At 40.1% G+C, this 279,818-nt stretch overlaps 11 protein-coding genes and 2 long non-coding RNA genes across 26 annotated transcripts; 7 read left to right on the plus strand and 6 right to left on the minus strand.

Moving 5' to 3' along the window:
• Positions 1-504: 504 nt before the first annotated feature.
• cita (citron rho-interacting serine/threonine kinase a) lies at positions 505-56,133 on the minus strand. 4 transcript variants are annotated; one of them, XM_037776747.1, is made up of 50 exons: positions 55,987-56,133; positions 54,651-54,776; positions 54,372-54,513; positions 52,771-52,946; positions 51,005-51,106; positions 47,340-47,482; positions 46,118-46,211; positions 45,829-46,032; positions 45,026-45,179; positions 43,542-43,731; positions 37,571-37,676; positions 36,871-37,014; positions 36,581-36,700; positions 33,827-33,997; positions 32,163-32,216; positions 32,014-32,067; positions 31,034-31,174; positions 30,781-30,906; positions 29,903-29,998; positions 29,042-29,158; positions 27,276-27,385; positions 25,852-26,026; positions 22,965-23,162; positions 22,690-22,743; positions 21,851-22,048; positions 20,186-20,379; positions 19,946-20,081; positions 19,390-19,494; positions 16,593-16,733; positions 16,258-16,365; positions 15,963-16,155; positions 14,494-14,655; positions 13,678-13,701; positions 13,016-13,153; positions 11,490-11,670; positions 11,301-11,392; positions 11,060-11,164; positions 10,668-10,837; positions 10,278-10,322; positions 8,255-8,335; positions 7,517-7,652; positions 6,542-6,681; positions 6,286-6,378; positions 6,049-6,157; positions 5,774-5,902; positions 5,470-5,550; positions 5,297-5,375; positions 4,877-5,059; positions 1,952-2,339; positions 505-1,532 (listed from the first exon to the last, which is right to left on the minus strand). In XM_037776747.1, the coding sequence occupies exons 2-50, from the start codon at positions 54,753-54,755 to the stop codon at positions 1,509-1,511; spliced, it is 6,411 nt and encodes a 2,136-aa protein (XP_037632675.1). In that variant the 5' UTR covers positions 54,756-54,776; positions 55,987-56,133; the 3' UTR covers positions 505-1,508. The 4 variants fall into 4 exon arrangements, with proteins under 4 accessions (XP_037632675.1, XP_037632685.1, XP_037632703.1 ...); XM_037776757.1 differs by lacking the exon at positions 13,678-13,701 and having other exon boundaries at positions 30,781-30,909; XM_037776775.1 differs by lacking the exons at positions 10,278-10,322; positions 13,678-13,701.
• Positions 56,134-58,633: 2,500 nt separating this feature from the next.
• On the minus strand, positions 58,634-60,957 carry LOC119490052 (beta-crystallin B3-like). Its single transcript, XM_037773239.1, has 6 exons — positions 60,650-60,957; positions 60,201-60,282; positions 59,661-59,776; positions 59,420-59,552; positions 59,194-59,336; positions 58,634-59,097 (listed from the first exon to the last, which is right to left on the minus strand). The coding sequence occupies exons 1-6, from the start codon at positions 60,940-60,942 to the stop codon at positions 58,809-58,811; spliced, it is 1,056 nt and encodes a 351-aa protein (XP_037629167.1). The 5' UTR covers positions 60,943-60,957; the 3' UTR covers positions 58,634-58,808.
• Positions 60,958-63,368: 2,411 nt separating this feature from the next.
• Positions 63,369-88,149, minus strand: tnks1bp1 (tankyrase 1 binding protein 1). Of its 3 annotated transcripts, none has more exons than XM_037773221.1 (10): positions 87,977-88,148; positions 83,514-84,539; positions 76,524-79,554; positions 67,813-67,919; positions 67,067-67,163; positions 66,178-66,328; positions 65,629-65,741; positions 65,332-65,519; positions 65,130-65,215; positions 63,369-63,789 (listed from the first exon to the last, which is right to left on the minus strand). In XM_037773221.1, the coding sequence occupies exons 2-9, from the start codon at positions 84,527-84,529 to the stop codon at positions 65,140-65,142; spliced, it is 4,779 nt and encodes a 1,592-aa protein (XP_037629149.1). In that variant the 5' UTR covers positions 84,530-84,539; positions 87,977-88,148; the 3' UTR covers positions 63,369-63,789; positions 65,130-65,139. The 3 variants fall into 3 exon arrangements, 2 of the variants coding, with proteins under 2 accessions (XP_037629149.1, XP_037629139.1); XM_037773211.1 differs by having other exon boundaries at positions 63,369-63,792; XR_005207316.1 differs by lacking the exons at positions 63,369-63,789; positions 65,130-65,215; positions 65,332-65,519 and having other exon boundaries at positions 66,178-66,353; positions 87,977-88,149.
• Positions 88,150-94,136: 5,987 nt separating this feature from the next.
• LOC119487904 (protein unc-119 homolog B-like) lies at positions 94,137-100,887 on the plus strand. Of its 4 annotated transcripts, none has more exons than XM_037768986.1 (5): positions 94,137-94,537; positions 97,065-97,178; positions 97,385-97,484; positions 97,667-97,839; positions 100,125-100,887. In XM_037768986.1, exons 1-5 carry the CDS (start codon positions 94,309-94,311, stop codon positions 100,235-100,237), a joined length of 729 nt encoding a protein of 242 aa, XP_037624914.1. In that variant the 5' UTR covers positions 94,137-94,308; the 3' UTR covers positions 100,238-100,887. The 4 variants fall into 4 exon arrangements, with proteins under 4 accessions (XP_037624914.1, XP_037624924.1, XP_037624934.1 ...); XM_037768996.1 differs by having other exon boundaries at positions 97,388-97,484; XM_037769006.1 differs by having other exon boundaries at positions 94,137-94,531.
• On the minus strand, positions 98,324-107,639 carry LOC119487928. Its single transcript, XR_005206825.1, has 3 exons — positions 107,370-107,639; positions 105,176-105,416; positions 98,324-98,844 (listed from the first exon to the last, which is right to left on the minus strand). It is a non-coding gene; the product is annotated as an uncharacterized LOC119487928 (long non-coding RNA).
• Positions 107,640-111,985: 4,346 nt separating this feature from the next.
• On the plus strand, positions 111,986-145,010 carry LOC119487890 (RNA-binding protein Musashi homolog 1-like). Of its 3 annotated transcripts, none has more exons than XM_037768962.1 (14): positions 111,986-112,345; positions 112,940-112,980; positions 114,085-114,166; positions 114,258-114,342; positions 127,594-127,635; positions 128,108-128,200; positions 135,700-135,748; positions 136,922-137,004; positions 137,247-137,364; positions 139,767-139,847; positions 140,860-140,916; positions 142,201-142,260; positions 142,411-142,565; positions 142,646-145,010. In XM_037768962.1, the coding sequence occupies exons 1-14, from the start codon at positions 112,053-112,055 to the stop codon at positions 142,718-142,720; spliced, it is 1,314 nt and encodes a 437-aa protein (XP_037624890.1). In that variant the 5' UTR covers positions 111,986-112,052; the 3' UTR covers positions 142,721-145,010. The 3 variants fall into 3 exon arrangements, with proteins under 3 accessions (XP_037624890.1, XP_037624901.1, XP_037624885.1); XM_037768973.1 differs by having other exon boundaries at positions 142,679-145,010; XM_037768957.1 differs by lacking the exons at positions 111,986-112,345; positions 112,940-112,980 and adding an exon at positions 113,314-113,654 and having other exon boundaries at positions 142,679-145,010.
• A 1,486-nt stretch (positions 145,011-146,496) lies between these two features.
• On the plus strand, positions 146,497-152,537 carry LOC119491802 (transmembrane protein 233-like). 2 transcript variants are annotated; one of them, XM_037776025.1, is made up of 4 exons: positions 146,497-146,950; positions 148,284-148,418; positions 149,002-151,824; positions 152,214-152,537. In XM_037776025.1, exons 1-3 carry the CDS (start codon positions 146,765-146,767, stop codon positions 149,011-149,013), a joined length of 333 nt encoding a protein of 110 aa, XP_037631953.1. In that variant the 5' UTR covers positions 146,497-146,764; the 3' UTR covers positions 149,014-151,824; positions 152,214-152,537. The 2 variants fall into 2 exon arrangements, with proteins under 2 accessions (XP_037631953.1, XP_037631960.1); XM_037776032.1 differs by having other exon boundaries at positions 149,002-149,227.
• An 18,993-nt stretch (positions 152,538-171,530) lies between these two features.
• Positions 171,531-200,239, minus strand: dnai1.2 (dynein, axonemal, intermediate chain 1, paralog 2). Its single transcript, XM_037776015.1, has 19 exons — positions 200,008-200,239; positions 199,781-199,888; positions 198,270-198,350; positions 197,007-197,133; positions 196,689-196,744; positions 196,390-196,545; positions 196,146-196,205; positions 195,894-196,022; positions 195,090-195,174; positions 194,872-194,989; positions 194,626-194,669; positions 194,203-194,450; positions 193,352-193,441; positions 193,062-193,149; positions 192,776-192,855; positions 187,825-187,973; positions 183,840-183,939; positions 179,143-179,328; positions 171,531-171,680 (listed from the first exon to the last, which is right to left on the minus strand). Exons 1-19 carry the CDS (start codon positions 200,038-200,040, stop codon positions 171,579-171,581), a joined length of 2,040 nt encoding a protein of 679 aa, XP_037631943.1. The 5' UTR covers positions 200,041-200,239; the 3' UTR covers positions 171,531-171,578.
• Positions 200,240-202,968: 2,729 nt separating this feature from the next.
• Positions 202,969-218,804, plus strand: fam219aa (family with sequence similarity 219 member Aa). 3 transcript variants are annotated; one of them, XM_037778911.1, is made up of 6 exons: positions 202,969-203,246; positions 211,512-211,608; positions 213,207-213,300; positions 213,904-213,984; positions 215,450-215,525; positions 215,953-218,804. In XM_037778911.1, exons 1-6 carry the CDS (start codon positions 203,178-203,180, stop codon positions 216,109-216,111), a joined length of 576 nt encoding a protein of 191 aa, XP_037634839.1. In that variant the 5' UTR covers positions 202,969-203,177; the 3' UTR covers positions 216,112-218,804. The 3 variants fall into 3 exon arrangements, with proteins under 3 accessions (XP_037634839.1, XP_037634847.1, XP_037634854.1); XM_037778919.1 differs by having other exon boundaries at positions 202,972-203,246; positions 215,450-215,504; XM_037778926.1 differs by lacking the exon at positions 202,969-203,246 and adding an exon at positions 203,662-203,746.
• A 903-nt stretch (positions 218,805-219,707) lies between these two features.
• zgc:109965 (uncharacterized protein LOC619266 homolog) lies at positions 219,708-234,631 on the plus strand. The gene is made up of 16 exons (XM_037789343.1): positions 219,708-219,994; positions 226,848-227,036; positions 228,324-228,514; positions 228,743-228,887; positions 228,965-229,062; positions 229,146-229,223; positions 229,315-229,418; positions 230,075-230,163; positions 231,122-231,261; positions 231,350-231,528; positions 231,621-231,708; positions 231,821-231,859; positions 232,935-233,107; positions 233,195-233,248; positions 233,337-233,415; positions 234,320-234,631. Exons 1-16 carry the CDS (start codon positions 219,970-219,972, stop codon positions 234,374-234,376), a joined length of 1,728 nt encoding a protein of 575 aa, XP_037645271.1. The 5' UTR covers positions 219,708-219,969; the 3' UTR covers positions 234,377-234,631.
• A 917-nt stretch (positions 234,632-235,548) lies between these two features.
• On the plus strand, positions 235,549-238,450 carry LOC119493848. Its single transcript, XM_037779340.1, has 5 exons — positions 235,549-235,711; positions 236,744-237,033; positions 237,117-237,164; positions 237,868-237,978; positions 238,066-238,450. The coding sequence occupies exons 1-5, from the start codon at positions 235,592-235,594 to the stop codon at positions 238,154-238,156; spliced, it is 660 nt and encodes a 219-aa protein (XP_037635268.1). The 5' UTR covers positions 235,549-235,591; the 3' UTR covers positions 238,157-238,450.
• A 931-nt stretch (positions 238,451-239,381) lies between these two features.
• Positions 239,382-247,268, plus strand: myorg (myogenesis regulating glycosidase (putative)). The gene is made up of 3 exons (XM_037779771.1): positions 239,382-239,542; positions 243,354-243,724; positions 244,805-247,268. Exons 2-3 carry the CDS (start codon positions 243,462-243,464, stop codon positions 246,597-246,599), a joined length of 2,058 nt encoding a protein of 685 aa, XP_037635699.1. The 5' UTR covers positions 239,382-239,542; positions 243,354-243,461; the 3' UTR covers positions 246,600-247,268.
• Positions 247,269-254,033: 6,765 nt separating this feature from the next.
• Positions 254,034-261,796, minus strand: LOC119497604. The gene is made up of 3 exons (XR_005208945.1): positions 261,702-261,796; positions 254,168-254,171; positions 254,034-254,045 (listed from the first exon to the last, which is right to left on the minus strand). It is a non-coding gene; the product is annotated as an uncharacterized LOC119497604 (long non-coding RNA).
• Between the last annotated feature and the right edge of the window lie 18,022 nt (positions 261,797-279,818).

The following is a 279,818-nucleotide window of genomic DNA, read 5'->3' on the forward strand; positions in this document are numbered from 1 at the left end:
CGGACTGGCTCTTTAACTTGCCAAGAGTGCCTTAATAAAAGAGGAGAAGAAGAGATTTAATTATACTTCGATGAATTTACTGTGCAAATAGGTAATAGTTAAAAGAAAGGAGATGTTATTCACGTGCTTCGTTGTTAAATCGTGGAATAAAAATATAACCCAAATGAGGCAGAAGCAGAAGACAACACTCCGTTTCATTTCAGATATACATATCCATGCCATTTACGAATCAGGAAAGAAAACATATTATTTTCATCTTCACCTTGAACAATTTTGGGGTTATATATACAATATAAGGGACATTGTACAAAAAGAAATGCTCAAGTACTATGTTGTAAGCTTCAAACATGATCTTTTTTCCCCCCCTCCTGTCATTTAGTTCAGCACTGAGGTTTTGCCTTTTGACAGATGGAAGTGCATACACGAGTTGGATCCAGATACAATCACTCACTTGATAAAGGATGTTTGGACATATTAAAAGAATACTCATCGGACATTCAAGAGGACACGTAATCACTTTTTTCTTTAACAAAAATAGACATGGCTTATCCAGCCTTGGAATTCCTTCTCAATATATATAAAATTATGTCTTGTCTATTTACAGTCAGATAGCGTTCTGAAGAGATTAGAAAGTCCTGCTGGGGATTGTGGGTAGTGCAGTTTTTTTTTTTTAGAGTCGACCTATCCGAGGGCGGATAATCATGTGGTGTGTGGATCTACAGGGCAGGGAGGGCTCAGGTACTTATTGAGATTTGTTTGTGCTCCAGCCGAGTCCCGTCACCGCTAACCAACCTAAGTTTTTTGATTGTAATTAGCTGATAATGATTGTGTGTTGACGTGTCAGCGCAGCGCTGGAGCCAGAAATGCTATCAGATGTTCGGTACTCTCCTGCCCTGATCTGTGGCTACTGTGGACAGAGCTGGAAAGGAGACAAGTTGTTTTAATACTATTCAGAGTGAACCTCTGCCATTTTCACTAGTGACCGACTTTGTAAATATTCAGGCATTGACTTGAGAGATCAAGTTGCTACGGCTGTGCTTATCTATTCACTACTGTCTGGAGTTAACTAGCAAAACCCACGAGTCAGGTCTAAAGTTGAGAGCTCATATATCCCAGATTTTGTTTTTGAAGAAGAAATCTAATCGTGTTATTAATCCCTTCTCGGAGTATAGAGGGTGCATACTCAAATACATCGCAAAAAAACCTGCTCAAAAAGTTGTTAAATATGGCATTTTGTTGACCTTTATCGACTCGGGTCAGCTCATTGAGAAAAATAACCTGATTCTGTTTGACATCTATTTATTTCTCTCGTTCTCTTTCTCTGTTTCTGATGGCTACATGTGTTTTTCTCTGTGGGTTTGTCAGCTTAGATGTCAGGCAAAACTGATGTGTGGCAGTGTTTCATCATGAATTGGTGACACTCTCACTGGTTCTCACTGTTCCCTCCGTTGTTCCCTTTCCAAAGATGCATTTCTCTGTCCGTGCTGGGTGTGAGGCTTTGCTGTCTCTCAAACAGATGATTGGTCCCATACCTGTAGGATAATGCAAAAATATAAAGTCAGGTTAATACATACACATGCATGGACTCCCACTTAGATTGTTATAATAATTTGAAATATGTTAAATTAAAATCTGAACCAAAACATACAATCATATAAAATACCAAAAGTCTACAGCCACGCTAACGTGTCTTTGACTAACATGCTGATGTTAAAGGTACAGTGTGTAGGGTTTAGTGGCATCTAGTGGTGTGTTTGCAGATTGCAACCAACTGAGTACCCCTCCGCTCACTCTCTTTTCCACGACTGCATTGGTGTTAAAGTCCAGGTCGAATTTCAAGTCTTTTTTAATTTTGTCAAGTCTAAAGTCATCAAATTTGTTACTTGAGAACCAAGTCATGTCACTTGAGTCCAAACCTCTGGTAAAAAATCAACAGAAATGATTGACAAACCTTGTTAACAGGGTTTATGGGCGTGCGACCAGAGCCGGTATGAAGCCTTTGGCGCTCTTCGAATCGTCCGGGGGACCTTTCCCTACGAACGTCCATCATCCGGCCGGGAGAGCGATCCATTCGAGGGTCTGCCATGGCCCTGCCCGGGGAGCGTTCTAGCCGGGGGTCGGCCATGGCCCTGCCCGGAGACCCGGCGATTCGACTCTCCAGCATCCTGCCGGGAGACTTCTCTCTCTCCAGTGGACGGCTGGGGGACTTGTCCCGGCGAAACTCTGTGCGAGCCTCTCTGTAGCGGTGAGGTGTGCCGGGGTCTCCGTGAACTAGGGGGTTGGCTGCCAGCCTTTTAGAGATGTGCTCATTGTAGGAAGGAGGCCCGCGCTTGTTAGGGCTGTTAGGGAGGAATGGCGGCACAAAGACGGGTAGGGGGGGTGTTGGTCAAAGGTATTTTGTTTCTCGGGTCATGGGCTTCGCTTGGCACAGGTTGCTCCACAGATGTGGTGAGGATGGTGGACTCACAATCAAGCTCATTTGAAAAGCTGTAGCTCGTTGCTATTCATGGTTTGAAAAGACTGAACCCTTCTACATGATTTCATTTTCTAAATGGAAATAGAGTCACAGGCTGACAACAACAACTAGAGAGCAAAACCAGTTTTCTAAATCAGCACAGTGAGTAATAATAAAGGCTCAGCGAGATTTAAATTGTAATAGACCAGTGTCAGTCAGAAGTCAGCCTTTATTCAACAATTTTCTTTCTACATTTGGCAGGAGGCATTTTAAAAAGCAATTTCAATTTAAAAAGACATGTCTCAGGATTTGTTACAGATAAAAAATGAACTCCTCCTCCTGTAAAGAGCAAAATGAAAGTATTACGCTCCTGTTTCAAAACCAGATTAAACATAAAAGGCCACAATTTCACCACCACCACCTGTGGATGCCAACCTGTGCCCAGCAGTGCCAGCTAGTCCCATTGATCCTTCAACAACACCAGTGTGCATGGAATAAAGGAGTGCTCCTACTCTATAGTCTCTGCATAGCGAGGACCAAACCACACCAAAAAATAAATAATGAATGAATACTGTAGGTAAGATGCTCAAGTTAAAACTGAGAAATAATTAATTAAACAAATAAAACACACATCTTATCTTTTACTTTTAACAAAAGATTTATTTTCCATCTGCAGGATTTATTTATTGTTCCTCCAGAACTCATTGGTGGTCACCTGTTGTATTTCCCTTCAATAGACAAATGAAAGCACGACATAATTTATTCATCAATATGTAAATAACGCAGGTGTCAATCAAACCTTTATGGGATGTCCCTGATTGGCCAATTAAATACAGAGTGAATACAGAGTTATGGGGTTGCATCTTATTTTTGCATTCTGTTAATTTATTAATATATTTATTTTATATTAATGTGTATTTGAGTATTAAATGCATTTATTTGCCACATTAGATTGGTACTCCACGTACAGTACCATTATATAAACTACAAAGTCGAAGGTATTTCGATACTAGTGTTAATATAATAAAGTTTTGGTGCAAATACCCAAATTATATTTTTTTCTTTAACTCTGAGAACAAAAAAAAATAATCTTGAAGCATTTTTTTTTCTTAACAAAAAACCCCCCAAAGTTCTCAAATGTGAACTAAACAGTCACACAAGAACTTAAAATAAGATAATAAGATAATAAATAAGAACTAAAATAAACTAAAACTGTCAATGTATTGATTTAGGTACCTATTGGTCGTGTCCAGAAGGTAACCCACGAGTTGGGAAACTCTCGAGAGCTGGTTATGGTTAGGCATTGCCCTTGAATAGATAAGGTTAGGATACTGTAGGTCGTCGGGCAGCGAGTCTCCTGAGAGTTTTTGCAAGAATTTGCAGGTTACCTTCAAGACACGACCAATACATATCTAATAAAAAAAATAAGATTATCAATGTGACCACACATTTGATGTCAAATGTAAAACACTAAGTTCTACAGGCACATTTCGGTCAGTACAAAAACAATTATTGAGGGTCGATACCTCTGATCATGAGACCCAGTAACTAATAATTGTACTGCAGGCATCTTATTTAAAAAATGTGTTACAGCTCAAAATGTGTTGTGACTTTATAAAGACAGGAAAGAGAAAGATTGTTGTGGATAAAAAAAAAAACTGTCACCAAACTAATACCCCAAAACAGAGATTAGTGTAATTAGTTAATGAACAGACAGTTAAAGGGGAACTACGCCCATTTGCTAAATTCATACCTGTTATTCCTACGGTCTAAGACAGTCCAAAAATATTTGTAACATGAACAACTCTCTCCCAAATGATTTTATCAACTGCTCTATAGACAAAGATGTTATAGATAACGCTGGTGATGATCACATAAGGTTGGCACGGGTTACCATGGTTACACATCTCCAACCGGCCAGGAGGCCCCGAGGAAGTGACGACCTAAATTACAGCTCGGTGCGTCCAAAAAGATACATGCTGCTATTTATTCACACAGAAGTATGTTGAACGATTTTACACATATTGGGTATGTAGTGCATAGTATGCAAATTTGGACACAGCTTGAGAGCACCCAGGGGAATGTTCGGAGTATATGGGAACACTCTCTGTTTCACAACTGAGAGCACTACAACAGAATAAAACTCATTTGAGTATAAAAAAAGAAAACAAACATTATGTGACTCCATAAAATCAGTCTCCTGTTCATTGTCTATGGAGCAGCTCCAGACTTTATACCCTATGACATCTCAAGTTTGAGACTCTCTGGTTTCTGGCTTAGAGAGAGAGAGCAGCTCATGTTCACAAATATTGATTGAACTTTCCTAGGCCGTGGAAATAACATATTAGAACTGTTAATTTAGGTGGTGTTCCCCTTTAAGTGTGACCTGAAGCAGGTTTAATTAATAAATAGCGTCCTCACCTGCGTCCGGAGCCGTTTCGCTGCAGGTCATCTACGCCTTCATGGCTCTGGACCAGGTTGCCCTTGCAGCAAATGACCCGCAGTTTGTTCTGGTAGGAAGAGGCCAGGTAGATGGCTCCAGAGGAGATGGCTGGGCCAAGGTAGCGTGGGTTTGGGATATCCAGGTGTGCATATGAGTGGGGCCTGGAAAGAGATAAGAACATCAGACACTCAAGGTAGTGACTGAAATGGATGATTCTTGTCGAGGTGTTTACTGAGCCCTGGCAGTAATGGGGAAATTAACAATTCAGTCACTACAATATGCAATAACACTCAGTAAAGACCCACAAAATGATGATGATGATGCAACTGGGAGAAACTAATTAGGGTAAACCCTAACTGATGAACTGGTACTGACAACAGAGCAGAAGGCGATCTTACCCCAGAGCAGCGTGTCCCTGAATTTCAATAACGTCCAGAGAGTTGAAGTAGGTCACAAACAGGTAGGGTTCTCTATAGGCTGAAGAAACAAAACATCCACTTAAAATCACATCGCAAAACATACATTGACCATTAAAGGAAAAAAGACGAAGTTAAGTGAAATTCGGACTAACCAAACGAGAGAGGCAGACGGCTCCATTTGATATCTTCACTTCTACTCCTGCGACCATACGCATCCACAAACACACCAAACTCTGCAAGAAAAAAAAATCCAGGTATCACACAAAACTGCCTATTTGTAAATGTTAACATATCATAACATCATAAGAAAAAGAATCTCCTATTAGAATAAATGCAGATTGTCACACATAAACTTAAATTTTTGGCTCCATTACTTGTTTATGTGTTAACATGCTCGACTGCATACACAACTTGCTGTACATGTGTGCCAACACGGGCGGAAAATAAGTGTCTAACCATGGAAACAGAGCAGGTATTCGTCTTTCTGTGGAGCCGTGGTGACCTGGATGATGGAGATGGGGAAGCTGTGGGAGGACGCGGCGAAGACAGCCGAAGCTAGCGTCACGTCGTTTTGATCCAGGAACTCTGTAGAGAGAAATCAGTCCGCTCGTTCAGGTGTGAATGTTGAAATCTCAAAATGATAAAAATCCAAAATTGTTAGAACACCATCTGGTTGACAGAAAATATTATTTTCGCCTACCATGAATAAATCACAGCGGTGGGTGACCTACCTTCCAGCACATACTGCTTCATCTCAATCTCGTAGAACTTGTTGGTGCCGATAATGATACTGTAGCCAGTGAAGTGGATGCAGCTGCAGGGCTCTGATGTCTCAATCTCCTGCAAATATAAACACAAGTTCAACACCTTCTCAAACTCCCTCGAGCAAAACATCTACTTTGCTACAGAACACTGCCTTTCCTTCATGATATTATCATTTCCCTCTCCGTCTTCCGAGGCCCACTCACCTTTCTGATGCAGAACTTGTTCAGGCTTTCATTATGTCGCAGAATTGTAATCTTATTGGGCATAGCAGCGCAGATACAGGTCCCATTATCAATCTGTAAAGAAAGAGCAACACTGCAATCAGGGCGGCGGTAAATATCTGCAATCAGACAGCACACTGCTTTGCTATTGATGTTCAGCTCATTAACTCTGACTAAATAAGAGTCTAACTAGGAGGATTTTTTGCTCTGTGAAAGTGACAACAACAATGTAACCCACCTTTCCAGAGGAGAAGAGGTGGCATCCCTTCACTGTCTCAAAGATGAAGGGGTTGAGGTCGGGCTGAGCCGGGAGATGGGACTGCGACAAAGACTGTTTCACCTTCTTGATCTCCACCAGACACAAGGCCCTCTCCTCTCCTGGATAACACCACATGATCCGATATGTTACAGTACATTTACATGTAAGGATTATCTGACTTATTAGGGAGGCAGTAAAAACTTGATTTACCCTCTAGGTCCCATTTTATTTAGTTGTGTGTCTATAATCTACACTGCAGGTGTTTGTAATAAATGATCGGTTATATATTAAAGTAAACTAAAATGAAAATAAGCAGTAAAAAACATTGTTAGTAAGCTGGAACTAAATAAAAACTATAAACTTTAAGAAAATCTAAAACTAAACTGAAACTATATTGCTGATTAAAAACTATACAAATTAAACGAAAAAGAAAGGAAATTTATTTCAGTTTTTTAGTTTTAATATATCACAACCGAATAAAAGGAGACATGAATTTCCATCAACTCTCGTGACATTAAACCACAGAAATTGAACGGACCTTCCAGGAGATGAAGTTATGCTGCAATTGCTTCAATAAAGTAGCGCCAAGATTGAACATTAAACATAATAGCCACTCCTATACAGTTCTCCAACCATGCATTTTGTATGTATATGTAGCTTCATACTTCTGAGACATAAACTAAACTAAAACAAAATATATAAAAATAAAACTAAACATTTCTGAAAAACTGTAACTAAACTAAAGCTAGCACTCTGAAAACGAACTAAAATTAAACTAAAATGAAATAAAAAAGTCAAAAATAAAATAAAATAAAAACTACTTGAAAATTAAAAATTATTATAACCGTATAACATTTATTTAACTCTTTATTGCATAGTTAAATAAATGATCTGGTAATATAACGAGGATAATATATTGAGTATAATAGCCTCCATTTATTGTCATGTACTGACCAGTGATCATCAGCAGCTTATCGAGCTCCTTCAGGATCTGGATCTGGAAGACGGAGGTCAGCCCGGGGATGTGGGTCAAAGAGTTCTTTATGACGTTTAGAGCATACAAACCCTCCTCAGAGCCGACCAACACGATCTGAGGGAAAGGATGAGGTAGATCATGAGAGCTTAACAAGTGAAACATGCAGCAGAACTGTGTAGCAGTCAGAAAGACTGTCTAACTGGAAGGACACTGATTTTAAGTTACTCTGGATGAGAGTGTTAACTAAACGCCAATCACAGCAAAAACATAAGCTTCATTATGTTCCTGTTGACTCTTCAAATTTATTTTTTCATACTTATTTTAACATACTTTGGCTTTTATAGAGCATTTTGCCTAAACACTCAAATTAACTGCTTTGACTTAATCTGTCAAATCAGTGTATACTCAAAATGTGTTTATTGGCGGATCGCAAACCAACTTTAAAGGTGCATAACGCCACCTACTGTATTGGAGTGTGTATATGCTGCACTTGTTAAAGGAACAGTGTGTCGCACTTAAAGGAATTTATTGGCAGAGCAGAGGAGTTTTCAGTTGGTTGCAATCTGCATCCTCATCACTAGATGCCACTAAATCCTACACACTGTTCATTTAAGTCAATAAAAGCAATTTGGCTTCATTTCATTAACGAAATAATACATAATATAAATTCCCGGCCTGATATATATCGTGCATCCGTAGGTTTTTTGTCCTCGTACCTGGTCAGTGAGAGGCAGAGTGCAGTTGATGTCCAAACGGTCGTCACCCTCCAGCTTCAGCAGAGAATTGCCCAGAAGTTTCTACAAAGACAAGAAGCAGAAGAAGAAGAAGCAGAAGAAGAAGAAGAGAGAGAGACATGGAGCAGAGGGAGAGCGCAGGTTAGGCAGATCTTCTAAAAAATAAATTGCTTTAGAGCAAGAAAAGTTGACCCAGCAAGGATGACAGCCACAGAGCCCTCACCAACTCCAACACAGAGATTTGTGTTATCTGAATTAGCAAATCCATCATTTGCTATTAATTCATTAAATCACACGTAAACTGAGGATGTTTGCACCCACCAGTTAACTGACATATTTTCTCCAACGACAACACAAAATTTTTTTTAATTTGGGAGAGGTATTGTCAGATATTTACTACAATACCCGAGTTTCAATGCCAACATGATTCTATTTCAGTATTTTTCAAGGTATAACATTTATTTCATGTTTGGGCGAATACTATTTACCTAAATAGGTAAAATGTAAAAATAACTTTGACTAGAAGAAAAAACATTATCTAAATTATAATGACCAATCAAAGAGTCGGTAAACAACACTAGGAATTGACCAAACATTTGATGGAAACTTTTTACTACTTGGCAGTTTTTTACAAAATATAAAGGTTTTCTGGGTGGCCATAGAAATAACCACGTAGCAACAACAGCAGTCACGAAAAGTAGTTAAATTCATTAAAACACATGGTTGAAAACTGGCAGTACCTTTCTTTAATTATCATCAGCGTTCAAAGCTTAATGGATGCTGTTTACCTCAGGCTACACAGCATGGATGACCATTTTATGCTTGACAGCTAATTATGAGAAGTCACAAGTGCTGCAGTGTGAAATTGACTAATTGGGCTGAAAAAGGGTGGAACTTTATGCATACACTATTTGGCCAAAAGCAGACTCTAATATCCACATATTGTTGTGTACTTGTGTGTAGTCTTGGGGGGCTGTTTTTCTTGGTTTGGGCCCAACAATCCAAGTTAAGGGAAACATTAAACCTGCAGTAGGCAGAATATTTTTTGCATCATTGGGCAAAAATTCCATAATAACCTTTCAGCATATTGTAATTCAAGTGTTCTGAGAGAAAACTAAACTTCTGCACCTCGTGGCTCTGTTTTCAGGCTTTAAAAAGAGAGCCAATCACAGGTCATTTTAGAGAGAGCGTTCCTATTGGCTGTGCTCCAGCTTTCTCATTTTACAACTAAACTGTGCGCTACAAGATGATTCTGACAACATTTGAGGAGAGAAATAGGCATTACAGTAACAGAATATTGATTCGTATTTGATCAGCGCTGCCTAGTTTGACCGTTTGATCGGAGTTCACGAGTGATTGACAGCCGGCTCTCATAGACGGAAGCTGAATTTGATGTTCAGCAATCACATGCTGTATGGGTGTAATGTTCAGGTGGGTGTCCGTTTACTTTAGGCCATGTAGTGTATTGTGCCGTAAGGCAAAAAAAAAATGCATATTTGAACAGGTGACAATTAACAAGGCAGGGTTAACACTTTTTGGAAACGCTGACATACAGTTTAGAGAAAATGTAACATTATTTCCAAGGGTCGTTTATCACAGGGTGAAAGAGGGATGGGAAAGTTCTCCTGAAACAGCAATAAACACACACAACAGCAACAGCAGAAGCCTGCAGACTGAAGGAGTGTGTATATGTGTCTGTCATGTTTCAGTGAAGGGGGCTACTGCAGTGCATGGCTTTTGCAGAAGCATGCATGACATAGCATATGGCACCAAGCCAGAGATGCAGTGCCTATTCACATCCATGCACTATGTATGTTTATGAGTGTTTGGTATAATAATGTGTGAGTGTGTTTTTCACTTCTGTGGAACATATTCAGTAACTCAGCTCCGGGGCTGTGTTGACCTGCTCTGAACAGTGTTGCATATGCGTAGATGTGTGCAGCTACTGCATGCTCAGTCGGTCGGTCGACTGAAGCCCAAGCGTTCGTGCAGCTACTTACTGTACCTGAACCAGAGGGGATAGGTTCTTCTGTCTTTTAGAACCACCTGCCTATAATATGATCCACACAACCGAGTTGAATGGAGATACACACGCACAGTATAATCACATCAACAAAGACGAATGACAACAACACACAAATAGAAAGACGTGGATGTTGAGAACATGCAGAAAGAGAAAGAAAGGGGAAGGGAGAGAAAACGGAGTGAAGGCACTGGCTGATGTTTAATGGGGCCATTCAATATATTTGACCTAATTTTCACACCAAACAATACAGCCACCCGCGGATAAAGTTATTATTTGAAATGTGCATAATAAGTGTTTGTCTAGTATAAAGGAGAATCCAATCAGGCCTGACACAATCAGAAAACACACACAAACACACACACTACTTACAGCATCCGAATCCACTTTGTCTTTCGATCCGCGGCTACCAGCCACCACAGACTCCAGTACAGCCACCCAGCGCTGCTTATCAGGGAAGCTGGGAGCCATGAAGTAGATGGACTGGCCTGGCCAGCAGGTGGTGTGGGGATGTGACTCCAGCTTCAACACATACGGGATGTCTGCGTATGCACACACACACACAGAAAGACGGACTGGTTGGCTATCTGGCAAACAGCTTAATTTCACAGCTGAGCAGAACTGTCAACATTTTGTTGTATTTTGAGATTTAAAAGTATAGATTAGATACATGGATCCAATTTAAAATTTGGGGGAAAGGATGATACACTTCAAATTCTACAATAGGCTGAAGGCAGCAGGATTAGGTGGTATTGATCCAGTACCTGACTTGGCGGTGTTGATGAGCTCAGAGGCTCCAACAGCCCCATGAACGGTCACCTCTCCATCAGGCAGACAGAGCTCAAACTCCTCCTCAATCTTTATGTAGTCTAGAAGAAAAACAACACATGATTTTCTATTGGATACTGCTCTATTGATCTATAAGGTAATGATTACAAACTGTCTCATTAAGGAATGGGTCAGCGATGTTTTGTCAAGTTTAATATCTATCCTAAAAGTACTGACCTTCTCTGGGCTCAGTATCATAGATGGATACTTTGGTTCCATCAAGCACCACATATTTCCTCTCCCAGCCCTGCTGTCCACGCTTGCCATTTCTGCATGAGCAAACACACAAAACACACTACTGTCAAAGCTGTGAAAAAAAAAAACATACGGTCAGTATGGTAGTAAAGTACCGAGGTCTGAGGTTACCTCGGCTGCTTCATCCATCCCTCCAAGCGAACATGCCCACTGGCCTCTTTGACCTGCAGTGCAGGAGAGTTTGCCTTTTCTCGGCACAGAGCCTCTGAAAAGTGAGTGGCGTACTCGGCTGGCAGACCGCAGGTGGCCGGAAGACAAGGTGAGCATTTAGGGTGACACAGGGTGTGACACTCTGTAATACAACAAAGAGAGAGGGGTAATATGGGGTTAAAGTGCAGTCTTATCAAAAAATAAGGGAGTTCATATCAGAATGTTAAAGGGAAACTTGGGTATTTTTCAACACGGATCCTAACGCCGAATTCACACCAGAGCAGTGGTGAAGTGCAGCCTGCGGCGAGCTGCCATGCAATGTCTATGAAAAGCTGCTGCGGCTGCTCCCGAGCTCAGCGAGCTGTGGTCATTTGATTCAGCAGCAGCTTCAACAGATCCTGTGACAAGTTGACCTACAGTATGTTACAAAGAATTTCTTCCCGCCTGAAACACATGAATACCTCTCCCGGCCGCAGAAAAACGTAATTATTGTAGAGAGACGCACTTCGCCGCTGCCTGGTGTAAATTTGGCGTAATGGGGACAAGAAAAAAGTGGTCCAGTGTTGAGCGGGCTGCAATGTAATTCTTCAGTGCAATTAAGCAGGGTCAATGTACGTTTGTTTCAGAATCAGAATGATCTTTATTATTACAATGAAAGTCGCGTGGCTTCTCTCGAGTAGTTAAAGTATAACAAATAAAAAATAAAATAAAAAAAGCAGTACCAGAAAACAGCAGTGGTAGCAACGTTATGTTTGAAAAGTGACGCTAGTACAAGTACAATTTAAAAAGAGATAAATAAAGACATTAGTTAAGTTAAATTTACACATTTACAGGTTGAATGTAATGAATATTAATAAATATGAATATCATAATATGAATTATTCTGTATTAACATTGCCACTAACATTGGCTCTGATTGTTATTATAAGTGTCTGACAACATTATGGAAAGGACCCTACAGAGAAATAAAACATTTTTTTTTACCATTCACTCAAGGAGAAGTCTTCTGAAATCTCGCGATAGGTGACATGTTGCCAGAAGACAACGGTGGAAACGTGAGTGAGAGTTGGAGGGAGGAGTGCCGGTGTTGTCAGAGTTTGTTGTGTTGGAGCACAGAAAACGTAGCTTAGTGTTATCTAAAAGATTTTACGATGACATGGCTGAATATTTAGCTTTTTTCAGAGTTTGCTTTCAGTTTGTTTCCATAATGATTTCAGATACTTATAAAAACAATCAGATCCTGTCAGTGGCAAAAACAAGCATTTTAATTGGACGTACATTGATGGTATGTAATTGCACCGAAGGACTACATTCCAGCCTGTTTTGCAGCTGCAGGTTACAGCGTTCTCACTCAATACTGGACCAATTTTAAAAAGTGTTATCCCCTTTAGTCACTTAGACACAAAAACATGGGAAAATGGGGTAATTTGTCCTCTGAAATATCTTCACATTCAGTTTTTTTACCAGCTACAGTGCAGGATACAAACCTAGACAAGTGGCAGCCTGTCGTCCAAAATGCACAGTGTCCAGGCAGACGGCACACTTGGCAGCTCTCATGTTGAGGCCCACCGTGAAGCGATGAGGGATGTTGTGATGCATTCTCTCTTTCACGCGACGACCAAACTCTGCAATGCAAAAAGGGAAGAAGACGTTGGCGGGGATAGGAGTTACTGAGAGAGAAATATGACACCAGAATATTTTGTTTCAGGCTTAAAATCACTTCAGAAGTCAGCAACAAGTCCATGAGGTTCAGTTTTGTTTCAAGCAGCATGGGGCAATTTGAATAATGAATGAATTATTTCTAATTTAAGATATTAGGTATGTCAATGCTCAAGTATACTAATATAGTCAGTCAGAATCAGATTATGCATGCCAATGACCATGGGATGCATTAAAATGTTTCTGGGTGAAAAGCTGCCGATCCAACCATATGCTATCTAAATCATGACTCCAGGAATGATGCTTGGGGAAAAACATCACGTCAAACTTGACCTTTAAGAACAAAGTCTTCGATCAAGTTACAGTTAGCTTGACAACGGGACAATAAGACAGAATGATATGAGCTTGTAGGTGTTTAATGTGCAGTTTAACATGCATGGAGATGAGCTCATGCATGTGAGGGGACACACTGTGGTGACTGCTAACTTACTTTCAAAGGTGACCCTCCTCTTTTCTGTGAGGAGCAAGAGGAAAGAGACAGAAAGGAGAGAGCAGTCTAACAATATCTATGTGAACGCAAAGGACCACGGACAGGAAGGAACCTGAGTCACGAAGCAAGTTCAACTTAGCCAGGCTACTGTTATCCAAACATGTGTGTCTGATAAAATTCACATACAGGGCTATTTTATGGTAGTATAATTTCTGATGCTGTGGTATTTAGAGATGTTGTTGTTTTTCCATTTTTTAGGAGATGGGTTGTTCACACATTTTGATATGATCTACTGAACCTGCCACGCTGTTATGATATATGCAGCAACGGTTCAGTTTCCATGGTGATCATCCCCATAAAAAAGAGGTAATTTAGCTTTGTGATAGTGGGAAGCTTGGATCAAAACAACTGCTACCTGGCTAATCCACTATTCTTACTTTGTGAGACAGGCTAAAGCAGGGTTACAATGTCAGCTGGATAAATGCACAGTGAATAAAACCGAAAGTGTTTTTTTTACTTCAGTCCATGTCCCTGGTTTGGAGCAGGTTTAACATGCACTGAGTACAGTTATCCAACTTCATAATCCTGCTTTGTGAGACAGGCCATAGAAAGAACACACACATAAACACACCACATGTACAAACAAAATAAGGGAACATAGAGTCCATTTGTACTGATAGCATAAGGGTGAACACTCCTACGGGGGACACTGTACAGCTTCAGAACAGCAAATCCTTCAAGTTCGGGCTGATTGGCTGGGGGCAGCATTGAGTTTACCTGTGTGTTTGTTTATTAGTCTGTGTGTGTGTGGCTAACCTTCAGGTGTGGAGGTCTCCTTGCATCGGGTGGAGGGGTTGAGCAGGCTGCTGGGGTTGGGTTGATGTTCGGGGGATTTGACAATGGCTGACATGAGGATTTGATGTCGAGCCTGGGCCGGCGTGGAAGTACCCACATGTTCTTGGGCTTTGAAATGAGCCGCTGTGTTAACATAAACAAATAAAACAACCTTATATTAGATCATAAATAGCTATTAAAAGGGATAGTTTGGGTGTTTTGAAGTGTGGTTGTATGAAGGTACTTATCCATAGTCAGTGTTACCACACGGAACCAAAGCAATGTACTGCTGAAGACGAGGCCGGCAGCAAAACGTATTTTAGACACCTAAAAGAAAGGCTCAACTAAAAAAATCAATATCACTTTAAGTGTACGCTATATTTAGAATAGTTTCACTGCTTTACCTCGCCGTAAGACAGCCCTCTCCGACAAGAAACTGAAACCATTGTATCCATCTATGCTCTCGCTAAATCCACCACACGCCATTGAAAAAAACTGTTATTATACCTCGCAGAACACAGGAGTTGCTGGTCTACCGCTGCCTCGATCAGTTAGTTTGTTTGTGTTATTGTGTGACTTTGGTCAATCCAAACTAACCATTTAAAGCTCCAGAGTCACACAATGATACAAACAAAAACCAACAGATCGAGGCAGCAGTAAACTAGCAACTCGTGTTCTGCAATGTAAAATTACTGTTTTTTTTCCAATGGATCTGGTTGCTTGGGCGAGAGCATAGTTTACTGCTTCAATTCACTTTTGGAAACAGACTGTATAGCCGTCTCACGGCAAGGTAAACCGGTGAAAATATTCTAAATATAGTGTACACTTAAACTGATTTTTTTTAGGAGGGCCTTTCTTTTAAGTGTTTATAATACGTTTTGCTGCCGGCCCCGTCCACAACAGTATATCGCTTTGCTCTCGTGCAGTAACTCCTGTCTGTTTCTCCAAACTGGGGGCGTGCCGACCGTCATCTACTGTAGGTAATACACTGACTATGGATAAGTACTTACCACTTTAAAACACCCTAAATATCCCTTTAAGCTGGAAATGTCTGGCACCATTATCAAAAAACGAATAGATTCGGATATAAATCTCATAGGAGCTGGCAGATGTCGGTAATGGAGCAAGATGCTGCCATGGCAACTCTGTTAAAAGATGTCCGGGAACAGATAAGGGAGGAGGCACAATACAGGATTTCCTGAGCTGCTGTCATTTCTCATCTCCAATGACAAACCTAACTTTATGGTGGTATAAGTTTTCATGAAAAAACATGATTACTGGAGTTAAATCATCACCTCTCTGACTCTGTGTTAACAACAATTAAAGATTTAAAAAAGCCAAGGTCAAGCTACAGAGTATCATCTCATTCCTTGCTGCTGAGGGATGCCATAAGACATAAAGCCTGTCTGATATCTGGTGCAGTCACTGTGCTGCCCAACACTGGGACCTACCCTCTTCTCTCAGGGATCGTAGCTCTATCCTCATCTTCTGCAGAGCCTCTTCCAGATCAGCGCATCTTGAGCGCTCCTTTTCAAAAGCCATTTTCATGTCACCGTACTGCATGGGAACTGCTGGCTGGGCCTGTGGAGCCAGCGCCCCGTTAGTTGTGGTGCCTACATCCTCCCGCCGCCGCCCGAATATACCCTATTCAGAGAGGGAACGTGTTACTAATATTATGCAAAACATACATCATTTTAGATAGAGGCTACTTATCAATCTAATATGGCTTAAAATGTTTTCCCAGACCTTCTTTTTCTTGGTGGGCTGGTCCATTTTGGCCTGGAGGAAATCAATGAGTTTGGTCTGCTGGGAGATTGTCCCCTCCATCTTCACCTTCTCATGGGAGTATACAGCCTGCAGGAAGGAAAACAGATCATCAGAGAAGGAAATACCTTTGAAGACAACATTAAAAGAATTCCCTTTGAGAACACATGAATTAGGATTTCCTATATCCTCTCGATCCCCCTGAGATACCTCGTTACTTGCCAACATCCGTCACACTTCTAATATCTAACTAGGACTCTGTTTCTCCCTGGAGACCGCTGTATTTCATCAGATTGCAAAGGTATAGCATTGAGCACCTGTATATTCTCCAGCTGGTACTCCAGATCGGTCCTCTCAGTCTTGAGCATGTCGGTCTGGTCCAGGGCGTCCTGCAGGCCTTGGGTCAGACGGAATATGTGGCTCTTCTGGAGGTCCATCTGCTGCTGCAGCTTCCCTTGCTGTGGGGACACGCAGATATTTAAAGTAGGAAATCAGATTCAAAAGCAGACACATTTCAGAATTGTGGCAAATATAATTAACTCGGTTAAGAGGAGATGTGTCTCAAACAGATGTCCCAATCGGAAGACCATTTTTAGCCAACTGTTTAAAACCCTCTGAGGCCCACAGTTGCAAAATTGCAACATATATTCTAAACTGTCTATTAGTACCTACTCCTGACTGGATGTAGACAAACACTACATATCCCAACACCCTAGACTCTGAATTGTATCATAGCAATGTGGTGGGCAGGAGAATAGTAATACTGTAAGTTCCCCAGCTCTCTTTTGGACTAATTTAAACAATTTTCAACGAGTAAGCATTTGACCTGTAGTAGTTTTTCTTTCATTCTAAAGATGTATAGTGATAGAAAACTTTGATAAGCGTTCATAAGGTCCAAAGCATATCCTGCTTTATGGTCTATTTTACTCAAAATGGGACCATAATTTACTAAATGAACATCATGCTGTATTGAAGAAGACTTGAAACTAGCGACTGAGACCATAAACTCATGTTTACTGAGGTAATAAATTAAGTGAGAAGTAGGCTCATTTTCTCATAGACTTCTGTACAATCAGACTTCTTTTTGCAACCAGAGAAGTCGCCCCCTGCTGGCTATTAGAGAGAATGCAAGTTTAATGCACTTCCGCATGGACTTCACTTCTCAGAACCGGAGGTTGCCCACTGGTTTCAATAGGCGTCACTTATTCATACAAAAGGCCCCATCATTGAGTCATGAGTAAATTCATTCATTGTACCATCTATGGCAATATACAGTGTATACATACTCTATGTGTATATATAGGTTACACGGTTAACCCTATATATATATACTGGAAAAACAAAGTTCGGAAACTTGTGTTTGGTCGATTATTTCTCTGTTGTTACAATGCTAATTGGCATTGTATTTTACATCGTTGGAAAGCCTGTTTATTTACCTTCGCAATGATGTCCAACTTGTAAAGATCATGCATTTGTGGGATGAGCAGCACAGCTGATTATGTGGGTAGCGCCCAAGAAAAATTTGCCAAAATGCTCTGCCAATGGTAAACAGTGTATTCTCATAAGGCTACCAGGAAGCCTGCAATGACTGCCCTTCACCGTCAGGCCCGTTTGCGCTGGTGTCGACAACACAGACAATGGAACCTGAACATGTGGGGGAATGTCATGTTCAGTGATGAGTCCAGGTTCTGTCTGCGAAAGTTGGATGGCAGGGTCAAAGTATGGAGACGATGCGGAGAACGCTATGCTGACCGTTGCACCGATGGAGTAACAGCTTTTGGTGGGGGCAGTGTCATGGTGTGGGGCGGCATCTCCCTCACTGGCAAAACAAGGCTTGTCATCATTGAAGGCTATCTCAATGCAGTGAGATATCGGATGAGATTCTGCAGCCAGTGGCAATCCCATATCTCCACAATCTGGCACCTAACTTCATCCTCCAAGATGACAACGCTCGCCCCCACAGAGCCAGGGTTATCACAGACTACCTCCACAATGTGGGAGTAGAGAGAATGGAACGGCCTGCCAAGAGTCCACACCTCAACCCAATTCAACACTTGTGGGATCAGCTTGGGCGTGCTGTACGTGTTAGAGTGACCAACACAACCACGTTGGCTGACCTGCAACGAATCCTGGTTGAGGAATGGAACGCCATCCCACAGCAACATGTGACCAGGTTGGTGACCAGCATGAGGAGGAGGTGCCAGGCTGTTGTGGCTGCGTATGGATCTTCCACCGCTACTGAGGCTCCTGACGGTGTATTAAATGAATAAAGTGTAAAATAGCCAATATGTCTTGTTTGTTCCTTGTTACTGATAGAGAGTTCAATCATCCAATCCACCAAACAACTCAAAACAAGAGTCAACACCAACAGGAGAATACACTGTTTACCATTGGCAGAGCATTTTGGCAAATTTTTCTTGGGCGCTACCCACATAATCAGCTGTGCTGCTCATCCCACAAATGCATGATCCTTACAAGTTGGGCATCATTGCGAAGGTAAATAAACAGGCTTTCCAATGATGTAAAATACAATGCCAATTAGCATTGTAACAACAGAGAAATAATTGACCAAACACAAGTTTCCGAACTTTGTTTTTCCAGTTTATATATATATATACACTGTATAGGATTACACCTCTTCAACTGCTCGTTAACACAAACATCTAATCAGCCCATCGCATGGCAACAACTCAATGCATTAAGGCATGTAGACATGGTCGAGACGATCTGCTGAAGTTCAAAACAAGCATCACAGTGAGGAAAAAAAGGTGATTGAAGTGTCTTTGAACGTGGCACGGTTGTTGGTGCCAGATGGGCTGGTTTGAGTATTTCTACTGAGATTTTACCAGTCAAATTCATTTGCAATAAAATATTGTGCTGTTTCAAACAGATTCATGTCAATAAAATTAATTTGGAAGATACATATTTTGATATTATTTAATCACCAATGCCTAAAAATCTATGGACTTTGTTCAAATTAAATTGATGATATTTGTAAGCGCTAAGACCTCACAATAAAAAAAAAAGAAAAAGATTATTTTCTTGATGTATGTAATGTAATTTAAATTTAATAAAAACAGGTGTGTGTTTATGTGGTTGCATTTCACTTTCTACCTCTTCCATCAGCCTCTGTTTCAGCTCTCTCTCTGTCTCCAGTTTCTGTTGTAAGCTGCGGGCGTTCATCTCCAGCATGGCGTGCTTCTTCTCCAGATCATTGAGCTGTAAGAACATGTGAGTACATGTTAAAGTGTTATAACTGAAGGTTGAATTCACCTCCACAAACACAGAGTGGATCTTCTCGCTCAGAATTAAAATGAGTTTTTTTCACTTAGCGGACTGAAGATGGGGTTAAAGGTCTATCGATAACATTTTTATGTAGACGAATAATCTTTTTAGAGTAATTCATCCGCAGAGCTTTTAGAAAGGTGCCGAAAAAAATGTATTTTCCTAAAAAAAAGAAAAGATGATTGTGAATTAATCATTTAAAAAATGTTGGCGGGTCTAAAATGAATGTGTTGTTTATCTCTGTAGAAGATATCGGACGTTTGATTCACACTTCTAACAAGGCTTCTTACAAGGTGTGACATCTAGTGGCTGAATGTTATCAATGTTATCAATAGCACCTTTAAAGTTAGATCATAAGTACGACACAAAAACACTTGTGACTCACAGTATCAGACAGACTTTCAGCCTTCAGTCTCTGCTCCTTCAAGGCCTGCTGTAAGGCCATTATCTCAGCCTTGTGCTCTTTGACTGCCAGCTCCACGGCCTGGCGAGATTCAGAGCTGCGCTGGTCTGCACGCAGCCTGTGAACGGCACAATAACAAGCCTTACAATAGATATACATTATAATGTATATATGGTCATTCTCATTCATAATAACACAGTGTGAGTAATGTTTGTATGTTACCTGTTCTGCTTCTCATTGTCCAACAGTCTCTGCAGGTCTCTGGTGCGTCTCTCGGCTTGGCTTTTTTCATCCTCCAGGGCTCCTCTCCAAGCCTCCCACTGCCTCTCCTTCTCCAGCAACTCGTCATTCAGGGACTCCAGCTCGACCACCTGCTCTTCCAGCATGCTGCATGTGGTCTTCAGTGTCTCAATGTTCTGGGAGGATAAACAAGCAAAACTGAAGAGAGAACATCTTTCACAGCTTTTGGGCGAAACCACATGATTGTTGTCTCGCCTGCATTTTAAGTGACAGCACACAGTCTCAGTATTATTAGGCTTAATGATATGATGCATCACATCTTTGGTCTGGAACATCAGGATGAATACGGTTAAAAACACAACTTGACTTGATACAATATCAACATGTTCTCATCCCAACTCGGCACATACCGCTGCTTTGGCTTCACTTTATTTTCAGCATCAAAACCAATATTGTTAAGTTTAGGAAAGAACTACATGGTTGGGCTTAAAACAAATACATTTGTAGAGCGAAAATGACACTGAACTACCGTTAAAATAACAGTGAGTGTGGGCGTCCATGTATCAAGGCTTGGTCCTGACTGCGGCGGCCCGGGTTCGAATCCGGCCTGTGGCCCTTTCCGCATCCACTCTCTCTCTCTCCCCCCTTTCCAAGACTCTATCCACTGTCCTCCCAATAAAAATGGAAAATGTCCCCAAAAAAATAACTTAAAAAAAATAAAAATAACAGTGAGTGTTGAGAACATTGGACACAAACCGGCGCACTTTCTCGGAGCGTTTACTGTTGCCGCGGATGGGTTTACATTATAGTCAATGGAACGCTCGCTGTGTTTCAAACCGGCGCTAAAGGGGCGGTACCAAACGCAGATGGCCGTGCCAAAGCCTTGGTATTAAACGCCCTGGGAATCAGAACAGGCTGAATATCTTTAACTTTATACAGTTTAGTTTATAAGGACGCTATGACGTCTGCCTGTCTTCCTGGGGTCCGACACAGAAATTACAAACAATGATGCACATTCAAACATCACATTACATACCAAAAATCCCTGTCCTCACATTACCTTACGTAAAAATTATGCCAGTACATTCCATGCAGCGAGGTATGCATATTTAAAACCTTTAGACACCACAAACAAAAAAACATCAGCATCATGCCAGAAGAATAATTTTCTGTTTGTTCACGCAGTTAATTGCATTAAATTTGCTTTTAATGCTTTCTTGAAAGTGGCTCTGGTATTTGTTATAGTAACATGATTTGGTAAAGAGTTCCATCCTGTAAATTACAGTAGATTTGAGTCTGTCTAGGTGGTAACAGATATCCTAAACTGGCCTGTCTTGTTAGATACTTATGTTCTCTACTGATGAACATTTGGTCAGTAAAATCCTGTGATTTCTTGTCTTTTTAAGACACTCCTGAAGAAGATCAGAAGACTGGATTGTAATCTATTCTCTACAGGAAGCCATGAGAGATTACTGTGCATTTGAATCTGTGGGCATTGTATAATGGAGAGCTAATCTGGCGGCTCTGTTTTGGACAATTTGGAGTTTTTCTTTTAGATCTTTCTGAGCTGCAGGTGACCAAATGACTCAACAGTACCCATATAGTTAATTATGTTCAAGAGCTTTCAAGCATTTGTGTTTGTGTTACCTGTTTCTGGTTGTTGAGGTGCATCTCGCGGTCAGCCACCTCCCTCCTCAGCCTGTCCACTTCCTGGCTGAGCTGCAGCTGGTCCTCCCTCTCATCTGACGCTTCGTCAAGCTGTTTGGACAGGTAGAAGTTCTGGCGGTTCAACTCGGCATTCTCCTGACTCAGCTGCGTCAGCTGCTCCTCCAGGTCAGTGATCACCTGAGGCGACACAAACAGGTAGAAGTTGTAGCCTTGCTTATGGAGGTGAACAGATATTTTTAAGAAATATGCTAAATAAAGTCTGCAAAAATAGTGACTTTTATAAAGTAATTCGAGATAAACTGGAGGAGAAGGGATTCGTGCGTACAGTGGATCAGTGCCGAGTCAAAGTGAAAAAACTTTGACAGCAATATTTCGAAGTCTGTGATTCCCTGCGTAGAAGTGGCAGCTCTTGGGACAAAAAAGATTTTCCAGACTTAATTAAAAGCAAACCAAAAGAATAAATTTCGCTCTGATTCGGACTAGATAAACGGACAATGTCTTGTGAAAGAGCCCTTAAATATTTTTATTTGAAATTTGAAGGAGGTGATTTGTTGAAGGTTTTGTATTCATGTCATCTTTTTATTTACAGTAAATATGTTTGTGTAAAAAATATGTATGTATGTATTGTATGAACTCAAGTGTTGGGCAAAGTTGGAGAATGCCCTATGAATGCAAGCCGTGCTTCCTTGCCAAAGACTTGATTCAGTGGAACACAATGTTTTAAGTTGCACATGAATCACCATATATTCAAATGTCTTGTGGAGATTGTTCTGCTGCTGCTGCTGAAAGCAAAGACAAAAGGCTGCGATAGCACTTACTGAGCAGCTGTCTCTCAAGGCATCAAACTTGCGCTGAATTTCATCTCTGTGATTCTGTGAGAAGGACGAGAAAACGAATTAAAAAATACAACCACGTCTAACTGATGAAATTATGAAGAATGATGTATTGCATATTTAAATTAGACTGAAAACATAACCTGGCCTTTCTTTCAGACTGCGTGCACAATACAGATTGCCTACATCTGAATATTTTTGTTCTAAATGTATGTGCACCTGAGCGACTAATTGCACACACACATATGTGTTTGTTTTACCCTGAGGGCGTCGATCTCCTCCTCAGCCTCGGCGGTGGTCTCCTCCAGCTCAGTCTTTGCCTGCTGCAGCTGGCTCTCCAGGGCAAGACGTGCAGCCTGCAGGCTGCTAATCTGGGACTCGCGCTCCTGCAGGGAGAGGGTCAACTCTGACACCTGTCTCTTGATCTCCATCTTCTCTTCTTCATGTTCTAGGCCCATCTACAAGGAAACAGGACTAGGGTGAATGCTGTGTATATCACAGTGTACATCAGACCTGGAATAGATTGCATTTGCATATAATTCTCAGCATTTTTTAACCTGTTCAGTGTAGTAGGACATCAGGGCGATTCAGAAATTGGATGGAATCTAAAAAACTGGTTAAAATCAGCATACAGGACTGCTTGAAACCATATGATCTATCTGTTGTGCTGACATTTTCTGGCATTGCTGATATGAATTTGGAACATGTAGTTACTTATATAACTACATATAGGCTACCTTAGATTCCAATAGGTTACAGCCCATTTCAAGACTGTTAAGGAACTTTTTTTAATGCTATTATACATTGAAGACCAATTAAAAGAACAAAGTAATAAAACAAAGGTGAAAAAGTATCCAGTTTTTTCAAATAATCAGACATTAAACAAGCTGCATGGGCAGCACAGGAAAAAGGACAGAAGGAGAATAATTAGAGGATGTCAGGGGGACACTAGTTCAACTAGCAGATATAGAACTGCAGATGCAAACTCTCCGATTAAGAACAAAAATTGGACAGCACAAGAGAAACCTTAAAGTGCATGATGAAATATAAGACCTCTGGTAATTGGATTTAAACTGTCATACTTGTTAAGACCTAAAAATGGAATAATGTAAGACCTTTTCAAGCTTTTCAAAGAACACATGCACACACTGCGCTGGCAAGGAGTCCTAAAACAAAATAAAGTTGAGACACACAAGGGTGCATTTATCTTCTCTACATGTTTCTGGCTATTACAGAGATGCAACGGCGGCTCTCATCTGAAAGTAAATATTTGTGTGTGAGAGAGAGGACAGTGTGTGTGTGTGTGTCTGTGTGTTTGTATGTGGGAGTGCAAACAGGCCAGCAATTAGTGCCAATCTGTGTATCACGTCTCAGTGGGGAAGAGTTTGTGGAGGTAGAGATATGACATCCAGTCAGCAGGTTGTCCGCCGGTAACATCGGCAGACAGCACACCGGGGGGTGAGAGCTTTCAAACAGGAGAAAGGGGCATTGTGGCTCTCAATTTACGTCAAAACTTCTTTTTATAGAACAGGATGCACACACAGCTAATGGATTTGGTGCATTTCTCAGAGCGGTGGAGACACATTATGTACTTTTAAAACTCCTACCTCTAGTTTAATGCATTATTAGAAATTTACAGGTGAATGTCAAACATCTGAAATGGGCAAAAAAACATCCACTTTTGTTCTTTTTCTTGAATTAACTAGCATTAACTTTAATGCATAAATGTTAGACTTCATTGAGTCTTGTAGAGAAAAAGTTATAAAGCTTTCACAGGGAGGTCAGACTGCAGACCAGAGCTGAAAGACAAATAGCATCTTCCTCAAGGATACGTCTGCAGGGTGGATGCTCGACAACATGGGGGCTTTAAAGCTGCATTTGGTAACTTTGAGCAAATATGATAAAAATGTATTTTTTATAAAACTGACACTACATCCTGACAGTAGTGCATGAGACAGATAATCTGTTAAGAAGACTCGGTCAAAACCGAGTATTTAGCTGGACAGTGTATGGTCAGTCTGCAAATTTGTGGCTAAATTGTTACACAAATAGTGAGTGGTTGTGTCTATAATGTTAAATCCAGCACTACATGTCCACCAGGTCACTCAACTGACCGTTCAAGCAGTGACGTACCGTATCGTTGAATGCACCTGATTGGTCCCTGGTTTTCTGCTTGCTACTACTTCTACTACTACAAATCTACTTCTGAAAACATTTTAAGCGAGAAATCGGCTATCAGCCTATCTTGCCTAGTTTGACAGCTTGGTACAAGTTTCGTGAGCTGGACACGCCGCGCTGTATGGGCTCATTTGCATAAATGTTGAATTTTTTTAAAGAGCAATGGCCACTGAGGAAACTTCAATACTCGGCCAACTGATCGTGTAACTTCATCACTCAGTCACTCGCTCAGTGACAGACTTTTGCGTTTGTAGAGCTGGCCGTATGCGGTCCAGCCAATAAAAAAGAGAAATAGGCATTACAGTAACAGAATATTGATTCATATTTGATCAACGCCGCCTAGTTTGACCATTTGATCGGCGCTCACAAGTTTTGTGAGCAGTGATTGACTCCTCGGCTCTGATTGGTTGTTTTCCTCTGGTCTGTGAAATTTTGCAAATGCCATTAGGAGCACCGGAGGACACAGAGGAAAATGTTTCAGATTACCTGTCTCATGTACTTCTGTCAGGAAATAATGACAGTTTTATAAAAATAAATTTTTTTAATCATATTTGCTCAAAGTTACCGTCTGCAGTTTTATCCTCTGTCTTCCATTTTAAGGGTAAACTATTCACTGGCTAATTAAACAATGGCCTGCTTTATTTTCATATGGTTAAACATATTCTCACCTGTTGCAATGCAGCTACATTCTTTCAGAGATAACAGATGAAGGCTGTTGGCTCCACTGGACCGGCAGATACAGCTCGCCTACAGGCCCAATGGCAATTTTGTAGAGGTGCCATTAAAGACCTACAGTATTTAATTAGCCGCTTATCTGAGGGGGGGATCTGAGCTCGCTAGCTGATCAGCTGCCTTAATCCCTTTTGTGGATTGTGATGATGTAAGACTACACTGAGTGCTAGTTAAAGTGAATTACTTAATCTCGAGCTCACGGATTTTGCCTCGTATCTCTGCTTCCTGTTGCCTCACCTCCCGCAGTCTGCTCTCCAGCTCCAGCAGCCGGGTCCTCTTGGTCTGCTCCTGCTGACTCATCTTCTCAAGGTGCTCCTCCAGTTTGGCGTTCTGGGCCTCCAGCTTGCCTGCCTGAGACTCCAAATAGAACTTTTGCTGCCGAAGCTCTGAGATCATCTCCTCCTGGGCTTTCCTGACAAAAATATACACAAACAGATGCCTATTACATTGCCTGTTTAGAAGCAGACATTTTTCAAAAAGGAGTTTCATAGCATCTATTTAACATTTAAAAACTTTTAGATTAGAGGTTTTAGTAGAATACAAATTACTAATCTGAGCCAAAAGAAAAATAATTTGATGTACTGTAGCAAATTCAGTAAACAAAATGTTTGAATTCAGGTGACGACATTTACATTATACTCACAAAAGAAAAAAATAAATGTTAATATTCTTTAAAGTTAAGATTAGTCGAAGCTACATATTCTGTATTCTGCTCAGCGGGCAAAGAGAGATACAGCAGGGGAAATTAACGCGCAGAGTCGACATATTTTCCCATCTTAATCCGTGAAGTAAGGGTTTATTTCGACCAAACCAGAGTTGGTGATTGTTGGAAAGACTAACCAGATGGTTTTGGTGAGTGGTATTTGTTTCTGTCGAGTTTGAATGAAGTGTGTTTTATGATGCTATGCTGCTAGAACAGCTGATCGCCCAGCTGAAACTACAGCAGCGAGGGAGCGCTGTGGACGCACACACAAATATATCGTCAATCGCCGGTTGTTGGGCTGACGATGGCTGGTTGGAAAATGTTATCCCCCAACTCTATGAAGGAGTAACAGTATCATTCATTTGGAGTCATGTTTCTGGTCACCTTATGATTATAAGTCTTAAAGACTCACTCTCTTTCCAACTCCTGGGGGAAATATCTGACTTTTAGCTGCTAAAAGCTCCTCTATGTTCACCAGCTTGTCGCTAACTGTGTCTGTCTGTTGTTTGATGCTGAGCAGGCATCGTGCAGTTGGTTTTTAAAGCTTTTTGACGCTGAAAACAGCTGCCTGCTGTGCCTAGAAACAATGCTATCAGAGTGAACCAAAAACAGTAAAGGTGTGGCTGAACAGCTAAACAATGATCTAAAACTCATTGTAAAGCTCCGTAAAGCCAAAGGGAGCTGCAGATTCAGGTGATAATTCTCTGTAGGTCCATCACTACGAGTGACGCCTCTCACATTGTCACAGTGTTCATATCATCATTTTTAAAATGTTGATTATACCCTCTTTGACCTAAGAAATGATTCACCGTTTACACATATGGGAGACAGATCAGCCATGGTGCACAAAGATGTAAGAGCGCACTAATGAAGCAATTGGAGGCCGGAGGAGACAGAATCAGTGTGTGTGAAGGCTCTCATGAAAGCACAGTGTGGGCAGAAGGTCTAGTTAACTCACATATTCTTCTGGGTGTAGATGCTGCTGTTAGCGGCCAGCTTGTTAGCTTCTGACAGCTCAGAGATGCGCTGCTCCAGGTTCTTCATCTTGGAATCCATAGCATTAATAGTCTGCAGGAAGAGGGAGACACAATAATATGGTCACATAGGGCTCTATAAAATGTCAGAAAATTGTGAAAAATGTCGATCAGTGTTTCCTAGAGCCCGAGATGACGTCCTCAAATGTATTGTTTTCTCCATAACTCAAAGATATTCAGTTTACTGTCATAGAGGAGTAAAGAAACCAGAAAATATTCACATTTAAGAAGCTGGAATCAGAGAATTCTGACTTAATTAATTATCAAAATAGGTGGAGATTAATTTAATAGTTGACAACCAATCAATTAATGTTGCAGCTCTAGTCACATCCCAACAAAGCGGCTCAAATGCAACAATATATTCCCTTTTGAATGACAGTCAAATCCTACTAAGAATCATGGTACGCACATATTTCAGCAGCACTTTATCTTTTATAGGAAACAGAATTTTGTACTGCAGTAAAATCCTATTAGAGTCCATTAAGGTGTTGCCTGAATCTTCTATTGTCAACGTCAGATTTCTGCCTCTAAAAGCTTCTTAACTGCCTCAATTCTACCACATTAACCAGATTAGGACTTGAGCCCAGGCTTTATAGTGCAACATGATGTATACTGCAATTTAATCCAACTGTGCATTCCAATACATTTAAACCACTATAACAAATTACTGTGTAAAGAAACAAAACACATTGATGGAGTTTTCGAATTCTCAGAACAAATTCAGTGGGGAATGAAAACGTGTCATATGTACAAGCAACGTTAACGTACTGACTTACACAGTACATTGGACTTAAATAATATGACAGAGGGAACATTGCTGCTGTTTCTACAAAAGGAATCACTAAAATAAACTACGGTATTAGACAGTGACAATATGCCACACTTTAAGTCCCTTAGTTTTTTAAATCCCACCTCAGTATGGGGATACATGGACCCGCTAAACATGGAACGGCCGGCCTGCCTGTTAAAAGACTTTGATAAGAGCCTGGAGGAGCATTGGTACTCTGTCCCCAATTCCCTTGTCTTATCTTTGTCTTCCATCACTTTATTTTTATTGTGTATTCTTTCGCTTTGAGTGGTCTGTAGTGACACCCTCACTTACTCTCCGACCACCTTCTATATCTGCAATATATACCCACCTGAGAAGGGTTGTATAATAGGGCGGCAGCTGATGATTGTTTTTATGATTGATTGATCGATCTATCTGCCAATTATTTTCTAAATTAATAGTAAAAAAATTGTCCATCCCAGGCCCACAAAGAGCAAGATGATGTCTTTAAATGTCTTGTTTTGTCAGTCCAAACCCCAGAGATATTCAGTTGTGATATGAAAAGAGAGAAAAGCAGGATATCTACATATTTGAGAAGCTGAAAACAGCATTTTCTACCATTTCTGCATGGAAAAAATTACTAACAATTGGTTCACTGTCAGGAGAGTTGCCATTTTTGTCTGTCCATCATTGCAGCTCTATTGTATAAATGTGCAGCCTGAGAAAAAAAATTTAAACAGTTGATTGTGCGGGCGCTTAGGGTGTCGCCCTTGCATCCCCTTCCCCCCTTCCTGTACTATCTGTGTGTCTGTTTCTATGTATTGTTTTTTGAATGTCTCTGTCGAATGTCTGTGTTGTATAATGTATTAAAAAAAATCCCTGAGTGCATATCATTTTTAAAAGCCTGTTGTGTTTCCTTACTGCTTTCTGTTCACTGATAAGTTTGCAGTTCTCCCTCGACTCCTCCTCCTGCTGGGCCCGTGTGGCCTCGAGGCTCTCCTTGTCAGCAATGTCCTCCTTCATCTGGGCCTCCAGAACCTTAATCAGACAGAACCAGCGAACGTTACAAACATGTCAATGTTGATCTGACAAATTCACATTTAGGTTGAAGTCTGTAATTTGCTACGTGATAAAGCAATCATTAAAAAAAAAAAAAAAAAAAAATATATATATATATATATATATATATATGTCACATACTGACGTGGTGGCAAATGTACAACCTGGAGTGGAAGCAGTAATTAGTGTGGTGTCAAACCTCACTGTAAAACATGTGACAGCTCTGACTTATATGACACCACAACAGTGATTTAAAAATGGCAGGACTGACAAGGAATTACTGCACTTACAGTTAGGGCTGGGCAATATGGAGAAAATTAATTATCACAATATTTTTGAACAAATACCTCGATGTTGATATTGTGATGAGATTGTAGGGTTGACTATTGGTACTTTTACAGAATATTTATACAATGAGATTTTTGTATCAGTAATGTGGATATTATGACTAAGTGGGTAAAGGCAAAAAATAAAACAGCTAGAACAGTCTGATAAGTTCAGAAAATTACATCACTTAAATGTAAAGCAGCCTTTAAAACCAGGAAAAGACAACACTTATGAGACTAGATATCTTATGTCTTAGATTTTGGATATCGTAATGTGGGATATCACGATATCTATATAATATTGATATATTGCCCAGCCCTACAAACAGTATATATATGTGAACATTGTCAGATATATACAGCGTTCAACAGCCTGGATAATTTGAGGCGTGCCCACCTTGATCTTGTCTTCATAAAGCCTCTCCTTTTGAACCAGTTGGGTTTCCATCCTCTGGGCTGTCGACTGGGCATCCCGCAGGTTCTCCTCCAGTTCCTGGAGGGAGTAGCAATGAAACACTTAAATGTATTGTAAAATGTGCCTATCTGCCATGTGGACTAATTTTCTTCATCTATTTTTAGCGTTATTCTATTATGACTTATTTATTTCATATTGTTTTAAAAAAACAAAAAATACAATTGCATAATCAGTCCAACATAGCCAAAAACAGCTCCTTTGCTTGTACATGCCTGTCTGTGCATATGCCTGTTTTAACTTGCCCAAAATTGCCTTCATGGATTAATAAAGTTGTATTGAATTGAATTGAATTACAAATATAACTGGACACATCTTAAAGACGATAACCATCAATCTAAAATACACATTTCTCACATTAATGTTAATAATGCAGTATAGGATTCATTTTTAGCATACAAACACACAAACAATGTTGATTAATGTAGCCTAACACCCAAGAAGACATGACAGCTACTGAAAACAGAGTGAAAGCTATTCTAATAATTCTACAGTAACATCAAATACAATAAAATCAAAAGAAATGGAAAAAACTTGCATTGAAAAGCTCCATAAGTCGGCTGGAGCGGTGCCTGCTCATGCTGACACCGGTAAAATCGTCTGTATATTAAAATCTATAATGACACCAGTAGACGAGTAGCCACTCGTAAGGGGCTCAGCTAGCAAAGAGCTCTTCAAACAGAAATGAGTGTAGTGCGTACACATATAACTGATGAGGAATAGACTGGGAGATCAATGGGAGGGGTGGAATTAGGGTTTGAATGGGTCAGAGTATTAGTAAGCCTTATCTGTAGTTCTCTCACCAGGATCTTTTCAGCCATCTGCTGGATCTGCTGGGATTTGGTCTGAATGTCATCTTTCAGCTTATTCTCCCGCCGTTCCACCATTTCCAGCCTCTTTACCTGGTTCTCCAGGGTCTTCCTGCCCTCCTGCTTACACACCAAAAACAATAGCACACTGTGATTTGTGTGGTGGTGAACCACAGGAGACAGTATTCAAAACACAGTATTATATAACAAATGTGTATGATTCAGGATTGTGGGTTTCCTCTGGTACCTCTGTCTCTCTCAGGCGGCGTTTTAATGTGTCACTAGAGTCGGTTTTGCCTTTCAGGCGCTCCAGGTCTCGCTCCAGCCGCTCTTTGGCCTGCCGAACATTCTGCAGCAGCTCAGTGGCTTCTGTGCTCGCTTTCACCGCCTGGGGGAGGTCAGGAGGTCAAAGGCTGTTAGTGGATCCCAAGACAAACCTCTTGATATGCTTGAGCAATTCCTACCCACTGAGACAGTGAAAAAAAAGCTCCTCTAGGGAATAAACGGAGAACTACAGCAGGCTGGAAAAGCTGCTAAATTCTGTCTACATGTACGCTGTATTGATCTGCTTTTCAGAGGATAAGGAGAGACGACAAACTAAAAGGATTTATTCACTTTGTTTAAAGATTTACATTTAAATAAATGTCTGTTAAGTCACTATCTATCACTGAAGGAGGTAACACATTGGTCATTGAGCCCACTGATGAAAGTATTGCAATATGTATATATTTAGAGCATTACAAATTGGGTGTCTGTGTCAACATTCCCAGGACAAAAATGCTGCATTACAGTTTTTCTCCGTTGTATTCACACAAAAACTGAAACTATGAACACAATTCTGAAAAGTTAAAGGTCACGGTTGCATACAAAATTCCATACTAACATGCTATATAGTACGCAAAAAAATATGTGAGATTGTTTTAGCATGTCCAAAACCTTAGTATGAAACCAGTAGAATGTGAATTGCATACTATTTCTGGTGAAATATTACAATGCTGGACACCACGGCGGCATAAATATCCCACAATGCAATGTGCTAGTGACAACAATGTTCATAATAGACGTTGACGGACAGCTCTGTAACATCAACAATGCTTCAATTTAAGTGTAAGTATAAGATCTCACTTTGCTAGGTGTAATATATCTTTTAAATTAATTGAGAATGATTCTCACAAATAATTTTTTCTTATTACATAATGATAGTAACCAAGACAACAATTAATTTACCTTGGACAGTTTGTCCTGGAGCTCCTGGATTTTCACCTGCTGCTCAGCATTGGTCTGAAAAAACAAAGCACAGTGAACTCAGTCAAGACACTTTAATGTTAACTGCAGCTCTAAGCATGTAGATCCATCTGGCAAGCCTGATTTGTTACCTTCTCTAGTTTGGACAGAAGCTCCTCCACATCGGCTTTGCCCTGCTCTTTAGCCTGAAAAATAATTGGCATATAGTGGAGACTGATCAATAAATTACAATCCATTCGCTTTCTAGTGGTTGCAGTGGCAAAAAGGGCAAGCACAGCAGCCCAGGCAGCAGTTTCCACATAAACTTCCTCTAGTTCCTCCTGAAGGATCCCCAAGAGCTTCCAGGTCAAGAGGGAGATGTAATCACTCCAGCAGCGTGCCCTGGGTCTGCTCTGGGGTCCAAGTCAGGAGTACCCACAACACCTCAAAAGGGGGGCATCCAAACCATGTGATCCAACCATTTCAACTGAGGTCATTTGGGCCTTTATCCACACTAGTGGTGCAATGGTTCAACAAGCCCGCGGTTCGGTTTGTATTGCATTTTTTGGGTGATAGTTTTGGTTTTGGTTTGCACCTGGAGAAAAACAACAATTTCCAATGTGTTTGAACTCTAAAATATATGAATAGATTGATTGATAGTAATGAATGATATTTCTATATTATATGAAGCCATAACACTGATTTTATACATGAAATAAGGCAGACTACTTAATGGTCGAGTAGGCCTATGTTCAGATAATTGCCTCTTATATGTCTCTGGTACCTCATCAAATAATTATCAGGCCTGTATTCAATAGGGGTGCGAGGTTTCAACAAGCCCACGGTTCGGTTTGTACGTCATTGAACACTTCGGACTTGCATCCCTAATTCACATCACTATCAAATGCTAACTGACACCTTGCTCTATTGTGAATGCAACTCACACTTAATTTGTGTACACAATGACTTCAAACTGCATTGTTCACAAATATCTTGAGATTTTACTTTGACTATTACTCACTGTTGAGTGTTGAGAATCTGTAAATCAATGGCTTTGATGAATTGTACATAAAGAGAGGAGAGTTTTTACTTTTAGTCTGAATATTTAAGAGTTACTGTGAGGCATCAACAAGCACAGTAGTAGAATAGCCTCAACATGGGATGTCTTATACAAAAGAATATTTGGTATTTAAGTCCATTAGTCTGTCAGACTAAGTGGACTGCAGCTTTATATTCAATAATGCTGGATTGATGGCATCAAGTTAAATCAGCCACTACGAAACAAACCAAAGAGGAAAGGACAGTTTATGATATAGGCATTGCAGATTGTGTGCTCGGCTCCTGAGCTATGAGCCGAGACAGTGAGCTGACACACTTGGCATGTTTAAAATTCACGGTAAGTGACAGTTTAAAAAAACTTTTATTACATATTTTCCTAATTTGTAGTGTAATATAATGCCCAGTTGTTAAAGTTTCGTATAAAATACATTGCCATGTTATCGAGCTGGTTTTGGATTGTTTGTGGATAACACATAAACACAGATGTTACAGCTGTTCCAAGCATACAGTAAAGTCTGAGAAACAAACAATAATGTGTACTTTAGATGTGTTTCACAATGATTGAGCTATATTTATGAACCGTTGTCTTCAGCACCTGGAATACTGACAGGTGTTATCATATATTCTGGGAATATTTTGCCAGGATCACTGATGAGACAACCAGCAATACTATGTTTCAAGTGTCCTCCGCCTGTTATTAATACTTGACGCATGTTTTTACATGACTTATAAGCATCTCTTGTGCAAAGCAACATACCTTCTGGATTCTCTGCTGGTATTCCACAGCTTTCTTCTTGAGCTCCTCACTGGTTTGCCTGGAGTCTCTGAGTTCAGATTCGTAGAGGTCGCTGCGGCGGCGGGCAGCGGACAGGTCCTCCTCCAGCTGCCTGATGGTAACCTGCATCTCCTCGAGCTGGGCATGGTACTCCTGAGTCCATAGACAGCACACACTGGTCATTAATGTGGAAAAAAAACTGCCCTCCAGACACTTGACTGTATATTCATGAACATGTTTCAAGTTTAGTCATCAGGTTTAGTCAAGTTAGCTTATATATCACTTTATTTTATTATTTTGTGTACTTTATTCAAGTGTCATTGAATTTTTTTTTCTTTTTTAGAGTATATCTGGCCACATCCTAACATTTAGATTAGTCCAGAGCAACATAACTTGAGTCCATCTTTGTAGAAAAATGTCCATCTTCCTTTGCAATTTTGCTGCCATATGTTCCATTGTGTAGACTTGTTTCAGAGTATATAACAATTTATAACCCTTATGTAACACAATGTTATGTATTGAACTGAACTGCTGATTGCATTATGAAACGCCTATAATTAATACTCTGAATCCTGCTGCCCAAGGATGTCAGGCTGTGATCACACTCATTATGTGCAAGCTGTAGACAAGTCACTGTTGTCATCTAAGTGAGAAGATTTTTATTTTTTTTTAAAATTGGAAAACAACGACGAGAACGTAGGGAAACAAGATTGTACAACTCTTCAAGTAGAGCCATGACATTTTCAAATATTCACTGTGCTACAAAATGATTTGACTCAGCAGTGTTTCAACATATACCAACTTTCAAGAAGCTGGTTTATGAAATGTTTTTTTCTAAAAATAAATGTACGGTTTTATTTATCTTTTCCGGGGAAAATAAAACAAACAGCCAGCAGGCTTTTTATGTGTAAGTTTTGACAAGAGGTAGCAGGCGTTTGTTTGGAACAGCCTGAACGGAGGAACCAAGCTCTTAGCAATTGCTGCAATGCTATACAGACACATATATACTTCACAGATCTGCTGACACTGGTTCATTGTGCAGTGATCTATAGAAACTGCAGTGCACTACAGCAATGAGCGTTTATCACCAAAAGCGTCAAAATCAAAGATAACAACTCAAGTGTTACCACTTTAAAGCTGTAGTTGGCAACTTTGCACTATAGAGACTACAAGTGAGAGGAAAAATAACTGCTTAAGTCTATAAAAATCTTTTGACGTGGTGTTGGTAAACTCTTCATTCTTTGATTTGTCACTTGTGCATCAAGATTTTCAACCAATGAACAAATAGAAATAAATCTGCAGTCACATCAGGCTACTCGATTGGGTCTCGATCAATTGATGACAATCATGTCTTGTCTGTTACAACCCAGATTAATTTATGCTGGTGAGTGTTTTTGTGCTTTAGAACAAAGTAAAAATGTATTTTACGACATTTTGTGTGTTGTTCTTGCGTTGATTTAATGATATTTTTTCACTTTACTAAATGCAAACAATGACCAGTGGTCATTCTTAGTCAGTCCTCAGTCAAAAACTCAAAATTTATTGAAAAAAGATAGATGAAATAATTCCCAAAATTCACAACATGTTTTTACTGTATCTAACGGAATATGCTGCTTCAATCCATATTTGTTGTCCTTTAGCCTTTAAAAAGCAACATGCGGTCAAAAAACAGTTTTCTCTCCCACTCGCCACCCACAAAGAACGCACCTGTATAAACGGAGCGGTCCAGCAGCAATCAAACGAAACGGATGATTCATATTTATTAAAGTTGATTTAATGAAAAAAAATAAGTCTCATTTAATTCAATGACTCATACTGAGAATTTAGTTCGAGGATCATTTTCTTGGGGGGTCAAAACAAGACGACAGACATTCAAAGCTTCATCCAAAAACCTCAAAGAAGCTTTGAATGAAATAAAAAAAGACATTTGGTAGCCTACAGCCCTAATTAAATTACAACTGCTTGTTTAATCCAATGCATTATAAAGAAATATATTGTATTACAACTGTGGGAATTATAATACATTATGATCCTTGCAAAAAAAAAGTCAGTGAGTGAGCAGTAATTATTAAGTATTAGGATATTTGAACTTAGAAGTCATTATAAAATGCTTTATGATGCATTATGATTATTGTTCTAAAAAGCATCATGAATATTTAGTGCTTATAACTATAACTATACAGTGCTCTAAGAAGATTATAATGTATTATAAGTATGTTTATAATGCATTATAGAAATGGGCGTCATAGAAAGTGTTAGCTTCAACTTTAATTTGGGATTTGAATCATAACGTTGATTAGAAAAATTTAAATACTGTGTGTCCCCCTGGGAAAAGGGTGGACACTGGGCAATGATCAAAGTCTGCCCGCACTCTTGTACCTTGCTGGGCTGCCATCTGCAGGGATGACCTTTATGAGTGTTGAGGACATGGGAGTCCTCAGAGGGGAAGCCCTGCCTGTGTAACAGGGACACACTGAGAAGAGTATACACTCACTGTTGCTTCAGTTACTCCTTTACCAGCTGTGATTATAAAGACGACACTGTGGAAAGCAGAAGAATCTCCTCAAATAAGACGACGGCTTTGTGGATGAAGTCTGAAGGAATTTTCCCCTTTCACACATTTTTTTTGTATAAATACCTTGAAGTGTCAATAAAAAAAATCTCCAAATGCACCACATCATTATCGTGATGAGAGGGAGGAGACGGAGGACCGTTTGAAGGAGAAGATTTACATACTTGCTCTTTAATTTCCTGCAGCTTGTTGCTCTGTTCGCGGATGTCGTGCAGCAGCTGCATGGCCTTGTCATCCTCTCTGGAGACCTCCACACGGGCCTCCTCCAAGCTTCGCTTTAGGCTCTGCAAACACACATATGTGCGCACAAACTCATGGCTGCTGTTTGTTCAAATCGATGCGGTGTTGAGGACAGCGACGCACAACTTGTGTAGGTTTAAACATTTCTTTCAATTCCACACACACACATACACACACACACGCACACATGGACAAAGATGTTATTATGACTCACGCTGCACTCAGTAATGTAGGTGGCGAGGTCTTGCTCCAGAATGTTCCTTTGAGTCTCGGATGCCTTCAGCTCCACATCCTTCTGGTGGAGGACTGACTCCAGGTCAGTCATTTTACGCTGGAACCTGGAGATCTCCTGCTCCATCTGAATCCACCAGAGAACAGCACAATTACCAGTTTCATTGCAACTGTACTGAAGGTCGACAGCTTACAGTGTTTTTTTAAAGGTTATTTGTTTGTGTTGCATTTGATTCCTTAAATGCGGCAGAAATGTAAAGCAACATCAAGTGGTGATTTACATATAAATCAGCGAGAATCAGCCATAGATTCTGATGACAGCTGTTATATATATCACCTATCACCTAACCCTGAATGCTTTAAAAGATGTAGTTGTGAATGTTGTACACACAACATGATTAACTTGGCTTATTACAGCAGCACCAGAAGCCTGTTGATCTGTGTTAAGCCAGTCAGCCAGAGTAAACACAGAACGTCTGGTAATAAAACCCACGATCAAATAATTTTTTTGGCTCATAAACAAAGTTATACAATATGAAAATACAAAAATACAATTTCACATTTTCCAGTCAGCCAACAGTGGTCTTACTCTAGTCATCTCTGTCTTGCTTGATGGAAATGCTTAATTTAAAGGTTTGTGATGAAATACTGAAACATGAACAAAAGCAAAGGTACACCCTCACCTTGTGACATTTGTCTTGAGTATCTTGTAATTCTCTGCTTTTAAGATGCAGCTTCTTTTCCATAGAGTTGGTCTTAGCAGGAGAGTTGAGGCCTGCAGACACTGACCTGAGAACAACAACATATATATAGATGTTCTTTAGTACTAATTAAGCCAAACACAAATACTACTACTGCCTCATCTGCATACTGTAGCACTTAAAACATGACAAACATCAACATAAACACGGTGCACATGTTGTGTGTATCACCAGCGTGACACTTATTTCTTTAAGACTGTCTGGAGAAGTCATTCACCAAAGTCGCGCAAATAAAGATTATGCAAGCAATATGCATTTTTTTCAAAAATAGTTTTCTATTGTGTAAGAACGAAGAGAATATTCAAAATATCACAAATTGTCAATCAGTGCCGCAACTAACGATTATCTTCATTGACAATTAATCTGTCGATTATTTTCTGGATTAATCGATTAGTTGTTTTGTCTGTAAAAATGTCAGAATATGTGTGCAACCATAGCCAACGTTTGGTTAAAAATGGAGTCCATTAACGCCAACAAACATTCAGCCCCCACCACAACTCAGACTCCAACACAAACTCCACGGAAGCACAAAAAAAAAATCAAAGTTATATCTAGTGATGCTCGTCTGTGAAACAGGCATGTGAAATATACAGTGATATTGTGGTTTAAGCTGTGAATCACGTTCAGTCTCGCGTGCGTCGCCTCGTCGTCGTTTTGACCGATGCTCGCTTGCGCCTACGTAGTGCGAGAACAAGCGCGAGCAACAGGACGCTGACTGTCGTTGATTTAACGGCCACAGGTGTCACTGTTAACAAGCAATTTCTGATTTTTACATACAGCCCCTTTAAAAAATTACTCAAATCGATCATCAAAATAGTTGGCGATTAATTTAATAGTTGACAACTAATTGATTAATCGTTGCAGCTCTATCCTCAAATCATATAATCAGCTAACCAAAAATAATATGACTGAAAGTCTCATATCATGACATAGAGCCACGTCATGTAAAAGTGAACCTTGACAGTAGCTTAACTAAGTTGTCTGAAATGCAGACAACAGACACTGAGAGCATAAACATGCACTGTCTGCATTCACTACACTTTCCTTTGTAAGAAAAGTCTCTGAAAAATATCTAGTCATAACAATAAGGCTACTGACAACAAGTAAAGATAACATTCAACAGAGCATTTCTGAAGTGAGAAAAAGCTGAGTATATTCCATTCATCGTGGTTCATTCAGGACAAAACAGCCGTGTAGACCTGGGAATATTTGCTGTTTGCCTGACAAAATAATGTGGCAGGAGAATTTGGGCTATGCTTATGCTTGGGTTGGTCAACACACAGAGCTCTGTAGTGAGTCCAATGCACCCATTTTTCTTGTTTATGTAAGGCGATGTCCTATTTTGTTTCCATTCTTTGGGATTTAATTTAGAGTCATTTTTTTTCCCACCCTTCTCTTGACCAGAGAAAAGAGAAAATTCTACTCTGAATAAAAGTCTTCTTAATAAATGAATGGGTTTGTTTGAATGAGTTCACAAATACAGCAGAGGGATCTTTAATAAAGTTGACTCAGACTGAGTCACCGTGTTAAAAATAATCACAAGAGCAAGCACTGCTCCCTTCGCCTCTCTGCATCGCAAAACATCCCCCTGAAACACACACACATATACAGTACATACAGTATATATAGTGTATATTATATATATAGAGAGTGTACAGAAACACACACACATTTGACTCACATCTCTAACAAAAACAGCAACACCCCAACCAGCCTTTTTCACAGGAATCCAGATTAAATGAGGAGGCGCTCCAGCAAACTGAATCTGTTGCCAATTAAAAATTGATGTTAGACATCAAAATTCATAAAGTTCTCCAGTGCTTAGATGAATCGTTTTGGGGGGCTACTGTACGGATAATGCGACAATTTAAACGTCCTCAGCTGGGGGTTTTCAGCATCGAGTTGCATGTTTTTTTTTTCCTTTTATCTGATTTCTCTTAAAACTGTCATGGCATGATGAATTTTAACTGTACGTGAGGATGGATGGATTTCTTCTCTGCCTTCAACTGTTTTCTCCCAGAATTTACTGTTCTAAAAATCAGGCAAAATAGGAAGTACATGTTTTTACAAGAGAGAAAATGCCAGACCGCTCTTTTCTTGGCTGAGGAATATGGTAGTTGTCATGTCTCATGTACTGTGGAGGGAAAATAAATGAGTAGCCAGTGCAGACTGCATTATTGAAGAGAATCAAAGGGAGACAGAGACTCAGGGAAAAGTATGCAAGTTAAAGGCTTTTGCAGCACTGATGGGTAAACAAAAAATAATATAAAACATCCATGCACACACCGATGGAAGTGCAAACAAACGCCCATAATCCTACACAAGCAGGGTTGCAGAGGGAGGGGATTCATCAGGGAACCTTCAGTCATTTTTTGTAGAAAGTGGAAAAATACCACCGACTATGATTTTCTAATTTAAATCTTGAGCTTCAACTAAACTAATAAAAACACAAAATCAATGTTGAAGAAACCAATAACCAAATAAACACCTCCAGTCATACTATAGATGCACGCAAAAATGTGGACCACAATAGATCAAATGCAGTTAATTAGCAAACTTAAAGGGAAAATTTGCCACGTTTTATGTGGATGTTCAATCAGTGTTGATGGTAAATGTAGTCGATTGAAGCAATAAATTACTCAGTGCGTGCTATACTGACAGAGAAAGCAGAGTTTGAAGCTGCAAAATCTGTCGTTCTTCCTGCATCTGCACATGCTTTAGATGATGCTCAAAAACAGAACTTCCTTGTTCTCTTCGCTTGTATTGCAAACTAGTTACGTTTCCAACAGCGAAAATGACATCCTAAAGTATGATTGCAGAGGATGTTATGGACGAGGATACATTTTATAGTGTTTTGGCTGACTCTGATATTCAGCCATATTTATTCGAGCCAGAGTTTATGGCCAAAGAAATGTGGCGGAGAGAGGGCGAGGCTGCTGCAGCGCGCAAGAGGATATGGCCGGTGGGGGACCAGAAGCTTGCGCACATCCTGGTATACATTATGGCAATGGCACATTTCTACCAAGCAGTCCAGTCCAGGTCAGTTTGTTACACATTAGAACGGTTATTTTTGCATTTCCATCAGCAGCAGTTGTGGATGGTACCAACAGAACCACTCCATTTTTGGTACCACCTCAGTCGGGGTTCGAAGCGAGCTGAACCGATACTAGAAGGTGAAGTTAAAACACTGCAGACCACTGAGAAAATCGTCACTAGCGCAACATGGGACATCCTGCACAAACCTGCGATTTTTAAATAGCCAAGCTGCTGTCAAGTAAAATGCCACTTCAGGCTACAAAATCTAGCAACACATGGTAAAAAGGAATCTCCAGAGCCGATGATAGAAGTAGCTAAGGAGTGAGCCATCTCGCTTCTTTGCTATGGCGTTGGAGGATGTAGGTGAAATTCCAGATTAATTTACGTAAATAAAGATTAAACATGATAATTAACTTTTTGTCTTTGTTGCTATTTGATAACCGCTAATAAATAAAACAATTTGTATAGGGGCAAGTAAAAATTGACGGGCAGTTAACAATGAACCCTGAACACACATGGGCAAGTTTTTTCTATTTTTTAGTCTTACCAGTGGTGGGGCTAAAGATTTAAAGTTTTTCCTGTGGCTGGCGCTGGAGGAAAGGCTGTGGGACATCATATAACAAAAAGGGTTTATCTGCTGTAGAGCACAAATGGGCTCAGTAATTTTCACAACAATTTCCCATTTAGATTTTTTTTAATGTGTCCAAGAAGTGTATATCTCAGCCTGATGGGGGCACTAGAGGACGGGTCAGAGGGTCATTAAAAAACATAAGGAATCATCCTGCAAAGACCTTTAATGTCCTCAGCAGATTTCTTTAAAATTGGACCGTTATATTCTAGTGGTGTAAGAAAATATCGAAAATATTGAAAATACTGCGATATGTTTTGTGACACTGATTCTCAAAAACCCTGTATTAATTCTTAATTAATAGTTACATGCAAAGATTAACTCAGTTAATACTTTATTTAATTTGCAAAGAGATGCGCCCTCTCCGTGTATGTACCCTCTCAAAATAGTGCTACAATGTTGGATCTTAGAGGGACTGTGATAAATGCAAATGCAGATCCCACTTTTCTGATTGCATGAAAAAGTAAACTTGTTTGTTTGTTTTTTGTACTATGACAGTTTTCCTAAAATTAGACTTCAAAATATATATATCACAATGCTTACAGTATCGTAATATATCGAACCACAACCCCTACATCATGATGTGTATCGTCGTATCGCCAGATTCTTGCCAATACACAGCCCTATTAGATTCTGAGATACCACGACTTGGGGAAATTCTGACCAGATGATGGCACTAATGAAAAGTCAGTCGCCTGGATCATCCTCTGGGGACTATGAACATCCACACCACAGCCATCTGGCAGTAACCATGCATGGCGATCTGGTCAGTAGTTGTCAAGATGTCCTGATCTTGACCAAAGTGTTAGATGACTGACCATCCGACACAAATATAATCACAACTTGTGAAATATATTGTGTACAATTTATCAAAACACTTCGATATTGTCCTATATTATCTAAAAAAGGCAGCTTTTTGAAGAGTTTATTCAAGCCACCTTTCAAAAAGATGGTTTTCTGACACTAAACCACAGATACCTTCTCATAAATTTGAGGCAAGCTGTTAAGGGGATTTTGTTGTTGAGTTTTACTAATGAGGAGTCAGACAGACAAGTTCACACAGAATGAAAAAACAAAAACCAGAATAACAGGAACCCCTAAAACGCATGATTAGCATTTCATTATGCCTGGCTCTGGGTTCATTTCTATTTCCTTTTTGGCATTGTAATGGGGAATTTGTGTACAGGCATATGCATGCACCCACACACAAATTTGACACATTCTATGAGCTCCTCTTAATCAAATACAGCACAGAAAGCGACTGGCTTCAGTTAAAAACCATGAACAGATGACTGATGGTGTAACAGCAAGGGACAGAGACATTAGAAGAGGGAGAAAATAAGAGGAGGAGATGAGACGGGTAAAGATGGGGGTGGGGACTGGGAAAAAAAAACATCACGGTAGTAACCATAGAAATAGATTCTCTCCCCCAATCTGAGCTCTCATCCTTTTCCCTGTCTAATCTGCTAACGCTTTTTCTTCCCTTTCTGTTGCTGCTGCTTGTCATGATCCGCAGTCTCCAGGACCATTAACCTGCTAGAGCACTGCCACAGGGCTACAGAAATGAAACCCATCCTCTTGCATTATTATCAGAGGTTAAAAAGCCAAACACCATTAGGGATAATTACAGTCCCAAAACCCATGCTGTAAAAGTCAGGAGCCCATTATGCTGCACGGTAACAGAGAAAGCACAATAACAGCAGCGAGGGGTGGGAGTGTGCCTGTGTCTGGGGTTCCACCTCTCAGCAAACCTCATTGACACACTCAGCCGCATACCAATCAGCACTGATGGCAAGATAACGCCAGCTCGCATCCTCCGGTCCATTCATTTGATCTATCTATGCATCAGATCAACTACATGTCACCCCAAAGCACAAAAACAGGAATCAGAAGAAGAGAACACCGGAGAACAGGGGGATCCCTCCCCTCCCTCGTTCCTTGTCTGACACAGCATATGGCCAAACCCATTTTGGCCCCAACAGGCACAACGCTAATGACAGGGACACAACACCAACTGCCCAGGGCACCACACTAGGTCACCTGAAACAAGGCTACCTGGATTTTGTTGCCTTGGTAATGAGGAGTCCAACGGCAGCCAAAGGTACCATGCATGGGGTCTTTAACCAACAAAGGTGTGTTAGAGAGGTGTATGCAGGGGGACTACAGGAAGAAAGAGGGGTCGTCTATGAAAAAAAGCCAAACAATGCCTAGTAAACAGGTAGCACTTACTCAGTTTTGGCCAATGTTGTCAACGCTCTGCTGAAGAACCAGCCTAGAAAGGGCAGATCCTGGCCCTGGAAGCCCACTGGCAGAGCTCCTCGCTGGGCTGCTGAGGCTGGCCGGGGGGCTGCCTGCTCCGGCTCCTCAAAATTAGAGGTGTCATCTTCAGCGTGCAACGCAGGAACGAAAGGCGGGAGAACTGCAGGAGGAAAGGATGGTGTGAGAGAGGGCTAGAAAAAAAAAAAAAAAGAGGAAGCAGCAACGAACTAAGTAGTAAAATATAAATGTAAAAAATAAAAAGGAGAAAGGGGAGAGAAAGGAAGGGAGGAGGAACGGAGCAGAGCTGTGGGAGCCTAGAGTGCGGTAAGTCGCGCGTTGATGCACATGCTGCCTCTCTGTCCCTCCCTCCCTCCTTCTCTCTCTCTCTCATACACACTCGCTCACTCGCTCTCCCTCACTGCAGCAGAGCAAGCTAATCAGCTGGAGCCAAAGCTGAAGCATAAAGCTCTATCTGTGTCCAATTATCAATAAACCAAGTCTATATTTTAATCCAAACATTTATGCATGTGATTCTCTTTTTTATCTTTATTACTCAAAGACAATAAATTAATATAATTAAGAAAAAAAAAAAATCAATAAATCTTCTCTTTAACACACACACACACACACACACACACACACACACACACACACAGAGGCACAAACAGCCTCCTGCATCCCAAACACTGTATCCTAGTCTGCCGATAACCATGAGGATTTCGAACAAACAACTAGATTCGTTAATATTCAGTGTTAATAGGAATATTATAATACATAGCAATGTTTGATAATCGCTTCAGAATCACAAAAAGGAGGGTTGATCTTCGTCTGAAGACACGCGGTGTTCTGCACAGCAAAATAAACACTCATCACCCATGCAGCTACACGTGTGTGAATTACAGAACCTCTCTTTAACGTGACGATGCTTCACTGATAATGTGAATGTTATGGGTGTGTTTTCCCACAGCTGGTTAGGTGAAAATGACAAACTCTTTGTCATTCTGTGCAGTCTCTGATTTGATGGCAACAAGGACGTCCAACACATGCATTTCCGCCACAGAGCGTGTCTGCTGTCGCTACTAGCGTAAAAGATTTGTGCTGCTGCGTCTGTTGAGAAGCAGATGAGTTGCAGATCTTTACTCTGTCTGCCTCGCTTCTTGTCTCTGCCTCCCTCCCATTCTCCTCAGGAAAGAGCTGGCCTACTGCCAACGGCACACAGAATCTCATTATTTTACTACACCACTGGCAGCGCAATTGCCGTTTGTTGTCTATGTGCAACCACACGCACACAGTACACTTATGTATATCATAAACAACATTAATATTTGACAACTAGTCGTATATCATCTGTGCAGTAACGTGATTACAGCCACACACCGTCGTTTCAAGCTAAATTGAACATTTCCACTGGGAAGACAGAAGAACAGAGTCTCCAGGGAGAGGAGTCTCCTCACCTTGTCTTAAGTGGTTCCAGTCTACACTGGAGAAGAAAGAGTGACAGCGGAGTCCCTGGAAATCCAGTCGCTCTTTGGCTCCACAAAGCAAGCTCTGCAGCAGGTCTACAAACTGCTTACTGGCCCGCGGCTCCTCCGGAAACTTAAGGAAGCGCTGTGGGCAAAAACATAGACAAGGAATTATTAAATGATGCATAGACTTATAAGGTATTACTTCAGGTAAATCATGTTTTCATTGAGTATACTGGGAATGGTAACTAGGCAGCAGACAACAGACTAGGGCTGACCCAAATTCGTCGAAACTTCGACTACTGCATTGGTAATTGACCTCTTAATCAGTATTCGATCAGTATGCTTCCTTTTTGTTTGTTTATGTATGTAATAATAATGTATCAATCCCAAAGTAGCACATAAAATAAGGAATAATCCCAAAACATTATTCACTATTGATATTCAACATTAATTATTATTAGTTATTCTTAGACGGATATCGCTGTTTGTTGAGTGTAGAGGTGCGTGTCTGTGTACAGTAGTGCGGCAGCAGCACAGTCTCGGGCACTGAAACGAGGGAGATGGAGACGGACAGACAGAAGAACATGTCAGCCTGTTGCGCCGTGAAGCTTTGAATACCTTCAAATATTTCTCATCGAAGCTTCGAAGCCCAAAAAATGGTATTCGGGACAGACCTAGTATTAGTTCAGGTAAATCTGACTATCCACTGGAATGATAAATAGGCAGCAGACAATTACAGATCAGATACAATTAGTGACCAATGTCAGCACCTGAGCTGACAGTCTATGTACCTGAAAGTTGAGGATGTTGTGGACTGTCTTGGTGGAAGTACCACCAGAAAAAGGTAACCTGGTGTAGATCATCTCATACGCTATGACCCCAAGGGACCACCAGTCACACTCAACCCCGTAGGTGCTGTGAGACCCATTTATGGCTGCCAGGACCTCGGGGGAGAGGAAGTCCTGGGTCCCACCAGACACTGCGGGAGATGCAACCTGGAAGCACATTAATAAAACACAATGATGTCCCTGTCAAGCACGCTGAAGTCAATACGTCGAGCAAACTCTGTAATCTACTTACTGTTTTGTTAGCAGTCAGCCTGGCAGCTGATCCAAAGTCTGCCAGCTTAATGTGACCAGTCCGATCGATGAGAACGTTCTCTGGTCTGACGTCTCTGCAAGTGGATAGTTAAGAAGGGATTTGATACTGCTTTTACAGAGCTGTTTGTTGCCCGAGTACTGTAATATGTCCACCGCTCTGATGTTAATGGAACACATTTGTAAACTCCAGCAATGTTTTTGTATTACATAATATCACACAGAGTGCTCCAGGTTAAATTACAATGCTGCATTTTTCATGTCTAGTTAATGTTTTCCTGAATTATGTGCATTCAAGTGAAAACAAAAGGCAAAGAATGACATTTAGTGAGGATCTCTGACCTACTTCCTTAACCCTCTGAGACCCGCGTGAGAGTGAAGGTACAGATATCATATAAAACTAGAAAAACTAAGGAATCCATTGGTTCCAACCATGTCATGTTAGCTTGTCCAGAAGGAGGCTGCAAAGCTGGGCTAAATTTGGGCAAGGAAAAACTGGTAGAGTATGGCCATTTTCAAAGGGGTCCCTTGACCTCTGACCTCAAGATATGTCACTGACATTGGGTTCTATGGGTACCGACGAGTCTCCCCTTTCAGGCCCACTTTATGATAATCACATGCAGTTTGGGGCAAAAACCTTGCAGTTTTTTGCATGCAGCATAAATGTGTTATTTTCACCTATTCTAAAATGGTGTATTTGAATATTCCTGCATACTGGGGTCCCTGAAACAGTCTTGGAATTACATCAATTGGGTATCACTGTAAAGCTGAGAGTCTTGTGGATCCAATGAGCCCAACTGTATTCACGTGGGATGATGTTAGTCCCCAAAGTATCCATTTTATTGTATTGAGTCCATTTTTTGTAATTTGACCACATTGTATAAAATGACCTGTGGTGACCTCTAGGATAATCACAGCCTCATGAAACTTTACAGCCACAAACTGGAAACCTAGAGCATTCAGAGGATGGATGGCTTTCCTAGGTACATCATCTCCAAATGTCAAAAGTTTTTGATACCAAATCACAGCATGGCCTTTTCTACTGTTGACCTGCTATCTCCCCCTAAAGACCCCCTGGCCTGTACCCCCTTAAAAAAGACAAGGACAGGTCTAATGTGGGTCTCAGAGGGTTATATTGCTCCTCAAAGCCTTGAAACATCAGGCCTTCATCATTGAGAGGTTGGATTCAGTGGCTGGACTCTTACCTGTGAACATAGCCCAGCTGGTGGACAGCATGAATGGCCTCGACCAGCTCAGCCAAATAGAACTGAGCCATGGACTCATCAAACTGATCCTCGTATCGGTTTAGCAGGGACATCAAGTCTCCGCCTGGCAAGTACTCCATCGCCTGAAGACACATTTGTATGCAGTCAGAAACAGTCAGCATAAAACTACGCAATTTGAATGAATTAATGTGATTAAAATTAACAGGTATCACGCGCTGTTGAAACATTTATGAATGCCTAATGAATAGGCCTATATTTAGAAAGAAAAACAAAGCAACAAGTGTAGGACTACATGTGTTTGAGCTCACATCAAAGCTCTATTCAGCTTTAAGCTTATAGGGTTGCTTCCTCATTATAGATTCAGTTATGTAACACTGAATACTATTGCAGATTTATCTGTGATACTGCAGTCAAAGGAATGGTCTGCGATAGCTAAAAATACCCCGACTATAACTGCAACCTCTTTGTGTATCTGTGATCACGGTCTAAAGCAAGATGTGTTTACAGTCAAAGCAACATGCCGCCACATCAACAACAACAACAACAACAAAAGATATCTCATTAAGCATATTTAAAGTTTTTAAATCAACAAATCAACCGCGGTTGACTCAAGTTCTCTTTTCTGCATGCTGAGCCGAAAGGCATCGGTCAGGCTGATTTGAGCTATATGGTGGCAGCCATACAGCCACAACAGGCGAGAGCCTCTGGTGCATGAATGGTCGGCGAGTCTGAATGAACGGGAGCATTCTCCAGTGTTACCTAGCAACAGGGAGACTGGGTGCCTCTCTGACACACGGATAAAGATGGATGCTTTGTATTTTCCTCCATGCTCAGTTAGGGAGCACGGGGAGACTGAGGGGGAGTGAGGAGAGAGGAAGAGAAAGAATGGAGACATGCAGGGGGCATGAAGGAAGGTATGAGGAGAGGGGGAGTGGAAGAAAAACAAAGGGCGGTATACAGTATGAGGCTTGGCCAGGCAGGAAAGGCTGTTTTCCTGCACCTTAAGCCAGTCATCAGGTCATCAGAGAAAATATAGATTCTCTGTGAGGTTAACAGCCTTAACGATGTTTACACTGGACGCTGACACTGTGCTTCACGGCTGAAGATTAGACTGTTAGAGGGACACTAACATTTTGGAAAATATGCCTGGTTACCTCCTTAGCCAGAGTCAAGGGAGGAAGATCATCCATTAATTCAACCCGCTCCCTATGTAGATATAAACGGCTCATTCTCAGGTAACGAAAACACAACGATTCCTATTTTCAGGTGATTATACACTAAAGGAAACATACTGATTAATATTATATTCCATTTCTGCCAATAGATCCCCCTAATTATTACACACTGGTCCTTTAATTACAAAGATCCAGGGGTTGTTTTACTTATAAGTGAAACACAGGATGCTTGGGGAAACAGTTAGCTCAGCTTTATTGTCATATTTTTCTCACTTTTTTTTGCAGTTGTAGTTTCTGGAATGTGAAATTGAGATTATAATTGTAATTTGGGCTGCAACTATTGATTATTTTCATTATCAATTAATCTGCCATTTATTTCTTCTTGATTAATCAATTCATTGTTTGGTTTATAAAATGTCAGAAAATATTGAAAAATGTCCATCCCAGTTTCTCAAAGTCCAAGGCGATGTCTATAAATGTCTTGTTTTGTCAGTCCAAAACCCAAAAATATTCACTTTAATATGATATAAAACGAGTAAAGCAGGTAATCTCAATATTTGAGAGGCTAAAAACAGCATTTAATGACATTTTTGCATGAAGAATTACTTTAACGATCAATCGATTATCAAAATAGTTGGCGATTATTTTTCTGTAGATCGACTAACCGATTAATCGTTGCAGCTCTAATTGTAATTAGCTACTAAATCACAATTTGAGCAACAACAGCTAGGCCGAAAGACTGCAGCACCTCAGAGGTCCTGTCCAGCGGAGTTGCCAGCATTGAATAATGTCGTTAATCTGAACAAAACCCTGGTGACTCTTAGCTATACTGGTGGCTACTAGTCTGCAGGCCAACATGATAATACAACAAAACTGAAAGCTGCTGGAAGGTGATTTTGTTTTCCACTTTTGAACGAGGCTATCAATATTACCCCCCCTGCTTCAAAGCATTTCTTCTAAGTACAAGTTGTTCCTTTCAGTGCTCACGTCAGATCCCTTCCTGTACTGTAGCAGCTCATGCACTATTCTGACTGATCTTAACTGTTTTAATAGTCACGTTCTGGAAACCACAGCAGTGAAAGAAAAGGAAAGAATGACGTTCCAATATAGTTTTTCCTGTACACAGCTTTCTATGAAAATAAGCTATGTTATACTCTGTACATGTATAGGAATAAAAACCAAGACATTGCGGTTGGAGAAGCAGGTAACTTATATACACTGGAGCTATTTTTGAACAACAAAGGTCAGGCCCAGTGGGCAGTTTTGGAGTTGGTGGAAGGTTGATTTTTTTCACTATTGAAGGAGATCGACTCTTTCGCCTGCTTCTACTTTTTGAGTTCAGCAAGGTAAACACATCCTGACTATTCTTCTTTTCTCATCTAACTGTGGTTTTTATGGCAAACAAGGAGGTTTCCCAAAATGCTAGAAGACAAGACAGCATTAAGGAGTATAATTTTAACACAAGTAACTAACTATCAACCGATATTAAGGACATACCAAATAATATTTATTTAACAGTCACCAACAGAAGCCTCAGTGGGTCGTTCTATGCCACTGCTACTATAGAGGCTTCGTCTCACTCAAATAAATGTGATTAAAGATTTTGAGTGAATATGCCAACAACTCATACAGTTGCAAACAACTGCTTTTATAATATGTTACTCTCTGTGTAAGGAGACCACACCTAGAAAATAAGATCATGGAATATCAATTGAATCTTTGACTACTAACACTTTTAAACCATAGCATGGTCGGTGCTATTGTGTGCAAATTGAATGACTCCAGATCTTTTTTTTCAAATGGGGACCATTGCACCCCCATCTGGTTCAGTTCACTGACAGGAGTTCATTCAGAAAACACAAACATCTGCAGTTAAAGCAGCCTCTCTTGTTAACAATGGTTGAGCTAGGGGGGTTTTATACTTCCGTTAATAACTGAAGTACCTTCAGACTTACACTACAACATAAAGGTCTGTAATGACTAGGGGTGTAAATCACAAGTTTCATCACCATACGATATTATATAGATTCTTTGGACAACGATAAGGTATTTGCTGATATTACAAAGTCTGTAAAATATGATTTGACAATTTTATTACTGAGCTCTTCCAGACATTTAAAATACAAAAACAATCTATTCTTTTTAATAAAAATAATAAATATGGAGTGGGAGTTTAAAAATAAAGACGTATCTTAAATATAATTATATGTATCGATATTTTCACTTAGCATCGATATATTGGATCGTTGATCATTGAATCAATTACACCCCTAGTAATGATCCTGGATATTGAAATGTATAATACACCCACCAAGTACTAGACAGCGTGTGCTATTTACTTGGTATGTTTATTACACAATTACTCTCGTTTCGCCTGTGGCAGTTTCAGTAAAGAGCCTCTGACAAGGAGAAATTTATGTAAGATAGTCATTTCAGTCTTCAAGATCAGAAAAAAAAATGCCATCTCACCAGGTAGACATGATCTTTATCCTGGAAGGCGTGGAGAAGCTGCGGGATCCAGGGACTGCTGTTCTGAGCCAAGATCCTCCGCTCCTCCTCATGAAAAACCACCTGAGAAGAATTAAAAAGGCCATCAGCATATATGCATTAAATAAATGCAACAGCAGTGTGCCACAAATAGTTATTGTGAGTAGTGTATCAACCACATAACTCATCTGTCTAAAACACTGAGAAGGGGTTTACATTTGTTTTTGTTTTTAAATAAACCGTCTAAACCGAGACCTTAATGCACATATCAAACTTTGAAATACTAAGAATTCATGCCTTCCTTTCATAGCTTCAGTTCATGTTGCTAGTTTTATAAATGGGATGACATTTTGTCAAATTATGCAAAGTAGTCACAGGTGGCTTGAGCCAAACATTTCTTGTTCATGCAAGTTGTTCATTGTATTGCTCACTTCAGATCCCTTCCTGTCGCCGCTCATGTACAATTCTGACTAAGATCTGTTCTATTAGTCACATGCCAGAGAGCACAGCTGTCAGATAATGTACCCACATTTTGTCATGTAGTATTCAACCCCACAGCACCCTCCAGTGGGCTGTTTTCAGACTGACACTTTGGAACAACAAATGCACAGTAAAATGATTGCATGGGAGATGAAGATGCAAAAATGACAAACACTTTTGCTTAAAACTTTTTGAGTCCAACAGATACAGCTTTGTATACACTTTTCTTCTCAATTTATCTTCTTCCTATGTTTATTTGGTGATAAACAACATAATGTTGTAGTCAGAATTAGTCAGCGGCGATGTTATTCTTAAAAATCTTTAGGTCACTTTGTATTCGCAACTTTTGTTAGTGTTGAGTGGATCTCAACTAGGGGTCAACTAGTTGATGATCACTATTTAATTCACTATAGAAGTGAGCAATGTGAGTAAGAGTCCTAAAAGTGACTGCTGATCATAGGTTCACTTTCTCCACTGTTATCTCCCCAACTGTAGTTGACAACTACAGAATTCTGGTCTTAATTATCTAACAACGAATATCTTTTAAGGTGGGGGTTCCTGAAGCGAAATCTTATCAAACTGGGGTCCATTACATAATGTGTACCAATTCAGGGCTCCTTGACATGAAAAAGGTTGAGAACCATGTTTTCATCCCTTGGTTATTATCATCTTTTATTTATTCTTTATTGTCGCAAACAGGAATATGTTGATTACCATATATTACTGATACTGTGTACTGAAAACAAAATAAATAAATTGGGAGGAAAAATATATTTAATTTATTTGAATGCCCATGTCATGGTTATATGAAATGTGTCTAAAGTCATTAATGAACCTTTAGAATCCCTAAATCATAACTCTCACAGCAACTGAGCTTGGCTTTAGCCGTTGATACTGGTTGAAAGAAATGCTTGGACAAAATGTCATGGTCTTAAAACACCTTCTGTGCTTTTCAGAGCAGGAAAAGCACAGATGTTAACAACATTAACAATGACTACATGTCCCCGTAAGTCAGGACAGTGTGACAGTGAGTCAGCATGCACAATACCAGGAACCTGAAACTGAAGTAGCTAAATGGAATTCAGTAATCATTAGTTTTATTATTTCTGTGCTTTTCTGTGCTTTTCCTACTTTGACATATTAAATGTCATTGGTATAAAAGGCCTTTTATGTGGCAAAGCCAAATGATAAATGTAAAAAAAAAAAGAAAAACAACTTTCTAAAAAGTATTTTCTATATTTGACTACTCTGTAAGAGTAGTTACTTACATTTTCTTGAGTACGTAAAACTGCCTTGTCCATGACTTTCAGTGCACAAACATCCCCAGTGGCCTTCTCCCGGACTACTTGGACTTCAGCGAAGCGACCACGACCCACCACTGCACGCAGTTCAAAGTCATGAAGAGCAGGCTGCATGTCCCGAAGCTCTGAGACCACTTCAGAAACTGTTTCACAAACACACACAAACACACAAAGGTTTTTCATTGTTGAAATGAAGTCAAACAACTTTTACGATGTAAAATTGTAAAGATACCACAAATACAAAACATAATTCTATTGAGATACGAAGTTACATATACATACAATTGGTGTTGGTATTAAATAAATTCTATCTGCCTGATAGTAGCAATATTGCATTTATGGTCTATTATTGCTAGTTGTGAAATCTGAATTTTTAGTGATCTCTTTTTAGGATGTCACTGTATAGTAGGGCTGCACAATTAATCAAAATTTTATCAAAATTGCAATATGGCCAATAGCAATTTTCAAAGCGCAGGAATTGCAAAATTTGTTAAAGGTGAAATGTGTGTCAAAATAGCATTTTAAATTAAATAGTAGAGATGTCATGGCCCACACATAACGTTCTACAGACTTAAGAAAACATCTTTGTTTGGTACAGATCCCCGCAAAAATCACTAAATAATCATTTTTATATGTTTTTCAGTGAAAAAGAGAATAATGATGTAAAAATGTCATTCCCTCTAATATTGTAAATTAGGGCTGTGTATTGGCAAGAATCTGGCGATGTGATTATTAACATGATACAGGGTTTATGATTCAATATATCGCAATATATTACGATACTGTAAGCAAGGTGATATATTGGGATTTTTTTTATCAATGAACCAATGAAATAAAGTATTGACTGAGTTAATCTTTGCATGTAAACTATTAATTAAAAATCAATACAGTATCACAAAACATAATATTGTGATATTCGATTTTTTCAATATTTTCTTACACATCCCAACATCTCATGCTGGACATGAAACAGACATTTCAGGTCTACTATTTACACTGTCACTTCTATTTATCTATTTTTTAGGTATTTATATAAGGATAATTACTGCAGAGTCATTGGGTTTTTATAAATAGTACTTTTAAAGACCTGATTGCTTGTACTCTGTTAATCATTCTGTCATCCACTTTTTATTCTGCTGCGTTATTGCACTTTGTTCACTGTGTTATGTTCTGTTTGAGACTGTTTTTGTATGTCTGTGTTTGCACCTTGGTCCGCGAGCAACACATTTCGTTTTAGCTGTGTACTTTGTATGTGGAAAAATAACAATAAAGTTGAACTTGACTTGACTTGAAATCATATCGCAATTATAATATCAGTCAAAATAATCACAATAAGATATTTTCTCAAAATTGTGCAGCCCTACTGCATAGTGTAAAAAATGTGAAATAGAAACAGAATAAAAGTATTATGGTCTTCAAAAACAACAAGAACAGCAAAACAACAGCTAAATATGTATGTCTTAAAAGCTGAAACAGCTACATCACTGATACAGACTGTATCAACAAATGTGATTGGAAAATACTGGATTGGACTGAAACAAACAAACATGTGTTAAATGTATGCTTACACTTATTGACGAAGTTTGCCACATGTTGTATCTTCATAAGTTCTGGGGAGATGCACTCTTGGTACAGCAGCAGCAGAGCCTCCAGAAACTCTTCCCGACCTAGAGTGCATCCTCCCTGCTGCCCACACAGGCTGACTCGGCCCTGGGGACAATACAGAAACACAGGAAAAGGAAGTCAGCTACTGACAGTTACTACTGCGGCTGGTTTTAAACTGTACAAAGTGTTTGCATATGCACAGTTAATGGCATCAGGACAATTAGACATATACATAACCTTACCTGAAACACTTGGTTGAGTCTGGAGCTGCGGCTGGTGATGGGGTCCGCAGAGGACGGCAGCAGCGTTTTCAGGCATCCCTGACTCTGGTATTTGAACTTCAACATAGCTTCTTAACAACAGATAACCTGAGAGAAATGACACACAGTAGGACGAATTAAGTGAAAGGAAATATAAATATATAACACGCTAATAACTGATTAATGGTATATCTACGACGACGATAGAAGATGGTTAAAGAACAACGGAAGACTGAAGAAAAAATCTGTGTCAACAAATGTCAACAATGTGTCCCAATGTGTCAGGACACAACCTGAGGCACCACAGGCCAGAGAGCATCTCCACTCACAGAGCACCTTCTGCTTTCACAACAGCTTCTTCCACAGCTACAATAACACTGGTGGCAAAGGATGTTAAAGAGGGACACAAATACCCCACATCTCACCTCCATAGGACAAACAGTACACCTGAACTGAATGGACTGTAATGCTGTGCAATATGTTGCCTTCCACTGTGTAATTGTCTGAAATATATTAATACATTTTTTATTTTATTTTATTTTTATTTTTTTATTTTATTTTTAAAAATAATCTGGGGGTATCTTTCCTATACAGATGGTAGTTTAGTTTATTTATTGACTACACTGAAGGCGTTTTATATTTTAATTATTTATTTATTTATTGTGTTGAGTTGAATGTGCTACTTATTTTGTACTGTACTTTGTGCCTTTTCTACCTTTTCCTTTCTTAAAGCTGACTCGGTGTAAACTGCTCAGAATTACAATGTATTTATATTAGGTGCAAATACAACTCTTGAATCTTGAATCTTGAACATGACAACACTCTTTCTTTGCATTGTACTGCACATCATATCTGACCCCATACTCGGAGCACATATTCAGCAGCTGTTGAAACCCAGCACTGCTAGGAGAGACAACAGCCAGATCGTCAGCATACATACAATATAACACGCTAATAACTGATTAATGGTATCTAGGACGGTAGAAGAAGGTTACACCGGAGGACGGAAGGAAAAAGCTGTGTCAACAAATGTCAACAATGTGTCCAGTTAGCATGCTAGCTAAGCTACCGTTAGCACGTTAGCTAATTTACCGTTAGTTAACGTTAGCCAAGTTGCCGTTAGCATGCTAGCTAAGCTACCGTTAGCACGTTAGCTAATTTACCGTTAGTTAACGTTAGCTAAGTTACCGTTAGCATGCTAGCTAAGTTACCGTTAGCTAACTTAGCTAACAAACAAAACCGTTGACGCGACACGAACAAGTGTCGAACAGTTATATTTACAGAGACTAACTAAACCGTGCGTTATGAGTCTACTCACCAGACTGCCATGCAGGTAATTATAATCTAGTTATTTATTATTATACACAGAAGCAGTGACATGCTAACTGTTTTCCTCTCTAAACTATCAACGTTGTTTCCGGTCAGACTTTCAAATTTTGCGCGTTCTCCGCTCGAGCCGTTGATTTCAACCAATGAGATGTTTCAGCCTGTTCTGTTATTCAACCAGAGAGACAGTTCATCTCTGGTTCAACACAACAAAGACTCATGAATCATGATTTTGTTATTGATAAGCACATAAAAATGTATGATCATAATATAATATTAGAATTGGAGAATGATAATAAAGTTGAAGAAGATTTATCATTTGACAGATATGTTACTGTAGATCTGAAATACCATAAGATAAGATAAGATATTCCTTTATTAGTCTTAGTTTTAGTAAATAATTTTATAAATAAAATAAATATTATTTTAGCATCATCAGTGTGCAGTGAAGTGTCTTGATTTGTCAGATATTTAATTAATGTACTATATCAACATATTAAATAACATATAGATTGTGATGGAGTATTTTATCCATATTGCCCACTCCTAACTCCCATTTAATTCAGGTTGCATATCAATAAAGTTGTATTATGTTAGTGCTGAGAGAGGCCTTGCTAACTGTGGACAGCTGGAACACATCTCCTATTAAACTTCATACAGCAGCTACAAGGACAAAAATACCATTAGGGTTGGCCAATATGATGATATCTACTTTAAGATTATATAAATTTGTCAGCTGCCAGATATTTTTTTACACCTTTTATACCTAGTTTTTACTTTAATATCTCTGGGTGGATTAGGTAAAGTTAGAAATCAATAACTGCTTTATGGCAATACTGGATTTTTATAATATTTTAGCATCATCAGTGTGCAGTGAAGTGCCTTGATTTGTCAGGTATTTAATTAAGATAAGATAAGATAAGATATTCCTTTATTAGTCCCGCAGTGGGGAAATTTGCAGTGTACAGCAGCAAAGGGGATAATGCAAAAAAACAAGAAGCATCAGCTAACACAGTAAAAAAAAAAAAAAAAAAGAGCAAAACAAAGTGTAACAAAATATGAACCATTTAAATAAAAGATAAAAACAGGAGCAGTAGATACAGTATTAATAATAATAATAAATTGGATTTATATAGCGCCTTTCAGAAGCCCAAGGACACTTTACAAAGGGGTCACACAAAATCTAGCTAAGTAATTAAAAGAGTGATGTGTAGGAAGAGTCAGCTGAGATCATAGGCCTTGATGCACATGTGGTGCTTGAGGTGTTTTTTGAAAGTGTCCATGGATGAAGCATTTCTTATTTCAGGAGGGAGAGAGTTCCAGAGGGCAGGGGCCGCGTATTGTAAGTATTGACAATAAACAGACTATTAAAAAAATTGCACAGGTGGAAAATGATATTGCACAGTGAGAATTAAATTAAATTCCACCTGAAAATGTATAATTAGTTTTATATTGTAGCCAGTGTTGCCAATTAAGATTGACAGTTTCCAGACCAATCAAAACCCACCCAATTCATTAAAAAACAGCCCAAATCATAGCCTGGCCAGAAACCTGTGTAAAACCATAAAACCATTACGCCCATAGAAAAAACACATCCTAAGCATACAAAGCTTCATATCTACATTAAATAACCAAAGATAAAATGTTAGATAAATAGGCTATCACAACCCATGCACAATGTCAATGATGATGACATTAAGGTAAGTAGGTCCTCCTTTATCCCTAACAGCGATTGAACTCATGTCAATCAAATATTTCTCAAATTAAATGAGTCAATAAACATAAGTGAGTTGACACAATGAAGTTTACTGAATTTTGTATCTGTGTTTTTGACCATAAAAAAACTGTTTGTTTGGTAATATTGTTTTCACAATATTTTCAAAACCCTGCCAAATGTTGACAAACATTTTATTTTTCCCTGCCCAACCACAAGTAGCCCTTTTGGGCGTAAACCAGTCCAATCTGGCAACACTGATGGGCCTATTTTGTTGGGACACATTTTACTAATTTTAAAGGGGCACTCCAGTCATTTACTGTCAATATTAACCTATTTGCCTATTTATAATTAAGACCCGCATGCATCACATGCCCATTGCTTTCATACCACATCAATATAAAACTATTTCACTTTTGCTAACGCTCAATGAATTTTAACAGACTTGTAGAAATCAAAAAAGCAAGAGATAAAAAAATGATACAGATCTGCCTATCTGCCTGAAGGCTTCTGGAACAGGAAGCCACATTGGACTGAAAACTTCACTGATATAAAATCAAGTTGTGTTAAAGGTTGAAGACTATCATTAGATTGGCCCACAGTTTATAGTCTGTACAGGTGGATCTTTTACAACACTCTGCCCGTCAAGCTCATTGTCCATCGTGCTGCTGATTCTGCGACAACCTTTGATTCGTCTTCAACACGCCTGGCCACACGACTTGGCATCAATCATTTTCATACTGTCCCTAAACTGACCTTTAAGATTAAAATCGGTGGAAGTGCTCCTTTAATCATACTTTAATTAACACAATTTCTTGAATGCTGTTTCCCAGTGTAAATGATTACTATTAGCCTCACAGACATGCAGTCATTGCAATACTCTGAATAAAACACATCCTTATGCATAATAAATAACACGCAATAATTTGCAGAAAACCAAAATCAGGGCCAAAACCTTTATTTCCAACAGATTTACATGTTTGATTATAATCAGTTACATTTTTCCAAAATTGCATGATCAGATATTCTAGACTAACAGGGGGCGAAGTGGAGAGACTGGGGACTTTAGCCTGTCCCAGTTGGTGTAGGAGGTGCTGGTGTTAAGGTTGGGGTTGGGTTTGGGATTTGGGGTTGGGAGCAGGGTTAGGATTGGGGTTGGGAGTTGGGATGGGGGCAGGGCTGGGGTTCGGAGCGGGATTGGGATTGGGATTGGGAGGTGTAGGGGCAGGGACAATATAGCACCCTCTCTTGTGCCACTGCATGTCCCGCACACGTCGGACGGACTGGATCTGAGGTGCAGTGGCTCCCCAATCGTTCCAGTGTTTGAAATCTCCAAACTCAAACACATACTGGCGCCCTCTGTAGCCTGGGTACATGTATCCCACCCACCTTCAGAGGGAGGAGAAAGAGTAGTGACATATCTTTAAAAACAAAAACATCTACTATACTTAAATAACATTTAGCACCGGGAGGGTTTCAGCTTACGTTCCATTGATAGCCTTAGCGCTGGCCACACGATCCTGGAAACCATGAGCCCACAGACTGGGGACGTCGTCGTCAACGATCTCCATCTTTCTACCTTCAAAGCCTGCGTTCTCAAACAGGTGCAGCTTATGATCTGCACTGTCCTGGAGAGGAAAAACAACAGGTTTGATCTTGTTTGACAGGAAAGTTACATGTGCTCATATATACACTGATAATACTAACTGACCACTTTCAGAGGCCTGAATGAGCTCAGGTTGTAGCTACTCAGGCAGTTGGTCCAGGTGCTCCAGCGAGGATACTCTCCTTTCTCCAGCACAAACTGCTCTCCTGCAAAACCTGGACGCTCAAACCCCACCCATCTGACGACATGGAGAAAATGCATTACATATTATAAATGCACCTAAACAAGGGACACAACTACAAAACAGGATGTAGATGCAGTAAAAAATGATGAAGGGATTACTCACGGTCCCGACTCCACAATGACCGAGCCAATCCTCTCCGTCTTCTCCATCACATCTTTACATTCACCAGACAACTCCACCTTCTTCCCACGGAAGTTCTCGTACTCAAAAACTGCCAACTGCAAGACAGTTGGAGAGTTGGATTTAAATATAAATCCAATTTTATTTGTCACACATTTTCCATAGCACAGCACACAGTGAAATTTAGCTACTGCATATAAATTCAGCAGTGGGCAGCTATTATACGGTGCCCAGGGAGCAGTTTTAGAGAGCCGCTGCATTCCTCAAGGGCACAGGGGGAAAACTGGCATCTCTCAGCTACCAGTCCACATTCCATACTTGGTCCGTGCGGGGACCTGAACCGACGACCCTTCGGATCCCAAGCCAAGTCCCCAGAAACTGAGCTACTGCTCCCCATACGTGATATCCACCTTCAGCAAAGTCCTAATCCATGGTATTTCTGACTTATCTTAATTTCAACACATACAGTATTTTGTAGATAATGTGTGAAATCACCAGCAAAGGTTTTAATCAGTTAGGTACCTTATATGTGGCTCCAGCCCCTCCTTGGCCCTTCTCTGCAGGCAGCTGGTCTGGGGTCCCCTGCTGGTCTGTCATTTTGCCTCTATAAAGCACAGAAATAACATTGTTTAGTGCTATAAGTGCAGACATTAGAACGATTTTTACTCTTAAATTGTTGAATTTATAGGAGGAAAATAGTGTTTACTGCATTATTAAACTTTAAAACATGGTCACAGGTAGGACTATGATGTTGTTGTTCACAAATCTAATACATCAGTGAGACATTTGCACACTTTAACTTGTTTATTTCACTCAAATCCTAGTTGTGTCCATTAGAATAAGACATCAATAATGCACACACAAAATGCTACTTAAGAAGCAAGCATGTGGATGCAGATAGCAGAGAGGACAGGGAGGGAGGAAAAGAGAAAGGCCAGTCGGAGAGAGGGATGAACTTCATTGTTGTTTACCTGGATGGCTTGTGCTTCACTGCACCACGTACAAGCCACGCTCTCTGTTTTTCCTCTTTCTTTTCTCTCTTTCCTGTCTGTCTCAGTGTGAGGGTGTGTGTGGGTGTGGAGGCCTGGCGAGCGGTCGGTAGAGGCCGGCGGGGGTATTTATGGTTTATTTCTGGCCACAGCAGCAAAAAGCCTGTTGATGCAGCAAGTCTGTCGCGCCCATTGTGTCCATCACACTGCTTCTCAATAGGCTTGCCCCTCTGGCCCTGGCACACTGGCAAACGCTGCCCGGCTCTGCCCGTCATGCTGCCATCCTGACCATGATCCTATAGTGGCCAAACGCACTGACTGCCAGCCAAGAGAATGAACAGAGATCAGTCTCACTCAGCAGTATTGGCCCCACCCAGATATCTTGCACACCAGTTTCCTGTCTTCTATCTGTTTCTTTACCTTTCTCTTAATCCAACATCCAAAAAGCTGCAGCCACTATGCTAAATTTTTGGCAAGGAAAAACTGGCATGGCCATTTTCACAGGTACCCCTTGACCTCTGAACTCAAGATAGGTGAATGAAAATGGGTTCTATGGGTACCCACGAGTCTCCCCTTTACAGGCATGCACACTTTATGATAATCACATGCAGTTTTGTGCAAAAAGCATGCAGTTCTTAACATGCAGTATTGTGCATGTACAATAATTGTGTTATTTTATTATTCTATTCTAAAAAAGGATGTGTTTGAATTTCTGCAAATTGGGGTCCCTAAACAGTCTTGAATTACATAAATTGGGTATCACTGTAAAGTTGAGACTATTGTGGATCAAATGAGCCCAATTGTTTTCATGTGTGATGATGTTAGTCCCCATAGTAGGCATTTCATATAGTGAGACCATTTTTTGAAACTAGACCTCACTGTATAAAATGACCTGTGGTGACCTCTAGGATAATCACAGCCTCAGGAAACTTCATAGCCACAAATTATAAACCTAGAGCATTCAGAGGATGGGTGGCTTCCCTAGGTAGATTGACAATAAGGGGATTTCTGAGCAGTTTCCAGAACAGAAGTGCTCGCCATCCCATCTCCGAAAAATGCAATTCTTGCAGAAATCTCAAAATGTACCAAATCACAGCATGGCTTTTTCTATGGTGTTCCTCAAGGTCTTGGTGTTTTAATGTGGTATTTTGGAGGGATTATTGATCATTTTTATCAATTCTCGAGGGTAAAAAATGGTTAAATTTAGCACCAAATCTGTGTAACAAATGGTATCAACTAAAAAATTGCTGCAACAATGTATGAAACATAATAGGGCATGGAAATGGCCATCATACAATTTGATCGTTATGTTCTGAACCCTGATTAATTGTTAATTCATTCATGTTTATTTCTGATTTATGACTAGAACAACTTGACACACAGTGCTGCATCTCAAATCAATCTTCAGGTTCCCAGCTTTCAGATGATGTACACCACTTCTATGTGGCATCTACTGCTGACTTTTTATCTACTCCTGAACATCCCTTGTTCAGGGTTAAGGCTGCTTACAATACATGAATGAGACTATGTTGTAAATATTTGTAAATTGTTTCTTAAAACTGACCAGCAGGTAATGTGCGTCTTCATGCGCCACTGCTGCCTAAACCTTTTGCACTACGGTGTGCAATTTTCCCATCAAAAACACACACTCAAATGCATTTCATAAAAAAGATTTAATAAAATTCCCTCAATTTCCTCTTATCATACAATATGTTGATCATAAATGATTACAGCATTAAGTCACTCTTTAACATTAAAAAGGCACATAAAAGCATCTAAAGCAGATGATTGCATTTTTATGGATTTAAGATTTTAAAAAACACTCTTCCTGATTCTGTTATAGCTCAAAATGTCCTCCCAGCTCATTGTTGATGTTTTGACTAGCTAATAGAGTGCTGCAGGGATGACGTATTTTTGTATGCCAACCAGGAAGTCAGCATCTCCATGGTTCCCTCCACAAAAAGACAATGGGATTTTTCCATTTGGTTTTGGATTATTGCAGAAAATAAACTCTGTGATGAACACACATTTATGATACTTACAAAGTTTTGTTCAGCAAGATAATCTCCACAAATGAACACCACTTTTATGATTTTTGAAGTGTGACTGCAGTTGCGAGAAGTAAAAAGCTAACGTTAGGCTATAAACTAACTACACCACAGTTGTATGACTTCACATCACCACCACTCAGCTAAGGGCGGACGAGTCGGTGTGATGACGTTTAGTAGTCTCATTTAGCCGCTTGTTACCAACCGCCTTTTTTTCATGAGTGGGATATTTACTGACATATTTTATATCGCAGAACAAAAAGTAACAATCTCTAAAGCTTGTGTTAACCACAGACCTTATTCCAGGTATCTAACTAAAAACCCATTAAAAAAAAACCATTGACTTTGAGACGAGTGAACCGGAAGTGCTAAAATGCTAACTCATTTCCAGGTTTTAGGACTCATTCCTGCAGCACTCTATTGTGGACCTGAAGACGAGAAGACAGACATTCATGGTGTAACAAATAGGAAAATTCCCATGACCATGTTACTACAGTTAGGTACTTGATGATTCTATTGCTTAGATGTTCTGTATGGACGGTAATTTATTATATTATTTTCTTAAAGTGCATAAAGGTTTACTTGCGACGAGCTGTGATTGGAAAGATAATGTAAAAGGCATTTTGTACAATTTAAACTAAACACACACAAGGTGCAATCCATTATTTATATTCAGTATTTTCTGTACATACGTGTGAAGGTAGGTACCCTGCTGAAGGCCTAGTGTCATCAGTCCCCTGGACTAACACATTCAAACAATAAGACAGTCCATGGCTTTGCTCTAAATTCCATTGAGCCTCTGTACAGCAGTAGATAAAAACATGTACTTTGCATTAAAACATCACAGTCTTGGCACATAGCCTTGGCACCATATTTAATTTACAAGCCGGAAAAGTTCCTGATGGCCTCTACGTTCAGCAAAAGCCTGAATTCCCCTCCTGCATATCTCAGTAAAGGTCCAAAATAAGGCACTCAAAGTGGAAAATGGAGCAATCGTGGCGAGGTGTCTGTCAGCAGCAGCAGCAGCAGCAACTGAGATGGATTTATTCTTGCTGAACAGCAAAGGCACGGTGTCTACTGAAGGGAACGAGAGGAAGAAAAGTTAAAATCACAGATTTTATGTAATATATTTTATCACATTTGTTGGATGGGTTTATCTGTAAGTACTCCACACTGCCATGAGTGCATTCATTTTCAGCATGGGTGGCCCAAGTGGCACTCAAATCCACAACCCTGTTACATCGAAATGTCCTGTACTGTAGCTGTACGTAAAGGTAAGAGCAAAATATAGCAGCAATTACAAAAAGAGCATCAAGCAGAGAAAACTGCATTCAGCCACAATGAGGATGTCTCTACCCACTGTGCAGATTAAATCATGATAGGAGAAAGCTTGGCCCACTTCCTGTTTTTGTCTTTGCTGTCAGTTTATTATACAGACGCATTAAATAACACGAGCGTTCCTGACAGCATTGCCGGAGAGTTCAAACCATTCGCTTTCTATTATCGCAAACCTATTCAGCTGTCCTGCATTATGACTCACAAGCACATTAGTCCTTTTAAATAATGCCTTCACTCCTACAGTAATTCAGGGTATAAGTAAGCCAGATGTCAAAAAAATGTCAAAATGTCCGTGCTCAACGCTTCTCTATGGCTGATCCTGTTAAGTCCTGTATAATGCTCGACATATCACAAGCAATTCACGGGTTATGAAAGCTTTAATGTCCTTGTTGTTGAAGCCAGTATCAGAATTCTGTTGCTAAATAGGAGAGTCATCCAAAAGATGCTTTTTAATCATATATAGTGACCACTGGATTATCTTATATGTGCATCCAACACGCTCTTATCCCGACTCGTCACGTAGTGACGCTTTGTCAGATCCCTTGGCGTCACTTTTTCCGTCGCACTAAACACGTGCTTAACGGCCCCTCGGCGTCACTTTTCGGCCGCAGTAAACACGTTGGTAATGTTGTGAATTAAACTTAGCTTAAAATGACTACGTTTATACAGTGAAAATGTGACTTGACGTTGTGAACACGGGACATGAATGATAGTAAAGTGAAAGTGAAACGTAACGCACAGGACACGAACAGTCTCCTCGATGAAAGACTTGCGTTTGTTGGATCACAATTATCACGATTAACTATGGACAATCATGCGATTAATTGCGATTAAATATTTTAATTGATTGATAGCCCTAGTTACAAAAATGTAAAAAATGTCAGAGGAACATTTGACTTGTGTTGTACTGACTCTAAAATACCCAATAATGATAACGATGCTCCCAAGTCGATCGCAGGGAAACAGCAGAACTCTTCTTTTCTTTTAAATAAACTTTCTTTTTAAAATAATATTCTATTATGTAGCAAAGAATGTGTCTTTGGTATTTCAATTATCACCTCATTCATATTACTCACCTGCGTCTGGCTAAGCCTCGCCGTCATACTGACTCAGGCGCTTCTTAGACTTCAGTTCTTTCAGCCAAGCGGGAGAGGAGCCGCCACTGAGTGACACAGAGTCACAGGTCAGAGTAGTGTCATGATTAAAACACATTCCAAATAATCATTTTCTCATAATTTCTAGGATTTTTTTTGTGCGCTGTCACGCTCATTTTCTCACCCTCCGTCCGTGGGTCCGCCAATGGGTGGCAGCACTCGTGCAGCCCCCGCGAGATGAGCGGCAGAGCGAGGAGAGCGGGACAGTTGTGAGGGAGATGGTGCTGCTTCCTCATTTTCATTTTCCTTCTCTTCTTCGGCTTCCTCTCCTCCTCCACTTCCTCGTCCACCTGTTTTCTTTTTTAACTGAGCCTGGGGGGAGAAAGTTAAGGACACTTTACTCAATTCAAATTTGTTATGTATTATGAAAACTGGAATACATAGTATACTTAAGTTCTCTTCGAACTCTAAGAGAACTTACAATTAAGGCTGCAGGGCTCAAACCAGGGAACATGGGGACTCTATGAGAGGTGGGAGGTTTAGGCTTCTCCTCAGAGTCCGCCTCCCTGTGCTTAGAAGATGAGTCATTTTCATCTAAGAACATAGACATAATATAACAGATCAGTCAGAACATGCAGTAAATCAACATTTCCATTATTGCTTTTCGCCTGAAGCGGATGTGTTCGCTTGTTTATTTTGAAATGTAAAAAGAATACTAGCTGAAGTTCTAGCTCTTCATGTAGACTTCATGACATTATGGATGGTGTTATAACATTATGGATGCAGTAGTAACATTATGGATGCAGTAGTAACATTATGGATGCTGTAATAACATCATGGATGCTGTAGTAACATTATGGATGCTGTAATAACATCATGGATGCTGTAATAACAGCATGGATGCTGTAGTAACATTATGGCTGCTGTAGTAACCTTATGGATGCTGCGGTAACATTATGGATGCTGTAATATCATGGATGCTATAATAACATCATGGATGCAGTAATAACATTATGGATTCAGTAGTAACCTGTAGAGTCGGAGCTCCTCCAGTCCATGCCGTCCACCGGAGACAAAATTCCACGGAGCGAGCGTGACGGACGCGAGCGAGTTCGACTTCGACTCTTACCCAGAGTGGCTTTCGACCTCTGTGCGCTGGTGTCGAGGAGCGGAGTGGAGTTCTGTGCACAGACACACACACAGAATCTAGCAAGCAATGAATAGAACACACTGTATTCACCGGTGTGTATTAACGGACCATCACACTACAGCGGTGCAGATGTAAGAGTGCGCATTTTCCCAGGGAGGTTTGCAAATTAACAACCAAACCATATGTTAAAGGGATAGTTCGGGTGTTTTGAAGTGGGGTTGTATGAGGTACTTATCTATAGTCGGTGTATTACCTACAGTAGATAACGGTCAGCAGACAGAAGTTACTGCACAAAACCAAAGCATTATACTGCTGTGGATGGGGCCGGCAGCAAAATGTATTTTAGCCACCTAAAAGAATCTATATCCGTTTAAGTATATGCTATATTTAGAATATTTTCACTGGTATATCTTGCTGTAAGACAACCCTTTCCGACCGGGAACTGGACTGAAAGTGAAACTTATCTATGCTCTCTTCAAAGCAGCTAGGTGAGCCTTTCTTTTAGATGGCTAAAATACGTTTTGCTTGCCAGTCCTGTCCACAGCATTACATTGCTGTTCTCCCGTGCCGATACTCTGTCTGTTTCTCCAAACTTGGGGTGTGCCGACCATCATCTACTGTAGGTAAGACAATGACTATGAATAAGTACCTCATAAAACCCCACTTCAAAAACACCTGAACTATCCCTTTAATGTTCGTAGCGGATGCCGGAGACATCAGCTGTCACCATTCATGAAGAGGGGAGGTTTAGAAGTAAAGAATCACCAACCTCAGGGAATGGAGGCAGCTCAGGCTCTTTGTGAAAATCAGTGGTGTCAACATTTTCAGGGGAGACTTCAGGAACCTCGTCAGGGACAGGCTTTGGACTGAAGAAGAAGAAGAAAGCTATTTAAAATCATGTGTGAAGGAAACAGGAATTTTTTAGATGCTTTAAGTTCACGTTAAGGCGTTTTTTAGTCCAATTTCTGAGTTTCTGTGTTGTGCTCTATTAGCCACAAGGGGGCACAGAGAGCTCAACTCTTGACAATACTTGATAGCACATTTCAGCATGCAGCTACACTTGGTTATGCTGTCACAGGATTTATGTTTAATAAACAGAAATTGCATGTCTCATTATGCTGAATATTTAAGTTTTGTCATTGCAAAGTCCAAATCGCAGATGGATTTAAAGCCAAACAAACAAACACAAATTGGATACACTACATGCTCCACTAAAGAGCTAAACTCGGCACTCCAAACTGCACCTTCGGGCTGCCTACTATAAGACTTCACTGTCCGACAGCTACAGTATAGAGCTTCTATTTGCAGGTGTGCTCAGTTTGAATCAAATCACCTCAATGTGAAACCACACCTTCTGCACAAGACATGAGGAATGACACCTAAACCTGTCTAGTCCTGTCCGTCTCCCATCATGGTAGATGAAGGACACAAAACCCCGGAAAGGCACAGTCAGTTCACAGTGTGTGTGTTTGTGTGGGGGTCGTGTATTGTGTTATAGTGCAACCTTCTTCCTACCTGTCAATTTCAGATGTCTTTTCGTAGGCCTCATTCTGCTGGTCTGGCTCGGTGTCTATCAAAGCATCAGTGTCTTCACTGTTTGTGCTAAAACTATTAACTGGTGCCTGAGAGACAGAAAGACAGACATTCAATTCAATTTGAAAATAAACAAGAAAACATACAACAGAACCAGAGAAAACATAACAAAAGCATTTGACATTGTGGGATATATTTTGTCAAACTCAACTCCACTTTCATGTTGAGCATGTGCGGATATCTACAAGTAGGATCGACTGCTCGATCACACAAAATCAAATGACGTAAATGTTCTTTTGTTCTGTAAATCTGCATATTAGAACGTCACATTGTGGAGCTGAGGCAGGGAGAAAACGGACTGTGTGCTGAGCCAAGATCAGTAACTACAGAGGGAGAGAGGACTGAGGACCAGCCAAGCATGCATCTTTTAATGAGCCGGTCACAGAGGCTGGGCTGTCCTCAACAAACACCATGAGCACAGGCATACACACCTATATGCCTACACACACACAGACACACCAAACACACTCATGCTGTCACGCCCACATGCTGGAATGCATGGGTGCGCGCATACACACATACACACACGTACACACACACACACACACACACACGTCCCAAACAAAAGCAACTACTGTGCACTTCCTCGCAAACATTCCTTTAAGCTCACTTCACATTATGTCAAGGGGCACATCCCAACGTTGTGCCGTCTGATATTGTCACCTGGATACAAAACAACACTCGGGTAAACACCCATGCCCTCCTTCTGATTTCACACACATCTCATCTCCTTCATAAGTCCATTTATTACTCATGGCTCACAGCAGCTTCATTTGCACAATGCCTGTTATCTGGCAACATCACGGCATGAATGAATAGGCTTCTAGTGATTTTCCTATAACCACAGACTGTGTTTAGGTGCAGGGAAAAAACAACGTCTGTTCTAACACAGACACAGTCTACAGCAGTGCGATTCCACCACCATTATTCTGAATCTCTCCCACCTTCATTACAGAAGCAGCCACTGCAGCTCACAAAGTTTTTAATGTTGGTAATTTAGATAATTTTGCAGTACATCACGTGACTCTAATACCTCCCTTTCATACTGTTCCAAAAAACTTCTTGTGAATTCAAAGAGAAACTTGATTCATTTTCTAAATGTTTCCTCTTTGGCAGCACAACAAATATGCAACAATGAGACAATGAGCAAGTGTACCTCAGTGGGATCTGTGGCACCGATACCGATACCGGATTGGATATCGGGCCCATACTGTCTCAAATAGCTGGATCGGGCAAAGAACGTATGTTGCCAAAAAGTGAAAGTCAATTGTTCGCTCCATTGCAACGTCGGGGCCAAGCGGCAGGGCTACGCCTCCGCCTTTTTTGAACTGAAAGCGACTACCAGGCGCCAGTAAAACGTTCGCCTACAAAGTGCCGTACAAAGATAAAACCAAATTATTTCTATTCGATTGTCATAATTTTAAATTCTCTGCCGAAATGGCCTTTGTTGAACAATAAAAACATTATAAATATGCATACTATTCTAAATATTTACTGACTTAAACTTTTTTGCCTGGCCGCTTCCCAGAGGAGCATAAATTGAATGATGGACATAAATGGAAGTGGTGGCAGCGCTACCGCAGCGCCATCTAGCGGCTATTGTCAAAAAAGCACCAGAGTTCCGACTCTTTGCTTCTATAGTCTTTGGATTGGGTATCGTTGACAATGGGGCCAATGTATTCATTTCAGTTCTATGTTTATATACTATATACATTATAGACTGGATATTTAATTCATGTTTAAGTTTTGACCAATTTCTTGCATTAAAAAGGTTTGCAATTGAAAAGGGTGGAGCTAAGTACAACTGAACACTGAATAAGACATTTTTAGGCGACCAAAATGTTAACATTAACTTTCATGAACTGAAAACATACTGTGAAAGGGTTAAAGTTGTAAGACGAAAACACGGGACAACTCCCAGACCAGACAACACCGTGGTAGTGACCTGTCAATCACAAGGTAGCCACGGCCTAAAGCATACCCTGCTTTATGGTCTATTTGACTGTAAATGGGACCATAATTTACTAAATGAACATCATGCTGTATTGAAGAAGACTTGAAACTAGCAATTGAGACCATAAACTCATAAATAAGTAATAAATCAAGTGAGAAGTAGGGTCATTTTCTCATAGACTTTTATACAATCAGACTTCTTTTTGCAACCAGAGGAGTCGCCCCCTGCTGGCTAATAGAAAGAATGCAAGTTTAAGGCACTTCTGCATTGGCTTCACTTTTCAGACCCGGAAGTAACCCACTGGGTTTATCAGAGCTAGATCAGAGCTCAAGTATTGTAAAACCATCAACACAACAACAACCTCTAAGTGCAGACATAAGAAACAGATGCTTTAAAAACTTCGCCATAAAAGAAACTACATCTCTAAACTGCAGCCCAACTACTGTGTGAATGTGCCAGTACAATATGCTCGGGAGGGCGGAGGATGTGCAAGTCAAGACAGAGTGGGCCTTATTATAGTTTACCTCCAAAACATTTTTGTTACGGTCACTGGAATGTGTAAGCTTGTTTGTGGTGTAGCGGGGAAGATAACATCTAAAGAAGCCACACGTACAACTAACCGAGACTCTAATCCAGAACAATGGATGAAGACTGTCAACAAAACATAACCTCTAATAAAGAGAAGTGACGGATCATCAAATTAAAAGTGGATATAGCCTGCAGGTTATTTTCACCTTTTGATCTTTGTGGCTCCTCTGCACGTACACCCTCATATATAAACACACACAAACACACACGTTCACACTCACATTGCAGTCAGCAGCCTCAGTAAACAATATGAAAATACCAAGACAGATTTCAGCCTGTATATGTCTCAAAAAGCTACCTCCTGTATTGCAAAAGATACATTCATTTTATCTCCAAAGCAGATGATGATAAGATGTACAGCAAGGGATTAGTATAAAGAAAATCAGATGCATGTACCCTACTATTATGCTGTTTTGGCAGCATATTTCCTGTAGACCTATTAGACAAAGTGTTACATTGAAGGTAGGGGTGGGAATCACCAGAGGCTTCACGATACGATATCATCGCGATACTTAAGTCACGAGACAATATTATTGCAATTTTAAATATTTTGCGAGTATTGTGATAAAATATATTGCGATTTATTACCTTTTTTCAACTGCAAATTATGCAGTTTGTGAACATCTGTTTAACTTATAAGATACAGTTTTCACTCTGTTCATCTCAGAGTTTTAATTCACATATCTTGAGGTCAGAGGTCAAGGGACCCCTTTGAAAATTGCCATGCCATATTTTTCCTCGCCAAAATTTAGCGCAAGTTTGGAGCGTTATGTCGCGTTCTTCTCAACAAGCTAAGCTGACATGGTCGGTATCAGTCCATTCCTTATGTTTTCTAGTTTCATATGATAGTACCAGTAGTGTGGAGTAGTGTTCATACGTATCCTATTAATTACAAGGAATATATTACAATGTAAAAACATAATAAACTTTGTCTTGCGCACAATTTTCAGTAAGATGTAAGTAAAACATAATTATAATCTAATGCAACGGGCTATAATGTAATGATATATAGAAGGCAAAATGGCAATTTCAACTGTGAAAAGGCTGTAAAATGGCAACAGCCAAACGTAATCAGCTTGAACTAAAAGCAGACACAGATGCAGAGGGCGCTGACATGGTCAGGCATACTTAGATAAACTTTGTCTAACTGTGTCACACTTTGTTTTAGTCCTCTGTTTTATCTCTGACACACACCAGCGACACAGAGAGGAAAGGGCATGCATGCACACTGATAAAACACTGCATTTGGACAACTTCATCAGATAACTGTGTCCTGAAACGGACTGCCAGTGCCTACTGCCTACTGCCTTTTCACATTTGCATGGTTATCAGTTAACACATGGGTGGGGAAATATTAGACTATGAGGATACATGGAGCTTTGGTGGAAACTATAAAAACACCTCAACCCTTTGATGAACCCAGGCCATAAAAGCTGCTATGTTCATTAATCATTGATCACCAAATGTCAACTGAAATGAGCCAGCCAAACCTGATTGTCATTAACAATTCTATTCATTAGACGTGACCTGGATTTGATAATAACAGAACATTTCAGAGGCTTCTGGGTTACTACATCAGGTCTTACAGAGCAGGTTTCAGTTGCTCTCCTCTGCAGACTCTGCCGACTTCTGACGGAGAAGCGACGCAAGGATCTCCTGCTACGTCTGGCGAAGCTACGAAGCGGTGACATAGCTCTCTGAAACCTTCCTCCTCCATCTCCACTTTCTTCTTCTTCCTCCTCTTTATCCTCTTCTTCCTCCTCCTCCTGCTGCTTCTCTTCTGCAGCACCCCACACCAGCTCCAGTGCCCCTTGCAAGGAGCGCCGCACGCCGCCCACCCAGCCCGCCACATGCAGCTGGGCGGCCGACAGCTTCCCTCCAAAGTACTGCATGGTTGAGAAGCTCACGCAGCTGGTCGTCCGGGCACTAGGGTCACCATGGGAACTGGGTCACCACAAAAATTAAGGTTCAGCTTTGTTAGAGATGAAGGGATTGAGTCAGGAAGCTGCGTCTGTGATCTGCCTTTCAGTTGTCATTTTCAGCAAGCAGAAGAGCACAAATTGTATTTTGTGAAAAAGGTTTCTGACATCATACAAGACGAGATATAGTCCATCTTTCATTTGAGCGGGATGCATTCTCTCTCTGCATATTGTTATGGTTCAGGTCGCACAAAATGAATGGAACGGTCTATTATTTGCTGTCAGCGGAGAAGTAAATAGTCTGACCAGCCATGTGTTTGCACTGTGACAACACTATTCCACTGCAGCTTTCACTATGATGGATGTGACATCCTGAACGGCAGTGTCCCGAAGAAAGACTTTCCCATCATCACATTACGATCCATTTGAAAAGACACTGACAGAACTCTCCATCAAAGATTTCACTTTGTAAGTAAAAAAAATAGCATGAAAGCTTTTAGTCCAGCAGCTTTAAAGATTACCTCTTTTCATGTGAACCTCTTTCTCTCTTTTACTGAGACTTCTTCTGCCACAGTCAAGCCTGTTTGCTTGACGTCCCAGTTCACTCCATTCAGGAAAAAAAAAAAGGAAAAGCAGCGTGGGAAATATCTGCCACTCCAGACATCCAGAGCCAGGTACAGAGAGGTAGATCACCCTCTTTATCTCCTCCACACCTGAGTGAGTTCACAAAACGTCAAAACAAAGCGGAGGTCTGTGCTCGAATGTGGAAAATCCCGAGGGAAGGAAGGTGCGGCGGGCTGGGCCTAGGTGCTTTCTGCACCTCCCCTCCACTGTGCTCTCTTCCTGTAGGTAAATGATGCAGGTGACTGAATGAACTGGGTCTTTGTGAGAGGAGCAGGCTGAAAACAAGCGACTTTGTGGGAAGTTGAGAGAAAGTTTGAGCACTAGACGACTGAGAGAGTGGACATGTGAACTTTCTTGTCCGTGGTTTAGCCCGTCCTCTTTTGTGTGTATGTGTGCCAGAAAGTGTGTGTGTGTGTAAGGGGGGCAGAGACTGGGAAAAGAGGGGCACCATGTACGGTCATTCTGACACGCTGCCCTGCTGACCAGATCCAAATGAGGACATGATGACCACATAGCACCTCGGCTCCTCTCACTATATAAGATCCATCCATCCATCTGTCTGTCTGTCTAGGTGCATGCCACGGTTGGCTGCACAGCTTGTGTTTGCCCAGTAAACCTTTTCCTCTTTCTATCTTGTCAAAATAAAAGCTTTTCTCTGCCACAACATAGTATCTCTGCTGTGTTAGTTTTCTTGCAGCATAAAAAGGTTACAACTTATTTAATAAACTTCACTGTGGTGTTGTGTTGTCCATATTATAGCAGTGGAAGGTGCTCTACATGAACTAAACTTGTTGTGGTGCAGAATAAGGAAGTGCAATTTTGTAAGAGCAGCAGCGCCACTCAGTGGTGAAAACTAGACTCTCACAATCATGACCTTCAATTCCAATGGCCTTATAGCAGCTAAGTGGCTATGTACTGCATGTACAATGCTTCCTTACAGGAGCTCACTGGTTTTGTGGGATTGTTTTGTTTGCTGAAGCATGAGCGCAGCAAACAGAAACACAATATCATAAGTCACACACAAACACAGTTCAGTGCTCCAGAGTTCAGTGTTTTCTAACTCTGCAAAAAATGTTGCATGTTCAAACCGGTGGTGAACCGATCTGTCTTGACTGGCCGACTGGCTCTGATAAGCTGCCACTCACCTTGAATTGTTTGTGTTTGCTGCCTTGACTCTTTTCATAATAAAGTGTGATCAAGTTTCCGTGTTATTCTGAAGATTTTTTATGTTCATTTCTGTTGCAGGATGCAGTGTTTGTTCATTTAGTTACATTATGTACTTGACCTTGCACTTTAAATAGCTTTTTTGGGGTGTGTTGTTAGGCTGTAATCTTCACTTTGGTCTGTTTCTCTATTACCTATAATGAGGCTAATAAGGTGACTAACATTTCCCAGCGACATTAACTGACTATTACACTCCCAAGACTACTTCTTTCAGCATTACAATACAGTGCTGACGTGTATTCGTGGGTCCACCCAGAAGTTAGCTCAGACATAGTTTGTTGACTGTTGTGCTTCAACATCAATGAGTATTTGAATGTGAATCAACTGAAGCAGAAAATAAACATTTTGTTAGAAGCAGCCTCAGGATATCTATGTACCATTTCATAATAGCAGCATTAAAGTGGCAACAGACAAGTTGTTTCCTTTACCTTATCATCATGAAGTAAATGTTGATCGCACAATGTAATGGCTATAGAATAATGACGCCATCTGTGTTTAGATTGGTCCCTATAAGCCTCGCTTTCACTATGTAATTCTGCCTGCCACCGGGTACCATTTCTTGGGAAAATGAACTCTCCATTTACGGCACAAATGATCAACTATTGCGCAACCAAAACAGGAAGATGATAGCGCTTTTGTTTTCCCCGGGCGCTATAGGTAGCCATTCCCATTTACCAAAGAGTATCAATGTCTGTTTTTTTTGCAGTTTTGGTAGACGGTGAAACAACTGAAGTAACTGTGGATAACAAAGTGCAAATGTTCCCCCCGTCTCCAATCTTTATGCTAAACTAAACTAAGCCAAGCTAAATTAAGCTAAGCTAAGCAGCTGCTGGCTCCAGCTTCATATTTATCATACAGACAGCATCAATTTCGTCATCTAACTCTCTACAAGACAGCGAATAAGCGTATTTCCCAAAATGTCTAACTATATCTTCAGCTAACGAATCAAAGTACTTCATCACATTGATGCTGCTCACTGATTTAAAACACATTTTACAATGACCTAATATTACAAGAGATGTCAATATGACAAAATCTCTGATGGATGACAAACCTACATTGTCTCGTGGTACATATTGTCATATTGCCAACCCATAAGTTACATAAAGCTGTCTTACACTTAATTTAGCTATTTTATGAGGGTGCCTTGGCTCAAAACTGGACTGCTCTATTACAGATAGTCTACATACTCATGTAGTGCATTCAAAGCTGATTTAATTAGTTCAGTTAATGGTGGTCAATGCAGCTAACTCATTCCAATTCAAGTGGATAAATATGGTGATGGGAGAGGCTGGCGTACTGCATTACAACACCGAAAATAAATCTAAAACACATAAAGTGGAACCCGCTCAGAGGTGCAAACTGCTGTGCTGACTCTGCGATTCACTGCGAAACCACTAACACTCATTGGGTAACATTTCAATCTGTAAAAACTCACCCATAGCTGCTGGAAATAATCCATCCAAGACGCCCATGAGAAATAATCCATCCCCCTTTCATATGTTCATGCAATGTTTTGATCTTTTAAACTGCCTTTGAAAATAAATGTGTTATTTAAATAAGAACGAAATGAAAGCAGCAGACAGACTATTGCGAGACAGATGCAGAGGAAGTCATAACCTCACTTCCTGTAATATTTCTTCCCGCGATAACCACATGCTCACATCTACATACAGTTCGTGCACCATCGGACATAGAGTTCAGACAGTTTGATGTACTGTTACAGTTGGAACTGTATTTTTCTCACACCCGACATATCATCTTCAGGGGTAGAAATTTGATTGCACGAATTGAAAATCGTACACATTCACAATTTATTTTTTATCGTCACACCTCTAAGTCAACACTTATCTTTCTCCAACACTATTAGTATTTTTGTTTATTGTAAGAAATGAGTTCTCGCTGTCAGCAAGGGCAGATACTACTACTGACACATGGCACGTAGATGTAGATTTCAGGCCATGCTTGTTTCATTGTCACACCTACACACACACACACACACACACACGTACAAACACACGTTCTTAAGCTGTGACTGAATCAGGTCGAAGCAAGTATAACAAGATGTTTTTCCCTCGTGATACAGGAATGCCAACGTGATGGTGCATGGGGAGGTGTGTGTGGATGCCAGGCTGATGTGATTCAGTGGTGAAATTACCACATTTACATGTACACTCCTGTCTTTGTGTTTGACCTCACCCTTTCTTTGTCAGTTCTATTTCAATTTCACGTAACGATGCTGGTGTTCACAATAACAAAATCTATCAAGAGTGGGTACAAATCAAGCTGCATTCCAACAGAATGGGACTGAATTTTGTATTTACCTCCTGCTCGTCTTCTTCTTCCACTTCATCTTCCTTTGTATCTTCCTCCCTCTGCACCTCCTCCTCCTCCTCCACCTCTATGGAGATGAGCTGCTCCTCCTTTGGCCTCTGCTCCTCCTCTTCCTCTTGACTTTCCTGGGCTAATAATGTAGGCTCTGGGCTGTCTGGTTTTTCCACCTGCTCTGGCACTTTATTTTCTCGAGGACTGACATCTAGGGGTGCCAGCGCTTCAACTTCCCAGTTATCCACAGGGCCTGCTGCCCAACTCTGGATGGGCGGACTAGGTTCTACTTTAGCCTGCGAGCCCCATCTCTTCGGTTTGACTGAATAGTCGTCAAAATCCACTGTGATCAAAGCGGGTTTGACGGAGAAGTCGTCGTAAGCAACTTCGACCTGACTCTCTGGGGGCAAATCTTCAGAGTCAAAGCTGATTAAATTTGGCTCTGCTACTTTCACCACATCCCTTTCTCTCTCTAACTCCATTCTTAGCTTTTCTTCCAGTTCTTGTGCTCGCTCTCTATCTAATTCCTCTCGTATTTTTCCCTCCATCTCCTCCACTCTTTCTTTCTCTATCTGCCTCCTCCTTTCCTCTTCCCGTCTTTCCTCCTCTCTCTGTCTCTCCATCTCTATTCGCCTCATTCTCTCCATCTCTTCTTCCTTTTCTTGCAGCTCTTTCAGCCTCCTTTGCCTCTCCCTTTCCATCGCTTCTTCTCTTAATTTTTCTTTCTCCCTCTCCTCTTGTCTGAGTCTCTCCTCTATCTGTCTCGCCCTCTCCCTGTCCTCCTCTCTCTGTCTCTCCATCTCTATTTGCCTCATTCTCTCCATCTCTTCTTCCTTTTCTTGCAGCTCTTTCAGCCTCCTTTGCCTCTCCCTTTCTCTTTCCTCCTCTCTCTTTCTCTCCATCTCTTCTTCTTTTTCTTGCTGCTCTTTCAGCTTCTTTTGCCTCTCCTTTTCTCTTTCCATCGACTCTTCTCTTAATCTTTCTTTCTCTCTCTCCTCCTGTCTGAGTCTCTCCTCTATCTGTCTCGCCCTCTCCCTGTCCTCCTCTTTCTTTCTCTGCCACATCAACTCCATCTCTTTCTCTCTTTCCCTCTCTCCTTCTTCTTCTGTCAGCCTCTCCGTCTTCTTCACCCACTCTTTTTCCCACTCCTCCTCTCTTTGTTTTCTTTTGTTTATTTCCTTCGCTCTCAGTTTTTCTTCCAATCTGTGTTCCTCGTGGTCGGAAATCGATCTCTCTTCCTCCTCTCTCAGTCTTTCTCTCTCCTCCTGTCTGAGTATCTCCTCTTTCTGTCTCGCTCTCTCCCTGTCCTCCTCTTTTTGTCTCTGCCACATCAACTCCATCTCTTTCTCTCTTTCCCTCTCTCCTTTGTCTTCTGTCAGCCTCTCCGTCTTCTTCACCCACTCTTTTTCCCACTCCTCCTCTCTTTGTTTTCTTTTGTTTATTTCCTTCGCTCTCAGTTTTTCTTCCAATCTGTGTTCCTCGTGGTCGGGAATCGATCTCTCTTCCTCCTCTCTCAGTCTTTCTCTCTCCTGCTGTCTGAGTCTCTCCTCTTTCTGTCTCGCTCTCTCCCTGTCCTCCTCTTTCTTTCTCTGCCACATCAACTCCATCTCTTTCTCTCTTTCCCTCTCTCCTTCTTCTTCTGTCAGCCTCTCCGTCTTCATCACCCACTCTTTTTCCCACTCCTCCTCTCTTTGTTTTCTTTTGTTTATTTCCTTCGCTCTCAGTTTTTCTTCCAATCTGTGTTCCTCGTGGTCGGGAATCGATCTCTCTTCCTCCTCTCTCAGTCTTTCTCTCTCCTCCTGTCTGAGTCTCTCCTCTTTCTGTCTTGCTCTCTCCCTGTCCTCCTCTTTTTGTCTCTGCCACATCAACTCCATCTCTTTCTCTCTTTCCCTCTCTCCTTCATCTTCTGTCAGCCTCTCTGTCTTCTTCACCCACTCTTTTTCCCACTCCTCCTCTCTTTGTTTTCTTTTGTTTATTTCCTTCGCTCTCAGTTTTTCCTCCAATCTGTGTTCCTTGTGGTCGTGACTTGATCTCCCCTCCTCCTCTCTCAGCCTCTGTCTCTCTCTTTCCTCCCTCAGTCTCTCCTCTTTCCTCTCCTCCTCCTTCAATCTCTCTTTTTCCCTCTCCTCCTGATCTTGTCTAAGTCTCTCCTCCTTCTGCTTCGCCCTGTCTCTTTCCTCTTCTCTCTGTCTCTGCCTCATCAGCTGCATCTCTCTATCACTCTCCAACTCTTCTTCTCTCAGCCTTTCCCTTTTCCTCTCCTCTTCTTTCACCCTTTCTCTCTCCCGTTCATCCTTCCTCTGTCTCTCCATTTCCTCCTCCTTCAACCTCTCTCTCTCCCTTTCCTCCTCTTCCCTCTGCCTCGCCTTTTCTTTCTCCCTTTCTTCCTCTTCTTCTTTTCGTTTCCGCTCCTCTTCCAACTTGAGCCTTGCCTGTTCGTGCTCCTCGGCTCTCCGTCTTTTTTCAAATTCCAGATGTTTCAGTCGTTCCTCTTCTTGCTTTTGCACCTCATCATCATCCTTCTTCGGAAGACCTCCTGCTCTTCTGTAGACAGGCACTGAAACAGAGATGTCCTCCTCAGCTTCATCCTCAGAAGTTTCTCCTTCTTCTTCACTGGACTCAGACGCTGAGCCCAGGACCACTGGAGGCCCACCATCATCTCTCTCCACGACGCCAAAGCGAACAGAGCGGCGTTTGCCATTGTCCCTCTTTAGACCATGTTGAGTACTTGAGTCTCCCTCCTCAGTGGCAGTGTGGGGTGTAGATGAGCTGTGCTTACGCAGTTGGACATCACACTCTGTTGATCTGTTCTGCACATGCTCTCCTGATGTCTCTCTGGAGCTCTCCGAGGACTTCACTCCAGCAAGAGCATCTTCAGATGTTTCCATTGGTGTCTCTGTGGGTTGTTCAGCGGGGGACACCTTTGAAGGAAGATCCACCGCCTGACTGGTTGGTGTCCCGGTTGCAGGAGGTTCAACGGGCGGCATTTTGGGTCTTTTCTCTACTGTTGGAGCAGTTGCTGGCTCAAAGCTGTGAAAGAGATAACAGTAATTCAAGGTGAAAAATTAAAAAAAGAATTGTCCACGGATCAATGGCAGTGCTCAGACCTGTCATTTCAATACATCCAAGCACATGTTACATATTCTTCGATACCGCTCTCATGACTGGATGCTACATACAAAGCTACAGCCAGCAGCAGGTTAGCTTAGTTTAGCATGAAGACTGGAAACAGGGGGAAAAAGTTAGCCTGGCTCTGTCCAAAGTTAAAGATATCTGCCCACCAGCACCTCTAAAGCTCAGTAATAAATATGCTATGTAAAAATGGCAAGTTGTGGTTTTACGGGGAGTTACCATGGATGTATAATAAGAACTGGATACCTGACCCCAAGATGGTGCCTATTCAGTCCAATGAGTACTGCTCACCTGGTGCATATGCAAAAAAAGGGTTGTGTCTAAAAGGTAACCCGCAAATTGCGAAAACTCTTGAGACTCGCTGCCCGACGACCTATCCTAACATTAACCATTCAAGGTCAATGCCTATCCTTAATTATTCAAGGTAAATGCCTAACCTTAACCATCTCGCAAGAGTTCTGCAATTTGCGTGTTACCTTCTAGACACAACTCTGCAGTGTCTAGCTTCCGGGTTTAGTTCCGGCTTATGCAGCCCACTGAATTTACGCAGTAGTGTTTCTCCCGCTCGGCCGACAGACTTCACATTTTAGTGACATTACCAAAATGGTTTTCTTGGCTTGAGGAAAGTTTTACAAACATAAAACCTCCATGGATCAAAAATTCATAACAGCAAGAGTTATAATCAACCTTGTTTGCAGTTCAAAGTGTCCTGTCAGCAGTTTTACAGATGTGTCTTTTACAATGGTGGTCTATGGAGAAAGCGCTTTCTGGGCTGCAGGTTTTTTTTCGCAAGACTTATTATACCTCCATGGGAGTTACATGCCGAAACTCTTGGTCTGGCGCTGTGACTTCCTGGAGTCTTGCCATTGCAGTGAGGTTGCCAGCCAACCAGCAGATACTCCAGACTCCATGTGTTAATCCTGAATTTTTCGAGATTTTGGACACAGCCAGGCTAGATGTTTCCCCCTGTTTCCAGTCTTTATGCTAAGCTAAGCTAATCACCTGCTGTCTCCAGCGTCATATTTACCATACAGACATGAGAGTGGTATCGATGTTCTCATCGGTATTACAAAAGATGTCAAACTATTCCTTTAAAGGGTTAGTTCGGTTCATCCACAATACAAAAAACATATTCTTTCACTTACATCTAGTTGTTTCTAGCCCTTCAGATTGTTTTGTTTTATTTGCCAAAAAAAAAAATCATCTCTAAGATTTCTGCCTTTACGATACCACAATTGTGGTGGATTTAATTTGTGGTGCTCAGAACACTGAAACAACAAAGTCTCTTTTCAGACACTGTTTGTTGTTATTCTGGATAATCCACAGAACACACTGTTAACAGTTTTCATAGGAACTATTTCTTTGGGATAAAGAAGTTCTGACTGTTGACAGTGAAATCTCAAGTCTTCAAACCAGTGAGGACATCTTGCCGTTGAATTTTTTGAATGCACCTTTCAATGCTGCAACACAAACTAAATTCGATTCACATCCATAGTATGTAATAGTAATAGTAATTGCAGCAAAACAGAAATCTCAAAACCTGGGCAAATAAACAAAAATACCTGAGTGGCGAGATACCAGGTGGCACCTGAGAAAATGGGTGAACAAACTCTGTACTCTGTACTCGTAGGTTGGACGTCTAATCTCAAGATTCACGGTGACCTTGTTTGCACTCTTATCTAGATTTATTATTTGAGAACATAAATCTGGCCACAATCTTGATATTGCAGGCTACGTTATTCATTTACCACACCGCTATAGATGTCCACACAAAATACAGTAAGTTAGGAGACACGAAAGCAAAGAAGACAGCTGGTGTCTGGTGCTGGCGACACTCAAATGCCAAACAGCTCTAGACTTGCTTTCATCTCTCCATGATTTTTTGACAGAAACCTGGAGACATTATGGGAGAGACTGGAGAAAAAACAATCCACTCTGCATTGTGGATTCTATATGCACCAATGAAGCACCAATTTTACAAAAAGGAATACTTGAGCAGAAAGATAAATTACAACAAGAGTTGTTTTGTTTTATTTTCTTGATTTTATGAATTGTTCTTTTTTCTTATAATCTCATTATTACTTGACCCTTCAACAACACTGTCCTTATCCATGCCAATAGATCTCAACAGTGAGTTTCTGGAAGTGAATATCCCATTCATATTCTGAATCAGGATTTTGATTTTTAGCCAAAATGTCATAACCATCCAAGGGAGACTGACCACGAGGTAATAGATTATGAAACAATGGTATATGCTCCTGTAGAAGCCACAAGCCCGTATGATATCAACCTTGTTTTAAGAAAAACATACTTATTCGCAATGTCACGGAAAGGTACTACACTACCCATAATCCTAAATGTAACAACAACTTCTCAGATTGGTGGAGCATGCTGTTATCATGGGAATGTTTTAATGCACCCGCGAATGGCTAGTGAGGGTACGTGCTCGTACGTGCTGCTCCCGATTTCAAGCCGGAACTCGTTTGGAAACTTTGTCTTATATTACGAAGAGTTCACCGAAATGTGTTTCTGAAAACATTTGAAGTGAAAAATAAGGCATGCATTTGCTGAATCTGTTTTTCATTTTAAATCAACAACGGTTGGTTTAAAAGTAGGGCTGTCAAAGTTAACGCAATAATAATGCGTTAACGCAAATTTGTTTTAACGCCACTGATTTCTTTAATGCATCAACACAATTGCTGTTTTGGAGGCGGGTTCAGTTTTAAAGGGAAAGAGTGAAGCTACTGGCATCATGTGAAACCAGAAAACCTAAATCGATTGGTACCGACCATGTCATATTAGCGTGTTGCAGAGGCTAAATAACGCTCCAAACTTCCGCAAAATTTTGGCGAGGAAAAACAGGCATGAGCATTTTCAAAGGGGTCCCTTGACCTCTGACCTCAAGATATGTGAATGTAAACGGGTTCTATGGGTACCCATGAGTCTCCCCCTTACAGACATGCCCACTTTATGATAATCTCATGCAGTTTGGGGCAAGTCATAGTCAAGCCAGCACACTGACACACTGACAGCTGTTGTTGCCTGTTGGGCTTGAGTTTGCCATGTTAGGATTTGAGCATATTTTTTTATGCTAAATGCAGTACCTTTGAGGGTTTCTGGATAATATTTGTCATTTTTTTTTTATTGTTAATTGATTTCCAATAATAAATATCTACATACATTTGCATAAAGCAGCATATTTTCCCACTCCCATGTTGATAAGAGTATTAAATATTTGACAATTCTCCCTTTAAGGTATATTTTGAACAGATAAAAAAAGTGTGATTAATCGTGATTAAATATTTAAAAATCGATTAACAGCCTTATTTAAAAGTTTTTCGTGAGTTTCCAGAGGTGGTGAGTCGCCATTCCCAATGGTTCACTCTTAAAATAATGATGTACACAGTCTTGCACCTTTGTCTTTTGCTCCAAATTAAATGTTTTATGGGCACGATTATTCTCGTAGCTGGTTGGCTTGGTTCCATGCTTAAAACTCTGTATATAAAGATTTTCTGAAACGTTAATGGAGTTTTTGAATGGGAAATTCTCTTCCGCAGCCGTTCAAAATGTGGGCGGTCACCGTTGAGCTCTATAAAGCATATTGAATTGAAATTGAGTTGACATTAAAAGTCTTAAGTGTGGACATGAAAAGACTTTGGATGTTTTGCATTGTTAAATCTAAAATGAAAAGTATAACCCTGGCCAATAACAGCCAATCATAATCATGTAATATGTGCCATTAACCTAAAATAAACTTCCTGCTTGACTGTACTTGCAAGAGAATGTTCTTTTTCTTTCACTCATGTCTCAACACATCACTAAATACAAACAGCACAGATGAAAGGAATCTCGCTCACCTCTTAGAGCGAGGTCGGGGTGCAACCAGAGGCCTCTTCTCAGTCTTTGGACCCTCAGGGATCGTCTCCGTGGCCCATTTTTTGATCCTCTCCTTGACCCCCTTTACACTTTCTGTACCATTTATGATTTCTGGCTCATCTCTCTTTGTCGCGGCCTCTGGCCTTGATGGCGAGTCAAAGAGGAGGCTGATTCTGCGTTTTATACTGCCTCCTTCGCTGTTATCCTCCTTCAGTGCACCATCATCGCTCTCTCTGTTTGACGGCTCTGATGTCATCCGGCTCGGCTCTGGATCTGAGGGCTTGTTTGCATCATCTTTGGTGCTGGCTGTAGAGGTGGTTACACTTGGCTGTGGGGGCAGAGAGAGGCCACCTGACTCGAACTTGGAGGTGAGCTCCATGGACAGACGCTTCCTGCTGCCGCCCCATCGACGTGCTGGATTGTCTGCAGAGGAAACATCATTTCCTGATTCTTTAAGATTTTGGATGACAGACGTCTGAGTTTTGTCTTCTTTCTTTTTTCCGTCTATCTGTTCTGAGTTTACAGTATCCGTGGATACTTTGTGGTTTGCTTGGGTGACATCATCTCTCTGGATTGGCTCGGACTTGGGCGTCTGTTTGGGTGGAGCAGTTTGTGAGGCTGGATCTGATTTTCTTACACTAAAATCAACTTTATCCTCTCCATGTGGACTTGCTTTGCTTTCTTTGGTTGCTTTTGGTTGGTCTTTGGGGAGCACGCTTCCAGGTCTGGGTTTGGAATCTGAGGTGGTGGTTTGTTGAGGGGGTTTCTGTGCGGGGGTGGGCACAGTCGGTTTGGGGACGCCTGTGGCCTTAGGTTTTCCAGTCTGGTGTGTTGTTGTCTTAGAAGTTGCAGCGACCGTCTTCGGGGCATGGATGGAGCGAATGGTGGTGTTCTTCTGCAGGGAGAAGGGCTTGGGAGTGAGCCGAGGTTTGGGGGCCAGCGCTGGCTTGGGGTTAGAGGTGCCATCAGTCTGGGAAACCTCAATGGAGCTCTCCATAACTGTGTTGCTGAAAGAGGGGAGGAGAGAAAGTGTTTACACACAGTGAAAACTATGTATTTACAACGAAAAAAAACATTATCTCTCTCTGCTGAGACAGCCAGTTGGTTATGTTTTAACAATGAAAACTGGATGAGTTTGGTCTGTCTACATTTTTGAAAGCACATTACTTCTGCAAGGGCAAAGAGAAAGTAAGCAATCACCCTGAATAAACACCAGAAACTATGACAACTCTTCCTGTTGGGATCATTTTTACCTTGTTTCTTCCTCAGCCTAGTTTTTAAATTAGAGCTGCAACGATTAATCGATTAGTTGTCAACTATTAAATTATTCGGCAACTATTTTGATTATCGATTAATCAGTTTGAGTCATTAAAAAAAAAATTCTGATTCCAGCTTCTTAAATGTGAATATTTTCTGGTTTCTTTACTCCTCTATGACAGTAAACTGAATGTCTTTGAGACCATTTTTTTTAAACTTAACCTGACTGTATAACATGACCTGTGGTGACCTCTAGGATAATCACAGCCTCATGAAACTTTACAGCCACAAACTACAGACCTAGAGCATTCAGAGGATGGATGGCTTCCCTAGATAGATTGACAATAAGGGGGTTTCTGAGCAGTTTACAGAACAGAAATCTCCGAATGTCAAAAGTTTTTGATTCCAAATCACAATATGGCTTTTTCTATGGTGTTCCTCAAGGTCTTGGTGTCTTAATGTGGTATTTTGGAGGGATTTTTGATCATTTTTATCAATTCTTGCATGGTAAAAAAAGTTATTAGGTTTAGCACTAAATCTGTGTAACAAATGGTATCAAGCCAAAAATTGATGCAACAACTTATGAGACATAATAGAGCATGGGAATGATCATCATATCCTTCTATGGTCATGTTCTAAACCCTTATACACTTTCGAAATCTATTTTAATTCTATCATTCATTCATGTTTGATGTTTCTGATTTATGACTAGAACAACTTGACACACAGTGCTTTGATAACTTCCTCATTTCAAAGTGCACCCAGCAAGTAAATTGCTGTAGTCATGTGATTAGGTGACACTGCTAAAATCAATTCAACACAAGTTGGTGTCTTCGACATAAACATTGTACTAGTAAAGCCTTAGAAAGTAAATTAATAGGCTGAAAATAGATAGATAGATAGACAGATAGATAGATAGATAGATAGATAGATAGATAGATAGATATTACAACGTTATAATGTGTGATTTTGACAGTGGAAATAAAGTGAGCTGCCACACAGTTTTGTCATTTTTAAACCATACTAAATATTTTAAAAAACTACTAAAATAGGAATCAAAACAGGCAGGTGTGAGACATGTTGTCAGAGACTGAAGCAGGCCTGATGAGTCATCACACACACACACACACATCATGAATATGGTCTGCAGAAAAGACACACCAGACCTCCAATTGAACTGAAACCACACTGACAGATAAACAGTCTGCTGTCACATGAGCAAAGGTCACTTTAACCACCATGTGAAAAAAAGATAACAGTCGCGTTTCCAATATTGTTGCACAAAAATACCTGAGGCACTATCATCTGGTTTGACCTGTAATACTTAAGCACAAACCGGTAACTCCACGCCCCACAGTTTGATACTGTGCAACTCAGTGTTTGTCAGCAAAAGTGCTCAACTGTGTCACTCTCACATGATCAATCCACAGCTGGTTTGGATTATTGATTCCAGATCACACAGCCAGTCTGTGTGTGGACTGAGGTATTTGTGCATGTTAGGGCCTATAATTTGTTTTTTTTGCTGCCTTGCTCAAACACACAGCAGCACCTCTGGGCGTGCATAGTATTGTGTAATAATGGGATCTGATTGCACTCTTAAAGCTGTTTGTTTCTGCTTTCCTCCTCTTTTTTTACAGTTGAATTCCTAAGAAACATAAAATAACATGTATTTTTGTGCTCCATATTTGTACACCACGATATCTGAGGGAGTACTGGCCATGTTTTGTTTTTGTAAAAAGGCAGGTGAAGATGATTAACCTGCATGTATTATGTGAATGAATTTGAGAATTTAATTTAAATAAGTTGCTAAACGATGATGGTAAAGAAGAAGGCAAGAACATATATTTATATATAAACACACATATCTGATGAATAATTATGTCATAAACTGAAAGAATGGTCAATTTCTTGAACAGTGGAGCAGAAGCCTCCTTAGAGTTTGACAGAGTTTTACTACATTTTGTCTATTTGCATCTGTAGATTTCTCCCAAAAGTTAACATTGGATCATGCCTCATTTGCATATTAAAACATAACACTTCAGAAAAGTTTTTTTTCTCATACTCTGAGCCAGAAATCTCTACGTCAGTAGCACTTACATACACCAGACTTTTCAGTTTCATTTCTATCTATATTCTGAAGGTTATTTACAGAGTGGATTGTTCATATATAATTCATAGCCCGATTTGATGTAAATGTAATTCAGCTTTTATTGTCACATTGTATTATACACAGTGAAATTTACTCTCTGCATTTAACCCATCCTCCATGTTTTTGTATGCCTTGCTCAAACACACAGCAGCACCTCTGGGCTTGCATAGTATTGTGTAATAATAATGGGATCTGATTGGACTCTCAAAGCTGTTTGTTTCTGCTTTTCCTCCTCTTTTTTTTTTTTACAGTTGAATTCCTAAGAAACAAACACTGTCTGTTAGATAAAGCAGCAGTTGATGGATTGGTTTCTGTTGCTTATTTAGGCCACATTCATAGAGCCAGTGAAAAAAATCATTCTGCAGCAGCAGCAGCACTTAGCTGGTGGGATTTTTGTAGTTTCTAATCTTTATCTTTGTTTGCCTTTTAGTGCCTGTTGCCCTGCCAAGGCTACACTTTCCTTTAGATGTCCCACACTGTATTATTAACTTCTTCAGAGTGATGCTGTCACAAGCTAACCACATATAACGTTAGTGTTTGTGGTTTAAGTCTGGTAATGTGATGACTTGTAGCATATTTTTCATTGCTTTCATCATTGTTTGATGTTTCATTTTGTGTGTGAAGCACTTTGTAACAGTGTGTTTTAAAAGGTGCTATATAAATAAAGCTTTACTTACTTACTAACTTACATTAAACGGTGCAATTACCCAGTTATATCAGCTCATATGTTTCATTAATAAGTTACTAATAAACGCGTCACAACAATGACCTCCCAGTCGTTGAACCAGCAGTTGAGTCCTCTGGAAGTGGACAAAGGAAAGTGAAATGTAAAGTAGGCGAACTTTAATTCAAGCTAGACTGTCAGTCTTGGGCTCTTTTGTGAGGACAATGCTTTAACGTTATAAGTCAGTAACTTTACAACCACATATTTACGTAATAAAGCTAGGAAACAGATAAAAGATAGTGCACCTGCTCTTAATAACATAACTTTTCCAACGGTTGAGATATTTAACGGTTAGCAGTATAACGTTTCTTTACCTTCTTGTCTTCACGTAGTCATGCAGGAAGGAAGGAAGTGGGAAGAAGTTGAAAAAGAAAAGTGTTCCTCAGTTTTCCGTGCTCGTCTCGCCTGCTGAGCTGTTGTCAGAGTGTGTTTTTCACACCAACAAGACGTCAGACTGCTCCTCTCCTCCGCCCAGCAGACAGACACTCCCTCTCTGCCTCAGCTCCTCCAGCTCCAGCAGAGCTCCAGCACGCTGCTCCATGCGTCAAGTGACGTTACGCACAGAGACTAAACAGGAAGTGGCGTGGGTTTACTTCAAAATAAAAGCGACAAAAAAGGTGAGACACCCCTGGCAAAAAAATGTTTTTTGTCATACACTGGTCAATTTTTTATTTATTTTTTTGGGCTATTTTGCTTCCATAACGTGTTTTCTTTCAGACTAGTGGAAAGTCACTTGACCACATTAGTGTTTGTTTATATAACACATTTACATAAACAACCACTAATGTGATCATGGCATAATAAGGAAAAGTAAATATATGTTTCACATTGATTTCTGTGAGTTGTCAGTTGTGATGAAAAACATGTGGGTGCTTGTCATGTTCTTCTAGTCATCCTCCTAGTTTGGTCTCACTCACTAGTGAGTCCGAATTTCAGATCATTCCAATTTTTAAAGAACATAATTACGACTTTCATTTTTTTGGTAATTTGGTAAACAAAGAAACTTTGTCAATGTGCATCTGTAGATTTCTCCCAAAAGCTGGCATTAGATCATGCCTCATTTGCATATTTAAACATATATATATATATATATATATATATACTGTATATATATATATATATATATATATCCTTTATTTAACCAGGTAAAAAACTCATTGAGATTAAAATCTCTTTCCAACAGTGACCTGGCCAAGAGGGCAGCACAGACATTGTTACAACAATAAAAACAAACAATACAAGCAGACAAATACAACAGTCACAATTTTCAACAATAAATCTCAATTTTTATATTTTTGTCTATTTTGCTTCCATAACGTGTTTTTTTTTCAGACTAGTGGAAAGAAAACATCCAAAATGTATATTTAGGTGTTTATTTTACTACACTTTGTCTATTTGCATCTGTAGATTTCTCCCAAAAGTTAGCATTAGATCATAGCTTATTTGCATATTAAAGTTCCCATATAATGCTCATTTACATGCTGTAATGTTAACACATTTTGACGGAATTGCAACAGAATCGCGTTGCTAGACAACAGCTTGGGTCCATGTGTACTTCCTGTCAGCTGATGACATTCACATACACTGCAACAGGAAATAAACTGGGACACATTTAGAATGTTTAGTTTAAAATTGTGTCAAGGGTCTAAATATTGTATATTCGTGACATCACGAATGGGCTGAAATCCTGACAGCTTGTTTCAAATGCAGAGTTTCTGAATACGGGGCTGTGTGTATTTCCCTGTGGATTGAGTATTTCGATACTTTCACAGTATTTATATAGGGCTTAAGCCTGATTTATAACAAAAAACATGAAAATCTCACTTTTTTATAATATGGGACCTTTAAAACATAACACTTCAGAAAACAGTGAGTTTTTTTTTCTCATACTCAGAGCCAGAAATCTCTACTTCAGTAGCACTTAGATACACCAGACTTTCCAGTTTCATTTCTATCTATATTCTATAGGTTATTTACTGAGAGGTTTGTTTATATATCATTCATAGCCTGATTTAATGTAAATGTAATTCAGCTTTTATTGTCACATTGTATTGTACATATAAACACATATTCTACACAGTGAAATTTACTCTATTATTATTAGTATTATACATGTTACACATACTATATACGCCATGGGAGCAGTTTAGGGGTCCGGTGCCTTTCTCAAGAGCACCTTGGCAGTGCCCAAGAGGTGAACTGGCACCTCTCCAACTACAATCCGTACTTAGTCCATTCAGGGACTTGAACGACGACCCTCCGGTTCCCAAGCCAAGTTCCTATGGGCTGAGCTGCTGCTGCCCAGATTATTTTATCACTAAAAACATGGAGAAAATTGTTATTTTTTTGTCCTTTTGACAATATTTTCTGATTTATGGCGTGATACAAAGAGATAAGAATTTTAATTTTGAAACTGCTTTATCCAATGTTCAAATTTCTATTTTGGAAATGTATACAAATTAGCACATATTTGTTAAGATCATGCCTCATTTGCATATTTAAACATGAAATTTCAGAAAACTTGTAATACAAAAATATTTGTAATAATGCAAGTAATAAACTGGCGAAGTGTCATGGTGATGGCTATTGGAGTTATTTTCCTCTATTCATCTGGGGGGGTCTCCTCTTAAACAAGACCGTCACTGAGAGGAAGCTGTCTCCATTGTGTGCCACAGAGTCTGTGCCGCATTACAATAAGGAGTTAATTAGGGCCCCACAGAAGGGGCCCTAAGAGGAAGTGCTGTTCATTTTCTGTCTTAAAACGCTATCTGTAAATTCCTATACATTCGAACAATATTAAATATAGAAGGGCAGCGTCTATTGTGAAGCTGTTTAACTTTAAGTGGGAATGTCTTTTACTGACCAGGTAATATTAGCAAAGAAAATATTTTGAAAGATGAAATTTATTGGTATAATATAGTTATGATTAAGTGAGCTTACTTTATTGTAGTGATTTTGCACATTCCACATAAGTGTTAAATATTACAGGGGACATAATGCATGTACCATAATAAGTGCTTTGCATGCTGTTTCTTGAGTTACTGTAGCCTACTGTACTTTCTAGTAGGTCTATACCACTTTTGTCAAGCCACCATAGTGTTAACTTTCAATGTGAAGACTCTGGGAATCAAGCACTAGGATTGGCAGTAGGCCCTTTTCCCAGCAGCACAGGTTGTGCACAGGTTATTTTGGTTAATGATTAATTATGGCCCTGTTCCTGGATTGTGCATGCTGGCTCACTGGAATGGCTGTGACACCAAATAGTTTGGAACCATTATTCATTTTATCAATTACACATGTTTACCCTGCAATCAAGTCAAAATGACTGCTGTGAAAAGGGCCTATATTAATCCAAGGTAAGCAATCAATTTGAAAAGCTAGGCCTGTCTGTAATGTTTAGGTACAGCTGAGAAATTAAAATAAAAAATGAACATAATGACTGGGCTGAAGTGACTCACCACGATTTGAAATGAAAGCAGAACTTTAAATTTGGACACTGTTAGAATAACCTCTTTTATTTTGCTAACTCAGACCAGAAGTGCTCTGTTAACTCATTGTAGCTTGACTGAAGTTCCCTGTTCAGTGGACTGGATTAACAGGTTCACTGACACCAAAAGCTACTTTACACCAAGTTAAAGGGATCTGGATATTCATGCAGCTCTCACTGCTTTATGGAGGGAGCTGGCTGCTGAGGCTACCTGGAGCAGGAAGTGCCCATCAGCTCTCACACAATAAACCTTTCATTTGCATAACACCTGGGCCTTTACTGTGTTAAATTTGCGTTCCATGCAGCTTTAGGGCAGGCAACTTCACATACAAGTGATGTGATCTCTGCCATTCAGCAAATCTGAGAAATAAGACATTTTAGATAATTCACCTGTGTGTGTGTGTGTGTGTGTGTGTGTGTGTGTGTGTGTGAGAGTGTGTGTTGGGCTGGCCAATCATAAAAAATAGGCTACAATAGGGCAAAATTTGCATTTCTGTAGCACAGAGCTCCACCTAAACCTAGTATTCAAATATTGTTTACATGTTAGTGTATCAGTAGCACCCAACAATATAATATCACATTGACGCTTGTGGCTTGTGGGCTTAAAATATTTTACACTTTGAAGGAGCCATTCTCCACGATGACTAGGCTACTTTAATTCAATTCAATTCAAAGTGGATTTATTTGCATGAAAGTTTCTAAAAACAATTTTGCCAAAGCATCAAAATATTAATTAATATATACAACACAACATATAATAGTTGCTTATCTACTTAAAGTAGCCTACACTTTGAAAATGATTCTTCAGTAGACCCACAGTATTTTTACATTGTGATATTGCTAATTAACTTAATTATTATATTATATTACTATTATTATAATAGTAGTAGTAGTAGCAGCAATAGTAGTAGTAGCAGCAATAGTAGTAGTAGCGGCAGTAGTAGTTGCATCAGTAGTAGTAGTAGTAGTAGTAGTAGCAGCAGCAGTAGTAGTAGTAGCAGCAGTAGTAGTAGTAGTAGCAGCAGTATAGCTGTAGTAGTAGTTGCACCAGTAGTAGTAGTAGTAGCAGTAGTAGCAGTAGTAGTAGTTGCAGCAGCAGTAGTAGATGTAGTAGAAGTAGTAGTAGTAGCAGTAGTATAGCTGTAATAGTAGTTGCACCAGTAATAGAGTAGTAGTAGCAGTAGTAGTAGTAGTAGTAGTAGTAGTAGCTGCAGTAGTAGTGGTAGTAGAAGTAGTAGTAGTAGCAGTAGTAGTAGTTGCAGCAGCAGCAGTAGTAGTAGTAGTAGTAATAGTAGTAGTAGTAGTAGTAGCAGCAGCAGCAGCAGCAGTAGATGTATTAGTAGTAGTAGTAGTAGCAGCAGCAGTGTCATTAATACTGCATTTATACTGTAAATTTCAAGAAATATTGTTATTTATACCATTCTGGCATTTATATTTAACACACTTAATAGATCCCACTTCTCAGCATTTTGTATTTACTTATAAACATTTTGTATTTACTTATTTACATTGTGGTTATGTGTTATATATTGCACGTCTTAATGCAAATATTTGTACTTATTTTATATTTCTTATATTTTATTAGCATTATGTACATAGTGTAGCATTATGTACAATATTGTAGCATTATGTACAATATTGTAGTATTATGTACAATTACATACTCCTTTATTTCTATTTTCTTACATTCTCATTTCTTATATTTTATTACTTATAATGTGTTTATATTGTAGCATTATGTACATGTTGTAGCATTATGTACAAAGTGTAGCATTATGTACATCATTTACATGTTACATACTCCTTTATTTCTATTTTCTTATATTCTCATTTCTTATATTTTATTACTTATAATGTGTTTATATTGTAGCATTATGTACATAGTGTAGCATTATGTTACATACAATTACATACTCCTTTATTTCTATTTTCTTACATTCTCATTTCTTATATTTTATTACTTATAATGTGTTTATATTGTAGCATTATGTACATGTTGTAGCATTATGTACAAAGTGTAGCATTATGTACATCATTTACATGTTACATACTCCTTTATTTCTATTTTCTTACATTCTCATTTCTTATATTTTATTACTTATAATGTGTTTATATTGTAGCATTATGTACATGTTGTAGCATTATGTACAAAGTGTAGCATTATGTACATCATTTACATGTTACATACTCCTTTATTTCTATTTTCTTACATTCTCATTTCTTATATTTTATTACTTATAATGTGTTTATATTGTAGCATTATGTACATGTTGTAGCATTATGTACAAAGTGTAGCATTATGTACATCATTTACATGTTACATACTCCTTTATTTCTATTTTCTTATATTCTCATTTCTTATATTTTATTATTTATAATGTGTTTATATTGTAGCATTATGTACATAGTGTAGCATTATGTTACATACAATTACATACTCCTTTATTTCTATTTTCTTACATTCTCATTTCTTATATTTTATTACTTATAATGTGTTTATATTGTAGCATTATGTACATGTTGTAGCATTATGTACAAAGTGTAGCATTATGTACATCATTTACATGTTACATACTCCTTTATTTCTATTTTCTTATATTCTCATTTCTTATATTTTATTATTTATAATGTGTTTATATTGTAGCATTATGTACATAGTGTAGCATTATGTACAAAGTGTAGCATTATGTACATCATTTACATGTTACATACTCCTTTATTTCTATTTTCTTATATTCTCATTTCTTATATTTTATTACTTATAATGTGTTTATATTGTAGCATTATGTACATAGTGTAGCATTATGTTACATACAGTTACATACTCCTTTATTTCTATTTTCTTAATAATAAAGTATTTCTGTGAGCAGTAGTAATGGTCTGGAGAGCTGATGGGTGTCATCCAGCACCTCCTGCTGGATGGTTCCAGGAACTACTTCCTCCTTCCTCTGGCTCACCCGGACGAGTTGTCATGGCAACTGTACAGCATGTGCTTACAAAAACAAGCCCGTTGACCGTTCACCGACAGTTTTCTCCTCATTCGACATCTAAACGCTGCGACGCCATCTTCTTCTTCTTCTAGCATTCATCAGTAGAGGAGAGGAGAGAGGACCGAAGACACTCAGAGGGGAAGCCGAGAGAGAGTAGAGACAGTGAACGATGAGCGGAGCTAAAGCCCGCAGCGACGCGCCTGTTGCTGAAAATGTCTCCGGCGGCACTGCGGCTCCTCCGCGGGACCGCAAGCCCGGCGGAGGAGTCCTGAAGAGGCTGAAGTCCCGGAGGAGCCAGGTGGACAGCAGGCCCGTCACGGAGGAAGACCTGCGGATACAGAGTGGACACATCACGCCGGAGGATGTGCTGGGACTGCGGGTGGCTACGCGAGGTTTGAGTCTCTGTCTCTATAATGTCTCTTATTCGATGACATAATGATGCTAAATGTGCTGATTTAAAGGTCCCATATCATGCTCATTTTCAGGTTCATATTTGTATTTTGTGTTTCTACTAGATCATGTTTTCATGCTTTAATGTTAAAAAAAACATTTATTTTCCTCATACTGTCAGCCAGAATATACCAGTATTCACCCTCTGTCTGAAACGCTCTGTTTTAGCTAGGGCTTTCGCAATAACCGCGATATTGCAATACCACGCTATGTTCTGTCTCACAAAAGTCTTAATTTATTTAAAGGTCCCATATTATGCTCATTTTCAGGTTCATGTTTGTATTTTGTGTTTCTACTAGAACATGTTTACATGCTGTAATGTTAAAAAAAAAACTTTATATTCCTCATACTGTCAGTCTGAATATGCCTGTATTCACCCTCTGTCCGAAAAGCTCAGTTTTAGCACATTTTGACGGAATTGCAACAGAATTGCGTTGCTAGACAACAGCTTGGTTCCATGTGTTTAGAATTGTGTCAAGGGTCTAAATATTATATATTCGTGACATCACGAATGGGCGGAAATCCTGACAGCTTGTTTCAAATGCAGAGTTGCTGAATACGGGCTGTGTGTATTTCCCTGTGGATTGAGTGTTTTGATACTTTCACAGTATTTATAATGGACTTAAGCCTGCTTTATAATAATAAAACATGAAAATTTCACTTTTTTATAGTATGGGACCTTTAATGTAACAGAGTCTCTACAACCTACACAGAATACATTATAAATAAAACTAGAGCAAATGAAGTCCAGTTTGAGCAAGCTGTCATGTGAAAATAGAGACTAAAATGGTATATCTGTTATATAATTATCTGATAAAATACATATAAGATATCATAAACAAGTGTTAGACCTCATTAGACAATCTTTCACTCATGGAAAAAACCTGTGTTTCTATTTTTAAGCAGCTCAATGACGCTTGGGGATTTGTTTCTCTGTGGTGTCACTTTAATTACTAAGATCCTTTTTTAAGACATCAAAATGTACAAATGACATCACAGCCAGGACTGATCAGGAAGAGCCTCTGTATGGCCTGAATTAGAGATTTAAAAAAAAAAATAACAACAACATGCAGATTCTCATCAGTGTTGTATAGCTGTTGAGGCAACTATGATATTTACAAGGAAATGAAACCAGTGGAGATTAAATTAAACACTTCATCTCAGTTTTATGAGACTTAAGGGGCACTGTTTATGACATTATTAAATTGTGTCAGTGTTTTTAATCAATCTGCCTTTAAAAAGAAAAAAACAGCACACATAATGCAGGATATTCTTGTTGGCTTCACACATGCTTATTTTCCTGCACATCTCACAGTAATGCCACAGTCGCTCCAGAGCAATCACAAAAGCTGTATCTTCTTATTTTATGGTTAGGGTGCACGTGTATCGGTAGTAGGGCTGTGTATTGGCAAGAATCTGGCAATACGTATCATGATACAGGGGCAATGATTCAATATATTGTGATACTGTAAGCAAGGCGATATAATGCCTTTTTTTCTAATCTAATTTTAAGGATAATGGTCATAGTATAAAGACACACTATATATATATATGAAATTTGAGTAAAAAAAAGTCTCTATGCGAAATGGCTACTATGGCGATTGACATCATCACATATGAATACAATTGGACTCATTGGATCTTCAAGAGTCTCAGCTTTACAGTGATACCAAATTTATGTAATTCTAAGACTGTTTAGGGACCCCAGTATGCAGAAAATATTAAAATACACCATTTTAGAATAGGCGAAAATAACACATTTGTACCACTTGCAAATAACGGCATTGTTTTTGCATAAAACTGCATGTGATTATCATAAAGTGGGCATGTCTGTAAAAGGGAGACTCATGGGTACCCATAGAACCCATTTACATTCAAATATCTTGAGGTCAGAGGTCAAGAGACCCCTTTGAAAATGACCATACCAGTTTTTCATCGCCAAAATTTAGCATAATTTTTGGGCGTTATTAAGCCTCCTTTGCGACATGCATGGTTAGTACCTTCACTCTGGCATTTAAACTGCAACCGCTACAACCTCTGAAAGACAGAATAGCGGCCGGGTCTGAAGTCGGATTTTTAAGAGGTTAATTAAAAAATTAGTGTTTGGGAAAATCGATACAGTATCGCAGAACATAATATTGCGATACTCATATGTACCGATATTTTCCTACACCCTTAATCTGTATGTTTGCCAAGTTGTGTGTACAATGTACTATGTACAAGCAAGTCAAATAAGCCAAGCACAGTGTTTTGCATGTTAACTTTGTGCACGGCAGAGCATCCTGTTTGTGCTTTAAGGCTGTACACATTTTATTTTCATTTTATTGTTTATTAGCAGGGACAATGCACGTTATATACCAAATATAGCTTAAAGATAATTTTCCATCTGTAGTCCCTGGAACATGAACTACAAATGTCTTGAAAGTCATTTCAGCTGTGTTTTTAACTCCTGAATGCTGTCTGTCATTGTTGCAGGGTACCTCTGTAAACCCGAGGACAACATTTATAACATCGACTTCGTACGCTTTAAGATCAGAGACCTGGAGACCGGCACCGTCCTGTTTGAGATTGCCAAACCCCCACACACAGGTAATGTCTATCAGCCTCCTCCATGTACCGCTTCTATCTTAGTGTTTGTTCTTTAATGAAGCTGTTGACTGCGAAGTATCTGAGCACTTAAAAATGAACGTACTGACCCTGCTGACAACTTGTTATTATCTCAAAATGGATGTCTCTAAGCATGTTGTCAGGTTCAGAGTCATCCATGTGTGAATGTCCTGTGTTGTGTGTCTCAGAGGACGACGAAGAGAACAGAGAGGCAGACGCCAGCGCAGGACGATTTGTACGCTACCAGTTCACCCCGGCCTTCCTGCGACTGAGGACTGTGGGAGCAACGTGAGTGACTCACACGTCATCAACCCACACCTAAGGAAAACACACTCACCTGTTCCATACACAAACAATGGAAACAATAGACACTCATTTGAGCCAGTGCATTGTCACTGTAATAACATTATAATGACACAAGAACAGACCGGCTGTTGTGACATCTCAATCTCTCTGTGTCATTCTATCAGGGTGGAGTTCACAGTCGGAAACCGGCCTTTAAACAACTTCCGCATGATCGAGAGGCACTACTTTCGCGATCACCTGCTGAAGAGCTTCGACTTTGACTTTGGCTTCTGTATCCCAAACAGCCGTAACACCTGTGAGCACATCTACGAGTTCCCTCAGCTGTCTGAGAGCCTCGGTGAGTCGCCTTTTCCGAACACGTGTCACAAAATGTTGAATATCTAGGAGAAGACTGAAGTTTGTTTTGTGTAATCTGTGTACCATGCAAATACCAAAAGAACAAATCATCAGTTATTACTAATCATCAGGGCTGTCAATTGATTAAAATATTTAATTGAGATTAATTGTCCATAGTTAATCGCAATTAATCAAGATTTGTCAAGTATTTAATATTCTTATCAGCATGGGAGTGGACAAACATATTTGCTTTATGCAATGTATGTAGATATTTATTATTGGAAATCAATTAACAACACAAAACAATGACACATATTGTCCAGAAACCCTCAATTGTACTGGTTATTTAGCCTCCACAAGCTAGTATGACATGGTTGGTACCAACCGCTAAAACCCCCAAAAACTGCAAGTTGCGTTAATGTGTAAAAGAAATTGGTGGTGTTAAAACAAATTTGTGTTAACGCGATATTATCACGTTAACTTTGACAGCCCTACTAATCATATTTCCTTAAAGGAGATTTGTATCTCCATCCTTATCATGTGTCACAATGGAACACTTTGTTAACAATTGAGCTCATCATTTGGTGGTGAAGCTGTAGGTGATGGAGTGATATGCACCCAACATTAGCAACAAAATCTATGATCTCTTTAAGCTAGCCATGTAACAATTTTGTCTAACAGTACAGTACTCTGTCGTACAGTATTTCCTTGTAATATGAAATTGTGCATTGAATGCATTTTTATGACCCTCATTTATGGTATATGGAACATTATGTCTGTATGTGGACACATTCTTGCGAACACAATAACTCTTGAACAATAACTCCAGAGCAGATGATCTGATTAGATTTTGGAGCTGCATAAATGTGCATATTAATGAGGAAAAAGTGGTCCATCTTAATAGAATACCTACGTGCCATATGTACGTTGAAAGAGTAGTTGGTCACTGTAATCGTTCCTCCGCTCCGTACTGGCCTTAAAAAGATCCCTTCCTAGCGTGACTGCACTGTAAAACATGAGAAGCAAAAGCCAAAGTACTGTAAAAATGCATTCTAAAGTTCAGCTGAAGCTAATATATGAGGCTTCTTCCCTGTAGTCCATCTAAGTGTATTTAGCCAGTATCGTGTCCCAGTATCAAACCTACATGCAACCACCAAGAAGTATCTCTCTGCTGCAGCTTAGCAAGGAAACGCTGCCCGGGGAAACACAGAAAAGGGAACTTCATCCTAAAATATCTAACTCTGGAGGACACCCACTTGATTTGGCTTAGACGTAGACTGCTGAAGCCTCACATTAGCTCAGAGGCTGCACAGAACTGTGGATTTTGTCCTCAGTGTTATTTCTGTCCTCTATGTTTTACAATGTAGTTGCTTTAGGAGGGGACTGTTTCACGGTCAGTACAGAGGAGGAATGATTACAGTGACCAATGACTCTTTCAGTGTACGTGATGTGCATGTTAGTATCGTATTAAGACAGACAAATCAATTTTAAACTGTCCTTTAATGCTTTTACATAAGTTAATATAAAACCACTTCTGTTATGTGACAACAACTAGGCTGCCATTATTATTTGCTAATATTTTATTTTCCTAATTACCTGGTTTTGCCACTGGTTCTGTTGTGATATTATTGTTATTAAGGAGGGACATAGAGTGCTGCAAGGATTTTTGTAGGTCAACCTGGAAGTTAGCATCGCCCTGGTTACCTCGACAAAAAAAAGAAAGAAAATAAGCTCTGTGGCAAACAAACGTTTATGATACTCACACATTTTGTTCTGTAAGATAATCTTCACAAAAGATTTCTAAAGTGAGAATGCAATCGCCAGAAGTAAAGAGTATACACAACGAGGCGTGATGACGTGTTTTAGTCTCATTTAGCCACTTGTGAGCAACCGCCTTTTTTAAGACATATAAAAGATTGAAGATTCACGAGTGGGCTATTTACTGACGTATTTTATATATCGTAGAACAAAAACTTTAAATCTCTTCAGCTTGTGTTAACCACAGACCTTATTTCTAACTAAAAAACTGACTTCCAGACGAGGGAACTGGAAGCGCTAAAATGTTAACTCATCTCCGGGTTTTAGGACTCATTCCTGCAGCGCTCTATGAGTGCCATGTGTTTGCAATGGTGGCCCAAATGTGAAGCAAAGCAAAGCATTTGGACACCTCAATAATTATCAATCAATCATACTGTTTTTATACAATCAGTTGTAATTGTTTGGATATTAAAAAACCTTCATTGGATGGATGAATGAATGACATGCATTATATTGTCTGTTTTTCAGTCCGTCAGATGGTGGAGTGTCCTTACGAGACCCGGTCAGACAGCTTCTACTTCGTGGAGAACAGACTGGTCATGCACAACAAGGCAGACTATGCTTATAACGGAGGACAGTGATATCTGTCTGCTAGCATGCAAAAACACACACATAAACATCTGCATGCACACACACGCACTCACATATACATATTATATACATACAACATACACGTAGTTCATTCACTCATACATGCACAAGCAGCTACAGACACGGTCGAGTCGCCTCTTGTGTTTTGTAAAGATGAATCTCCATCCACTGGGATCATTTTCAGGGGGGCGCGCTTGATACTGCACGAGGTCGATATCAGCCTCTGCTCCGCCACACAAACAGGAAGCTCCTGTTATAAAAAGGTTAATTTATCTGTTTTTAATTATGAACCATTCTGCGAGGACTCATCATCGCTCTAGTGGCCGTGTGACGTCTCAAACGGACCAAATGGTTATTAGATAGATGGTTAGTCTCCTCTTTGCAATTTTAAAAGTGTCCTACCACCCACTCAACACACACACACTCAATCCCCAAGTGACACACATAGTGTTTACGCAGTGTTTGTCAGAAGCAGCTGTTCTCAGAGCTGCCGCCTCCACAATCCACTCCAGACAATATCGGGGGAGAACGAGCGCAAGCATCCACAAAAACACTCCTGTCAAACACACATGGTCACTCCTGCGATCCCCTCCCCATCGCCCTCTCCTCTCTCGCTTTCACACACACACACACACACACAGATACACACACTCACACACACACACACACACACACACATACACATACACACACACATCAACAATAGTACTGTATAAGATTTTCATCAAAGGTCTCTGAGATTATTGCTATGTTTTTCACAGTTTTCTCTGGAAATAGATCAGGTATCAGTTAACTGCAATGCAACTGTAACCTTTGACTGCAACCAAACAAAAGACGACAACCTCATATGACAACACTTTCTCATCCCAACTAATCACATACCGCCGCTTTGTCACTTTATTTTTGGCATTAAAACCACTATACTTGGGTTGAGGAAAGAACTACAGGTTGGGCTTAAAACTACTACTACTTGTACAGTGAAAATGACACTGAACGTTGTGAACACGGGACACGAACGAACAGCTGATTGTAGGGCTGACCCGAATGCTTCGAAGCTTCGACCATTGCCATGGTAATCGACCTCATAATCAGCATTCGAATGCTTCGTTGTTTTGTTTTGTTTGTTATATAAGTATGTGATAATAATGTATAAATCCCAAAAAAGGAATCATCCCACATCATCATCAGCTTGCTGAGCTGCGTAGCGAAGCTTTGAATACCTTCGAATACCTTTGAATATTTCTTACCGAAGCTTCGAAGCCGAAAAAAGGTATTCAGGACAACTCTACTTTACTCACAGGAACGCACGGGACACGAACGGCGGTTTCCTGGATGAAAACCTTGTGTTTGTTGGACTCATCCACCTCCCCTCCCGCTCGCCCTTAGTGTGTCGTTTCGCTCTTTAAACTACGTCACCACAGTCACTCCCGGTGCACTTTCTCTAAGCGTTCACTGTTGCCGCGGATGGGTTTACATTATAGTTAATGGAACACCCGGTGCGTTTTCATGGCGCTAAAGGGTGCCTTGTGCGGCTGTACCGAATGCCGACGGCCGTGATAAAGCCTCGGTATTTGTCGCCCTGGGAATGAAAACAGGCTGCATATGATGAGTCAAAAAGGGAATTTCAAATACTCATAAGTTCAGATATCATGATGCATGTAATGATATAAACAAAAAAGAGGGAAAAGATTTATAAGAAATACTGAATACCAGATATACTGTGGAAAAAAAATGAAAAAGAAGTGTACTTGAAAAGGTTGGGCGTCCTTGAAGTCACATCAGATGTTTAATTAGCTGTATTTTTTTAATCACTTCCGTATCACGCACGTCTTAAGACATCAAAATCAAGTTGGGATATGTCTGGAAACTGAGTGGTCTTTCTAGCTACAGTAGATAGTGTACTTCCTCTTTGTACTTTGTAAACTTTGGTGTTCAGGGTTAAAGGTGGTGTTTGTAAAAAAATAATATATATATATATATATATATAGTTTGTAAAAAGTGATATAAAAGAAAAATAAATGTACATTTTCTGATATAACGTGTGATGTTTGTTTCATTTCTGGGGATGAGAAAAGTTGCAGGAGGTTGAGCTGATTCTTAGAAGTCCCAAAAGCGGCCACTAGGAGGAGTTGTGTTATAACTAAGTTATAAATGAGTGCCACTGGTTCCAGTTTCATGTTTTATTGTGTAAAAGATCACAGCAGTGGCTTTTATTATTAGGCTTGGACATGTTGACATTAGTATCTGGTATTTGCTTAAAACGTCAGATGAGGTCATGATCTGATCTTTTTATATTGGCTCACTGCAGAGGGGGACATAACACTGATAATATCATTTTAATTCCACGTAATTACTTCTTCTACAGGCCACATATTGAAATTTGTTCAGGATTGTTACACTTTGATCATCCATTTTAGTCTTGTGGGATTTAAACCAAAATCTGAGCCGCTCTCTGTTTATTCTGTCTCGGGCTGTTTCTTCCTATCTCTGTGTTCATCTCTTGATCTCTCTCTGTTTCCATCTCTCTTTCCAGCTCTCAAAAACAAATCTCCTGCTCTTTTCTCCACTCTCGCCTCTCCTTTTCGGTCTCTCTCTCCACACCTATGCAGCTCTCTCCCTCCCTCGCTCTACCGCTCTGTTTTTTCCCTTTTCTTTCCTCCTCTCTCACCTGGTAACCAGACCTCTGGAGAGGAGTGTTGAGTTTCCACTTTCCCAGAGAAGAGGACAATCTGAGCCACACAAAGACCCACAATGGACCCCCTCTGCTCTCTCCTCCCTTCACTCTGTCACTGCACAGCTGCACACACACACACACACACACTGACATATACAGTAGAATAATACATACACCCTCTGCTTGTTATCCCTGCTAACCTCCTCATTCTGTTTCTTTTCTTTGTATGATCTTTTCTCCAACTAAATCCTTTCTATGTAACTCTCCGTTTACATTTTGGTGTTCTCACTGACACGTTCAATTGTATGCAAACAAATAGTATCAGTGATCACCTTCCTCTTTAACATTACACCCTTAATAAAGCTGACATTGTCTTTGTTACATTAAAATTGATGATTGCCATCTATCCAAAACCTTGCTTGGTTACATCAGATTGTGACTATGAGATGACTGGACACTTATAAACTGCTAATGGCCTGGTGGTGTCTCCAATAATCTATATGATCTTTGCTTTGGCAGCTGTGGTCAGGGCATGCACACAGGAAGTGGTCAGAAATGTGATATAATTACTCTTGTGTCTTTGCAGCAGAAATAATTGATTTAGTTTTGGACACGCTGGGGCAGTAGAGATTAGCTGTAAACACAACACTCACTATTATTGCTCATAGGGTGTCAGCATCATAGACTGTATGCGGACGTAGTCACCATGACGTCACCCATTGGTTTGTGGACTACGGTTTTGTAGCCTTGAGTTACACATTTTGGCTGTCGCCATCTTGTTTATTTGCAACCAGAAGTGACACGAGAGGGTGGAGCTAAGTACAACCGAATTTAGGCGACAAAAATGTTAGAATTAACTTTCATGAACTGAAAACACACTGTGAAAGGGTTAAAGTTGTAAGACGAAAACACGGAAAACTCCTAGCCCGGACAACGCCGTGGTAGCGACCTGTCAATCACAAGGTAGCCACGCCCTAAAGCATACCCTGCTTTATGGTCTATTTGACTCTAAATGGGACCATAACTTACTAAATGAACATCATGCTGTATTGAAGAAGACTTGAAACTAGCGATTGAGACATAAACTCATGTTTACAATGTTTACTGAGGTAATAAATCAAGTGAGAAGTAGGCTCATTTTCTCACAGACTTCTATACAATCTGACCTCTTTTTGCAACCAGAGGAGTCGCCCCCTGCTGGCTGTTACAGAGAAATTACAAAGAGAAGTTTAGTCAGACTAGCTTACCACCTCAAAGCTACAAAGCGAAACTAATCTCACAATTTATCATCAAAAGCTTCAAACAGCCTGCAGTTTGAAGCTCTAGAAGTTTATCCATAAGTTCACTCAGCACACACTTTTCCCCAAAATATGAACTACCCCTTTAATAAAATACATAAAAAAATAATAATGGTGTGAAGATGTAATGTGTCAGTTGCTGATTAGACTACAAAGCAGGACGCAATTTAACAGTGAGCTCATAAATCAATAATCACAGCCTTCCATCAGGCTGGAGGGCCTGCACACTGCAGCACGCGAAGTAAAGCAGCTGTACTGTACTGAGCCCCCACGTGTTGGTATCACACAAAAAGTATTTACAATTAGGCATACGCGCACACACACACACACACACACACACACACACACACACACACACACACATCCGTGGCAATAAATACACACACTTTCCAACTTTCCAGGGATGATTTGTGAGTTCCCAGGCCTTCGTGGAATACATTTCAGCAGTCAGTGGTGGATCGACATGCACGCACCGGAAACAACTGGACAGGTGGGATAAATCAAGCCCATTCACCCCTCCCCCAACACACACACACACACACACACACACACACACACACCTATATTTGTAACTGGCTTTCCCATATATCGTGTTCAGTGAATCTCACCACGTTGAGATTAGGAGTGAGAAGCACTGGTTTACTGAGGGTACCCTGAAACACACACACACACATGCACACACTCATGCAGGGGGTCAGGGGGGGACAGTGGTCGCCTATAAATAGTAACAAGGAATGGCGTTGATAGGTCCTGTGAAAAGAAATGGAGGGGGGAGTGGAAAAAGGATTAAAAGAGATACACGGACGCACTGCAACTCCACTTGTTCGTGTGTGTGTGTGTGTCTAAGGTACTTTGAAGACACGTGGTGTGGATTTCTTGCTACAAACAAAACTCTCTTAAGACTTTTAAAAACCACCATTCATCCACTCTCTCTCTCTTACATACAGTATACTCACTTCCTCATCCTCTCTTTTTTTCTCTCTCTTTCTTCCGACCCGCTCCGAGGCCTCGGCGTGAAATCCATCATGTGTTAACACTGCATTACCCGCAGCACATCTTCCGATAAAGAGGCGATGAGTCACGGCAGAAGTCCTCTCTTTCAGGTTGGCAAGGCGATGGTCTCAAAGATGGTCGTGACTCCATCTGAATGTGTCATGATGTCATTTCCAGCAATTGCTCAGTGACATCATCTCACCCCTGAGAGAGGGTCAGGGCATACATGAGACGTTGTAAACACAAGAGGATGGTGCATGTAAATATGACTTAACATCAATTTTAGTGATTCAGCGATACAGATACCGATATCAGGCTGATACTGACTCAAATAGATCGGGTATCGATGACAATGGAGCCGATCTATTTGTAGGAGCCAAAATGTGCATCTAATCTGAATTGTTTATTATTGTTTGTTTAGGCTGCACATGTTCTTTTGGTACTAACATTTCCGGTAATGGTCACAGGGGTGTACTTTTTACTTTATATATCGGTGCACTTGGATGGCGGGATTTAAAGAATAAAAGGTGAGTTAGGATCGGACATTTTCTGTTGCCGTCTGGAATGAAGCTAAGAGGTGAGTGAGAGTGAAAATGGTCGGCAAACGCCGCTTTGTGTCATGTACTGTACATAGCACAACAACGGCTTGTATATTTGCAGTCCTGTCTTCTTGTTTCCCTTCTTGAATGATGAATACAGACTAACGCCACCTGCTGGAAGGGAGAGTTATTTCATCTCACGTAGTCACAGAACGTACGTGCTAACTGGCCGTCGGTGAAGTCTTTGCGGTGTGTTCAAATGCAACTTATCCGCCAAGACAAAGGCGACGCAACAGTCGGCTTTTAGAGCTGCTAGCTCTTTGATGTCGGCTTGGTATGTCTGGGCCTTTACAGTCAAGCCTGATGTTGCCTTACACATTAAATAAGTCACTTCCAAACAGTGAGTCATACAGCTTAATTAATGAAACACTGGTATCGGATCTCTACTCGGTATCGGACGATACCCAACGCCCAGGTATCGCTTCCGGGACTGAAAAAGTTACATCACTAAAAGTTACAAAAAGCTAATTCACCATCGCCGCTACCTTTTAAAACACTCACATTGTCAATCAAGAGAATATATATTAAAACAAAGCTTTGTAGTGGTATTAAGTACTTGTCACTTTTAAATGAACGTCTCATTTTGGATTAAATGGATGCTGTAATTTAATGTCATGCCAAGCAAAGCTTTGTAGATGTGACGGAAGATAACAGATAATTAGTCGCTATCTGGGAGTTAATAATGCACTCAGTACAACAGTGATGGATAGACAGTCCTCTAACAAACTGTGACTCCCATACCAATTTCCACAGAGGCAAGTGCAGTATTGACAATCTGTCTTTAAGTGTTAGGTCTCTGCGGATTTGTAACCAGAAGCCTTTGTGCGCTGTCTCCGTTGTGTGTGTGTGTGTGTGTGTTGTTTCCTCGCGTTTATCCGCCCAACCGGCTGTGTGGTATTACAGCGTAGATCTCCGCTGCTGCTGCTTACACTCACACAGCCGACAGACAGAAATAGTCCTGTGTCATCAGGGTAAATAGGTTGTGGTCTGTTTGTGCTCGCAGGAAGCCCACAGCCGCCTTTTTGGAAGCCTCTCGGAGCCTCCCACCACCGCCGGTCCGGTTTGTTTTGCGTGATTAATAAAAGGTTAACTCAACCTTCAGTCAACTGTTGAAGAGACCTGTAAATCTCCCCCACAATCTCTTCCTTCCTCTCCCTTTCTCTCCTCCCTTTGTCTCCCTCCCGCTTTGCCACACCTTCCCCTGGGGGATGGAGGGTTTGTGATCGGAGAACGGAGGTGGGGCTCCTGGCGCAAACCACAGGTGCGCTCGTTTCCTCCCTTCTCCTCTCTCATGTAATGATTTCTTTGGCTCGCCACCTGCCAGGTGGAAAAAACACCCACAGCAAATGGAGTGCTTTAAAATGGTCTCCTGGCTTCCGTTCTAAAAGACTTTTTTTATCTTGCTCTGTTTGTCTTTATCCATCTACAAACATGCCATTTGTATCCCTGCATTTAATTCAATGAGGTCTTCCTGGAACGACTTGTTGCCTGTTTACATTTTGCATCTCATGCAAATGATGGCTTCTGGCTCTAAAGACATGCTGCTGCTCAAACTTACAGCTGACCGACTGACTCTTTTCTCTCAAGATCCCCTTCTCAATTCTCTTTCAAACTGCCTCAAGGGTGGTGGAGAGCAGGTCCCAGGCCCTGGCAGGTCAGAGGTCGCTCACTCGCAGACAATGGGTTCCCACTATGGGTCAGCTGTGGTCAAGGAAACAAAAGCGGTGAAGATTTGGCTTGGACAAACTATTGCAGTGTTTTAAGGTGGCAGAGTGACAACGAGACAGAGGGAGGGAAGCGGGATAAAGCAAAGGGATAAAAAGTGCAATGTGAGCGTACTGAAAACCCTCTCTCACACCCCCCCCCCCCCCCCCCCACCCCCCCAACCCCCCCCCCACACACACACACACACACACACACACACATTGCTTTACGCATACTTTACCAGATTTAAAAATCTGAAAAAGTGTTGCTTAAAGCTGCAGTGGGTAGAAATGGAGCAAATGTGTTTTTAAAAAGTTATCTTTATAAAACTATACCCTCACTATATATCACTATATCCTGACAGTATGAGACAGGCACTCTGAAAAAATATCATGTGCCTTTGTGTCCTCCGGTGCTCCTAATGGCATCTGCAAGATTTCACAGACCGGAGGAAAGCATCAAATCAGAGCCGAACTGGAGCCTGCGGTCTCTGAGCAGCTGTCAATCACTCGCAAACTCCGATCAAACGGTCAAACTAGGCAGCGCTGATCAAATATGAATCAATATTCTGTAACTGTAATGATTATTTCTCTCCTCAAATGTTTTCAGAAACATCTTGTAGTGTACATTCTTATTTTACAGCTAAACAGTACACTATAAGATGTTTCTGAAAACATTTGAGGCGAGAAATAATCATTACAGTTACAGAATATTGATTCATATTTGATCAGCGCTGCCTAGTTTGATCGTTTGACAGGAGTTTGCGAGTGATTGACAGCTGCCTCTGTTGAATGAACAGCCAATAGGAACGCTCTCTCTCTCTGAAATGACCCGTGATTGGCCAAAGTCTCCCGTTACAGGCTAGTTTTTTAAAGCCTGAAAACAGAGCCATGAGGAGTTGCAGAAGTTTAGTTTTCTCTCAGAACACTTGAATTACAATATGCTGAAAGGTTATTATGGAATTTTTGCCCAATGATGCCAAAAACATTCTGCCTACTGCAGGTTTAAGCCTCTGAAACAAGAAAGCCAAAGTTGCTCAAAAGCCATTTAATGGGTTTAAATTAATAATCACATACTTTAGTAATATAATCAAAAATAAAAGCCAAGTGTTTTTGCTTTATTCTCCCCGTATCTCTTCAAATTGCTCTAACTTGTTCCTCCCCCTCCCCCACGCCGCTGTCTTTCTCCTCTCTTTTTTATTCGGTGCCATTGATCATGCATGCAGAAATTCAGCACGCCCAACCGTGGCTCTAGCCAGGATAGGTTAGCCAGTGCAAGGCCTTGTCCTACATACTGTTCTCTTGCTATGGTCCAGCAGGCCACAGTCACACCCTCCCCCTGATCTGCCTCCCCTCGCTGACTTCCCCCGCTGCACACAAACAGCCTGCGGCCTGTCTCAGAACCAGCACATGCACAGGTCATCATGTGGTGCTGGGAATGTTAACTCATCATTATCAAACTCTTTCAGTCAGGTGCAGTGATTTTTTTGGGGGATTTCTGTCTCTGATTCATAACTTGTTTCACACATACAAGCAGCAGTTGTTTGATTTCAAAGGATATTCAGTGCTACTATAATCAGGTTACAGTATCCAAACTAGAAATCTCAGCTTGAGACATTTCATCTGCCCCTCCAAAAACTTTCCTGTGTCTCAAGGTCACAGTCTGATGAGTTAGGCAAGTGCATTTCACATAACTGTGTGAGCACTTGTTTCACTTTTGTTAGAGCGGCTGAGGCATGTGACGAAACTGCTCAGCTGACCAGGCTTGCCCCGGCCGAGAGAGTGGCTGACTTAGAGGTAATGCTGCTAATCTGCCATTTAGCTGGTTAGGACGGCCTGTCACGTGGGGGTGAAAGAGAGAGAGAGTGGGTAAGATCAGGTTTAGATGAGCTGTGATTGGGTGAGAAGAACGAGGTGAAGAGTGGTGGTCACAGCTGTTTTGGATGTGATGGATTAGGAGGAGAGCTGGGCAGCAGGAACAGGTGGGCTGAGGGTTGTGAGAGGGTTGGACCAGGCAAGGATGATGGATGGATGGATAGATGGATGGAGAGGAAATCTAAAAAGGGGGTGTTGCATTGGGTTTTGAAAGACTTTGTGGATGTGGGGTTAATGTTGATGATGATGAAAATGAGTCCAGGAGGTGACGAAAAACAAGTTTAGTTTAAAAATGAATTAATACATGTGGTGGATTACAGTTGGATCTAGCCATGGGCTAGGTGGGAGTTGAACTGATCACATACACATACTGTCACATGACATGACATCTCACAGCCATATCATACCACACTGCATAATAATAATAATAATAATAATAATAATAATAATATATTAAATTTTATGGCACCTTTCATGGCACTCAAGGTCACCTTACATCACATAAGATCAGTAATAAAACATCAGTGAAATCAACAATAAGACATACTAGCAAGCAACAGATCATAGCTCAGCAATGAGTTAAAATTTGTATAAAATAAGATGCAGTTGTTGCAGTCAAAGTGAGTAAGCTAGTTTAAAAAGATGCGTTTGGGGATGAGCAGTTCTGAACTTTGTAATGGAGTCCAGTATGTGTGAGGGTGAGGTGAGTTCCAAAGTTTGGGTGCAGCGTAGGAGAAGGACCTGGCACCCATATAAGATCACATCACATCACATCTATCATATAAGGTCACATAATATGGCATCACGACTCACGTCATAACAATATCGTATATAAAATACCATATAAGATCACATCACATTACATGACATCATATGGGTTAGGATCAGATTAATCATATAGAATCACATCATAGGTTCACATCATATAAGATCACATCACATTACAATATCATATACTGTATAAGATCCCATAATATCACATCACATTACATCATATAAGATCACATCTAATAGGATCACATCACATCACATCACATTATATAAAATCACATCATATAATCATATAAGATCAAATTACATCACATTACATTACATGAGATCATATCACATTACACCAAAAACGATCACATTGCATCACACCTCATTCCACTTACAGTAACACAACACAACACAACACAACACAGCACAACACAACACTATGTCTATCTATCTATCTAACACAACACAACACAACATAACATAAATTAACATAACATAACATAACATAAATAACCCCTTTCAGAAAACAGGACCTTGTTGACCTTTATGCAATCTAAAACTACAAAAATGACATCCTGTTTATGTAACCTATTGTATACAGTATAGTGTCAGGCTAAATGGGAGCATGTATCCTAGTTACAGATGCCTCATTTCCCAACCTGGCACAACAGGAAGACACACACCACTTTCCATCAGCAATACTAAAACTATTATATATATATATATGTTAATATGTGAGCAATTACTGATGAGTGACACTTGGCATTAGACAATAATTCATCAAGGGATGCATATAGGCTACAACAACAAATACTGGGCCTGCATGTTTTTTTATTTATGTCCTCTAATAATAGAAATGTTGTTGTATATAAAAAATGATGTTAGTTTGGATCTTTCTTCCTTTTTTGTTATTGTTTTTTCTCCTGGGGTTGGGGGGGAGGTCCTTTGTATCAGCATGTGGCTTCTTGACCTCTCCTGGCACATTTCTTTTTTTTTTTTTTTTTTCATTGACTGGATTTTGTGCAGTTTTATATATGTGCAAATAAATAAATAAAAGAAAAATAGTAAAATAAACACCTAAATGTAAATGTTGGATGTTTTCTTCCCACCAGTCTGAAAGAAAAACACGTTATGGAAGCAAAATAGCCCAAAATCTAAAAAAAATAAAAATAAAATAATAATAAATAAATAAAAAATAAATCAATAAATCAATAAAAAGAAAAAAATAATATATTTTAGATAAAATGTGTACATTTTATATATGTGCAAATAAATAAATAAATAGTAAAATAAACACCTAAATGTAAATGTTGGATGTTTCTTCCCACTAGTCTGAAAGAAAAACACGTTATGGAAGCAAAATAGCCAAAAATCCCCCAAAAAATAAAATTGACCAGTGCATGAAAAATGAAAATAAAAAAATAAATAAATAAATAAAAAAAATAAAATGTTCAATATTGCAAACATCCAAAAACGCTTTGGACCATGCTGTTGTGATCGACCAATGACATCATTTTCATTGACTGGATTTTGTGCAGTTTTATATATGTGCAAATAAAAAAATAAATATATATATATATATATATATATATATATATATATATATATATATATATATATAAAAAATAAATAAATAAAAAATAAATAATATATTTCAATATTGAAAAAACATCCAAAAACGTTTTGGACCATGCTGTTGTGATTCACCAATGACATGGACGGCGGGGAAACACTACCGAGAGAGAGAGAGAGAGAGAGAGAGAGAGCGCACAGTGGCAGCATGAATAAAGGCAGGCAACGTGCAGGAGGGAGGGAGGAGGGAGGAGAGGAGGGAGGTCCGGGGCCTGGGGGGGGGAGGCTACGGGAAAACGAGGTAGAGAGGCGGAGCTTCTCTCGGAGCGTGCATGCAATGGATGCATGTGTGTGTGTGTGCTTCCTCGCTCACCCCTCCTCCTTTTTTCTCACCACCCCACCCCCACCTCTCCTCCTGCCCGCCCCTGAGTCTGGAGCAGCAGCAGCAGCAGCAGCAGCAGCAGCTAGTGGAGCTTTCACTGCCTCTCCTCGCCTCACAGTGCGGGAATATAGCAGCAGGAGAGCAGAGCAGAGCAGAGCAGGACGGAATGGATACGGAAGGGAGCCAGATCAGCCTCCAGTCCTCCGGCGGCACGGTGGTGGACAACTCCCCCCACGACCCCTGGTAAACACAGACTCAGCTTCAGCTTCAGCTCAGCTTCAGCTCAGCCTGCTTTCTGCCTTCTCTTCTCGCTCGGCCTGAATCGAGTTCACCTTGGACTTTAGTTGAGTTCAGTGCGGAGCTGAGCAGCGCGGAGACAAAAGACAAGCACGCTGTGTGTGTGTGTGTGTGTGTGTGTGTGTGTGTGTGTGTGGGATGGATCCACTCAGCAGAAGCAGAAGGAGACACACAACAGAGACGCACCGCTGCTTTTTTTCCAGCCTCTCTCTCTGTTGTTTGTTTATTTATCTCGCTTTTTCCTCCAGAAGGCCACATTGTTGCAACTTCTCCCTCCATCATGTGGCAAAATCCTCTCTCCTTTTTTCTCCTCCTCCTCCTCCTCCTCTTCTTCCTCTAGAGGGGATTATAACGGCCCGACTGGCCGATTGGTGACTTCGCAACATGGCCGATGCTTTTTCTTCTTCTTTTACTTTATTGATGCTATATTACGCATAACAATCCTCCAGTTCTTTCCTCATCCTTATTGAATGTGCGCGTGCTCGTGTTTATTCTGTCTGTCTGTGTGACTTAACGGGGCTTGTATTTCTTCTCATTCAGCAAAATGTTCATCGGGGGTCTGAGTTGGCAGACAACACAAGGTGAGCTGTCCCGCACGCTACTTTCATAAGTCTGAATGGAAAAGCCTTCTTGTTTGTTTATTTGCTGTGTTTTTTTTGCGTAATTACGCACGGTGCCCGAAGTTGAGGAGAAAAACACTGTAAATAGTTAAAAATCAAAGCCTCCTATTCAAGTAAAAGGATCAGCTCTTATAGGATTTGCACCGAGACGCAGAGAGATTAACACTGCAAATGCATGCACACATATATTAGATATATATACGACGACTTTGTCTGCCTTTTTTTTCGCTCATTAATAAGAGAAATAGTAAAAATGGAATTATTTTATTATTATATGGAACGTCAGAGCAGAACTTGGTTACATATTGATACATTGTTGCACTCCGCTGATTCCATTCTATTCTTTTTAAGAACGCAGAATACAGTTTATTCTCCTCGTGTTATTATCCTGCTGGCTGGCTGCTGTGTTCAAAACACCACCGAGTGTGTGTGTAGCTTTGTGGTCCGCATGCAGGGCCTAATGGGGCTATTTGTGCTGAATGGCCAGATAGCAACCGTGTTATATACAGCAGCCTCTCTGAGGACTGGAGAGAGGGGACACACAAACACAACGTGGTCCAACCACGACCCCCATTGTCTCTCTCTCTGCAGCCACTACTGGCCAAGCACATCACCCCCTACCACCTACTACCAGGGCCTGTATAAGAGCCACAATGTGTGAATAGAAGTTAAAATTCATCATTTCTAGTTATTGTAGCTGACTTAGGTACTGTTTTAAAAGGTAAAGAAACAAATGCATATATATTGAATTTTGATGATTTATACTCCCTTTAACATAGTGAGAGAGTGAGTGTGCATTAGAGTCAGGAGGTATGGGAGCATATGGTTTTTCTACAGTGTGACAGACACTATGTAATATTTAACTTTTTTTCAGTAAACGTTTTAAACTGGATTATATCTCCTGTCATTCTGCGTCAGACTGAAGTTACTGTGCCTATACAGCTCGTTTGTGGCTTATTGTTGGGATCCAGAAGGAATGCCACTACAGCCTGTATAAGGAGAAAGTCACACATCAGATTTATGGGTTTATTTAACATCTTTTTCTTCCTTTGCTTGTCTCCACAGAGGGCTTGAAGGAGTACTTCTGTAAATTCGGAGAGGTGAAGGAGTGTATGGTGATGAGGGATCCCGTTACCAAGCGGTCGAGGTAAGAAAGGAGGCGTGTATCACTGGATGCCTCATGTTTTTCTTCCATGATGCTGGATTCTGACTTTGAGATGTTTTTTTTTTCTTTGCAGGGGGTTTGGGTTTGTAACATACGCAGAACAAGCAGGAGTGGAGAAGGTTTTGGCGCAAAACAGACACGAGCTGGATTCAAAAACGGTGAGTTTCTTGGCTACTACACTTTTTGGTGGATGCCAGTGTGGGTAACTTTCCCCCAAAATCTGTGTATAGCATGTTTTTTTTTTCTTCCCCCTTGGTGCATTTTGCCTCCCACCGCTTGTAAAGTTGAGGAGTGCGTTTCGGAGCAGCCCCCCTCTTCCTCCTCCTCCTCCTCCTCCTCCTCCTCTCTCTGCTCATTTCCCCCTACAAATCCTGGTTCAGGGCGCCAACATGAAAGCGTTCTTTCTTGGTCTTCATTGCCATGGTTACCTGGGGACCTGAATGGGGTAGTAGGAGCCCCTGCTAAACCCTCACAGGGTTTAGTTTAGGCAGAGAGCTCACAAGTTTTTTTTTTTTTTTTTCTTCTTTTTTTTTTTTCTCGTAGAAAATATCAGCACGAGTTTTCTAGTGGCAGGAGAAAAAAAAAGTTTGAGGAGAGGAAACAGTTGTGGCAGAATAAACTGATGGCAGGGGGGGAAGTCTGTGAGGTCCTGGTGAATTTAAATATTCAATTAGAAGGTGTTTGAACTGTGATTTCCTCTCCTACAATATTGACTAGTGCTGGGACGATTCACCTATCTCCCGATTTGATACTATCACGATACTTTTAGTACCGATTTGATATGTATTGCGATTCGATATTACGATTTATTGCTCTTTTTGTTAACTTTTTTAACACTAGATCATGGGAAAAAGTTGAATCATACACTTCTGGAGACTTTTACTTTGGAAAATATCTAAATGAATACAGTAAAAAATGTTTGATGTTCAGCATGTAGGTAGTCAGAGATGTCCTGAAGTCAATTATATCAGTCATTGTCAGGAATTATTATTTTAAAAATGTTTTTATAATTTCCCTCACAAATTAGTGGTATTTTCTTTTTAATGTAAGTTACATGTAATGTTTTATACTTCTGGTAAATATAACCCATCAATCTTATCTCCATATATGTATTTTGGATATTTGTACAGTACCCTTTGTTAACACCTTATTATGAAATTCGTATGTAGTTATATGTGTATACTTCCACTAACTTCACCAAGTCCGTCTCTAGCTCTCCTGTTAGATGGGTGATCTACAGTTATAGCGTCGGCATGAGAGTGACGGCTGGCTTGACTGCACGTTACGATAACATTTCCTGTCAATGACAGAGTTAGCATAGCCTAGCTTTAGCCATGATATCTAGCTCTGCTTTTCGGTCAATGTGTGACACCCAAAGTGTTTCCATACTTTACTGTATGCGTAGTGTTTACCACGTTGAATTTAAAATGTGAGGGTTCAAGTCGTATCAATGTGGAACCTCCGGCGTTTTCATAGTTTTTTGTTTCGGCCGACTGCGGTTTGTTTTGGTTGACGGATACGGAACGGATATGACGTCACGTTACTCAGACTACAACAATAGAAGCGTTAAGTTCCTTCTACCTGCGCATAGACTCAAATGAAGCAAATATATCCATTCTGGCATTTCAAAATTGTTAAAAAAAATTGCGATACATAGGTGGATAGAATTTTCCACCCCTACTACTGACGCATGAAGATTCAAATGTGGGTAAATGGGACAGATCAGCTACCAGATAGAGGTCAACGTGCTCGTGTTTCGCTATAGAACTACACAGAGGACGGTGAAGTGTGAAGCCCCGCATTTGAGTCAAAGCTGCTGACTCAGATTTACATATCTGTGAAGGTGTGAAAGTTGCTTTCTTGGTCATGTAGATTAGATGTAGAAACGGCGACTGGGTGTGTCTTTTGTGAGGCCTCTCCTAACCACATGTACTCTCTCACACACACACAATGGGATCATTTGAGAGTGAAAATCGGTGGCACAGAAAGGCAAGCAGAGCCCAGGGGTGGAGAAAGGTAGAGTTGGTTAGTTGTTGGAGCAAGCCTGTTGCCGGGGGTGACGCCAGCCACTAGAGACGGTGCTGTAACTGCACAGCCTGATGGGATTTATGTCTCCATAACAACTTCTCAGCTATTTTGCATTAACTTAAGACACTCGGCTCGGTTGGGCAGCCGAGCTCTGACACACAGATAATGTTATGTCACGACAGACCTTTATACTTCGCTAGTGTGTGTGTGAGTTTGGGGTGTGTGTGCTTTTAGGTGCAGTTTTCAAATTTAATTGCAAAGTTGGATCTTTCCTCACAGTTGCTGTGAGGTTTATTACGAAATGAGTGTTGCTGCTGGTAATCTGTCAAATTTTTTCAGTTAGCTTGGAAGCAAGTTCTAAGCGAAGTACTACTCAGTGAGTCATATTACCTATTAAACCCAGGTACAGCCTATGAGAGCCAGACCATGTGTGTGTGTGTGTGTTATGTGAGCATTGGTTGGCACTGCAGGCCACTGGTGGGGTTAGGCGTTGCCCTATTATAAACCAAAATACAGCATAAGGCTAAACAATAATAATGTTAATGCAGCTTTGGTTGCTCAGGTTGTTGTGGCAGCAGTCTGTGTGGGAACAACACCGTGGTAACGTTTATCCAACCAGGCGTTTAAAACAGGGTTAGGGTTGCCATTTTGTTTGGGAATAAGAGCCTAGATGTTTTTTTTTTCAAACCCCTCAGATTTATAAGGGCTGTATCGCGATATAAGCTAGGCCTATATTTATTTCTCTATGATTTCACATAAAACTGTTATGTTCGTTTTGCACATAAGTTCTTAAAATGAGAAAATACTCGTTACTTTTCATTTTTCAAAGTATTAAATTCCAGAGTATACAAAATAGGCTTTACCATGTGGTTATTTCATATAGACTATTTAGTAGGGCTGTCAAAGTTAATACGATAATAACACGTTAACGCAAATTTGTTTTAACGGCACTAATTTCTTTAACATATCAACACAACTTGCGTATTTTGGTTTGCAGCGGGCTCAGTGTTAAAGCTAGTGAAGATACTGGCATCATATGAAACTAGAAAACCTAAAGAATCCATTTGGTACCAACCATGTCATACTAACTTGTCCAAAATGAGATTAAATAATGCTCCAAACTTTAAAGCTAAATTTTGGTGAGGAAAAACTGTCATGGCCATTTTCAAAGGGGTCCCTTGACCTCTGACCTCAAGATATGTGAATGAAAATGGGCTCTATGGGTAACCACGAGTCTCCTCTTTACAGACATGCCCACTTTATGATAATCACATGCAGTTTTGGGCAAGTCATAGTCAAGTCAGCACACTGACACACTGACTGCTGTTGTTGCCTGTTGGGCCTGAGTTTGCCATGTTATGATTTCAGCATATTTTTCATGCTAAATGCAGTACCTGTGAGGGTTTCTGGACAATATTTGTCAATATTTTGTGTTGTTAATTGATAAATATATACATACATTTGCATAAAGCAGCATATTTGCCCACTACATGTGGATTAGAGTATTAAATACTTGACAAATCTCCCTTTAAGGTACATTTTGAGCAGATAAAAAATGTGTGATTAATTTGCAATTAAATATTGTAATGGATTGACAGCCCTACTATTTATTTATGGAAATACCAGAAAACATGCTATATCGTGATATAAATCGTTATCAAGATATGAAATGACCTATATCGTGATAGAAGATTTTGGCCACACCGCTCAGCCCTACTTATAGCCTAACTCCATGACAATACATTAAGTATGACTGATGCAAAATGACTGAACAGCAAAACAACTCATTCTCTAACAGTACAATTTTGAATAATTATGAATAAAGCCTTTCTTGAGGGATTTTTTTTGTTGAAGCTTTGAGTCAACCGTGGGTCAGATTCTGTGGCGTTGGAGCGAATATTTTTAATAACACGCGTAGCTTTATGGGATCAGTGTCAACCTCTCTCAACACCTGTCCCAGTTTAATTATTTTCTATATTTTATTTATTTCCATGCACTTTGTGTCTTCCTCACACCTGGACGGTTGTTTCCACCCCTCCCCTCTCTCCACAGTCAGAGGAGGATAACTGTTGTTTGATCAGCAGGAGATGTGAGAAAGACATTCCTCCCCGGAATGAGGAAGAATATTCGATTGTCTGATTTTTTTTTCTTTTCTTTTTATGCTGAGCCTTTGGTTTGTGAGAAAAGACGCTATAAGGCCTGAAGCAGGAAGGAGACAGACGAGGAAAGTGAATGAAAGGGATGTAACGGAGCAACAGGGTGCTGTGTGAGGACACAGGGTGAGAAGTAAACTATGGTGCAAGGTTCATACCGCGGTTACAAGTGGTATTAACCATTTACAGTCCTGTTACATCCAATAGTGTTTTGTCCAAAAGAAGCACTGATTAGTTACTGTCAATACCTGTAAGCCTGAGAATGTTAAATGCAACAAATGAGAGGTTGTGTATTGTTTTTAGAGCGAGGTTGTTGTTCTGGTTGGAGGTTAGATTTCCTGCAGGGGCAGAGCGTGGCCTCAGGGCACTGGTGTGCTGTCGTATTTCTCTGGACAGAGAAGAAGGGCACAACTGGGATTTGTTTTCTCAGGAAGGAGAATAGACGAGACCAGATATTTTCTGAAACGCCACCGCTTCTCGCTCACTCGGATCAGCGCAGGGTGATTTTAGATTTGGGTGTGTTATTATTTGCGGTGTAGTTGCGGTGTAAAGAGTTCTCAGACGAGACAGAATGTCGTTCATGCGATTTGTGAGGTGTAATTTGTCCAACACCATTTTGCTTCACTGACTCACTCAGGCAAATACGTGATGGATTATTGTGCACTTTTTCTTTTTTATGATAAATAAACTATATTAGAGATAGTCGAGTAATCTGTTTGAGTAATTTTTTAACGAAAAAAAGTAAAAAATTCACTGATTCTAGCTTCTTAAATGTGAATATTTTCTGGTTTCTTTACTCCTCTGTAACAGTAAACTGAATATCTTAGAGTTGTGGATGAAAGAAGACATTTGATGTGATGATGCATTTTGATTTTCTCAGGTGTTCCATTTATTGGATAAGCCCAAAAAAAAATAGTGTCCGGTTATTTTATCTATATTCAGTTGAGCTTTTAGAGAGTGTATCACAATATATATACATTTTGTGATATAATCTACATATACTGATCACTCACCCCCAACGTACAAATGGTCGTTTCCAAGCAGAATTAAAGAAGAAATGGATCTCACGAAGACATTGAATCACCACATGCTGTTAAATTAGTGAAAAGGTTGTTGGATGTTTGAATGTAGAGCTGCAGCGATTAATCCATTAGTTGTAAACTATTAAATTAATTGCCAACTACTTGATAATGGATTAATTGGGTTGAGTCATTTAAAAAAAAAAAAAAAAGTCAAAATTCTCTGATTCCAGCTTCTTAAATGTGAATATTTTCTGGTTTCTTTCCACCTCTGTGACAGTAAACAGAATATCTTTGAGTTGTTGACAAAACAAGACATTTGAGGACGTCACCTTGGGCTTTGGGACACACTGATCGACATATTTCACCATTTTATAGACCAGAAAATAATCATTAGTTTTAGCCCTAAACCCCATTCACAGTGCAATAGACTGTACATGATGATGTGTTATCATGTGTAACATGGTAATTGTTATTTTTTAGAGGGCAGTGTCCCAAAATAACCTCTAAAAAACCAAAGTGCAACACTGAACTAACATTACTTGAAAGAAAAACATCTTTTCACAGAAGGGAATGGCAAAAATAAGAGACATACAGAAGATTTTTGTTTTTCAGACCAAGTAAACAGGAATGCCCTTTTCCAAATGTGTTACAGTAGGTGGTAATTGCTGCTTTTGGCACGACCCGACCGTCTGTGAAGGTCCAGTGGTGGTCATCAGCACGGTGCTAATATAGCTGCTTTTGGTCTATAGCTGTGCGCTGTAACAACATATGTTAGCACCAGCCTCTGTGGACCGCTGGCACCGCAGTCTGCCGTGGCCACTGGTCTAACAACACCTGGTTAGTGGAGAGTTTTAGATGGTAGCAGCACCGGCTCCTCGCCTCCTGACCAGAGATTAGCTGTTAGTGCTGACGTGGACAAAACTGGAGATGGGGGGGATGGAGATGATGGAGGAGAGGAGAGGAGAGCGGGGGAGGCCCGGCTCCCGCGCTGTAATTAGTATAGATCTGAAAAGCAACTAATCCGATTGAGGGAAACAAACTGGATTGGGCTTCCGAGGTCCATGCGTGGCCTCAGATCCGGGGATAAAGTCAGGACCTAGTCTGAAGGTGGTTCTCTCTCCGAGCCCACCGCCACCGCCGCCGCCACCACCACTACACACCCGCCCAGGCGAGGCACCGTAGCAGGGTTACAGGGGCAGGGGTGGGGTTGGGTTTGGAGGGGGGGGGGTCCTCATTAGTGAGCTTCGTTAACTAATTACTGTGCCATTGTTCAGCCGTGCAGATTGACCCTGCTGGCCCGAGCCCAAACCAAGTCCCTCTCTCTCTCTCTCGCCCTGCGTGCGTGCATTGACATGCCAACTCCTTTTGTCTCCTCTTCTCTTTATAGCTTTTTGTTTAGCTTATATTGATTATATCGCCATAATGGGGCAGCCCGTGGTGCCTTTTTATCAGCGTGTTTGCCATTTTGTCGCAAGAATGTGTTGGCAGGTTGGTGTCACATAGCTTAAAATGTCTATATGTGATGGCAGCAGTAGAGGTGGATTAGTGTACGATTTAATTACATATATGTGTCACTTTGTATACATGTTTATGTTTGTGTGCTACATTATGTGGGTGAGTGTTGTATGTATATGTGTGTGTCTGTGGGGGTAGCACGGGAGCCCCAGTTCCTCTACGGGCCCATCTGTTTTGTACTCTTTGTCCTGTTAATTAATGAAATCAGAGGGGCTGCCTGCTGGGACGGCCCCGCTGCACCGCCACACTGGACAGGCCCACTTTCTCATGGGCTGACTCTGTTTTCCAAATGAATGCCTCCTCTTTTCTCCCTGTGCTTTCTCATTTTCACACTCCCTCTCTCTCTCTTTCTCTTTCCCCTATCTATTGATTTGACGTCCCTATTTTTTTTAATTTTTGTTTTCCAGTTTGTAACACTGGTGGAGGTGCTGGGCCACGTGAGGTGACTATTGGTCGTAGATTAGTGTAGTCTAAACCACTAAAAATCATATTGTAGGCTCCTGCCGTCTTTACGCTACTTAGATTGAGCGGAGGTTGGATGTCATGAAGCAGGATGTTAGTCAGACCATTTCGCCAACACTCAGTCATAACTCTTCTCTGTCTGTCCGGGAACTTTTATCTTCCCTAGAAAGGTTTCAAACATCATTCACGAGCAGTTACGTTCTCACTAATGTTTGATTGGGACTCCCAAATGTCAAGCCTCTGAAGAGCTGTCTCTGAGTGTTGCAAACAGTGACCTGGCTAAGTCATTTTACCTTTTGCTTTGTGGCCTATCTGTCTTCCTCGAGGCTAATCCGCCAGTCTGATAGATGCTTTAGTTTTCATTTATTGTAGCCTTCCTCTGAGTACAGCCAGATGTAGACATTAGATGTATTCTGTTATTTCGCTGAAGTGGAATGATTTTTTAACAGCATGGCATGACTGTAGCCGTAGTAGCACTACTACAGATACATCGCATTAGGCCTAACCTAGTCTAGTTGGTAACCTTTTGTATTTTAGGATGTTTCTTTTTAAGAGCTACTGATGATTTAAAAGCAATGAAATATTGGTGTTATGACAACATGTGAAATATGGGTGATGATATACAATATACCATGAGACATACATTTCTCAACTGATTTGTGATGTTTGTACCACGAGTTCTTAGGGCTGCACGATTATGGCCAAAATGATAATCATGATTATTATGATCGATATTGAGATCACAATTATTCATTGATTTTAACAACATATTTTTATTGCACTTTCACAAAATAAACAGAGCATTGCTTTCACTTCGATTCTGCTGTGCTACTTTCCTGCTGATGTACAAATTAGGGCTGCACGATGTTGGAAAAAAACAAATCTGTTTTCTGCTATATATATATATTGCAATATGAAAAAATGCAAGAATATTCCCCCTGCCCTTTTGTTAGCTACATTTTAAAGTGAAATGCTTCAATCTGGTACATTACATTAAGAGCTAGATAAACAATTTTATGCTCTTAATTTAATCATAAACACATCGGTTTTATAGGTAATATCTATACCCAGAAGTGAAGCCAAAACATCTCGATCGCCGGCCGGTGGCTAGCTGTTTTTTTTCGGAAGCGCTTGATTTGATATGCAGCAGCATTTTCTATAAGCAGAACGCACATTTTAAACGTCAACATCGCAGGCCATCGTGTTCATTTAATTGTGGGAAGCCAAAATCGTGCTTGTGATTAATATCCGATTAATTATATAGCCCTACAGAATCTGTCTCTTTAATGTCTGTGATTACATCGCATTAACAATAGGGGCGTAAGAAAATATCGATACATCTGAGTATCGTGATATTATGTTTTTGTCATACTATTGATTCTCAAAAACACTATAGATTTTTAATTAATAGTTTACAAGCAAAGATTTGTGGCAGACAGTGACTCATGTTGTGTTGTGTTTTGATGTTGGATTTTACAGGGACTGTGATAAATAAAAATGCAGATCCCACTGTTCTGATTGCATAAAAAAAGTACATTATTTTACTCAAAGTTTAACCAAATGGTGGTGTGTTCTTTATACTATGACAGCTTTCCTAAAATTAGATTTAAATCACCTTGCATCGCAATATATTGAATCGTAACCCCTGCATCATGATACGTATCATCAGATTTTTGGCAATACACAACCGCCCTAATTAACAGGATTGTTGCATTAATGTGATGATGCATCTTGATTTCTCAGATGTTTCATTTATTGCATAAGGCCAAAAAAATAGCGTCCGGTTATTTTATCCATATTCAATTGAGCTTTAAGAAAGTGTATCACAATATATAACAATTTTGTGATATGATCTACACATATTGATCGCTCACCACTAACGTAAAACTGGCTGTTTCCAAGCAGAAGAAATGGATCTTACAAACACACTGACAGGAGACTGATTTTCAAAATCACCACATGCTGTTAAATTAGTGAAAAGGCTGTTGGATGTTTGTGTTTGTATGTAGAGATGCAACTATTAATCGATTAGTTGTCAACTAGTAAATTAATCGCCAACTATTTTGATAATGGATTAATCAGTTTGAGTCAATTTTTAAGAAAAAAAAAAGTCAAAATTCTCTGATTTCAGCTTCTTAAATGTGAATATTTTCTTCTAAAACAGTAAACAGAATATCTTTGAGTTGTGGACAAAACAAGACATTTGAGGACGTCACCTTGGGCTTTGGGAAACACTGATGGACAATTTTTCTGAAATTTTATAGACCAAAAAACGAATTGATTAATCAAGAAAATAATCGCTAGTTGCAGGCCTACCCCATAGAGCTGAGACGAACTGCAAAATAATAATCTTAATACTATTGACGGTCTCAGTCTTGCTGCAAACTGTATTATCAGGACCCATAGTCTTCTGTGTCACTCCTAAACGATGCCACAGGTTTGCTGAAAAGCGTCCACCTGTCACATTGTGACCATTGCTGGCTATGACCTATGGCCTTTGATACCTTTTATTTAAACTCATATTTAGAAAAATGTAGGGAAAACGACTTTGCAGAATAAAGCCAACCAAAATAAAAAACACTGAGTTAGTTTCGGTGTTTATTATTCTGTTTTAGGGCTGCAACTAATGATTATTTTCATTATCGATTAATCCATCCAAGTTTCTCAAAGTCCAAGGTGATGCCTTTTAAAAGGTGCTTAATTCAAAATTCAGAGCATATGACGGCCAACAGCAGATATTTTTCACAATTTTGACATTTTTCTAGACCAAACAACCAATCGATTAATCAAGAAAATAATCAACAGATTAATCAACAATGAAAATAATCATTAGTTGCAACCCTAGTATAACAATATATATCAATTTTGTGATATAATCTGCATATACTGATTGCTCACCCTAACATTAAAATGTCTGTTTCCAAGCAGAAGCGACACATTGACAGGAGACTGATTTTCAAAATCACCACATGCTGTTAAATTAGTGAAAAGGCTGTTGGATGTTTGTATGCACTCGGCTCGTGGAAACAGATTTTCGGCGAATATTTTACTGTATACTGTGTACTCTACGAGACTGCATCCTTGTGTCAAATGTGAAAGTTGGTTTCTAACCGCTGTCACTGTCAGCTCTGTCTCATATTGGCCTCAGGGTAACACCTGTCCTCTGGTTTTGTTATAACGGTTAATGCACCCGTATTTCCCCAACCACTTTACACCAGGACTGTTTGGTAAAGTTAGGAGGTGTTATTAAAAAGATATGTATTTAAAAGAAGACACAATACTTAATCATGACTAGCTGTAACTGTACTAGTCTTCTAGTGTGATTCTGTCATTGTGTTCTGCATCGGAGGTCACTGCAGCTTCTCCTTTTTTTATGCTGCTGTTTGCTTGTTGTATTTTTACCATAAAATACATGTACAGTCTAAAAACAGCATTTTTTTAGTAGTACAGGTGCGCTGGTACTCGCACTGTAAACTGTGAGTCTTGTAGTCTATAGAAATAGCTACATCTGTGCCATTTACAGGATTTATGTCTCATCTTTTTTGATGAAAAGTAGGTGATGCAAAGGTCACTGTGTTGGTAATCACATAGTATATGAAGCCACGCATCTATTATGTTACATTTGGCCCACTGAGCAGCACATCTTACATACTGTAAGAAATGCTGTGTTGTCATTGTTTGTGAGGGCGCTCGTGTTGTTGCACTGCTGTTGCCGATAGTCGCTGGTGGCTTTGCGTGTCCTTGTCACCTTTGTCTTTGTGCTCAGACCAGCTGGAGGTGACACGACTCCCCTCGTCTTTGTGCCCCACTTCAAGGTGCAAAGACCTTCTGCAATCCCTTCCAAGGACGCTGCAGCTGCATCTTAGTTACACAGCGCCCGCGCTCTCGAAGCAGTGTTAAATCTGAGGTACTTAAAAGGTCCTCGTGGGATATATTTGTCTGTAGATTTGTCATCAGACGCGGGGAATCATCACAGGGAAGAGATGAAAGGATTGTTAGAATATTGAATGAACGCCCTCCCCTTGTATTGTGTGTGTATTGTTCACATCATAAGTACTTACTTCTGGCCATTTGATAGGCTCCCTTTTAGTTGCCAATATCAATTCAATACCTCTGATAGCGGCTGTGTGAGACACAAGGGCTTCTGCTTCACACATCCAATTATTAGAACAAAGATGGAACTCTAGGACCATAATACACTACAAGGTCCTGTGACCTAAAATCATCTCTCTCGCCGGCTTGAGTGAGAATAACACGAGATTCCTCACAAATTTAAAATGCCAGGCCAGGCTTTGCATATTTAGCATTATTAAAGGCCAGCTCATTCAAAACTCATTTACTTCTAATTTTATCTGTAACCTTGACCACTGCTGAGACATTCCACTTGGGAGAAATATGGATACAGTCAAATCTGGCTAATCCAAAATGGAGGTTGTCTGGATTTGTGAGGTTTAAAAAAACAAAACATATATCCGTCTGAAATGTATTCAGAATATTAAATGCTCATTTTGGATGCCAGACTGCCCTGCTCTGTCTGAGATGCATTTAGTTGTGTCTCAACACACAATTTGGAGAATGTGCGTATTCACGTCTCACTGTGTATTTTGTTCCCTACGCCTGTTTGTTTGGCTGGTGTGTTTGGATTTTTTGGGGCTTGCATAAACAAGGGTCTACTATACATACTTGCAGATTAGCATACGTTCTATTTCTGGACTCGCAGGCCTTCAGATGGGTTCAGACTTAGAGGCTCTGCGTTGTAACTAATTCTAGTTAGTTAACACTGTGATAATTCATTGGGGCCCAGAGCACAGGATCAGCGACTGAACAACATATCCGGAGCAGGTAGAGGTTTGGTGTCTTTGCTCGAAGAAACGTAAGCTGGTGGGGGGATGCATTTTAATGGTGGGTGCTCTGGGGAAGAGGAGGTCTACCTCGCAGTCTCAGAAGAGACGGGAAAAATATTGCGGGGTCCTGGAAACCCCGTGCCTTCTTTAATAGCTCAGACTTTTCCTAGTTTTATAAGGATCTCTTCTAAATATGATTTTGAACTGATTACATGTTTAAAAAAATGACACATTACTTCTGTTTGGGGTCTCCGAGACAAACTAAAGAAATATTCTATATTTATTCATGCATAGGCATAACCATATATAAGATATGAATAACAATTAGGGCTGTCAGGGAATCAGTTTTAAAGCTAGAGTGAAGATACTGGTATCAAAACCTAAAGAATCCATTGGTACCAACCATGTCATACTAACATGTCGTGAAGAAAGTTAAATAACGCTCCAAACTTACGCTAAATTTTGGCGAGGAAAAACTTGTCATGGCCATTTTCAAAGGGATCCTTTGACCTCTGACCTCAAGATATGTGAATGAAAATGGGTTCTATGGGTACCCACGAGTCTCCCCTTTACAGACATGCCCACTTTATGATAATCACATCCAGTTTGGGGCAAGTCATAGTCAAGTCAGCACACTGACACACCGACAGCTGTTGTTGCCTGTTGGGCTTTAGTTTGCCATGTTATGATTTGAGAATATTTTTTATGCTAAATGCAGTACCTGTGAGGGTTTCTGGACAATATTTGTCATTGTTTTGTGTTCTAATCTAATAATAAATATATGCTTATTTACTCCATGTTGATAAAAGTATTAAATACTTGGCAAATCTCCCTTTAAGGTACATTTCAAACGGATAAAAAATGTGCGATTAATCACGATTGACTACGGACAATCATGTGATTCATCACGATTAAATATTTTAATCGACTGACAGCCTTAATAAAAGATTAAGATTAAGATTTCCTTACTTTGGTTTAATAACAATGCTTTTCCGTTTTGGTGCCAACATGAAAGCCCAGTTTGTGGCAAAGTGAAGGGTTATCACTTAAATACTTTTCCACATATTGGGTTTTAATAAGGCCAGATAAAAAAATATGTAAAGGAAAAAGCTTTGTTGATTTTGCAATTATTCTGATTATTTTAACACTTACAGCAGGGGGGTCTGTGCATCTCCAAACATTGAGAAACGTCACCAACAGCTCACTCCTAATGGAGTCCTCTAAATATCTGGAATTCGGTAGCACCGACCTATAACAGTCGTCACAGTTCATCAATTCATAACAACTGCAATCCAATCCACAGTAAATGTGTTCGTCATTTCAAGAAAAGAAATGTTTCCCTTTCACCTATTTAAAACTCATCTTAACTCATCTCTCCCCTACAGATCGACCCGAAGGTGGCGTTCCCCCGCCGGGCTCAGCCAAAGGTGAGTGCACCCTGATGGGGTTAACCGCAAAGAAGGAGTAGTGATGATGTCATGTGTCACCGCTCATCACTCAGCCCTGGTTGGCTGGGATTAGAGTCAGGCGAGTGACCAAAGAAGAGCGGCAATCCACTTGTCCAGCCTGACACCGTGACCTCGTACCCTGACCCCACCCAACCCCCGACCATCAGCAGCCAACATCTTACACACACACACTAATGATGGTCCTGGCACACACACAAATAAACGCCTACACACACTAGTCACCTGTAGGCACGCACACCCCTACAAGCCTTAAATGTAAAGGACCTTAAACTCAAGTGAATTAAGTTGAATGCTCAGAAGAGCTTTCAGAAACCTCTGAGATTAGCTGAACAGCAACAAACACAAAGTCTTTCTTTATCAGCAGCATCTACTCCCTGCCTAATGTGATTAGTGGTAAACGATGCCTTCTCTTCTTCTTCTGTGTTGCTAGCTGGTGACCAGGACAAAGAAGATCTTTGTCGGAGGACTGTCGGTCAATACCACCATCGAAGATGTGAAGCATTACTTCGACCAGTTTGGAAAGGTAAACTATACACAAATCTGGTATCTATTTGTGGCCATCCCGCTCCGTGATAAGCTCCCACTCCGTCTTTCAGATTCTCTAGTGCACTAAACTAAAGGACCCCTTCATCCAACAACCCCCCAACACCATGTTACAAATGTGTTCCAGTTTAAACTGGATATTAAAACTAATGATTATATAAAAGTGGATATGATGGTTTTTAAGTTTTCATAGAATTGAACTCTTGATTAATCATTTGTCAACCTGCAAACTATTTCAACTGTTTATCCATTTCTTTTAGCTAGTGTTCACTATTTCAACCATTTTTCTTTCAGCTATTTCAACCATTAACCATTACTTTGAGCTATTTCAATCATTTATCCGTCAGCCAACTATTTCAACGTTTATTAGTTACTCTTTCAACCATTCATTCATCACTTTTAGCTAACGTTTCTCTAAGCTTCTCTGCTTACGCACTCTTAGTCACAACTTGTGGTGTTCGGGCGTTAAAGCTGACACAATATGTGGTTATATTTTTTATATGAAATCGAAATTTATCAAATTACTTGAGTTACTCCACAATCTTTCCGCGTACCCGCTGGCAACTGTATAAGTACCCCCTCGGGTACAAGTACCCCTGGTTGGGAATCACTGCTCTAATGTACTGTGCACCTTTTGATAGATTATATTCATCTGTTGGCCCCTATCCCTTTGACATCTCTCAGCTTTCGAAAAGCTTGTTTTTCTCCTTTTGTTTTTACTCTTTTTCATCTGAGTCGAGGCACAACAAAAAAGGGCAAAAGGGGCCTTATGTCGGAGAACAAACAGCAAATGTTTTAAGGGGAAAGAGAGGACTGAAAGGGAAAAAGATGTAAAAGAAAGGAAAGAAAATGACGTTTGCTCATTGATGGTCTGCTCTGCCGGCTACAGTATCAGTTGGTTTGTTAGTTTATCTCTTTTGTTAGCTGTTTTGCTCTTTTACAATCACTTCTTAGTGTTCTTGGGTTCTTCATTTGTCCTGCTCAGCTCCTTTGAATGAAATTTGGTGAAAGGCAAACACATGCTGTGGAGACAGATGAGTGGCCAGGGAGAGGGAGGAAGAAAAAAAAAAAAGCTGCGAGAGGAGGGGAAGAGAAGAGGGAGATGGCGGGGGACTGAAAGAGAAGAAGCAACCCCCCGTGGAGAGGGAGGGAGGGGAGCTCGGAGGGGTTGAAGGGCAGAGAAAAGTAGGAATGTTGAGAGAGTGAAGAGGAAAAGTGGCTATGAAAGGAGGAAAAACAGCAATCTGATGGGTCATAAATGTACCAAAGTGTCCATCATGCATGAAATGTTGGGTTACTTTTTAAGCTAACTACACTTTGGGGGGTTTGGGAGTGCGTTTGAGTTCAGGCTCTTCAGTATTAACTAATCAAATGCAACAGCTGCTCCTGTAACAGCCCCCCCACCACCTTACCCAAAATCACTACCTCAACTCCCCTCCCATCCCACATACACACAGTCCCTCTCAGCTTGTTGCCGTGGTGACCTGCTTTCGCCCATTGTCCCGCTGTAATCCAGTGTTTTTCCTTTAAAAAATGTGTAAGAAGAGCGCATTTGCATGAATGGAAAGAAGGGTGTGTGCGTGCATGAGAGTGTGACAGTGGCATCGGCGGAGCTGCGATGGGAGGCAAGCTTGCATACATTTGCGCAGACTGTAAGACTCACAGAGTGATCCAGTTGTCACAAACATTAAGTGTGTGGTTCTGCTGTTTTGGTGTGAGCAGGAAGAAAATGAAAATGAACATCGCTTCACAACGTAGGCCTAATGGATTGGAAGAAATTAACAGCACGAACCTCCTTCTGCCTCGTGTCTGGATGTGTTTTCTCTCAGTTGGCCTCTGACTCATGTTTGGAGGTTATTACCATATTTCAGGTGCTAGTTCAAATTCGCATTATGTCTTCTTATTCTGGGTCGTGGTTGACTTAGATCACATTGTAAACCAGAGCATAAACTGTATGATTTTATACCGTTTCTGGCCCGAATTTTGAGTCGGACCGAATTTCAGCTTGGTTGGGCAACGTCAGTTCCTTTTTTCTATTTTCTTTACAGTAATCAGAGCGTAGCTATCAAGACAATATACAATAGATGTAGTAAAACAAAGCTAGCTTACATCCAATTCTCTACTGTCCACGTCTTTCTAGCCACCTGTGAGTCCATATATGCCGGTGACTCTTTTTTTAGACGTCAACGCAGACAGGATGGTGCAGGAGTGAGTCCTAGAACACGGAAATGAGTTAGCATTTTAGCACTTCTGGTTCCCTTGTCTCAAAGTCAATGGGTTTTTGAATGGGCTTTTAGTTAGATGCCTGAAATAAGGTCTGTTGTTAACAATAGCTTAAGAGATTTTAATGGTGTGTTCTACGATATAAAATAGGTCAGTAAATATCCCACACAATTTTGAATCCTTTGTGTCTTAAAAAAGGCGGTTGCTAAGAAGTGGCAAAAGGAGACTACAAAACGTCATCACGCCAACTCGTCCGCCTTTACAGCATCGTTGTGTATACTCCCGTTCATGCGACCGTGGTGTAGTTAATTTATAGCCTAACGTTAGCTTTTTACTTCTGGTGATTGAATTTATGCCTCAAAAATCATCAAAGTGGTGTTCATTTGTGGAGATTATCTTGCTGAACAAAACCAGTAAGTATCATAAACGCTTGTTTGCAACAGAGATTATTATCTGCTATAATCCAAAACCCGATGGACAAATCCCATTGTCTTTTTGTCGAGGGAACCCGGGCTGATGCTAACTTCCTGGTTGGCCTACAAAAATATGTCATCCCTGTAGCACTCTATTGTGACTCGTACAGACGTCTGCCAGCAAACAAACGTTACCTGCCTCTGAGCGTTCAAGCGAATCTTTATTGACAACTATCAACAGCCAGAACGGTCCTCATACAGTGTGAGCACATAAATCGTGAGCTTTGGCTTTACATCGCTAATGATCCACTCGTACAGTAGGAGTAGGAAATACACAGCAACATTTCTAAAATCGTCCAGTGCATGCCCAGCTTTAGGTGCATGTTGTGACATGTGTCATGCTTCCTGACTTGGTGTTTTGTAAAATGGCAGCTCTGTGCCGAATCAGTTCTCCCTGGTGATCACAGACGCTCGTATCTAAGACAACACTCCCTCCGCAGGATGAGGGAATATTTGGACTGTTTGGACACGTGAGACCAAAGCTGTATCATGGATAGCGCCGATCCCACAGTGCATTCCTGCTGAGCGGGAGGTATTTCTTGTTTATTATCTGAGCCTGGTTACAAGGTGCAGGTTAGGATGGAGTAGGACTCAGTGTCCTGTTTATTTTCATACTGTGGCACCGCCTCGCAAAAGGAAAACACAGAATGCACTATGCATTTTCTGCAACTCTTTGATACCGGCTGTAGTTTATTTTTTTTAGAGTATACTTCTGAGGGCGCACCTACACAAACTTCATTGGACTGGAGTGAAATGGCTGCTCAGATGACACGTCAGGTGTTTTGGACCAAGGCGAGGAGTCATGTGTAAATGTGTGGTTTCCTAAGTGAACAAATCTGAGCTCCTGTTGCTAAATGTGCCAATAAGACTACAGCAGCCATGTTTGTATGAGAAATAAGAATCCTGAGGTCTTGTAATCCCCCTCAACCAGCTGAGAACACCTCCTTTTCTATCTGGCTGAAGGCAGAGCCCGTGTGGATCAGAGAAATGTGTCTTAAACTGGTAATCAGGCATGCAGTTAGGTAATTTGATAATTAGCATTTCAGGCATTTCGGTCATACAGTCAATTATGTTTAACCCAGAGGAAATCCCTGTTTTCACGCTTTTCATCCTGCTACTGCTTTCCCTGAAAGAAAACCGCCGTTGAAATCCCTCTTCTGAAATCAAGAGAGAGAATAGGTCAGAGCAGTAAGTAAGGAAAGGAATGAGTGGATAAGATGAAAAATGCAGCATGGACAGGGCAGACGGGAAAAGTTGGACTCCACTCACCCATGTGAGCTGGCGATTAGGAGGCTTGACTGAACACTTTGTCTGCTGGCCTGTTTAGAGAGAGATGGCCGGAGAGAGAGAGAGAATGAAAGAGGGAGATGTGAGGAGACAGAAGGGGGAAAAAAATGTGAATGCCACCTTTCATAATCTCGCCGAAAGTGTAATGGACTTGTCAGCAAACGCTTGTTTCTTCAGACAATAGCTGCACGCTTCACTAAAAACTGGATATTTTTAACGCCGCTCTGGGAAAGCTGCGCATGATCACAGCTGACCCTCGATTTCTGTGCAACTTCACGAGAATATGACCTTAACTTTTCCTCGCTCCCTGCATGCATGCTGGCTAGTTAGCGACTGAGCCGCCTCTAAGCCAATCTCAGACCCCCGCAGCTATCCAATCAGATTGTCTTACAGCACCCTGGGCAGTGGACATCGGAGATCGTCCTCTTATTGGTTTTGGCAAGGGCAAGGGGTTGGTGTGCGACCACAGCATAAGCTCGCACACGTGACGGCGTATTTCTCAAATCAGCACGCCATTGTGTTCTAATGGAGGATGAGCCACATTAGCATGACTGTACAGCGTATTGTCTTTACTCAGGCTTCATAAATGTGTCTAAAAAAGCTCCTCGGACTGGCAGCGCTAGCTACCCATCAGCCACCTCTCTTCCAGAATAGATGCTGCTAATGCTAACAGGACGGCTAGCTGTGCGTGTAACTCTACTCTTATGATAACATGTTGGCTTGCAGCTGTCTACTTACTGTCCTGTTCCCTGGCTCTCTGCTGTGTCATTGAGTTTGGACGACCGGAAGGGTGGAAGGCATGAGGGGAGAGGAGGAGGAGGAGGAGGAGGAGGAAAAACTGAATGAAGGACAGAGAGAGGAGGGGGGGCTCTGTGTGTGTGTGTCCGACCTATATGTTGACAAGGATGAGAGTTAAAAGGGTCAGGGTGGTTGTAGAAGCAACCTTGATCCTCCGACATTCATCTTTCGACAACGGAAATCCGAAAATCTTTCGCTAGCACAGGCCCTCATCCAGTGGTGGAAAGTAACTAAGTACTTTTACTCAAGTGCTGTACTTAAGTACAGTTTTGAGGTATGTGTACTCAATAAATATTTAAGTATTTCCATTTTATGCTTCTTTATACTTCTACTCCACTACATTCCAGAGGGAAATATTGTACTTTTTCTCCACTGCATTGGCAGATATAGTTTCTAGTTACAAAAACAAACAAACATGCTCAGTTTATAAAATACTATCTGTTAAAAATTGAACCAGTTACAGCTCTAGTTTGGCCTGCCAAATTTTTCAAATAGTTTCATTTAAATAACTATTTGAATCCCTAAGAGTGACCCTGTGGAGTCTGACCCCAGGGTTGGGAACCACTGAACTAAACAACTGATATAATATATAGTATAATATAAACATAATAATATATGATTCCATTAGTTGCAAATTAATAGCACATTTAAATCTGTTCAAAATGTACCTTCAGGAGAGATTTGTCAAGTATTTAATACTCTTATCATCATGGTAGTGGGCAAATATGCTGCTTTATGCAATTGTATGTATATATTTATTATTGGAAATCAATTAACACCACAAAACGAGTACAAATATTGTCCAGAAACCCTCACAGGTACTGCATTTATCATAAAAATTATGCTGAAATCATAACATGGCAAACTGAAGCCCAACAGGCAACAACAGCTGTCAGTGTGTCAGTGTGCTGACTTGACTATGACTTGCCCCAAACTGCATGTGATTATCATAAAGTGGGCATGTCTGTAAAGGAGAGACTCGTGGGTACCCATAGAACCCGTTTACATTCACATATCTTGAGGTCAGAGGTCAAGGGATCCCTTTGAAAATGGCCATGACAGTTTTTCCTCACCAAAATTTTGTGCAAGTTTGCAGCGTTATTTACCTCCTTCACTACAAGCTAGTATGACATGATTGGTACCAAAGGATTCCTTAGTTATTCTAGTTTCATATGATACCAGTATCTTGACTCTACCTTTAAAACCTGCCCACTACAAACTAAAAATCGCAAGTTGCGTTAATGCGTTAAAGAAATTAGTGGCGTTAAAACAAATCTGCATTAAAGTGTTATTATCGCATTAACTTTGACAGCCCTGATAATAATAATATATAATTCGCAAAACAAGTACTTTTACTTTTGATACTTTTAAGTACATTTTGATTATAATACTTCTGTACTTTTACTTAAGTAAGATTTTAAATGAATGACTTTTACTTGTAATGGAGTACTTACACATTGTGGTAATTGTACTGTTACTTTAAGTACTTCTTCCACCACTGCTGTAATCTCAACTGGAAGACGCGGATGTGTTTTTACATCTCAAGTAAAGGTTAGAAATCGGATGGCCTGGTCATCCAGAGGCCTCTGCCACTCATGTTACACTGGTTTGAGTTTCAGTGCTTGCTGCCTTAATGAAAATAGCCATGTAGTCATACGCCACATGTGATGTAGGAAGATCAGTGTTGCAGATTTTTATGAATGTTGTTGCAATACTTTTTTTGGTTCAAACGACATAAAGGTCATTTGCACAGCGATACCAGGCCTCGGCTTCTCTCTCTCTCTCTCTCTCTCCCCTCATGCCGTCAGAGCTCGAGCAGAAGCTGCTAACTTTCCTGCCAGTGAAGGACAAGTGAGGGAGGGAGGGAGGAGAGAGGGTGAAAGGGGGGGGGGAGGAGGAATATGAATAGGCAGTGGAGAGAGTGCAAAAAGGAAAGTGGAGGGAGAAGGAGAATGAAAGGAGAGCATGTTGACAAAGACCCCAGTTCACTTTGTTCTACACTCTCTGATCCAAAATGTTCATTTATCCTCCATCAAAACTTCACCTTCTATCTTTTTTTTTAATCACCCCATTATTCATCAGTTTCCCCTTTTCTCCTTCTCTGTCACATGCTTTCTCTCCCTCTCTTTTTCCCTCCTTTCTATTCATTGAAATTAGTTGGGAAGGGACGAGGGGGGGGGGCAAGTTCTTCTAATTGAAATTCTTTACAGGGTCTCCATGGGAATAGTAAACTTTGTGGAGAGGGAAAGAAAGACATGGACGGATGAAAGAGGAAAAAAAAGAGGGAGAGAGAGAGCAGGACAGAGTTTGTGAGAACTCGGAGACAGAGCAAAGAATGGGAAAGAATTTACTCCAGCGCTTCGTGAAGCGGGAACGTTCGCTTCTTTTTCACCTTGATAGATTGTATTTCATTTTATTTTTATACAGCGTCCCCCCTCTCCTCTCACTGCCTCCCTCATTTCCCCCATCACTCTCTTCCTTTCTCTCCCTCTCATTCTTTCTTTTTCTTTCCTCCTTTGTCACCTGTCAGCCCTCCCTCTCTCCCCCCTCCACCCTCTCCATCTGTTTTCCCCTCTTACTCCAATGCTAAAGAGGGACAATGGCACCCCATGCTGTGTAATGATGTGTGTGTGTGTGTGTGTGTGCGTGTGCGTGTCAATATGTCGAAGCTCATCTATTCTTTGCTTTGTTCTCGCAGGTCGATGATGCCATGCTTATGTTTGACAAAACAACCAACAGACACAGAGGTACGTATGCGTAGAGAGTTATGATAAACACACACACACATTATGTTAATATGTCTCGACACAGTAAGCGGGGACACCTACAAACATGTCCTCGTAAATGAAAGGAGAAACAGCGTGTTAGAGTCACCGGGTGAACTTCCACAAAAAAGTAAAATGCAGATTTCTTTTTCTTAAATGAAATGGAAAGACATTGTGATTTATCTCTCTCGGCGAGGTAGAAGTACAGCGCCACGCTGAGGGTCGGGATACAGGGTCAGGATGGTTACGTGTAACTTAATGAGACAAGTGAGGAAAGAGGGAGAAGTAAAAGAGTAGGGTGGGGTGAGAGAAATTGGGCGTGATAATTGGTAGAAGACATTAAATCTGGGCTCCGGTTTTGGGGAACCACGCCCTGTCCCCGCTCCTCCTGATGCCAACAGCTTGATTGACAGGCAAGCCATGCGAGGCCTGTTCTGATGTCTTTTAGCTCCTTGTGTTAGAAACTTGTGGCAGTCTAACATCCACACTAATACGTTGTCCTTTTAAAATGCATAACTTTTGCCACATTGCCTAGCGTCCACACTACTCCGGCGTTTTTGAGCCCCTAAAACGGAGTTGCTTTTTAGTCTGGCAATCAGCCTCGACCACCAGTGGTTCATTTCAACATGGATAATGAGTTACAAGCCTTGCTGACCTTGTTGTCAATGCTAGCAGCTGTTAAATTCTGCATTTTATAATGCTACTACTGCCTACATGCGCAGGAGGCAAGCTATTATTTGAGTGCTTTGCATTAATTCCTGTGTCTAGCGCTGCTTCCTGTCCAGTGTATGTGGATGGTCATGTGATATGCGTTTTCAGGCTTGGTAGCATGGATGGAGGTTAATTCTGAAAAGGCCATAAAACGCTTGTCTGGACGGAGATAGTTTTCATTTCAAAATGCCGTTTTAAAACGTATTTGTGTGGATGTAGCCGTATTATAGCCACCGTAGAGGTTTAAAAAGTTTATGGGAAAATATACTCTTGTCTTCAACATTGTAGGGAACTTTTCAAAAGGAAAACTCTGTGTTTTTACAGCATCAATATCGCTGTAAATGCTGAGATCTGGGGCCGTCTTTGTCAAGAAAACAGGATATCGCAAACATGAACAATCAGAGAGGTCAAGTGTTGGAATAAATCTGTTTGTGTATCTTCCAGGCTTTGGATTCGTCACCTTTGAGAATGAAGACGTGGTGGAGAAAGTGTGTGAGATCCACTTCCACGAGATCAACAACAAAATGGTACGCAATGTCAGCAGTGACATATTTCATCAACCTTCAGGTTTCCATTTAGGAACAAAAATCATCTAATGAATAAATCTCCAATACATGTAGTGATGAGCATTATTTACTCAGTAGTGTTTGAGCTGCTTTTAGTTTTCTGTCGGGGTGTGTTGTGAGTTTAAGAGTCACGTTGTGTAGTTGTGTATTAATCTCAGAATTCTACAGAACTTATTAATGAACATTGGTTTCCTGTGCTTTAGGTGGAGTGTAAGAAAGCCCAGCCCAAGGAGGTGATGACGCCGACGGGCTCAGCCAGAGGCCGCTCCAGAGTGATGCCCTATGGGATGGACGCCTTTATGCTGGGCATCGGCATGCTGGGTAAGATCCAAAATCAAATATACCCGTAGCAAATGCATTGAAGTCTCTTAAAGGGGACATATCATGAAAAACTCACTTTTTCAGTGCTTGTGCACATACATTTGGGTATCTGGGGTAACTGGAAACTGTGAAATAAAACAACCCAGTCAGTTTTTGTTGGCTGTCTAGATCAGAAAATGTGATTCAACAAGCCATTCAGATTTGACTCCCCCTTCCTATGTCACATGCAGGCTCATTAGTATATATCGGCCAACTATCTTTGCAAAGGTGCACCATATTTTTCTTGCAAGCCAATCAGAGCAGACTGGGATTTTTCAAGAGGGGGTCTTAAAGAGACAAGCGCTAAAACGGAGCGTTTCAGACAGAGGTTGAATACGGGTATATTCAGACAGACAGGATGAGAAAAATAATGTGTTTTTTGAACATTAAAGCATGTAAACATGTTCTAGTAGAAACCCAAAATACAAGTATGAACCTGGAAATGAGCATATTATGTCCCCTTCAAAGGTTTTATTTATAAGTAGTAGGTGTTGTGGTTTAGAGCAGAAGCATAAACAATGACATTTATGGGCAGTTTCATCAAATATATCCTCACGTAATGTCACAATTAGTAATGTATTTGACTGTTTAAATTAAAGGGTAGTTTTGAGTTATTGCTGGGAAAATAAAATCCCAAATTTCTAATTCTTGTTAGTCAAAATATAGGCCTGTTTTAAAGCGGTGTTAACCAAACATTATACATGTAATAGTGTTGTTCAACGTGAGAAAGGTTTGATGGCCATTTGTCTCAATAATAATGCATTTTTTAATGGACACACCTGAATACCTTTCATTAGTTTCACCTTTAGATTTGGTGTACATCTTAGTCTATAGACCAGCTATTGCTCTTTATCTTTATGCTGCAATACAAAACTAACCTTGTGCCATGATGTTTGTCCTCTGTGGCTCCTTAACATGTCATATATGTCTTAATTTCACCCATGAAATGTAAAGAAAAAAAAATCCAGTTCACTTGAACTAAAATTGGGCTTCTTAATTTGGTTGATATGAATCTCTAATCTGATTCTTACACGCTCATCTCCAGTGAATACAACTATGATGTGTGATGTAAAAATTTAGAGGTCACAGACTGAAGGGCGATGGAGCTCTACACACTGGAGTGAAATATGGTTTGAAAGCATCCTCATTGAGAAAAACAAACTGAGAGCTGCGTGTTATTTGTGGTTGTCTGGCTCCCTCTACTGGACACTGTACTGTACTGTAGACCCCATCGTCTTAGTAACGCAGTAGATGTTGTTTACCCACTATGGTGCATTTGTTATTCGTGTTTGGTGACACCGACCCTTAAAGAAATACAGGAAAATAATCTGTTATGATAACGTAAAGTGTAATTTTTTTTTAATTTCCTTTGGTGGACGTGTTCTTTGGGCACAAATGTGAAGAAATGTTCAAACAGTTTGGCTGAAATTGAGTTTTTCTTATCGTACTATATCTAGTATTTAGGCGTTTTTTGCAATGGACTTCATTATATTTTAGGAAAAAACAGTCATGTGCCCAAATACTAGACATAGTATGATAAGAAAAATGGTTGTATCTCAGAAACTACAAGGAGCACAATCTCATATCAAATTGAATATCAAAGGTGTACACATATTCAGTGTGAATTTAAAAAAACAAAAACATTTAATAAACACAATGTTAGCGTTTTTCCTCATTTTTCAAAAATCCTGTTTTTGACTATTAATAAAAGTGGGATTTTTCATGTGATCTAAAAATGTCAAAGTTGTACTGTTAGATACTTGCCCAAAGTATTTCTGTACCAAATTTGAAGGATTTTGACCAATCAATCAACAAATGTTGTGGCATTTTTCTTATCATATTAAATATAGTCTTTAGGCACAAATGGGCTAATCGTCACACGTCCCCCAGTAGATGAGTTGATCCAGAGCTTCACTGTTAACTCAAAATATTCATTGGCTGATTTAAAATGAGCCCAGAAAGAGATAAAGAGACCCTATACACCTAAATGTAAAGTAGTACTACCTAATAATGTCTACTTTTGGTAGTTTTTTTCAAGAAATTGGTCAAATTTGTATAAAATATAAGGAGGATTATGTGACGTGATATACTTTGGATACTTGCTGTATTGGAGCAGAGGGAAATAGCTGATAGGAGACTATGTTAGCTAACAGCATTTGCAGCAGGTGAAGGTCTGGTTGCACAAAGGTTTATCATGGAAGTCCAATGACAAGTTTTCTTTAGATAAAACCAATCAATATATAATCTGTAGGTTATTATGTTAACCAGCAGATCGATCACATTTCATAAAGTTTGTGTCTTTATGTCTTTATGTATCTTTATTCAGCCAAGTTAACTAAACTGATTATTATTTTCTATTTCAGGCTACCCAGGTTTCCAGACTACTACCTACACCAGCCGCAGTTACTCTGGAATTGCTCCTGGTTACACTTATCAATTCCCAGGTGAGTCCATATATACATCTAACATTTAATGCACTCTTTATACAATCCGGTCTCACGTCGGGAAGGCGTATAAATGGCACGACGTTACACCGACATTTCGGGTGTCATGAGGATTTATTTTAGGCTCAGGATCACCCATCAAAACTACGGTAACGTCCACAGTTGAGGCAATAAAACAAATTAGTTAGATTTAGGAAAACGTCATGGTTGCGCTTAAAATAAATAGGAAAACTAAGTAAAATACGTACGGACATGTCACTAATATCACTAACGAAACTGTCACCAGATTCCTGGTTAAAAGTCGTGTGTTTGTTGGACCCGTCCACCTCCCCTACCGGCCGCCATAAGCGGTCTTTCTCCCTTTTTATTCTACGTTACTAGCTCTGAGCGTTGCACATTTAAGCGGATGTGTTTACATTGCAGTCAGTACAGACTACATGGCGTACAAATGAAACGCCAAAAGCAAGAATGGAGTTGTTATTGCACGCTAAATACCTTGCGCATTATCGTGTCATTCATGCGCCTTTTTGTGTGAACGGGCTACTTTATACTACTATAGGTCTTCTAACAGTAGTAGTAAGTTTAAATGACACAGGCTGTAGAATGCAGTTGATTCAGCTGTGAAGCACTGGGGTCATGAAATGTGTAAGAACTACAAGAGCACGCACACTAAATACCATCTTATTGTTGTTCCTGTATGTCTTTCCAAACCTTCTCTAAAATATCTCCTTACGTCTCAAATCTCAGATTTATTTCCCTTTTTTCTCCTTAGATTCTTCAGTGTTTATTTGATCTACTTATGTAACCTCCTTTGATTTGGCCGTCGCCCCTCCTTTTCCTTTGCTCCGACCTTCCTGTCTGTCTTCACAGTAGATGTTTCTGTGCTTGTGCGTCCATGTCAGCGTTCTGCTGTGGCTAAATGTCTCTGTGTGTGTGGCTTTGTTGTCTGGCCGGTGGATGGCGACTGTATTTACGAATCTCTCTCTCTCTCTTGACCTTTCTCTGTTTCTAGAATTCCACTTAGAGAGGACCCCCCTCCTGACATCATCCAACCCTCATGAGCTGGCAGGTCAGTTGCTCCTCGTTCCTCCAAGGCCCCCGAGAGAAAAACAGAAAGCTATTTAGCAGCAGAAAGTCAAATGAAACTGCTGGCAAGAGAGCGAATAACCATATTTCTCCAAATGTCAAACTAATCCTTTAATGTAAGCTGACAATGCCTTTGATGAGAACAGTAAAGTTGTTTATTAGAACAATGAACCATTTTCCTTACTAAAATAGGCAAACAATTACAACAAGCTTTGTAGTTTCCTGCAATTATTCCAGTCAAGTGTTTTTTCAGCTGTTCTGAAAACGCAAATATAAAGACGTGTGTGATCTTTTGAAATGATCCTTTAAACTCAAATTAAACTTTCTGTCTGTGTATCCTGCGGCCGTATTAACATTAAGTATCGTACCACTAAGAGTCGCCTTAAATGGTGCTAAGAGTTCCCAGCGAGGAGACTCCTCTTAGGAGCTGTTCACAAAGCTGCTGAACTTTTACTGAGAGAACTCCTAAGATAAAAGAACAGGTACAAATTAAATGAAAATCTTTATAAAATTTAATTTCAATAACAATTTGAATATAATTTAAAATTTAAATGATAATAAATATTATAATACATTTAATTAAATTGAAATAATGAAGTAAAAAATTAATTTAAGTATAAATTCAATAAATTAAAAAAAACAAATTAATTTAAATTAAAAATGTTATTACAATTTTTATTTAATTCAAACAAAATTAATTTACAGTTTAATTAAAAATCAAACTAAATTGTAGGTTAAATTAAAGAAATCATGTTTTAAATTAAAAAAACAAATGCAATTAAATTTTAATAAAAAGATCAATTGAAATAAAAAAAAAATTTAATCAAATCAAAGATTACATTAAATTAAATTAGCAGCATTTGACGACTTATGAACAGGTCTTCACTGACTCAGGAGTCCTCTGGACTGCCTCTGATTTGTCTCAGGGTGTGAATATGGCCCCTGCATCTCTAAGCAGCTCCTGCAGCTCTGTCTTTACACTGCCATCTAGTGGCTCTGAGTCGTTCTTGAATTGTCATCCTCCTTATTTTTATCATGAGCATTATTTAGTTCCTTATTTCAAGAGTCTAAAGTCAGATTTCATAGGATTTTATGTGCCGTTGGTTTTGGGATGTTGCCCCCTACCCCAGCTGGATTTAAATCAGATGGCAGATGTTTGCGCAGATGTTAAGTCATCCGACACTGAGCTGTAGATTGTGACTCATGATCTGATATGAAAGCGATCCACAATGACAGTGCAATAATTTGGTTTGTTTGCAACCCTCAGCCATTCCCCTGACTGCATATGGACCAATGGCAGCTGCAGCAGCTGCTGCAGTAGTTAGAGGTATGTGTGTGTGTGTGTGTGTGTGTACTTGTGCATATACTCGCCTAAGGTAGAATGTGTGTACAATGTCCTGCTTGGACAAATAAAAGAGTATTTTTAGACGTATGTGTGTGTTGAAGCCTGACTTGACTTGTCTCCTCTGCCTCTCAGGCTCCACCCCTTCACGCACAGCTGGTTTCCTGGGCACCAGCAGCCCCGGACCAATGGCTGACCTGTACGCTGCAGCCAACCAGGACTCAGGAGTCAGCAGCTACATGAGCGCCGCTAGCCCCTCCCCCAGCACAGGGTTTGGCCACGGTCTAGGGGTAAGTCACACGGCCCACCGACGCACGCGCACACACATCCCCGCATGCTTGGATGCACGCATTATTCACAAATCTCATAGAAAATGTATCCCGTCTTGTCTGCGTATCCCCAGGGTCCTCTGATTGCTACTGCGTTCACTAATGGCTACCACTGAGAAGACTCAGGTCACTGAAGATGGGAGGGCCTCTCTTCTGCTGATGAGCCAATCAAAATGCTGGCTGCCCTCTGATGGCACAACCTGATTGGCCGGACACGGGCTTTACCAGGCTCTCCTGGCCCCCTGTGGCTCCACCCACCGACTGAATATCTTTTTAAAATCCTGAACTCTGTTTTGCTGTACTAATCTCACTTCAACATAACGTCCCCCGTCTCTCCTCTTTTGTCCTCATGTAGTGTAATAACTAGCCCCCCCACACCGCCCACCCCACTCCTCCTCCGTTTTCCATTATTTTCTTTTGAAGATGAGAAAAGAAAACTGCAAAAAAAAAAAAAAAAATCTCTGAGGAAACGTTTGTCATCTTTGACAAAGTAACAGAGGACTATTTTGAGTTTTTTATTATTATTTTATTTCAATGTGATACGTCGTTTCATCATGAAATTCTTCAAAGCCGTTACTGATGTGAACAGAGAGAGAAAACGCCGTGCGAGATGGGTCTCCGTCTGAAAACCATTTTTAACAAAGGAAGAACAAAAGTCCTCTTTTTAACTCGAGCATCACGGAAACATGAAAAAAAATGTATATTTTGGTAGTCTTTAAAAACAAAACCTTTGTAATATTGTTATTAATATTGACATAATAATGATAATCTGTAAGGTATTTTATTCTGTAATTGGTTTTAAAGCAATGTTTTTATGTCTTCCTGTAAGATATTGTACATAGACGTTGGGATGAGGGAGGGGTGGAGGGGTTACTGAACCGGCTCGCATGTCATTGGTTGGTTTGGGAAGGGTTAGCAGCTGTTTGATTGGCTGTCATCTACTACTACGTGTGGTCATCTCACTACTTTTATTAGTATGCATATGGTATGTATGTGTACATTGTTGGCCAGTTAGCTCCAGTGACGCTTCAGCGTAGCGCTGTCGAGAAACAAAACTTCCAGGAGCTTGTCTGGCACATTCGTTACAGTTAAATAACAGTTTATGTCACAATCTCATCACTTTGACTTAATTTGAACACCACGATAAACCAGATTTCTTGCATCTTCATGAAAACTACTTCAGATTTAAAGATGACGAACTACGTAAGCATCACAACCTTGAACAGGAGAAATCAGGGGTTCACGGGGTCGGGGGTTTGACTTGACTTCCTCTTTTTTGAAAATATTATATATATATTTTTGCGCGATTCACTTCTTAATGTTTTTATTGTTTTTATTGTTTTTCTTTTTGTTTTTTTTTATTCTTTTATGCGGTGTTCACCACCGTGAAAACAAATGAAGGACATTCTCAGAGAAGCAATTGTAGAAAAACATCACAATCATGTTCTGTCCTCTTATCGCTGTTGAAGGTGCATGTGATTGCGTCTGAGTGTGTGTGAGTGAGTGTTTGTGCGCATACATCAAGGTGTAATATGGAACTACTTTTGGCGACGAAGGAGCATTTCGATTGCCAATTTTTTTTGGTACTGAAAAAAAAAAAAAGATCACCCTGTTCCATTGTGGCTCATCTGCTCCTCTCCCCCTCGACCTCCCTCCCATTTCATATTTAGGTTTAATAAATTTGTGCTCCTCTGGAACCGACATATTGTTTATACACAGTTGCTGCTCCGTGTAGTGGTGAACAGAGGGGGTTTGGGCAGGGAACCAGAAATGGAACAGGGTCTCGCTCCCGGTCGGCTCTGATACAGGACCTCAGTACGGACGACACTGGCTGGCAGGAAAAGTTAAAAAAAAAAGTTGGAACAAATTCAACGTTTGCAAAAACAAGCAGGCTGTTTGTTCAGCCTTCTTGCTGCAGACTGTTTGATGTTCAGCACAGCAGAAAACTTCCTGATCCAGCCGGTAGTTCCTCTGTCAGACCGCCTGGGACACGACATAAAACTACTGCTGGACACCAACACTGTAACTTTTTAACTTACAATAAAGCAATAAGTTATTTTTTACCTTACAAATGAAAATAGTACTATTATTGGTAATAGCAGACGACGTGTGGATAATTCTGCGGCATTAAGACTTATTTTCAGAAAAAAAAAAAGAAACTATATTTTTCTGTTTTGAGATCTTGTTCCCCTTGTATATTGATTTTAACGATGTCTTTTGTTGTGTTGATGTAAGGAAAAGGGCCAATGCTTTGAATGGAGCTCGTGGCTCTACATGAGCTCAGTTAAAGTTTAAGATATGGGCTGTCCCCTGCCAAGCTTTACAACAATGCTTTTCTTTTTTTCCCTTGTTTTATTTTTCTGATAATTTCAATTTTAAAAACCTAATAAATTATTCTAAAGCGTTTCATTGTGATTTTTTTATTGTTATTATACATTTGACTATATATGCAGACACTGATGTCACACCACTTGACCAGCAACTTCAATTAAATTTAGTCTTCCTCTAAATTAATCCAACTTAAAGTCCCCGCGATGTAGGATTTGAACTTAATTTCTGAATTTGGCAACACTTAGTGGAAGTATTCAGATTTGGCCCGGGAATATACAGCACTCACAACAAAAGTGGCGCACGCTCTGGTGATTTTCTGCAAGATTGTATGGCAAAAGTTCATCTAAATTGAACTTGTAAATATTCTGGCCTCCACAAGCACGTCCAGTGGGAATCTGGCATTGATGAGAGGCAGAAGTTAAAGGGTCAGTTTGGGTGTTCTGAAGTGGGGTTGAATGGGGTTCTTATCCATAGTCAGTGTATTACCTACAGTAGATGATGGTCGGCACGCCCCCAGCTTAGAGAAGCAGACAGGAGTAAAGCAATACAGTGCTGTGGACAGGGATGGCAACAAAATGGATTTTAGCCACCTACAAAGAAAAGCTCACCCACAAAAATCAATAACAGTTTAAGTGTACGCTATATTTAGAATATTTTCACCGCTTTATCTTGTCAGACAGCCCTTTCCGACAGGGAACTGAACTGAACTGAACTGAAAAACTGAAAAAAAAAAACTTTTTTTTAGGTGAGCCTTTCTTTTAGGTGGCTAAAATACATTTTGCTGGCGGCCCCGTCCACAGCAGTACATTGCTTTGCTCCCGTGCGGTAACTCCTGTCTGCTTCTCCAAACTTTGGGCATGCTGACCGTCATCTACTGTAGGTAATACACCGACTATGGATAAGCACCTCATACAACCCCACTTAAAAATTCCCAAACTATCCCTTTAAGATGCTAACATTTTTAATGCAAAAGTTAAACTGTATGCATCCCCATATTTCCAGAATAAAAACTCTACTATTAAAACATAGTGGCTTTAAAGACACTTGTGACAGTCATATCATGTGCATTTCACTATTGTCCTGACCCTTTGTGGCCTCGGTGCCATGTTTACTAGCTTTCCTCATGGACTACATGCATCTGATGCCTCTGCCCCTAATGCTGTGTTCACACTACGAGTTGCCCCAAACAAAAACGTCGAGAGAAAAAGTTTAAACCATATAGGATCCTTTTTTTTACTATAATATTACTGAGGTATTATATGAAAGTAGATAAATGCCAAGTTTAAAGAGTGAAAGGTTACAATGACAAGACATTCAAGATGCAGTAAATGTACATAGAGGACCAGTTGAACTGCATGCTTGTGAACTGTGACAGTCCCAGAAGAACACAATACTGTAAATGGTGTTCTGTGTTAACAACATTCACAGACGTTAGATGGCACTGAACCATAGACAGGGATTATTTCCTTGTATCATCAGCATGTTGTGTGTTCCTGTGAGGTGCCAGCAGTGGTAAATAGAGTCTGATTCCTCACACTTCAGCTCAGGGCCGGGTCTTGGATGGAGGCCAGCAGGGTTAGTGATCCTCTCCCACCTCTACTCCTGTTCCCTCTCCCCACAAACTGCGTTTTTTTTTCCAGCTTTGAAAGAGGACCACCACACAACATATCAGACTTTTGAACTTTTGGTTTCAAACTAGTTACAAGTTGGACTTCAGCTCCTCAAGTTGGATTTCTGTCCTTTCAGGTTCGGCTTATTTACGGCTTGTTTTCACCGTTTCTAATTTCTAATTTTCTCCCCCGGACTGTGTTTCATTTCAGTGAGGTACGATGGCTCCTGGAGTGCTTAATGCACAAGTTAAAAATTCCCTGAGTGGGAATGAATATTTTGACCACGGTTCTATAGAGGAACAGGAATCTCTACCTCCGCTCCGCAGCTACCTTTGCTTGACTGTTCTCACCTGCTTTTGTCCTGCATACCCCGTCAACCTTGTGGCCCTGGTCTTGTCTATCATGGTAAGCATGGCATGTCCTGCTGGGTATCATTAAATGTGTCAGAGAGAACAGAAAGTTGTTCTCTCTTCAGGATGTTGAATGTGTTTCAGTTGCACAGTGTTCTGGCGTGTTGTGTTGTGAGTGAATGTGTTAGACACTAAAGATGCAACGCTATCAAACACACACACACACACACACACACACACACACACACACACACACACACACCTGTTCTGCCCATCAAAGAAACTTCACGATACTCCATTTTGGAAAATGAAACAAAATGTCCATGTGGCAAACGGATATAAACATTAAGTCAGTGGCCAAACTACAAATCACACTGATGTTTCCAGTAATCTGTCTGCAGGCCTGTTAAGTGTTGTTTTACCAACATTTTAAATATAACCATTAAACCATGTTGTGACCAGGTCCCAACAAGATAGAAAGCTTTTCATGACACTTTAAAGTTTCCAAAAATGTGGTTCGTTTAAAGTGAAGAAGTATAATGTTCAGACGAAGGCTGTGATATGTGTAAACTATGAAATAATTATTAAACTATAAGTTTTCTCTTTAATCTTTTTGGGAGTTATCTTTTGTAATAGCTTAATAATATTGGCCAAAATTATGTACATTTGAATAGTTTTAAGTCAAAAACCTTCAAATGTTCTTGGGGGAAACCCAATATAACCTAGTATCTTTTATTCACTCTAGAAATTCTGCATATCTGCAATTATGCATGCTCATGGGGGATCTCTTGTTGGGTCTCTAAATTATAGAGTACGTTCTAGACCTGTTCTATATGAAAAGCATCTCAAGATAACTTCTGTTATGATTTGACACTATATAAAAATAAATTGAATTGAATTGAAATTCATAATGTGTCTCTTTATCCTGCTAGATAATATGTACTAGCATCTTGGCTGGGGCACTGCTCCTAAAACCTGAATGATACCCTATAATAGGCTACAAATAACACAGGAAAGCAAGTTTAACTTTAAGTATTAACATTATGGATAAATATACAAACACACCACCTTAACCCTATAATGTTCGAGTTGGAATAAAGTATTATAGGCCTACTATAGAAGATGCATTACCCAAGTATAATAATATAACAACGGCTGATACACACACTGACATGTGAATAAGGGGAGTACTGGCACTTATTTTTTTCCTCTTCAAGCTCTGGTTTAAACTAATTATCTGCAAATCCTGGAGTAAAGTCGTTAATTGGCTTTTTCATTTCTGGGACTGATCAAATGCTCAGAGGGTTTGTTCGTCACAGTTTTTAAAGTAAAGTCTTCAAATGTACTGACAGAGTTCTAAGTGTGTAATTGTGATTTCTTATTCTCAGTCTAGGAACAGCTATTATCGCGGTGACTACGATGGTTCGAGGCGGCTGGGCAGGAGCGCTCTCTATGTCGCTGTTGCCTCCGTCATCATCGGCCTTCTCATCATCGCCATCTCCTGCATCGTTCATTTTACCAATGTAAGACCGACTCCTATAGGGTTGGGCAGTATGGCAGTAACATGTGGTTATTTTATCTATAAAACTACATTTACTGAGATAGACTGTTTTAACTACACCTAATTCAAGGTATTAATTGTGATGTCATTGTCAAGTCAATTTGATGCCTCTGCATATTTATTGTAAAAAAAGACAAAGACCATAATCACAAGTTGTCAGTTGCCTGTTTCAACTCAGAGCAAGTCCTGTTGTATGCTTAATTATACAGAGATTAAAAGTATTTTAAGTATGTTTTCCATAATCTGAATTATGAAATAATAAAAAAAAACTTTCGTTAAACTGTTATCATGAAAAAGATTTATGAAATAATTCATAATAATGGGTTGGGGTTTAATCATTTCTTAGATTATTTCAGAAATTATTGCTTCATCTGTATATTTTAAACAATTAATTCATGTGACTAATTATTTCAGAATTACTAATTTTTTTTAATTTATTTAATATTGAACACTTTGGGGTTCCACACGATCAAATATGCCATTGTGACACATGATGTAAAATGCAGCACAAGATGTTCTTTAATGTACGTGTGTTTGTGTTGCAGGATGATGGTTAGTGTTGTGGACGGGGAAAGAGGGGGAGAAGAGAAATAAGACAGCTGGACAGAAAACGGTGGATGATGATGTCTGGATGGGCTCAGGTGGTTGGCTCATACTGTACCATCTGCCAAAGAAAGGACTATGACTCGCCTCGTGTTTACTTCAATCTGCACATCACTTCCTCTCATGTTTACTGCTCTTCATGTGGACAATCAAGGACTATAAAATCTGGTAAATGTTTACATTTCAAAGATGCTTTGAATTAAAAAGGCAGCTTTCTTCAAATGTGTAGGGAATCGGTGCTTTACAGCAAGTTTTTGTTAGGTTGTGACCCCAATATGAAAAATGTATTTTCACTGTTGTTTTTTAACTAGAATGGTGACAACAAACTGTCTATAACTTGATCAGAATACCTACTTTATCCATTAAGAAATACTTTTATTTCTGATAATACTTTTACTACAACATACTACAACATTTATATTCATTATTATAATAATGTCTGTCATTGGTAACATTAATAAAATAACTTTGGTATGTACAGTACCATTTATTCCTCATCTGTAACAATAAAGAATTTACAATGTTTTAATGCTTCTTAGCGAACTCCTTATTAATTAGCTCTAGATATTTCTAGATTATTTCCTGCTGTACATCACGATTGTGTCTAAGAATGAATGTATAAACAAACCTGTTGGTTCATTTTTGTTCTATGTTTGTTGTTTTACTGTAAAAGGCCCTCAACCGATTTTATTTCTGTTTACTTGTTGAAAAGAATTCGACTCGCCCTGTGGCTACTTCTGAGGCTATGAAGGGAGCTTTTTATCTTGAGACGATGCAACTTTTAAAGAGGAAATAACATATTATTCCACTACCTACATTCATGAGCAATACAACACTCTCTTCTTCAATTTAATACAGTCAGGGATTTGCTGCTACAGCCACACGTGGTCTGGTATGACTAGTAGCTTATGGTGGCTAATGTTAGCAAGTTTGATTCGATATTGTTAGTTCCCATTGCAAAGCCTAAAACAAAATATGCTGGCCTCGGTAAAAAACACTTTGGTGGACAGGGCCCCTTACTCTTCTCCACTTATGCTACTTTTATAGGTTTTAGCAATGATCCCTTAATTGTCACTTGTGGCTGCTGCACAGCAAAAGTTACAAAATCCCACTTTAAAAGTACAGAAAATAACCCTGATGATGTCATCACAAATTTGGAATGAAGTGCCCCTTTAACAACATACTAAAAAACATTTTTTTTTTACCTTTCTTGGCAACTGCAGGTTATATTTCCCGTTTGATTCATTTCATCTTGTTAATGCTATGTTATCTGAGAAGTGCCACACTATTTCCTGTGTGGATTGACAAGCCATGGCGTGGCTCGAGACTGGGCCAAATTTGGCATCAAAGCTATCATATAAAAGTAAACACAATCCAAAAGATCATATTACATGTCTTTGAGATTATCTACACCTGTTGCCTATTGGACCTTCACACTCCACCCCTCTTTTTTAACCTTTAAATTCTGTTTTAAATTATGATTTAATGCAAAATAAACAGAGTTATGTACATAAACAGACTCAGGCCTATTTGGAATATTTGTTTCTCACCCAAGTTTATTTCGAAACCTCATTTGAACCTTTAAGTATGACATGTCTTGCTGGGAAATTTTCTAGTAGTTTGATATGTCATAGTATCTCCCTAACTAAATATAGAAGATTTCCCGTCCGTGTCGCAGGTTGCGCAGCACGGCACATGGTCAAGCAGAAGTGACCCTGTTGCAAGGTAGTTGAAACATATGAAAAGTGTCATAAAAGGTAGGGAGGAAATAAAGTGATGATTCAGATAAGTTCAAGCAGGAAGGGGCTGACCCTGTGTGTCCAATTCAATCTCATCTCAGACCTCATCTCAGTTTTTTTCCATTGTTGCTATTGAACACTTTTCTTACATGTATCTTCACAGCTCTCCACGGGATAACAATGACCTTCATAGACAGACAAATTAACACCTAAATGCTATAAACAAAACTAATTAAAATGCGCCGTTTGCGTTTTCATTTTCGATTTGCAGTATTCTGTCAAACCAATCTCCCGTGTGCAGGTGTAACTCAAAGCAGTGCCTCTGATGTAACAAGCCTGTTGCCAAGTTCAGCAGTTATTCTAATGCACTTGGACAAATTAGTTTTGGCAGTAATCTTGTACTATTATCTCCAATTACTTGAAATGCAGTGTGTTTGTAGTGCCACCTCTTTGATGTCACACCAAAGCAAACCTTGAGAGAACGAGATGAAAAATGAAATGAGTGCAGGGATTAGGCGACTTGAAAGCACTTAGTAAGATTATCTTGGGATCAAGGTAGACTTTGTGACAGGAAACTGATTACCGTAGTATATAATGAAGCCTTTGTATTGAAAAATCCGCACAAACAAAATTAATTAATATAGTTTTCATTACATATTTAATGCTACATTACAGAGATTTCCAGCTTTGTGAGTCAGCTGTGTTTTTTTCTTATTCTGTACCAGAATAATGTTCTTTTCCAGCTCGCATTCACAGCATCAGCTCACCTGAAGCTGTGCTGTTGTGTTGCTAGCTGCACTATAGCAGCCAATACATTTGGAGAGCACTCCATGACTCACATGAAGTGCTCATAAATAGGCCACTCAAAGCAGCTGCTTCCATTAGCACAAGATAGAGCCTCCGTGCGTACATATCCCATGACACATTCCTCTCAGGGAGCAGCAGTTTGATCCAGTTTGAATACATGAAAGAGGATAACTGTGGGAATGATGCAGAGCGGGCAAGGAAACACTAAGATGCATTCAGGTACCTGATAGCCATAAAGCTACAAGTTCATTTTAAATACACATTTTATCTCAGTTTTATGAAAGCTGTTTTAATTGACTTCTTTGGTCTCTTGGGGAAATTTAAATGAGCTGTAGACACAACACTGACATAATACCACGGGCTATGTGTTAGCAAACAGGTGTCCATTTACACATCCGGCAGAGACAGAGCAACATTAGCATTCATTTGGAGTCGTGTTTGTGATCAACTGACAAATGTAAATCCAATATTTACTCTACTTTTAGCTCTGCTTTTGGTCTCCACCATCTCCTGAGATGAATATCTGGCTCTTTAGCTGCTAAATGCTCCACTATGTTCACCGGCTAGCTGCTAACTGTATCTGCCTGCTGTTTGGTACTTTTTCACAGCCTACATCTGGAAATGGGGCTGATCAGAGTTGCGAGAGTAAACCAAAAAAGAAAAAAAAGAAAACCCAAAACAATCATCCGCCACAACCATCAGCTAAAATGAACACACCTGTGGAGGCAATTAACGGGGGCGGGAGCACAGCGACAGGATATAACTGCTGCCCAGAACGGAGCGACAAAAAAAGAAAACACAACGGAGCAAAGGAGAAGCGGAAAGAGACTGAGAGCGGAGCGGGCGGACGCAGCCGCATAGCTGTTAGTTTTAATAATCCTGCTTGGTGCCACTTTTACTGATCAATTTTTCAATAAATTATTCAACTTGAATTCTGTCTCCTGTTTGGTAATTTCTAATGCTCACCCGTTATTAACAAAACATACATGAGTCCTAGGCTCTCTCCTAGGTGGCGTTGTCACGACAAAGAACCCCTCGGTCCACATATGTCAGTCTGTCCTTCGATTGTCTCGACAACTGTTTATCCGATCGACTTTACACTTGGCGGGTGTATTGCAAAGGAAGGGCAGTGTCGAGAGCGAGCTCTTGAGATCTACGGGACATATTTAATAGTGGTGTACTGAGAGGGGGCCCCTATTAACTTTTACACCGCCGGAACGGCAAGCTGGGTCGATGTTAGTGTGAGCTTTTGCACCCAAATGACGCGTATACTCTAGCAGTGCTAGGGGATGCAACTATGTCATGATAGGTGTATTGCTCAGTAACCAAGGAAGCGCATTGTCGAGTGTGAAGTTGTGTTTTGATGAGACGTTCTTCAGAAAGCTACAAGCAGCAGCACCACAGGCCGAACCATTGGCCCGTTCCGAACAGACACGTTTTGAACGTGCATTGCACTAGTAAGCTGAAGGATGCAAAAACACTCCGTAAAGTTGAGGGGAATTGCAGAGTCGGGTGATAATTACCTGGGGGTTAATCACTGCAAGTGACCCAATCCATATGCACTTAGTTATGTCATCCATCGATAATATAAAGATATTGATTAAAGCAGCTTTAAACTCAACAACTAAGATTTCTATAGTGTTGTGTTCGCTACACCATGGTCATTACAGTTATATTTATGATTACATATGGGGACATATCAGTACTGATAATTTAAGTCATGTCAATTATATATATATATAGCCCAATATCACAAATCACAAATTTGCCTCAGGGGGCTTTTGTAGTTGTTGATGCAGTGGGTCACTGAATATCTTTGATAGTCATTTGACAAACTGAATTGTCAAAATTTGCATCTGTCTGCAGTTGAGATGCTTTTCACTCTGTTCATAAATGTGTTAACACAGTATTTTGACACCCACGTCTACACTGATGTTGCCTATGTCGACCCATATCTTTGTCCACTTGAAGTGATGCCCACTACGCTAATAGCGTTTTAGCTGGACGGTTGTCAGGAGAGATCTGATTACTGTGTTACGTTATGTCAAATAATCTCTCTTGTCTTGGTGCGCTTACACACGGACACTGTCCAGAGGTAGTGAAGCACTGACAGCTTGAGAAGTCAACTGTGTTAAAATAAATTTAGTTTTTAAAGTCAAAACCTTGATTTCAACATATAGTTTCATTGTTTCCAACATGGTGCAGGATTGAATGAAATGGGGGCGGTTTGCATGCTTGTTCCAGATGTCTTCCAGCGGCAGCTATGTTTAAACACTTGTATGATAATACTGACTGATCCTTCTCGTTAGCCTGAAATCAGGAAGAATAAAAGATGTTATAGTGATTATAGAATCTACTCCTGTTTACACATCACTCATGCATTTACTGAGATACACTGAGCAGCCTAAATTGCATAAATTGTTCATGGAAAACAAGCTTTTCTATCACTAATTAATAGAGAAATAATTAATAATGCAAAAGTTTTAATTTATTGAGAAATGCATTATATATTCAGTGTATCCTGCACTTAAAATAAATTAGATGTACTGTTGGTATATTTTTTTTCTATTAGCTTTAGTTTTTTTCTTTATCTTGTTTAAACCTTAAAGGTGCAGTGTGTAGGATCTGGCGGCATCTAGCGGTGAGGTTGCAGATTGCAACCAACTGAAGCTTCATCCGTGTAGAAGAACTACGGTGGCCAGCGCGAAAACATGAAAATGTGAATCGCCATATCTAAAGCCAGTGTTTGATTTGTCCATTCTGGGCTACTGTAGAAACATGCTCCGTATGTAGATACTGTATAAACGGCTCATTATAAGCTAATGAAAACAAAATGATTCTTAATTTCAGGTGAATAAACACTAAAGAAAACATATTTATTCATATTATATTCCATTTCTGCCAGTAAATCCCTCTAAATGTTACACATTGGTCCTTTAATATATGATAACTTTTCACCCGATTGTCGCACAGTCTATATTTAGAAATCATTGTATCACAGAGCGTGACCTGTAAGAAATGGCATTTTCTGACCTGCTGCTATTTGTTCGCTATTTGAGTGAAATGACCTTTGAAAACACACACGTGGTAGAAAAATCATTGTCACACAGCGGGTCATGCCGGTGACATGCGCACAGCAGAACAGTACAGATGACTCATCTTGTGGTGTATTGTCATAACACAAATAATGGCTGTTAACATTAACTCTACAGGGATTTTTATAGAGTAGACTGTATATCATGCGCTGTTTATTTTGATGTGAGTAACGTTTGAGTTACTGTGTGCTGAGATGAGATGGACTGAACATGCTCAGCAGGCCTGCCAACAACACACTTGTGCCTACTACGTCATCTCTTCCGCAGTGTAGCAACCACTAAGACTTTACTAAATCCAAAACTACATTCACTCCGACAACAGATTTCTTGTGAATTACATGTCCTGCAGTTCTTTAGTTCCATTCTGAAACATTATGCTTATTAACTGTACGTGCGTGGGCGTGTTTCAGCTGGAGGTGCTCTGCTAGGGGAGATTACAAACACTGCAGCATAAAGACAACCAGACTCAGCTGTGGGAAGTAAAGGAGAATGAATGAAGAATGGAAAATAACTGAGTTGTTTTGGCCGTATATTAATCAGCAATTGCTCTTAAAAGACCTGTGATTAGATGTGCTTATTAAAGGTTTCTGTTAAAGGCAGTGGACTATTGAGCAGACAGACATTGCTGTTGGTTCATTTTAGTTTTTTGGTTTAATAAGATATGCAGTCTATGTTTTCTGTCAAAAATGTAAGAATGTTTAACAAGTAGCTACATGCTGTACATAAAATATACTGTATGTGATGGAAAGCAGCCACAACACATCAAGTTTAGTTCCTAATCATGATTGATTAGAAACCTAATCCTATTCAAAATATCTGTAATCCTTTATTCCAGACAGAGGTTTAACAACAATTTCATAAATGGAAAGTAAATGTTTGACTTCCCTTTTACTATTTTGCTGACTAATTGGCAGCTCTTTTACATTATAATAATCAGAATTTACCCTGTTTGCTACAACCTTTGACAATATGAAGCTCATGGAGGTTGAAGTCATTGACTAGATTGTGAAATGTGTTGCGGCCATTTCAGCAACAACATCTTTAATGACATTTGTCATGCATGGCTATGTCAACAAAGCACGGAAAAGCTCAGATAACAACACACACAGAGGGAGAGTGACTTCATTCTCTGCTCAGGTAGACATTACTCCACTATATCTTTACATAGACAATAGTTGTTTGGTGCTATATTATTCGTATGGAGAACCTTTAAGTTTCAAAGACAGGAAAAAAATCCTATCTTCCTCTTACAGAAGCAATTCCTAAACTCATGACTGTGTCCCATCTTATCTCAGAGCTTTTATCTTATCGTAACTTATCCTAACTATATCTGTAAATTAAATTTTTCAATCGGCACTCGTCCGGTCATGCTTGTATCTTTGAACGCACCGGTAGGCTTCTTGAGATGGATAAGCCATAAATCAACGGCTCTCACTTGTCACCGGCTAGCTAAATTGCTATCATGGACAAAAAAAGACGGTCGTTCAATTTTTTGATCAGTATGACCACTGGTAGAGCCCCGTGCCTCCTTGTAGGCCTCTCCAGAGCTGGACGTAGCATGTCAACAAAATTCAAAATAATCACAGTCGATATAATTTATATACCCATTAATACGTGGTCCGGGAAATTTAACGCATCAGACTTAGGAAGTTTCAGTAATGAGGCCTCAGGAATATATTTCTTTGTATGCAGGTCAACATTGAGTTCCTCATTCAGATTCTAATTTAAATTTTATTTCTCGTTGCTAAGCTATAAGTGACACACGTCTCAACACAACTACAGTCTCCAATGATGTAATTTAAGGATAGTGGGATTTAAGATTGTCAATCTTCACGTGAAAGCAGAACATTCCTCAGCAGATTTGAATTAATAGTGAAGTACTTGATGTCTCAGGAAACTTTTATCTTCTATCTGAAAAGCTGTCAAACATAAAGGAGTTGGTGCACTGAAAACAATAAAGAGTTGATATTTTCAAACAGACCTTTGTCTGTATTGCCTTCTGCATCTGTCTAAATCTGGCAGCAAAATAAAGAAAGGTTTCCCTCCCACATATTTCCAGTTCTATTTTCAGTGAATTTAATAATCATTCCACAGGTGCATGCTTTAGATTTACAGCAACCAGATGACAGATGAAAGTCTCATTTTCAACTGTTACAGGTGTGCACTGCTTTTCTTCTTTTCTTCTAGGAAGACCTGATATAAGAATGTGTGTGTCTGCCGTCACGTTTTGGGAGCAAACACAGAGTTACAGTATATCCTGTCTGCGCACAGCCAAGGTCTCAATCTGTTGTGCATCGGCTTTTCTATCTCAAAGGGAAAATTGTCTTTGATCCCAAATCCTGGCATTTTGAGTTGTGTGTGTTTGTGTGTGTGTGTGTAACACAGAAAGAGAGACAGTGTGACAGTTTCACAACCTTGTCACATTCAGTCTAAATTCTGCTCATTTTCTCACAAGTTGTCGTGTGTATTTTTGGTAGTACATCATGTTCTATTTGTTATTAATCACAGTTTGTATCAGTACAGTAGTTTGAAATATGATTGATGACTTTGTCATGGACATTGCTAGCAGTACTTCTAGCTTTACTGCACAGCCACAGTCCCTTCAGAGGGAAGCTGCAGATTCTTGATTTTTCCTGTGAAGCCTGTTAGTCTACAAAGTTTCCAAAGTCAATTCAAACTGTCCTACACATGCCAGTAATAATATTTTTGGCCTGTAGAGGGGCCTCAAGCTAAATGTTCCAAGTACTGAGCTTGCCTTCTACTAAATTGTAAACAGTAAGCAGCCATGGGTATAAATAAGCAGATTAATTCAAGGTCATAATTAAGAAAGCAGAAACACAACACCTATGTCTGTATAGAACAAGCTGTTTCTATAGAAAGTCTAGAGAGGTCTTTCCAGGTTGTATTGACACATTTACATTACAACAATAATTAACTACAACTTCACAAACTGATCCAAAAATTAAAGATTCTTTAAAGTCTTTAAAGGTAGCATGGTAGTAAAACACTTTTCAGCTCCCTAACTCTGTAATTGAGATTTGATTTAATTTGCCAAAAATAATTGTTGTTTATGTTTGACAGTGAGTAAAAATATTAATAGCTTATGGAATAAATAAAAGTCAGAACAAACCTTAAACAATTTGAAAATAAATTAAACATTTTATATCAGTCTTTCATTTGATGGAGTGCATTAAATTGTACAAACTAACTAAACAGTACCAAAGAATGTATATTGCTAAGAAGTGAAAGTCAATTGTTTGTTCCATCGCAACGCCAGCGCCCAGCAGCAGACCTCCACCCCCGCCATTTTGGACTGTAATAAAGTCGACTACCATAAACGTCCGCCGACAAAGTGCTGTACAAAAGTAAAAAAACAACAACATTCTATTCTATTGCCATAATTTCTCTACCAAAAAGGCCTGAGTTGAACGATAAAATATTTTAAATATGGTCATTATTATTACTATCTAATTACTATCTAGGACCTCCAAAATGGAGTCCAATAGACCACAGACCATGGATGTATAAGAGGTTGTGCCCTGTGCGTTTGCCCTGTGTGTTAGTAAATACCCTACAACTACATTAAATTCTGTTTATGTCATGCTACTAGACCTACGAGCTGCTGGTCGATAGCCGTTTGTTTGGGAATAGAGACGTTAATACATCCACCGCGGTACAGGCTTACAGCATACAGCCCATGGGTGTATTATAAGATAATAAAAGTGATGAATTACAGCCAATATATCCATTATTACAGCCACATACAGCTAGCAGGAAGCTGGCAGAACCGGATGTGTCATATGAGCGTGCAGGGCAGTGCCTTCCTGCGGGTCTGATGCACGTTTATTATACCGAGGAAAATAACTCTGGATTTGGGTATTAGTGAATTTAACAACTTTTAGAACATAATAATTTAAATGAGGGCTATTTGAGGGTTCGTACTGGGAAGTTGATTTACCTCAAAAAAATTATCCTCTGATTTTACAGATGTCTTTTTATACATTCATGGCTATAGACTCATTGGCGTTTACAGTCCAACCTTTCACCTCTTTGCTTCTATACTCTTTGACAGTACTGTAAATTGAGGTTCTCGCTTATTTTACCTGCCCCTGAAGCACCACTAATCCTATTATTTTCTTAGAGATGACTGCACTTTTTTTGGATTAAACCTACCACTAAAACAAGTTCATTTGCTTTCTCCTTCTTGTATAGCAGCCAGATGTACAGTATGTTCATGATCTTACACAGAGCTCATACTGTGTGTCCCCCCCCCACAGCCCCAACAGCAATTTTGAGCAAGATCCCATGAGAGAGATCATTGTGACTGACAAAGGAGGATCATAAATCTAATGCAGAGAGCTCAGATGAAAAACAATCCATTGTTTTCATTTGCAACAGAACATGATGTCCTAGTGGAGCAATTTTGTGGGTGTGAACTGCCGCAATCAGGGCCGGCCCTAGACCTATGGGACCCCCCCCCCCCCTCATCGTACAGTAACATGTTCTTACTTACTTCACATGGCACTGAACAAACTTGTGTATTGTAAAGTATTAGTTTAAGCACACATTAAATAAGCACGTAAAGACTAAAGTGGGAGCTATCAGCAGCAACACTATCTTTAAATAGACTACAGTAAATACAGTATTTGCCCCATGAATGGTCCTTCTCAGGGGCTTTTGCTCCGGTTAAAGTTTGATGCATATTTTAGTTTTATGTTCTCGTTGGAAAGAGCTGAATCTCACCTGCCTTCAAGTGTAAGATGTCCGAATGTAAAATAAATATGACACAACCAAAAAGATGTGACGCACGAGGCAACCAAATGGTGAAGAACATACTTCTATTTCAAATAACTAATAATATTGTGCAAAGTCAGATGGTACAGCGATCAAATGAGAAAGAAATATAAAAGGATGCTAATATAAAATTGGCCCATTAAAGGAACCAATACAGCAAATTGGCAGTTAGTTTGGAGCACAAATGTATTTTTTCTTCTTTAATTGATTATTATTACAGTTGACCTTTCATATACTAGGGTTTAAAGTACATTTGTGCTATTCCTTATAATTTCATATTCCATACACCATGCAGGCACTTAGGGACATAACATATGGCCGTTGCAATATGACAAGAATTATACCACTTTCTAACCTGACCTCCAAATGTAATCTATTTCTCATAAATCATGGGTTGCAGTGCTGGCAAAATGTCCAGGAATAGCTTGTGAATATACTTATCCCAGTTTGAGTTGACATTTCATTCTTGTCTTGTTTATTCATTTTGTTTAACTTCTTATCTAATAAAACTGCAAAATGTGATGATTTTACCGCAGACTCCCGGGAGTGTTTGTTTTGTAGGGGACAGTAAATTACTTACTTTGCCTACATAAATTGTCCATTTCACCCAACTCTGAGATTATTTTGTCAGTATTTATTGACAAAAATGTCCCTGAGCTGCTTATATTGCTTAACGTTTAGAACCAGCTGCAATACTAATTGTTTCTCTCTCTGCTTTGTCAGCTGCTTTTCAGCCTTGAAGACAATCTCTGTGCTCAAATCATTTTGTAAGCAGTTCATATGATAGTGTTACTGACTGGAAACCCGACTACAGTGATTGTTTTGCAGCTTACTTCGGTTGGCCTTACATTAGAGTATCGATCAGAGGATCGGAGGTTTATGTTATGACTTTAAACATGTAATCTGGTCTATTTCCAGTTTGTGAGTTAAAGCATTAGTGCCCATTCATTAACATCTAAAATCTCATAAAACACCACAAATCTCCAAATTACCCTCCATGGGTTTCAGGACTATATATTCATGGGTCTAGGGCTGGGCAATAAATCACATTTTATTTTCAGTAATTTTTACTACAACGATTATGAAAACAAGATAATCGAGATAAAACGATTATTGTGCCGCATTATGTTTCGCAATCATGTTCTCGTTTTGTCTTGTGTTATAAATCCAGCACAGCCCTTTTTTTTACAGCAGTGCGCTTTCGACAACAGGGATGGTCGCTCACCAACGCATTTCCCACGTGGTGGTGCCATGTCATCACCATTCATATCTATTCAACCAATTTATTTATGATTAAATGGTTTACTAGAGCACAAAATTGTTTACATAAGAGCGCATATGTCTTCATAGATCCATAACCTTTTAATTTTGCTCTCAAGGTGCACTAGATTGATGCATTTAACTTTAAAATTCTAAATGCATCATGTTATTTCCAAAGTCTGTGTATAATCATGTTATATAATCGTGATCTCAATATTGACCAAAATAATCTGGATTATGATTTTGTCATAATTGAGCGGCCCTACATCGGTCATTATCAAACCCTAAAACTACATCACTCGTGGGGCCGAAGGAGGAGGAGCGGGACTGGAGAAAGATGGAAGCATCAGGATGGAACAAAAAAACAAAAACAGGAAACAACTGTGAGACTTGGACAGACAAGGAAAAGTTCCTATTTTGGAAACTGTATAAAGTATCTTCACAAGCTATTCGTTGACAGTTTGCCAGCACTGCAGCCCAGGATTTAAGTGAAATAAATTGCATTTGGAGGTCGGTTTAAAAAGCCTTATATTATGTCCTTACGAGTCTGCATGGTGGATATTTCAACCAGTTTGGAATTTGCTGGATCACTAAACCTGATTATATTTAGAAGTTCATCATAAGAAATCATAAGGAATAGCACAAATGTACTTCAAAATCTAGTAAAAGAAAAGGTCACTGTGTTGAAAAAACGAAAGAAAAAAAATACATTTGATTAAAATAAGACTTAACTTGTACTCCAAACTAACTGCTGATCTGCTGTATTGGTTCCTTTAATTGGTCAATTTTATGTCAACATTTTACTTTATATTTCTTTCTCATTTGATCGCTGTACCAGACTTTGCACAGTATCATTAGTTAATTATAATAAATGCATGTTCTTCAACATATGGTTGCCTTTTGCATCATCTCTTTTGGTTGTGTCATATCCTTTCTACAATCGGACATCTTGAAGACAGGAAAAAAACAAGAAACAACCGTGAGACTTGGACAGACAAGGAAAAGTTCCTATTTTGGAAACTGTATAAAGTATCTTCACAAGCTATTCGTTGACAGTTTGCCAGCACTGCAGCCCAGGATTTAAGTGAAATAAATTGCATTTGGAGGTCGGTTTAAAAAGCTATTTATTATGTCCTTACGAGCCTGCATGGTGGATATTTCCACCAGTTTGGAATTTGCTGTATCACTAAAACTGATTATATTTAGAAGTCTGTCATAAGAAATCATAAGGAATAGCACAAATGTACTTCAAAACCTAGTAAAAGAAAAGGTCACTGTATTAAAGAAGAAAGAAAGAAAGAAAAGAAAAAGTGCTCCTTTTATCCTTCTTTCTCATTTAATCACTGTACCATTTGATTTTGCACAATAGTATTAGTTATTTGTAATAAATGCATGTTCTTCACCATATGGTTGCCTTGTGCATCATATCTTTTTGGTTGTGTCATATCCTTTCTACAATCGGACATCTTGAAGACAGGAAAAAACAACAACAAAACAACCGTGAGACTTGGGCAGACAAGGAAAACTTGCTCTGAGTGCACCATTTGTAAGGAAAACAATGTCCTTGATTGAGCCTTAATTTGGGTTCCTTTCATAATAGCTGAGCGTGCCTCCCCCCTCTTCCCGGTCCTGTGTTGAACAGCTGAAACAATTTGTTTGTCCATACTCTGCACTGCGATGCGAGGCGGAAGTCATTGTTTTGTCTGACAGGCGGCTTTGCTTGTTCTCCGTAACAACCTCCACACACACCACCCCAACCACCCCCCACCCTCCGACTCCCCACTCCTGTCTGCAGCAGGCGCCCTGTGTAATTACATCCAACCCGTTCCCCTCTCCCTTACGCTTGATATCACTGCTGACATCGACGAGCACGGCCCCTCCTCTATCTTCCCTCCCTGTCTCTGCTATTGGGGAGCTCTCTCTCACCAGCAAGTGTGCAGTCCTGCCTCGTCTTCAAGCTGTGTGTGTAGTGCAGCGGAGCAGATGGAGAGGGAAAGCAAGAGGGTGAGACGGAGGCAGAGATGAGAGAAGGGGGAAAGAGCACGGTAGACAGCTGAAGAGGGAAGTGTTATCCGTGTGAACAGAAACGGAGGATGGAGAGACGACTGAAATTATACGGAGGGATGTTTATTCAGAAGAGAAACTCTGAGTCTGTGAGGTAAGTGAGCAACTAGTATGCATCTAAGACTTTGCTCTGGCATGTGACAGCACACCAAATTCAAAAAAGTCTGAGGTAAACATCCAGACAGTTATGAAAGATGTTTTTTCCACAGGACTGGAGGCAATCTGAGCCTCTTAAAATGTGACGTAATTAGACACCGAATTGATACACAAAGGAGATCTTTAATTGTGATTGCTGCATCCTCAGACTCTCGGGGGAAGTTCTGAATTGTTTGAGATGAATAACAATCCTCCTTAATCTCCTTAGAGTGAGAGAGCGGAGGCTCCTCTCCACCTGGGGGTTGAAGGCTGCACCAAAGCCAGATCAAACGCTCGGTGACTTTATCAAAATCCACCTGTCACACTCCGTGGGCAGCCAGGTTTCCCATTACAGCTGTGGGTGTATAAAATCCACTGGGGCAGGGGAATTAACAGATCAGGCTGATTGATAGGAGGTGATTAGGGGTCTGGGTGTGATAGTGCTGTCAGGGTTTCCTAACAGCTCCAGGTAGACCTTGTTTTGTGTGTGTTGTTTATGTGTTTTGTGAGAAAAACAGATTAAAGATCGACTTAAAAGAGATTCAAGTGAGTCAAGTGAATAACTCAGTTGGGAATACATCACTGTGATTCACAAGCTTTTTCTCACGGGTACTGACTGCACTCTTGCTATCTACCACTTATTTGAGAACAAAACTTCTGAATTGAGAACGAGGGCCACCATTCTTGATCTATAAAGATATTTTTTCTTATTGCACATTAAAGGCAGGGTTGGTAAAGATTTTAGAAACATTTTTTGTTATATTAGTTGAAATTTTCATTACATCCTGACAGCAATCAATAAATCAAACGCTCTGACAAAAAAAGGGGGAAAAAAATCAGGTATCTGTGGCTGTCGCAGGACTGAAATAAACCCGGAATAATTGGACTGGCTACCTGTCTGCCTGCCCGTGCACTAACCGGAGTCTTCCACAACCCCTTAGCTTGACAGCTGTGAGTACTAACAATAGCCATATCTGCCATTCAAGTTCGTTATGATATGTTTATGTTAGTAATGATTTTAGGGGAGTGGTTTTGGAGGGAGGCCTGAGGCGACGGACTGTCAGTGTTGCCGTCTTGGCGACTTTCTCTCTCTAGATTTAGAGAGAAATCTGGGCTAGGTTTTTCGGTTGGATCAATTTTAAAAATCGACTGTACTCTTTCTAGTTTTTCAAAATTGCCCACCCTGCCTTTAAGGCAAATTGAAACTAACACAGTACTGTATATCTGTCAAAATGAAAAGCTCCCACTGTTTTAAATAAATGTGTCTCGCCAAAGGACCAGAATGCACATCACAATCAAATCTCAAATCATCCAGATACTCTAACATGAGGGTTTCTTCAGTCAGGTCAGTTCTCAGAATAAGTTATACTTCTGTTTTTTTTTTTTCATTTATATCTTCTGAATCCAACTGACCACAAATACAGTAACTCAGCAAGTCTTTTTCTATTGTTGTCTAGATGTTTTTATGAATTCAAAATGATGAGATTGGATAAGCACTCTCCAGGTAAACACTAGCCACTCTCTGTGGCACAAGTCCATTGTTAACTATTCACACTTCAAGTGCTATTCCAATGTAAATTTATGGATATGCAAATGTTCCTAATGGAAAAATAATGGGAGTGAATTTTCAATCTAGTCTCTGATATTGTGCGTCCACATTAGCATATGGGCCGTCTGTACTGCAGATGTTAATTTGAAGGATTATGAAGAAAGATGAGCACATCAAGTATAGTATGTAGACGTGTGTGGAAGAGTGGGATAGTGCATGTTGAACAAAAACTATGCAGCATCTGATTGGATACAAAATTTGTGTTTATTTTGGTGAATCAAAGTGCAGTCACACTTTTGGTGTATAGCCAAAGAACATATATGGCTAAGAAGTGAAAGCCAATTGGTCTTTTCATTGCATAATCAGCGCCCAGCAGCAGAGCTACGCAGTAAAACAGCCGTACAAAGTGCTGTACAAAAGTAGAACTACATTATTTCTATTATATTGTCGTATTTAATGTCTGTACCAAACTGGCCTGTGTTGAACAATAAAATTATTACAAATATGCATACTTTTATAACTATTTACTTACTTAAAATTTAACTTTTTTGCCCGGCTGCTTCCTAGAGGAGCATAAAGTGAGTGATGGGCATAAATGGAAGTTAGAAAAATCCAGCACACAGATATTGAGAGCAATCTCAAACTTTTTGTCAAGGACCTCCAAAATAGATGAACAAGAAACCACAGACCATGGATGTATAAGAGGTTGTGCCCTGTGCTTTTGCCCTGCGTGTTAGTAAATAGCCTACAACTACATTAAATTCTGTTTATGTCATGCTACTAGCACTTCTAGCTACTGGCTGATAGCCAGTTGTTTGGGAACAGAGACGTTAATACATCCACCTGGTACAGGCTTACGGCATACAGCCCATGGGTGTATTATCAGATAATGAAAGTGATGAATTACAGCCAATATATCCATTATTACAACCGCATACAGCTAGCAGGAGGCTGGTAGAACCGGATGTGTCATATGAGCGTGCAGGGCAGTGCAGTCCCAGGGGTCTAATGCACGTTCATTATGCCGAGGAAAATAACTCTGGATTTGGGTATTAGTGAATTTAACAACTTTTAGGACATAACGATATAAATGAGGGCTATTTAAGTGTTGGCACTGGGAAGTTGATTTACCTTAAAAAAATGATCCTGTGATTTACAGACGTCTCTTTATACATTCATGGTCACAGACTCATTGCCGTTTTCAGTCCAAAATGGCCATTAAATTACCATTTAGCGGCTGTTGTAAAAAGAAAAACAAACACCAGAGTTTCGTCTCTTTGCTTCTATACTCTTTGGTGTAGTTGAAGGCTTGCAGTGCACCAGTGGTGCTCGTGGAAACATGATGGGGTTGTCAGGAATCCATTATCAGTTATTATCATTCTAAGGAATTGGTTTGGGGCTAGTAACAATCACAGACACTGACAGTTGTGGTAATAGAGTGGAGAGTTCAGAACAGCATCTATTAAATGGATAGCATATCATTGTGTGTGATTGGAGGGTAGTCTATCTGTTGGAGGGGAAGGCCTCCATATAGCTTACAACAGATGCTGCTAATGTAAGAATCAGCCGATCACTATACCAGGGGTGGCCAGCCATCATGGCAAGAATATGCTGACCTCCCACGCCTACCGTCCTTTGTGAAAAGTCCATGTTCCCTGTCGCCTCCAAGTTACCAATAATTCCAGTGCAAGCTCTACTTCTATGCTGGAATGATACTTAATTTGTGTGAGCTTGTGATGATTTGATTCAACATAACTTTACTAGGAATGTGCAAAGAGTGAGCACAATGCAAACTTAAATAACGAAGCAAAATTAGCGAATAACCGCTGCTCTGCGCTCACAGGGCAGCTGATAACGTCGTCCCGACTGACGGCACCGTTGTGGAGGCATAGCACCCGTCCAACACGATTAGCTCTGTCAGCACGGTTGCCGTTGTTTTCACCGTTAGCTGCGAGCTGCTGGCTCAGCCGTCGCCATGTTGAGAGCCACGTGGACGCAATAGAAAGGCTCCCAATCTCGCATTTAGCACCTTTAAAGCTGGTTTCAACTGTTACTGTTGTTATTTCCTTCTTCTAAAAACAGTGGTGAAGAACACCTGGAGAAAATACCAGGAGTTGAGTTTTCATTAAAACTAAATTATGACTTCTGACTGAAATTATGTCAGCGTGTCGTTCACTACCGAGTTTGTAACCAGTACCGACAACTCACTTGTCTTTCCTCTGCTCCGTGTGTGTGTGTGGCGTGGCTAAGCCCCGCACTCGGTGAAACACTAGAGCAGATACTAATGATCGTGTGAAATTTTAGCAGCGGCGCACACAATTCTGCAGCGGCACACCACCGAATGAATATAGGGGAAACGCTGCAATTATGTCCTTGCGCATCTGATGAATGTTGATATGTTATGTTATAAAGAATGTCACCTGACTGATATAAATCTTGTTCCTATGTCCCATCACATTACTCCTAACCGTTCTATTTGTTCCTCTCTTACAGACACTGGTAGGCATTTACTGGAATCGTAATCTTTTGATAGTGCAGACTACTGTGAAATCAACATTGTCAGAAAATGCCGCGAGGCTCATCTGTATGGCGGAGCGGTGGTGTGTCACCCTAACGAAGCAAAAAAGAAAAACAGAGCCTCGAGGAGAAAACATTCATCTCTGCACTGACAGGTACAGGCAGACTTTCCTGCTGTTGTTGAATCTGAATATTCAGCAAAACACTATGAGCATCGTGCCAAGGAACACTCCCCTTTTACATTCACAATACATATTGATTTTTTTCGCCTCACAATACCAAAGGCCTTTAACTATATCATGGGAATGGAGTAAGTTAAATCCATCTGTGGACATGAGGAATCATAATCGTATGGATTCAAGCTTCTACAAATAAATCAAGACCTTGGTTGTGCTCAGTCTCACTCAATGAACATCATGGAACCAACTTAAAATCGAACATCCAAGTTGACCAACGCTGGACACTGCAGTCCAGTCTTCATAATGGAATCTGAGGAGAGCCTGCCAGGGCTGTCCACAGCTGCGTTGGTGGCCATCGCCTGCAACACGCTTGTCGCCATTCTGCTCCTTCTTCTCTGTCTTATCATCTACCGAGCCTGCGGGGTCCCCTCCAGCCCGGAGAGGCTGCCGGTGCTAGCTCCGAGCGGAGGAGAACCCCAGCAGGTGAACGAGCACAGGTACCTGTTGACCTCCTGACTGCAGATGGATGAGTCAATGTAGCGACGAGCGAGGGCCTCGGTGCACTCCTGAGGGAGCACTAGGACTGACTGCAAGGAAGAATCAGGCTTGTCCTTCGTAGTTTTTTTAAATCTGCTGCCGATCTGATGGCAGAAATGCCTCAAAAAGATAGCAAGGACGAATTGTGGTGGAGTGAGGAGACTATTTTTAAGCAGCCATCACTTGTCAAATGGAGGAATGCCGATGTGAATGTTTAACATGGACACACATGGCCTGAAGATAAAGGACATGGCCACGAGGATGGAAGCAGGTTACACAAAGACTGAAAATGGAATGTTCCGTACACAAAGAGCGGCTGGCCTGTTGTTGGAGGTTTCTAAATATATCCTCTCATTTTGTACTCTCTCCTGAAAAAAAAGGACAAAACCCGTATATTGCTGAAAACAGGGACTTGAGCCTGTGTGGAGTGTGTGTGTCATTGTCACTCATAAATACCAGCGATCTGTGAGGCATAGCGCCTTGCTGAGGGTGTTATATAAGGACTAGAGAGGCTTAGTCGAGATTTGTGTCCTCTTCAATACGGCCCTCACGCCGACATCTGCTTGTGGCTGTATGTGATGGCCCACTCACTCTGGACTGAATCACAGGACGCACACATGCAGACGGATCAATCATGTGGAATTCTACAAACAGAAACTGCCCACATTTCCCCCCACAGATTATCAATACCTAAGCATTTAACCTGCATCGCTGGTGCCGCAACTTCAGACTCGACAAGGCATGTTGTAGAGTTAAAAGATATTATGATGTGTGTTTTAAACTTCACAATATCTTCCAGGCTTTTAGCTCATATCAGAGTACAACAGAGTATTGTTACATTGGTGTTGCTCACATGAAAACATATCTGCTAAAGTTACTACTGTGTGTGTAGAATTTGAAGATTTCAAACTTTGGGACACCCCAGTGGTAGTGCCAAAAATGCACTTTGACAGACAGCAAGGTACACTGCAACATCCTCCTCCAAACTACCACAACCATGGATCGGATGCAGGGAAACTGAGAGGAACGGGCTGAAAGCAATACATACACTGCACCAATTCATACTGGGATTGGCTTGTTTTTCTACAAACAAAAACTTCGGTCACCAGAACAATTCAAAAGATGCTGTAAATCACTTAAATATACTACAGAATGCATAGCGTCTCTAAAGAAACTATTCAAGAACACTTTGCCAATATCAAGATAATGGTTACGTCCAAAATTCTATACTAACATGCTATGTGGTAGTGGTATGACGTCAACGTTCATAACAGATGTTGACGGATAGCTCAATGACGCTTCAATTCAATTGTAAGTATAAGATTCCATTTTGCTAGGCGTAGGTTGGCATGGGTTACCATGGTTACACATCTCCAACCGGCAAGCAGGCTCTCAGGAAGTGACGACGTAAATTACTGCTCAGTGCATCCGAAAAGATACATACTACTGTTTATTCACAAAAAACGATGATAGTACACATATTGGGTATGTAGTGCATAGTATGCGATTTCGGACAAAGCCAAACTATTGGGATTGTTCTTGCATTGATAGGACTGTTTCATCAGGTTTAAGAATATCAGAATCAAAGAATAAGAGAAATCCACAGAAACACCAATTTCTCCACCGACAATAGCCCCAGTAGACCAGGATGCAAAGCAGCCACAAAACATGTTATGATCTGAGTAAAAGGCGACTCACTGTCTTAAGAGGAAAACTTGAAAAGAAGCAGTTCATACCCTTCTGAGGAGGTTGTTGGAAGTCATTTTAGTAGAATAATTGACTGAAGTCGATGTCAACACAAGAGACGGCGGATACAGAAAAAAGCAACTTGCAACATCTCATCAAGTAGCACCTGGTGCTCAAATTAGCCTCTTTCCCACTGGACAAAAAAACTCATTAACACCCACTAACATCTGGCTTTTGTCTTCAGTGGGACAGGTAACAATCGGCATTCATACCCGGGACAAATGACTCAGCAGTAGTTACGGGTATTTATCTGCTCTGATCGGCAGTGATGGAAACATGACACCGGGTGGAGACACTCATTGTCGCCCCTTTTCCGGCGCGATGCTATGTGACGTGCGTTTAAGTGAATATATAATAAAACAAATCAACAGGGATTTGGACAATTATTACCATGTATTAACATACAAAACATACAATTAATATGCTATCCTCAAAGCTACTAGACTCCAGTCAACAGTAGTGGTTAGTCTTTCCACTGTTCCAACAAACTCAAACTCAAACTCGACAGTTTGGTCGAAGTAAACCCTTAATTCACAGAATTAGATGTGAAAAGAAATTGCCGTTATATGCGCTCCTCAAAGCCACCAGACTCCAGTCAGACAACAGTAATTTCACCTCACTGATTGTCGTAAAACACACTTCATTCATTCGACAGAAACAAAATAAAACTCATCAAAATTGTCTTTGTTAGTCTTTCCACTGTTCCAACAATCACCAACTCTGGTTTGAGAGTTTGAAAAAGAGACTAAATAAGAAATACACATAAAAAAAGATGTAACCACGTAACATTTTCACTGTATACTAATCCTGCTTCCAGTGCCGTCCATGACGTCGAACGTGACACAGTCTTAGAAATAGAAACAATAGAAATGCCAGTGCAACGGCACGGCATACTCGCAACGGGAAGGGAGTCTATCGCCTACTTTTAGTGGGTTTCCCGTGTTTAAAAAAAACTGCATGTACACGATAAGTTTGGTGGAAAAAGGGTATAAATAACACATATTGATGATACATAAGAGTACTAATACATGGGTGGAAATACTACAGTTGTTCCCCTGAAATTGTGACCTTTGTTTTGCTCTTTCTAACCACTACTAGACACACTTCCACCCAACCCAAATGCAATACATGTGGCTGCAACAATCTACAAAAGTGCAACACAAACAAATCTGACAAATACAGTAGCAGAACAAACAGTTCTTGGACCAAACTGCAGTATGCTTCCTATTACCGCAGTAACAAAGTAACTGGTGCAGCTTTGTTCTCATTAATACTACCCCATGGCCACGATCATTTGTTACGCATTGTCTGTAAAAATGAGGTGATTGAGCTGCCCTCTCTAACTAAACTTGTGGAAATGAAGTAATGAATCACACTTAAGGGAGAGAGTGCTGTGTGTATTCGCAGGAAGACTCGAAGGGCAGAGGAGCTCTGTGTAGCGTAAAGAGAAAAAGAGAGAGAGAGCATTTGATTCCAGTTGAGCATCAGAGCACTGGGTGGTGCTTTACTGAAGGACAAGATCATTAAGACAGAGAGGAGCGGAGGAAAAGACAAAATAAAGACGGACACTGCCATGAGTCAAAGCAAAGTTCTCTCCGTAGATGGGATATTAAAAGGCTTCTAGCTCATCCCTGGACGGGAGCCCAGGACGGTGTGTGCCAGCCAAGATAAGTCGTCTGGATATGGTCCATAAATGCTCCATCTATTACGCTAATTTAACTCCCCGTTCGCTTGCCGTAACTCTCCCCCTTCACTTTTTAGCTTAATCAACTTGTACAATACATACGGAATGGGTTTAATAAATCCCCGCAGAAGGTCAGTAAAGTCAATGGAATCCTAATGTTGCCTGTTTAACATGTATCGAGTGCTGCAGTATAAATAAATGCATTATTAATTGAATATGAATAATTTATTAACAGTTTAGGAGGGATCAAACAATTTTAATAAACATATAGAAATAGTTTCTTGTTATAGTCTTGTTGTGTTGATGCTGTTTGCTGTTGCACACGCTGAGCAAATGGAAGTGTTGTTTTTTTTAATGAAGGAGAATAAAAGATTGTACCATGTTGCTGTGTTGGAGAGCCACGGCAGAACACGTTAAGCTGTGCTTTGCTCTGGTTCCCTCAGCAGACTCAGGAGCTTCTCCATCTTGGCTACTTCCACTTCTGGACCCTTAGGCAGCTCCTGACCCTTCTTGCCCTACACACACACACACACACACACACACACACACACACACACACACACACAGAGAGAGAGTGAGAAATTTGAAATTATATTATGCTTACCAAGCACTTAGGGAGACCACAAACCCAGCAGGCAGGCAGTTAACCAGAGGAGAAGACAACACAATCAGACATAAATTGAAATGGATGTAAGGTCAATAGCAGCAGAGTGGTTATATTACTCTATTATGTAATAATGTCTTTCCACCATATTGTGAAACGTTCTTTGAAGACATGGAGCTGCTGCCTAAAGGGCACCACCGCAAAGAGATCTTCCAGTTTGTGGTGTGTTGTTATTATTGGCACATTAAATACCACCGTGTGTAGAGAAGCGCAGCCACTTAAGAGCTATATAATACGGCTCAACATTTGTCCTGTTCTGCTGCAGGAGGCCATTCTACCTCTCTTAAAGGATATTTAACAGGGCCTTTCCTTATCGAGTCTCTTTTACTATTGTTCCAGGCTTTTGTCAAACTGAATTGGACTGTGATTAAAGAAGCCTGAAACAATCTTACAGTTCAACAAAGCTTCACTTGATCTTAATCAGGAAATAACACACCGTTGGGAATTGAAGAGGGAAAATGCATTACGACTTGTACCACTGAATTAATGCAACTGTTCACAGATATTACTGGATATACTGTGCAAATACGATATTTATTTATTTACTACTTTTATGAACAGAGATGTAATAGATTGCTCCAGGCATGACGTATTTTTGTAGGCCAACCAGGAAGTTAGCATCTCCCTGGTTTTCTCAATAAAAAGCCAATGGGATTTTTTCAGTGAATACAACGAGGCTGTAAAGGCGGATGAGTCAGCGTGATGACATTTAGTAGTCTCATTTAGCCACTTGTTAGCAGACGCCTTTTTAAAGACATATACAGGCTTCAAAATGTACGCATGGGATATTTACTGAGATATTTATTTAGTAGAAACGTTAAAATCTCTCAAGCTTGTGTTAACCACAGACCTTATTTTAGGCATCTAACTAAAAAGCCATTCAAAAAAACATTGACTTCGAGACGAGGGAACGGGAAGTGCTAAAATGCGAATTCATTTCCGGGTTTTGGGACTCATTCCTATAGCACTCTATTTGTATTAACATGTCTTGGGATTTTGCAGAGAGGCAAGTTACTGATAATAATTAGCATGATTAGATATTGTTGTTTATACAAATACAGACCTGAGATTCTTAGGTTGAAGAAAGGCAGAGTGAGGTGCAAAAGCCCAAATCATCCCAAAACTGCATGAAAATCAGCTAGCCCTGTACAGAAACTGCAAGCAGTGAATATATTTGTCTGTCCGTCTTCGACCCCCATGAGAGATCCAACAAACTGCCTCAAGAATTAAAAAAGGAAGACGTTTATAATACAGACCGCTGGAGGGATGCATCAGGACGCTTCCTGAAACCTTTTTCACAGCAGCAACTTTGTGACATTTGTTAGAGCAGGAAAAGCACAGGTGTAGCTAATAAAATTAACGATGGCTCATTACATTCAAGTGTCTCAGTAAGTCACGCTTGTTAGCCAGCAAGCACAACACTGTTCAGGACCCTGGAACTACAACTTCACTTAACTATAATTAGTATTAGTAGATACACCTGTGCTTTTACCACTATGACATCCCATAATGTCAGATATGAAATGCTATGTCTATTCTAATCATTTATTGTGTGTAGTATGTTCACACTGAAAAAATGACAACATGAGGGATAAAAATACCAGTATGCGTAACTAAAATATAGTACATTTTTGAGTTGGTGTTGATGGACGCTATCATCCCATCCCCTCAGTTAACATTGTAAACATGAGTTTATGGTCTCAATCGCTAGTTTCAAGTCTTCGTCAATACAGCATGATGTCCATTTAGTAAATTATGGTCCCATTTAGAGTAAAATAAACGATAAAGCAGGGTATTCTTTAGGGCGTGGCTACCTTGTGATTGACAGGTCGCTTCCACGGCGTTGTCCGGTCTCGGAGTTGTCCGTGTTTTCGACTTACAACTTTAACCCTTTCACAGTGTGTTTATCAGTTCATGAAAGTTAATTGAAACATTTTGGTCGTCTAAAAATGACGTACTTAGCTCCACCCTCTCGTGTCACTTGTGGTTGCAAAAAAACAAGATAGCGACGGCCAAAAACCAAGAGGGTGACGAATGCAGAACTTGAGGCTTCAAAACGGCAGTCAACAAATCAATGGGTGACATCACGGTGTGCACATACATTTGGGTATCTGGAGTGCCTACCAACCTACAAACTATGAAATAAGACAACCCAGTCAGTTTTTTGTGGGCTGTCTAGATCAGAAAACATGTGATTCAACAAGCCATTCAGACTTGGCTCCCCTTCCTAGGTCACATGCAGGCTCATTAGAATATATCGCCCAAAGCTTGAGAACTACCTTTGCAAAGGTGCACCATATTTTTCTAGCAAGCCAATCAGAGCAGACTGGGCTTTTTGGAGGGGGAGCTTAAAGAGACAGGTGCTAAAACACAGTATTTCAGACAGAGGGCGAATACAGGTATATTCAGACAGACAGTATGCGAAAAATAATGTGCTTTTTGAACATTAAAGCATGTAAACATTTTCTAGTAGAAAACCCAAAATACAAGTATGAACTTGAAATTGAGCATGATATGTCCCCCTTTAAAGTTTGAAATGGATACAGCGACGGGGGATGGTCCAGACAGACAGCTGCGTTCCCTAAACGAATGGGCATCAAATCTCGATGCAACATAATATCTCTGCCATGATGAATGGCTCAATAAAGCGTCCTCCACAGTAGAGAGAAAGGCTGAGCGCGCACAAACCAGCGCTTCAAATTAATAAAACTTCAAAAGTAATCAAAATCATAAAAAATGCATCATCTCTCAAGATGTCAACATGTGTTCTGATTCATTTTCTAAATTCCTGGCTGGCTTGCTTACTGCAGCAGTAAAATCCCAGACTGGTTCTGTCTGTATAAAAGTAATGCATACAGATAGGAAGCCCCACCTGTGGTGTAAGGCCCAGACTGTTGTGTCTGCTCATTTTCTAGCACTCATCACGAATACAAATGTAAATGTTATGATGGATGTTATATTCTGGGAGACAACAGTGATTATTAGACAATCACAAAACATTGCATAAGGCTGCTTTTATATTGCAACTGCCACTTGTGATTTGTGGAAAGAGAAGAGAACAAATGAGATGAACACATTCAAGCAGAACAGTGTGTTTGGTTGAACACAGACAGGGGTCATTTGATGCTAGTGGTCATGAACATTTGGAGTGTGTGTCTAAAAAACACTATTATGTGCTCTTCCGGGTACTTAATATGCATTATGTGAATTGTGAAACACTTTCTGAGCAGATTCCACTTGAAAGTGAAGACTGCATAAACTAAATCTGTGACAGTAGACTCTTTTTCCTCCACGCCAAAGACCCTCCCAGCACGTTCTCATTTCCAGGGCGTCAAATACTGACGCTTTGTCACTGCCGTCGGCGTTCAATACCGCCGCACAAGGCACCCTTTAGCGCTGGTATGTGACGCACCGGGCTTTCCCTTAACTACAATGTAAACCCATCCGCAACAACAGTAAGAGCACAGGGAAAGTACTATGGTGATGTAGTTTAAAGAGTGAAAGAGACACACAGGGTGGGCGGGGAGGCGGATGGGTCCAACAAACACAGGGCTTTCATCCAGGAGACCGCTATTCATGTCCCGTGCGTCATGTTTCGCTTTCACGTTACAATCAGCTGATCGTTCGCGTCCCGTGTACACAATGTCCAGTCACATTTTCACTGTACAAACGTAGTAATGTAAAGCCCAACCATGTTGTTTTTTCCTAAACCTAACTATAGTGGTTTTGTTGCCTAAACCTAAGCAAGTGTTTTTGTTTAATTCACAACATTGAGCACGTGTTTACTAGGGGTGTAATGATACATCGATATGGATTGTTATATCGACTCAATGATCAACTATCGAATATCATCAATGCAAAGTGAAAACATCGATATATATTTTCATCTCTAAGATATGTCTTTATTTTGAAAGTCGAAGGCACATCTGTGTCACCATTTCCATCCTTCGTAAACATTCAAACAGTGCTGAAACATGAGAAATGTGGCACTTTATAGTGAACAGCAGGGGAGTCTATTTGTATTCTTTTTATTAAAAAAGAAATTAAAAATGTCTGGAAGAGCCCAGTAATAAAATTGTCAAATTATATATATATATTTTTTTGAATTGATATAAATGGAACTGATTGTGTTATATGGGCATATGATATCATCCAATATCGATCGCAGGCCCCTGAATTGAATCTAAATTGTATTGTGGCAGACTTTAGGATATCAGCAAATATCGTATCGTTGTCCAAATAATCAATATAATATGGTATTGTGAAGAAACTTGCGATTTACACCCCTAATGTTTACTGAGAGCCATAAGGGACACTGAGGGGTCTGACAAAGTTGGAATGAGAACGTGTTGCAGCAACGCTCCATTTTAACAACACATACCCACAGGCCTATACATTTCTGTGTGTACAGCATAACAGCAGCCACACTCGACACTACCACATTAATGACTGTAGCCCTCGCCAGGCTTACAACTGGGAAATAACTGCTGAGTTCAACACAACGGAGAGCCCTTAGAACATTTTGGAACATACTTTGGAAAGGTACATCCTGTAGTAAATGTCTGTTTTGTGTTGAGTTCTAACATGTGACCTCATTTTGCAAGCTCAAAACAATTAATCAAAACTATTTGAGGAACACCACAGGACAAGAGAGGTCAAGTGGGCTGCTTTAGTGAGAGTAAATGAGCCAAGAAGTTGGCCTGCCTCGTCAGCCTTACCCAATGCCCTTCAATTAGGTGAGTACAACGCACTTGTATTGTTACAGTTTGGATTGCCAGGCTACTGTGCCAATGTTTTGGGTATATTAATGGGCCACCATGCCCATTGTGTGAGTGTTAGTGGACTGCTGTGCCAGTTGTATAAGACATATAACTGACAATATTTGCGGTAGGTGTTTATGCCTGATGCTTATTTGCCACACTGCGTTCCAAAATGCTCTGACCACTGTCAGTGGTGCTGAACTGTGCAATTATTCCCCAATTGTACGCTTTAGGGCTACAGTCTGAGGTCGCTAATGAGGTACCACTGGATGTGTGTGTGTATGTGCTGTTATGCTGTGAGTGGTTGAATGAGAACCGTTTATGTGTGTTGCACCCAGGCCCGGCAATGCTATGCATTATGCACAAAAATGTGTTGTGAAAATAAATGCGTATTACTCTACTCATTAGAATTTCTTCTAGTTTATATGCTCCATGTGACCGACACGAAAGAAAAGTGGAGAGGCTGCTGAGCTGACTCTAAATGAGCCCTGATTAAAGTGTTGTGACTCAGGGTGCCATTTGGTTTCCTCCTGTGTTTAGTAGGACCGCTGTGATTACTCCACAGCTCATTAACCGTTGTCATGAGTGGCAACAGAGCCTTCAGTGACTCATCAATTGTGAATGGAGTAAAGTGGAATTTTGTTTTACTGTATAGCAACAACTTTCTTTGAATACAAAATTTATTTTAGCATTTTTTTCTTTTATATTTCCCCCATTTTGTCTTGGTATTAATTGCCAGTTTGGCAGAATGAGTGACAATATGGGGAGACAGACAGGGGGATGACTGGTGAAAAAGATACGACGATGGGTGCCCTTGCACGGCTATGTGATCGGCCTTTTAAACCACTGGGCCACCAGTAATCACATTGATTTTCAGTAAAATTTCCATTTACATTCTGCTTCTCCTTCTAGTGATCTTTTCTAACAAGCTTATTCAATTACAAGGAACACTCGACTTCTCTGTGCCTAATTGTTAACTGGCCTAAATGAGCAAGGAAGAAAAAATACAGGTGATTAGTGATGCTGATAATGAGCTGCTGAGGAGGGGGGAGAACGGTGGCCTTCATTCTATTGTTATTTGGGGAAATTAGCTCGAGGTCAGGACTCTGTGAAGAATGAATCATCTGATCTGCTTTCGTTGATGTGGAACAGGTGGCAGTGATAAATAATGCAAAAGGGCAGACATATATTCAGATCATTTACAGATAAGATGATATGTAAGGTGAAAGAACCACCCATTTCGAATGTTATCAGCCAATTGAATGGGCGTTATCAGCGGTTATCACTATCATTCTAATTCTTCAGACAGACCAATCTGCACCTCTCATGTTGTGAACATTGGGCAACCTCTGGGTCTGAAAAGTGAAGCCAATGTGGAATTACCTTAAACTTGCATTCTTTCTAACAGCCAGCAGGGGGCGACTCCTCTGGTTGCAAAAAGAAGTCTGATTGTATAGAAGTCTATGATAAAATGACCATACTTCTCACTTTATTACCTTGTGTCAACATGAGTTTATGGTCTCAATTGCTAAATTCAAGTCTTCTTCAATACAGCATGATGTTCATTTAGTAAGTTATGGTCCCATTTAGAGTCAAATAGACCATAAAGCAGGTTATGCTTTAGGGCGTGGCTACCTTGTGATTGACAGGTTGCTACCGCAGTGTTTTCTGGTCTGGGAGTTGTCCGTGTTTTCGTCATAGAACTTTAACCCTTTCACAGTGTGTTTTCAGTTCATTAAAGTTAATTATATCATTTTTGATTGCCTAAAAATGTCTTATTCAGTGTTCAGGCCAAAAACCGAGATGGCGACGGCCAGAAATCAAGATCGCGACGGACAAAATGCCGAAATCGAGGCTTCAAAACAGCAGTCCACAAACAAATGGATGACTCCATTCACTTCTTATATACAGTGTATGGTTGTGAAAGTGAAAATTAATGTGGCCAATTCAAACAAAACAACCTTAGGTTTAGGCAACAAAACTACTTGGTTAGGTTTAGAAAAAGATCGTGGTTTGGGTTAAAAAAAGTACTATGTAAATTACGAAACAAAACTATGGTAAAATAAGTTACCATTGACTTTTGGTCTCACGTGGGACACGAACAGCGGTCTCCATGATCAACCATGATCAACCATGTGAATATATGATAATGACCTTCTGAACCTACAAGTAAGTGTAGCAGGCCCCTTCTAAACCATATCTATGAGGCTGATAACCGCTAATAACACCCATTCAATCGGCCACAACACAATAGGCCATTCAATTGCAATGGTAACAATGCAGAACACACTCCTCCATAGTGCTGCAAGTGGCAGAAGATTTGGTATCAAATTTCTAATGTGGACAAGCTCCATTCGTACGTGCCAATGGAGCCTCGTTATATAGACAAAGCAGCAAGAGAAGAAACGTGGGATGGTAAAGCAGCTGCATTTGGAAAGACGGGTTTATTTTCTTACCACTTATAGGCAGGCTTAAAATAGACATAGCTTTTTAGTAAATAAGGATTGTAATGTGATTGAATGTCCCTCTCTAGCAACTCGATACGATTCTTACCTTGGGTTTCTTGCGGAGGTTAGGGGAGAGTTTGAGGCTGCTGACATAGCCTCGGTCATCGCCCACGATGATGATAGGATAGATGGGATTAAACTCAATGTGAGTCAGCTTGGTCTTCTTTTTGGCCACCACTGACTGATGGCAGATGGCCTCATATTTGTTGATGCTGAGGTCAAACACATGAACCTGAAAAAGATGAGTGATCAAAAGAATGAATGTGTTATTGATGAATCTTTTTTATTTCTGACCCTCTAAACGGACATTTCAGGAGTTTGGCATTACCACTAACACTGACTGAAGGTCTAAATAGAAATCCGGTAAAAACTGACCCATCTTATTGATCACCATAATTAGGCTGGAGGGTGTACAGTGTGTCTGGAGAGTCTGCCTCCAGAGTAAGTAAAGGCTACATCTGTTGCTACAGACTTTGCCCTTTCATATCTTGTATTTGTGTTGTCTTTTATGTCAGAGGGAGACTGGTGGAGCCTCTGCGGGGATGCAGCCTGACCATCTGGTGCAAGGAAGGTTGTTCCCAGTAACTCAATGACTGTGCACTTCTGTCTGGATGTATGTGTGTTTTGTCTGTGCTGGCAGCCCCAATACAAAATCATAAGCATCGCTAACCAGAAGGACCAGATCCCAGATATTCTTCTTTCAGCCTATAAGTGCATTTAGACAATCTGTCGGCAACAAATGAGCCCACTGCCTCTCCACAGCCCACTCCTTTCACCAGAAAGATGACTGTGCCCGGGCTGCTAGGGTTCATACCGTCTATGTGAACCAGCGCCACACAAAGCATCGCAGTCATCACTTACAACCAATCATCATATTCTGCCAGGGTATGACTCTCTGTAACCTCCATCACTACAGCCATTATCTGCAGTGTTTTTGCTTTTGATATGTGAGCACTAATGTAACATTAGTCATGACTGACTGCAGAACACACAGACTACATTTGTAATTCACACAAGAACTTGGGGCAGAGATACATTTTACTGTGTTGAAATGATTGCCTATAATTCATCAAACGTATATTGTATTACATATTGCATTCTAATTGATTTTAATTGGGGCTGTCAAAGTTAAAGCAAATTTGTTTTAACTCCACTAATTTCTTTAACACATTAATTAATGCAATCGATCTTTCGGAGGTTGTAGCAGGCTCAATTTTAAAGCTGTAGTGAAGATACTGTGATCATATGAAGCTAGAAAAACTAAGGAATCCATTGGTACCAACCATGTCATACTAGCTTGTCGTGAAGGTTGTCGCTAAATAACGCTCCAAACTTGTGCTCAATTTTGACTGTCATGGCCATTTTCAAAGGGGTCCCTTGACCTCTGACCTCAAGATATGCGAATGAAATGGGTTCTATTGGTACCCACGAGTCTCCCCTTTACAGACATGCCCACTTTATGATAATCACATGCAGTTTTGGGGAAAGTCATAGTCAAGTCAGCACACTGACACACTGACAGCTGTTGTTGCCTGTTGGGCTTCAGTTTGCCATGTTATGATTTGAGCATATTATTTATGCTAATGGTAATGCAGTACCTGTGAGGTTTTCTGGACAATTTGTCATTGTTTTGTGTTGTTAATTGATTTCCAATAATAAATATATACATATATTTGCATAAAGCAGCATATTTTCCCACTCCTATTTTTGACAAGAGTATTAAATACTTGATAAATCTCCCTTTAGGGTACATTTTGAACAGATACAAAATGGGTGATTAATTTGCGATTAATCACAATTAAAGCTGCAGTGGTTTGAAATGGATGAAATATGATCTTAAAAAGTTATTTTTAATAAAACGGTCACTATATCCTGACAGTAGTGCATGAGACAGGTAATCTGAAAAAAATCATGTGCCTCTGTGTCCCTAATGGCATCTGCAAGATTTCACAGACCGGAGGAAAACAACCAGTCAGAGCTAATCTGGAGTCTGCCGTCCAGCTGCTGTCTCTGAGCAGCTGTCAATCACTCGCGAACTCCGACCAAACGGTCAAACTAGGCAGCGCTGATCAAATATGAATCAATATTCTGTTACTGTAATGCCTATTTCTCCCCTCAAATGTTTTCAGAATCATCTTGTAGTGTACTGTTTAGCTGTAAAATGAGAATGATTGTGACCTGACAGCCATGTTGAGATCTGTTGAAAAAATACCAAGCACCGCACATTAGCCAGAGCACAGCCAATAGGAACGCTCTCTCTCTGAAATGACCTGTGATTGGTCAAAGTCTCCCGTCACGGGCTAGATTTTTTAAAGCCTAAAAACAGAGCCATGCAGAGGTGCAGAAGTCTAGTTTTCTCTCAGAACACTTGAATTACAATATGCTGAAAGGTTATTATGGAATTTTTGCCCAATGATGCCAAAAAATGTCTGCCTACTGAAGCTTTAACTATGGACATACATAAATATGGAATATTTTAATAGATTGACAGCCGTAATTTTAATATATTAAATCAAATTATTTAGGCAGTTTTTATTGCTTTAGGCTGATGTTGAAGTATCAGATCTAAGAATCTAACATGAGCTGATGCAGGTATAGTAACTGCAATATGACACAGTCCATGTGCAGAAGGTTAAGAGGAGCTGCACAGAGAGCAAATATGGATTTGGAGACTAATCACTGGAGGATAAGCCTGGACCTCTCATTATTTCATCCTGACACTTTATTTCCTCAACAGTCAGCTCAGATGGAGAGGCAAGCCAAGGACAGAGAGAACGAAGAGATATTTGTTTGCACTGCACAACTCAGTGTCATTCTTACGCCTCAGCTTGCCAGGCAAGTCATTATCCTTATGAACACATGTACACGAGCACGTACGCACACACACACACAAACACGTACGCCATTGTGTCTCTGACATTTTGCAGTGTGGCAGCAGCAGGCCAGGTTTTCATCAACAGAAAATACACGTCAAGGGGCTCACAGCTCATGCTGAGTCACTCAAGCTCTACCAGACACTTGTCACAGAAAACGACAAAATGTACTGCAAAGAATCTGCTGTCCTGGGGAAGATTATGCCGGCTAACATCGTGCACTGCGAACGCACCAGTCAATGTGGGAATTCTGACAATATTCTGACATTCTTCAAAATGTGACAGCGACCAAATGGCGAGTTTAGCCTTGCCTTGGACTGAATGTGCAACAGTTATTTAGTGGATCCAGGGAATTCTGCACAAACCCCCAATACCTATATATAATCACGAGCTCACGTCAACAAAGTCTAAGCTATTTTCACCCAAGCGCATCTTTAAAATCAGACCGAAATGATCAGTTTTGAGTAAAGCACACCAGGCACACTGACCTTGATCGAATCCAATTTAATATCCCTGTCCTTCTTGCTGCTTAGAAAGGAGGGGATATTGTGCTTGTAAAATGTACGCCAACTGATGAGCTTTTAATGAGTTTTTTTAATAGCTGCTGAAAACTGCTTTTGATCCAGTTTCAGAGAACAAATTGCAGGACTGAGATTTAGTATGCTTTCTAGTAAAGTCATTTAATTAGATTTTTCTTTCTGCAGATGATGTTTACAATTAAACAAACTGCAGGTTTTATTCTGGGTTTAAAAACCAGCTGTACACATTGCTAGTTATTTATGTGCAACTTCGATACTATAAAAGGGACATTAGATTTATTATTGTGAATTTGTTTCCTCTCTCCTATATCTCATCAAGACTGATGTTTGGTTGTGAAATAATTTGCATAATTGTGGGTATACCTCTGTATGTGTTGTGCCTATGGTGACTGAATTCTGGCATTGGAGAGGACGGGACACACACGCTATCACATAAGGTGCCTCTCAAATTGCTCAGTTTTCATTTCCTCTTTGTCACTCTCACCCGACTTCACTTGGCACACTGGACAGGAAATGTGTCAGACACAACACTGTGGACTTTTATAGCATGGTTCAGACTGGTGCGAAGACAAACAGATGGGGACAGCTTGCAGCCATGCTAAGAAAATATGTGAAGATAAGCAACGCGGCATCCACTGAAATTACTTTTGGCCGGAATCAATAACCGCTGGCAGGGCAGGAAGCCGCCTTTGTTACAAGAAACCGTGTTTGAACAAACTCAATTGCCTGAGGCCATTCTGCATTAATCTGAGGCTTAGCCTATGAATATACTGTAGTAAGGGTTTAGTCAGCTGAGACTATAAATATATTATTAGGGGAATTATGAAGTGGGTGGCAGGTGGTAGCTGGGGCAGCTGTTTGTGGTTTGACATGTTGTGTCAGGTAAGTGTCAAGCTCATGTTATCTACACAGCAGATGTGTGGTGGTGATTATCAGACAAAGCATCCTATAGGCCCTCATATATATAGGTCTGAGACTACAGTATATCACCTGGGGCCATGAAAATATCTCATATGTTATTATATTTTTGATTTAATATATTGTTACAGATTTTTTAGTAATGTGTCCCTTCTTCTAATCCTAGCTAAAGGAAAGAAACATGTTTAACAGTAATTCTGCATTGCATGTAAACAGTGCAAAATCTGCTTTCTTCAAATATAAATGTAAAACACTTGAATGCACAATCAATAATGGGAAATTCTTAGTAAACTAAGCATAAATCATGCACTGTAACTTGTACCAGAGCATTCTGAAGGCCAAAGCAGGCAAAAAAAAAAAAAATGTAAGTCAAGCTGTGGGCTGCAAAATGTAAGTTTAGACGTAACACTTACTGTTCCGTCTGTTGTGACAGCAGCGAATACAGTGGAGGAGAATGGAGACCAGGCAACATCGCCAACAGCTGCATTCAGATCAAAGGTGAACATTGGAGTGCTGAAAAACACACAGACATCCACCGTCAGACAGGAAATCTGTAACTTTTCATTATATTGCATGAAATGATCTGTGCCTCTGAAATCCAATGTCACCCAGGATGAACAAGAACAGCTACTCATCATCTTAAGTTGCTGTTTTCAATAAAGTCAGAGAAAGATCATCAGACGTTTTGCTCTATCTGATTCTGCATTAGAGATATAAAAGGTACACTTAATTTCTATGGTCAAGGCAATGATACTGTACATCTGTGATTTCTGAAGCTCTGAAGTTTCCAGTGGTTTGACAACTCTCTTTAGACAGTCATCCATGGTAACCAGTTATAATCTGTCTGAACCATAAACTGTATATAAAGATGGACAACATGACAGCTCCCCAAAAGTGAAGCCAAAACATCTCGATCGCCCCCTGGTGGCTGGCTGCAGTATAGGTCATAAATATCACCCACCTCCATGTTGGTGGATGGGACATGGAAGTAAAAAGTCAAAGCACACATCAAATACATTTTTCCCAAAGATGGCTTCTGTCATTTTAGGCATTTCTTATCATGTTGATGTATGTTCAAGAGTTAATTTTTCTGATAAGTTTGGTTTTAATTAGTTATTTGATGCTATAAAAAGGGGGTGAGACGTCATGATTGACTGCTGTGATTGACAGCTGCTCTGAGTGAAGTAGTCGTGGAGCCGGGAATAGTACGAGAGAAGAGATGTAACTTTAATTTTCCATAACCGTCATTACTGCGCAGACTCTGGCTCCAAATGACGTAAAAATCTCAAGATGGCAGATCCCTTATGCGGGTTATTTTGGCCTCACTTTTGTACAGTGGGGGCAAGTGGAGACGCGTCGTCCATCTATATATACAGTCTATGGTCTGGAGACTGATGCCTCATCACAGCCTGGCAGAGAAAATGAGTGTCCCGGAGACACCACTGGATGAGACTTTGCAATATTTCTAAGAAAACAAGCACATACAAGTCTTCTTCAAATATCACGGAGGGAGAGTGTATGTGAGCGAGACAGACAGAGTAAGCAAAACTTTCCAGTTCAGTAGGTAACACAGAAGGACAGACTTACATGCGTACGTGAAAGCAATTTCACACAAGCAGTCTGTTAGGTAATTGGTGTTTGATTTAGTAAGGCAGAAACTAATTACACATCCAACACCTGAGATGGCCTTCTAGGCACATTCTGCCAGGGAAGCAGAGCTCAAAGGGCCCTATTCAGTGGTAGAATATGTCTACCATCAGCAAGCTCAGGAAAATAAATCAAAATGTTGAAATGTGCTCTCGAGAATGCATTCAAAATAGTGCTTCAGCAGCTCTATGAATGTCAAATACGGCCACACACACACAGCCCAAACTCTAGGGCCCCTTTTTGTTTGAAATGACATTCATTTATATGTTATTTATTGTTTTGGGACTATTTCATTATAGCTCAAATATATACTTTTTTGAGGTGCACTCACAGTCCAAATGCTCCGTTCTGGGCTACTGTAGTTACCAGTGGGCTACTGCCGGGTCTGAAAAGTGAAGCCAGTGTGGAAGTGCCTTAAACTTGCATTCTTTCTAACAGCCAGCAGGGGGCGACTCCTCTGGTTGCAAAAGGAAGTCTGATTGTATAGAAGTCTATAAGAAAATGACCCTACTACTCACTTGATTTATTACCTCAGTAAACATTGTAAACATGAGTTTATGGTCCCAAATGTGAGTTTAAAGTCTTGTTCAATACAGCATGATGTTCATTTAGTAAGTTATGGTCCCATTTAGAGTCAAATAGACCAGAAAGCAGGGTATGCTTTAGGGCGTGGCGACCTTGTGATTGACAGATCGCTACCACGGCATCGTCCGGTCTGGGAGTTGTCCGTGTTATTATCTTACAACTTTAACCCTTTCACAGTGGGTTTTCTGTTAATGAAAGTTAATTATAATCTTTTTGGTCATCTGAAAATGTCTTATTCAGCATTCGGTTGTGCTTAGCTCCAGATGACGGCAGCCAAAAACCAAGATGGCGACGGCCAAAATGTCTATATACAGTCTATGGTAGAAACATGGGGGACTCTGTGAAGAGGACCCACTCCCTATGGAGATATAAACGGCTCATTCTAAATGAACTAAAACACAACAATTCCTAGTTTCAGGTGACTATACACTAATGAAAACATGTTATGAATATTATATTCCATTTCTGCTAATCCCCTGAAATGTTGCACACTGACCCTTTAAATGCAGTATACTTACAAATATTCACACATTTGGAAAAGAGTGGAATATTTTCTGTGCAAAAAAGACCCTCACAGATTGTATGAACCTTAGTAAACAAACCAGAATGCACAATCAACTACACTTAACACTCTTCCTATTATTTGCCACTCCCTTATTGATTTTGTGGAAGATGCGCCCCAGATGACCAACAGACTGTGCTTCCATGCTGCTCTGCCTGTTTGATAAATAGCATGCACTCTGGTAGGTGTAGAATACGTCTGAAATTAGGTGCAAAAGGCTAATAAATCTGGCTCAGAGTCTCTCAAGAGAGAGCGTTTTACAGCAGAATGCACATACTGTAAACCCAAGCGATTAGGAGTCTGAGCGATTAGGAGTCATAAATTATGTCCAAGTTTATCTCTTGGCTGAGGAGAATATATCAAGCTAAACTTTTATGTGGGTTACTTGTCTCCTCTCCCACTACTTCAGCTCATTCAGGACTGCCATGTGACAATTTTACAGGATATATTTTAGCCTCAGATGTCAAACAAAAGTAGCAGTTTTCAGCGTAACCCTTCTGAACAGTGTGGCAAAGTTTGTGAAAATTTGTTTGATCCAGTCAGCCCCTCTCCTGGAAACAATACGTCTATGGGGTGTTATGGATCATTCTTGAAAACCCTGTCTCTCATAATGGGAGGATGATTACTATAATTATTCAGTCAAGCTGCCTGTGCTGACAAGAAGTGGGAGGCACTGTGGGTTAGTCAGATAAGCAAGGAAAATTATGCCACGAGTACAAGAAGGTAATAAAGACTAATATACCGTAATATTATAGAGGAATTATAGGAACGGTGATTATCTTGTCAGTGAGTGTACATCGACATTTGAAAGCAAAGCATTAGTAATGTTGCTAACCATGAAAATATAAATACTTTAAAATTGCAGTTGCTATTCTATAACTAACCACGGCATTTAATTTCTCTTCCATCTTCTTCCAGCCAGGTACTTTTACTTGAATAATGCTGAAACTAAAATATCAATTATACTTTAATAAACAGTTCATTAAACTGAAATAACAATAAAAGCCGTAGTTACTGGGAAATCCTGAAATTAACAATAGCCAATTGACCATTTTTCCTATGTTTTTCTCTTAGATTTCTTTTCCCTTTTCTCCCAATTTGACACGACCAATTCCTCATGCTCTGTAGTTCTTGTCACTGCTTAAATCTGTCGGCTTACAGCAGGCCATGTGTCAAGTCCAACACATATGGAGTCATAAGCTCTTTCTTTTCACCCGACATTGAAGAGTTTCACGGAGAGACTGTGAAACTGAGTATTTGTCACCCTCCTCTATAGGAGTCACTGGTGCAGCACCCTAGTTGCTGCGATGGTGGGCGAGTGTTATTACACAAAAATGATTTTTTTCCCGACATGTACCAGCACTTGCTTGGTATGGACATGGTGCTTGTACTTCTTGAGATACTATATGAAATGATAATAATGTAGAACTGGAAAACTACACAGGAATGGAAATTACATTTGATGATAAAGGAACACTGTAAAAGCTTCTACTAAAAACTAGATAACATAAAGACAAAACAGAATACTTCTTTAAGCTGTGATACAATATACAGTGTGTAGAGTGATGTCATATCTACAGTAGCTGTTTTATCAGTCGTCTTACTTGATGGTATGGTCCCAGATCTTGACGGTCCAGTCTGAACTGCAAGAGATGAAAACCTTCGGGTGGAAGTGGTTCCACCTCACAGCATCCACTGCCATGCTGTGGGCATTGTAGGTCTCCAGGAACTGGCTCGAGTAAGTCTTGGAGCACTGGGGAACAAAGGCAAAGTCTTGATTTGTCAAGAATCCTCTTAATATTTTTACTATTTAACACAGTGTTCAGTGACAGAACCATTTCATTATCAGCTGGTGTCACCTGCTACTGTAACCACTGCACTGGAGGATTGTTGAAATTTCTAAAAACAGTCAAGAACAACTTATTGTATTGGACTTGGAACTATGTGCCTTTACCATGCTATAAATTAAAGGGTAATAAAAGGATTCAAGGATCATTTATTGTCATTCTGCAACACAGGGTTGCAAACCAAAATTCAGTTGTAGTCCATTTATGCTACACAAGAAAAACATGACAAAACGAAAACAAAAACAGTAGTGCATTCCTGTAATTCCTTTTTTGAATTTGCATAATTTTCCACGTATACAGCAATTATTTTCATATTTCTGAGCTTTGTTACTTTTTGAGTTGCTCCAATTTGCTTTGTAAAATACTACGTGACAGCTCGCCAGTCCAGTATTAAATTATTGGTAACACCGTTCCTGCTCAGCTTAAATCAAATCTTGACTTTGATCCAAACTGTTATTGTTGTTGGGGTTTATATAGTATAGTTAGTAAACATGTTTTGCAGAAATCAGAGAAAAACAAGGCCTAATTATAGACATCACTCTGACTTTACAAAGGTCCCTACAGTGCTACAAAAGACAACTATTTTCACAAGCTGAGTAGTAGTCTTCATGACGAATAAACAGATTGAATATAAAAAAAGATAAGGACATGAGTTGGGTTGAATTTGTAAACTAATTTTGTTTTTATGGAAGTCTGAGGAGAACTTGAATAAAATATATTTTGAGAACGCTTTATGTATCTAGGCACATGTAATTTTTCACTGACAGCTGATATAAAGGTCATGCTGTGACATTATTGATTGGAGAGAGGCTAGAATCTAACATATTTGACAGGTTTAACCCAAAGAGAGTAATGTAATCCTTTGCGGTTCAATGTTGAATTGCTCTATAAATTTCCACAATTTGTTTGCAATTGACAAAATGGGCACCGAAACAGCAGCAGAGTTAGATTGCAGGGACACATTAACTGGACAACCCAGGATAAAACTGCTAGACAGCTTGTGGGGACAGCTGTTGCACTTCCGAGCACTGACAGTTTGATTGTTGTCCTGCAGCTCGCTGAGCGATTCTTTAATTGTCCTCTCCTGGGGTGTCTGCGCTGCTGAACCTTGAGGTGACAGACAGAACATATTTCACCACACATACTGGGTGTGTGTCTGCCCATATGTCTGCAAGGAGAGTTAGGTAAATTAAGTGATTTCACAGGAGTGCAGCCAAGGTGTGTGTCCCTATACAGACAGCATCTATCTAAGCCACAACCATCAGACAAATCAGTCTGCTGCTTCACTTGTGACCTCATAGTGTTGCAAAGCACAAAACCACCGATATGCAATCAAAAATGCTTCAAATTAACAATTCACAATTAAGTCCAGTGAGTAAGATAATCAGGGATTTCAGACTGTCTTAGTCAGGAATTCAAGGATAATTCTTGTCTGATATGAGAAGAAACTGCGAAAGTGGTTTTCGGACAACACAACAAGACATGATGTGAATAGACACTAATGAGTGTCTTGTTACCAGCCGCGTCAGCGTGTAGGCTGGTATTGTTTTCACCTTGTTAGTCTGTGCGTGTGTCATCATGGCAAAATGTGGTCCCGGAGACACCTACTGTAGCGGGAACTACCACAGAAGCAGTTTTGAGTACTTTGCCAGGTGGCTATACTGTATGTCTGTCTGTGGACAGATTTTGAATGCGTGTGTGCTCTTGGGTGCGTTACATTTCTAGCAGCCACCTTAAAGGTGCTAAATATGGGATTGGGAGCATTTTGATTGCCTCTCAACAGTTCTCAACATGGTGACAAGTAGCTGGTAACTCTCAGCTAACGGTGCTAACAATGCTAACAGTGCAAACAACGGCGAAAATGCTGAAAGAGATCACCTAGTGTTTACCAGAGGTGGGACCGGAGGGTGGATGCTATGCTTCCGTGACATCGGTCAGGATGACGTTATCAGCTGTAACTGCTGTATGTGAGCAGTTCAGAGCGGCGGCCGTGAGCTAGCCAGTGGGGCACGCTCACATGCACGAACATGCACTAAAAGCATGCACGGTCAACCCGGCGATATCAATAAAGCACGGAGAAGCTCGGATTACAACACAGAGGGAGAGTGACTTCATTCTCTGCTCAGGTAGACATAACACATCTATATATTTACAAAGCAAATAGTTGTTTGCTGCTATAGTAATGCTCTGGATATCAAATTTAGCACCTTTAACACATTATCATCATATGGAGACGTCTAGCTCAACCGGTAGAGTGTGCGCCCCATGTAGACTGAGTCCTCTCTCTCCCCCTTTCCTGTCATTCTCCAGCTGCTCTAATAAAGGCTTTATAAAACCTCAAAACATAATCTTAAAAAAAAAAAAAAAACTCTCATCATATACAGTACCAAACATTGTATTCTCTTTATGATCATGTGAGATAGACTTCCTTCAAGCATTATGTTTAACTTTATAAACATCAGCCCATTTCAATGATGTGTGCATTAGTCAGTGAGCTGTTTTAACAATTTTGATTATTATTAAATCAATACAATGAGGGCACGGTAACTGCTAAAGAATGAGACTTTTATGAGTGTCTTTCTGCTGACGGTAACAAGAACATGAGGAAGGAAAGCATAGAGAAGGTGGGAGGCCAGCCAAAAACTACCAGCTGCCTGTTGTGGACAGAGAGAGCCTCTGCTTAAGGAGACTCATTAAACACTTAATGTCAAGCCTGAGGAGCTCCCAACGGGCCACATGCACACACAAGTGCACATGCACATATGCACACACACACACACACACACACACACACACACACACACACACAATGGAAACTTTCTAGCTTGTGTGCACCCTCTGGAGTGCAAGCCCAGCACGACATCTGTTAGTGCACCACAAACAAAATGAGCTTCCGTTTTTCAGGGCAGATAATGCAGACAGTGTAAAAGCCCCAAGATGATACTGATCTCATTTACAGGTGGTATAGAAAGAAAATATATTTTAGGGATACGGCTTTGCTGCACAACATCAGCAGAATTTTTTTATGACTTTTCAAGAGTCGTACTAAGCAACTAACTTCACAAAACCTTTGTTTTTGTTCTATATGTACTGTATACACAGTGCCTTGTGGTCAAAACATTAAAAGCAGCTTAAAGGTACATTAGGTCAGGGCTAGAGAATAGTATCGCCTGTCAGTTTACCGATCTCACCCTTAAATTGGTCCTCAGGATACAAGGCTGCTGGATGGGAATCAGAGCTGGTAAGATGGGTGGTAGTAGTCATGGGTTGACGCCATGGGCAACCTTTTACAGCCTGTAAGGCCCAGGTGAACTTGATCAGCTGCCGACCCTCCCATGGCAGCCAATTGCATGCTGAGGTTGGCCAGGACAGCCGTAACAATGCCCAATAGGCCTTTTTCACGGAACACATTTTGACATGTCACAGTATGAAAAGCACAGGTGTATATAATGAAATGAAGGGTGGCTGAATTACATTTAGCTGCTTTGATTTCAGGTTCAAGGTATCATGCATGCTGGCTCACTGTCACTCTCACTGGGACACATGAATACAACGGAGCCATCGTTAGTGTTATTAGTAACACCTGTGCTTTTCCTACTATGACAAGTCAAAATGTCTGCTGTGAGAAAGGCCTACAGCAGGGCCTAATAATCATTTAACATGAATACTGGGTTTTCATAGGAATGCTCATCCAACTTGATATATGTTAAAAAATTCCAGACTTGTTTTGTCTAGCTGCTTCCGTCAGTGGTCATTCATTTGCACTCTGTGTGGCACACCCGTTGTGATGCATAATTGATCAGGAATTGCAGATTATTTGACACTGGCTCTGTTTTGAAGCGATTTTAATGGCACTGGACAGAAGACAAACTAAAAGTTTAAATTATACTCAACATAACAGTTGCAAAAAACTACCAAATAGCTACATATTAACTCTGAAGATTCAATAAGAGGGGATGAGGAGGACAGCTAAATAAAGACACTTGTGTTCAATTGACTGAAAAATAAATTAATTTAATGTATTTTACCTGCTAAAACAGTGCACTATCAAGATTAAGACATGGTGTATGTGGTACATAGTTTGGAATTGGGACACGTATGTCTCAGTATGGGATTATCTCAAGCAAGTTTCAAATATCTATTGAATTTATCTAAGATCCATGGTTTACTTGTGTGTTTGCAATTCTATCTAAAATTAATATGAAAATGCAAATTATTACACTGAATGAAAACCATTCAGTACGATTGGTCCTTTTAAGTGAATAATACAGTACCTTATTAATTCATGCTTTTTAAAAACTATTTTGCCATTTTATTGGGTCACGTTTTTATTAGTTAGACACATAGTGTATTGTAATGTATTACTATAGGTGATTGTCCTGTAATGTATTGTGTATCATAGATTTTTTTCTATATCATCGTTACTGTGGCCAATGTGAAGTATTTATCCATTATCTGTAACCACTTATCCCATTCAGGGTCATGGGGGGGCTAGAGACTGTCCCAGCTGACATTGGGCGAAGGCAGGGTACACCCTGGAGAGGTCGCCAGACTATCACAAGGCCAATGTGAAGTATCTTGATGTTATTGTATAACAAGTTACGCTGTGATCCCCCCTGGACATTTGACTGTCTAAATGAGTCACGTCAACAACATGTCATTTTAGAAGTGACCTATGTCATCCAGCCAGAACTAGATAGATACATACCTTGTGTATTTTCCCCTCCTCGGTGCCAACCAGGAAGAGATAGTCGATCTGTTTATGAAAGTCAAACGATGTACCACAGGCTGTGGACAAGAGGCATCAAGCACTTAAATTAGACACATACTGTTAGACACCAGTCTGATGTACCGGACTGAGTCAAATCTGAACTGATATCAGCTGATATTTAAAGTGTAGTGCTTTGCATGAGTAATAGCAGTTAAAAAAATCATATTTTAATTGCGTACATTCTTATAAACATGCACAAGATGCCGTGTAATGGAGACCTTACCGGCGCCGGGCTGCTGTGCACCTTCTGGTCCCTCAGAGACAGCACCATTTACTGACAGTCTGATAATGTCTGTAAAGACCAGCTCATTCTGTAGTAAAGTAAATTATAGATATAAACACACACAAATGAAAACAAAAACACAGGCATACTTATCCAGAGTACACACAAAAAACATGTAATTAGCATCCTGAAAGATTAATTATATTTGCATTTTGGTGAAATAACATAAAAAGAGAGAAAATGACATACAAGTTACTGAGATAATGAATAAATATAATGCCTCGGCTAACCTTGACGAGTGTCCAGGACACAACTCGGCCATCAGATGACACAGAATAGAAATTGTGGTTGTTGTCCATGTCGTCCTTCTGCCAGCGCACCTGAATAATAATAAAAAAAGGAATAAATCTACTGAAAACAGAAGATGGTTTTAGTGTATGTGAAAAAGGTTCATGTTCATATGTTTTCGTTTCATTTATTTTCCAGTACATGAAATTCTCTGCTAGATTAGTGTCACAACTCAGGATCACTGCTTGCTAAACACCTTCTCATCCCAACTCGTCACTTACCGCCCCTTGGCGTCACGCCCCTTTAGGATTAGGCAACAAAACCACTATAGTTTAGGAAAGAACTACATGGTTGGGCTTAAAACTACTACGTTCATACAGTGAAAATTACACTGAACGTGGGGAACGGGTTTGTAACGTGAAGCACGGGACATGAACAGCGGTCTCATGGATGAAAGCCCTGTGTTTATTGGACCCATCCACCTCCCTTACCACCCGCCCAGTGTGTCGCTTTGGCTCTTTAAACTACGCCACCACACTCCCATCACACTTTCTCAGAGCGTTTACTGTTGCCACAGATGGATATACATTGTAGTTAATGGAACGCCCGGTGCGTTTCATACCGCCGCTAAAGGTTGCCGTGGGCAGCGGTACCAAACGCAGACGACCGTGACAAAGCCTCAATATTTAACGCCTCGGAAAAAAGAGCAGGTTGGCATGCTTAGTGTTAGAGAGTTTAGTCCACTTCCACTATGAACTAACTAGTTTGGGATAGGCCTCAAAATGGTAAAACTTTCAAGCAAATGGAGACAAAGTTATAGTGCCTCTACCTCCACCTTGTCCCCTCCTCTCACCTGCCAGACGGGGTCTGTGTGCTTGCCAGTCTTAGCTGTACTCTTATACACAGGCGCCAATCCCTCCTCCTTCAAGTTGTAGACAGCCACACAGCCATCGTAGAATCCCGCCACCACCAGGTAGGAATGCTGCTCATGGATGTCAAGGCTCAGGACGCTAAAGTCGGTGGGGTAGATGTACTCTGGGAAGGCAGTGTTCTTCAATGAGTAGTAGACGAGCATGCCACGCCCCTGCTTACTGAAGTCGTCTGGCAGGCAGAGGGATAGAGGAAAGGGGACGGGAGGAAAGGTCAGGTCAAGTATGTTTCATTAAAAAGAGTAGCAATTGAAAATCTGATTAAATTTGGTCAAATTAAACACAGTCTTAGGAATGCTAACATAACTGCTCACTCATGAATCCTCATTTTTATCCTGTGTACTTACATGATCCCATTCCCACAACGAAAAGGTCCTGATATTTCTTATTCCTGTTGAGGACCGATGCATCAATCAGTTATAGATACACAGATATGAAAACATTGAAATACAAACACTGATAATTGAGGTATATAATAGATGATATCTTTAAAACATTAGAAAGTGTGGCCGTTGCAGCTACATATTCCCGCCAAGAATAATAACAAACATCATTCTGAGGGATCTGTTAGCAGAGTTGATGAGCAAACCTACCAGCAGAGGGCAGTGACGGACAGTCTTTTGGCTTTGTCATATTGAAACTTCCACAAAGGGAGAAGGGTGCCCTCCTGGTCCCTGAACTCATCAGAAGCATCCTCAAAGTATTTGAAATCTGAAAGGGCCAGAAAGGAGGCCAGGGAGAAGAGAATCTGTAGCAACCAGAGTATCAAATGGGATTGTAGTTTATTATTGTGTCACTTCCTAGAACATACCTTGTGCTATGTCATCAAAAATATTCTGATTGACCATTCGTTCAAAGATTTTGGACGTCTTTCCCACTTTGGTGATGTCATCATTCTATAACAGAAACACGGCAACATTTTGGAAGGAAACACTGCAAAAACATCATATATGTGTCTATATTACCATTACTGTGGCCAACGTGAAATATCTTGATGTTATTGTATCGCAAGTTATGCTGTGATTCCCTTCCCCCCTGGACCAAATTGCAACTAACTGTATACCCCTCCGCTCACCCCTCCCTTTCCAAGCCTGTCAGAGATCTACGGTGGCCTTCAGGTAACGTAAAAATGTGAAAGGCTCTCTCTAGAGCCAGTGTTTGGTTTGTCCATTCTTGCCTACTGTAGAAACATTGCGGTGCAACATGGTGAACTCTGTGAAGAGGACCCGCTCCCTATGCAGATATGAAGGGCTTATTCTATATATACACTACATACGCTAATGAAAACATAGTTATGAATATTACATTCCATTTCTGCTAATAGATCCCCCTAAATCCTACGCACTGGTCCTTTAATTTCTCTACCTTACTTAATTATCATAGAAAAACATGAGAACATGAGTATGATGGTAGTGCTTTAGCACAAGTCCTGGGTGATCATGTTGGCTTTGAAGAAACAACACTATGATTTGATAGCCATTACCAATGTATTGTAAGTCAGTGTATGTATAGTATAATATGGCAACAACATTAATATCAGATCTTATTGGGCTAAGATGCAAATATTAGACACATGTTAAGTTTAGGCAGGACAGTTGGTGAACACTGAACTTACCTGAGTCTCCATCAGCATCGTCTTCCTCTTGCTTTTGTCATTATCTTTCTTTGATGCTGCAGCTTTCGGCTTCTCTTTATTTCTTTTTTGCTTCTGCAGCTCCTCCACATATGCATCATAGATCTCCCACTGCAAAGAGAATGGAGTTATTACAGTCTGCCCATGTGAGCACTTATATTCACTGATGCTCAGCAGTGTGAAAACAAGTCTGGCCTAAAACATCTCTTTTAAACAAGTCAGGGACTCCAGTACCTGATTAGCGGTGGCGGAGAAGCTGCTACGTGGAGGAGGTTCAGTCTGGCAGCTTCTTTCCTACAGGAAAATAAAACTGACTGCTGAAACTCTTGAGGCACAAAGCTTTGAATATTTAACTACAGACACATCAATATTATGTTTTCATAATCACCAATATTTAAATTTTACTTTTTTTAAATGTTAGAAATCTCAACTATTATATAAAAGATATGTGTTGAGATAGGACATAAAATGCGCCTACCCTCAGTGGGTTATTGAGGGTCTGGGACGCCCTCTCACTGAAGTTGAACTGGTTAGTAACTTTTGGCTCCTTCCTGTTGGTTTTGGAGGCAACACTGTCTGGTCTCTCGTCTTCTCCAGCTTCCTCCACGTCCCCTCCATCCACTACAGGTGTTGCCTGTGGAAAACCAACAGGGGAAAGTGTTATAGGTCAAGTTATACTCTTGACTTATTGACCTTGTGAGGAAATGACGATCAAAACGGAATATACTGTCCAACACAAACCAGTGCTCTGATTTTAGTATAGCAAAACATTTTTACCGGGGATTCTGTTTTCTCCTCATCAGGTTCTGCTCCTGTGTCGACTGTTGCAGTCTCTGGGTACATTAGAAATATGAAATCATAATTTGACTTTGTAGAAAATGAACACATCACTCTTTTTTCGTGTAAACTCTGAGCATGTCTTCCTTTTCATGGCACATGTTGAAAGTGACACCTTGTGGCACCAGTTATGCACTACACCAGGGAGGAAAACATAACAATAAATGCTATAAAAACACACTATGCAACACTGTGTACATGTGTTATGGAAGTGATCTGTAAACACAGAATATTATTGCAGCATGTTTCAGTAACTACCCTCAGGGAGACCCTCCTTGGCCTTCAGTCTACGAGCCTCATCAGAGTCTTCATACAGGAGGCTGCCCTCCAACACAAAATGAACAGTCATCTGATCCACAACACTGGTCGGCTTGTAGGAACGTTCCTGCGAAACACAATAAGCAATGATGTGAGGAATAGCGAGCAGAGGAACCTGTTATTAGTTTTGTTTGATTGTGGTTAGGTGAGAAGACAATCTATGATAAAGGATAACTTCGGTATTTTTCAACCTGCACCCTATTTCCCAATGTTTTGTGTCTAAATTACTAAGGGAGACAAAAATTTCAGTCCAGTGTTGAGGTTGATGCTGTAACTGGCATCTGCAAAACGAGCTGCGAGGGAAAGTGAGCAGCGTCAATGTAGCATTACATTCACTAAAAGTGCTTGTTTTTGCCGTTGACAGGCTCAGATTGTTATCATACATGTCTGACAACATTATGGAAAGGACCATACAGAGAAATAAAACATTTCCCTTACCTTTTGCTTGATCCAGTCTGTTTGTTATTGTGTCCATGTCCCGCTCAAGGAGAAGTCTCGTTGTAAAATCTGAATATCCGTATACGGGCAGCCAAAGAATTCAATGACCTCATCCACATTGTCGAAATCATCTAAATATTCACCCGTGACATTGAAAATCTTTTCGATAACACTAAGCTACACTTTCCGTACTCCAACACAACAAATTCTGCCCGGCTGGCATTTGCGTTTCCACCATGGATGTATTCCACTATTCCACCGTTGTTGTCCTGCAACATGTCACCTCGTCAGATTTAAAAAATGGACTTCTCCTTGAGCGAGAATCTTTCCATAATGTCAGACTCCTATAATAACAATCAGAGCCTGTCATGGTAAAAACAAGCACTTTTAGTGGACATAAATGACGGTGCCATCTTTCCCGTATAGCACCACTTTACAACCTGTGATCAGCTGCCGTCTACAGCGTTATCCCTCAATACTGGACCAATATCAGAAATTTTTGTCCCTATTAGTCAGTTAGACACAAAATATGGGAAAATAGGGTACATTATGAAAAATACCAAAGTTACTCTTTAATTTTTTAAACAAAAAAGTAGAGGAACATTGGTTGGTAATAGCCATCTTTTAAATGTGACTAGCTGAGAGGGAAGCAACGATGTCTGCCTTTCTCTTGAAATAATCTTCAATATGAGGTGGCTTCAGTATTGCAGTGATACATCTACAGTGAGTGATGTAAAGTAATAAGCCTGGATATAACTTTGTTACCTTGAAGCTGTAGCGGACAATATTTTGGGGGGCGTGTGGGTTGTTTGCAGTCAGGATCCTTGTGATTTCCTCTTTCAGCTCCTATTGATATCATTATAGATGAAGCAGAGCACTTATAACAGCACAGGTTACACATGCCTGATTAATTAGGCAAAGGTATTGATTGCAAAAAATAATGACTAAAAAAGATGATGATGAACTATTCTAGTTGGGAAATAAACTCGGTTTGGTGGATTATTTCTCTGTTGTTATAGTGCTAATTGGCATTGTATTTTACGTCGTTGGAAAGCCTGTTTATTTACCTTCACAATGATGTCCAACTTGTAAGGATCATGCTTTTGTGGGATGAGCAGCACAAGTGATTATGTGGGTGGCGCCCAAGAAAAATTCGCCAAAATGCTCTGCCAATGGTAAACAGTGTATTCTCCTGTTGGTATTGACTCTTGTTTTGAGTTGTTTGGTGGATTGGATGATTGAACTCTTTATCAGTAACAAGGAACAAACAAGACATATTGGCTATTTTACACTTTTTTTTACATTTTGGCAAATGTTTCTTGGGTGCTACCCACATAATCAGCTGTGCTGCTCATCCCACAAATGCATTATCCTTACAAGTTGGATATCATTGTGAAGGTAAATAAACAGACTTTCGAACCATGTAAAATACAATGCCAATTAGCATTGTAACAACAGAGAAATAATCCACCAAACACAAATTTCCAAACTTTTTTTCCCGAGTTTAGAAAGAAGTTAAAGGGACTGTTTGTAACTTTTTAAGCGTATAAATGTACCGGGTCGGGATCCCATGCGCGCTCGCGTGTGGCCGGAGTCACTGCTCCTCTGCCTGCTTGCCTTCACTCACACAGCACGCGTTCTCGCTGTCTCGCTCCACCTCTAGACGTGAACGCGCGCTCACTACACACCGCAGAAGAGTTAGTTTAGCTCTGAGAATATCTAGTGAATGTACAGTGGACGTTTGTGCAGAAATAACTGCTGCAGCTCCTCCAGACCAACAGAGGTTTTCCGTGTCTTGTGAAGTGACGGGGCTCCGCAGCAAGAAACGTTATCGTCTCCGACCGGGTGCTGGTGTCTCCCTGCGGGTGCAGTCGGGAGGCGATAACATTTCTTTTCCCGCTTCAGCCCCGGCACTGACACGCTTTTGCTGACGGAGGAAGAGCCAACACTAGGATCAGCAGTGATTCATGGAGAGACCTCTGTCTGGTCAGCTAACATTACTGCCAAGCAGGTGAAATATACAGTGATAATGTGGTTTTAGCTGACGTGTGTTGCCTCACTATTTTGAGTGATGCTCGTTCATGTCTATTTAGAGCGAGCAAGCGCAAACCCAGCGCTGACTTTCGTTGGCTTAACGGCCACAGGTGTCGCTGTTAACAAGCATTTCTGAATCTTACAAATAGTCCCTTTAAGCAACAGCAACAAAGTCTGAGCCAATTCCCTCAACATAACCCATGTGGCTGTCTTGCTAAACTTGAGCAATGAAGATCTCTTACAGCCTCAGGGACCTCCTGTTGATCTGGAGGCTTCATCAGTCCTTTCCCTTGAGACCACTCCTCCCATCCCTCAGCAGGTACAGGTGCCTTCTGCGGAACAGTTGAGGGCTGTGGGAAAACAAATGAAAAACAGCTAAACGGTTAACTAGTTTCCCCTGTGTGAAAACAAATGACAACCAGCTAGCTAAATGGTTAGCTAGCTGAACAAAGTTGTCATTTAACGTTACCTTTCTCAGTGATGCTGCAATATTGTTAGGCATTGTGAAAAGAGTCCGGTTTAAAGACTATACCAACAATTTAGTTAACGTATTTAACGTTAGCCTTGTCAAAATACAGCACAACGACACAAAGTGAACCTTTAAATAGTTGTAAACCGTTAGCTAAAAGCTACAGAAGTCTCCAGCCAAAGAGTACAGAAGCAGCTGCCTGCCGCTGCTGCTGTATACAGGTTGCCATGACAACCAGCCGTCGCCGCCTCTTTCTATGGCGCTGGTCTCCTGTCAATCATTAAAGAGAACAAAGATCCTGATAAAGTCAAGATAACTCCCCATCACACGGAGCTCAAACGTATGGAAAGCTGTTTCAGCATTTATTCCATATCTTTGATAGCTTTCACTAGTACTACTACTAGTAAACATTTTGAGCCTCACTAGTTAACTAGTAAGTTCAAAAAGACTACGACTAGTGTTACTAGTGGACATTTGGGCCCTTACTAGTTAACTAGTGGCTCTTTTTGGCCTGCAGTAGTTAACTAGTAAGGTAAAAAAAAGACCTTCACTAGTGCATCTTGTGGCAGCTGCCAATTCTCTGGTGCTTGCTGTTGTTTCCCTTTTCCCTGGTGTTTTTTTGGTTGAATTGCTGAGTGATTAGAGGGTTATTCAGTTCACCTGTTGCGCAAGGTGTGGGGACTGGCTCTTAAATGATAGTTGAGAGCAGCTTGGTGCATTCCCCTCTTGGCCAATCAGGGTGTAACGACGCCCTTTCTGTAGGGCTTAAAAGAGGAGGGAAACTGCACACCCAGTGTCATTCTGATTTCTCCTTCACTCAATGCAACATGTGTTATCAGCCAAACCAGAAACTCTGGTCTGTTTTGGGCCCTTTTGGGATTCTGTGATCTTTGTGTTTTGTTTGTTGAGAGTGTTGACTCTCCTAGTTGGGGAAACAAGTTAAGTGCCAACCAATTGGGTTACCTGCACTGGGACGTTTAGGTACTATTTGTGCAACGATCTGGCTTGCCTTACAATAGCCTAATGCCTGTAGGCTGTATTTTTGTATTCTATTCATTTGTTGATTTTCAATGAAACCCTTTATACCCATTTCTTTTAGTGTATTTTATTTGGGAAAACTTTAAAGGAGGGTAAAAGGAAAAACACAAACCAATATTTCAGTTTCCTTAATTGTTTGTTAATATAGAGGCATTTGTTCATTATTGAAGAGGCATTTGTTCATTATTATTATTAAGAAGGCATTTTATTTTATATTATTATGTGGATGGGAACTGTTTTTCAGTTCTGACTGAACAACTAAAGTCTGGGGAACTCAGTACCTTTTTGTCCCTCACTAGTTAACTAGTGGACATTTTGAGCTGCACTAGTTAACTAGTAAGGTCAAAAAGGCTTTCATTAGTTAACTAGTGGACATTTCGGCCTTCACTAGTTAACGGACTGTTAGTTAATGCTTACTAGTGTATTAACTAAAGCTCATGTCCTTTCAAACAGTAAATAATGTATGAATTAATACCTTGGTTACCATGACCTTGGTTACCATGACCATTAGTAAATGCTTATTAGACATGTTAGTTACTGTTAATTAACTGTTAGAATTAAGGCTTATTAATGATTAATTAATGTACCGTTATTGTAAATAAACATTTATAAAAACTGTTTTCTCTCAATGAAATGGCTTGGCTGCTGTTAGTTAATTCTTATTACTGTATTAACTGATGTTAATAACGTCTTTTAAAACATTAAATAATGTATAAATTGATACCTTAGTTAACATGAACACCATTAGTAAATGCTTACTAGACACATATCATGTGCAATACTACTTTTTACATTCTCATGTACTATATCACTGTTCATTGTGTGCCATATTAATGTCCAACATGTGCAATATTACTTATTTTTCTGTTTGTTAGTTTACGTTACCTTTTTTATTTTATTTTACTTGTCTTATCTTATTTACTCATTTTACTAAATGTATCTTACTTAATTGTACTGGAGAGACTTACATACATAACCAGAGGAAAAGCAGCAGAATTTGAAAATATTTGGAAACCTTTGTTGGAGTTTCTTGGACGTCAGAGAGCACAGTCAAATTGAAACTGCTGTGTGTTGTTGAGTGCTGTTGTTGAAATTGTTGTTGTTGTTGTTTTTTGTTTTTTTTTTGTCTTATCTTTTATTTTCTTTGTTTTCTTTGTTGGATAAGTGAAACATGAAATGTCATGTCTCTTTTTCTTTGAAATTCTGACTAAACATTTCATTGTATAATTTAATTATTAATATTGTTAGTCTGTCTGTATGTGTATATATGTATATATGTCTATATGTAAATTCAATAAAAATATTGTTTAAAAAAAAAAAATGTGTCTTGTTATTATATTTGGCACTGGTGCTAGAAATAGTATTTTCTAATTTTATACACTTGTATTTTATACACTTGAACTTGTTGTAATTTAGTTGTATTTTTGAGCAATCTTTGGGACAATAATTTCCTTCGGGATTAATAAAGTTCTATCTTATCTTATCTTATCTTATCTTATCCTACTGTAGTCAAAAAGGGTGGCTATATTTTCCCTGAAATGACAAACACATGTGCAATATGAGGCAATTGGCAAGGCAAGGCAGCTTTATTTGTATAACACATTTTAGCAACAGGGCAATTCAAAGTTCTTTACATAAACATTCAAGAACATTGCGACAAAGTGCAAAAGAACATTAAGACATAATTAAAACAGTTATAAAAACATAAAAACATTAAAGATTAGAAAATAAAATATCTGTAAGATAGGGTGGGGGGAAAAAATCAATAAAAAAATGCAGTATTATATAAATATAGAGCTAGATAATCTACAAAATGTTTCAATTCGATGTTTTAATTAACCATCAATGCATGATTTTACTCCTCCTACGCATCCCAGTATGATCTCCTCTCTGATTGGTCAGACGTCATCATGAATATTCTCCAGACCCGGAAGCTGGGCGGTAGCTGCTGTTTTGCTGTCGAGTCACCTCTGTTCTGTCAGGATGGAGGAAAACGAGCTGCTATCATGCTGAAAAACCAAGGAGATCCGCTACAACCGAGCATCACCAACCGGGATAGTTAGTATTAGACACAACACAAGTTACACCGTTTTAATCTTGACTGCTGTATATCGTTTTCTGTCACACACTTTATGTCCAAAATGATGGAAGAGATCGACCGGTTCCAGGTTCCTCCAGTCAACGGAGAGACTCAGCCGCTGGTAAGAGAGGAGGAGACACACAAACACACACATACTGGATGCTAAACGGTGTTTTTGTCTCGCTATTGTGGGTTTTATCGTGACAGCTGCGTGACATAATCTGCGTGTGAGAGCTAACAGATAGCTTTGGCACAGCTTTGTGGATGGGTGTGTAGATTGATTATCTATAGGTAGATGAAAGGATAGCAGCTATATAACGTTATACATCGCTCTCTACACAGAGTGATTACATACATAATACATGTAATACTCATAAATAAGCCTTCACTTTGTTGTATTATAGGAATTAAACTACGCATTTGGCTACATTTTTAGATTAGAAAGAAAAAAATCCACGTCAGTATGCGCTTGTTTACATCAATAGCTCACACTGTTTTACATTTCGTCATGTGGTGACGTGTTATTTGGGTTGGGATTGCTGTAGGAGCTGATCTGATGGAGGATCTGATGCTGCAGACTGCAAACCCTCAGGATGGTTCTAGCTCAAGCAGGCCTATATAGTAAGAGAGTAATAGTATCTCCTTCTCCAGGTTTTATTATAGGACACAGACCTGTACAATTAAAATACTCCAACAGCAGCCAGTCATTTTGTGCTTGATCGCACTCTTTATAACATAATGGGAGACTAAATATCTCTGTGTTTGAATGCCATTATAATATAGAAAACAGAAGAAATTGTATTTGGTTCACCATCTGACTCTCATAAAGTTCCTATTGTTATTCATAACGAAAAAAATCCAGCAGGTATTTTCATAAAATGCTGCAGACTGCAAACCCTCAGGATGGTTCTAGCCCTAGCAGGCCTATACTATATACTGTAGTAAGAGAGTAAAGTCTCTCCATCTCCAGGTTTTATCATAGGACACAGACCTGCCTGTAAAATTATAATACTCCAACAGTAGCCAGTCAGAGCTGTAGGAGCCCAAATGATGGCTTGAACAGGATCTGATGCTGCAGACTGCAAACCCTCAGGATGGTTCTAGTCCGAGCAGGCTTATAGTATAAGTGAGTAGTCTCTCCTTCTCCAGGTTTTATTATAGGACACAGACCTGCCTGTACAATTAAGATTCAAGAGTTTTATTTGCCATTTGCACCTATAAGTACATTGGAATTCTGAGCAGTTTACACCGAGTCAGCTTTAAGAAAAGAAAAAAGGTAGAAAATGCACAAGGTAATTACAGTACAAAATAAGTAGTACATTCAACTCAACACAATAAATAAATTATTAAAAAATAAAACGCCCTCAGTGTAGTCAATAAAAAAACTAAACTACCCTCTGCATAAGAACGATACCCCCAGAATACAAATATACAGTATAAGTGCTCATGACCATGTTAAAAGAACTTGTAACCCTCATAAAAATATTTTTTACAATTACACAGTGGAAGGCAGCATATTGCACAGCATTACAGTCCATTCAGTTCAGATGTACTGTGTGTCCTATGGAGGTGAGGTGTGGGGTATTTGTGTGTTAGAATACTCCAACAGCAGCCAGTCATTTTGTGCTTGATCGCACTCTTTATAACATAATGGGAGACTATATATCTCTGTGTTTGAATGCCATTATAACATAGAAAACGGAAGAAATTGTATTTGGTTCACCATCTGACTCTCATAAAGTTCCTATTGTTTTCATAACGAAAAAAATCCAGCAGGTATTTTCATATAAATATTTGGGGCGTAATGATTGATCATCTGTTATCTTAGAAAGACCACAGGATGGTTAGCCCGAGCAGGCCTATATAGTAAGAGTAGTAGTCTCTCCTTCTCCAGGTTTTATTATAGGACACAGACCTGCCTGTGAAATTAGAATAGATATACTCCACCAGTCATTTTGTGCTTGATCGCACTCTTTATAACATAATGGGAGGCTATACATCTCAGTGTTTTGAATGCCATTATAATATAGGCCCAACCTGCACACTGGACAAGATCTGAAATGATAAATCATGGCCACCAATAACTTACTGCTCTTATTTCCTACATTTCATTCTGAGTTGAGCTTTTATTTCAGCACTACAGCTTATTATTACCATTGATAGTTTTAATACACCAAAAAAAAAAAAATCCACATCAGTATGCGCTTGTTTACATCAATAGCCCCACTGTTTTACATTTCGTCATTTGTGACGTGTTATTTGTGTTGGGATTGCTGTAGGAGCTGTAGGAGCTGTGAACAGGATCTGATGCATACAACACAAACAACAACACATACATTAAAATAGAAACTGCCACTTTTTATAAAAGACAGTTATACCAGTGTTTCCACAGGGGTGACTGGTATCGTATAACACTAAAACAAGGATTTGACAGTAGCATGTAATAATGGCGTTCTGAGAATCATTTAGCCGACATATACATTTATACATCTGGTTTCTCAGCAGAGCCTGGAAAGTGTTGACACCTGCATAATAGAACAGCTCGCTTGCACTACACCACCTGGGTTTCCTAAGAAATATCCGCATGCAGTCATTGTAGGCAACCTGAAGCTTATGCATTATTACCAAGGATAGCTTTAATACAGCAGCCTTGTTCACCACTCTTAAAACAAAGCAGTCTCAAACAGCTGTCCCCTTTTTATTTTGTAGTGTTTGCCTGAGGGGTTTAGGCAAAAGCAGAGCCTCAAGTTCTACTGTTCATTATCGCACCAGCCCTCCTACCCCTGAGGCTAAAAAACTCCAGCAGAAATCACAGAAGAACATACTTTCTCTGGTACAGAAAGTCTCCCTTTTTATGCAGCAGCGATTGCCTTCCCCTTATGAAGATTTGATCAGTCTGCTCTCATGTTTCATCCAGTGAGATTTCTGTGGGATTGAATCCAATATAAGAGATGCTTGGATTGTGGCTGCAGTGTGTCGGTGGTCAGCTTGTGTCCTAAAACTCTTCCTTATCACCTCATGTAATTACTAGGGCTGTCAAAGTTAACGCGATAATAACACTTCAATTTGTTAGCTAGAGTGAAGATACTGGCATCATATGAAACTAGAAAACCTAAGGAATCCTTTGGTACCAACCATGTCATACTAGGTTAAATAACACTCCAAAGTTATGCTAAATTTTGGCGAGGAACAACTGACATGGCCATTTTCAAAGGGGTCCCTTGACCTCTGATGTCAAGATATGTGAATGAAAATGGGTTCTATGGGTAACCACGAGTCTCCCCTTTACAGACATGCCCACTTTATGATAATCACATAAAGTCAGCACACTGACACACTGACAGCTGTTGTTGCCTGTTTGGCTGCAGTTTACCATGTTATGATTTGAGCATATTTTGTATGTTAGGGCAGTACCTGTGAGGGTTTCTGGACAATATTTGTCATTGTTTTGTGTTGTTAATTGATTTCCAACACAACATACTGTATATACTTACATCTGCTTAAAGCATGTCATGTTGGTAAGAGTATTAAATACTTGACAAATCTCCCTTTAAGGTACATTTTGAACAGATAAAAAATGTGCGATTAATTTGTGATTTATCACAAATTGGACAATCATGCGATTAATCGCGATTAAATATTTGAATCCATTGACAGCCCTAGTATTTAGTAATCATCATGCCATAGTCGAACAACATTGTGGAAATATTACCTGCTCTCTTTTGCATTTCCAGCCTCTGAAACAGTCCCTCACTTTACATTTTAGACCATGTCTGATTGTGTCAGAACCACAGTAGCTGTGGCGCACACGGCTGTGCATTTTAATGCTAATAACTTCATTGTGATTCCTAAACCGCATGAATACACTTGGCACCTGTTTCCTTGTTGAGAATGAATTTCACACAAATAAAACAGCTTTTTATAGAAGACAATGGAGTCGAAGCGCCGCTGGGTGTTTGTGTTGATCACATGCGGTACAGGTGCTCTTTGGATCCGTCAGGTGTGCTGTGCTTATTCCATTTTGTGAAGGGCTCATTGCATGGGTGGAATATGGTCTCAAAAAAAATATAAAATGCAAGTCTACCTCAAATATAATCCAAGGCACTCTTTAGGGTTTGTGCAAAATTACAATACCTTTTATTTTACATGGCAATATGTATTTAAAATGACCCTGAAGACCCATGTCAGTCACATCCTGTTGGTCATTTTAAATACATATTGTCATGTAGAATAAAGGGATTTTAGTTTTGCACAAACCCTGCAGCGTGCCTTGGATTATCTTTGATTACCATATTCCACCCATGCAATGATCCTTACACATAATGGAATACACTTTTTATAGAAATTAGAGTTATTGTCTGTTATCAGAGATGTTTTTTCCACTTTGTTTATTAGTTAGTAGTATTAATACAAAATGTTTTTTTGTATACAAAAGTAAAGAAAGACATTTTTCATCTTTTTTTTGTTAAGGAAACAAACAATAAAATCAAGTATAATAAGATAATCCCCATATTAAAATATTACTATTATTATTATTAATAATAATAATCATAATAATAATAATACTATTACTACTACTACTAATAATAATAATAAACAAAATTAAATAAACAGACCTATTAAAAACAAAACACAACAATAATAGACAAGGTGTGTGCGTGTTTGTATGTGATTATCAAAGATGTTTCAATGTGAATGTTAACTTGTAAATTATATTTAATCTGCCCTTAATTGAAATTAGTTTCTTGAGTGAAAAATGATATCCCAATAACTAGTCTTTTACAAACTGGCCCATCATTAAACACAAGGACATTTGAGAATGCTTACTGTATAGGCTAAATCTAAGTATAACAGTTCATAAGGATAACATGCAACTGTTTCAACGGTCACCTGATGTATCAGCCCATGCTGCTATTGGACAGTGGGAGGCCGTGATGTATAATCCTACCAATCGCTTAGTGTCTGTGCTGCATCAGCAACCTTGTGGCTCTTCATCATCAGAGGCAGTAAAGGAGTCTGAGAGGACAGGATGATGAAACTGATGCACTACAATAGGTCATCTCATTTATATGTGTATGTGTGTACACATGTTTTTTTGTGCGTGAGTGCAGGTGTAAGTGAATGCATGTTGAAGGTCAGGGTCACTGGCCTCGTTTCGACTTTTAATACATCAAGAATGTTTCACCCAAAATGTCATAGGCCAGGTCGTAATCATTTGTTAGTGACTGTCAGCACTCACATGTGTTTTACAGGAACTGCTGTGTAGGCTCTTAATGTATGGCCTGTCTGGCTTTGGCCTTCTTCAGCTATAGGGCTGTAACGGTATATCAATGTATACTGTGGTATGAAAGATGGTGCTTATCATACCGTCTACATTTGCTTATCTACGGTATTGAAAAAACGGACATAAGTGTGTGTGTGAGATAGTCTGGAGAAGTCTGGCTGCACTGTTGTGCACTTACAGTATATGTTAATTGTCAATGATCATAGGACATTCATTTAAAAGCTCAAAGCTGATGTTACTTTTCATTTAGTAGTTAATTACATGCTATAGTAGTGCTAACATCTAAACTAACATGCTTTAGTTTTAACATATTATAGTTGCATGCTATATTTTTTATCTGGTTTATTATTCTGCTCTCATTCCTTTAAGGGTCATTGTAACTAACAATAATAATAATTGCAATTATTTATTATTATTATTAACAACAACAACAATAACAAACAATAATAATAATAATAATAAAACCGTGATATTTTCTGAGACAGTTATCATACCGTTAAAATCTCATACTGTTACAACCCTATTCAGCTAACTGTTGTGACTGACTCTTCAGCAAATTAAGGTAATAATAATATACCACATGAATATAAAGGACTTATTTTGCATTGCATTTCGGTTTGGGAACTTTTGGTAACATTTCTTTAGGCCAAACTTTACTGATATAGTGTAAGCTGCTCTATTTTAAAATGAGTTTAAACTTGTTTATTGTGGGCTACCTGCTAGTTGCTATCAGTAATTTATGCGTCTTATATTCAAGAAGTGGCTGTGAATCCTGTCACAGGCAGCTTAATGCCAGAATCCCTCTCATTATTCACTGCCAGCTCTGCTGAAACATTTCAAAGGGGGTTTACTTGACAGACAATGTGACCCTACCTCATCACAGTATCTGTCCGTGGTGGAAGGGACGTGTGAAAAACAAGAATGAAAAAAGGATCCTGTGGGTAAGCCGTAATGATCCGAGGGAAGGGCCTGTCACAGAACAGAGAGAGCTCGTGTTTGTGCTTGTTACGGTGGGAATGCCTCATCTGTGTGCTGTGCTTTCACTGCTCCTACTAGTGTGTGCATACCGTAGTCACTGTTGCAGCTCTCATTAATTATTCCAGCTAAATGAACAACGTTTCATCGCCAGATGAGAAGGAGACTGTTTGATGCATTGAAGGCGTATTTGGCCGTAGTATATCGCAGTTTAAAAAGTGGGGAAATGGAAGGAGGATATTTTTCTTTCACAATAAGAGATGATTACAATGAGAACCATTTAAAGGAAACAGTATTAGCCTTTTGCTCTGATGATAATAATGTCAATTCATGCCTTAATTTTGCCTTTGCACTATCCAGACACTACATGTATCTACATAAACGTGCTGTGTTTTGCTGCTTTACCACATTTTTGTTGTTGGCAGCTTGTTTTTGAATGCGTTACATGAAAATTGATATGCAAAATAAGCTCCTCACAGTCCCTGCTAAATACTCCATGAATTTTTTATCAGGCCCTGTGAGATTAGATAAGCTCTATTGGTCTCATGGAATTGGCCTAAATTCATATAGCATTTTTGTAGTAATACCATGAAAGGGTTTTGATGAAATAGATTTTGTCATATCTGTGTCTAGACCTATTTATTTTGTAATCCCCCTCAATCCCCCTGCAATCTTTATAGACACTTTTTTCCGAAGTATAAACACGCCTGAGTTATGTGTCTTTTTTCGATACCCAACACTTTGATTATATATTTTATTTTGCGTTATTAAAATATATGTATACAAGTAGCATACTGCAGTGGTCTGAGCCTATATGAATATGAAGTTTCAGCTCCAGTTATTTAATCGCTTGGAGGATGGTTTAAATATAGCAGCCATTTCTCTGGAGAGAATACAGACTTATTGAGAGCCAAATGGCTGGTAGCCTTCGTCCATGTGGCCTGTGGAGACCCTTAGAGAGCAACAAGGGGAGGCCTGTAGGATCAACATAATGTGGAGCTCTGTCAGCAGAGCAGGCCAAGCGCGGCCCAGCTCCCCTCTCTCAATTCGGGGAAACCGTGGCTCCAACAGCAGCCCCCTCTGTTCTCCCACGGCCTCCTCCCCACGCCATCGCCGCTCACACATAAAAGAGACGGAGCCAGCGACATAGGCAGAACACTCAAGCCTATTGATGCTGCGGACCAGGCGGCGGCTATAGTAGCACACATATAGGCTTGGGAAATCTCGCCAGGGTATTGGACACAAGCAGGTTCTAAAAAAAGAGCTGATTTTCTGGGCTATGTGGGCCGGTGCTATAGCCTGGTGATAAATCAGGGGGCTGCTCTCAGTACGGAGTGGATTGTGCCCTCAGGGCTGTGTTCAATTTCAGATGCCCAGTGGAAGTAAAACACAAGTTGATTTGAATTGTATTACTAGAAAACAGCTTGGGTCCACGTTTAATCCCTGTCAGCTACTGAATTAGCAAACAATGCAGTCTCTGAAGAGACAGGACATGAGACAGGAGACCCTAGGATATTTATCTGAGATATAAAGTATGTGATTGTACTAATATTAGATATAACATGTTAGTTGTTAGTGTTGTTATCAGTGGACAAGTGAAGCCAATGCAGAAGTGCCTTAAACTTGCATTCTTTGTAATAGCCAGCAGGGGGGGACTACTCTGGTTGCAAAAAGAAGTCTGATTGTATAGAAGTCTATGAGAAAATGAGCCTACTTCTCACTTGATTTATTACCTCAGTAAACATTGTAAACATGAGTTTATGGTCTCAATCGCTAGTTTCAAGTCTTCTTCAATACATCATGATGTTCATTTAGTAAATTATGGTCCCATTTAGAGTCAAATAGACCATAAAGCAGGGTATGCTCTAGGGCGTGGCCACCTTGTGAGTGATAGGTCGCTACCAGAGTCTGGGAGTTGTCCCTGTTTTCGTCTAAGAACTTTAACTCTTTCACAATGTGTTTTCAGTTCATGAAAGTTAATTGTAACATTTTGGTTGCCTAAAAATGTTTTATTCACAAACCAATGGGTGACATCACTGTGACTACGTCCACTTCTTACTGTCTACGGTTGTTATTTAGTTGTATCAAAGCTAATGTGCTCTGTATTGCGTCTTTTTATTTTTCTAGGACCCAGCAGAATCCTCCACCTCAGAGGCGGACCCTGACACCAAGGGAGAGACCGTGGCCATGAACTACAAGCCCTCACCACTGCAAGTCCAAATAGGTATCACATCAATACATGACTTCACATTTTATAATCAAGTTTCAACAGTTGGCTTATAATGAAACATTATGAATATAATATTCCATTTCTGCTTATAGATCCCCAGAAATGTTACACACTGTTCCTTTAACACATTTGTGAACTAAATGCGGCCATGGGCTGCTGCAGTATGTAGATTTGTGTTAGGGCATCATGAAAGGGCAAAATAAGCACAAACATTCTGCTCAGTTCATATCCAGTACAAGGAGCATATTTACAAAGAGCATTGTATGTCAGTGAAATTATATTCCCCAGCATCGTAATTTACTTCTGCTGTCAGAGGTGCCAGACCGTCTCTGAGCTGCCTCCGTTATTGTGCCGCCACAACACTGTGAAAGCCTCTGTCAAACTCAGCATTCCTCATTTTATTTAATCCTAAAGGCTCTGTTCGTAAAAATAAACTTGCTGAAAAATAATTGTTTCCTGAAACTGAAACACCAGTAAATATCTCCAAAATGTTCAGTTTTGTCAAAGGATGACATCCTCTAAAACAGTGGTTCTCAACCAGGGGTCCGGGGACCCCCAGGGGTCCTTGAAGGAGTTACAGGGGGTCTCCAAAAAAATGGGGGAATAGAATAAATTATTTTCACTATTTAATTCAGTGAGTAAGAGTCAGTGACTATTCTGATCATAGGTTTCACTTCCTCCGCAGTTATCTCCTCAACTGTAGTTGACAACTAATCATAACAACCAACCTTTTTTTTATGGAGGTCCGTGAAGCAAATATTATCAACTGGGGGCTGTGACCTAATTTGTATCAATTCAGGTTCCTTGACATGAAAAAGGTTGAGAACTACTGCTCTAAAGCACATTTAAGGGGAGACACAGGTAAATAGGGTAAAAATTAAACTAATAGATATCACCATGAAGCTTCCCCAGTTGATTACTTACATTAAGGCAAATAAGGCAATTGGATAAATATGCAAATGAGGCATTTTCTTGTTAAATATGTGCTAATTTGCATACATTTCCAGGACGGAAATCTGAACATTGGCTAAAGCCAGGTTCAAAATTCTTGTTTCATTTTGTTGACGTATTAGAGTCAAAGGTTAACACAGACAGAATTTTGGATATCTCTTTTTTTATCACTCCATAAATCAGAATATACTGTCAACAGAAGTTTTATCAGTTTTCTGAAATGTTATGTTTAAATATGTAAATGAGACGTTATCTCATGGTAACTGTTGGTGAATTTAGGAGAAATCTACAGACGCAAACAGACAAAATGTAGTTAAATAAACAACTAAATGTGTATTTTGCTTTCCACTGAAAAAAGACATGGAAGCAAAATGGCTAAAAGATTGTATTGACAAGTGTATAAAAAACGATTTGCCTAGGGTGTCTCCCCGTAAATTGAATTAAAGGTCCTGCCTGTGCTGGCTACTGTATAAAGGCTTTATGCTGTTTAGCAGATCCAATCACTAAAAGCCTGTTTTCGTTTTGAACACATTTGATTACTATTTTCAACAAACAAAATCATATAAATCTGCAACTGACGGTAATGAAATTGAAGTTTATTGATGCTTCTACTGATGACATCACACCCTGTGGTTGCCCAGAGAAACAGAGGGACCTCGCCAGGAAGGGATCAGTGAAGAATGGCACCGTGGGAAGTCCCGTCAATCAACAACCTAAGAAGAATGCCAGGACAAGGTAACAGCTCCCACTGCCTACTTTGTTTCCTGTTATGTTGACCCAACTCCACCACAAATGTTACACTTTGCATCAATTAGCATCTCAAGCAATATGTTTGTGTATCCTCTCTGCTCGGCGTGCTACTGAAGGCGTTATTTGCTGCTGGGGGACGCCATCAAACTTCTTAATGTCACAACAAAGATTTTTAGAGAAGGGGATGTTTTTGTGGGTGCGAATGGTGATAAAAGAGTCCCACAACATTGACTACTGGCTCATCTGTCTAATCCCACTCCCTGGTGGATTAGTGGAAATATAAGAAAGGCTACCGACTGGTCTGGACTCCGAGTCTCCGAGGGGGAAAGATAATCTAGAAACGCCTGCAGTCTGAACGCTACAGATTAGCCCCAATTTTTGTGTCCTTGTGGCCTGTAAGAAGGATGCCAGACAATTATCCTGTTCCTGTCTTACATGATTTGAAATGTTTGGAGTGGGTGTTTCAGAGAGAACGCATTGTACTGCTCGGCTAAAATTGTAAAAGACCTTTGTTGTTCAAGTTTCTTCTTCTTCTTTCTTCTGCGTGTCGTCTTTGTGTTCTGCCTCGTTCTCTGTGCTCATCTTCAGGTTGGTGGTGCCAAACAAAGGCTACTCCTCTTTAGACCAGAGCCCAGATGAGAAGCCCCTGGTAGCACTGGACACTGACAGGTATGTATATTATTTACACTAAAACATGGCACGGTTAGAAGAGGTCGACCTAAAAGGAGAGAAAAAGAGAAATTTGCTAAGTTTTTGGAGGTCTCACTCTGTCATGATGCTGCATTAATCCATAGAGCAACTTGAGAGAGTTCTTAACAGAAGGGATCCTAAAAAGGGACAAAGCCTCTCCCAGGGCGCAGGATTAGAGGATAGCAGGGTGAGGAGGATTTGGACGGGGAAAAGCGGCTCAGAGCGAGCGTTCGCTCCCACCCTGTACAGTACCAGCAGGTCTGCATTTGACACAGATGAGTCCCACCCTTTGTGCCCTCCGTATGCTGCTACACGAGGGAAACTCTCATGTGAAACGAGCACCAACCACGCTTACATCATGTATTGCATCACACACATACCCTCTGACAAGCTTTCTGACTCACACAGCCACACAGGACGCCCGTTTGTTTATTGTCCACATTTCAGATTCACGTGCAGAGCCTTTGCACAATGTCGCTCTGTTCTGTTTGTTTACAGTGTTTGAAAGGGAGACTCATTTGGAGGAAAAAGCCTGTTAGCTGCATTAACATGATATCACTACTAGTTAGATAGGTCACATTTTATGTAAAAAAAAGGTTGTTAGTGTCCTGTATGTTGTTGAACATGTGCTACAGTATATCATTAATAAAGCCAATTTTTTCCATAGGAATCAAAAGACTGCAGCAAATTGTCTTTTTAAAGGGACATGAGGTGTACTACTACCCAGCCTGTGAAAACAGTTGTACTGTATAATGCCTTCTGTGGCTCTGGTGGAGATTTTTCATATATAAGAAAATAATAGATTAAATAAATAAATAAAATAGATTTAAAGAAGAAGAATGTATGGTTTTTTTTCTCCTTATAATTTTTAAAAGTTTATTTAAAATTCTATTTTTTTAAATTATCATTATTATTTTGATTTATTTCTTTAAATTAATATCCTTGTGTCTCTGTAACATTATGTTGAGTACTTGTTTGTACATTTGAATGTTTTTTCAATATATATTTTTTTAAATCACTGCTATGAACCCAGAAAAAAATAAAAAATAAAAAAATAAACGCGATAGAGACTACAGATTTAAAACAGAAAGTCTGCATTACAAACCGGGACCACAGAGTTTGAAAGACGTGGACATTTACCAGGCAGGAAGCATATTACGAAAGAGCTCACAGAGTTGCATTATGGGAAATGTAGGATCCAGCTTTTTTTTTTTTTTTTAGGCTTGACGTGTACGTTGACTAAAAGTCAGGATATCCTGACCTCTGCTGCTTCGATTTGAACCGGTCTGTAAAAGTCTGACTCTCTGGAGTCAGCCGATTAGAATGTTGTCAGGCTATTAAATAGGCGTTATCGGTCGCTGTAAGCCCCATAGATGTGGGTCGATACTAATTCTGACTCTTTTGAGGCGCTTGTGTCTAACTGCTGACCTCTCCTGTCTTTCAGTGACGATGACTTCGACATGTCCAGATACTCCTCATCAGGATACTCCTCAGCCGAGGTGAGATGTCTGAGGGACCAGGTATCTATGCACGCATTATACTGTTTCACAGCGTCATTTGGTGAACCCACAAACATCACAACCTGATCACCCAGTTCCATTGTCACACCAGGTATATGTGCACCCATTAAAGGATTCATAGTCCGTCATCTGTCGTGATTTATTCCATAATTCTCATCCAAATTCCTCTTCATTTCTTCCTCTTAGACTAGAAATATTTCTATTTGTTTTGCCGCCGATCCCCTGCCTGCACTTTATATGTTGCTGCCTTCTGTTTCTGTACAATCTAATCCATTTGGATCACCATGTTTTTCAACGTCTATAGTGCGATTTTTAGAATCAACATAGGGACTAATTCAACTAACAAGGTCGTTCGTAGCTGGAAGGATTTGTCAAAATTGTCATGAAGCTGTGCTGATACTGTGTCTCCTCTCTTTTACCTCCGCAGCAGATCAACCAGGACCTGAACATCCAGCTCCTGAAGGATGGGTACCGGCTCGACGAGATCCCGGACGACGAGGACCTGGATCTGATCCCCCCCAAAGCAGTCAACCCCACCTGCATGTGCTGCCAGGCTGCTTCCTCCACAGCCTGTCAAATCCAGTAGCACCACCCCCCCCCACACACACAAAAAAAAGAAAACCTCCTGCCTGCCACCTGCATTGAGGCCAACTACTGACCAGAGAGGCAGCAAGGAGGAAAAACTATCGGCTGGCAATGGCACAAAGGGAAAACAAGGGTTTCTAAATGCTAAATTAAGAAATGGAGATCAAGTCTTGAGAAAAGAGTCAATATGTACAGTATCCATGCACGTTCCTCCTATGGTTGGATCTGTGCATCTTACTTCTGCATTGTTGCTCGACTGATGGCAGAAACTTTACCTCTAAGGAAAACATGTTACTTTTGCTTCTTCTTCGTTTGACTTCCGTCTCACGCTTGTGGATATTTTGGTTTACGAGGACCACGAGGGATTGCGCGTCATCGTGGAAGAACGGAAATCGGTCAACGGGAACTTGAATAAATAGCTGAAATGGTGTCATTACCGTGACAGTGGAGTCTCCTTCTTCTACTAGTGTGTCATTAACGGCGTCGGATTCGATGAACAAGAAGAGATAGGAAGTTTTGTAGTGGCCATTGTTTTTTTTTTCTCTTTCTCATTTCTTTCAGCCAGTCTGCTTCGTCTTCCTGTGTATATAAGTGTCAAAAATGACGTGCGTATGTGTCTAAATATGTCCAAGAAAGTAGTGCTGAAGCACTAACGCTTACACTATGGGAGTCATTTCTTTTCCAAGTTTGTCTGTTACACCAAGGTTGTGCTGCTTAACTGTTTCATATTCATTTATTTAAAAGAAGCTGAAAACAAAATAGCATGTTGCCTGTTAACACTGTGTCCTAATGACCAGCTCGTGCAGATGATTTATTGGTTTTTATCGACCTCTAAACACATCCTTGTGCCGATGAGACATTATGTGATGTTTAAAAACATCAAGTTAGGAATATTTAGGTTCACCCGCTGTAATATCAGAAACAGCTCATGAGTTAGTGCGTATACTTCCTTTGTGTTTGTCCACGTTAGTCCCGACGTAAGAGGAGCACAAAGGCAGTCACCACCAGTGAATGTGCTTACAAAATAATAATAATATGAGGCTTAGAATATGTGCAAATACATAGAAAGTTGTACACTTTTGTCTGTACCTGTTCTGAAGAATGTCTATAAAGTGATTCCATATCGCCTAGATGGAAATGAAATGGGATTTTCTTTTTGTTAATTTAAAAATGACACACAAGTTTTTTTTTCTAAGTGTATTTGCGCATATTCACCTTGAGTTTTAATATAATCTCATTTGTCTGATCTGATTTGGGGACTGTATATGTAGCACCGGACACAGCTGTGTATTGTCGATGCTTTATATGCCACTGGATGTTTCCCATGATGTTGAAAAGGAAGTAGTCCTTGCTGTTAGGAAGTGCATACTGTTTATTTGTCATGTTTACATCACGCTAAAGACATCCCTAGAGCCCTACAGACATCAGCTGTTCTCTAGTAGATGATTAAAAAAAGACACTTGCATGTGAATCTGAAACAAATGACGGTGGAAGATCAGGTTTCCCAAAACAACTTTGACCAGAATGACACCTGAAAAACGTTTTCTATTTAACATAACTTAAACCTAGATAAGCTCTTATGTCAGTTAATATAACTACAGTTCTAAGTATGTGTGCACTACTTACTCCCTCATGGTACCATTCAGGATATTCTGTTGACTCATGAACGAGGGATTTGAGATCAGGATGTGAAATTCTGAACTTCTGAAATACTGTGTGCATCTGTGAACAAGTCTATCTTGATGGATGTGTTGCAGTGTTTTTGGGGAAACATTACATTCTTCTTTCACAACTGATGCTCTGCTGATTTTGTTAGCACATTTACAACTTGGAAGTTTCACATTTTAATGAAAATCCGTACAGAAAGGACCACAGCAAAAGTCATGTTGTCGATGCAGAGTGTAATGACTGCATCTCTTAGAGCTGGTTTTGTCTGGAGAGGTGAGAGATCCGCAAGAATACATGTAACCATGGTGAAGAAAGGAAGTTTTTGCTCTGGTCAAAGGAATGAATAGTGCCGTATGTGGAGAGTAAACAGAACTAAAAGCGAGAAAAACCTGTAAGAGGGCATCTCCTTTCTCTTATTAATGATATACCTGATAATAGAGCCTCAATGCATTTGCATTTGAGTTACAAAAATAAAGAAAAGGTTACATTTCATTTGCAAATAAGGTGCCAAGTGTGTAGATAATAAAATGAATTGCATTAAGTAGAAAAAAAAATACACGAATAGAGCAGTATTTCAGTTGATATGTCACTAATGCAGCTACTGGCTGATGTTGGACTAGTAGCTGTGTACAGTTAACATTAACACTGAGGGACTGACTGTAATTGACTACGGTGCTGATTTTTGTTTCCTAACATTCACATCATCCTAATAGATTCACACGCAGGCCGTCGCAGTCGTGCCGTGTGCACCGCTCCCGGCCAAAGTCATCTCACGCAGCTTCACTAAGAGTTCAGAGTCTAAAGTAATGCATTGTAACAGAAGCTATTTATTTTGCAGTTGTGTGTTTTTAATTTATTTGTCAAGAATGGGAAATAATTAATACGCAGACAGATGCTTTTTTTTTTTATTATTATTTGTCAGGTGCTTATTATGATGATTGTGAACTGGTTCCATTTAGATTTTAACAGTGTCAAAGTTCTGTGTATAGTGCAACATATCAAAAAATAAATATTAGATATCTGAAATGTGATGGCGCAGTGTGATTCTGTACGTTTTTAATTGTTCATTATTTGCCATCAATTTTTTTTAAACAAGGTTTCATTTTACCAATACATACTGTAGACCAGAGGTTCCCAACTTTTTTCCTTTTGGGGACGCCTTTTCTATTATTGAGTAATCTGACGACCCCTGACTAAGTGACCTATATAGATATTTTGTATTATATTCAATGCAAACAATAACAGTACAGAACAACTGATAGTGAACGCAAGAACTGCAGGAAGTTTGTGTAAAATGAGCGATTTGGATGAATTTTGAGCAGATTATTTCCTGTGAATATTACATCAGAGATGAGTTTTCCTGATATTTTTAGGGACTTCTAATACAATTCTCTGTAGTGTGTAATTTTATTTTTAACAATCAAAAATGCTTAATAGGCTTCTTTTTTAACTTCTTTTTTTAACATAGTTAAAAGTTGGGATAGTTGGGATACAAGCATAGTTTTTTAATTTAGGGCGAGGCTGTTTAGCAGAGAGACGAGAGTCTGTGAGTATAAGTTGTGTTCAGGTCTTCACCGTGTCCTTATCCAGTTTATACCTAAACTATACTTAAATAATAATCCAAACTTTAAAAATCTAAATTTCATTTAGTTTTCTTCACAGAAATGAATGACATCCAGAGATATAGGTCACAACCCATAAATTCAAGAAGGCCTCACGACCCCCCGTGAAGCTTTGATGACCCTTAGTGGGCGTCGGGACCCCCAGGTTGGGAACCAGTGACATAGACAGTGTGATTATAGGGAGTAAAGTCTCTATGCAGCCTCAGTACACTCTCAAGCGCTCTGATCCAGCAGCTCTTCAGACTGCTTCAAACTGTTGTCCCTGCAGGAGATGAAACTAATAGCTACTATATGAAACAGTTTGCCTGCCTGCCTCCCAGTCTCTGCTGGTGATGTGTGATTATCTACAGAAGTTACTGAAGAGAGGATGGGGAGGAGGGATGGATGGATAGATAGATAGAGGAGTAGTGAGTGTGAGTGGTGGGGGGTTGGGTATTTGTGATTAGCTTTGAGTTGATCCCTTGGGAGCAGATGGTGAATGGTGGCTTACCTACAGAAGAAGAGGAGCAGGAGCTAGTTTGAGTCCACGCTGCAAGGAGTCGCACTGAAGTTGAAGAAGACGAAGGCTCATGAGACAGGACCGCTGGGAGACAGGTGAGGAACATTTCCATAAAATGATGCTAGTAGAACATATATTTTATATATAGGACTTCATGGTTATAGGTAGAGAGTATTATTGTAAACTGTGGGAGCCTCCTTGTGGAAATCCAGGTTGGTTGAGACTATGGTGCTCTGTATAGTCTGGCCTTGTACTGTAACATCTGAAGGAACTGGCCTTCTACCTCCGAGAGGTCAAGGCCCAGTTACGTGCTGGTTAATCTTGTGTGACAAAGAGAATTTCCAAACAGACGGGTTAAAGCATAATAATACAATTTATTCCGAACAATCAATGTTGCATAAGTAAAATAAAAGAGTTTACAGATATCTGGATCCAACCTACGTGTCCCTGACAACATACAGTGCATGGGTCATTATAGTGGATGTAGTTAATGCGGTCAACATTTTTGTTAGGAGTGATAGGGATCAGAGCACTTATTATAGGTATGTTTTCAAAACCTGCAGCTATTTGGTCAGCTAGTTTATATTCATTAGGGACTCCCTCACTACATCATTCTTTATAATCTTGGTTTAGCCTTCCCCCCCTTGTAGCCCACACCTTCCACCCTGCTTCTAAGTGAAAGCATTGTCTATTGTTAAAAAGAGTTACTTGTGATTAGCTAGTTTTAGCAGAGTGCAGAGGCGAGGATGATAAGTAATGTATCTAAACTAGTACAGTCTGTGCTTTCCCAGGTTATTCTTTATCCTTTTATCATGAATAACTAAAATGGTAACTGAAAACACGAAAATACATGAATTGCATTAAGATAGTAATATGAAATGAAAACATTAAACATATATGATATATATATAATATTAAAACATTATAGCTGAAAATATTTAAAATACACGACAAATCACATTAAGAAAGTTTGTACAGAAGAACGAGGACAAGAGAGGTAAACACAAATGCTACAGCAAACGCTACTAGCAGTTTGTCGTACTGCATGATGCTTCTAGTTTGTTTTCCTGCGCGCAACTGAAAAACTTTTATCTGGGTGATCCTATTTTATACTGGTTTGGGAAAGGAAGTGAAATTTCTCTCTGGTGGATTCTCCCCACCCCTGGTTTCTCTTTTTTATCTATTTTTATCTATTTTTTTTATCATTTATTCTAAGCAACAATTTTTAATACAATGTGATATATAATGTTTTTCAAAAACCACCTAGATGAGTCCACCTAAACAACCATGTTAGCCTGATTTAACTGTAAATACAGGCAAGACCTTGTAACCTTCTTTCCCTTATGTGTATCTCATCACAGTCACAGTTTATACAGTATATGAAAAATAAAAAATTATACGTGACCCTCTTTTCACGTAGCCTGGGCTCCTTGTGGGGCTGCCTCCTCTGCTTCAGGTCCTGTCCTGCTGCTGGAGCACTGTGTTAGGTGCCACCAGTTGAGTCCTTTTCCTGCCACACGTAAGCTCAAATGGTGTGAGTCCTGTTGACCGATTGACCGAGGCTCTGATACCTATCAATGCAATGGGCAGGGCTTCAGTCCAAGGGAGCCCAGTCGTGCGAACGATTTTTAGCAGTTTTAACTTAATGGTCTGATTAGCACGTTCAACTTTTCCTTGCGATTCTGGGTGGTACACAGTGCCAAATTTGTGTTGTAGTCCCAGAGCCTTTTCAACAGATTGCAGGTCTTTATTTTTGAAATGTGAACCATTATCTGACCTGATCAATTTAGGAAACCCATGTTTCGGAATGTACTCATTCACCAGACATTTAATGACTGATTTTGCGTCCTCTTTTCCCGTAGGGTAGGCCTCAACCCAACGTGAAAATGCGTCCACAATTACTAGGAGGAATCTTTTCCCCCCAGCCCTTACTCCCATATCTGTGAAATCCATAAAGATTTCCTGTCCCGGGACAGTGGGAGAAGGATGTTTTCCTGCCCTAGGAGTGATGGTCGGTCTGATGTTACATGTACTACATACGTCACACTTAGTCAAGAAGTCAGTTATAGTAGCATGTTTCCGGGGAATCCACCAGTGGCGGAGATCTCGTAACATCTGTTTGTGGCTTTTATGGTCAAGTCCATGAGTCTGAGTCAATATTGAGGACATCCAACAGGGGGGCATAACTATTTGATCTCCGTTATACCATATACCATCAAACTGTTCTATAGCTCCCTTATCTTCCCAGATGGTTCGTTCTGCTGCTGTGGCAGATTCTTGAGCTTGTATAATGGAGAAATCAGTTATCTCAGAACCGAGATCTGCTGTGGTCATGACCATCATAGTAGGTAAATACCCTGCCGCCTTTTTAGCGGCTGCATCCGCTGCTTCGTTTCCTATACTCTCTAAGTCAGTGCCCTGACTGTGTCCTTTCACTTTGATCACAGCTACCCTCTGTGGTAACTGGATTGCTTCCAACAACTCTTTCATCAACTCCTCATGAGCCATAGGTTTATTCTGACTAGTCTTAAAACCCGCTTGCACCCAGCCAGACATATCTCTGTGAATTGCATTGCACACATACGCAGAGTCTGTGAAAATATTCACTGCCTTCCCTTCCGCTAACCGCAGAGCACAAACTACAGCCGTAAGTTCTGCTGCCTGAGCAGATTGTTTCCCATCAAGAGGTAACACATTATATGTCAGCCTTTGGCCTTCATATGTAAATGAGAAAATGTCCTGTAAATGATCTGCTAAGGGCAGGCAAAAGAAGGCGTTAGCCAAATCTATACATGTGAAAGATGTATGGGCTGGGGTGAGCATCGAGAGAGCAGAGTGGGGGTTCGGTACTGGTGTAACAGGAGTCAAAATCAGCTCATTGATGGCTCTTAAATCATGAGCCATTCTGTATGAGCCGGAGGGTTTGATTACTGGCAAAATGGGAGTGTTCCACTGAGAGTAAGATTTTCTTAATACTCCCGCCTTTATCAGTCCTTCAATCGTAGGGGAGATACCCTGGGCTGCTTCCACTTTATGCTTATACTGAGGTCTCCAGATAGGGCAGTAAGTATTCATCTCGAAAGTTACCGGTTCCATGCTGCACCTGCCAACATCAAAGGGGCCCGTAGACCACAGTGAGGAAGGGAGAGCTGCCAACATGGAAGTGGCTCCTTCACCATCTAACATCTCCCTACCGTGGTGGCGTGTTAGTAACTCATGTTTGCAAATACCTGACACTGCATTGTAGAAGGAGAGTCTATATATGTTAGAGGATGGTGAGATTGAAACCCCCAACAGGGAAGTGGGAACCCAGTCTGTCAGAGCGACTGCTGCTTTAACCATGGGGCCTAAGTCTTTAGCCTGATGTTTTGGAGCTATGGCTAGGGACACATGTGGAACAGCTTCTTCTGACATGCGATACCATTGTTCTTGTGCTGGGGTTAGTTTTACTGCGGCTGCTACTCCTGCTGGTGCTATATAAACATCTCTTACTCCTATCCCCCAGGTTGTATCTAACAGGTTCTGTTGGAACTCATCTTGATACGTAAGATCATTATTTCTGTCATAATTCAGAGTGCAGTGGGGAGGATCGGGAACAGGGAGGTAAGGGTGTAGAGCCCTAATCCATGGTTGCCACATGTTGTAAAAGTCAATCAGAGGGTTTCGGTCGGCTAGCAGGGCCCAATATATGTCTGCACAGGGTGGTGGGGCATCAGGTGAGGTATCAGGACTCAACATGCACATGCGATCAGCACTGGAGGGCGAGGAGCACACCATTTCTTCTCCTCCGGGGAAACTCACTATCACAGCTTCTGGTGAACAATGTACAGAAGCCCCCAGTGCTGCCAAAACATCTCTTCCCAGGAGATCACGTGGACAATCAGGTGTATACAAAAAGGGGTGCTCCATCACCTGTCTCCCAAGCCGGACAGGAAGGGGAACAGTAAAAGGCAGTCTTTGTTCAGTGCCGGAAAATCCCAAAACGGAAACATAGTGAGAGGAAAGGGAACACATAGGTTCAGCTAAGGTGGAGTAACGTGCTCCCGTATCCACCATGAACCATCTTCGCTTTCCGTTCACTGTCAACTGGAGACAGGGCTCTGCCAGCCCCTACCCCTCCATCTCCGTCGGGCACCCCTATGGGAACATTCCTGGTGTATATGGACCAGGTGGAGGTCCCTGCGCAGAGTACCCGCTGTATGCCTGCATTGGAGCTAGCTGTTGGTTTGGTGGAGTCTGTATTGTTGGCTGATATGACTGCTGTGGAGGCCCTCTCATCTGCTGTTGTTGTTTCTGAGGACAGTCACGTGCCCAGTGATCCGGGCTTTCGCAGATGTAACAACTGCCTCCTCTTGGTTGGGCATACCCCCTCCCCCTGCCTCCTCCTCTCCCTCTGCCTCTATTCCGGCCTTCATGATAAGGGGGCTGCTGATATGGGGCAGCTTGGTAAGGAACATGATACTGGGGTTGATACATAGCCTGTGACTGGCCCTGCAGTGGATAAGGATTCTGTGGCGGGGCTGGAGCTGGTGTTACAATTTGAGCCATCTGGGTATCTTTTTCTTTCCCTCCCTTTTTCTTATCTGTCGCACGAGTCCGTGCATCTGCCAACTGTAATTTAGTCAACTGAGCTACCATCTCTTTTAATGACTCATTTTCCTCTTCCTCCTCCTTGGTTTCTGCATCCTGATGATGGCAGAAATGTGTTTCCCATCTTGATGATTTTGCCCCTGCCATATCTGGATTCTCTTGCATCTTTCTCTTAACTCCTTCCGGAGCATGTTTTAACAGAGCTATTCTGAACAGAGACTGCTGTGATTCTTTATCTGGGTTCACCCCCGTAGCCCCCGCCCACTCTGTCTTTGCTCTTTCTATGAACGTGCGTCCACTCTCCCCGTTCTTAATCTTAAACACCAAGCTGTGGAGCTTACCCGCTGGTATGGGATACTTTTGTCTAATAGCATTACCGAAGGAGGTAGCGTAGGGGTTAAAGTTCCAAAGTACCACCTAACACTTGAAACAATGGTGCCATAACTTCGTTTGTATAATCACTGTCCTGTGGGGTTGGTACCGGACTAGGGGTAGGAGGAGGATAAGGAGGGGGGTTGGGATGTGGGCCAGGTGGGTACTGCTGATGGAGGGACATGTAATGTGGCGGCTGGCTAGTATGTGGGTTTGGTGGTGGGGGTGCGCTAGGACTGGGTGAGGGTTTCACTAGTGGTTTTGCTTCAGCGGTTTTTGCGTGGGTGGCTTTCGTCTGGCTGCCTAAGGCTGATAGTGCAGCCATCTGTATCACATTATATTTTACCAATTTACTTTCCAACTCGTCTTCTTTCTTCCTCAATTTCCTCCTTACAAACATATGTCCCTTTTCTTTGTCTTGTCCTGCTTGCAGCAGCTTTCTATGAATCACCTGTATTAATGCTCTCATCACTGGCATGAATTTGGCTTCACTTCCCGTGGCTGGAAAATGCCCTTCCTCCACTGTCATGTTATACCACTCATCTAGGTCTTGAGTCTCTTTATTTCTAGTCTTGGGATCAAATGTACAGATTACGTTGGTCCTGACTTTAACCCATTGCTGTCCAAATGATAAACGGGGAGGCCCACAGCCACCCCGTTCCTCACAGTCTTTGTCAAATTCTCCGTCCATTCTGTCCAGTACTATTTCACACAGGTTTATTCAGTTTATGACAGTAACTAGATTCAGAGTAAATGGGTCGCTATGCCCCTCGCTGTGATCCTACCAACATAAGCTTCTACTGGACACTTTGATGTTCCAGCGATGTTGGCCCAGTATCAACAGTAAGTTTTAATTTTCCTCTGAATACTAGTTATTAATGTACACTCATACAGTTTTTATTACTAAAAGGGCAGCTTTCCTCCTCTTAGTCTTTACCAAAAGGGCAGCTTGCTCCCCTAAATTTAAAAAGGGCAGCTTTCCTCCTCTTAGTCTTTACCAAAAGGGCAGCTTTCTCCCCTAAATTTAAAAAGGGCAGCTTTCCTCCTCTTAGTCTTTACCAAAAGGGCAGCTTTCTCCCCTAAATTTAAAAAGGGCAGCTTTCCTCCTCTTAGTCTTTACCAAAAGGGCAGCTTTCTCCCCTAAATTTAAAAAGGGCAGCTTTCCTCCTCTTAGTCTTTACCAAAAGGGCAGCTTTCTCCCCTAAATTTAAAAAGGGCAGCTTTCCTCCTCTTAGTCTTTACCAAAAGGGCAGCTTTCTCCCCTAAATTTAAAAAGGAAGTCTTTACTTCTGCAACATTTATCATTACAAAGGAGATTCAGCACAACAAGAGAGATAATTTAGAGTAAGCCAATATGCAGAGTTCGATAAAACAGGTTCTGCTCACCTTTAAGATTTCAGGGATCCCTTTCTCTCTCTCGCCGGTCTGTCCGTCCTTTGGACACGCTTCTCAATGCTGAAGATCACGTCGGGGTCACCAATTGAAGGAACTGGCCTTCTACCTCCGAGAGGTCAAGGCCCAGTTACGTGCTGGTTAATCTTGTGTGACAAAGAGAATTTCCAAACAGACGGGTTAAAGCATAATAATACAATTTATTCCGAACAATCAATGTTGCATAAGTAAAATAAAAGAGTTTACAGATATCTGGATCCAACCTACGTGTCCCTGACAACATACAGTGCATGGGTCAGTTCGCGAAGTCTGAACCCCGAGCTATCCCTGATCCAGCCTATTCATGGTTTACACAATAGTAATATTCATGAGCTTATGACACGTGATATTTTTGCTGCATATCTTCTTCTTTGTTATCTCCTTCTGACTCCTTTCTCTCTTTGACCTTGCAAAAAGAACAGAGCATGCAGTTCCCGCGTGCCTTCCTGTCCTCGCAAACACTTCAAGCACAACAAATCCAACAATCAGGTTATTGCAGGTCATTGTAAGCACTTTTGTACATAATAAATCCAACACATCAGCCTTCCCTCATAGATTGGGGCCGTAACAGAACGCAGGCAGGACGTGACATCATGCTGCTCAGACACCTGCGTGTCGCCGCTGCCGTGCTGCTGCTGCTGCTCTGTGTCCAGCGTCTGCATGGCTCTGCTCTCCCCGCTGTTTCCTCCTATGAGTTCACAGCCTACAGGATGCAACAGTACAACTTGGTACAACAGAAGCATGGTAAGTTCAGAGAGGTGCACCTCACCTCCAGTGATGGAAAGTAATTATGTACATTTATGTAATGTTTATAGTACTTTACTTGAGTATATCCATTCTATTCTGCTTTATAATTCTACTCCGCTACATCTCAGGGGGAAATATTGTACTTTATACTCCACTACATTGATCTGACAGCTGTAGTTTTCAGATTAAGACTTTACACAAAACAACATATGACAATCTTATACAATAAAATGCATTTTTAAAGATTAATCCAAAGAGGACGTATTATGCTTTTGTGCTGTTTCCCTTTCCTTTAGTGTGTTACATAGTTTTTTTGTGCATGTAAACAGTCTGCAAAGTTACAAACTCCAAAGTCCACGCCAAAGGGAGTTACTCTCCCCCACAGAAACACTGCTCCTGACCTGCCTGAAACACCTTGCTTGAAGTCCTGCCTTTTCTTCTGTAACGTAGTGGTGTTACCAAGTAATACATTTGCATAATAAGTGTGTACTTGGGACCCTTTGTCATGTTTCAGATCAATGAGTTGTTAAAGAGAGATTTCGCCTCTAAACTTCTTTGATTTAAAAAACCAAACAGATGAAATTAGAAGAAAGTCTGAAAAATAAATGCAAATTCATGACTCATAACAGTTTTTCTTCTTCTACTCCATTGATCATCTCACAAAGTAAAAGTACTCATAATGCATAATGGCTTCATTCAGAGTATGCAATATTATAGACTGTATACGCCTTATGATGATGGATGATTATTACTGATGCACTAATGTGTATGTTGCATTTTTCTGTTTTAGATATACATCTATATAATGTTGCGTAGTTTAATCTACAGCAATGCATCATCATTTGTGACGATGCATTTTCCAGCTGATCCAAGAGGGTTTTTAAATAGTTTATTTAGATTAAGAAGTAGGAGAATTTTCTCAACCTATAAAGGAACACTTCATCCTCCAGTTTATCACAAACATCAAAATCAACTCATCTGGAGATCCGTGGTTTTCACTGGATAGGAAGGGGATGAAAAATTGTAATCTGCAAAGTAACTAAAGCTGTCAGATAAGTAGTGAAGTAAAAAGTACAATATCTACCTCTGAGATGTAGTGGAATAGTATAAGTATAAGGGTGCATAAATTGGAAATACTCAAGTAAAGTACAAGTATCTAGAATTTGTACTTAAGTACAGTACTCGAGTTAATGTACTTAGTTACTTTCCACCACTGTTACAGAGCAGAGGAACAAATTAAACAGCTTGAGTTGATATTTGTGTTCATTTGATTTGCCTGATGAGGTTGCCGTGGAGCCATCGTGGTGGCTGAGGCTCGCTCAGCGGACGAGCCGGTGCTGACCCGTCGCTGCGTCATCATGAAGGTGCCGGACTTCAACACAGAGAGATACCTGGAGGCCCAGAGGCAAAACGCTGCTGCCATCATGATCCTGCTGCCTAAAAATATCTCCAGTATCTCCCACGAAACTGTACAGGTATATCAAGTCATACTCATATTTTTGCTCCAGGACATGCTGCAAGGCAACAAGGAAAGAAATCACAGCATCTTCTCTGATCCATCAGACAGGATTCTGAGTATAATATCTCATATCTAAGTGCTCCAGGGTGTTCGGTAACAGCTCGCTGAAGTGTTATGATCACTACAGAGCATAATACAATGTGTGCTAACAGAAAGTTCCAACAATCCCTTTTCCCCCTCTCAGTCCTTCATGGTGAGTGAGAGTGAGGCCTTGCTGAAGGAGACCCTCATGCCCGTTTATGTGGTGCCTGAGGATGAACAGCTGCTGTGCATGTATGAGGAGGTCAAGCAAGCTGCAGCCACCCGGACCTCATCTATATTCGTCAGAGGTGAAGTTACATTTTACTATAAAGAAACTGAAAAAACAATACAACATGTTTGTACTGAGGTTTTTCATCTTTGGCAGTCCTTCGAAGTATGGTTACCGCTACGGCCTTCCAGATCTTAGTGAGCAACAATGTCGCCATTAAGGGCATCACTGACAACACCATCGCCACACTGGAGGTGAGTATGAAGAACAGAGGAGTAAAGACCTTTGATTGATACTGTTCAGTTCTGCACTGTGTAACTGGTGGTGTTTATTTCAGGGAGTGCTTCCCGGAGCCGGAGAGGATGCACCAACTATCGTCATCACCGCCCACTATGATTCCTACGGGCTGGCACCAGTGAGTCATCACAATGATGAAACACAATTTCAGCACTTGCAGTATAATATTGTGTTCATGCATAATGTTTGTTTGTTTGTGTGTAACACAGTGGTTGTCGTATGGAGCAGACTCTAATGGCAGCGGGGTCACCATCCTGCTAGAGTTGGCACGTCTCTTCCAGAAGCTTTATAGTAGCCATAGCACCAGACCACCGTGAGTTACAATTCCCCCACACAGAGGGACCTCTTAACATAACCAAACATATGCTATTTGGTCATTATATGTGTCCAAAGTTTAAGGGCAGCCCCCTCTTAGTCGATTTGTCGACTAATTGGTCGTTTTGGTCTTAGTCGACTACGATTTCTTTAGTCGATTAGTCGTTTTTTATTCCTTTTTCATGCTTGATGACTTTTTTCCAAGAAACTTATGAGCACATCTCTGGTAAACACAAGATTTAAATAAATTGTGTGATTCTTTTTGGAGAAACTCAGTTGTACAGATCCGTTGATTAAATCAACTAATCGATTAGTCGACAGAATCGTATTAATGTTAGTGACTACAAATTGTTTTGGTCGAGGACAGCCTTACAAAACTCGCTGTAATGATAATAGTGTAAGCACTAGAAGCTACACATTTTTATTATGGGTGGATAAATTGATAGTCAGAACATCACAAGTCTGGCTGAAAAACTAGCCGTGTCCCATTCACACTATCACCATCTGTTTTGGTAGATACTGCTAGATATACAAGTTAATGATTATTTAATTATCTGGAAAAAACGGTCTCCTATCATGTAAAGGTAAAACAAAATACTTTAATAAAATGCTTGACTGTTTTCAGATTTTCAGATTTCTTTTTGATCTTCATAGATATCATTTAATGTTCTCCTTAACCGGAGGAGGAAAGTACAATTTCCTCGGCACTAAGAGGTGGATTGAAGAGAATCTGGACCATGCTGGTGAGTTGTTCTTGAAGTGTTTAGGGTTGGGATAGTGTATCTGGAGTATGGAGTCATAGGAGTGCCATAAAAAGAATAAATCTGTAAAAGAATGAGAAAATACTTGTGGAAATATAAAGCGTAATAAATAAAAGAATAAATAACTAAAAAAGGGTGGAAATATAAAGACAAATAAAAAAAAATAATTTGGAAATATAAAGACATATAATAGAGTATGAAAGACTAATTTTAATTTAAGTTTTTCATTTTTTTGTTCATTTATTTCTGTATATATTTATTTATATATTTAAAAAATATATAAATTTTTTTGCATATAAGTTACTCTATGTTTTATTTAGAATAGAGTGTATGTGTGCAGGAATTGACTACTCATCCTTGGCAGGAAAGCCCTCCCAAAGCCAGTTGATTGACAGCTTGGCCCTTCAAGGAATAGCAAAAGCAATAGGGAAAAGAATAAGGAAAAGTAAATTGGTAAATATATGACATCATATAAAATTGATGAATATTTTTTAGATATATAGAAAAAATAGAGTAATTTATATACAAAAACTAAATAAATATATAAATAAATATATACAGAAATATATAAGTAATTTATATGCAAAAACTAAATAAATATATAAATAAATATATACATAAATATATAAGTAATTTACTTTATATGTAAAAAATAAATTAATATATTTAAAAAATATATATAAATAAATATATACATAAATAAATGAACAAATAAATGACAAAAAAGGGGAAAATTTGTCCTTATATTTTCACGTTGAAAAAAATAAATACATTTAAATTTGCTTATTTATTCTTCTTTATATATCTACATTTATTTTCTCATTCTTTTATAGATTTATTCTTTTTTTTCTGCCACTCCTATGACTCCATACTAGAGCACCATATATGAACGTGAGCAGCCCAGTTTGATTTATTTCATCCAAATGTTTTTTTCTTCCAGAGTCCAGCCTGCTGCATGACAATGTGGCATTTGTTCTGTGTTTGGACACACTGGCCAACAATGATGAACTGTACATGCACGTGTCCCGCCATCCTAAACCGGACACTCCCATGCACTCTTTCATTCAACAGCTGGAGGAGGTAACACACTTCACTGCCAGGTCCAAAATATAGAGTAGGCCTTTCTCAGTTTTCATGGACTTAAATGTGTGATCACTCCACCCACCAGGTGGTGTCCTCCAGATTTCCCTGGGTGAAGATGGGATTGGTCCATAAGAAGATCAATCTGGTGGAGTCCACAGTGGCCTGGGAGCACGAGCGTTACAGCCTGCGCAGGATACCAAGTTTCACTCTGTCTCATCTGGAAGACTCCAAATCTGAGCTCCGAGGCTCCATGCTAGACACCATGTGGGTTCTTCGATGACTACTGTAGGTGCTTGTTTACTATGAGATGATATGAGAAGATGATGCATCACACTTGTCTTTGTATCCTCTCACAGGTCACAAGTGGACTTCAGGAAAATGAAGCGTAACGGCATCATCATAGCAGAAGCACTGGCACGTTATATGTACAATCTCTCTGACAAGGTGATTCAAAATGCATGAAAACAGAGTGCATGTATCCAAATACATAAACTGTGGTTTCATCTTTCATCAGCGTGTTATTAATGTGTGATTAATCTTTACTATCTTCCACAAGGGTTCACCAAAAGATGTGCAGATTTTCAAGGGCCAGTTGGTGAGTTCCTGGTTATTTTTGATCAATATACAAAGACAATTGCTGACCTCTGGTGTTAGTTTATAGGCACTGCAGAGTGTTGGCATCTTCAAAGGACTGGGTCTGTGTAATAACCTTAGTTTGTTAATTTGATTCATTTAAAGATCCACAATCTTTATTTATCAATCTTCACAGACACCCAGGCAAAAACATTGTTTTTCATACACTGGTCAATTTGGACTTTTTGGGCTATTTTGCTTCCATAACATGTCTTCTTTCAGAATAGTGGAAAGAATTCACTATTATAGGTGTTTATTTTACTACTTTGTCTATTTCGGTCTGTAGATTTCTACTTAACTCACCAAAAGTTAGCATTAGATAATGCCTCATTTGCATATTTAAACACAGCTTTTCAGAAAACTCGTAATTCAGAAAATAATTGCCTAATACATTTCTTTTTTACCCCATTTACCTGTAGCATCTTCAAAATGTATGGAATTTTACAATAAATATCTTTAAAGGCCATTTTCAGTTTCATTCCTATCTATATTCTGAAGGTTTATCCAGAGGGGTTTGTTCATATATCATTCATAGCCTGATTTATATAATATTTTATTCCTAAAAACATGTATTTTGTGATTTATAGAGTGAAACAAAGAGATATCCAACATTCCCTCTGTAAAAACCTTTGACTCTTATATGTTAACGAAATGAAACAATAAATTTGAACCTGGCTTCATCCAGTGTTCAGATTTCTGTTCTGGAAATGAATGCAAATTAGTACATATTTAGTGAGATAATGCCTCATGTGCATATCTAAATATATATATTTTCAGAAAACTTACAATACAAAAAATAATTGCCTCAATGTAAGTAAACAATTGGGGAAGTTTCATGGTGATATCTATTAGTTAAAATGTTAACCTATTCACCTATTCACCAGTTATTTAGATATATTTGGAGTGTAATGTGTATAGAAAATTAGTTTTTTTCAGGGGTAAAACTTTGGACTTCTTGACATACAATAACTTTTAGTTTTATGTGATGGCACATAAGACATTTCCCTTCATGTTTCTGTCTGTGAATCTAAATTCAGGACTTTCACGACGGCCGTATGTCCAGTCTGATGTCCTTCCTGACGTCTGTCCCTCGGGCCACCCAGCTGCTGGACAAGGAGCCCAGTCACATCCTGCTGGTTAACTCACTGGAGCATGAGTTCAAACGCTGCCTGCAGCAGGTTCACAGACACACCTTCCGACAGGACAAGAGGTACAATATATAGAAGAAAACACATACTGTGTAATGTCTTCCCAATGCAACAATATCACTAATGATGAACTATATCTCTCCACACAGGGACCCTGATATTACCTTTTTTGATCAAATGAACCAACCAATAGTGATGTACAGGTAAATATGTCTGTGTTTATACATGCATTTTGTGCATGTGGTAATTTCAATATAAGAAACTTGGACACTGACACACTTTTTCTTCCAGAGTGAAGCCTGCAGCTTTTGATCTCTTCCTTGGCGGCTGCATTGCTGCTTATCTGGGGATTGTTTACTACACCATTCAGGTTGGTTAATACACCCTTTTATATCCTCCATTCATACTGTATCACATAGCACCTTGTACCATGTTTTATACTTTTATAATATGTTTTGTCACAGCCAGTGGTGGAAGAAGTACTCAGATCTTTTACTTAAATATTGTAGTATTGTAAAAGTAGCAATACCACACTGTAAAAATATACTACAAGTAAAAATCCTGCATTCAAAATCTTACTCAAGTAAAAGTAAAAAAGTTTAGCATCAAAATATACTCAAAGTATTAAAAGTAAAACTACTCAATATGCAGAATGGCCCATTTCAGAATGATATATATTATATTATTGGATTATAATTATTGATGCATTAATGATGTTCATCACTTTAATGTTGCAGCTAGTAAAGGTAGAGCTAATTGTAATTACTTTATATACTGCTGGGTAGCTTAATCCATAATAATACAATATTTTTATAATAATCATAATAATAATCATAATAATAATAATAATAATTTTGTATTGATAATCAAAGTATTAACATAAAGTAGTAGTAGTAGTAGTAGTATAAAATATAAGTAGTAAAATATAATAATATAAATAATAATAAACATAAAATAAATAAAATAATAATAAATATAAATATAAATATAATATATATCATATACAGCACTTGTAAATATATTATATATATCATATTATGTAAAATATCCTATATATTATATTATGTAAAATGTATTGTATATTATATCATTATATAATATATATAATATAAATAATAATAAATATTAAGTAAAAATAGGAGTAGTAGTATAAAGTAGCACAAAATAAAAAAAAGCACAAATATCTCAAACTTGTACTCAAGTACAGTACTTGAGTAAATGTACTTAGTTACTTTCCACCACTGCTCACAGTATCTGTCTGTTTTCTCTTACAGAATTTTGGTTATCTCTACACGAAGCTCAAAGCGGCGGTGAAATCCAAGCACGAGTGAATAAGACTGTGAAGTCTGTGTGGAGGGCTTTGAAGTCTGCATTGCACATATTGGACCTCTGCCTCGCTGGCTGTGCAGCACATGAAAGCAATGCAACAAGACTGATCACATGCGCAACTTATAAAGTGTGCATTTGCTTTGAAATGTATATTGTTTTCATAAATCCACTGTACTGTAAAGCATTTCTATGAACAGGCTGGAGTTTGTTGTTTGGAGGAGTAAACAAAATAAATAAAGAAGGAGTTTGCCTCATTGTATCAAAGTCTACTTTCAACACGAACTAGAGATTGGATTTGATTTGAGCCGCCGTGAAGGTCGTTGCTACCACATCATTACTATGATTCTCCATGCCCTCAGCTCTGCATCTGTTGACATGGATTTGACTGGGTTTAACGTGGCTGTCAAACAAGGCCCGGCCACTGCGGCGAGATGAACAGCCAGTTCCTGTCACTGATAACTCAGTGAGAGCGGTGGAGACACAAAGGCACCCTGCAGCGCTGGGTGAATTATTGATGCTGCATGTGGCATGCTGACAGTGAATAGAGGTGACCCTGGGTGGTGGTATAGGGATGGGAGATTCTTAGAAATCCCATCCCTCCTCTGGTTTGTTCCAGTCATGCAGATCTGATAAGATTCTGTTGTGACTACGAGGCGGCTAAACAGCCAGGAGCTGAGCCTTCAGTGTTTGAGATCAGTGCCGGCTAGTTTGTGAGGGCTTCTGGGAGGGAGGTAGGTCATGGATAGTGACCCAAGGTATGTGTGTCTCTGCAGGGGGCCTGGGGCTTTAGGAGGATTAGTGGCCAAGTGCTCAGGTAGCACAAAGAGTTGTTCTGCTTCAGCAAGGATGCTCTCAACCTGTCTCTGCTTCCAACATACAGATTCATCTCAATACATTTTTACCATCTATTTGTCGATGAGTATCCGAGCAGGATTTATAGCTACTGATGCATGCACAAATACTATGTTGTAATACATTAAACACAGAAAAAGTAATGCATACCGGCAATATAGGTGTTATGTACAACCCAGCAACTATTTTAAGCACACAAAATAAACAATTTTGCAGAAACATAAGTGGAAGTAAAAGAGCAGCAGATGCACAAGTTTGAAGGAAAGGGAGGAGCCAGCAGGTGACAGGGGAGGAGAGGGTTGTTCATGACTTTCAGGCGGACTGGAGAGAAGCAGTGGAGAATAAGTGTAAGACAATAAGTGAAGATGGCTCCCCAGCTATACCTCACCATGTACAAAGAGCAGTTTGCCTCTCCTGGCACAACGAAACGAGAACAACTTCGACCCACCTCTGCCAACCGCAGGAACAACCCCCAGCCCCGGCCGGTAAGAGAGGCTCAGCCAAATAGACTGCATGGGTTTAAAGGGATAAAGTCATTATATAAGATTGTGCAAAGACAAATGTTTGAATTTTTTTAGAAAATGAGAAAGTGTAAGTGGTATCAATCAATGTAATTTAGCAAATAATGTTACTGAAGCAATTTAACACATTTCTTGTGGTGCATTTAAGGTCAAACAAGCCTAATTAGGTCACTCTCTTTATTGTTCTTCATTTAGCATTAATTGGCGGCTGGTTGTTTACATTTCCCCCCTGTGCCTGGTGAAAGCTGTATAACATCTATTATTCAGTACTTCCTCCATGCCTCTTTATTTATCCCCACATGGAGTAAACAGAGCAGAGAAGAGAGTACAGTCACCCTACCACAAAGGGAAGAAACAAAGAAAAAAAAAGTACTTTAAAGTATTCAGTGTATTATAAGGATAATAATACAAATAGGAAAGACATTTAGGAAAAATCCAAATGACATTTTAAAACCTGAATGCTCTTTTACATTTAGTATTGAGAGAAAGGAATCATTTTGGTTTATTCAACGAGAATAAAGAAAGTAAAATATATATAGAAAGTACATATAAGATGCCGTGTACTAGGGGTGTTGTGATATACCGGTATTGACGATAACCGTGATATTTAAAAAATGAAATACTGATATCATGATAATAATACACATAATAATATTGTGTAAATAATCCAGTGCCTCTTAAATTATTTTATATATGCAGTTATAGTTGCAGATTCTCTCTCCATCTCCCTACATTCGTATTTTGAGTGTAATTAATTTGTCAAAAAATTGCACAATAAACAAAGTTAAAGATGAATGTATTTCTTTTTTCTTTTTTTTTTCTTTACAAAAGATATCGCAATAATATCGTTATCAGGAATTCTTTTGGCCACTATAATCGTGTAGTGATGATCTGATTTTATGACAGCCCTACTGTGTACGGTATATGTAAAGAGGAATGTTCAATGTTCCCCTGATCTTCTTCTTCTTCTTGTCCTTCTTTTCATTGCCTTTCCAGGACTTTCTGTTTCCCTGGAGTCTTCAGCCCAACTACAGGTCACGCCGCACACCACCACAGACCTCGCCCTCTGTGGACACTGGCCGTCCACTCTTTCCCCCTGTCAGACATTTATCATTCCACAGTCCAGTTACGACTTGTCCAGACAACAAACCAAACCACATGCCTCCTGTCAACCCATCCACAGTACCAGCTCTGCCCTCTGCTGACGGACTGCAGAAACTACAGCTGACTGAGCCTCCGTCTGGCTCTGGATTTAAGCTCCACGCAGCTTTGAAGAACCCAGCAAGGTTGCATGAGATCACTTTAATCTATGGTCCAAAGATGATTCTAAATACACAATGATTCTAACTGATTTTATTTGTATCACTAGAACTGGTTATCAGAGGATTGTTCATCCACTTACAGCACAGCAACTCAGGTGAGAGAATGACCTCTGACCTTTTCTTGCGGCCTTTAAACCTGCAGTAGGCATGAAGGTTTTTGGCATCATAGGGCAAAAACTCCATAACAACCTTTCAGCATATTGTAATTCAAGTGTTTTGAGAGAAAACTAGACTTCTGCACCTCATCATGGCTCTGTTTTCAGGCTTTAAAAAATCTAACCCGTGATGGGAGACTTTGACCAATCACAGGTCATTTCAGAGAGAGCGTTCCTATTGGCTGTATTCTGACTGGTGGGCAGTACTTGGTATTTCCTCAACTGTTCTCAACATGGCTGCCGGGTCACAAACTGTCTAATTTTACAGCTAAACAGTACACTACAAAATGTTTCTGAAAACATTTGTTAGAATATTGATTAATATTTGATCAGCGCTCACCATTTGATTGGCGTTCGCGAGTGATTGACAGCTGCTCAGAGACGGACGGCAGGTCGGCTCTGATTGGTTGTTTTCCTCCTGTCTGTGAAATCTTGCAGATGCCGTCAGGAGCACCAGAGAACACCGGAAGGACATAGAGGCCCATGATTTTTTCCAGATTATCTTTATCGTTTTATAAAAATAACTCCTTTGATCATATTTGCTCCATTTCTACCCACTGCAGCTTTAAACCCTGAAAACACTGGATACGCTGATGAGCATTATAGAGCGTTAACTGAGTGATTCTGACATTATTTTTGACAGGCAACATGCAGGTGCTCAGCTTCAGACAAGACCCCAAACCAGCAACCCTCAACACTACTTTCCACGGACACAATACCGGAGGTCTAGTTCTGGCATCAGCCAGGATTTTAGGTGCATATTGAACTTTATTTGATAACAAAATGTGCCATAAATAAGAAGCAGTGAGGTCTAATTTTTCCTCTGGTGGTCTCTCAACAGCGGGTGCTACAGCTGCTTTCATGTGGTGAAGCCCTACCAAGCAGGACACTACATCATACACCCAGAGTTTGTGTCTGAGTGCCTTCGTTAGGACTATTAGAGCACGGTGGGGACCGGGGACCCGCAGAGGTCCTTGAGGGGATCGTTAGCTTCACTATTGTTTAATTCTCCACTAATTAACCCAGCGAGACAAGGTGTAAGAATGAATAATGCAACTGTAGGCTGCACTCTCACCACTATTATCTCCCTACATACAGCACCGTGGCCACTTTTACAATTCAGTACTAAATCAGCAGCAAAGATCTTCCCCATAAGGGGCTTGTGGTGATCAAATCGAACGAGGCACTGTGGCCCTAATGTGTACGTCTGTGGCATTAAAATTTTATCCTACTATTAGAGAGATAATTTTCTTCATTTGATATCGGATTTCTTTATTGCATGTTTGGGGGGTTAAAACAGCGGGTTTTACTCAGGGGTATTGCATACTTATGATGGTTGTTATTATAGGTCATTTTGTAGTAATAATACCATATAATAGACAAAATGTACTACATTGTGTAGCACAGAGAGACCTCAAGTCCCCATAGAAATAGAAATGTGTTTGTTTCTACCTTTGCAAATTGCAGTTCCTTAAAACATGTCTTTGGCACACTGGCGTCTCGCTATACAACCAGTGTTAATTAACATCTCAAAAACTATGAGAAACCTTCTCAATATTTTGAATTAGTATCTCAATATTTTGAATTAATATCTCAATATTTTGAATGAATATCTCAATATTTTAAATTCATATCTCAATATTTTGAGTTAGTATCTCAATATTTTGAGTTAGTATCTCAATATTTTGAATTAATATCTTAATATTTTGAATTCATATCTCAATACTTTGAATTAATATCTCAATATTTTTACTTACTATCTCAATATAATGAGAAACGTTTTCAATATTTTAAATTAATATCTCAATATTTTGAGTTAGTATCTTAATATTTAATATATCAATACATTGACTTAGTATCTCAATATTTTTTACTTACTATCTCAATATAATGAGAAAAGTTCTCAATATTTTGACTTATATCTCAAAATCATGACTTAGTGTATTTTCACTTAATAAGTCAAAACACTGAGACACTAAGTCATTATTTTGAGGTAGTTTCTCATTATAATGACTTACAGGAACTTTTTTTCATCACAGTGGTAGAAATGGGCTTCCATATAAACAACAGTATAATCTGTGCAGAATGAGAGAATAAACAGATCTCTGTTCCCACCCTCTGGACTACATTTCCCATGATGCAGTGGGCGTATAGAAGGCGGATACGCATCAACATGCCTTGGTGCGTCTTGTGTTTTTCTGTGAACTGTTGCAAACAAGTTGTGCCTGGAGCTGCTGAGCTGAGGAGGCTGCTGCTGATCGGAAACAAACTTCTACTTCTAATGAACTGCTGCAAGTAAAACGGGACAAACATAAACGGTAATAACATGCTGCTTTACTCACACAGATGCCGGGTTATTTCCATTCCGTTAACTTTCTTGCACAGCAACTTTCTATGCATCCGAATATGGGCTGCTATATGGGGGCTACAAGTTGAGGATACATGAGCTAAGAAAACTTTCTTTTCTATGCAGTTATTACTTTATAAACGAATGTTTGCATGCACTGTATGCATGTTTTTATTTGATGTAAGAAATATGCACAATAAGTTAGTTAGTAATGAAACAGTCTGGTTCAGAAACATCCCAAGAGAAGATTGTTACTGTTTATTGTTGCTCTGTAAAGTTCTACCATGTAGGCCTCCTTATATATATAGGCTGATATTCCTGTTTATTATATTATTATATTAGTAAAACTCATAGACTGATGCTAGTCTGACATGCTCAAATAATGTAAAACTACTGTAAGTCATTTTAATGAGAAACTATCTCAAAATAATGAGAAAATAATTTCTCAATATTTTGACTTAGTATCTTAAATTTCAAGTTTCAGTTTTATTTGTCATGTGCAGATTAATACTGGGTCAATGGTAACATGTACAATGAATATCTCAATACAATGAGAACCTCTCTCAATATGTTGACTTATTATCTCAATATAATGAGAAACTTTTTCAAAATTTTGACTTAGTATCTTAAGTTCAAGTTTCAAGTTTCAGTTTTATTTGTCATGTGCAGATTAACACTGGGTCAACGGCAAAATGTACAATGAATATCTCAATATAATGAGAAACATTATCAATATTTTTACTTAGTGTATCAATATTTTGACTTAATATTTCAATATAATGATAAGCTTTCTCAAAATGTTGACTTAGTATTTAAATATAATGAGAAACTTTATCAATATGTTGATTTAGTGTATCAATATTTTGACTTAGTATCTTAAAATTTTGACATAGTATCTCAATAAAATGAGCAAGTTTTTCAATATTTTGACTTAGTATTTCAATATAATGAGCAAGTTTATCAATATTTTAACTTAGTATCTCAATATAATGTGAAACATTATCAATATTTTTACTTAGTATCTCTATATAATGAGAAACTTTATCAATATTTTGACCAAGTATCTCAATATAATGAGAACCTTTCTCAATAGAAATAAAGTTAAGCCTACTTATAAAGGCTAATATTCCAGTTTATTAGCAGAGTATAACTCATAGACTGATATAACCAGCCTACAGTATAGTCAGCTGCAACATGCCACACACACTCTCACTCACTCACTCTGTGTGTGTTTTTGGAGATAGTGAACCTCTCTCTGACTTGTCTTCCGACTGTATCAGCACTTCTCTGTTTATTTTTCTCCATGTCGGAAGAGATAGTGAATCAGCTGAAGTGGCAGATATGAACCCCCCTGATCACACCATAAACAAAGAAATGCTCCAGTCTGAACATTTTCTGCCTTTTCACACAGTTTCAGTGAGAAAAACCTGTTGGTATAAATACTTTTGTTCACAAAAGTCACTATATGCATGAAAAACAACAAAAAAAACCTTTTTAAACTCTATTTGTGTGAAAGAATTGTAATTAGAGCTAAAACGATTACTCAAACTGTCACTGCATCCTGAAAGTAGTACATGAGACCTATAATCTGTGAAAAAAGCAGGTTCCTCTGCTTCCTTTTATTGCTCTTAATGGCATTTGCAAGATTCCACCGCGGCTGCAGAAAAACAACCAATCAGAGCCGAGGAGTCTCTAACGCAGAGTCAGTCGCTGCCTGTTACTACCTATTTCTCGCCTCAAATGTTTTCAGAAACATCTTGTAGTGTACTGTTTAGCTGTAAAATTAGAAAGTTTGTGACCCGGCACCCATGTTAAAAACAGTCGCCCGGAGCAAACTTTCTTATTTTACAGCTAAACAGGATGTTTCTGAAAACATTTGAGGCGCGAAATAGGCGTTACAGTAACATAATATTGATTCATATTTGATCAGCGCTGCCTAGTTTGACAGTTTGATCGGAGTTTGAGCTTCGCGAGCAGTGATTGACAGCTGCTGTAGAGACTCCTCGGCTCTGATTGGTCGTTTTTGTTCGGGAGCGGTGGAATCTTGCAAATGCCATCAGGAGCAATAAAAAGGAGGCTGAGCAACCAGATCAGGATATAGTGACTGTATGTGAATAATTGCTGTAGCGCTGCAATGATTAACTGATTAGTTAAGTGACAGAAATTGATTATCAAATGTCAGGATTTGATGCTTTGTGTTGCCATAACTGAATATGTTTGGGTTTGGTTGGTGGAATAAAACAAGATATCTAAATAGATCACATTGAGCTGTAGGAAATAGGCATTTTTTCACTATTTTGTGATGTTTTATAGACAAAAAGATTAACTGTTTAATTGAGAAAATAATCGTCAGATTAATCGATAAAGAAAATAATTGTGCCTTAATTTACTGGTCTTAATAAATTAAATATCTACTAACAATTTGAAGACATCCCCTTGTACTCTGGGAAGCTGTGGTGGATATTTTACAGTTTTTACAATTTTACAGACTAAACAATTAATTGAGAAAATAATCATCATATTGATTGATAATAAAAAAAACAATTGTAAGCTGCAGCCTGATGAGATAAATGTCATAACTCAGAGATTGTCATCGATTAAGTTCGTACATCCGTCCCTGCACGTTTCCATTAAAAAGAACAAAGAAGACATGAATAAATAAATACAGTAAATCTTCTCCTGACTTTCTTGGTCAATTCCAGCAGCCTCCGAGGAACCAACAGTTAGTTCTCTGTTAATTAATGATGGGCTCATGTTATCACTCCTGTTGTTGGGGGAAATCCATACCAAGGGTGGTTGAACACAGAATTAGTCAATTAGATTGCTAATTAATAGCAAGCATTTTTTATTATCGACCCTCGCTGCCAGGTTCAGACCATGAGGGTCAATTGCAGTTAGGACTAGTCAGCAAACAGGGAATCTGGAGAGAACTGAACTCCCCTCGGTCGGCTGTGCACCTTAATCTAATCTATTCTGATTAGCTAAAGCCACAATAACTAACATCAACTAATTAATTACCCATAAGACTTTTTGCTGCATCCCTGCTGGGAGGGACAGTCACGTCTAAACGCAATAGAAACTAACATGCATGTGTGTGTTTTTTGGCTTGAATGAACCAGGTTACTTTCAGTTGTGGTTGTTCTGGCTTGATGGAGCACAAAGTTTAGTATTCTTTCCTCTCCTTCCCAGCACTGGCAGAGCTTTAAGGCCAAAAATCCCCTTTTCTTCTCCTCCACTTCCTTACATACAAATGAGTCCTCTTTCAATTGAACTCATATGTTCGAATTACTGCTGGGAACATCCACTTTATCCTCTTATGGGTAATTGGCAGTAGATTTGTTTTGTTAAATCTCAGACACATCTTTAAAGTTTACATCCTGACAGCGTAATACCTCTAAGTGCTGTGGAATCACTTAGTGCGGCACTGCAGAGCATGTAAGACAATGCTAGAAAAGTAATGGAGGCTTTGAACTGACAAGAAAACACGATGGACTGAGGAACAGGCTGGCATCTCATGCTGATCTGGCTGGGGCTGTTTTCCTGAATCTCTGATCTCAGTCTCTGATAGATAAGTGATTGTAAAGTATTTCTTGACTAACCAGAACTGGAAAGTGATATTAGGTGAATGATCTGTTCAAAGACTCCAAGTACAAGCAGCCTTTTTGTTTTATTTTGAACACGTTTTTTTTTCTTAAAAAACAGTGTTGCTATGAAAAGAGCAAATATTGCATGAAGACCCAGACACTGACTTTTCAAAGCTTGTTATTTCTCTCTCATGACAGGCAGGCAAACAGGCATATCGACGGGGCCAGAGCGCAGCAAACGAGGTTCCCTGGAAAACATTTCCATGCTCTTTAGAATAGCAACTCTCTGATTTGCCCTCTGAAGTCATGTACCAAGTTGTACCGGGAGGAGCAGGAGGCACAATTACAGATGTTATCCCCAAGCAGAAACACAGCAAGGACACTCGACCCTTAGTCGGAGCTGGAGTAATCGGCCTGGTGCTGGTAATTGCAGCAGTGACTGCGTGGTGTTATTACATCGCCTCTCTACGCAAAGCTGAGCTGCTTAAGACTCAGCTCCTGGATCTGAATAAAGATGGCTACATTATCCGCAACCAGGGAGGGTCTATTGTTTTCAGAATGGATTTCAGGTTGGTATTTTTCAATGGTCTTTCAATTTTTATGTTTGTGCAGGCTGTTCTGTACTGTAATTTGTATATATTTCAAAAAAATCAATCATCTTGAACCCGAAAGTATGAAGAGCGCCAAACACTGCATAGGGAGGGGGGAATGGGTGGGTCAAAAATACTAGGGATGCACTGATCAGACTTATTCATTCCTGATACCGATAGCAATACCTGGGCTTTGGGTATCGGCCAACACCGAGTACCGATCCGATACCAGTGTTTAATTAATAAGCTGTATGCCTCACTGTGTGGAAGTGACTGGGATCATTCTTTTATGTGTATGGCAACATCAGGCTTGACTTAAACATCTCTTTCCTAACTTTGTAAAACAAAATGTAACAAATAAATACATAGATGATAATTTTGTGAATAATAAATTGTACATCAGCAACTTGGTAAAAAAATCGTCAAAATTAACAGGAATTACAATTCAGGTGTAAACCTTTTTTAATGCAGCAACAAATTGGTCAAAATTTAAACAGGAATTTAATAGATCGGACCCATTTTCACCGATATCCGATCCAGCTATTTGAGTCAGTATTGGACCGATATCCGATCAAATCCGGTATCAGTGCATCCCTAAAAAATACCAGACTTTCGCCCAGGAAACCGTTTTTCTTATTCCGTATGAAACCAGAAGTCAACGTTGACTTATTTGTCACGAAACTTCCGTGCATAAGTTACGTTAAGTTTTTTTATCCCAAACCAAGTAGTTTTGTTGCGTAAACCTAACCAAGTTGTTTCCCGTAAAGACGGAAGTTTATTTTGACAGACTGTATGCGTGCAACAAGCGGAAATTGACACGGGTTGTTGGACATTTTTCATATGTTGCTGGACATTCGTAGAAAAACGCTCAAAAAATGTGGAATAACTTTTTGTAAGATATCATATGAACCGTGTATGAGGATACCTTTGTTTGCGTAATGATGCATATTTAAGATACATCAGAAAATGTATGCCAGTCATTTCAGTGATTTAACAGAAATGTGAGGTGTATGTTGAGTTGGATTTCTTGTAAATGGGATTATATTTAAATCTTGGCAGGTCAGGTACGCTGGATTTGGACTCGTGCTCCAAAGAAGGGGAGATTCTGAGCTGCGACCGCACCACTGATGATAGAAAACTGAACTTCTTCATTGAGACAGTGCGGCCCAAGGACACTGTGCAATGCTACCGTGTGCGTTGGGAGGAACTGGCTCCTGACATTCCTGTTGAGCATGCCATGACGTACACGATGGCACACTGGTATGGTGGTGCAGTGTCAGCAATTCAACACTGGCCTATTTCTATTAATGGCCAACAGCCTCCCAAACCCTTTGTTACTAGTGACATCTACTCAAACCGCAATGAATTTGGTGGGATTTTGGAGAGTTACTGGCTGTCATCCAATGCCACGGCCATCAAGATAAATAATTCAGTGCCTTTCCACCTCGGCTGGAACGACACAGAGAAGACCATGTCCTTTCAGGCGCGATACAACGACAGTCCCTTCAAGCCGGACCCAGGAGAGGCGCCGTGTGCTGAACTCAGCTACAGAGTGTGCGTGGGCTTGGATGTGACGTCAATGCACAAGTACATGGTCCGCAGATACTTCAACAAACCAAACAAAGTGCCTGCCAAAGTCATGTTTCGCCATCCTATATGGTCGACCTGGGCGTTACATAAGACTGACATTGACCAAGAGAAAGTCTTGGCATATGCAGCCAACATCCGCAAATATAAGTTTAACTGTAGCCACCTGGAGGTAGACGACCGCTACACCAGCCGCTACGGAGAATACGAGTTTGACCCGATAAAGTTCCCCAATGCCTCGGCCATGTTCCAAAAGCTGAAATCAGATGGGTTTCTGGTGTCGCTGTGGATTCACCCTTTTGTTAACTATGACTCAGCAAACTTCCACACTTGTGTAGAGAGGGGGCTGTTTGTCCGGGAGCCTACGGGCCGGCTGCCTGCGTTGGTGCGCTGGTGGAATGGTATTGGCGGCATTTTGGACTTCACAAATCCAGAAGCCCGCGATTGGTTTTCCTCCCAGCTGCGTTCACTGCGCTCCAGGTATGGGGTGACGTCTTTTAAATTTGACGCAGGGGAGACTAACTACTTACCGTGGAAATTTAGCACCAGAACTCCCATTCGAGACCCAAGTTTTTTCACAAGACGTTACACGGAAATGGCCATTCCCTACAACGACAGAGCTGAGCTGCGCAGTGGCTACCAGTCCCAGAACATTTCCTGCTTCTTCAGACCAATCGACAGAGACTCTGTTTGGGGCTACGAGTTGGGTCTCAAGTCTCTTATCCCCACAGTGCTCACCATCAGCATCCTCGGCTATCAGTTCATTCTGCCAGACATGATCGGAGGGAATGCATATCTGAACCGAACAGATGGAAATCGCGTGTTACCCGATCGAGAACTCTACATCCGCTGGCTGGAGCTGTCGGCCTTCATGCCCTCCATGCAGTTTTCTATTCCACCGTGGGAATACGACAACGAGGTGGTAGAAATTGCTCGGAAATACACAGACCTCCACGAGAGTATTGTGGCGCCACGGGTCCTGGAGCTGGCTGGCGAGGTGCTGGACACCGGGGACCCAATCATACGGCCCCTGTGGTGGATCGCCACTGGTGATGAGACCGCCTATAAAATCGACTCCCAGTTTCTGATTGGGGATGACCTCATGGTAGCCCCAGTTTTAGAGCCTGGAAAGCAAGAGCGTGACATCTACCTCCCTGCCGGCCGCTGGAGAAGCTACAAGGGGGAGAGATTTGATATCAAGGAGCCGCTGCATCTCACAGACTATCCTGTTGATCTGGATGAAATTGCTTACTTTGTTTGGGTGTAGCAAGAGAGGAATGTAACGCTGAACAGACTTGATAAGACTTTGCTGCAATTTGCTTGTAAGACAAGCTTCACGAATTTAGCTTTTATGCTTGACTTTTATGCTTGACTTTTATGCTTGTATGAAAAGGTTGTTTGTTTTGGGAAAGCTTTTTTGCAACAACATATGAAGACTATTTTTTAAAAAAATTATAACACCACATTTCATCACAAATGTGAAACTGTTTCACTCAAAAATGCTCAAAACCTCATCTTAATTTTTAATGTCATTTAAACGAATGAATGCATCATCTTTTTTTTTTTTTTTTTTTTTTCATTTTTTGTGGTTTAATGGTAAGATAGCTAGGTAGTATCCTTTAAAGAGAGACTGTGTAACCTTTGCTGACTGGCAGCCACTGTAGCCATAGTGGCAATTATGGGCTATTGATAAATGTAATATAATAGAAGCACAAGTAGAAAAGAGTCATACAAATTGACAAACTGACTCAATGATGTTAGTTACACAGCAATATCTGATTAAAGTTGGCTAAGATTAGCCACCATAAGCTACTTGTTATACCCATAGACTGTATATAAAGATGGACGACGTGACAGCTCCCCAAAAGTGAAGCCAAAACGTATTGATCGCCCCCTGGTGGCTGGCTGCAGTATAGGTCATAAATCCGCCCCCTCCATGTTAGCGGATGGGACATAGGCCAAACTAAAAAGTAAAATAATTTTTTACCGAAGATGGTTTCTGTAATTTTAGATAGTTCTTATCATGCTGGTGTATATTCAAGTGTTAATCTTTGTGATAAGTTTGGTTTCAATTACTTATTTGATGCTATAAAAAGGGGGTGAGACGTCATGATTGACATCTGTAATTGACAGCTGCTCACAGTAGTCACGGAGCTGGAGGCTCGGGAATAGTATAAGAGGGTAATGTAATTTTATCTTTCCATAACCATCACAAGTCTGTGTAATAGAACATGTGCCAATTTGATCATAAATGTAGTTATAGAGATATTATGGTTAGTTGTTGTGTCTTTCTAGCCAAACAGCTACCGTGGTGCTAACGTAGAAGCTAGGTAGCTCACGCTAACTTGCCACAGCCGTGCTCGGCTCGTGATTGGCTCGGGCGGGTGTGTGGGCGGGACCTCGATACCGTGGCTCCAGCCCCCCCGATCACTACTGTGTAGTCTCTGGCTCCAAATAACGTCAAAATCTCAAGAAGGCAGCTCCCTTATCTGGGATATTTTGGCTTCCCTTTTGTTCAGTGGGAGGAAGTGGAGACGCGTCGTCCATCTATATTTACAGTCTTTGATCATACCAGACCAAGTAAGGCTGCAGCAGCAAAACCTCAGCACATATACAAGTTACATAGTCTCACTTTAAAGCCTGCACAAGTCACTTACGTATATGAAACATTTGTCAAAAAGGGAATATGCAAACTGTGAATTAAGTAAGGCCTAGTTGTCATTGTATGCCATAAAGTTGGAAGTTAAATTTAAGCCAAACCGACCGTATCGTGGGAGGACAACTGTAGGGGTGTCGTTATCGCCATTAAGCAGCTACTAGGCGACATAAAACCTTCTTTATTGATAAAAAAATTCAGCTTGACTGAGATATCCTACTTTCCTTTGACACTAATGACTCTTCTACTCTACTCTGCGCCGAGATACTTTTCAGGAAGTCAGGTTTTATGCTTCACTTATCAGGATGAATGCTTGAAGTATAATCATTACAAACTGCATGTGCTCTCATTTGTGGAGCGCAGTGTCATGTAACTACTCTTAGTCCAGAAGAAGATGCCTTTTATTAGGCACTAAATATTTTATGCTCTTCCTCAGGTAACAGCTTTTTTTCTGGCTGGTTTTGAAGTGTCTGGTTGTGTCTTTGTCTTTATTGTGCTTTGCTGACTCTGAATGCAGCTAAACAGCTCGTCATACTATGATGTATAATGCATTGAACGCAATAACCTAAGTGATAATGGTCTGGTTACTTTACACCGACTTGGTATGGAGTGTCTATAGATGCCTTTTATCATCTTAAATGGTACAGTGCATTTTTTCACCTTGTGTTTTGTTAATGTGAATATTTTGTAACCGCAGTGACATCTCTAAGTGCCATTTGTTAATAATTACTGCCACATACTATACTTGATTTGTTGTTATGCTATACATTGAATATTTTACATTGCTATATTGTACTTTTATTATGTAATATTATTGTTAATTTAACCCTTTAAGGGGTGAGTTAACCCTTCATGTGCAATCACATGGTCAACAGAGTGAATGTACCATAAACGTCACAAAACTAAATTTTCCATTATGTTGCTGCAAATGTCTGAAATTTTTTTTTAAGTGCATCATTTTATATCACAGATGCGACTGATATTGATTGTCTCATCAAACTCTGCATAAGGCAGCATGTGACTAAAATTGGTAACATGGTTCAGCTAATTTTGACATGAAAATTACTTCCTTTGTTAGCTTTTTAAAAACTTTGTTGAGGCGGATTCTGATGAGCTTAGAAGCTGCAATAATAATAACAAAAAAGTATTTATTGTGAAGTAACAAAAAAGGAAACGTCCACATTCTTATGGTGCAATTTTGTCATTTGTTATTTTATATTTGTTTAACGGCGTCTGTGTGGCTTACAGGTTGACCTCAGTGGTTTGGTTTCATCATAACAACACTACCTATTTATAGCAGTTCTCACTCAGCATCTGGGCCAGGCCAACCTCTGAGGCTATTTCTGTCTTGCTTCATGACGAATCTCAGAGACTCTGTATATCTCGGACTGAATGTTGCTTTGCTTTTGGCTCTTTTTGACCCAGCGTGTGTTGTCTGCTTCGAGTTATTGTAACCGAACATTGCACTAATTTTGGCAAGAGTGCATATTTGATGTCATTTTTTTAATGAATGTATTAAAAGGAATCAAGTTTGACTTTTTTCTGCTTGCGAGCATTTTTGTTTTGCTGAACTTGCACACAATAATCTTTGTTTGTTGTTGTTTTAACTCTCTGAGACCCAAAATAGACCTGTTGTTGTGTCTTTTTTAGAGGGGAGTACAGGAGGTCTTTAGGGGGGGATAGCAGGTCAGCAGTAGATGTCACATAGAAGTGGTGTACATCATCTGAAAGCTGAGAGCCTGAAGATTAATTTGAGATGCAGCTCAGCACTGTGTGTCAAGTTGTTCTTGTCATAAATCAGAAATAATCATGAATTCATTCATAAGAATAAATTGTATAAGGGCTTAGAGCATTATGATGGAAGTATATGATGGTCATCCCCATGCTCTACTATGTCTCATAAGTTGTTGCAGCAATTTTGGGGTTGATAACATTTGTTACACAGATTTGGCGCTAAATTTAACCATTTTTTTAATCTATGGAGAATTGATAAACAATGATCAATAATCCCTCCATAATACCACATTAAGACGCCAAGACCTTGAGGAACACCATTGAAAAAGCCATATTGTGATTTGGTAACAAAAACTTTTGACATTTAGAGATTTCTGCAAGAATTAAATTTTTCGGCGATTGGATGGCGAGCATTTCTGTTGTGTAAACTGCTCAGAAACCACCTTATTTTCAATCTACCTAGAAAAGCCATCTATCCTCTGAATGCTCTAGGTCTGTAGTTTGTGGCTGTAAAGTTTCATGAGGCTGTGATTATTCTAGAGGCCACAACAGTTCAGGTTACGTATCGATCTCAAATAGTTAAGGTCAGGCATAAGGTTAGGATAGGTCATCAGTCAACGAGTCTTGCGAGAGTTTTTGCGAGTTTCTGCTGCTCTTAGAACAGATTTCGCAGTTTGTGGACTCCCCTCTAGACACGACCGTGACTCGCGGGTACCCATAGAATCCAATTTCATTCAGGTCAGAGGTCAAGGGACCCCTTTGAAAATAGCCAACTATTCTGACATGGTGGATACCAATGGATTCCTCAGGTTTAGTACTTTAGTTTCTTATGATATCTGTATCTTCACTCTTGCTCCAAAACTGAACCTGCTACAGCCTCTGAAAGACGGTAAAGACGGTTGGGATTGCCTGCGGGGCTCTGGGTTAAAAATAAACACCATATAGTACAAAAAACGCAAGTGCAGCTGATTAGACTGTTATCAGGCCATTAAATAGGTGTTATCGGGCGCTATAAGTACCATATACAGTATGTGGGTCAATACTAAACCCAATAGTAGGTTTTATCATTTATTCACATGGTAGATCACCTAAAGACGGTATAAAAGAAGACAGACGCGACCTCTAGCGACCGTAGTATTTATGAGCAGAAGCAGAAGTCAGGCGCTAGACATGAAACTCCATAAGGGATGGAGGTTGGAGGCGATGGATGGGACACAAAACACAGGGTTTATACCCATGTGGCCGGAGTTTGCTTCCCACGTGAAATCAACAACGTGTATTAGTCTTTGTGTTCACAAGGGTTACGTGTTAGTTTTGAAACGCAGTTATTTTGAGCCAAAACACAATGTTTCCCCCTAAACATAACTAAGTGTTTTGTTGCCTGAAGAAGCCTTTTTGTTTGTGTTCAAAACGTAACATTTCGTTCAGTTTTACAACGTGTTAGAACGTGTTGCTTTTAAGTTTTTCTTTCACTTTTACTACGTAATGACATAGTAGGCCCCTATTGACCCACATCTATGAGGATATAGCGACTGATAACGCCTATTTAATGGCCTGATAACAGTTGAATTGGGCATTTTGCTACCTAGACTACCGCTACCAGATGACTGATTGTAAATCCTCTTGAGCCCAACTTTTACTCTTTTACACACACATAAAATACAAGAAGAAAAGACACCTGAGGTCAGTAAGCTGACTGGGCAACCAGTGAGCCAATAACAACCTGTAACCTCTTACGAGTCTGCAATACATGAAAGCTAATGTGCCTATCAATTCAGTATTGAAAGAGACACCCTTGAGGGACTTTTCCAACTTTTGGCACCCGGCTCATCACAGGGGCGATAATGACAAGGTGATGAAACAATTGTGCAGGTTATTTGGAGGCTGTGTTCAGATCAATAAATCATCTGGTGGTTCATGATGTGAGGGCCAGAGAGCAAGTGATATGAAACGACCAGACACCAAGAATAAAAAAAAAAGAAAGATAAACAGTGGGAGATAATAGCAACAATATTTATTAGAATCACAGCCGTAAGCATGATTGTTCTGTCTGAGTTCAAACAGCCTGGCAGGAGCGTTTCTTACAGCTACTGTCGATCTCTCATATGTTTGGGGAATTTATTCCATTTTGAAACAGCGGGGATATGCTTCAGAACTACTTCACTTTATTTGCCAATGCCTCATCTTTCTTCAGAATTGATCTGGACTTGCAGCCCGGGCGGGGAGGACATACATTCATTGATTAGCTGTCCGTGTGTTGCTGGGATCAATATTATTTGTCGGTTTGCTTTCTGCAATCATATTGTTTGGTTCTGCCCATCTTTTCATAGGCTGGACGAGTCATTTATGTAGCAGCTTTAAGGGGAATTTGGAGATTTTTAGGAAAAAAAAGAAAAGATTAGAAAAAAAAAAGGACCATTTCATGATAAACGATAGCGGCTTGAATAAATATTTGTGCTCAGTTCAATGTGTTGAGGCACATTCTGCTTTACGGTTTTATGAATTTGTTGATTTAAATGAAGGAGAAAATGCGTAATTACTTGTTGCTGATAGCAGTAAGAGTCAAGTAAGCGCATGAAACTATAATACAGAGCTTTTAGTATACAAAAAAAGTATTTAAAAAAAAAAATTCACAGGTTATTTGTGAAAAAGCCGTTATCAGATATTGAAAACTGAACAAAGACGTGACATCTGTGGGTGTTTTGGCCAGCATGTGGTGCTGTAGGCGTCCAGAAGGGTGCAGTGTAGCTTCATTGATAAATTCTCTCTCTGACATGTCAGTGGACCACGGTCCAGATGTTATGTGCGTACACACACACTCACAGACACACTCACACACACTCACACTCACGCACACACCAAGCAGGACACAAAACTGGCAGAGCACTTCCCCCTCTTCCTTCCCCACCTGTGAGCCCACCTGTGTGTCCATCTGCAGAGGAGAGACGCCAGTTGTTCTGGTTAGGAGCCAGTGTGTCTCAAGTACCTTCCCATATCCTCCTTCCATGAGGCTGTCTGCTGTCTGTCCCCCCCAGTAAAACATATACTGTATATATTATACACACACTGAGAAGTGGTGCTCTGAACAACAACCATAAAAACACTAGAAATAGATGCATCTTTGGCAATTTCCAACTGGTTACAGCCTCAATTGTTAGGAATATCTGAGAATACTTAGAATAAATAATGATCACAATCAAGAATTAGTGTAAAAATTAATTATTTAACGGCAATATTGTAGTGCATGCTTCTGTGGCTTATAGAGCCGAAGCTTTGACATTGCATTTTATCAATTTATGTTAATGTGCACTGCTAAATTCAGCTAGACTTGGATTAACAACTGTCACATATAAGCTAATTAATTAATAATATATATTCTAAACAACTTATGATCACTAAAATAATTGTAGATGAACATTAAAGCTACTGAATCCATCATCAAAATTGCTGTTAGGCCACAATTATAAAGCGAAAATGAACAAGAGACAAACAATGATGAATAAGCTTCAGCTGTTATTAAAAAAAAGCTCTCCAGCATCGCGGAGCTGAGTGTGGAATGAGCGTTTATTGTAGGAGACCACAGGGGAAATAAAACCCCACGGCCGTCTCCTGTGTGAAGTGAGAATCTTTGTCCTTAACCCAAGATTTTCACTCCGTAACTAGAATGACCTCGCATCTGGTGCTGCCACGGCTTGTCTGACAGGAATATGTCTGTCCTCGCTAGGTAACAAATGAACCCAACGCCCCAGAGACTTGTCTCGCATCTGTTTATCTTTTTCACCTGTCGGTTCGCTGCACTGTATCAGGCTTACACTCCTCTGCAGCCTTTGTGGGTTTCTGAGCATGCCTCCGGCATTACAGGGACGGAGGTGGTCGGTGTTGGCCGGTAGCAGAATTTGTTAACTTTATGACCGGGTGGGATTGTATAGTATAGTGTGTAGGTACACCTACATATTTGTTTTTTCATATTCGCTTCTGATATTTGTAGCTTAATTGGTACACTGTTTGTCCTTTTTTATTGGCCTTCTTTGTCATTTTTTAGGGCTGTCAAATTCGCAAAATTTTGGCAAGGAAAAACTGTCATGGCCATTTTCAAAGGGGTCCCTTGACCTCTGACCTCAAGATATGTGAATGTAAATGAGTTCTATGGGTACCCACGAATCTCCCCTTTACAGACATGCCCACTTTATGATAATCACATGCAGTTTGGGGCAAGTCATAGTCAAGTCAGCACACTGACACACTGACAGCTGTTGTTGCCTGTTGGGCTGCAGTTTGCCATGTTATAATTTGAGCATATTGTTTTTATGCTAAATGCAGTACCTGTGAGGGTTTCTGGACAATAATTTATGTTTTGTGTTGTTAACTGATTTCCAATAATAAATATAAACATACATTTACATAAAGCAACACTCCCATGTTGATAAGAGTATTACATACTTGACAAATCTCCCTTTAAGGTACATTTCAAACAGATAAAAAATGTGCGATTAAATGCGATTAATTATGGACAATCATGCAATTAATCGCAATTAAATATTATAATCGATTGAAAGCCCTAGTATTTTTATATTTGGTATTTTTCTTATGTCTTAGCTTGGGCTGAAAGGATTAGTCGATTAATTGATTAGTCGGTAGACAGAAAAACAATCTGCAACTATTTCAATAATCGATTAAAGATTTAGAGCTGCAATTATTAATAGATTAGTTGTCAACGATTAAATTAATCGCCAACTATTTTGATTGCCAATCAATCGGTTTGAGTAATTTTTTAAGAAAAAAAAAAGTATAGATTCTCTGATTCCAGTGTCTTAAATGTCAATATGTTCTGGTTTCTTTACTCCTCTATGACAGTAAACTGAATATCTTTGAGTTGTGGACAAAACATGACATATGAGGATGTCATCTTGGGCTCTGGGAAACAATGTTTTTCACCATTTTCTGCCAAACAACTAATCGATTAATCAAGAAAATAATCTACAGATTAATCGACGATGAAAATAATCGTTAGTTGCAGCCCTAGAAAGATTATCATGTTCATCATGTATCATCTAAATGTGCTGCTTTTCTTTTCTTTTTCTTTTCTAAACCAAACTTTGGGTTTTAGACAGTCTGTCTGACAGAACAAGCAATTTGATGACATCACCTTTAGGAAATTGTTATGGGGATTTTTTTTTACTATTTTCTGACATTTCATAACCAAATGAATAATCGCTTAACCAAGATAATAACTGGCAAACGATTTGATAATGAAAATCATTAGTTGCAGCTCTAGACTTTGCAGCTGTAATCTTGTTGTTGCAGACAACGACAATAAAGCTGTCTTGAATCTTGTGTCTATGCAGATAGTATATATATAGTATAGAGTTAAAGAAAATGGAGACATATATGCTTTAATAGTAAAATGAAGGACTTTGGGGAAGACAACAGGCAGGGTGCTTCCTCTGAGCCTTGGTGGGGGTAAGAGGTTGAACGAAATGTCAGCCACCGTGGAACAGATGCATAATTGAAACATTGCGTTGCCGCTGCGGCCGTGCACAAGGTTGTTTGATTGATACCGTTTTAGAGCACTCCTGTCCCCTCGTGCTCGTGGGGTTTACCTGGGGAGAAACCAGGGGAGGGGGAAAGGTGCTTAGGTGGCTCATCTGGGTTTTGGAGGAAAATTGGTGCCATCCATCAAACACTGCATTTAACAAACGCTAACGCAGGCCTGGCCAACAAAGGATTCGTATATAAGGCAGCGAACCGGAAAACATGTGAGGTGCAGGGACTGCTGAGGGTCTATCAATCAGCCAGTCAGCTCCTTTATTTAACAAGCGAGGGCCACAGACCCCGAGGGCCACACTCCATATTCTGGCTGGTTGGGCTTCTCCTGTAAAAAGGAAGAGAAAAAAAAGGGGGAAGAGAGGAATGAAGGGAGGAAGGAAAGAGAGGGGCATGAAGGGATTGGGGTTGGGGGGCGATGGAGGTGCAGAAGGGTTTGGCCCGTGTCCCCTGGCGTGCTGGTGCGCTTCATCTTCTCAGTGCAAGGGCCTGGAACTGCTGCTTGATGGGATTTTCAGCCCTGTGGCCTCCGCTGTCCCAGCATCCATCTGGAGGGCTGCCGTGTGCGCAGCGGAGAGCCAGCCACTCAGCGACACAGCCATAAAGAGCAACCCGTAGGCCAGCCAATGCCACTGATCTGAGGCTCGCAGCTCTGTTCAGTGGACAGGCCAACACTCAGTGGCACACATTCCTGTCGGGGACACGGGCTGATCCCTGAGCTACTGTGTGCTCAGTGGAACAGAAGACACGCTCTGTGAGGCAGCCCACATTCGACCACTGACTCCTTCAAAGCTTAGAAAATTGGAATGGAACGAGGACTTCACTATTCAGCATCCTTAATGGTGTGGAGAGGACGATCTCCCCTCTCTCACTCTCTATCTGTGTGTGTCACAGCCAAGGACTGACATACACTGATCCTTACACTTTTGCAGTGCGGCAAGATTTTACAGTGTGTTCAGTATCTGATAGAGGTAAAATGCTGAAGTCATAGCGGCACGTTGTAGATGATGCAAATGTACACGCAGTGGCCACACAAATTCCACCCGATTCAACTGTGGCCCTTTGCCCTTTGGCCCTTACCCGTCACTTTAGGATTAGGTAAAAAAAACACTATAGTTAGATTTAGGAAATAACTACATGGTTGGGCTTAAAACTACTACATCTGTACAGTGAAAATGACACTGAATGTTGTTAACATGGGACATGAACAAACAGCTGATTGTAACGTGACGCACGGGACACGAACAGTGGTCTCCTGGATGAAAGCCTTGTGTGTGTTCACCCTATGTGAGCCTACTTCTCACTTGATTTATTACCTCAGTAAACATTGTAAACATGAGTTTATGGTCTCAATCACGAGTTTCAAGTCTTCTTCAATACAGCATGATGTTCATTTAGTAAATTATGGTCCCATTTAGAGTCAAATAGACCATAAAGCAGGGTATACCTTTGGGCGTGGCACCTTGTGATTGACAGGTCGCTACCACGGCATTGTCCGGTCTGGGAGTTGTCCGTGTCTTACAACTTTAAACCTTTCACAGTGTGTTTTCAGTTCATCAAAGTTAATTGTAACATTTTGATCGCCTAAAATTGTCTTATTCCGCATTCTTAGCTCCACCATCTCATGTCACTTCTGGTTACAAAAAAACAACATGGCAACGACCAAATACCAAGATAGCGATGGCCAAAATAACGAACTCAAGGCTTCAAAACGGCAGTCCACAAACGTCGCGGTGACTGTCAACTTTTATATACAGTCTAAGTCGGTGATCTGCCATGTAAACAGATGATAAAACCTACTATTGGGTGTAGTAGGCCCCTAATGACCCACATCTATGGTGCTTATAGTGACCGATAACGCCTATTTAGTGACCTGATAACGGTCTAATCGGCTGGATTCCTGATTTGAATGAGCCTGTAGGAAGGTTGGCCGTAATAAAACCCTGCCTGAAAACAATGCTATATATATAATTGAAAATCAAGACCAAATATTCAAAGACAATCATTACTGCCTCTCATTACTGGATCCAATTTATGTTTCCCCCAGGGGACAGAGCAGCACATAATGGTTCAGATACTGTACGCGGCGTATTGTATTGATGCTGAACGTGCATGAGATCCCGCCTGATATAACTGATACGTTCTGTGGAAAGTTTTCGGATTGAAAATGTTTTTTGTTTCTCCTCAGGGCTACGCGGCGTCGTTAGCATATTTTCTCTCTCCCGACGACTGTAAATTCAGTGAATGTAGCCCTGTGGTGGGTAAGGTGGGCAGACGGCAGACTGTATAAATAAACAGAGTCTGTCTGAGGGCAGCGCTGTGGCCCCCACCTGCCCACCATCAATCAATATTACAGCGGCCACTGGCAGCCCAATCGCCCTTTTATAGGCCTGTGAAATGATCAAACATCTGCTCATAACCATGCTTCATATATAGATGGATCATATATACAATATCAAACTCTGGTGAGATCCAGCTGCACAACAGGATGGAACAATACAGTGCATTTACCCAAAAGTGTTCATAGTGGCAGATTGGGAGTTATAAGTGGCCTTAAAGCCAAAATGGATGATGTCTTATTGTTTCCCCAATAATCACACTCAGTCTTATTGTGTCTTGGGTGAGAAACTCAGCGCCCAACTATTTCCTTGTTTCCTGCTTAAAAGTTGATGGGAGCTCAGTGAACATGATAAAAGTTGAGCCCAGTAACTAGTTTGGCAGCCGTAGTAGACAAAGGTTGCGGGGGCCCGGTCCATGGAGAGGGGGAATGAATCCAACTGGTCCAAGGTTAATGGTGGCCTGGAACAAAATGGATTCAATGCCAGGGGCGTGCTGACAGGTGATTTGACATGAGTGAAGGTGGGCCATCAATCTCCCGTTGGCCCCTCTGACCCTCCCCCGCCCGGCCGCAGCAGCTAGGGGGCGCCAGGTGTCATGGTGCCCTGACCTGTACGGGCCTCCAGATAGCCCACCTGCTGTCTGCCTGAAGCTCCCCCTACGGCTAGAAGAGACTCCCATCACTTCACGCTTGGCTGGCATAATGAAACTGTGATTGGGAGATAGTGAACTGTGACAGGCGGTAGTAGACTCAAAAAGTCTTTCTAGCCAAATTCAAACCGCTCGCTCCAGGTTTCCTTTCACGGACCCGCTCTTCTCTTGAATCGCTCTGACAATTTAATGGTGCAAAAATGATAATCTGCCAGCCTATCTTTAATATGCTTTCTGGTGGTGGTGTGGCTATTGTCTCGTGTGCTGCAGAACGAAGGGATGTTCTGAGGAGAAATATCAGGTTAAAAAACTACTTTGTGTCAGTGTCATTATGTGCATGTGTGTTTCCTGCCCCCCCCCCACCAACCCCACCAACCCCACCAACCCCACCCCTCCCTCCCTAGGGAGGCTCGGCTTCACGTTTAAACCTGACATAAATTCCCTGTCACAAATCCCCGGGGCAGCCAGGCTTGTAGGCACAAAAGCAAATATTTCCGTTCCTGATCACGGCCAATCCCTTTTAACATCCCCACCCACTGACCACCCTCCCCACCCTCCCCTGAACCTACCCCAGCACCGCAAGCCAGCCATTTGTCACAAAGTAATTATAGAATTATCGATTGGCAAGCAATTAACACCTTTCTTCTCTTTTTCCACCCTCCTCCTTGCCCCACCCAACCTCCTCCCCCCACCACCACCCCATCCTTTAATTTGAACTCGGAGAGAGAGAGAATAAGGGTGGAGGGGTGGGGGGGGTAAAAGCCGTGGGAGTAGCACATTTAATCCTGCTGGCATTTCCTAGTTCTCCTCAAATTAATAGGGCGACAGGGACAAAACGGCTTTTCTCTTTCTTCCTCTGTTTCCTCAGTTATTTCTCTCCTTGTCTCGCCTGCTGATCTATCTTTAACAGACAGGGAGCTGCTTAGAGTACTCTATTCTAGCCGGGATGAATGAATACACCATTAAACCTCAATTTAAAAAAGAACACCTTGCATGTTTCATAATAACATAGCTCCCCGATATAACAATGTTGTTGAGCTCTCAAAGGGGAAAAAAGACCTAACTACTACAGGCTATTTTCTTTTCATATCTTTTTTGATGATTTTATTTTCAACTTTTTTTTACAATAACAGACACACACAAGACATGAAACACCCAGTACCTTTATACAAAATAACAAGGAAAATACAGGGAATACATGTCCAGAACAAGTGCAGAGTAAAACAGGAGAGACTGATCCTTCAGGGTAAAGAGTGAGAAAAAAGAAACAGCTAAAATACTAACAAAAAAATAAGGTAACACTTAATTTTATAGGTCTGTATATCTGTATATAATAATGTTTATAATAAAGTAAGTTTCAATACATTTTTAGGTAAATATTGAGGTAATTTTGCAGTAATTCAAATAGAATTTCAAATAGTTTAGTGCTAATTATCACATAATTACCATGCAATTTGCGGACCTGTAAAATGAAGTGTTACCAAAAATATATATGTGGGGGACTGCCAGACTATCCGTCAGCATACAGAATAAAACAGAGTTTGCACAAAGTAAATATACAACATAGCAGCAAAACTCAAGAGCTCTACAATTAGGTCTAATCAAGAAATGTCCAAAACGGCTTCCACATCTTTAAAACAAAGTTTTGTGAATTCTGTTTGCTAAAGCGAATCTGTTCCATCTTAGCGATAGAAAGCATTACTCGTTGAGCCACCTCCTGAAACATGGTGATGATGGAGACTTCCCATTTAATATTATTATTTTTTTAGCTGCAATCATGCCTGCCTAGGGTGACCAGGTGTCCCACTTTACGAGGGACTGCACAATATTTTTATCCCTTGTCCCCACGTCTCACGTATTGAGACGATGTCCCACATTTTGATTGGCTTTAGTTTTCAAAAGTCAAACCACTGCAGGACAGACGCTTTTTTAAAAAATCTGGCTTTTATCCAACGGCTGTGAAGAAAGCAGGGAAGGCTGTCATCACAGGGCTGTGTTTGCTGTCAAACTGCGCACACGTAGGTCAAGTGCACGTTGACCTGTCGCCGTCTTTGCTACGCTACTACGCCCAACGGAGAAAAGTCACCGCAAAGTCACAAGCTATGCAGATTCAGGCGGAATATGATGGAAACTACCACAAAGAAAAGGAAGAGCAGCTACAACAAAGACTGTGAAACTACTTATAAGTATTTATAAGTGGGTGGAAGGCGATGAAAGGAGTTTTTTGTGAAATTTGCCAGTTATTTTTCAATTTCAGACGGGGAATACAACATGAAGCAGAATAGAAATGTTTATTTTTTAAGTTAGACATTATATCAAAGTTGTAGACTACCTCTCAGCCTTGGTAACGTGTCCCACATTGTCCCACATTGTCCCACATTGTCCCACACAAACATACTCTTTGTCCTACATTTGGTTTGTTGGGATCTGCTCACCCTATGCATGCCTTGAGAGCCTGTTTTAGATGGAAGGGAATGGCCCATATCCTGTCAGAGCAGCCAAATATTGCCAAATTACAGCCTGGCTGAATGTCTATTTCATATTAAATATGTCAAACCAGAAATTACCCAGTACTGGACAGTGCCAGAATAAGTTTCTTTTCATATCTGGCAGCCTTTACTTTTACCTCTTCTTCCTGTCCTGTTTTCCTGCTAGCAGCGGTCCAGATGGACGTGCAGGGGAACAGTGCTAGAACCTCCGGCTGGCAGGTGTCTGAGTCAAGATGGATGTCATGGAACATCACCTTAGTAACATATGGATAGGGACAGGGGAGTTGATTCCCCTTCTGGCAAGTTTGATAACACCTCTTCTCTTTCTGTTTATCAGTCTGCCTGCCATCTCTCACTCTCCTCGCTTTCATATTCTGCTTGTCCACTAACAGGGATTTAATGTCATTGAGATTTATTTTTTACAGCTTATTTTTTGCCGCATCCGAAATGGAGCATAATATATATTCTTAAACTATGGATCAGACCCAAAGTGGGTCACGGCTCTACTTTTAGTGTCTTCCCACAAAAGCAAAAGTACCTATAAATATTAATGAGCCCGTATAGGACGGGAGACTAAATTTCTAATTTGGGTTCTGCACTGAAAAAGAACCCCTGAGTTACAGGATTTAATTTTCCTCTGCTTTCCTCCAGTCGGAGGGGGCAAAGCTGCTTCTAAATTACAATTCATGTCATCACACCAGCGTCGGTTTTTCTGTGGGGAGCAGATGAGATAGAGCTGCTGTTGTCACCGATCACATCAATGGTGACAAGATTAGTCATGTTGTTAAAAAAAATAAGACGGTAACGAAGCTTACTTTCTCACTAACATGACGATAACATGACCTGGTTAATGATTAAGGACTCATTTTATTTTGGTAAGAAGTTAAGTTATGTCTATATGATCAGAGTATTTCTCACTTTAGATTTAAAGGGACTTTAATGAATGCAAGAAGGTCACAGATTATTTTTGCCTATACTGAAATGGTGTATTTGAATATTCCTGCATACTGGGGACCCTAAACAGTCTTGGAATTACATAAATTGGATATCACTGTAAAGCTTAGATCTTGTGGATCCAATGAGCCCGACTGTATTCAAGTGTGATGATGTTAGTCCCCATAGCAGCCATTTCATTGTATTGAGACCATTTTTTGAAACTAGACCACACTGTATAAAATGACCTGTGGTGACCTCTAGGATAATCAAAGCCTCGTGAAATTTTACAGCCACAAACTAGAGACCTAGAGCATTCAGAGGATGGATGACTTTCCTAGGTAGATTGACAATAAGGGGGTTTCTGAGCAGTTTCTAAAATAGAAGTGATCGCCATCCAATCACCGAAAAATGCAATTCTTGCAGAAATCTCCAAATGTCAAAAGTTTTTGATACCAAATCACAGCATGGCTTTTTCTATGGTGTTCCTCAAGGTCTTGGTGTCTTAATGTGATATTCTGGAGGGATTTTTGACCATTTTTATAAATTCTCGAGTAGTAAAAAAAGGTTAAATTTAGCACCAAATCTGTGTAACAAATGGTATCAACCCAAAAATTGACTCAACAACTTATGAGACATAATAGAGCATGGGAATGACTATCATATACTTCTATCATAATGTTCTAAGCCCTTATACGCTTTTACAATTTATTTTAAATAATTAATTAATTCATGTTTGTATCTGATTTATGACTAGAACAACTTGACCCACAGTGCTGAGCTGCATCTCAAGTTAATCTTCAGGTTCCCAGCTTTCAGATGATGTACACCACTTCTATGTGACATGTACTGTTGACTTTTTATCTACTCCTGAACATCCCTGTGCAACAGCCCTACCCCTCTAAAAAAAAAAAAAAATGGGGCAGAATGGGTTAACAGTCTGAATATTGGGACTCCTATGCACATTAAAACAAATACTTCTTGCACATGCAACACCCAAGGCTCTCTCTTCCTCCCCAGAAATGCAGCTAACCTAATGTGAGTGGCATTCATTTGACAGCAATTTAGGAACAATTTGAAGCCATTGCGGGACCTTTCTCTTTCATGCTGTAGTGCTGATCAATAAATCCCCCCAGGATGTTATTCAAACACATATACAGCAATATGCCTTCCTGAAAAACACTGTGATATTGACCCGTTTTTCTTGCCCTGCAGGCCTTCTTATTTTCTCAAAGAAAGGGTAACCCAGGAGACAGACATTGTTGTGGCCCTCTCTGCTCTATGCAGGTTTTCTGGCTTTTATGGCTCTAACACCATGGCTCTCTGTCACAGTTTCTTCAAAGCCTTCTCACACCGCTGCAATGCATTCTGTACGGCTGACATTTAAGAGAAAGGAAACGCGGGACAATCTATTTGTAGGTGTTTTATCTGAGCTTGTTAGACGGGCCTGCATTTGTTTTTAAATTAAGCGCACCTATTGGGAACTTCTGGAATCATCATTAAAGTCATTATTTTTGCATATTGTAGTCTACAGAAAATGCATCAGAGGTATTCAAAAGAAAACCAATACTCAAACATGTCACTCACACTTTCTGTCCTTTCAGTGACTTATCAGTGTTGCTGCACCCCGAGGCTCACTGCTGAAAGTAAGAAAAATGTGAGGCCAATCCAGCATCTCATGCATAGTGATGAATGATGATAATCTGTACTGGTGTGAATAGTGTAACGCTGCACTAATCAATTTTTTTTTTTTTTTTTTTTTATGGAAATGGGAAAAATGACTACAAGAAATGTGAAAGCTCATAGCGACAAACCCACAGATAATTATCACCCGACTCTGCAGCTCCTCTCCGATTCCATGGAGGTTTGTAGTGTTTAAGCTATATGGTGGTCGACTTTACTTTTTTGATTCAGTCTTAGCGCTCAGCAGCAAAAAAAACACAAAAACAAAATTCCCTCCCTACCAGCACCAAATATCACGCAGACAAAGTCAGTGACTAGCTGATCAACAACAACAACAACAACAACAACAACAACAACAACAACAACAACAACAACAGCAGAACATTTAGGAAGTAAAAAGTAAAATATTTTCCTCAGGATTTAGTGGAGAGAGCAAAACCGAGCTAAAATAATCAGCCCATCTAAAACTAAAGTGCACTTGGAGAGCGCAGACCTCCACTAAGACAGGTTTCGTGTTTTTGTTTATGTTGAGATGAGCAGTACGTCATGAACGTGTCATCAGTTACACTGCACATGTCTTAAAGCCTGTGGTGTTAATGCACAGGCTGAGCGGAGTTATTAAAAAAAATTCCCAAAGCCAGATCATGATCTGGATCGCCACCAAAATCTAATGGATTGTTCGTTGTGCCAAACCCCACCCCTCCAAAAAATGTCATTCAAATCCATCGCGGACTTTTGGAGTTATTCTCCAAACCAACAAACCAACAAACCAACATACCAACAAACCAACAAACCAATGCCGGTGAAAACATAACCTCCTTCCTAGGCCTTCGGCCTTGGCGGTGGTAAAAAACTATATCGGTTTAAGAAGTGTACGTTATATTTAGAATATTTTCATCGCTTTACCTCGCCGTCAGACAGCCCTTTCCGACAAGGAAGTGAAGCAGTTATATCACTGTAATCAAAGCCACCAGACTCCATTCACAAAAACAGTAATTTTAGCTTGCAGAACGCGGGAGTTGCTGGTCCACTGCTGCTAGTTTGTTTGTGTTGTGTGATCCGACTCAGATGACCGACCGCCATCTAAGTTACTGTATGTAACTGAAGGATGTATATATATATACTGGACATGTGGTAGTGTAATCATGCAGAAACCTACATCAGGTAACATGTGAAAAAGTTTTAAGAAGGGCTTAGGAAAATTGCTTTTTGACACTAAAACATATACTTCGACCAAAATTTTAATGTTCAGAGTTGAATAGATAGCAACACCACTGGGATGCTACAGAATGATATAAAAACCTCAAAAATAATAGACCCACGCTTTAAGCTATTTTGACCACCACATAGACACTGAAACACTCCCAACATGAAGGTGCTAAAACAGGCCTTTTTCACAGCAGACATTTATAGAGATACACTGATGTATTGAATCTGGAAAACCACCAGTGACACAAGTAACATTACTGCTGGCTCTGCTCCACATGAGTCTCCCAATAAGCCTTGCCAGTGAACTGGTAAACCCTAACTGAATGCTGCCTTCATTAACGTTATCAATTACACCTGTGCTTATGTCATGTTGTTCATCACCACCTTTTGAATGTACAGTAAGTGTAATATAAGTGTAATATTCACTCAATCTTTAGCTCAATCTGATCCACCAACTCCATGAAAAATATCTGTCTCTCTTTATTTAGCTAAATGTGTTTAAATGAAGAAAGAAACAGGCATTACCTTCATATTAAAAGTTGTTTCGGGTACTACCAGCCAGGAGCAAAGTTCCATGGGATTCACAAGTAAGATATGGCGAGCACTCAAACACTTCATGCATTTTTCTTTTGAAGGTTTTCAGAAAAAAAATACAAGAAAAAATGTGTAAATGCTCGTCCTAGTCATTAGTATATGTTCTACTTTCATCAGTTATTTGTTTACTTTGGCTACCGCTCTTTCGATATGTGTACACACGGCTTGTTTGAGTTTGCAGGTGGGGATGAACAGATCAATACTAAAAGTATTGATCCCATAATACCTGTGTCATTTAGAAAACTATTGATTTTCAAAAGAGAAGGATCAATGTGATAAATACAAAAAAAAATGCTGTCTCCCTTCTCTGTTTTGCACAAAAATACTGATCCCATTTCTTTTTTCCATTTACTGCTCAATCATTACAGAATCACATAATTACAACAGTCAAAGAAGAGATTAACTGCTGAAGTGCATCTTATACCTACCCATGATGCCCTGCTTTACCAGATTGTTTTCCACTTACTGAATCAACACAGTCCCACAGCGCTCAGAGGTTTTGGTATTACCGAAAATATTGTTCAAACACACATCAGAATGAATCTGGAGATTGAGCATACAGACTACTTGCCTGCAGCAAAAGAAAAAACAAAGAGAATGAAGCTTCAGTGATCCAAACGCACTTCCCCAACGGATGCCAAACATCTGGGCTTCATTTACACCTTGAAGTCAAGTTGTTGAGGTTGCATGATGCTTTTTTAGCTCACATGGTTGTCATATGATAGCTGTTAGAGTCAGTGTTTTTTTCCTGCTTGGTGGTGCAAGTTTGAGTTACACCTAATTCATCACGTGGATGTTGGACTCCCCCTTTAGAGACAACACAGTAGGAATGCCTGTTTGTTGTTTGACATGTCCTCTGCTGTAAAATTGATGGTATCATTCACTGAGTTGATGTGATTCTGAAAGCCACTACCTTGCAGGTTCTTTTTTTCCACCCAATGTGTCATCCACATGTCTGAAACAGTGAAGCTCCTGCCTTGTATATACCTTCGCTGGTAAAACCAAAATTGGTGGTGTTGTCCATCAGTACATGTAGGCTGCAAGTGACTACTTATAGTTTTATACAAACTGACAGTGGTTTGTGCTTTGTTTGCTCCAGTCTACCAGAACAGCGGCTGCATAGAGAGGCGAAGTCACGCCCCTTCTAGTGGACCTCAATGGGACTTTGTTTCGGAAAATATATGTATGGTAGTCAATGGCGAGAGACAAATATTTTTTTCATCCCGTTTGATTTGTGCCATGAATCACACATATGATGTTTGTCAATTTAAAAGATAATTTTGCAAGTCAAGAAAGTCGCAGTTTCTCGTAGTATCATTTAGTTTTGTGTGAAACCGCTCAGTGAACTACATCTCTCGTATCGCACAATGTACGTCACCAACACTAGCTAGATAACTTAGCTATGTTCCACGCTCAAATGTAATGTTATCTTACCTGATGTGTTTTATCCAGCGACTCCTGGTCTTTTTATCAGCCAGGGAGCGAAAGAACGAGCGAGACCCGTTGCTCGTGGGAGTACATCCAAGTACGAAACACATCGTAGCTTCAGCGAGAGAGACTTTCTATTTACATATTTTCAGTCTTATACTTCAACAGTTTTAGAACAAACCAAGACCGCGACTTGCAAAATTATGTTTTAAATTGACAAGCATCATATGTGTGATTCATGGCTCAATTCAAACAAAATGACTTTGACGTATAACGTATTTGTCTCTCGCCGTTTTTCCAAAATAAGGTTCCATGGTGGTCCACAAGAAGGGAAGACTTTGCCTTTCTATACTGTAGTGTTGTGTTGATCCTCAGTGGTAACAGGAGTACTAGAAACTCTTTCGCTTTACAGGGAGTCATTTGAGTCGTAGTAAATATAAATTAATATTTCTTTATCTAACTGTGATGCACAACTGTTTTACTGTTTCAAACCTTGAAGTAAACCACACTGACTGCTGGTTTTCATAAGTTTTAAGTGAGAATATGTAACTTACGAGAGGAAATAACACATTCCTCCTTTGACAAAAGAAAAGTTGAATTCATAAACACTAAAACACAATGCTACTCAATGCAATAAGCATTTTGCTGCTACAGCCTAAAGGTCTTTGCACACCAAGTCCGTATTTTTCATATGCGTTTTTTTAATCCATCATCCGATAAAAAATGTTACGCAAAGAAACCTTGCACACTGAGTCTGATGCGTTTTATTGTTCTATTTGTTGTGAAAATTCGCAGTACGAGACAAAACTGAATTATTTATGTGGATGCAATGGATAGCGCTAGTCCCAAACGGGGCTAATGAATGAATTACATTAGCAAGAAGCTATCGTTTAGCTGCCTAGAGCACAATCACCACACACATCCTTTGTTTTGTGACCATCCCTGATTCCAAGCTGTTCTGCAACCACCTGCCACAATCTATCTTTAAATTCTGCATCTCTGTTTTCTTTTATTTCTTTGTCGTAAAGTGCTTTCTGCTGGGAGACGTCAATCAGTTTATGAGATGTCATTTTGGATGATGATGTTTGCACAGGCAGTGGCACGGAGTGGTCAAACAAAAAATGCAGACTTGGTTTGCAAAGGCCTTTACTTGGTCTGGGATGACCAGTAGCTTAGGGTGGCTAATCTTTAACACTAAATATTGCTAATTTTTGCTTTTGACCACAGTGGCTGGTGCTCAGTGAAAGTTACATTGACTGGCTTTAACATCACTTCTCTATTAGACAGTGACAAAGCGCTAACCGTTCAGCTCAGTAACAATTAGCTGCACTGTCAGGGTTAAAGCATCGATGCCGATCAGTCTGTCATTGCACTGTGTGGGCTTTAGTATAACGACTTTTTGATTTGTTTTACATAATGAACAAAGGGAGACTACTGTATTAGTAGATTGACCAAACAGTAGATTGGTTAATATCTCATTCATCCTCTTTATTTCAGTATAATGACTTAATGAGCGAGTGTCTTCTGAATGTGTTTAACGAGGATAAGAAAAGGCCGCTGGAGCAACAGGTCGGTCTTTCAGGAGGTGGTGTGAGAAACACTGGATGGGAAATAGAGTTGTGGGAATGTTGGGTGAAAAAGGGGGCACGCTGGCAGACAGAACGGAGGACCACGGGGCTGGTCTTGTTCCCAGTCGGGCCAGGACCTGCGAGCACGAGGTGGACACCCCTCATCAGCCCCCGTCCCCACCCCTACACTTGCCTTCCAGGCTCTCATTTTCCACATGATTAGCTTGCCACCTGTCCTCCGGCTGGCCCTTGGCCTCCGGGCCGCCCGCGTCACGGCACCATTTAGCACTGGCAAGATTTTCACTGAGACATGCTTCATCACTGTGAACCTGATAGAAAGAAGGTCTAAAAAAAGTATTTCATGGATTTATGTTTTGCTTCGTGAACAGGTTAAGTGATGTGGAAAGTTATGTTGTATATCAAATAATTGATCAGTTTTCGTCCCACGTTTTATTTATTCACATTATTATCTCTCGGAAAAATACAATGTTAGAGTCATGATTCTATAGTTTTATAGATTCACAACTCAAAAAGCAAAGTTTTAGCAGAAATAAACCGGCCCAAAAATAAACATTGATGATGTCAGTAACACTTACCTGGAGTTGCTTCAGTTTTCGATGACATGTCATGTCAGTGTAGTTCTTTTATGAATCAGCGGAAGGCACTGTTTACTACAGAATAGCTGCTCTTCAGCTCCGTAGCCGAGCTGACTGCTGAACAGCCATGATGCTTTCTGCTCAGATGACAATGTGAACGGATTCATTTGCTTCTGGTACGATCACAGTATCGCCATAGATAGTATTAATGCATACAGATATTATATACATTTGAATAAGTATATGTAAAATAACTCCAACCTAGTACCAGTCTTCAAAATTGTTTAGGCTTCATTGAATCATGAATTATTGCTCATCAAATCAACAACTGTTATTGACAATGAATGATTGATAATGAGTGTCGCACTGGGTCAGTCTACAAGGAACACTGTGTTGCTACACTATATTGTGATGTAAACAATATACAGCTTTGAACTGCATGTTTTCCTGTTTCTGTATACCATCATTACTTTTTCCTCCAAATACTTTTATCAGAGTTTGGACAAGATCTATCACGTCACACTGTTGAGCCCCATATGGTTGCTCTCTGTTTATAGTAACCATTGGTTATTTATTATGTTTGTCTTTTACTTATTGATCTGCGTCACATTTATTTATTTTTATTTTTCAGTTATTGACCTCAGTTTGTGATTCACCTTTTCTTTCTATTTTTAACCAGTTTATGTGTGAGTTAGGTTCACTAATATACATACTAACTTGGGCTGTCAATTGATTAATATATTTATTTGCGATTAATCGCATGATTGTCCATAGTTAATCGCGATTAATCACAAATTAATCGCACATTTTTTTATCTGTTTAAAATGCACCTTAAAGGGAGATTTGTCAAGTATTTAATGCTCTTATCAACATGGGAGTGGAAAAATATGCTGCTTTATGCAAATAAATGTATGTATTTATTATTGAAAAATCAATTAACAACACCAAACAATGACAAATATTGTCCAGAAACCCTCACAGGTACTGCATTTAGCATAGAAAATATGCTCAAATCGTAACATGGCAAACTGTCAGTGTGTCAGTGTGCTGACTTGACTATGACTTGCATGTGATGCATGTGATTATCATAAAGTGGGCATGTCTGTAAAGGGGAGACTCGTGGGTACCCATAGAACCCATTTTCATTCACATATCTTGAGGTCAGAGGTCAAGAGACCCCTTTGAAACAGCCATGACAGTTTTTCCTTTCCAAAATTGTATTTTTTAATAAACTGAATTTAAAAATAATTTAATCTCCTTCCCAACAAGCTAGTATGCCATGGTTACCCATGATTCCTTAGGTTTTCTAGTTTTATATGAGTATCTTCACTCTAGCTTTAAATCTGAACCCACTACAACCACAATTGCGTTACCTTTGACAGCCCTAATGCTTACATATATTTTGATTTGTCCATTGTCATTTTATTGTTTCAAGTGAGTAGCATACTCATGTGACTCAGGTCACATGACCACCTGAGTTTTAAAGTTTGAGCACCTGCTCTCACTAAACTACAGACCCTGCTGAAGACTTGAATTGATTTTTAATTTTGGATGTTTCCTATACCAAGGACGTCTTTTCAAAGTAAGCTGGAGACTTGCTGTTTCTTATTGTTATTCAACAAATGTTGAAATTAACTTTGGTCCGAATCTTAAAATGAGTGTTTGTCTCACGGTACAGGTGAATCCAGATTATGTTAAAGGTGCGCTTCTTGTGCAAACTGACAGAGGCTGATTTCATTCCTCTCCTCTGAATACATTTTCCACCTGTTTGAACCTGTTGTGTGATGCACAGTGGCGTAGCGCGACACACCGTGTTATCCCTTGGTAATTCAGCCCGCTGGTAATACATTTATGCTCCGTCAGAGCAAGGGATTGGCCCTGACCCATGTTGGCCTCGCCTCTGATGTTGGTGGCTTTAGACAGCAGGGACAAAGAGAGGGTTACTAAAGAGGGATGGAGGTCAGGGTGTGAAAAGAGAAAACCTCCCGCCGCTTAAAATTATGACAAGCCGGTGCAGTTAATAAATCGTTGATCTCCACGTTCGTCTTCAGGCCTGCGTGATCATACATAATAAGCCACTGAAATTTCATTACCACAGTTTGGGTTAACAGAGTGATCTTTATGAATATTTGAAGAAGCTATTTGTAGTATCTGCCTTCTGAAAAGAAAGGGGCAACAACCAGTCTAAAATGTAACATTGAGGAATCTTTGAAAAAAAGTGTGGAGTGAGAAGAATTAAAACGTATTTTGATGATATAGCTGGTTGTGACGGCAGTAAAGTTTTTGTTTTGAAGACTTTAAGGTCATGTTGCCGAGCCTGCAGTCTTCATGTATTCGCCAATTAGAGTCTCCATGCTCGGAGACGCGACACAAACTCTCACATCAGACTATTGAATGCAGATCCAGGCTTAATTGAACACAGGTGACAGTTTAGCAGCAGCGAGAAAGAAAGAGAGGGAGGAGGAGGAGGAGGAGGGCGTCAGACAGAGTAAAGTTTTTCAAGTCTTTGTCCCTCCTCAATTTGCATGCCTAATGAAGCTGAGCAGGAGTTAATAGCGGGTGTAATGACTTCTGACTGGCTGGGCTGTGGGCTGCTGCTGGGACACGGAAAAGGCTCCGAATGGCTAGCTGTGGAGCAAGGTGGGCATGAGGCAGGTAGGGAAACACTCTGTGGGTGACGGAGCACAGGATCTGGACTCGCTTCTCCACAAAACTCAGAGGAACTTTACTCAGCAGTTCGGTGACGCAAACGTGTTTTTGTCAAAGATTATAACTCCATTGTTCCATGTTATGAGTGTATATGAGCAGGCATGGTAGATTATTAACCATGGGTGATTTTTTCCAACAAAACACATGTTTTGCCATAGCAGTATTTATATTTTATTTTACGTGTATATGGTATGTATACAATATACTATGTATGTGGGAGTTTAATATGAAATGTTTGACACAAACATTATCTTATTATCTTATTGTTAACTTATGTTTTTGTGTGCTGCAGCCTCTCCCAGCGAGCCCACATCATCCCTCCCTCACCATGCTCTAATATGAAATCTGTTGTTCGACAGTTGCTTGATGACGAAACATAAAAACGTTTACACCATAATGGAAAGCTTCTACAGCCGGTTTCTTTCTCCATCGCCTTGTTGAAAGGGCTCTGTTTCAGCCAAAGATGACATGAAATATTAATGTAGCAGACACTAGATGGCAAACTAGACATTTCCTCTCAGTGAAGTTACTACAGTAGGAGGTGAAGAAGTCATGACAAGAGGTCAGATTTATCAGCTTTGTTACATCTCACATCACAAATACGATGAGCTCGTTCATCTCCTATTCTAACAAGAATGTAATTTAGGTTCTTAAGACAAAAAAAAAACATCCAAGGGTTACAAATGCTTCTTGGAAATAAAACAACTTAAGTTAAATCTGGCAGTGCAGACAGCAAATATTTCCACAGCTGTCTGAACCTTTTTTCTTCTTTTGGATCTTAATGCTGATGTGTTTTCCTGCTTTTTTGGCGCATCTCACAGAGAAATTCAGGTTGGCATCATCACCCACGCTGGCCACGGCGTGCCAACACTTCTGCTGGCCGTAGGACACACACACACACACACACACACACACGCACACGCACACACACACACACACGCACACACACACACACACACACACGCACCCATATACACACACCCTCAGTCCTGATGGCCACAGATGTAGCAGTGACCAGCCCATCTCCACCAGGTGTTGCTTTATAGCTGTGTCACTTTGAGCCTGACTCCATCTGCCACACTCAGCAGGCGAAAAAAAAAAAAAAAAAAAAATCCAAACTGCTTTTCACGGCACGTGCATGAACGCATGGAAGTATTGATGTACTCACAGTAGATTATGTGCATTATAAGGTTTGCTCTCATTTTTTCATCATTATATTCTTGCACATACAAACACCGAAATGCACGATCAGTCTGTATAAAATTATTATTTTCTTCTTCTTTTGTCTTTTTGCCTCTCTTAGTTCCATTTATTTTCCTTTAACAGCCTGAGACCCGCCCGACCGACTACACTGTCTTTCAGAGTCTGTAGCAGGTTCAGTTTTAGAGCTAGAGTGAAGGTACAGATATCATATGAAACTAGGAAACCTAAGGAAGGATAAATAACGCTCCAAAGTTGGGCTAAGTTTTGACGAGGACAAACTGGCATGGCCATCTTCAAAGGGATCCCTTGATCTCTGGCCTCAAGCTTTGTGAATGAAAATGGGTTCTATGGGTACCCACGAGTCTCCCCTTACAGACATACCCACTTTATGATAATCCCATGCAGTTTTTTGAATGCAGTACAAATATGTTATTTTCGCCGATACTAAAATTATGTGTTTGAATATTCCTGCATACTGGGGTCCCTAAACAGTCTTGGAATTACATAAATTGGGTATCACTATAAAGCTGAGACTCTTGTGGATCCAATGAGCTCAACTGTATTCATGTGTGATGATGTTAATCCCCATAGCAGCCATTTCATTGTAGTGAGACCATTTTTTTTTCATTTGACCTCACTGTATAAAATGACCTATAGTGACCTCTAGGATAATCACAGCCTCATGAAACTTTACAGCCACAAACTACAGACCTAGAGCATTCAGAGGAGGGATTTAGAGGAGGGCTTTCCTAGGTAGATTGACAACAAGGAGATTTCTGAGCAGTTTCCAAAACAGAAGTACTCACCATTCAATCGCAGAATTCTCAAAATGTCAGAAGTTTTTGATACCAAATCTCAGCATGGCTTTTTCTATGGTGTTCCTCAAGGTCTTGGTGTCTTAATGTGGTATTTTGGAGGGATTATTGATAATTTTTTATCAATTCTTGAGGGTAAAAAATGGTTAAATCTAGCAACAAATCTGTGTAACACATGGTATCAACCCAAAAATTGCTGCAACAACTTATGAGACATAATAGAGCATGGGAATGGTCATCATATACTTCTATCATAATGTTCTAAGCCCGAATACACTTTCACACTTTATTTTAATGAATCAATGAATTAATACATTTTTATTTCTGATTTATGACAAGAACAACTTGACCCACAGTGCTGAGCTGCATCTCAAATTAATCTTCAGGTTCCCAGCTTTCAGATGATGTACACCACTTCTATGTGACATCTACTGCTCACCTGCTATCTACCCCTAAAGTGCCCCTGTACCCTCTTAAAAAAGACAAAAAACGGTCTATTGTGGGTCTCAGAGGGTTAAAAGTTAATTCTGCACTATTACAGCTTAAAAAGGACCCTCTTCCATTTGATCACATGTCATTCTTTGTTGTGTGGTTGGTGATTGATCTATTTTGACCATAAATCATTCGTAGTTAACCAGCTACATATCCATCCGTCACTTTTATTAAGCTTCAGTGCCAGGAAAGGTACTGATCTCAAATAAATCTTTAGATCACGTAACTTTTTATTTTTATTTTTTTTACATCATTTAGATTCCAGATACCACAGGCTCTCTGAGGCATTAGTATAGCATTGCCTGTTTCATAATCATAATTGTATAATCATAATTAATCACGCTCTCCAGTATCACAATAATGTTGTTTACTTGCAGAACCGAACCAGGGATCGGAGTCGCATGCGTCCTATCTTAATAGCATTGTTTAGGCTCGGCGATCCGTCATCCCACCAACAGGTAATATGATAGTGGAGGAAACAGGCAGCGCAATTAGATTTGTGTTGAACAGTGGGGCGTGTTTTTCTCCACCGCATGCTTGAATTTTTAATAACGGTTCTATTTTGGAAAACACCTGCCTTGACGCAGCGTTCCAGAGTCTGCCAAAGAGCAAAAGGTCGCCCCCTAAAAGTGATCAAGAGACGGAGACGCTCATCACTGGCTCATGCATATTTATACTTTATTTAATTATATGTAATGAGAGGGTGTATTTGATCTGCACAGTGCTCTTAATCAAGAGCTCGGGATGATTTTCTAGTCCACCAAAGGCAGACGTCTTCCAAGCGCTTATGGTAATTTGATATTTGAGATGTAGACTTGGGGCTTATATGGGAGTAACTGCTCAGATTCCTTACTAGTAACCTTATAAATATAATGAAGCTCAGGTTTTTACATTAAATTATGTTGCAGTATGTATGTTTTCATGAGAATCATTTTTAATGGCCTATTGCCTTGAAAAAAATAATTGGTGCATGAAATTGTGCACCATCAGGGTAAGTGATGTTTTAATTAAATGACCACGGCCTCTAGCTGGCTCAGAACTGGCTGAAGGTCTCGGAAAATTGATACCAAGATATTCCAGTGATAGCATTACTGGTTGAATGTTGTTTATAGCAGAGAGAAGCTGACATGAAACTACCATAAGAAAACTGGATCTGGAATAAAGAGAGGCAGTTTAGTCAAACAGTTTCCATTTATTCAGTGAAATAGCTTCATATATAATATGAATTAGCACTGAATCTTGTACAGACATTCATGGTTCACAGACGATGATCTTCTGACCTTTCATTTAGCGCCATAATCAGGTCAAAGTTTCATTTTGCCCAATACTTTGCTTTATGACTAAATGCCTCAGTTGCATTTTGTCTTTAGTGTTAATTAGCAAACAGGATAAATCCAGATGTGAACCTGGTAAATATTACTTGCATGTTATCATTTAGCTCAAAGCTCCAATGTTTAACATGTAAGTACCACCGACTGGGGTCCCTAGAGACCCTGGGAATAAACTACTGTAAGAAACAACCATCATAGCAAAATGTTAACTTATTTTTTCACAAAACATTATTAGTTATGTATTTAATGTCATCTGAAGAAAATAAAAACAGATTATTATTATTATTACAGTTAATTTGCATGTTGTGTAAAATGAAAAAAGAACAATAAATATAATAGATAGTCTGCTGCAACTGTGTTTTTGTCCTTCAAAATGACTGACAGAGTGCCTCTAATATATATAATATATAACCCCCTTATAGTGTGTGATATTTTAAATTAGGACCCATGGCAAACATTTTATCTATTTTTATTGTATCTATTAAAACTGCTTTATGCTGCAATAGGGTATTTTTGTCTGGGGTCAAAAAAAAGGACCACAATACATTAGCCTTGTTAAAAGTGCTAATTAAAACCGAAACAGAAAACAATGATATGAAGTCATTAGGAACAAACTGATTGACAAAGACATGAAAAATTGGAATGATAGAATAAAGCACCTTTGAGATATGAGATTGAGTTAAATGGACATACAGTAAATGTATCACTCCTTCATGATCCTGTCTCACTGATCACACTAGTTAGCAAGTAACAAAATATAAGCTGTGGATTTGTCCCTATGAAATATGACTGTTAGGGACACACTGAGCAAAGGATGGACGAGTGGATTATTCCGCATGATTGGTTTCAAGAGTTCCTATGGATGTTGTTATACATTTTGTCCACCATAAAATATTGTAACCCCGGCCGCTGTGCTCTGAAGAAGGACACAACTGTATTGTTGGGTGGAGACAAAAAGTAGTTTTAGGAGGCTGTAGTTTTGATCGGGCTCTGTCTCAGTGGTCGATTAAACACATAATCATCATATTCAACTGACTATTTCATTCACCTGCAACCATTGTTGATGTTTTGCTTTTTATTTGCGTGTATTTTCTGGTTGTTAGAATGACTCAGGCTAAAATTGACTGAAGACGATTGGATGATTGCTTTTGTTTGCGGCGTGCTTACCTTCCTCTGAGCGGTTAGGATCATCTGTTTGAGTTTCTATAGTTAACAGCCTTTTCACTGACAAAGACCACGGCAATAACGATATGGGTTTAGAATAGTTTATTATGGGGGATGGCTTAAGGATCCAGACGGAGGATGAGGGATGAAGGGATAAGAGTTGAGGGGTGAGGGCTGAAGGGATGAAGGGTAGCGAGATGGAGGGAGGAGTAAGGGGAAGAGGGATGAAGGGATGAAGGGATGAGGGGATGAGGGGATGAGGGGATGAGGGGCAGAAGGGCAAGGGATGAAGGGATGAGGGGTGAAGGGATGAGGGGATGAGAGGATGGAGGGTAGTGAAATGGAGGAGTAAGGGGAAGAGGGATGAAGGGAGGAATCAGGCTCGTTGGACAGATGGATGGAGGATGTTGGACCAGTGTCGTCAGGAGGCAGGAGGGAACCTGGGGAATGGAGACTCTGTGTGGGGGAGTCATCTCTTGTGAGCTCTGATGTTTGCAGAGCCCCCACTGGTTCCTGTATTCAAATGAGAGAGAAAAGAAAAAGGTGTTCAAGCGAACGGATCAGGTTTGCTTATATCATTTTGTGCAGAAATGGGATGTGTTTGAGGCGTGGTCTTTATTCCCAAACCTAGTTATAAAACTTAATTTATTCCTTTTTTTTTCAGAATACTGGATATTCTGAACCCCGTTCTTATCACCGTTGTCTTGTGAGAATCCTAACCCCTCCACATTTTGTACTGTTCATGTTTCATTGTAATCATTTATATACATGGTTGTCAATCTGAAATCACAGCAGACTTTCTCAGTTCTTGAGAAGTTGACATTATGGATAAAAGTTTTAACCTGACGGCAAAATTGCGTTTATTCCAGACAGGCTGCCGTTGCTCTTTCTGTAAATAAACTGCATCACCCCCTGAGCCTCGGAGGATTTTTCTCAGAAAAAGTCCTGGTGGGCAAGTGTTTAGAACAGCGAGTATAAAAGCTTTCATTAGCTGCAGGCTGGATGGATGTTGGTTTGATCAAAGTAGTAAAAAAATCTATATCAAAACATGCTGATTATTGGTTTACTTGATGGCTCATCTGGCATTTCAGTTGTTTGGCACATCAGAAAAAGAGGGAAGGACATGTGTGTGTCCCATCTGTGGTAGCCAGCTCCTCTCTCCTCTCCTCTTTCATCTCCTACCTGCTCCCACTGTTAGAAGTGTTCCTTAATCCAGCCTTGCTTGCAACCTGTCTCTGTCTCTTTCTTCCCCTGCATCTGTCCACGTGTCCGTCTGCCAGCCCTACCTCCCGCTCTCACCTTACCCCCCCGTCCTCCGTCACCGGGAGATGAATGGGGCTCTGTCACTCGCCCGGCTCTTCAGAGGGCCGGCGCTCCGTATGAGGAAAGTGCCAGTCATTAACAGGAGGGGGAGGAGGGAGAGAGGCAGGATGAAAAATGAGTTCATTTACGGGCAAGTCCTGTGAGCCGCGTAACGTCAGCAGCAGCAGCAACCCCCCTTCACCTTCTCCTCCCTTCTTCCTCCCATCACTTTCTGTAGGTGCCCAGTGGGGGTGTGTGTGGGAGGGGGGTGAGGAGGAAGGTAGAGGAAGAGGAGGGGGAGGTGGGAGAAGTTACTCAGCAGATTTTCAGCCCTGTAAAAAAGGTGGCCACTGCCTGTGAGAAGAAGCAGACAGAAGATTAAGGACGGTAAGTTGGAGTGGGAAGAGTCCGAGCGCAGAGGAAAAGAGGGGAAGCATTAGCAGACGAAGCCTCATTATTCAGACTGGAAGGGCCAATATGAATTTCAGCCAGAGATTAACGCCTCTGGTCACACCTACAGTACATACAATCTAAAATGCTAGGTCAAACCGTCTTACGAAACTAGAATCGTCTTAAACTAGAATTAATGCCACGTGGTTGTATGCCTCCGTCAACCAGTCAAGTTGTAGTTTACATGTCTGTCCAAAATGTCATCACTTCCTCATTTCATCCTGTTTGACATATCTGTGAGATTGTCATAATTAGCATATGAATTCTTGAGTTATAGCCAAAAAGGTGTTTGTGAGGTCAGAGTGCCCTTTGACTTTTGACCACCAAAATCTAATCCGAATCTAAAGTGGATGTTTGTGCCAAATTTGATGACATTGCCTCAAGGCATTCCTGAGATATCAGGTTCACAAGAATGGGACGGACGCAAGGTCACAGTCACCTTGACCTTTGAACTTTGACCACCAAAATCTAGTCAGTTTATCCTTGAGTCAAAGTAGACGTTTGTGCCAAATTTGAAGAAATTCCCTTCAGGCGGCCCTGAGTTATCGCGTTCATGAGAATGGACCAGATGTACAAATGAAAACAAAAGGCCTCCAGCCACGGCTGTCGCCGGCGCAGAGAAATAAAAATTACAGTTATCATGTTATATGTAAGAGATAATGTACAGCGAGCCAGTCATTGTTGTAAAGTAAACCACAACAGGGTGATGCAGAGGGGTGTTGCATCGCCCTGTCGTGGTTTATTTTACCATAATGACCTGCTCGCTGTACATTATCCCACTCACTGCACAGCTACTTACTTAAGAAATCAATAATATGACATAAAAACGGTCCAACACCAAAATTGCACCCATAGCAAAGGTCTGCTATAAAGAATTAACATGATTGACCAATCAGAATAGAGTATTCAACAAAGCCGTGTAATATAAAACACTAATGCATGACTTTGGTTGATATATAGGCTATTATATTGTACAAATAATACTGAATATAATGCAACAGGTGTTCAAAAGGTTTTCTCTTCAGCATTTTAGTCACAATGAAAAGCAAAAAATGCCTTTCACTACATGGTATATTGAGTAAACATCAAATACACCATAGAAAGAAGAAGATAAATATGTTTGATACAAATCAGTGTATATCGGGTGTTTTATGTGAACTGTATGTGATGATGAATTGTAACAGAAAATCAGAAAGGGCTTCTCTAAAGATCGTTGCTTTTGTGTTCTGATTGACTGCTCACTCCTTGTATTTCCAGAAGGGTCCTCTACATTAAATGGAAAAACAGTATATTGAAGGAAGCAACAATCTAGGCTAAGTTCATTATTTTTCCATGGTCATGTAAACCAATATCCTTTAATAATATAATGTCAAAATATAACCAAATTCCAGGTGTGTTTCGTCTATGTTTCATAGTCATCAGAATAGATACGCTTCAGTTTTAATTAGTAATTTAATTTAATTACTGTCTGCACCGACACTTGAAACTTAATGCGCATAAGCGTCACCAGAAGTATATTTTAAAACGCCATTTCAATTTTTTTCATTCATATTTAATTAATGTTCATGTGTACCGTAGCTATATAGATTCCATACTGG

This window comes from Sebastes umbrosus, chromosome 1 (genome assembly GCF_015220745.1).
Source record: "Sebastes umbrosus isolate fSebUmb1 chromosome 1, fSebUmb1.pri, whole genome shotgun sequence".
Classification (NCBI taxonomy): Eukaryota; Metazoa; Chordata; class Actinopteri; order Perciformes; family Sebastidae; genus Sebastes; species Sebastes umbrosus.

Coding starts and splice junctions, on each gene's coding strand:
- cita (XM_037776747.1), bottom strand. CDS start 54,755: ATGTTGAAGTTCAAATACCAGAGTCAGGGATGCCTGAAAACGCTGCTG. Junction 32,068..32,162: donor TTCTGTCCAAACTAGAGAAG/GTAACAAATCAG, acceptor TTGTTTTTTCAG/ACCAATGCTGAGCAGCAGGT. Junction 29,999..30,780: donor AGATGGCTGAAAAGATCCTG/GTGAGAGAACTA, acceptor TACTCCCTCCAG/GAACTGGAGGAGAACCTGCG.
- LOC119490052 (XM_037773239.1), bottom strand. CDS start 60,942: ATGACGGGCAGAGCCGGGCAGCGTTTGCCAGTGTGCCAGGGCCAGAGG. Junction 59,777..60,200: donor GGGCTGGAGCCACATATAAG/GTACCTAACTGA, acceptor ACTGTCTTGCAG/TTGGCAGTTTTTGAGTACGA. Junction 59,553..59,660: donor GTCATTGTGGAGTCGGGACC/GTGAGTAATCCC, acceptor CCATGTCGTCAG/ATGGGTGGGGTTTGAGCGTC.
- tnks1bp1 (XM_037773221.1), bottom strand. CDS start 84,529: ATGGAGAGCTCCATTGAGGTTTCCCAGACTGATGGCACCTCTAACCCC. Junction 65,742..66,177: donor GAGGAGCTCCGACTCTACAG/GTTACTACTGAA, acceptor CTATGTTCTTAG/ATGAAAATGACTCATCTTCT. Junction 65,520..65,628: donor TGAGCCCTGCAGCCTTAATT/GTAAGTTCTCTT, acceptor TTCTCCCCCCAG/GCTCAGTTAAAAAAGAAAAC.
- LOC119487904 (XM_037768986.1), top strand. CDS start 94,309: ATGAGCGGAGCTAAAGCCCGCAGCGACGCGCCTGTTGCTGAAAATGTC. Junction 97,179..97,384: donor TGCCAAACCCCCACACACAG/GTAATGTCTATC, acceptor TGTGTGTCTCAG/AGGACGACGAAGAGAACAGA. Junction 97,840..100,124: donor TCAGCTGTCTGAGAGCCTCG/GTGAGTCGCCTT, acceptor TCTGTTTTTCAG/TCCGTCAGATGGTGGAGTGT.
- LOC119487890 (XM_037768962.1), top strand. CDS start 112,053: ATGCAATGGATGCATGTGTGTGTGTGTGCTTCCTCGCTCACCCCTCCT. Junction 114,343..127,593: donor ACGAGCTGGATTCAAAAACG/GTGAGTTTCTTG, acceptor TCTCCCCTACAG/ATCGACCCGAAGGTGGCGTT. Junction 137,005..137,246: donor ACGAGATCAACAACAAAATG/GTACGCAATGTC, acceptor CCTGTGCTTTAG/GTGGAGTGTAAGAAAGCCCA.
- LOC119491802 (XM_037776025.1), top strand. CDS start 146,765: ATGGCTCCTGGAGTGCTTAATGCACAAGTTAAAAATTCCCTGAGTGGG. Junction 146,951..148,283: donor CCCTGGTCTTGTCTATCATG/GTAAGCATGGCA, acceptor TCTTATTCTCAG/TCTAGGAACAGCTATTATCG.
- dnai1.2 (XM_037776015.1), bottom strand. CDS start 200,040: ATGCCTAACAATATTGCAGCATCACTGAGAAAG. Junction 187,974..192,775: donor AGGAGGGGAAAATACACAAG/GTATGTATCTAT, acceptor TTTGTTCCCCAG/TGCTCCAAGACTTACTCGAG. Junction 171,681..179,142: donor ACCTCCGCAAGAAACCCAAG/GTAAGAATCGTA, acceptor GTGTGTGTGTAG/GGCAAGAAGGGTCAGGAGCT.
- fam219aa (XM_037778911.1), top strand. CDS start 203,178: ATGTCCAAAATGATGGAAGAGATCGACCGGTTCCAGGTTCCTCCAGTC. Junction 211,609..213,206: donor ACCACTGCAAGTCCAAATAG/GTATCACATCAA, acceptor GTGGTTGCCCAG/AGAAACAGAGGGACCTCGCC. Junction 215,526..215,952: donor TGAGATGTCTGAGGGACCAG/GTATCTATGCAC, acceptor TTACCTCCGCAG/CAGATCAACCAGGACCTGAA.
- zgc:109965 (XM_037789343.1), top strand. CDS start 219,970: ATGAGACAGGACCGCTGGGAGACAG. Junction 227,037..228,323: donor CTTGGTACAACAGAAGCATG/GTAAGTTCAGAG, acceptor TTGCCTGATGAG/GTTGCCGTGGAGCCATCGTG. Junction 229,419..230,074: donor AGCCATAGCACCAGACCACC/GTGAGTTACAAT, acceptor TGATCTTCATAG/ATATCATTTAATGTTCTCCT.
- LOC119493848 (XM_037779340.1), top strand. CDS start 235,592: ATGGCTCCCCAGCTATACCTCACCATGTACAAAGAGCAGTTTGCCTCT. Junction 235,712..236,743: donor ACAACCCCCAGCCCCGGCCG/GTAAGAGAGGCT, acceptor TTGCCTTTCCAG/GACTTTCTGTTTCCCTGGAG. Junction 237,165..237,867: donor CTTACAGCACAGCAACTCAG/GTGAGAGAATGA, acceptor TATTTTTGACAG/GCAACATGCAGGTGCTCAGC.
- myorg (XM_037779771.1), top strand. CDS start 243,462: ATGTACCAAGTTGTACCGGGAGGAGCAGGAGGCACAATTACAGATGTT. Junction 243,725..244,804: donor GTTTTCAGAATGGATTTCAG/GTTGGTATTTTT, acceptor AAATCTTGGCAG/GTCAGGTACGCTGGATTTGG.